This window comes from Gavia stellata, chromosome 1, assembly GCF_030936135.1.
Source record: "Gavia stellata isolate bGavSte3 chromosome 1, bGavSte3.hap2, whole genome shotgun sequence".
Lineage (NCBI taxonomy): Eukaryota > Metazoa > Chordata > Aves > Gaviiformes > Gaviidae > Gavia > Gavia stellata.
Genome location: NC_082594.1, coordinates 75304002 through 75592359, shown reverse-complemented (window position 1 = coordinate 75592359; position 288358 = coordinate 75304002). Strand labels below are relative to the sequence as shown.

The 288358-nt window shown below is 42.9% G+C and overlaps 1 protein-coding gene across 3 annotated transcripts; it reads right to left on the bottom strand.

Moving 5' to 3' along the window:
* Positions 1–83958: 83958 nt before the first annotated feature.
* On the bottom strand, positions 83959–94001 carry SHOX (SHOX homeobox). Of its 3 annotated transcripts, none has more exons than XM_059824209.1 (5): positions 93728–94001; positions 90199–90407; positions 85858–85915; positions 85664–85762; positions 83959–84230 (listed from the first exon to the last, which is right to left on the bottom strand). In XM_059824209.1, exons 1-5 carry the CDS (start codon positions 93999–94001, stop codon positions 83959–83961), a joined length of 912 nt encoding a protein of 303 aa, XP_059680192.1. The 3 variants fall into 3 exon arrangements, with proteins under 3 accessions (XP_059680192.1, XP_059680193.1, XP_059680194.1); XM_059824210.1 differs by having other exon boundaries at positions 83959–84204; positions 85674–85762; XM_059824211.1 differs by lacking the exon at positions 83959–84230 and adding an exon at positions 84753–84803 and having other exon boundaries at positions 85674–85762.
* Positions 94002–288358: the final 194357 nt, after the last annotated feature.

Here is a 288358-nt window from a genome sequence, read left to right as displayed (position 1 = left end):
TAGAATCACAAGGCGTCCTTGGGAAGTGAAGTCTGACTATTAGTGTTTTTACCACCAAAGATGGAGGGCAGATGGTTATTGGCCGACAGGCAGGAGATTTGCATCATAGCAACAGCAGTAGGGAGGCCAAAATCACCCATTCTTTCTGTCACTGACAATGAAGCAATATTTTGTCCATGCACACATCAGAGGGACTTGGCCTAACCTTCAAGGAGTATTCTGCATGTCAGTGCAACTGACTTAGACACACTATGTCTATCCCTAGAGTAAGGCACGCTCTGTGAGTACGACCAGAAGTGAGGCACTTTGCATTTATTATTTAGACGTGTATAGCACTGACAGGAACTGCACTCTACAGAGGTGTAAGAACAGCAGGGTCCTGCCCTGAAGAGCTAACTGTCTAAACAGACAAAAAAGCAGCAAAAGACCAAAACAAAACTGAAAAGCAAAGTGAACATATGGCTATTTGTTATACAACTTGTTACAGTTGTGAGAAGTGGTCCAGCAGGACAAAGTCAGGACAGTTATCTGTCAAATCCACATCGTGATGAAGGTGTTTCAATGAAACACTGTCAAGATGGATCAAAACATTACCCCACTGCAGCTCAGTTCACTCTGGCCAGTTATACACGAAAGCGCAAGAATAGCAATACACCAGACACACACATCTTAAATGTGCTGGGAAAGGCTTGACAAAAGCCCAGAGATGGGCTCAGCCCACTTCTAAATGGCCTTGTGAGGGAGGAAGGAGATGCACAGCCTAAGTGGGGTAAGCTGATGGTAGACCCTGTGGCACACTCACTACCAACTCGCAAAACAGACACACACTCTACTCTAATCACTCTCTTCCTGACAAACCTAAGATGTTTATTCTGTTTACTAGCTAGATGCACACACCTCTAGTATGTACCCTAGCAGAAAATGCAGCAGCAGCAGCACAGGAGCATGTCTGCAACACAGAGAGCTCTTCACAAGACTGATTTTCAAAATTAGAAGTTGTGCACAGAAGGGATCCGCCACAAACCAAACTAAGGGGGCTGGAAATATTACCCTATGATTAAGGTGAAAAGGAAGCATTGTATTTGCACAGTTTGTATCAACGAGGGTAAAAAATGCTCCAGATTTAACTTCAGATAGATAAAAGGTTAGTACTCACTACACAAGAAAGGACGTGTTGTGATGAAAATAGCATCAGGCATGCATTTTTCCATTAGAAATCAATCAATTAATCTGTGCCCCAGAGTTCAAGTCATGTGACTTCATGCATAACACTTAATGCATTCAAGACTGCAACATAAGTATCCCATGGAGACACAAAAATATGGAAACAGAACAGGGCTGGAACTGTGATTATGTCATGTGTTCTTACCCTTCACATTATTAGTTTTCTCAGAGACCAAAGGTGTGCATGATACATTACAAATGTTCTCTCTCTGCAAATATCCAAAATAATAACTTCCATGTTATATATTAGAGATGTTCTTGGATATTTGAAGCACTTAGGAAAGAGTCCATTCCCACTTTCTCTGAAATGTCCTTCCTAGTTGATTCCTCTCCTCACATAGACCCCTGAACATTACAGAGAGCCTAATAGAAAAGATCACAGTAGCCGAATATATAAAAAATACTATGTTGTTAAAGGTCAAAATTACCCATCACCTTCACCTGAATACGATTTCTTTGCTTTGGTAGGTTGTTCCCATTAATTCTAGGTAGAAATGTTACTGTTTGTGTCCACTATTACTTGACCACTTTGCTAAAAGATTGGTTACGTGATGAGCACCGAGCTGTGCGGGTTTTTCTATCATCATTGCTCACAGTGGTATCACTAGATATCTGGAGATTTGGTCCCACTGTACCTTGTCAAAAAACAAATAAATGTACTGGGGCACATTCCCTGGCCATGGGGAAGTGTCAGAGAGGTCCCGAAGAGCCTGTTCATGGGGTCTGCTCTCAGGTGGCCATGCCCTAGCATATGCCTATCCTTACAGCAAGAACAGGGACACAGGGTCTGCATCTCTTTTGTCCAAAAAAAATTGCTGCAGGGCAGTGAGAAAGGGTAAGGGAAAGGCAAGACGTAGCCAATCACTACTACCAGGGACTGGCTAACACAGCTGTTCAGCCATGTCAGAGGGAACATGGCAAGCCCCTGAAACAACACAGCTAATTGCCCTGATAGCAACTCACCGCCACAGGGATCTCCAAGAGTCATCAGCACCCTCTGCGACAAGAGATGCTTGAAGAGGAAACCCAAAGAAACAAAGGACAAATAAGTAAAACATATAACCCCTTTCTCAAGCAAAGAATGGCCAAAGACCCCATGATGGATGAGAAGAACTTCACTAGTTCTAGCTGATTTAACACAAAGGTACTCCACTGCTGTGCGGACATCCTAGAACAGGCAGAAAAATGCCAAAATACCCGACACATACCATGACATTCTTGTGGCATTTCAGCTGCTATGTAAGACTGACTTCTATGTTGGATGGTGCCCTAAAGCTCATTCCAGATACCGGGGACTTACAGAGCTGAGTAAGTTGCATAGAGTAGGTGAGTAGGTCATTAAACTCAGAAAGACTGAAACAGTAGGTAAGCAGAATAAGCATAAGCCACAAGGGAAACTTAATTTTTGCCTTGACACACAACTCTAGTATTAATTGTGCTATCTAGATAAAGCCCTAATAAGTCATGGGTGGTCTCTGAGGATATTTTTCATTATTAAAAAACCATTTTTTTATTTTAAAAACTAGGATCCTTGCTTATTGCATCCAAGCAGTAGAAGAGGCTCTGCAGACAGGTCCTGCAGATACTAATTTTTCTTAAGATTATTCTTTGCCAAAAAAAGAGTTGTTCTTCCTCTTTTTTTTGTTTACATTGTGGCTTTTCCTTGTGTTTACTCATTTGGCATGATATGAATCATACTAAGAATGTACATCATGGGAATATGTCTCTCACTGGAGAAAAATTGTGAATTTTCTTTCTTTTTTTCATTCTTTTAACTGAGGGTCTGTGACTGTTTATTTTGTTTTCCCTAAATTCTATGAACACTCACCATGATTTGATGATGTATAGCAATCTTTCCATTTGTTACACTTTTAAAAATATAAATAACATGTAAAACAATGAGCAAGATTCACCAGGAGGCTCTGGCTGCCTGGTGCTGCTGTACTGAGTTGCTTCATCCCTAAGCCCCCCACATGTTGGTTCAAAACAAGGTGATGAGCTCTCTGACCCTCGTCCAGCAAAGCTCTTAATTCCAATGGATTTGTTCCCATATTAAAAAAACTGTCCTTAAGCGGCCTCTTGGATTACAGATTCAAGTCCCTGTGTCCCTGCACCACAAGCCTGTTACTCACAAGCATCCAATCACAGAATTAGATGGACAGTCCTCTCAGTTTTAGGTCAGAAGATGATCAAGTTTCTGTAAATTGCACAAGGAAACAGAGCCAAACATGTATTATCCCTTCTCACTCCCAAGAAGCAAAATAATGCAGAATATAAGAAATGGAAACAAAACTTTCCATTAGTATCCTGTCTCCTGACAATAAAACTCACCTGTGTGACATAACTAAACTACCTTGCCTTTTGAAAGCTCTCAGCTATAGTTTTCCCTACCAAGATCGCACAAACTGAGATCCCGTCCTGGGACATCTCAAAGCAGGATTTCTGGTGGTCTTTCTGAGGAAGGTAGAGCAGAGGCTCCTCGCCGGGAGCTGAGACAGCGTGTGCGAGTGGGCAGTGCAGGCAAGCACCACGGCGGGCAGGCGGGCTCCTCTTTTCCACAGGAGAGAGCGGAAGATAAGAAGAAAAAATTACACTGCAATACTCTTGCTTCAACCCATTTAGCTGTCGGCAAGTGGGCAAGCCCATTTTTTGTTTCTGTGGAGAAACTTCTCTCAGCTACTGATGGTGATAGCAGAGTTGTGGAAATAAAACAACCTGGTACCAGCACTGGTTCTTTGTTCTCAGTAGCGTAATAAATACAAGTACCTTTGCTGGTAAATAAACAGACTGTGGAAGCAATTCTTTTGATCCCTGTGAGAGTCCCATGTTTAGAAAGCATTTGCTCTTGATTGCTCCATTATGGGTTCAAGCTCCTTCCAGGACACTTCATTGATTTCCTCTCTGAGTTTTCATCAGTGCTGTACTTAAATGTGAGGAACAGTCTGAAGGAAAGTATTGCCAGTTCATACTAACCTCCTGAGTTCAAAGGAGGGATATGCTTCCTCTCAGTTGTTTGAATGTTCACTCTTCATTTCAGGTTGTCTTTGAAATTCACTTTGCTTCTTAGGGCTTGTTTTGTTTTGGGCATTTTCCCCCTGTAGAACACAGCCCATAAAGAATTCAGAAGAAACCAAATTGCAGTGAAGAAAAAAACTAGAGCAAAAACATAGTATTTTATCCACACTGAATTCTTTGCTCTCTACTGTGTTCTCTCTCTGTCACCTGAAATATTGTTCCTCCCTGGGAAAAAAGTATTCAACACAATTTTTGAGCAGCTTGGTTTTATTGGGAAAGGTGATGATGAGTTAGTGGTAATACGAGTCAGACTGAATGCTTTCATGTGTCATGTCTCATCCAGAACTCTGGTTTCTTTTTTCCTCTGAGAATGTATTTACAAGGAATGCACTTTTCTCATCTTCATTTGTGCACACTACAAAAAAACACCTCATTATTTTATAAGTTGGCAACTATCTGTGCCCAGGACTGGAAAACAGACTTCTCGGGGGAAAGAGGTGTTTCTGGCCAAATTGCACAATACCTGCTAAATGAATGAGTAAAGATAAGTGCTAGCAGCCTCCCTGCATTCAGCTTACCCACATCTCCTTAGAGCAGTTCTGTTTAATAATTACTGCTAGAATGCATCATGATCCCATCAGGCTCTGCAGGACATCAAGGCTTCGTCTCACTATCAAGACAATCAACTTGCATACATCCCATCCAACTTCAGTCATCTAACCCTGGGAGGGTTCCCAGTCTCCTACCCTGGGAGCTCCTCACTCTAGACATGCCTCTAGTGAAAGGGAGACTGTCATCTTCACGGGTAAATCAACTTAGGAGGGCTGAATCATTTTTCAGAGGTATGTGTTTCTCTCCATTTTCTATGGAGGGGATCTCAGGGCACTAAGCTAGCTTAAGCACTTTAGTTATGTGCCTAAAGTTACAGATGAGGAACCTGAGGTATAGAATCTACCCAAATTACAGCCTAATAAACTGAGGGAAGATGCCAAGTACCACCTATGCTGGCAAGTGGATGAGGAGCACCAAAGAGTGGATATTGGAGAACATTAAGAAGACAAAGGTCACTTTGGTACTTTATGTGCAGGATAAGGATGTAAGCCATCTCTCTTTGATTTATTACCCCACCACAGTCTGGTTCTGAAACCTTTAGTTGTCTCTTTCTTGGTTCCTCACCTGCAAAATGAGGAGTAAAGCCTCTCGTCCCTGAGAGTAAGTACATAACAGATCACAATATGGAATACAGATAAATCCTATGGCAAGAGGTTTGAATGGGAAGAGGTATCTACATTTCCTTAAAATAGATGGATAAAATAGAACTGTAGATCTGCAAAACTGGCTTATTGCATCATTTCAGGAGTACATGAATCTTCTAAAAGCAATAAAGGACAAATTACACGTCCAACAGCACCCACTTCTCAAAGAGGGTACCTGCAACACCGTACCATAATCAGAGCTAAATGCAAAGACATGAGCTGTCCCACAGTGTATATAAGCCAGTGTAAATTACATGTCATGGACTTTGTATAGTAAAAAAACAGAAGTGGGGGATGGGAAAAGGAGAGGGATGTTCTATCTTCATATTTATTTTACTTCATAAATATTCATTCCCCCATGACCCTCTCATGTCCTGTCACAGAACTGTGCTGTTTTTCATTTTACCATTAAAGAATGTCACATCATAAACAACCGGTTCCAACAGACATGCATAAAATCTCACACTCAGATGAGCCCATAACTTCCTGTGAATAATCAAATGCGCTATGCAATAATTTTTAAAATTATAATTATGCACTATTTGATCAGCTTGTATGTTCATAGTAGACACCTGCTTAGCAAACACTACAGTGTTTATTCATTTTTCTTCCATGGGCACTCTCTCTCTCTTCTACGTAGGTGGTTCCCTACTATGACAGTGTCTAAGTAATTTCTATATATTTAAAAACAGAAATAACATTGTCTTTTTTTCTTTCTTTCTTTCTTTCTTTTCTTTTCTTTTCTTTTCTTTTCTTTTCTTTTCTTTTCTTTTCTTTTCTCAGCTTGATTAATGTATAGGTTGGTCAATTACTCATATTATACTCATTTTGCCTTGAGAATAAACAGGGTTTTTTACAGTAAGCGCCTGTGGAATTTGAAAGCTAAGGCTAAAACACTGACTTCTGCATTTGTTCCTGAAAAGGCAGGAACCACCGCTGCCCTCTTCATGGGGACAGAAGGTTCTGCAGTATTTCTGCTCCATGTCTTGAGGACAGTCTCTGCCTGGAAGCTTTTCCTACTAAGTAAACTTTTGCTGGCCCCATGGACCTTATCTGCCATGAGAGGACTTAAGGAGACTCTCCTGCTTAAGGAGACACAGTCATCTCTTGGGAAAAGAAATGCCCTCCAGTCATCCTAGACATCTTCACACCGAAGATACTATAGCTTACTCTACATTTAATACCAGCAGATAATAATTTTATAAGCAAAATGGGCATGGGCATTGAGGTTTCTTCAGCTCCAGCATCTTGCTTTCCCAATAGCATTCTGCACCCCTAAAGGACCCAAAGACTTCACATCAGCTTACCTATCTGAAGGTAAATGCATTTAATACAGGGAGGACATCATTGTGCAGGAGATGCAGTCCCCAAGCACCTCTTCCCAGTATTGCTTTGGCATAACATTAATCAGCTGCTCTTGGTTGAAGGCACAGAAACAAAGTGGTTGATCACTCAGCATTATTCTCTGACTCACCAAAGTGCTATTGCTGAACTCATCTTCTGGCTTTCACTATGCACAAGCACAAGGGAGAAAGAAAGAGCAGGGCTGCCCTGCTCCCGTGACAGTGTCAGTCTAAAACCAAGCCATAACATCCACTTAGCGCCTCTTTAGAAGAGCTAAATGGATTTTGTAAATTCCATTGGTAAATTAGTGCTAGTGTTAGTCACATAAATCTTGCCATTAAAATGATTTACCTCAACTGTAGCATTATTAATGTTCAGTAAATTAGGTCCATAAAATGACATTTGCCATGCCATTAACTGAAGATAATCCACAAAGCTCATTTCTAACCCTCTTTATATTTTTTATAATGTCCTTCATAAACACTACTGTAGCTCTCAGATGCATGCAGTCATCAGTATATTGATAGCTCTGACACAGCATACACTTCAGATCAATTACTGAATCAGGAGACTAATTTAGACAATCTTTACTTGTGGTCAGAAAAAGATTCATTATTTATGAGTGCAAACAAAACTGTATCATTGTTCTTCAATTCAAAACACATGTTCCCTGGAACATCAGCCATCTTCAGACTTTCTTTAGTCAAAGTAGATTATAGCCCTGGAAAATGCTGGTAATTTCAGAAACTGGCTGAACAAACATGTTTCAGGAATTAAAATAGAGCCCTTGAAGCAACCAAGAAAACAAAATTATTTAAAAAGACTTTACAGGTTGGCTAAAAGATAGATCTCACAAAGTGTTATAAGCTTATTAATATCTTTTTTCATGTTTACATATACTAAGCATTTCCATTAAAGCCCTGTGGTGGCTGAAGTCCATTCACAACACTTACAGTTTTATTTGAGGAGAAAAGGTCTTAGAACATATAATTAATTGGTCTGATCTCTCAATTGCTTGATTTTGCAAATACAAAAAATTTCAAGCCTAACGCTAGCATTACCATTCCATGAGATACTAAGCATCCTCTGCTCCCACTAATGACATGGGATGATGTCATTGAACCGCGTCTCTCTTGATGGATTTGAGAGAGCAGTTCACTTGTAGATGACCTCACTGCACTGGGACAGAAGAGCCTGCACCCGCCTAAGAAGAGAACGAAGTACGTGGAGAAATATCCAATCAAGAACAGCACATCATTCCATAAAATAATAGTTGCAATTATAAAAATAAAAATCTCCATTTTCCTTAGGTCAGTAATGTGGCTTTATAGCAAAATGACAAATTAATTTTACAGTGTCCATTCTGTGACACCAAAAGGGATGCAAGTAGTATTCCCAGTGAGTTTTGCTTGGGATTGCCATTACTTGAAGCTACCTCAAGACAGAATCAAAATCAAGAGGATCATGATCTGTCAGTTTAGGAAGTTACAGCCCTTCAGCTGCTGGTGACTGGCACCCATGTAAAATGCAGTATTTAGCTGTGCTTGCATTCCCCTTCTGCTTCAGCACAAAATACAAGTATTCAGCCTGAAGGACCCACATAAGTGTTTTAGCTGTTCAAGTGTGACTCAAAGAAGACATTTGATTGCATCCCATTAACCTATTGATCTCTGATGGAGCTCCTATCAGAAGACCACCTTCTAACCCTTCCCTCCAACTGTGCATTGCCAAGTTTATGTACCTATTCATGCTAACAGAGGAAATAGCAACATCTCACATTTACCTTTTCTTAATCACTTTCAAAAAGGAGGATCCAATCATTGGAAAGCATTGTACTGACAGCTTTGTTACCTACCTAGCTATCACTACCCCAAAAGAATATGATCAGCTTGATCATACGTAAATTCATTACATCTCAAGACAGAGTTAATTAGTTCCCAAAACCAGGTCAATCTTTTTGCTGCAGTCAGACTATTCAAACAGCGCAAGCCTGAAATGGCTGAAGAGTATTTCTGTAGTGAACTCCAGGAGCTGGCAAGAAATCTTAAAAGGGGTAGATTGCCACAACAGCCAAAGTGCAGGTATCAGGATGGGCATGGAATGTCACCCCTCCTATAACAGAGGCACCAGCAATCTTGAGAAAAACAAAACAAAAAAGAGGCTGCAAAATATCCAGAGATTTTTGGATGTTCTGGGACATGAAAGATGTTCCAGCTTCATCCTACTGAGTTCAGGAACCAACTGCTGCCCTCCACGGACACTCACTTTCAAGTAGAAGGGCTTTATGTTGCTAGCATGCCCTTGCTGAACTTCTCCTCTCCTTTAGTGAGGAGAATTTAAGCTTGCAGCCCCTCATGAAATGTGCCTAATGTCCACCCGCTCACATACAGAAATCATAAACCATTAAGTCAGGCATAGTATTTTTAGAACATGAAAGTAATAGAACATGAAAGTCATGATTGCCACAACAGAAGTCCAGCTTCAGCTCTAATTAATAATGTATGCTGCCCCAGACACTTCTTGCTTTCTATATGTGACGGCGTGCTTCATGCGATGTGCAAGCTAGCTTGATCCAATTCTTAATGAGTACAAGATGCTGTTGTGGCTTTTGTTACCTGTTCTTCATTAGCTATTAGTAACAAAACACTAAAATTTATTGAGCAAGACTAGCTAATTGAAGGAACAAATATGAAAAAAACCAGCATAGTCCTTTATGTACAAACTATACCAAAGGGTTATTTGCATTTTTATTTTCAAAAAGGAATGAAATTTTTAAAACTCTTCTATGGTAGAAGAGCTTAGAAGACAAAAGGAATTATTAGAGGTTTCCATATATCCAAATCCTCCTGAAATAGAGTATAAAGTTTCCTTGAAAAACCTGCAATACTTCAGCTTTGCCAAAATAAATTACAAATGGCCCAATAACCTAAGCTTTACACCTTTAAAGTAAAACTTTGTTTTACTTATGGATTTTTACTGTTAAAAAAAAAAGAAAAAACATATTTTATTGGTATAAATCTCAGCCAGCTCTTGTAAAATTTTTAGACTCACTCAGTCAGCCTTAAGAGTAGGGCAATACCTGGCTCCTTGCAAAAGCATTAGTGAAGCCTGCCTTTACTCCTTGGAAATAACTGGGCTCATTGTGGACCTCAGTAGGGAGACGTAGTTATAAAACTGAAGTTTTATTAGCCCAGTGATGAAATGCCAGCCATGCAGAAGATGTTACAGAATACATAACAACTATCAGAGGTTTGATTTTTTTGTCTTGCATATACAATGTTATTGTATTGTCATTTCTCTAAGCTACTGTAAAATCTTTATTATATATACCCCAGTCAAAGAATCTAACAGTATGACTATTACGATCATCACTCAGGATGATTATATGCAAAATGGGCAGTCATTTGCACCTCCTGTTGTGCTTTACCCGTGCTATACTACTTGCACACCTTGTGGTACTTGACTGTGTTGAATAAGATACAGGTAGCTTTACTCTGCTGGCAGTTACATCAGTGCGAGCTCAGTGAAGCCAGCTGTGTTGCAACAATGACTGCAGAGCTTCCTTCAGTTTCTCCTCTAAACAAAAGGAGTACAAGCTATTTTTAAAGCCTACATTTTCACTTGTTCTTGTATTGATAATCTCAAGGCAGATTTAGTACCTCACTTGTAGAGTTCAACTCAGATATCTAAAGATAACCCTGAAGCAAGCTTCCATATCACTAATATTCTTCACATATTATTTTGCTGATCCCGAGAGGGAATCTATAATAATACAAAGGGAATCCGGAAGAGTGAAACTGCAAAAGAAATATACTGTACTTGTGGTCTTGAGAATGAAAAACAGCATTAGAAGTGTTTAGCCTTTGGCCAATACAAAACCTATGGCCCTGAGCTGCCTTTTACAGAAAAATTAGATGCATAAAGGAGAATCAGAGGAGTGATTAGAGCTGTTTGTATTTGGAGTTGCATGAGCTCAACTCCATCCATTTTTTATCATTCTTTTCATTAACCATGTGTAAAGGTGTGTGCGAACAATTTTATAGCCACTGAAAATCTAAGTTTAGTGAATGGCAGCTAGGAAGAGATTTAAGCTAAACTGAAACAAACAGAACTTAGCCCAAAGCACCATCACCACAGTGCAGCATGTGTGTTGGGGACATGATGACAAAACAGGCTTCTCACCCGTTCCTTGTGAAGGTCAACCTGGACATACGAAACACACATGAGAAGAGAAGGTCCATTCAGAGCCAAAGCTCATCATCCAGGCACTCTGCCAATGGAGAGAGTCACGTGGGGTGATAGTGGTGAGGTGAACAACCTTCTGGAGATCCCTTTTTCCCCATTAAGTTCAGAAGGAGCCCATCTAACTAGTTTGGCATAGATACTTTAACTTTAGACAGTTAAAGCTGAATGAGATTAATACAAACCAAAATTAAGTTACCTCTTAATGGATAGAAATCATCATTTTAAAAGTTACAATGCCAGAGGCAACCCAAGGAGGCTGACAATGGGCTGCTGGCTACAAAGATCAGCGTGTTTCCACGAAGCACTAAATAAACAATAGGAGATGGAAGAAGAGGCCTGCATTCCTTAAAAGGACAAGACGTACGAAAAGTAAACTCATGGTTTTAAAAAAAAAAAAACAACTATGAACAGAAAACAAAGCAGGCTGTTTCTAAAAGTAAACTTGTATCCCCAAATGTGTTTAATGTAAAGAACCCAGCATGCGGCTGCATCAGAAATATACATTAAGGAAAAAAATCTTGTGTCTGGAACAAATTTCCAAACCCTTTTGTTTCCTTTAATAAGAGAATATAGAAGATGGGGGCGGGGGGGGGGGGGGGGCGGTGTTGGACACAACTCTGACACCACAGTTCTGTCTTTTCTCAAATGTGAAAAAAAGATTTAAGGGCTGAAAACATGTTAGAGAGTAGTCCTAGGGGGGTAAAGGACCTGGATTTACCCACGTAACTTCAGGAATTTAACTGAAACACCTACTTGCATGGACTCCTGTACTCAGGCTCCTTCTGACAAAGTACTCATCTCCAGGAGACAAGTTCTTAGCTGGACCGTATGTCTCTTTGAAGGCCTGTAACTCTCTCCACTCATCACAGAGGGTGCTTGTGGTGAGGACACTCCTAGTAGTCGCCAGAGATAGGTGGTTTATAAGTAGGGATGAATACCAAACCTAGAACCAAACCATCAAACTGGTCTTGAGAAAGCACAGAAAACCACTGCTGGTTTCACATAAGCGCTGATGAACGGCATTTGCGCACCCCTGTACCTTCGGCAATGGCACTGGCACACCATTCCCTCCAAGTCAGGAAAAATATCAGAGTAAATGCTGCAGTCTTTTTAGGTCCTTGACAAAGAAAGTTAGTTGCTGCTTCCTGCAGGCCATACAGCAGCCCAAAATCAGCATTTTCCAAACCACTCAAAGGACAATCATCAACAGAAAGAAAGAAGTATCTTATCTGGAGGACAGCTACAAAATATAGGTTACGTCTTCTGCTCATCTATCTTACCTGTAATTTGCTATGCATTTTATGGAGCACTGCTATGTCCCTGGTAACCTGTAACTTGCCATTCTTTGTGCTGGTTTCCTATGCACTGAGGATTATTTTTCCGTGTGATAACTTAGACTTTCTTTCTAGATTAATTTCTGCTTGAAATACCATAGAGATTTGTGCATAACTGCTTGATTTTCTTGTTATTGAATACCATATTTTGTGTAAGGTAAAAAAGGCCTGCTTTCAGGCCAATGCTTTTCAAAAACATTGGCATAAGAGTTCCCAAACAACATAAAAATGAGTTGGATAGTAAAATGCTATTAACATCAGTATATTACAGGGGCTGACTGGAAATGCACTTTTGTTCTACTCGTATCAAATCAAAATACTACTGCAAATTTTGCAGGCTACATTTTTCCTCAAAATTCCTGCAAAACCAATAAAAATGAAACCGTAGTACTCGTCTCCCTATATGGAAATCACAAGTCTTACTTCTACGTATTGGTAATTTACCTGATAATTTAACTGTTAAATGTCAGATTGGGCATGTGGAATTATAATAACATTGGAAAATTTGTTTCCATATAATTTCTCTAAAAATATACACTCTTCGTATACTGTAGAATAACAACACATATGGTGTGCATCCAAGGCAATGACTTAGTTGGCTTGGTAGTATGTAAGCAGACTTCCTGAAAGCTTGAGTTTCTAGCTTTTACTGAAAAAGACGGCGCTGTGACCAAGCTGTAAAAAGAGACTATATGGAAAGGCATGGCTTTTAATCCTAAAAGTCTGACCTTAAATTCACTGCTCCTTTTGAAAATAAAATGACACCCAGACAGTACAGTACATGCAGCAGCGTACTCTGTGTATATCACCATCTTTGGTGTGAAACAAACGCAGAAGGTGAGAGCGTTCATCAAGCATGTATCTTCCTGGGCTTTTCAGAAAGCAACTGCAGCGAGCCAGCCTGCGATCAGTGGGCTGTAGACTGGAAACTACGTGGTGCTGCAGCCATGTGGCATTATAATCAATACTAGTTTGCAAGACTTTGTTCTTTCCCCTGAAATATTTCATCTACATGACTGATAGACAGGGGTAATTGATAAAAATAGATTTCCTGGGGTACCTTGCACTCTTTCTTTCCTTCCAAAAAGACTGCTTTGAAGTGAGCAGCGTAGAGCTGTATTGAGTGTTTTGGTCTTTGGTAGTCAGGTGCAGAAACTGTCCCGCTCATTGCCCTTATGGTTATGCTTTAAGCGTCTCCACACCCCGATCCAGTGAGACAGTTTATAAATTATTTGTAAAGCAGGAGAGACACAAGTTTGCACTAGCAAAGGATGTGGTACCAGCAGTGCATGAAACTCTGTCACGTAGTTTTAGCATGAGGTTCTATATGTCATTTGTACTTTTTACTCAACGGGTTCAGGTCCAACGTTTCTTCAAATGGTTTTAAGGGTGAAGTAATCTGTCCTGTGATCTGTTCTGCATCTCATATGTCTTATATTCTATTTGCACTCATAGTTGTACAGTTCAAAAATGTTGGCATATAATTCCTACTGTTAATGCTAACATTCTGACTTGCCATTTCTGTTTTCAGTAGACTTGGGAGTGTCGTTACCAGTCCTGAGCATACTGAGCCTCTTTCAAAAACTCTCCCAAATGTTTTCTTTAAGTTTTCTGTATCTGCAACCAAAATACTCGAATCGGGGCAGTCCAAGAGAATCTATGGGTTGAGCTACTTGCCCACATCCTTTCCAGCAGAGTGCTTTCTGTTTGTCTTTTGAAATTCATATGTTGATACACAGCATAAAAAGCAATCTTAAATGTATATCAAATATTGCAGGTGGGTAATGAGGCAGAATTAATTTCCTGACCTTTTGGTAAAAAAACTTTAACATTTTACAAATGTAAGATCCTATATTAATTTCACAACTGCTGTGAAGGATTCTATTACATTATTACCTGGGAATATTCCAGTAGATTTTTACAGCATACCAACTGCACTTGAGAAGTAAACAAAAATACCTCTATCAACAAAAATTGGGAACTGGAGGAAGCATAACTCATATTATTCAGATAAACATATTTTAGATAAGAGATGGTCAGCCAAGAATTATATGAACAATTCTTCAGAGTATATTATAAGTTATTTTATGCATGAGAAATGTTGAGAAAGCATTAGAGTTTAGCCTATGTAACTTTTTTCACCAGTTTTACAGGTATAAATGAAAATGTCAAGTGCTTCTAATAGGTTAGTTTATGGGGCTGTGGTAAGTATTTATAGAGATTGGTCTGGATGCTTTTCCATTAGGTACAGTACTGTACAGTTTTTGGCTCATACTTGAAGGAAGTTATAAACCAAAGTGGGTTCCTCATTCCTCAGCATTTGACATATTCTGATTGCAAAACATTTGGGGTTTTACACAATTTATTGTAAATAATCTCTCCTATAATGTTCACAGCACAATAATTCACAACCCTGAGGCAAGAGAGTTCTGCAGAAATGACATTACACAGAAGATAACTTTTCGGAATTTACCATTTGCATGTCATGTTTAGAATCTATAACACATGTAAAGTGGTCAAATACTCATCTTTCAAATATTTTTTTCTGTCATTTTGTGGCATTTTATTAAAAATAGTTACAGCCAGCCTAATAGCTTGACTGATAACACAATATGTTACCACATCCCACAGTAGTACAAACTGGAAGTGGGGAAACAAGACGGGTTCTTGAGTATAAGATGCCTAGCACTGGGTGCTACGTACTGAGAACAGGCTTGTCATGTCTTAACAGCAAATGAGACAAAAGGAAAGGCTAACACAAAGAAAAAGTATATACCACTAAAACTATGTTGTTAAAATGACACATTTTCTTATACAAGAAAAATTGGTTTGCTTTTACTAACCTTTAAGTCAAATCTGGAGTCAGCCATTTTCCCTTGTATTAACCTGTTTTCACCTGTCTTTTCTCACTGTTCCCTTTGAAGGTGAAATTATGATAAATTATTTTTATTAATATTTATAATGGTAAAAAGAACATTCTGTACAGTTGAATAATTGGAGTTAGAATCTGAACAGTTGGGTCCTGTTCCCAGGTTTATGACCAACTCAGGGTATAAAGGGGAATGTACGTACTTAATTAAAAGACTTCTTGTTCTTTTCCCAACCCTTTCCACCCAAACTCCTACGTCTGGAATTTAAAAAAGCTGTTAAAGAAACTTAGATTCCTGAGCACAAATCCGTTATAACTAGTCAGTAACAACTGTAATAAGATGCCCATTCCCTTTAAGGGGAGGTGAGGGTTGTCTATGAGAGGCAACCCCCTCTTAAACGGTTATGAAGGTAACCCTTTAAGGCTCTTGAAGCCCTGGAGGAGATGAGCACCTAGGAGAGAAACAAGGCAGATGCTGGGACAGATGCTGTGGTAGTCAGGAATGGCTACTGCTTGGGCAAAAAACCCAAACCAGCCTCTTTGAGACCCTATGATTTCTGTAGTCTTATGACAGAGGCTTTGGTAAGACTCATCTTTCTCCCACTTGCTCTGTGTTTTATAACTTTCTGTCATCCTACGGGAGATGTTGCAAAGGTAGGATCTCTGGCTTCACCCCATTCTGCAGGGAAGGTCCAAGCTTCCCAGGAAGCAGCTGGGTACCCTCATTTAAGGCTAGAGATATCCTGACTCAATGCTGCCCGAACAAGGAGGGCAAGGACACTCCTGAGCCAGGGGAAGCCTACCTGAACCAGCACACTCCCATTAAGAAAGGCTGAACACCTCTATGCCACAGAGGGTGTCCTGCCTGGATCGGTGCAGCTCCCGTGAGGAAACATGGGACTGCAGAGGAGAACAAATCTGCACTTGGGGAAGTAACAAACTCAGAGTGGTCTGACTGCAGCAATTTATACTCAAAAGTCCTAGGACTGGAGCTCAAAAAATCTTTACAGACAAGGATCAGTGTTATCAAATGTAGCTGTTCCTGAAAATCAACATCTTGAGCACAACCTACCAACATTGTTTAGTGTGGCTTTAAACGAGAAATCATCAGCTTTCTTCCAAAGGAAAAGTCTTTACAGAGCCTTTTTTATATGCTAGTTAATGAGACCAATTTCACCTCCTAGGATGACACTTTGCCTGTTCAAGCCTTTCCTCAAATGCAGCTTCGCTTTATGTCACCTGTGAAAGATGATGATATCCTCCCTGAGGTTTTACCTTTACACATAGTTTAATTCATACCCTGGCTTTGCACTGAGTGCTGGTATGTCTCTTTGTTCTCTAAGACAAGCATTTCTTTTACCTATCATGGAGTGCAGTGCTAACAGGTCAGGTTTCTCAGTGGACTAGGGTTCCCCGAGTCATTTAGGTAATGTTTAGGAAGTTCAGGGATAGCAGTGATATTAAATCTCAGTGATGCCTTCTTTAAAATTGGGAAAGAGCTATCACCCAAAACACAAGAACCTGCATATTTTAGTATTTCATAAAAGGAGGAGTTCTTGCCTAGCCCCAGCAAGAACAAAAAAGATATGTGAGACTTGGAGCTTTAAGTGTTGCATCTAAATCCATATTTCACATAAATAAATAGCCTAGTTTACAGAAGCATTGAAATACCAGACGTACAGTGCTTTCACTTACTACAATCGGGAACCTAATTCCCAAGGGGAAAAAAAAGAAAAATGAAAAACCTTTCAAAGCAGATCCTGCTTGTATCCTATTCATGGGATTTGACTAGCTTGGTGTTTTCATGATAGATGTTCTGCAGAACCTGAACTGTCGTTCTCTTTAAATGAGCCACAAAATTACAAAAAAAAACTTCAAAAACTGAGCAAATTGTAAGCCCTATAGTGCTGAACATGCAGACAACTAAAGACAATGCTCTGCAAGCTGTGAGCTCCCAGGGCTCTGTTCCTCCCAGGGGATTAAGCCTAACCCCTAATGATGGCACTCAAAAGTGTCAACCCTGATTATTCAAATTCTGATCATCTCAGCTTATGAGACAGGGAAGGTTTGGGGAGCTGCAGGAGAAAGGGAAACGCTGAGGAAAAGTGTTAGGAGGTGGACCAAAATAGGCAGAAGGGAACGAAACAGAGGAGAGAGGATGGGGGCAGGAGAGAAACACAGAGAATAAATAGTGCTCCATAAATCTAATTGTGAGCACACACTAAATCCCAAAACAGGGTGCCTAAATAATGGTGATGTCTATTTATTTGGTTCCTGTAAAAAGCCGTTTGCTATCCTTCATCTTTGTGTGTGATCTTCCGGTGACGCCAGTGGGAAATCCTCTGTAGATTGAAGTGGGCCAAAGGCCAGAATATAGATCCCTGCCCACAAGCCATAACTAGAAATAGAAATTGGCCTTCTCCTGGTGATGGCCTGACTTCCCTGAGCTGCACTGAGTGACCGGGTGTAGTTATACAGTGTACTGAAGAGGTAACTAGAGGCAGCGAGCTAGGTACAGACACTGAAGGTTAAAGCAAGGATCCAAAACCTGAAAAAATAGCACCATGAAAAACAATGAAGGCTTTGGGTGACATTTTTCAAAGCATGCAGCAGGAGATGAACAGATGGAGCCTGTGTGTATTTCCAGTGTTGTGTTTTGAACTTTTAGCTCAAAAGGCCTAGGGGTAAAATTAACACTTAATAAATATGAAGTTTTCAAATATTTATTGCTTTGAAAGAAATTGCTCCTAAATAAAAGGAAGAGTTGACACCAGTCAAAATAATCCCAGAGAAACATCTTTGTCCGATCCTCAGGAAACCTTGCCGTTTTTCTTATCCCTCTCTCCCGCCTTTCCTTGTCATTGCTTATTTGTTCGCATACTGATGCTCATTTATTGTCAGCACTTAATAATTCATCTCAAATTACCAACGCTCCAAATTACCAACTACAAAACATGGACCATCCCTCCACAGATCAGCTGTGTGGGCTCAGACAAACACCACAATAACAAACACCACATGTAGGACAGGATTTTTGTCTAAATTGCCTTGGCACTCCAGGTGAAATGCATCCTGCATGGCTGTAACGTAAGGACAGAATGAAAACCTAATGGTCAGATGCTTGAGTCTTGGTTCTGAACACCACTAAATGCCTACGTGCAAAGGAGATTGGCTTTGGTCTTCATGAGCCACTGCAGGGACAGTTCTGAATCTTCCAAGCAGTGATCAGCAATGATCCTTGAAGCCAGCAGAAGATTAATGAGAGCTTGACCTTCCTGAATATCAGGCACAAAGAATTCATTGTCGCAGGACTCTCTTGTCAACATAAACCAACAATACGCTTCCGTTATTATTTAGAGCAGAGTATTAGTGATCAGCCAGTTAAATCTGAGTATCTTCAGCATTATTACCAGCTGTGCAACATTAATCAGCCTAACTATAGTAGTTAGTGAAATCTGGGGTATGACTTGAGGCATGCTGCTCCACAGAAGAGCCACGTATAAGCTGAATCTATCCGTGCCCTGGAATAGCCAATTTGGAGGGTAACACAAAGGCACGACTGCAGCACAGGTCAGCCTGACGAGGCTGCCCTTAACCCCGCCTGCACAGGCAGTTGTAAGGCATGGGAGGGACTGAGGTGTACAGGAGATTTCTGCTGGCTCTCTGTCCTTACCGCAGGCAAGGTAAGGGAGAACCCACCGCTCCCTGCGTGGTCAGGAGCTGAGAGCTCAAACGTTACCCAGGACCGACGGCAGAGCAATATAGGTATATCCCACGCCAGCCTGAGCTTCAGCTCAAATGCTAAAAGGACAGTGCAAGACATTCATCAAAACACAAACATTGGCTGTAAAAAATTATGGATTTGAATCCAAAATGTTGTAGGCATGTTGACTCTGCATTAACATTGTGACTCTGATGTCATTAAAAAAAAATTACATTCAGCACCCCTCCCTAAAGTTTAATTATCACAAGCGTTGAAGCAAGGCACAGAAGACCACATCCCATAGTACTTAATGGGAAAATAACATTTTGTCACTGCACTTACTGCAGTCTACTTCAATTTCATAACATTTTTAAATCAGCAAGGAGGAGGAACATAAAAAGAACTGAATGATGCTGTCAGACTTAAATGGATGCTTGCTGTTAGTTTTGTAAGAGTGGTATACCTGAATGCAGGACAGGTTGCTGCTTTATAAATATGGGTAGTATTAATGCCAGAGAATGTGTTGTGGAAAGGATACTTAGACTGGTCAGCTTTTTATTCTTTGATTAAAAAAATAATAATGAGCTTTTCATGACAATTTTCATAGTGGTAAAACCACATTCATGCTATGTCTTTGTGGATCTAAGTAAAACAGGCTTGACCCCTGAAGTCACTTTTTAATAATTAACTCTCGCTAAGTTCATTAAACACTAATTGAAGCTACAGAAGAAAAAATTGTGAAGTATATGCAGACAGACAGAAACACCAAATGTGATTAAAGATACTGACTGTGGTATATATGTGCAATACAGTACATGCATTATATAGATTTCAAACTCAATTCCATAGAGATTTTTAACTCCTTTATCCTATGATAAATTCTACCATGTTCAGTGCTACTACAAGTTTCATTAACAAAGAGTTGCAAGCTAAATGCCATGGACATCCTAACCAATAATCTTTGGAAAGATCTGGAGAAGTAGATGCCAAACTGTACAAGATGCAGCCCCTGAAGCATCTTTCAGTGTTTTGAAATGAGATAAACAATGCATAAAGAGATTCAACAATCTTGAGAGTCCAAGTTTTCAAACTGAATATATTTTGTAGATTCATATAAAAGCAATAATTTAAATATATATTTGACAGTTTTTAGTCTTCAAAGTCAAGTTACTGAAGTTTCATTTTATTCACTCAAGAGCCAAAAATTAGAGGTTTGTAGTAATCAATAAAAAAGTGTATCTATCTCATTACAACTAGATCAAATAATATGAACTGAGATAGTATTACAGCTCACTGCTTTCCAACTTTTTACCCCTCAGAACCCAGAACATTTCAAGTGCGGGTTCAGGCTCCAACAAAGGTACCACACTTGCTCTTCCTACTTAATGTGCCCATGGGCTTCTCCCACCCACCCCCAAAACGTGGAAACTGCTGTTGGAACTGGTTCCCTGAGTAGCACGATGCTCAGACAGAGTATTTCCTCAGACAGACAGAAAAGGACTGAGAGTCTGAGTCCAGATCTCAGGAGACCCAGTCCTGCCACAGCCTGCTGCATGACTTAGGGCAAATCACTCAGCTCCCCTGCCATAGCATTAATGTTAGCAGTAATGAGTATTTCTGCTATGCTAGAATGTAAAGGCTCCAGATCTAAGCTTCCGGGGGCCAGATGTTTCCTATCCACTAAGATGTTTGCAGCATAGATGGATTCAGAGCCTTGCTGCTCAGCCTTGGCATGACTCCAGTGAATCCAATGAAGTTGAAGATCTAGCCAGTGCTGCGTAGGCAATGGCTAACAGAGTGAGGCTCCAGTTTCATTAGGCTCCTCTAAAGATTACAGTAACACAAACAACATAGAGCGAGAGCATGAAAAAAGCCTGTGCTATTCTGTCCTTTTGAAAAATTCACATTGATTTCAATGGACTTCAGCTCTGTTCTTTGATCCTGCTTCCGCAAACTCATCCTTGGTACCTTTCAGTCTTTCTAATTCTAGGGATATTACAGGGAAGAAAAAGGCAAGGAGAAATTAATGGAGCTGAGAAAAACGTAGGGAAAAGTAATGAGTCCAGTCCACTGTGACAGTCCCAGAGGTTTTATAGTCTATGTCCAAAGAGGTCTATCTGGGAGTGCTTCAGAGATCCCTGGTCTAGGAACCTATGCCTCTTGCATCCAAACTCAATACAGGGGCAAGACTTAGATCTGTATCAGCTCTTCCTCTCACACTGGTTTCTGGTTGAAGAGGTAGTGGGTATACAGCCTGGATATAAGCACAGCACACACTGGAGGATCAGTTTAGCAGTCTCAAGAAGCTGTCATTGTGTGCACAGCAACTCAGTGTACTTAAAAATATGCTAGTCTATTTAAGAAAGGATAGATGGTGAAATGGTTATGATGCCAGTCTTCAGGGACCAGGAGACACTGAGTACACACTTTGCCAAAAACTTGAGCAAGCCACTTAGGTTATACTTATGCAGATTGCTAGGTCACCCCACACCCATTCCCACTAAAACAAACTATACGGTCAACCTTTACATTTTCCCCAGCCACCAAACAGCCCAAATGTGGCAGTTCTGCTAAAGTAGGAGGGGAGTTCTCATGCAAATACGAGGTGGGGCACTGTGTTCATGCCCACACTCACCCCACAACTCCTGGGAATGCACTTGGAAATCCTGGATGGACTGAAAGTCTTGTACACGGCAGAGTGACAAGTGCTCTCCTCCTGACCCACTACTGCTAGAGACAAGCTCAGGTGGTCCTATGTGGACAACGAAGGACAGGCAATGTAGACTCAAGGTTCACCCCAAGTGTCACTACATTATGCACTATTCTACAGTAAAGGGAATGCAGAACGACTATCGGAAACGTAGCTGTATGAGGAGAGTAACTTCTCATTTTCATGAGTAAATTGGATCAGCCATCTTCCCATTAAAGCTAATATTTTTCTTCAGAAATGTTAAAAACACCACATCTGAGATCCAAGAGAATAAAAGTATGTCCAAATCACAATATTTTTAGTTTTGTCTAGTTTTACATTCTTTCAGCTGGTAAACAACCAAACTTTTCTTAGTTTAAAAAAATATCTAATTTATTTCTGGATTTAGATTTGGTCTGCCACATTTGATCAGTAAAACCACTGCTAATAACAGCTGGGCTCTCACTACTTAAATAAAAGAGTTTCACCATAGTTCATAATAATAGCACAATAAAAGAAAAAAAAATTAAAAAGTGAGATGCAGTGATTCCTTGGAGGTTATACATGCAAATTGCCCTGAATCCGAGCAACAGTTCAACAAGAAAAGCAATATTTTGGGACAACAGTTCTGCTTTTGTAATGAGCCTGTAAGATTCATTCCACTGAAATAGCTACAGGTATATTATACCCCATGAACTATTACAAAATTAAACTTCATAAGCAATATGCCAGAGCTTTGTGTGATGCATTTGCTAAAAGAATCATTCAATTTATCATGTTTTCCTGAAGCGTTATGAGACAAGGTCTTTGAATAAAACTCATTTCATTAGGCTACCTTGTTACATGGGAAGATAAGATCTACACTTGACTAAAGGCATCATTCCATCATGCCCATAATCACCCTACCTGGAGAAGTAAACATTCGGGACCTTAGAAAAATGGCATTGCACTGCCTCACTAATGGTACTGAAGGAATACATTAAAAAAAAAAGGTCCAGATGGATGTGGTGAAAAATCATCTGAAAGCAAATTCAAGTACACAAAAAACTCCTCTGTACATACTGGGGGCAAGTCGTTTAGGCCAGACATTCACCCCAGCTTGGGCAAATAGCGTGCAGCAGTGTGAGAGGGTTAAAAATCAGATGAAGGGGCACTTACTGCACAATGCCTATCTTGTTTTCCAATGCCAGTTTAAAAGGTATACCTCTTGAACATTTATATCCACCCAGTCCTCACATGGATGCTGCTACACCACTTAGAAAGACACATATATTTGTATCGCTTATTTTGTTAAATATCCCTGAAGGAGATGCAAGTTCTAGTTCAAGCTGTGGCACAAATTTGCTGTGTGGTTTTGGGTTTAATTTTTCAGTGCTTCAGTTTCTCAGCCTATATGGAGGAAAGAGAACTGATAATATATACCCAGAAGGTAGGTGTTGTAAAGCTATTTTAGAAGGCCATGTGATGCATTTTGATATCTTTAAGCAAATATTCAGAAGTTCTAGAGTTTGAAGACTGGTGCAATTTTTTCTGGTTTCCCTTTGTTAAAATGTTATGAAGCTCAACGTGAAATATCTCCTCGCCTGCTGCGATGTGAGTGAGAAGTATCTCCAGTGAAGTCAACACATTCAAAGTCAAGGCAGAAGCAGAGCTCTGGCTTAATAAACTGTATTGCATGTTTCATATTAAAAGGTCCTGTATCAGCCCCACGTCAGGTTACATAGTGTAAAATACAGAAACACCCATTTCCAAAATTTCCCCAGGGCAACTCAGTGTTCCAAAGACCTTGACTGAAACATGGGACAAGGCCTACACACAAAGCCACGATGTTCCCAGACAGAATATCTGGCTGCTCTCTTGTGCCAAGACTCACACTGATGGCCATAAAGTAGTTTGGTGAGAAAACTGAAAACTTCTTTTTATTTTCCTGCTTTAATTTACAGCCACATAAATTCCTCAATCCAGCTTGCTATGCAATGGCTTGACTGCTCTGGCCAGCCCCAAATGGAGGAGACAAGAACACATTATTGTTAAAGAAACTGGGGATGGGTTTATATGGTATTATAACAACTTGTTCTCTTGCAACCTTAAATAGGATTCTAGGTTGATAGTTAAATATGTTCAGATAGGTTTTTTCCATTGCTATTTAACATCTAAGTTGTACGTCTCCACCTTGTTCAAAAACATTTTTAATTCTGTGGTGTTGCTGAACCCCTTGTTGATAAACACCACAAATGGGTCTAGTAAGGAAGATAGCTTTCTATCAAAAATATTTCTGGATAGAAAATTAAAATTATTTTAATTTCCTTCAAAATTCTTTTGTCTTGCAGTGAAAACAGGAACACTTATTTTTGGATATTATTATTTTTGCCTTTCTACAATTTTTTTTTTCACATTCTTCCCCTCTTCCTCCTTTATGTCCTTTTTTACTGTTTTGTCAGCAGGGGAGAGAGAATGGAAAAGACAAAGTATCCTTCTTTTTGTGGGAAAAAAGGTTGTGTGGGATATTAATTCTAATGGATATGTTTCCATTTTCCTGCTGAAAAATGGGCATTTTTTAGCTATTCTTACATCTTGGTAAACAAGCAATTAAAAAAATCATGCTATTTGATCAGCTATTCCTAACACCTTAGTTGTGGAATACTTTCATACCCTTCGGAGGGCCACTACCCTGCTAATAAATGCATTTCACTTAGAGAAGCTGTAGAGAAAACCTCAGATGTATTTTCTTTTCTTTACCTTCTACACAGTCCTCACACAAATTCTTGCTCCAGACTGAAGAGTTCCTAGCAGCAAAGTTTTTCCCTTACAATCAGTGTAAGAATAAGCTACAATTCTGTTAATGATATGTGTATTTAATCCTCATTGCTATCCATCCTGGTGTTCGTTATACGGACTTTGGATTCAATAGTGTATATGTCAACCCATGTGAGAATCTGTCCTGGAAATTCTAAATCGACTCCAATTTCAAAATAGCCAGCGAGAACTGAGCTTTTTTTTGAAGTCCTTGTTTGATGAGGTGTTTGAAGGAAATGCATTCCCTCTGTCCCAGCTAAGCTATCAGCATCCAGGGAGAAGCAAAGGCCGAAAAAGCAAGTGAGCAAGCTCCTTCAGAGAGCTGCATGCTTCGCTGATGGTAGGATTTGGACACAGCACAAAGACAGGGCACGGGGACAGAGAGTTTCCATTTACACAGGTCAGTGGTGTGTCAGGGAGCTGTTAAAGGCACTTTGTCTAGACTGTATGTTCTTTGATGAGGAAATTCTCTTTTTACTATAAATATCGGTTCAACACTTTGCTGTGGGTTTCTGACAGGGATTTCACCAAGATCATCACTCTCATATAAGGCACATATTCAGCTGAAAGACTCAGAGCTATAATCTTTTATGGCAGGAACCAAAGAAAGTCAAAGCTCTAAGAAGCATAAGCACAACACAACTAACTCACAAAGCACTTGATTTGTCAGATGGGAATATCACGTCTGGAAAAATGGCTCTGACCTAAAACCCTTCTTCAGATGCCACCACTGATGGCCACTTCTAAAGCTCTGAGGATGAGGATAATATCTTAACATTCACCAATGCCTTGATGTAGGTTAGACAGATACATTTTGAAGACTCAAGATGCTGTCTTGTGAAAGGAAAATAAAACGTAAACACACCATCCAGAAGAGACTGAAAATTAAATGGGAACAGAACATGAGGAAAAACAACGAGAAAGATGGAGAGAAATATAACCTCATCGAAAGCATTTTCCAGCCTTTTACAAATTATGATCCCCAAAACATTTTTTAGTGGTGCCGCACATCCCTGCATAATGAATTCAGGATTATTAAGAATAGGTTTGATTTTCTTAGTTACCTTTTGTGATTCCCTTAGAACTAGTCCACTGACCCTCAGGGTCCACTGGTAACCGCTGTGACAGTATAATTATGATTTACTAAGTACGAAGGGACAAATTTTCGAAGAGCAGGGCTGGAATTTCACTTTGTAAATGGAAGTAATAATATTCAAAGTAACACAATTATATCCAAACATGGCATGCTTGGAAAATGTAGGGGCACATAATTTCTTAATCATTTGCTATAAATGTCTTTATACAGGAACAAGATCTTCCTACAAAGAATTCTCCTTCACTCTCATACCAAATCCTGTGTCTGCCTGTCTTGTACTTGGCAGCATTATACACTTTTAAGTTAAAAAACAGCCATATGATATGAGGCCATATCCTCAGCTGGAGTAAATCAGCTCTACTGAAGCAACAGAGCTATGTTGATGTACACCAGCTGAAGTTCTGGCCAATTTTTCAAAATAAAAGTACTTTGAAGTGACCCAAACTACAGCTTCCTAACAACCCTGTACAGCAGATGAATATAAATCTCATGAGTTGTTGCAAGATCCTGATCTCCCATTTTGATTGAAAATAGAGCCATCACAAAAGTGATGTATTATGTCTCGTTTTTATTGTCCGTGAGGAGAGTGCAGCTGAACGGAAGCAAAGGTCAGTAAGGGTCTGGGGCTAGAGTCTGTTTCTGAAACACCAAGACAACAAGGCTGTAGGTGTCAGCTTACCTCCAGTTCATGCTGTCTCGCACAGTCCACCCAACCCAGGTGAAGGTCACATCTCTATCACTTGGCACTTCAGAGTCATTTACATTTATATGTAATTGGGTTTTGAGCGTGCATGTGTTCAGAGGAGCTGGATGGCTTGGGAATTGGTAATAGGATATCAGTGCCTGTCACCAAAGGGCCACTAGTTCAAAACCAGAGCAGTTGTTCGAGCAGCCAAAAGGCGCTAACTTTCTGATAGCTGCTCAGCGGCTCAGATGAAATGAGTTGATGATTTCAGCCTGGACATGTGTCCCTATCACAAAACAGCTCTGTTGCTGCAGCTGTCAGAAAGGACACCTTGTGGATATTGTCAAGAGAAAGGTCAAGGACTGATGGTGCGAGTGTGCAGATGACCTCTTCCTCTCACCCTAAGCAGTCAGTTTTCCAGGAGGAGTCACAGACACGCTGCTGAAACAGTGTGGAAAATGTCACCCAGCTGCTGCCCTTGCTGGTGCCTTTCGTGAGGTTAAAGCATGACATCAGACCTGCGGATGTTAAACCTCATGCCTTTCAGAATCATTTAAAAAGCCTGAATGAAGTGCTGTGAAGACAGTAATAAATAAACATGCAGAGAGACCTGTAACAGGCTTCGGAAAAAAGCATTTGCAAAACCTATGGCTCAGTACACCTCTCTTGCTAAATTTCACTGACAATGCCAGCAGGTGCCTGGTGGCAGAATTACTGATTTGTATTTATTTTTTTTCCCTAGCAACTGTTTTATCCAGTGCTTTTTTTTTTTCCCCTAGCTCTGTAGGATTTATGCTCTTCACTAAGCACCTGCTTCCCACCTAAGAAATAGTTAGTGCTTCAGGTTTGTCTGCCCTGCAGAGGGATGGGGGAAGGGATGGAGGTCCAATGCACCTATTCAGCTACCAAGAACCCCAGTATCACTGAAAGCCATAATTAGGCTGCTTGCCCTCGGCAGCTCGAAGTAAGGGGTAAAACCTCCCTCTGCGCTTCAGCAAGAGCCAAGCCAAAGTCATCTTGCACTGAGCAGCACCAGCAGAAGCCCAGCAGGGCATGAGGAATGCCATTTGTCAGGGGTTTCACTATGCGCCTCTCCTCCCGACACAGTGCAGACTCTTCTGGGAGCAGGCTCACCTCCACCTGTGTATGGAAGACAGTGCACACATTATTTGCTGAGGGCATAGGCATAGCTTTAAATCAGGTAGCTGAGGTAGCAAGACAGCCATCTAGCCATGACAGCACAGAGTTCAAAGCCTGGTAGCTCCTGAAGTATATGCCCCATTACTTGTTGTGATATTTGTTACAGCCAGCTCTGAGTTACCTGTTGCTCTGGCTCTGCAGTTAGTGGTTCATGAGCTGAGTAGGTAAAAGCTGATGTGGATCTGCCTGTAGGAGCTGCAGTCAGCTCTCTGGACTGAAGTCCACCTGTACTGGCAGAGATGGGGCTTTATGCTATTGAGGTACTGAAAGGGGATCCAAGCCCTGCACTCCTCAGACCTCAAGAGAACTTAGGCATGAGTCAGAGCTTCGTATCTGATCTTGTTTCAAGTAAATAGTCATCTCACAGAGTTTCCTGCAACCTCAAAAATATCCTTCCTGTGCCCACAACTGACCACCTAAGCTCTACTGCGCTTTGGGTCTTAGAGCAAGTAAAAAGACAAAATTCTCTTTCTTGACATTGCCTTGGGAAATTTCTATTTCTTCTTTCTTCCACGACTGTTTGTACACCTGCACAGATGATCAAACACTTCAGACATAGTGAAAACACCAAAAGCTGAAACACATGTACTGTGGCAAAGCAGGTGGGTACTGTTATTAACCAAATCTGGTGTCTGGAAGGAGTTGGTAAGCACCTCCCCTTCTGAAAATAGAAATTAAAATGGTTCCCTGTTTCAGGTGACTAGCTGAGCCCAGATTTATGCAGAATTAACCAAAAGATACTTAATAGAGCAAAATCAGTCACAGCAGCAATGACTGGCATGGGCAGCTGGATCTCATTCTTGTTAAAAGTCCCAGCATCAAAAGTACCTACTTGTTTGCCAAGTCACTTCCAGACAGCTCAGGGGCAGATAGCTAAAGACTGGTTTACTTTCAAGGGGATGTCCTAATCACAGTTTTCTTCAGTTTTTGAAACTGCCGTAATTTTCTTCTGCATCTGATACACAGTACTGTTTGGTCATCTCTCCATGGTCACCACATCTTCACTGCATAATTATTTGGGGGCTATTGCATATTGCATCTTACATCATCTTGTTTCCTATTTCCTTGCTGCACTGCCCTCCAATAGGTGTCTGGGGGAGGTTTATTAGTGTACTTTGTATTACAGTGTTACGTACAGAGTGTTATTAAGCACTATTCAAACATGGAGCAAGAGAAAGTCCCAGCTCTTATGCTTCACATGCAAGATGGTTAGAGGAACACTGGGAGACTGGACAGTGGCAGAGGCAAGGAAAGGCCCAAGGGTTCCTGATACCTATTCAGTGTCCTCACTCCTGAAGTTCATCCATGCCACTGAGTCTTCCTCTTGCCAGAACCTCTTGTTCTGCTTGTATTTTATTCGTCTGTGGTTAGTGTAATTCCTACAAAAGCTGCAAGTGGGATGTGAATAGAAAGTTTTGGCAAGGGGAAAGTCCCTTTCTCTTTTCTCTGCAGGTGTTCAAATACTTGCAGTAACACAGAGAGCTGAATTGCCCACCCCACCACCTTGTCTGTCTCCAACCCTGATGGAGCTGCAGCCTCAAACAGCAAAACAACACTCCATATTCCTCCAGCTCACAGCCTCTGCTTGCAAATGCTGCATGTGAGAAACTACTTTATCTCCCCTGTCTTTGCATATTTCTCAAGCTAAAACAAACTTTGAAAATCCACCAGTGGGAGGTCCTGTGCGATGTTTTGTACCCGAGAGTGAAAAGTGTTGACTTATCTAGTTTCTGTAGTCACCTGCAGTTAAATGCAGGTGCCTGCCATAGGCATGAGTCTACTTTTGTAGTTATCTGCCTTGTGAGACATGAAAACCTTGGTGCCAGCATGCACACTTGAGCTCATGAGCACATACTTGCTTTATTAGGAAGCAAGAAACATCACTGGAAACAATGACATGCCTGTTAGTTGGTAATTGGCAAGTTAGAAAACTGCAGCAAAACACTTTCCTCCCTAATTCAAACTGACAGTTGTGCATTTTTTTTCCTCCATTGTCTTCTACTTAATCTGTCACACAGGTGGTGAGACAACTGTTTGAAGTAGCTGAATGGTGGGTTTATCGCATCTGACTGTTGACTCTACAGTGAAGATGGCTGGTGTATGGTTTAAAACAGTTGACATGAGTTAACACAGCTCACCATTCATCCCTAGAGATGGGTGGGGAAAGTTTGCTCAAATTTTATGAGTAAAATGGGGATCTCTTTGCAGCAGATGCTTGCCAATATAACCCAAACACACAGCTATCTAGTGATCCTGTTTTGAGGAAGACAGGGAGGAATGAAAAGAGCGAATGTAGAGCAGGTTAAGGCTGAAGTATGAAAAGGGATCTAATATTTCACCTGACTGAAAACTTCCCGGTACCAAAGACTCTCCCAGCAGCTCCTCATTTTCTGGAGCCCTGAGCCAGGACCCCAAATTAGTTCAGGATTTCCTGCCACAGCCAGATTTCCCGGATGGTTCCAGCCCCAGATAGGTAGCAACTGGGCAGATTGTCAAAGGCCTTATCACACTGTATATATCAAAATCTTGGGATGAGCTTGGCGTCTCTTATCCTGAAATAATATAACACTGTTATGCACAGGTGGGTTTTCCTCATGTATAAATGTGACCAGGACAGAGCTTCCCAGAAGCCAATGCTGAAAGCAAATTGACAATTTAGGAATTGAAAACCATCTTTTTCCTCACTCTGGGACAGAGGAAAGCTATTTGGTTTAGGCTCTTTTCAAGTAATAAAGATATGTTGCACTTAAGTTGAGCTCATGGCAACAGTACTGTACCAGAGATTCTGCCTAGCTGTGCTCACACACAGTTAAGGAAATTGCTAAGGTTTTGGTGACATATTATAGGTACAGCATGATAGAGTGCAATGGCCATGGACCAGCTAAGCTACACAAATACACCCAGCTAGAAACTGGCAGAAGATTTAATTCAGTAATGTATTGGTAATATTATCAGCAATTATCAGCTTTGAATTAAGATCAGTGGAACAATATCACTCTATTGTGAAGGAAGAAAGCAATGTACTGGACTGTATATAAAAAAACCCACTGCTCTCAAGATGTATGAATTTTTCCAGTTCCCTTCACATCAGTAAGCAGGTTGCCACAGGAGTCCTGTATTCAGGTTAGGCACTGCAAGAAGGTGTCATTTAGAGGAGAACAAAGATGAGTAAAGGTCCAGAGGACACAACCTGAAATGAAGGAAAGACTAAAGTAACCAGAAGTATTTAAGAAATAAATTTGAGAAGAAACTCAATAATAGTCTTCAAGTATGTAAAAGTTGCCTGCAAAAAGAGAATTATCTCTTCCTCATGCCTGTGTTTGGTAACTCATGAAATTGTGGGTTAAAATAATAGACAGGATGATTCTGGCTAGATCTAGAAGCTTTCTACCAGTAGGGACCACAGAGCACCAACACAGACTGCCTGGCAAGGCCACAGTGTTTGCATCACTGCGGCTTAGACAAACATGCACCAGAATGAGACAGATACCAGGGACCCACCTTAGCGTAGCAGGCTGGACCAGACGATTTCCCAAGATCCCCTCCAGCTCTATGATCTCCTGGCATCTCACAGCAGGTAATGCATGCCCCCAGTATTACTACCTAATTCAGCAAACCTGTGGGTTGGTGCATCCCATGCTACTGCCCAAATACATTTCTGGAGCAGGATCGCCATAACCTCCAGTTACTGACCATGCTGGTCAGCCAGACTTCCGCTGAGGGTCTGTGAATGCAGAGACAACCAAAATTCACATCCCAAAGTCTCTCTGTTGTATTGCAATTTTACATTTAGGGAAAATATTCTTCAAAGGACCCAATCAAGATGGACAGTGAGCACAAAAGTGTTATATCCATGGTACACAGCGGAAGCATTCATATAAGTATGGTGAAGGTTTCAAAAGGTTTGAAAGACAGGCACTGAAACTTTAAGACCTGGCTACTTTTAATACAGAAACAAGAGTCTGAATTAATTAATTAATTAGTGATTAATAAAAATTCATTTATGGGGTCTAAATCGACCAAAGTGTAAATTATATTGAATTGTTTAGTGCTCGTTACTAGAAAGTAAGCATTTTGGGGGTTGGGAGTAAAAGACTTTCTGTCATGCTTGTTCTGCCCACTGTTACTACTACAGTTATTTTTGGCTGATACTGAGAAGATAATTTAACAACAGAATCTCTCAAGAGCTAATTCCCTACTTTCTCTCTGTCTGCTTTTACACTGTGGGATGTCCATAAAAGCAAAACCATTCTCCAGTATGAATGAGGAGAATACGCCGTAGAGCGTGGTAGTGCTGTTAGGAAAAAAAATCAGTTAAATATTAAAATGGACTTCTACACACGGTCTTACTTCTGGACAAGAAGCAGCCAGCTGATATGAATGTTTGCAGTTTACTCACAAACGCAATAGGAAGTTCCTTGAGGTACTCCTGCAGAGAAGTGACTAACAGGCATAACAGAGCCTCCTGAGATAAAAAGAAACCAACCGAAACTTTCATATGCAAAACTAATCCAAAATAAACTGTTCTCTAAGGCTTATAAATATTTAACTTTTTCTCTTTAAAATATTGCCTAGCCTTGGTGATGGGAGGGACCTGAGATTCCTTCCAGTCTTACATCTTACCTTTCTTATATTCCATGTTTCTCTTTCTCTATGACTTTTCTACATGCAACATTAACCAGATGGAGAAATAAAATGTCCACAAGAAAGGGGTTAATTTTTTCAGGACTTGCAACTTGATCAAAAGCATCAGGAAAGTTACTCCCCAGTTAATTTATAGGCTAAAAATCTGTAAATATTTGAATCAATAATCAAATGTTTGAATTACTATACAACTGCCTGAGAGTCCAGGGGATTCGGCTAGGTGAACCGGTGAGCTTGTTTAATACTATAGTTCAAACAAAGCAAACAGAACCTACAAACAGATGAGATTTGCTCGTCAGGAGCCCAAACGTATTTCTTCATAGGACAACACATGCTATTTTTCATCAGTCAATTCCATGAAACGAAGTACATTTTATGACCAATGACACCAACAAAAACTAACTCAGCTTGAAAGATGAATTTCAGTTTTCAAATAATCTCACTGAAATGAGTGTGAAAGATCTACAGATCAAGAATTATTCATAGAAATTATTCAGACAATAGTTTCAAATAACCAACAAATGTGACAAAACTGCAAGCTATTAACAGGCAATTCACATGCCAGAAGAGAGGCAGTGTATGAAATAAATTATTCAAGACAAAGAGTTTTAGTGCCCATTTTTTTTCCAAACAGGGCTTTACCAGCAACACCTTTTCCACAGGCCAGGTCACTGATGTGACGTTTTCAGTAACACAGGACATACAGAGGCCATTCATTCACACTGGCCTTAAACATGAGGCACCAAAATTCAGCACCTAAATTAGGGTGTGACTTTTCCTACAACCTCTTTGTAGACAGCAGAGAGGGAGAGAAAGGCTGGTCCCGAGGGCCTCGTTTGGGCTCATATTCTGTTTTGCCATCTTTAAGAGGCTACAGAGGGAAACATGAGTCTAAGCTCCTAATTTAGACACTTACATTAGGGGCGTAAAGCAAGATGTTGTGAATATTCGTTCTAGTGCCATGCAGCAAACAGGGGATATTGACCAAGAGGAACAACCTCCACATACATGTGGGAGCAGAAACAACCAGTCTGCAAGGACCAGCAATATGCCACCTGACTTTCAGGGAAGCAATCTCAACAGAAACCTCTTAGCCCTTCTCTGGGGAGGACCGCTTTCCAGAACCAGTGATTCTAGAAAATTACTGTCAAGGTAGCAAGTGGCTACCAAGTAGTAGGTGCCAAATAGCAGAGGCACAGAGATGCACAAAACCAGCAGCAAAATCCTTTGTCTAGTCATAGGTAGAGATGTAGTGACAAGTAACAGCACCGCTCTCCAAACTGCTGGATGTTTATACGATCAAAATGGAGGCGTTTCCTTCCTACATCTTCTGGCCTTCCATTTGCCATCTGAGACTTCCTCTACACTCCCAACATAGGCCTGCTGTGATGTGACGTGTGTGGAAAGGAACACCTAGTGAACTACTTGCCTGCTGTGCTGTGTTCCTCATCTCTCAGACTTGCTTTGCTGCTCTGGTCATGACTGGAAACATGGTGTTGGTAACGATGCAGAGTTGGCTGGTGATATTCCTTCAGTTTATGCACCTCATGTTGTTGGCAAAACTATTTTTTGCCTTTAACAACTTATGGTCAATTTAAGATCATGTGGTTCTTTGCTCAAGAAGAACTGTACTAGTGACAGCATCTTGGCCAAATTTCATGAACGTTGTCTCACTAAGCACTCCCTGCGGAATCGCTTGAAGGGGTTGTGCTTCCTCACTTCATGCCTTAAAATGGCACGGGAGGTTGCTCTGAACTGCTAAATAGATCTCCACATCCACCCATTCACTGTTAAGCAGTGAGATACCTTTCCTTCTGTTTCAATGTCAGGACAAATCCAGCATGACAAGGCTCCGAGAACTCCAGCTCTCTGGCCTACACAACCTAAGATGGTGGAAATCCCTTAAGGCTCGACGGCTTCTTGAATTTATGTCTGCTAGCAAAGAAATCTCACGGAACAGATTGCCCTGTTTCAGCGTTACCAAATTTGATTCTGCACCTCAGCTTCAAACCTTGACTTTAAAACAGACCTTAAACTTGACATGGAAATTGATTCCAATTTCTCCATCATGTGCAGGCTGTTTTTTATTTTCCTCAAACCAGTTTCCTCTTCTTTGCTAGTGGGATCTGCAAATGCTTAGAGGCACCTAAAATTTGCTCAGCAGGCTCAGCTTAGCTAGAAACAGATTAGGCACGAAGAAGAAAAATCAACCCTTTATTTTCCAGCAAGATTTTCTTGCTAAAGATGTCCAGAAGAGGTGGGACGCCAACTCCCACCCCTGCCACACACAGCTGGGATTATGGCAGAGGAGATGTTCAGTCTCCAGCACAGAAACACTTTAAGGCGTTTAAGGCACCCTATGAACACCAGCTGGAGTTTGCAAAGAAGGCAGCTGTTCCAGTATGTGGGAAAGGGGATTGCAGATTAAAACAGACAAGGCAGCTTAAGGGAGCATTTGGAGTGAGTTGCCGGCGTAGACACCCCTTCTTCATTGACAGCTGCACCTAGGGAGGGAGAGTGGAGCAGGCACTTGCTCCAAAGTCCACGACGCACAAAAGGAAAGCAGAACAGTGTCTCAAAATTGCCAGCAAGTGCTGCTGCTGTCTTCAAACCCTCGCCAGACTGTCATTAGGGAGTGCCACATGTGTATGGCAGACATCACACCAGACACAGCTGTTGTCAGCTCTTGCAAGTGGAAGGCCAGTGTCGCTCCTCCAGTGCTTATCTGGGAAGGGATAAAAAAGGAGGAAACTCCATTTAAATGCCAAATACACACACGCACACATCTTTCAGAGGGCAGGAAGGGCAGGAGCTTACAAGAAGCCTCATGTCTCCTCTCCCTCTGTCCCCTGGAATAATACCTTGCTGTTGTGATTTACATGTTTTGTAAAGACCAGAGGATGAACACAGCTTGGGAACTCTCTGTGCACAGCAACAGCCCTTCCTAAACGCAGGGGTGAACACATGCTGACTCTGGTTTGTGTTCCCACACCTTCCTTTTGCACCTATGCAGAGGCAAAGGCTGGGACTAGGAATGGTGGCTTCCCAGAGATGTGGACAGCTGAGCTGGGGAGCACAAAGAAACCTGAACATAGGTTAAAGTCCCAGACCCCAAAGGGCTTTTCCAACCATCGTCAGGGCTGGAGCCAGGCTATAGTTCAGATTCAACCTCAAAGACTGGGCTCGAGGGAAGAGCTGAGCTCAGCCTGTGCAGATGCATGCTCGGTGCATCCCTGCCCACCCTCCCAGGGCTTTCAGCAGAAATGTAGAATACTTGGACAGGACAACCATGAGGTGGGTTTCCTTCTCAGCATGCCCTGGGCTGACAGCAGAATACCTTTCTGCACACTTTTAAACATTTAAAGCACAACTCCACTCGTGGCTGAGCTCAACCATGCGGACGTACACAGCACGAGCATCCTTCGCCTCTGAGAACTTCCCAAGGACCAGAGTAAGAAATCTGCCCCTCTGCACCTTTCCCCTGGTGGGAACACCTCAGATCTACAGAGCTTTTTACCTACCTTCTCCCCACTGTCATTTTCTGTCACAAGAAAGCATAGCCCTGCTTTATGAGAACTCATTTGCAAGTGCACAATGCCAAGATCAGCACCATGTTCCTCTCACAAAGGCGGAGACTGTCATGTTTGCTGCAATGTAGGAGACACGGCTTCCCACAGTTAAAACAATTTGGCAGAACTTGGCCTAGTAACACTGTCATCAACACAAAGAAATCTGTTTGATTTGATACCAAACTTTTCATCTACTGTATTAACATCACTTTTATGCTCCTTCGTCTTATAATTTGGCATGCCAGTAGCACTGAGAAGCCACGAAGTTCCTGTTGTGCTAGATGCTATGCAAACACATGGTAAACTCGCATTGCCTGACTTCAGGCCTGAAGTCAGCAATCAAAAATACAGTCTCAAAATTCTTCCCAAAATACTGCAGTGTGTTATTGAGCTGTCCAAAAACACCCCAAAAGCATGTAAGAAAATTGTTAGGTATTATGGTTCCCCACCCTTCCTGTAAAAACCCAGTGGTAATTTATGGGGAGGGAATCACATTTGGACATATTGCATGGCTACAGTGCTCAGTCCCCCTGCTCCAAAGGCAACCGGTGCTGGTGATGGTACTCTCTCCATCGCTGGGTGAGTTATTGCTCCATTACCAGCCTGAACTTGGAACGCCGCTCAGACTGCAGCAATAACAAGACAGATAGGTCTTTATGAAATCTACACTATTAACACTATTTGTTTTGCCATGAGTTGACAACTTTAGTAAATTGCTCATAATTGGCTATCAAGGAAAAAACACAGCTCTGCTCACCATTATTATGGCATTGATTTTCAATAATTGCTTTTTTGGGGGGTGGGAGAGTGCACGCATTGCTTTTGTTTTATAAGAGAGCCTAGAAAGAAACTGGCTGTGTGGGTCTGCTCTGCGTCTGGAACTTCACTGTGGCAAAAAACCACATAAAATGTAGACCAGAAGTAGCTGAAGCAAAGATTTTTTTTTTCCTATGGCATTATATTTTAGCATTAAAAGAAAAGAATTGAATTAACCACGTAGCTAAACACGATGGTAGCCCTGTAGGATATTCGTGTTAGTCAAAGGCTGAAATACATTAACATTAAAAAACTCCATAGGGTTATTTTAAATATTCATTAGGAAATTTACAAGCTTTGGTGTAATGGCTGAGGACTCCAGTGTTTTTATAATTGGAAGCCGGGCCAGTGGAAACTTTATCAGCCATGGGAAAACAATGTGGCCCAGTTTCTGTTCCTATGTTAGAGATTCTTGATTATGCTCTCTAAATATCAATCCCCTGAACACATCCACACACACACATACCTGATATTACGGTATTGTCATGTGGCATCATTCATTACCAGCTCTTCTGCTTGATGTTCCTTTTTTTCCGCCTTTTTTTTTTAATATGCAATCATGCCTATGGCCCAAACTACAGCACTCCCCTCTTCTTGTTTCAGATGAAAGGGACAATGTTGCTGGGAAGAATGTAAAGAGTGTCTAGTGTCTCTCAACAGGTAAATGATTCAAAAAATTTGCTGACAAGCACAAGCACTTAATATAAACCCAGGGAAACTGTCAGCAATCTTATTTAGAGATGACTCACTCAAAATTCAATTAGCACAACATTACAAACTGAGCCAGGAAAAGAAAGGGTATCTCTGGCACATTTTTTTATTTTTCTTTCTCTCATCTTTTTTAATTTCTAATTTTTAAGCTATAAGCTAGCCAAAACATCAGCATTCCTCCAGTTTTCTGGCCTCCCATTTCTATGGGCACAGGAGAACTGCCTGAATTCTCGCTTCCTCACTTTCTTGTTCCATAGATGTCAAACGATCACCATGAAAGAGTGGGAAAGGAGAGTTCTGAAGATTTACCCCTCCCAGGAGATCTTTGCCCAGATTTGCTATAAAACTCAGTGTAATCTTTGATCTTCCAGTGACTTGTACTCTTCTCTGTTACTTGAAACCCAGCATTATTATTAAGCTTAAGTAGATTGCTTTAAACTTCTAAAATATTTACTCTCCTGCCTCCCAATGGGATGTTAACAATAAAAAATAGCGAGGGCTTCTACATTTGTTTTTACTTTACATAAACGAATTAAGCACTCTCTACTAGACTCGTTTAGACCCGCAATAATGTAAACTGAAGCAACATAAAAGAGCCTCCACATCCATGTTTACAGAATAGAAATCCTATAGTTTTTGGAGGGAGAAGTTTAGAGAAGGTGCCTAACTCATCTTTACTCTCAGCTGTGAGCAAACCTGGATAGGTCTCTCTGTTCATAAGGGAAATGTGTGACACTAACAGCTTGGTTGTTTGCTTTTGTATTTTTTCAAGTGAGTTCAAAGGGACTCACTTGATTGTATCCCTTCCCCCTCCCCCACCCTTCATCCTTCATAACCATTGTTTAATGAATTTTTATTAGAAAAGCATGGCTGCACTTACGAAAAAAAAATCTGTCTTTGAAACCAGGAGGAGAGTGTGTTTTCCCTGGCATTAGCCTGTTAGTTTTTAATATCAGGTTTGCACTGGAGTTGACTCCCGGTGCATTTTGGAACCATAAGCCAACAAAGTAAAGCTAATGGGAAAGGAAATAATACAGGAGGAGAGAGCCCCTTTTGAAGTGTGGGCAGGAAATCTGCACAACTCTCTCTCCTCCTCCTCCTTCTTCCTCCTTCTTTCCCTACCCCCATTCCATGCAGTGTCCTCCTCTCCTCATAAAGAGCAACTTTTCCTCATTTTTTCTTTAGAGGATGGGATCAAGCAAAAACACCAGCTTAATTTCAGCTTCTCAATTAGCAAAACTTCAGGGAAAAACATTCCCTGGTGTAAAAATCAGTAAACATAAGGAATGAATAAACTGAGGATTCGACTCTGCAGTTTTGAACAAGGTAAAAGATGTTGCCTTTCATCAAGCTTTCCATTGCAATATGCCTCCCATAGAGCCTATGAGAACCAGCAGCACACACAGTGCTTCTCGGTTCAGTGAAGATACTGGAGCATGTCATAGGTGCCTCAGAGACCCACTCGCACTCCATCGTGTTAAAAACACAGAGGAGAAACTACCAGGCAGAATCTCCTCCAGCTCTTAAACGGCATGCTGGTGATGCAAAGCCTTGCCAGATTACAGTCATGGATTTGGTCCCAGCTATTTACTGTAGTTCATTCTCTGCTGGCATCCCTCATGAGGCTCAATTTGTTTTGTACAACTGCGAGAAGTCCGGGATAATGTTGGTTGTCCCTTCTCCTTTTCTCTTAGTTATAGCTTCAGTGTTTCCTGGAGAAACAGATTGTCAGTAGGAAGGCCCCTAATTTAGGATTTGGAGGTTTGCCTGCTTTGCCTACTCAGTCGCCTACTTTGTCACAGACCTTTTTCCTAGAATCACAGAATCACTAAGGTTGGAAAACACCTGTAAGATCAAGTCCAACCATCAACTAACACCACCATGCACACTAAACCATGTCCCACAATGCCTCGTCCACACGTTCCTTGAACACCTCCAGCGAGGGTGACTCCAACACTTCCCAACTTCCCTGGGCAGCTTATTCCAGTGTTTCACCACTCTCTCAGTAAAGAAATTTTTCCTAATATCTAGCCTGAACCTCCTCTGGCACAACTTGAGGCCATTTCCTCTTGTCCTATCGCTAGTCATTTGGAAGAAGAGACCAACACCCACCTCTCTGCAAACCCCTTTCAGGTAATTGGAGAGAGCGATGAGGTCTCCCCTCAGCCTCCTCTTCTCCAGACTGAACCAGTTCCCTCAGCCGCTCCTCATAAGACTTGTGCTCCAGACCCCTCACCAGCTTCGTCGCCCTTCTCTGGACATGCTCCAGCACCTCAATGTCCTTCTTGTAGTGAGGGGCCCAAAACTGAACACAGGATTCGAGGTGCGGCCTCACCAGCGCCGAGTACAGGGGCACGATCACTTCCCTACTCCTGCTGGCCACACTATTTCTGATACAGGCCAGGATGCCGTTGGCCTTCTTGGCCACCTGGGCACACTGCTGGCTCATATTCAGCCGGCTGTCGACCAACACTCCCAGGTCCTTTTCTGCAGGGCAGCTTTCCAGCCACTCTTCCCCAAGCCTGTAGCGTTGCATGGGGTTGTTGTGATCCAAGTGCAGGACCCGGCACTTGGCCTTGTTGAACTGCATACAGTTGGCCTGGGCCCATCGATCCAGCCTGTCCAGATCCCTCTGCAGAGCCTTCCTACCCTCGAGCAGATCAACACTCCCACCCAACTTGGTGTCATCTGCAAACTTGCTGAGGGTGCACTCAATCCCCTCATCTAGATCATCGATAAAGATATTCAACAAGACCAGCCCCAAAACTGAGCCCTGGGGGAATCCGCTTGTGACCGGCCGCCAACTGGATTTCACTCCATTCACCACAACTCTCTGGGCTCGGCCATCCAGCCAGTTTTTTACCCAGCGAAGAGTGCACCTGTCTAAGCCACGATTCACCAGCTTCTCCAGGAGAATACTGTGGGGAACAGTGTCAAAGGCTTTAGTAAAGTCCAGACAGACAACATCCACAGCCTTTCCCTCACCCACTGGGCGGGTCACCTGGTCATAGGAGGAGATCAGGTTGGTCAAGCAGGACCTGCCTTACATGAACCCGTGCTGGCTTGGCCTGATCCCTTGGCTGTCCTGCACGTGCCCTGTGAGCATCCTCAAGATGAACCTCTCCTTAATCTTCCCTGACACCGAGGTCAGGCTGACAGGCCTGTAGTTCCCCGGATCCTCCTTCTGGCCCTTCTTGTAGATGGGTGTCACGTTTGCAATCCTCCAGTCGTCCGGGACCTCCCCCGTTGACCAGGACTGTTGATAAATGATGGAGAGTGGCTTGGCAAGCTCCTCCGCCAGCTCCCTCAGCACCCTTGGGTGGATGCCATCAGGCCCCATAGACTTGTGAGTGTCCAGGAGGCATAGTAGGTCATTAACTGCTTCCTCCTGGATCACGGGGAGCCTATTTTGCTCTCCATCCTTGTCTTCCAGCTCAGGGAGCTGAATACCCTGAGGATACCTGCTCTGGCTATTAAAGACTGAGGCAAAGAAGGCATTAAGTACCTCAGCCTTTTCCTCATCCTTGGTGACAATGTTCCCCCTCACATCCAGTAAAAGATGGAGATTCTCCTTGGCTCTCTTTTTGTTGTTAATGTATTTGTAAAAACATTTTTTGTTATCCCTTACGACCGTGGCCAGACTGAGCTCTAGCTGGGCTTTTGCCTTTCTAATTCCCTCTCTGCATGACCTAACGAGATCTTCGTACTCTTCTTCAGTTGCCTGCCCCTTCTTCCAAAGATGATAAACTCTCCTTTTTTTCCTGAGTCCCAGCAAAAGCTCCTTTTTCAGCCAGGCCGGTTATCTTCCCCAACAGCTTGTCTTATGGCACATGGGGACTGCCTGCTCCTGTGCCTTTAAGATTTCCTTCTTGAAGAAGGTCCAGCCTTCCTGGACACCTTTGCCCTTCAGGACTGTCTCCCAAGGGACCCTCTCAACCACTGTCCTGAACAGGCCGAAGTCTGCCCTCCAGATGTCCATCGCAGTGGTTTTGCTGACACCCCTCCTTACTTTTGTGATACTTGGTTAAGTTACTTTATCTTAGATTCTCAACTGTTTAGTGGAAATTGGGCTCTAAAATGTCTTTGTGATTTTGTTTGTAATGCTGCAGCTTAGAAAGCCATAATCACATTTTCCTATCACACAGCAGTATCTGGGGGGTAAACATTTAAAAAAAAAAAAAGCAGATATTGCAGTACTGGGGATCATCAAAGTATCAAGAGACTTGAAAAAGCGATGCAATGGGAAGTGAAACAGATTGCAGATTTTAAAAATAGAATACAGGAATCACTGAATTTCTCTTGTCCACCATCCTTCGACTCAAAGGCTATGATAATGGAAAATGATATTACAAGAACCATGGCAATAGCTAAGAAGGGAACAGAAAATGTTGGAAATATAACATATGCCAATAATCAGAGTTAATTTTCTGCCACACTGGTCCAAAATGGCATACTAGAACCTGTTTTCATCAAAGTTAAAAATCCAGCATCTTGTTCTAACACTAGCCAGTATTACCTTGAGCTTATCTAGGACTGTCACTTGTGACTTTTCTTGGGTGTCCCAGCAAAAGCATGGCTGGGACATCACCTAGTCAGCTACTCCATGTGTGATGATCACACGCAGAAAACACACTATGAGCACAATGTATTTGTGGGTCACAGGATGCTGGCAGCAACTCTTTGCTGCAGTTCCTAGAGGTACCTGGACTCCTAGCTGTAATAAGCACATAAGAAACTAATGTGATCAGAAGACAGAGGGTAACTTCCTCCATATGTCACGGTCTTTCTCAAAACCAGTTTCTTCATAGCACTAACATTACGGACTTGTTTATTAAGCTAGGTAAATGCCTTTCCAGCAAGAGAGTGCGCATGAGCTAGGGAGATAACCCCCTGCTATTTCTTATTTGCTGTTTTTGCTGATGACAAGAGAAGGTCAATGCAACAGGGCATGGTAGACTTGCTGAAATATTCCTCTATCCCTTGTGAGAGGCTTGACAAGTTATTACCATGATCCAGTCATACACTTCTCATCAAGGATGGAACATGCCTAAACACTACAGGGATAACAGAAAAGTAGATAACAACCCATCTAGAAAGTGTGCTATGTATACAAAATGCTACACACTTTAATTTGCCACGTGCTTTTACAATCCTTCACAGAAAACATCATTCCGTAGTAGTTGTGTGGTGTTTTTCACATTGAGGGTGTTGAAATAATAGCATTGATCATCTTCTGAAGTAAGGCATCTTTGTCAGAGTTAGCTACCCTGAATTCCTGTTAAAGCTGATGAAAAGAAAATGGGCACTTATAAGACCCAACTAATTTCCTCCAAAAGCAGAAGCCATATGAATCACATCCTAAAAGCACTTATTTGTTTCCATCACCTACGGAGAGAGCATTGAGTAATCACCTCAGATATTACTGTCCATAGGAGAGAAGGCTGAGGCAGTGAATCCCATCCCTGGGGAAGAGATCTAAGGAGAGTTTTGAGAGTAAGTGCAGGAAGGACACAAAGTGCTGGGAGACACGTGGCCTGAAAGAGGCTGGAGTGTTGGAGGAGCTGTGACAGCGCAGTTTGATCCAGGCTGTAGGGGCTCCATGTGCACTAGCAAATTTATAAAAATTACACAGGCAAGCTCCTACTGGCTTCCACATGTGTCAAGCTCAGCTTTAACATACTAAGTGGTCTGACCCCATCTGCCTCTACGGTGGCACTGTCTCAGTTCGTGACCTCGGTGGCAGCCCCGCATGGCACTGATTAGTCCTCTGCCTGCAGGAATTGCACCCAGTGGGGTGTGTGCAGGTCTGGAGGGAAAGGGCATTATTTGGAGATCACTGTGCCACTGCTGACTTGCTGAAGTCACTCCTTCAGCCAGGAGATCTGAAATCCAGGAGGCAGAAAAATCTAACTGTGTGTCTGGCAGTTTTGTCTGCCATGGTGGGCAGTCACTCCTGCCAGACCCCAAGAGATAGCAGCCATCATGCTAAAAGGATTGCTGTCTTCTTGCACATGAGGCATGGAGACATCAAACCCATCATTAGGGACTAACTGGACTTCCTTGTGGAGGTGTTTCCCCCTCTCACTGACTATACTCAGAGCCTCCTCCTTCAACCAGATGACCAATGTTATGTAGGAAATATGCGGTCTTGACATCCTGATTTAAGCACAGCCCACTGGAGCAAAAAACTCACTCCCTAATGATTTTGGTAGGGTTTGGACTTAATCAAAGAAAAGAATAATGACCTTGATACAATCTCCTGTCTAATACTGCCACCCATGTATCAACTAGATCGGAGCTGAGTCTGACTTCATATCAGAGGCAGTTACCGGCTAGCTGCTGAGCGCTACCACAGGAGGTGGAGACCTTTGGCAGGGAGGAATTGCAGTCCCAGGCACCGGCTGAGAGCTGGCCCTGCGGTTCTGGCCCACATTTGGGAAGGTAAGCTGTGTTTTCATGCCTTCTGTAGGAGCCTGTGTGAAGACTGCAGAGTTATTGCTGGATCCAAGACTGCAACCGTATGTTCTTGTTAAGACCAGTATTGCAACCCTGCAGAATTTAAAGCATGTATGCATATGTTATGAAGCATGAAAGACCACATGCCACCATTCAAGGCAGCATGGGGGTTTGGGCATGGGCACTAAAAGACCTGCTAGGAAGGCAACGGGAATGTGTACCCGTGAGCATCCACAGGGGAACAGTGCTCAGTGGCAGGAGGCATTTACCCTCTGGAGGGATGCTGAGAGGACAGTTGTGCTCAGTACATAGATGTGGCTTCCACAAGCTCAGGGAGGCAAGGTGGACCAGCTTCAATTCCTGACCACGTCACAACCTCCCTATTTTATGGAGCAATCTGAATTTACCTTATATGATTTCTCTATGCCTTAGTTTCTCTTTAGTAGAAAGGAAATAATCACTCTTCCCACCTCCCCATGATGCATGGTCACTCATGTTTCTGGGGCAGGTGGAGTCCTGAAAGTTCCTCAGCTGATAATCTTCAAGTGGTTGTTGCAAAGTTAAATATAGGACTGAGATGGGGTCAACCTGCCTCAGAAGGCTGCTTCTCCACCTTCCAAAGAGGGCCGATGAAGCAAGTCAATCAAGAAAATTATATCAAATCAGAGTGGGCCTGAAGGTTACCTTGGCTGAAACAGGGCCATCCTCTCAGAATACCAGTCCAAAAAACAGGTTATTAAAAAATGGTGAGGTAAACCCCATGTGCAGGAGGAAGGGGAATTGTTCCACATTTTTGGCTCCAGAAGGCTAAAGGAACCCTCACCTGATGTCATTTTAAAATGCTCTGCAAATACACTAAGTAAGAGGGGGGGTTCTGCACAAAATGAAAACTTATACAATCCCTTAAAAAAGCCAAACCTTAAACATGTGAAAGCTTATGAAAAATTAGATGATGTGAAAAACACTTTAAATCAAAGCAGCAGGTAAAGCTGGAAATAAAGTTATCTTCAGTTAAAATCTCTATGTACCGCATTGTCGGTAATGCTTCATTTCCTGTAGACTGTAAGTAAATCACAACTTACTTTGAGTTTCCATATCTGTCTAAGATCTCATCTCCAAGAATGTATTATTTTGGCATTTCCCACATTGGAATTACCTCTGGTCCAAATTTGGGTAATAGAGTATGATAACATATTAACAAGTAATAAGCATGAAAATTTTATCCATTTTAAAATGTATTACTGAGAAAGAAAACAAACACATAAAAAAGCCAGCATTTCAAAAGTAATCAGCAATAGAACAGAGAAAACAGAAGACTTGGGTCACAAGAGAAAAAGGAAAGGAAAGTATAGCTAATTGGTGGCACTTTTGCAGAGAAAGAATGTAAGAAAAACTGCATACCTATTCAGAAAAAGTAAAACAGATGTGTGAAGTGTCTGACTGAGCTATTGTTTTAACGTTGTAATCTAAAATAGCTGACTTGATTTCATTTTAACAAGGGATTAGTTTAGCAGACAGTTTGGATTAGCAGCAACATATATAAATAAACATGCTACTCTTAAAACTTAAATACTCGGCTTACAAGATGCAGGACAACAAGAATCAGAAAAATGCTAGTCTTGAACTTTTAGATTATAGAGCCAAAATACATGCCCATTCCACAGAGACAAGGAATTAGCCAGAGCTCTCACACTGAACAATGTGATACAAGAAATATTTGTGATTATGATTTCACTGAGAAGCAACACAAGCCCTGCTCTATGCCCTAATGGTAGTGGATTACAGAATATGTTGCATCTATGCTATTTTAAGAAAAAGAATAATAAGCTCATACTTTGCTATTCCTGTGAGAAGGAACCTGACACAACTCAGAAATCATGGGTTGGGTACTCTGTAAAAAAAGATGCATGTTGCTTCAGCCATAGGGGGGGGGGGCGGGGGGGAAACCTGTCTGTAACTAAAGAAAGCCCTTTTCTAATATGCTTTTCACACAGCAGCAGAGATCAGGATTAACAGATCTGAGGAAGGGAGGTGTCTGGGCTGGTAACCAGAAAGAGGATGAGACCAGGAGAGAACCCCTCTTCCTCCCCTGTAGGCAGACAGCTGTCTTTCAGTGAGCAGTCTCCGAGCCTGCACTAAATTTTAAGTCATAAATGTTCACAGATATTTGGGGTTTTATATAGGATTTTGTGTAGTCCCTTTCAGCACTGCCAAGCCGGATGTGATTCTAGTGTCATGGTGTTTTCTGTAGCAGTCATTTTGCTACCATCTGTTAGAGGTCAACACTAATACGGGTCCTCTATTTTTTTAGGCCCCTTAAGTCAGTAAAGGCTTAAGCCTGCTACTGATTTCAGTGCACTTTGGCTCTTGCCATCAGGGTGAAGAGCTGCACTTTAGATATATAGAATCACGGAGACCATTCACCTACAGGGGATGGGCAGGGTGCTCCGGTGAGTAGCAACTACCTCAGTTGTTACAGGAGTTTTCCGTTCAGTCCCTGAATTCCTGCATGCTCTGTCTATAAGGATAGCCATGATGGAACCGTCTTCCTTGGAAAAGAGTGCAGCAGGGAGGAAGTGCTGTTCTCCACATCCATGATGAATAGGCTGCACCCAGCAGGCTTTAATTACAGTAAGAGAAGTTTAAACTAGACATTGAAATCTGTTCTAATGCCACAGATGTAGACGTGTTGTGAAGACTTCATAAGTGGAGGTCTGTAAAATGAGTTAGACATACATTTGTGCGGAATGGCTTAGGAAGGCAGAACCTGGGCTATATGTGAGGTTCCTTCTGTTTTTCATGGAGTAACATTCATCTGATCAAGTACTGACAAACACATTGGCTGCTCACCATCAGGTGTATAGCAGGCAGAGCCTAATGTGTATTAAATCCAGAGAATTTACAAGAAGAGTTCCAATTCAAACCAAGAACCTTTAGCAAGGATTTGCATCTGTCTGGAAACATGGCTACAAAAGAGAGTTCCTGAGAGAAAGCTCTTGCAGGTGCAGGAAAGCAGGCTACTGAAGGAATCAGAGAATGTTAGGCCAGAGACACATATCTCCTAGCAAGATAATTTTCAGGTAAGTGCACAAGGTAGCAAAGAAGAAAGCAAGCATCGTAATACAACAGGAGCAGTAACAACAAAGGTCATTTGGGGGGCCACCTCCTATGAAGAAGGAAAAAACTGGTGACACCAAAAAGAAATGAGCAGGAAAAAAAAACACCAGAAAGACTCTAGTGATAGGTAGGAAGGTACAAATGTCATTTTTGAAAGGTCAACTGGGAGTAACGTATCTGATACACTTTTTTTCTAGATCTGTCACAAGTCATGAAAATTGTGTCCTTGCCCAACACAGAGCATAGTTTCATGGAGCCCAAAAATCTTCTCAGGGGGCTGCTGCAGAGAGTATATAAAGCAGGGTAACAAGGTCTGGCCTCAGCATTTTGGGAAAAGAAAATAGGGGAAATATGTTGATGGCATCCAGAAGGAGGCCTTTGGCCTTAGTAGTACCTGCCCATCTCATCTTATGCCGAATAAAAGGCAGTATCTGAATCCTTTTGCCTCAACGAGAACTGACCTGGCAGAAAGAACACAGTACAGAGAAATGTATCAAAAGCAGAATTATTTCATGGCAAACATAATCTCAGACCACGGTTGTGCCCTCTAGAAGATGTTCACAGGAGGTTGAGAAGTTAATTTGGGACCATCCTGCTTAGTATGGGAACTCATAAACAAAGGGATGCTCCATGGCAGGATGGTGTACATCCCCGAAGAGAGGAGAGCAGCTGGTTCTCCATATGGAAGACCCTCTCACCTCTTTGGGAGCAAGGGGAACACAGAAAGGTTCATCAGAGAAGGAGCTGCTTCTGACAAGAGAGGGCAAGGAAATTCACTGTCTACACACCAGTTCAGCCTTCCAAGGAAGGGGCCTGCTGTCTACAGAGTGATTACAGGGAAGAGCTGGAAGTGGATTGAATTTTAAGCCATGCAGTGTGTTGCCTGATAGCCCAGTGAATCATTAGTAACAGGACACAGGCTTCCCACTAACTCTGTAAGGTCTCAAGACTCTTCAGGCTTCCTCTGGGCTTGTCTACATGTGACTGAAGCTTTCTTTTAGCTTGCTTAGCTGTATCAGCAATTATCTGATGACCAGGTGGCTATTGCCCAATTTCTTCTTCTGTTTGCTAAACCTCTGTTTAGATTTTCATAGTTTAAGGTAACCATATTGTTCACACAGATATAGTAACAAGTCGTTATTCTTGGTAGAATGAAATATCTAGGAACCTAGGATAATGATGCAGTGTAGAAGAATGCAGGCATGAGACAATAACAGAAGGGATACGGGATGATACTGGAGACCCTTGAGCTATTAATTTATCAGTGGTCAATTACTGATGATTAACCATGGTTCTTAAACAGTGGTACCTCAGGCAATCACATGGCCAAGACCCTTCTTTCCTCACAGCCATGATGGTGAGGTGCTGACCAGGACAACTGGCCCTTCTGCAGCTACTCAGCTCTCTTCCTCTGCCACAATCACCAGCAGAGTGAGAAAAGCACATCTGTGATATTTTGTAAGAGCCAGCATCACCCAAACTCAGATATCTCAAGTAAGTGCCTTAAGTCAATGTGGCTCGAAAGTATCATAAGAGCATTTTTTTACAGCTCCCAGGCCACTCACTTGTCATGACTGAGGCTATCCTAGCAAAAAAGGTAGTGTTTTGGCCTCAGTATTTTCCAAAATGACTGTTTCATTGGGAACTTGCCAGATGCCAGCTGGTCTTTCCATAAGGAAGGTTGAGCTTTTGACTCTTTTCTTCCTATAGTGATAAATCACTGTTTTCACTTTTTGAGCAAATCCTCTCCCCCAAAAAGGGAGGGAAGGTCTGCCTGTTTGCTAGACCAAGGAGAAGCAGAAGACCCACCAGTAACTTGCAGTCATCTATTTGCCTGTCAGATTCTTCCAGACATGACATTCACCCAGCCCAAGAGGACCCAGGAGCAGCACATAGCTGGAGAAGGCAGGGGCTGAAAGTCACCCTGGCAGAGGAGAGCTTAGGAAATCAAAACCTGAAGCAGATCCTGTGTGCTTAAGACCTTTGCTTCAGTTAAGAGCAAGAGGACTTTATCAGCCCATCCATGTCAAGCTTCCCTTGTATCCTTGGTCCACCTCAAAATCTCACCAACCAGGCACTTATCCAAGCACAGCTGCACTTCCACTCACATACCACGTGTGGTGGAAGGGCATCCTTCAGGGGACAGAAGGATACTCCTGTCCTCAGGCTGAGAATCTTCACAATAGCATTCACATGGATTTCACAGTATGATGAGAGTGGTGCTGAAGATCTGGCCTGTGACTCAGCCCTGACCTTTTCTTCTGTGGCACAGCCTTAAGTGGTGCAACCTAAAAGTGGCAAATAAAAACACAGAGCAGCAAGTGAGGCAGTATTTGCATGTGCCACCTGCCTACCTCCAGCCTTGCCAGCACCTGGCAAAGCAGAAAGCAAAGGAAAAGCAAGTTTTGACTACTCCAGTACATTTTGCCTGAGTAAAGACTGAGAGATGTGTCCTAACGCTATTTAAATTAAAATGCAGTATCAATTTGATTTGAACCATCACCTTTGATACCAAACTCAGCAACTTTATGTATTAGGCTTGAGTGGAGATAAAAAATTAATGTGTTAAATAATTTAGGCATCAGAGAGAGTCCCATGACCATAATACAAACATATTGATGTTGGCAAGAAAACATTTATTATTAATTTTACATAAGAGCTACAAAGTTCCAGGTGCATTTCCTAATTCATGCCAAACTTTGTAGACATGCAGAGTTTCATGGTACTTAGAACTTATTTATTTGTATCAATTTACATTTATGTTAAGAAAAACAATAATTATACAGAAGAAGGAGGATTGTTCTAAGTTTTTGATGTACATTTGGTCTGAACAAGCAGTTCGGGTGCTGCTGCAGTAAATGAGTAGGTGTTCACAAGAATACAAAAGGTATTAACCAACCATTTTTGGAATTGTCATGGCAATGCCCCAGATTTCCTATAAAATCCTAAATAAACACTGACTAAAATGTTATGTTCCTCTGTGTTTGTCTTCCTTACCTAGAATGATGACCCCCATCTATAGAATATACATATATGTATATAGATATATATATGTACTGTAAGTACACATGTGTGAGTGTGATATAGATATACATACATTCAGGAGGATATATACACATGTAGGATAAAAAAAAGTGTGGCAAACACCAAATCTGCAAGAAAGAATTCATATATTTTTGTTGCTGTTAATAATCATTTGGCAAAGGGTAGTTCTGGCAGCTTCTTCACGGTATGCATCTGTGAGCGAACTCTCATTTTCTGAATACTGCAACTTTAAATGAAGAAATCCCTTTGCCTACTCTCATTTAAATTCAAACACAGACATTACAGTAAGTCACTGTGTTTGCTTTCTTCATGATCTGGACCCAAATTTCCAAAGATTTTCATGCCAAAATTTTAGACCCCTAAATTTGGAGAGAAAAACAGCATCGTTGTATTTGTTTGTCTTATTCAGCATTTTCCTGTTCTGAAATAAGAGTAATGGAAGCAGAACAACCTAGCCAGTGCTGAGCCCTGGCTCTGGCAGCTGCACGGTGTTGAGCAAAGCAGCTCAGAGGAGGGAGTAAGGCACTTCTTAGGTGGCATCAAGCCGCTGGAACTGGCTCCAGCAAGAGGAGCGGGCTGAGACTGCAAGGAGCCACAGCTGGACCTCCTTGAAATCAGGTACTGCCTGAACAGTGCTAACTTGCCACCATCACTGAGGCTGCTGTAAACTCCAGCAGGTACCTGGGACGGAAGAGCAAGAGGTTTGACTGGAGCTGCTCTCCTCAGCCCTGAGCATGGCACAGCTCAGACAGCCCAGGAGAGCTGGCCGTCCATATTATGAGGCTTGTGTACGACAAAACATATCTCAAGCATTTTTAGATCATCAGCTGCAGTATTAAAACAGGCACCTTGCTGAGAAAATAAATACAAAACCATGACTAGAGGAGACGGCAAAATCACAGAGCAACTGAGAACAAAATCAGAACTATTCCTTCTTTTTCTTCTCTTTTTTAACTAATGTAATTAAAGACTTCCTCAGCATGGACACAAAGGGAGTATTTAATGTGAACTCTAAAAAAATAAAAAGATTTAAAGGTTTAATATACCTCCAGGAAAAAAAAAAGCAGTTAAAAGATTTCCTTAAAAAAAAAAATAAAGATCCACAAATGGCTGGTGAAACTCCATAAAGCAGCTGGAACTTGTTAATAGTCACACTCTCCTGTGACCTGAGATGCAGGAATCTAACCATGAATTTTTTACATATATCCTTTAAAACACGTGCTGGCTGATATCACTGTGGCCTGCTGGACTAAAACTTTCTGAAGACACTGTGACACCCAGAGGAAATCAACTCTCCTGACATTTAGGCTTCAGGAAAAAACACTTCTTTTTTCATTTCTTTTTCTTAAAAAGAAAAAAAAAAAAAGAAACACTTAATCAGTAGCAGTGACTCAGGATTAAAAACCAACAGTATTCTTTTCCCTCTGCTCTGCACATATGGTTCCTCTGAGAGACCAGAGTTAATGAAGAATAACAGTAATTTCTTCACTGACTATTGCTAACTTTGATATCATGTGAAAAGATTAAATGTGAAAGAGCAGTTTTCTACAGAGATGGGCCCAACAAACCTTCTGGATCTAAACAGCCAGAATTTTGCAGGAAGTTGATAAACAGAGTCTAAATGTCTTGATAAACAGAGTCTAAATGTCTCTGTCTTTATCACAGCCCCAAACAAACCCCCAGCAGAAAACATGCTCAGAGTCATGCTCCCAGGCACTGAAATCAAAATCCAGATTCAGATTTTGGTCACATCTTACTGGGAAAAACTGAATGTGTTATTAAACCGGGGTTCCTCTAAACACTGTTAACACTCATAATTCAGAGTTGTGCAGAAATAAGAGTCATGCTTTCCTGCAGGATTTTCCCCCCCGTGCATCAAGGATGAAGGCCCTACTGTGGACCATCCAGTGACCTGTCTAATCTTCCCTTTCAGCTCCCCCCTTCCTTCCTTGCACAGGAAGAAATAGAGCATGCCATTCCAAACAAGCCAACCAGCATGCCAACCCAACACAAGCTGGCTTCAGCAGGGGTCCTAGCAGTTCTCTTATTGTGGCACTCCACATTTAGCAGGGCTTACTATATAAGCTGGAGGACACCACCAGACCCATGAGACCACCTGGCTTCTGAATTAGAGCACATCCACCTTGAGGTGCAAGGCAGAGTGAGTGCAAAACTGTTTACAGTGGCCAGAACAACAGCCCCTACAGTGATGCCAGCACGAGGTTTGAAGACATTGTACCTAAACTGGAGAATCCTTGTTAAGAAAAGTCATGGGGTGGGCTTTAGTAAGTGTTCGCTAAAGCAAATTCAGGAGTGGGCCCTTGTTTTCAAAAACCCCCAAAACATATCAAAATTTGGGGGTGCAGCAAAGTAAAAATTTGATGCCTGGGCCATTACCTACTTGCTGGAGGTAAGCTCAGACTCTCATCACCCACCTTCAAAACACAGCAGGGTCAATGCATTGTGCTTGCCAGGACACTGGATTAGTCGAGTCCTTTCATCCGCTTAACTGTAGTAGGGAAAGCTATTTTATTTCGCTGTGCCTCTGCTCCTTTATTGAAGAGATCTGGTAGGAGGGGTTGTGGCTTTAAGCATTTCTCCTCCCACATTTTTTTCTGTCTTGCTCTGGGTTTGTACGAGGACCAGCAAGTATTAGAGCCTAAGCATGGCTGTAATAATAGAGCCCTTGGGAAAGGTGGCACTTCCATGGCTGCAGGTGTTGAAATACTCACCCCGAGATCTCCGTCTCGTTAGCTCTGCTCGCCAGCCTCCTTATTATTGGAAAGGTTATTACAACACTGTGCCTATGTGAAAGAAGTCAGGCTCTGATTTGGACATATATCAGCCTCCCAGAAGCACCACCACATTTGGCACAGCCCAGCTGTCAGTCTTAGCAAAAAGGCCAAGACCGGAAAGATACGAAGACCGACTCTACTGAGCCCTGCAAAAGGTCATTCAAGGTCAAATCAGGGTGGTAATATGGGGAAGCTTGCTCGGCTGGAGCTCATCCCATGCCCATTCTGCAAGGAAAACTACAGTCTTTAGGGCCGTCACTTTCCTTCACAACCACTAAATTCAGACAAACATTTTTAAAAAAAACAATCTCAGAAAAAGTTAAACTAACAAACTCTAAATAGGGAAAGGTGTTAAATTATGTGTGGCCTCATTCTTGTGCTCTCCCTGACAAACAAAATGTGGCCAAAAGAGAATTACAAGCTATGAAGCTGTTAAACTTTCCTTGGACTCTTTATTTCAGATTTCTTATGAAGGAGTTGATAGACTCAATACATCGGCATGCTGTATGATACAGGCCATGAGGAGAAGGGAGAAGAGTGATTCTCTTCTCTCTACATGCACGCATACACACAAACACATGTGTACACACATTGCTATTGAAATGAATGAGCCCATTGATAGGAAACACAAGTTCTCTTGGTTTATTAGGCTTGGAACCAAGTCACACCATGTCAACCTGCCAGAGTTAAGTTGTACATACCAGAAAAATGTCTCACCTGCAGTACCTGTCAGCCCATTTCATATTAACGTAAGCCTTATGATTCCTGCTGTCCGTGAACCAAATCCTGAAGGCCTTACGCAGCCCTGAAAATGGGCAGAAGGAGCTTTTCTGCCTCATATCAGTCGCTGGGACTCACCACCTCCTTAGGAGGCAGGCCGTGTTTTCCGCAGGAATGACTGCCGGCAGAAGGAGGGACATTCCTTGAGTTCCCCTTTCAGAGACTTCTCAGAATCCCTCTCTCTGGGTGGGTTGGCATCTCCTCTGCCAGCAGGAGCAAATGGCCTATCTCCCACAGGGTCTTAGTCTATCAATCATAGGTGGAGGGCAAGTTGCCTCTAGGCTGTCTTCTGGCCCTCAGTAGCTCTTCCCTCTGTGGTCTTCAGTGCTACTTGGCAGTGGAGGTGCTGGGAATAATCCTCTGTCTGCATCCAGCTGTCTGTGCACTGCAACAAGAGCCTCACAGTGCCCTGCCAAGCTGCTTGGCCTTTGAAGGCATAGCCCCAAATACCACACGTTCCATTCCAAGGCAGAATGTAACGACAGCTATAATTAAAACCGGTATTAAAGCAAACACATGAAGTCACAATAATAACTAAACTGTCCAGCAGTGTCTGAGGTGGTGTCTCGCCTCTTCTGGAAGATCAGACCTGCTCCTGTCAGAAGACAGGGCAGCTGCTTCTCCTGGCTAGTTCATCACCCAGAGACCTATTGTCTAAACACACTGGGTTTGTTCCTGTCTCACACACCGCTTTTCACCCCTCTACTGGACAGAAGCTCATTGGGACTAGCATGTAGCTGATTAAGTCAATATTGCACTGCAAACTGCTTACATTCACGCACACCTAATTCTGGCCCGTTGCTGTCAAGTAAGGCGTATTAGGCAAGAAAAGATCTTTGATGTCTATCATCGGTTCTTTAGCTGTAACTTCCAAAAAAATTACCTCAGAGGAGTAAGAATAATAGTAAGTACATAGTACATAGAGTTCTGGTTTGGACTTTTTTCCCCTAATCAATGTAAATAATCTATGTTTACCTTGCTCCAGCTAGTTTTTTCTCTGTACCATCAATACAACATTTTCCTACACCTTGATCTTTATTTCTGGCATACGCAGCAAAACTTAAGAGCCTCTTCAATACTACTGTTCATTTAAGGTCAAAATAACTCTCCTCTTTCCTTTAGAATTTTTTTCCTCAAAGAACCTCTATCAACTTCCATGACTACTTTTCTCATACTTTTTAATAACAACTTAGGAATCATGATCCTTGCAACAGGATTTCATGCAGTGGTAGTAGTTCCCCTTACATTGATAATAGTGATGAGGAATATGCTGTTCTTGCCATTATCATTTTAATCTTAATTACTTTGTGTAGAGTCTCATCGAAGGTAGTCAATCTGAAACTCACAGCCCTTAGCTCACCTCAGAACACAAAGTTTATTTTTATAAGCGTAACATATTAATGTTGGACTTCTCCACTTCTGTCAGATGGTTTAAAGAGCGCGTCTGCATCTCCAAAGCTCTTCCAGGTTCAGATTCAATTTACAAATCATCCATTTGTAGTTGAAAAAAAGTAAGCTGTGAATTCTCTGGAGTGTTTGCAAGGCCATTTTCAGTAACAGCAATAAGTGGTTTGCAGTCGATTTCAGCTAATAAAATAGTAATAGCTAAGGCCTCCCACAACTAAGACATGAAATCTTTTACAACCATGCCAAAGCCTGCTTCTCTATCTGAGCTTATTAACTCTCATTTCCTGTTAGCATCTACTATGCATAAACCACTGGCCTCTAGCTGTGACCGCCCTCCTGCAAGAAGATTGCACCAAAATCCTTCTTAGAGGCACCCATAGACAATATAGTTTTGTGCATACGATCCTCTCAAATTAATTCCTTTTACTTCTTAGACTTTTTATTAAGGTCAGGCAATGTCATTTTATAGAAACATTCTCTATTTATTCAGGCAGCAGTATAAGGTACAATTGTCCTAATGTAATCCATCATTCCAAGAAATCTACTATTTCTTTGTCAACTGCAGTGGTCTCACTGTTACCTATATGTCTTGCTGAATAACCTTCTCTCTCAGGTGTGTTATTTATGTTATAGAAAATTTACATTTTGCTGGCGTCACACTAACCCAGCAGCTCTGGTTCTGTTCCAGGATGCTCAGAGATTCCAGTCTTTCTCCTCTGACATTTCAGTTTCTTTTACCATTTTTCCCAGATTAAAATATCATCTATGGTGCCCCAGTTCCTTCTGTACTATCAAAACTTCTTTACATTTCCTGATGATACAAATGGAGTGTTGAGCACAACCTAAATGGAAGTCTGAAGAAACAGGGTTTTCTCAATCAGACATGGAAAACACACAAAACATGTGCTGTGTTTTTCCAAAGACATTCCCTAGAACCCTGCTGATACATCCAGCATATAAAAATATCTGGTATTAGACAACTTCCCTGAAAATGAACCCCTAACAACTACTGTGACTTATTTCTTTTTTTGTATTTATTCAATTTTTCCAGTCAATCCAAACGCAAAACATTCTGTCCCTCTTTTCTTCTCCAGAGACGAACAAAGAATGTATACCCACAGTTCATTCTCCTACGCATTTTGTGATTCTTGGGGTAATAAACTCACCCTGCTCCTCTTTTAGCCTGTTCCTTAAGAGGAGTGGAATTTGAATAGGAAGAGGGACTGGAGGAAGGCTGACTCTCTCCTCTGATGTGTGTTCTGCTCAGAGACAGCTTGTTCCCTAGCTAGTGTCCTCTAATGCTTCCTCAGGTATATTGTCCTCCTGTTCTCTCCCATGAGCACATCATCCTGATGAGAACAAAGGCTCGACACATTATTTATTCCCATAATGGATGCTCGTCTCCATAAAGTTAATACAGACTGTATCTGTCCACTTTATTTACCCTCACGTTAACTTTAGTTGCTATTAGCTTACCTCCGTAAGCCTCCCCTGACTCTCCATTATCTGCTTCTTGTCAGGAGGATAACATTATTTCAATCAACACACCATCATGTGCACCAGTATCCAATTTAAAATGAATAAATGTCTTACTTGCTTTCAGGGTGATAGTCCATTCATCTTCTGATGAATTGCTCTTATGAAGAATCCCCCAGAGCAAATGGTGCTGTCATTGATCTCCTGTGTGCTGCTTCTTACAAACTATTTCACAGTGATGTAATCTAGTGCATACCTTTTTCCAGTTTATGGCTTGTGCTATTTTCCACTCCATCTGCAAGCCCAGATGCTGCTCTTGTAGGACTCCAATTATAACTTCCTCAAGCATCTTTCTTTGCACTATTTTCGATTCTCCATTATGTCCTTCCCCTTCATTCTGAACTGGGGAACTGGTTAGTTTGACAAACTCTGACTCCTTTGTCAACAGTTAATTCTTGATGTTCCAATGATTTGTTTTACATCCCAGTCACAACCTCCTCTGCAATCAGGGTCTTGCTCCATTAAATTGCAAAATTTTCTTTTCAGACACAGAGACATTAACTGTTACAGATTTCACCTTCTTTTTTAATATTTCCTCCTTTTTAAAAAAATCTTTATATTTCATTATTTCAGAGTAAAATATTCCTGAACACTTTCACAGTTAATTCTGACTGCCTAAGTAACTGGAAATCAAAGAAACCTGTCAGGACTTCAGTACCACCTATTGTCAGACAGAGCTATTATCTTCTAACTCTCTTCCCTTTTGTAAGCAGATAAAGAGTATGGAGTCATTCACATCTTCTACTGTTATCTTCCACACAACAGGAGTTTTCTCGGCAGTGATTTTTTTTCATTGCTTCATTCTTCCACTTGGGGTACTTTCCTCCTTCCTTTTTATTCCCAGCACCATCAGTTACCTCCTGGTGATTAATTTGTGTACAAGGCATTGACTTGGCATCCTGCCCATTTCCCATCGCTGTGGATAGCTACACCAGTTCCATGGTCCTCAGCCAGACTGACCATCTGGGGTCCTTAGCCTTTACAGGCTGGAGATCCAATCCCATGCCCTGTGGCTTGCCAGCACAGTGAGTCACAAGTGCCACACTAACAAGGCTGACACCTTGAAGGAGTTTCCAAAGCACAGAGGTTGCTTTGCTGCCTCAAGGGATTATAGAGCCTGAAGTCATATTAACTGTTGAACAGATTTCTCTCTCACATACTAAGGTTTCTCACAGTCACTGAATTTGTCTTCCGTCCAAAGCTCACAGAATAAGTTTCCCGAAAGGGGAAGCACTCCTTCTTCTTGAAGATCAGTTTTCCTACAGTGGAAGATGTTTCTCCTCTTCTTTCTAATGCCTCAGAAGAACTAGGACTAGGGCAATTCCTTTCATCATTTCCTAGGTGTGCAAGCCATGTAGCACAAGTTCTGTAAATCTAACAGTTCTTGGAAGGACTGGACCTGTCACACATGCAGGGTACAGATGGTCTGCAGTAAATCTGCTGCTATCAAGATGCACAGGACTTAGCACATCTGGTTCAAGATCAGTGGTACAGTAATAAATAAAAAAGGCAAATAAACTTACACCTTTGGTATAAAAGAGAAGCAGGCAAATACCACAACAGATACATTGAAGTGGGAAAATAAAATTTCCCTCCGCTTGTCCTTGGCTACATCTTTATCGTACGCTCCATGGAAATCCCACGCTTGCTGCTTCTAAGACTATCACACCCGTTCTCAGTATGACAGATGTCTGAACATGATGAGCAAAGATTAAACTACACTCTAGGCCCAAGCAGGTTGTCAAACGACTGAAAATCCATTATAAATAAAGGCAGTCTTCGAATTCCATGTGGTTAGAATTGCCAAAAGACAGAAGGGCATCATCTAGAAAACCTAACAAAACGTAGCTTTAAGCAAAGCCAGGAGAAAGAAAGAAATAAAAGGAAAATTATTCAAAGTTACCTCTTATCTTGTGGGGTTTTTTGCTGAAAAGCAGAACTTGAATGTGTTGTACACCTCAGTGATATGCCAGGTGATAATGAAAGATCATAGAATCATAGAATCATTTAGGTTGGAAAAGACCTGTAAGATCACCAAGTCGAACCGTAAACCTCACGCTGCCAAGTCCACCACTAAACCATGTCCCTAAGCACCTCATCCACAGATCTTTTAAATACCTCCAGGAATGGGGACTCAACCACCGCCCTGGGCAGCCTGTTACAGTGTCTGAAAACCCTTTCAGTGAAGAAGTTTTTCCTAATGTCCAATCTACACCTCCCCTGGTGCAACTTGAGGCCATTTCCTCTTGTCCTATCACTTGTCACTTGGGAGAAGAGACCAGCACCCACCTCACCACAACCTCCTTTCAGGTAATTGGAGAGAGCGAGAAGGGCTCCCCTCAGCCTCCTCTTCTCCAGGCTAAACAACCCCAGCTCTCTCAACCGCTCGTCATAAGGCTTGTGCTCCAGACACCTCACCAGCTTTGTTGCCCTTCTCTGGACATGCTCCAGCACCTCAATGTCCTTCTTGTAGTGAGGGGCCCAAAACTGAACACAGGATTCGAGGTGCGGCCTCACCAGTGCCGAGTACAGGGGCACGATCACCTCCCTGCTCCTGCTGGCCACACTATTTCTGATACAGGCCAGGATGCCGTTGGCCTTCTTGGCCACCTGGGCACACTGCTGGCTTGTATTCAGCCGGCTGTCAATCAACACCCCCAGGTCCTTTTCTGCAGGGCAGCTTTCCAGCCACTCGTCCCCAAGCTTGTATTGTTGCATGGGGTTGTTGTGACCCAAGTGCAGGACCCGGCAATTGGCCTTGTTGAACCTCATCCAATTGGCCCCGGCCCATCGATCCATCGATCCCTCTGCAAAGCCTTCCTACCCTCAAGCAGATCAACACACCCGCCCAACTTGGTGTCATCTGCAAACTTGCTGAGGGAGCACTCAACCCCCTCATCCAGATCATTGATAAAGATATTAAACATAACTGGCCCCATTACTGAGCCCTGGGGGACTCCGCTTGTGACTGGCCAGCAACTGGATTTGACTCCATTCACCACAACTCTCTGGGCCCGGCCATACAGCCAGTTTTTTACCCAGCAAAGAGTGCACCTGTCTGAGCCAAGAGCAGCCAGTTTCTCCAGGAGAATACTGTGGGAAATGGTGTCAAAGGCTTTACTAAAGTCTAGGTACACTATATCCACAGCCTTTCCCTTGTCCACTAAGTGGGTCGCCTGGTCATAGAAGGAGATCAGGTTAGTCAGACAGGACCTGCCTTTCATAAACCCATGCTGATTGAGCCTGATCGCCTGGTTGTTCTGTACATGCTGCACGATGGCACTCAAGATGAAGGTCTCCGTAATCTTCCCTGGCACCGAAGTCAAACTGACAGGCCTGTGGTTTACCGGATCCTCCTTCCAGCCCTTCTTGAAGACAAGCGTCACATTTGCTAACCTCCAGTCCGCTGGGACCTCCCCTGTTAGCCAGGACTGCTGGTAGATTATGGAAAGTGGCTTGGAGCACTTCCACCAGCTCCCTCAGTACCCTTGGGTGGATCCCATCCAGTCCCATAGACTTGTAGGTGTCTAAGTGGTGTAGCAGGTTGCTAACCATTTCCCCTTGGGTTGGAGGGGGCTTCATTCTGCTCCCTGTCCCTATCTTCCAGCTCAGGGGGCTGGGTACCCAGAGAACCACTGGTCTTACCATTAATGACTGAGGCAAAAAAGGCATTAAATACCTCAGCCTTTTCCTTATCCTTTGCCACTATGTTTCCCCCTGCATCCAGTAAGGACTGAAGATTCTCCTTAGCCCTCCTTTTGTCACTAATATGTTTATAGAAACATTTTTTATTGTCTTTTACAGCCATCACCAGGTTAAGTTCTAGATGGGCTTTGGCCCTTCTGATTTCCTTCCTGCAAAACCTCACAACATCCCTGTAGTCCTCCTGAGTTGCCTGCCCCTTCTTCCAGAGGTCATAAACTCTCTTCTCGTTCCTGAGTTCCACCCAAAGCTCTCTCTTCAGCCAGGCTGGTCTTCCCCGCCAGCTCATCTTCCAGCACATGGGGACAGCCTGCTCCTGTACCTTTAAGACTTCCTTCTCAAAATGTGTCCAGCCTTCCTGGATGCTTTTGCCCTTCAGGACTGCCTCCCAAGGGACTCTGTCCATCAGGCTCCTAAACAGGCTGAAGTCAGCCCTTCAGAAGTCCAAGGTAGCAGTTCTGCTGACCCCTCCTTACTTCTCCAAAAATCAAAAACTCTATCATTTCATGACCACTGTGCCCAAGACAGCCTCCCACCATTGCATCCCCCACAAGTCCTTCTCTGTTCACAAACAACAGGTCCATCAGAGTGCCTTCCCTTGTTGGCTCACTCACCGGCTGTGTCAGGAAGTTATCTTCCACACACTCCAGGAACCTCCTGGACTGTTTCCTCTCTGACGTGTTGCATTTCCAGCAGACATCTGGTAAGTTGAAGTCCCCCACAAGAACAAGTACTAGCAATTGTGAGATTTCTCCCAGCTGCTTATAGAATATTTCATCTGTCTCCTCATCCTGATTGGGTGGTCTTTAACAGACTCCCACCATGATATCTGCCTTGTTGGCCTTCCCACTGATTCTTACCCACAGACACTCAACCCTATCATCACCGTTGTTAACCCCTAGACAGTCAAAACACTCCCTGACATACAGGGCTACCCCACCGCCTCTCCTTCCTCGCCTGTCCCTTCTGAAGAGTTTGTAGCCATCCAGTGGAGCACTCCAGTTGTGCGAGTCATCCCACCATGTTTCCTTGATGGCCACTATATCATAGTTTCCCTGCTGGACAATGGCTTCCAGCTCCTCCTGTTTGTTGCCCATGCTGTGTGCATTGGTATAGATGCACTTTAGTTGGGCTATTGATCCTGCCACCTTTTTGGGAGGAGAAGCCCTAATTCCTATGTGACTGATCTCAGGCTCTTCCTTGGTTTCTAGCACATCAACAACTCCTAAGTCTTTGCTGCCGCATGAGTCCCCATCCCCTACCTCTGCTGAGACAGCAGTCCAAAGTTCCTTGCCAGCACACCTCCCCTCAAACACTGGCATGCCACCCCCAGACTTATCATCAGTGAGCCTCATTTTATCCATTATTTTATTCTTCCATATGAACATCATACATGGGCATATATGCAAATTCGTAAAAGGTCCGAGGCTGCTGCAAGAGCTGACCCAGTGAGTAATGTTGCAAATTGTTGTCTCTTTGTCTCCCAACCACATAAACAAAGCTGTCTCTATATAATAACTGAGAAAGATGCATCATCTACCCATGAGCTCCTGCCAAGAGGTAGGATGTACTCTCAGATTTTGTTAAGGCACTTAACAAGCCAAAGCTGAATCTGAAGTTAGACCATGATAATAACACCTTCATGGAAATACCCAATGAATTAATAACATCATAATAATTTTTTCCAGGTTCTTAAGACACCTGATTTTGACTAAAATCCTTACAATCCAGCAGCAACATGCTATAGGACAGTGCAAGAATTTATAGAAAAGTTTTCATCTTCTGTGTTCACACTTCATATGCTTGTTAAATAACTGCTACTACAGTTTTGGTCTTCCCACTGTGTAAATTCAGTGGGATTTACGCATAAGGGCTGGTCTATCATCTGTTTATGGAATATTCCGCTCTTGCAGGGGAATAAACTATCTGACATAGCCAAACTTTCCTTCTCCAAATTCCATGTTCTCATAATCCCTGCAGAGCTACAGATTCCAAGAGAAGTGCTGCTATTAAGACCAATGCGAGGCCAACCTTCACTCAGATTCAGAGCTCTGGAAGCACTTTTCTTAATCCAAAACAAGAAGTCAGATTAAATTTTTCCTCCCAACCCTGAGTAAATCCATCACTTTAAACCCTCAGCCATAAAAACCCATAAAAATATTAATGTTTTTTCCCTTTTGAATTTGGCAAGATTCTCTTGAGTCAGTGCGAAAGTTGATTGTTTCAAGTTGGACCTGCATAGGTCATTGTCCTTAACAAAACTAAAAGAGAGTGGTTTTACTGACATCATTCAAGGTGCATTGTCGTTACACTGGCTGAAGATATAGCCATATATTTAGCACCACTTCAAGTCATAAAAACTTGCTCACACTTTTTTTTTTTTTTTTAACTTGAAAAATTTAGTGGCTGGTCACACGTGTACAATTGCAAAATGACTGAAGAAATCTTCCAAATGTCAGTTTTCTTTTCAAAACATATTTGTCATTAAACTGAGATGACACATGATCATTTTTACTGCCAAAGGATCATTTTAAAGAAAATGTGACTGAGTGAAAACAGGATTACTACAGAGATTTTCTAATCTACTATAAGCAGTTCAAATACAAGGAAAATTTGTGTTCCTTTCTTGATTATCAGGAAAGCTTCTGAAAAGTTTGGAGCTAAAGCCTGGAGACACGAAAAAAGAAGATGAGAGTTTTGTCAATTGCTTTCACACTGAAAGATTTCTGACTTTGGCTTTAAAAGAATTTTTGAAAGAGTAGACGTCAAGCTACACAGTATGCAAAGCCCTGTATATACTCCGGTGGGGGAAAGGGGGTCCTACCAATCATACTATTACCATTCTTATTAGTAGTTTTAGCGGAGAATGACAGTTTAGCAATTTTAGAAATAATGACACTGTATCATCTGATCCATAATGTAATAGCCTCAACAACACAGTTTTGGGGTCCATTCTTCTAAAAATACCTGAAAGTTGCAAATTATTGCTGGTAATTGTAATATATAGACAATACTGACTAGCCAAAGTCCTGTGATGAAGCTCACGTACAGAGATAACTGCCTGCGCAGCACAGGCCTTAGCTCATTGAACAAACCTCCCTCAGGTGAGCCTGAATTCATGGGGCTGGTTATGATCAACACCAAGCGCTTTCCCTATCCTTGCTGGTGTTCTTACAGATAACAGGATACTGTGTCTCCCTATAGCTTTCACTCAAGAAAGGATTTAAAGGATTGAGGGTTCCTAAGAAATTTCTAATTAAATACAATAGATTAGGAGGTCTATGGCATTACAGCTTCATTTGGCCATCCGTCAACATTTCATAACCCTAAGCACATTACCTTGACCAGCAATGTGAAATGTGAATAAACCAGAACACTGACAAGGTTGAGCCCCAAGAGAGAGGGTAAAGGAAATAGAGAAAGAGAAGGGATGGTGGGAAAAAAGCTTACTGAAAAAAGATCTGAAAGAAGAAATAGAATGCTTTCTAATGTTGACAAATAAGATAAATGGACATCAGCATTGCAAGTTTTATTATCTTTAAGGTTTGGAAAGCAGAATTTCTATCGGGAGGGAAAAGCTGTCTTTCTTGCTCTCAGATCAGGATATGTTAAAATCCAAAATACATGACATAATAAGGGACGATAACCGGCCTTCCAGTACTGAAACAATGCCTGAAAAATTAGTCTTAGGTCTCTGTTCTGCCTTCAAGGTATTTTTTGTGAACATCATGATCAGAAGTGTTAGCTCCAGGAAGGGAAGTAAAGTTAGTCCTAACGAGGCTACGGCCATAGGCCATGTCATGTGCCAGAATGAGAGAGAAACATACGGCAGACCTGAGGACCACAGGTGGATTTTTGCTTCCATTGACTGAATTGTCTCTTCTTCAGTCATGTCACATTCATACCCCAGTCAGTAGAAAGCCAAAGTCCAGCCCTAAAGCAGGATGCAAGGTAACAGGTTTTGTTAGTAAACATGTAGATGGCCTGCAGCTGGCAATCTGACCTGGAAAAAGAGACTTCAGTGGCTGACAATCTAAGACTCTACTCCAGTCCACAAGTACTTCAGAAAGCTCCAGCTGAGCCCCGGGTTTATGAAAGGGATACCCAGCTCAATAGCCTTGCTAGACAATTCATTCAGCCTTGCTTGCTCCCAATCCTTTATAAGTGAACAGGGAATGGTCCTCACACAACAAGATGCTTATAAGCCATAGGCATTTTTCTGATCATGGTAGCCCGCCCTCACTCACTTTCTTTCCTGGACCCCTCTGAAGCATGTAGGGTTTTCCCTGAGGCGTATATGGGGTTTAGCACAGCCTTAGCCTACTCAACAATTCTGGGAAGCATCAGCCTATTACCTTGTGTAGTAAAGCCAATATTACCAAGCAGTGCCAGCTCCAGTGCTCCTGTACAGTGGATCCCATTATGATGAGAGACAGGATGCAGCCTGCGGTCTCATCTGCCACTAGGAGAAGCTACTTGGCTCATCTGACCAGGAGAGCAAAGCAATATTGGTTTATGACATATGGAAAAAACTAAAGGCAGGAAAAGTATGATTTAATGAAAAGTGATTTCTGGAGTGCCCACTACAGATGCATTCAGCCACACTGCATAAATTGTAATGAAAGACTCTGGATTTTTGTGCTTTATTTTGCTTTAGCGTTTTTTTCTGAGCCTGCTGGCTTTTCTCAGTGCAGGTTTCTGCTGCTTCAGAGATTCCAATTTATGCTTTAATGTTTTTTTCTTTCTTATATGAAGTGAATTCCTATAAATGCAAAAAATATTTTTGTAATGGACTTTTCTTTCGAATACAAATATTTTGTTGTGTCTATCAGGAGTATACCAGATGCTTCATTACTGACTTCATCAGCTTGAGGAGGTGGGATTTCCACCATCAGAGGGTTACATCTACTAGTGTGAAAGACTTAAGGCATCTCTGCTACAAAAACAAGTGCAGTCTGGCATTTATACCATTTTCAGGAATCAAATCATATTTCAACCACACATGTGCTGATCTGTTGATCTTGAGGTATTATTCCAAAAATCAATGTTTTGTGCATGACCTTCAGACATCTGCTTTTCATTGTAGGAGGCTGGTGTGAAGAGTGTGACAATCAGCCAGTGTTTTATCAGCACCCTACCATCACACCTGACCACCAGTACAACATGGGAGGTTTTTGTAGCTGCGTCACCAACCACACCCACCGTGGACATACTGTAAGAGTTACCTCTGATAATCACAGATTTTGAGAACCCTACAAATTGTTTTATAGCTCTTACACATTTCCGTATTGCCTGGCAGCAAGCTTAGTGGCCTGAAGCGGATCGAGGATTTCATTTGATCTCTCGAGATGCTATTGTCTCTCTCTCAGTTTCCCCACCTGTAAAATGTGCTATATTTCCTACTGAAGGATATTGTTGTGATTAGTCTTAAATGTTTTTGAAGCATTTTGAAGTTGAAAGGTTTGGAGTACTAGTTTCTGTCTCAAGTTTACCTTAAGCAAAAGCGAGAGTGTGGAGAAGGTATGTTGTAGCTCCAAGCAGCAACTAAGAATCACTACAATAGTTGTGAGGGGAGGCAGGTGATACAGTGAGAAAACAGGTCCCTGAACATAGATTCAAATAACAGCTGGAAATATGTTTTCCTGATATTTGGAATCACTTTAGTGCATTGAATGCAAATATTCGTACTTTTAAAAAGATAATTTTTCCAAAAACACGGACTAATATAAACTTCCAAACAAGAACAAATTTGTTATCCATATTCACAAGATAAGCTTTTTGTAGTATTCATTAAAGTCTCTATGCCTTTGATAAACATCAATTACAAAATCAGAAGGAATACCACTGGATTTGTTTGACTAATCCCATATCATATGTCATAGTCAACATGACCAAATTCCAGGAATTAGTCACGGCACAGTGACTCTGGAGTGGGGATTTTGTTTAAGATTCAGATACCTAAACTTAGGTGTTAACAATGTAGATGGCTACAAAAGAATGAGGTGTCAATCTGCTCAATGGGGAGATCCGTGGCTCAATCAGCTGCCATTTCAGAGGCTCTAGTGTATCCTGTGAGGTGCCAGCTGCCTCTCCAGAAGGTCCCTCATATGTATAACATCAAAACTGACAGTCTCATTTGGAGGTCTCAGGTACCCTAGGACATCTCCACTTTGTACATGAATCAGTCCCTAACTATCTGCTCTAGACTCCATTAACCAAATTAACTAGACCTCCGTCCCCTTTAGTGGGAGTTTTGGGCACTGAGCTAACATAGAAACGTACGTTGTCAACACCTATGTGGAGGCCAGGCTGTATCCCACTCCAAGCTGTAACCAATCCCTGAGGCTGAAGTATGTTATTGTTTACATAAACCAGCCTTCCCAAACTGTGGTCATTTGACCTTTGGTAAAGAACTAATGGGATATTCATACTAGCACAGTTCCTGGGAGCTACAAACCATCCCATTTATTTTAAAGGTGTTTTAACCAATTGGTCTGAAGAACCCTTTTGATGTCCTTAGAGGAACTGTGTGAGGTAAGGAGAGTGCAGGGGGCCCAGTAGGCAGTGCTGGGAACTGCTCTCCAGTGTCTTCCTCTAGAAAAAATGGCTCTCCTCCAGAGGAAAAGGAGGTTCTGCTATTCCTGCCAATTTCAGTGAGAAAGGGTTCTTTCTGTACCACAGCAAAGGGAAAAAAGGGCTTCCCACCATTCTTCCTGCTGTATAGCAAGAAAAGGAACCTCTTTCCTCTGCAACTTCCAACAGGGGAACAGATCATAGCATAGGCGGAGCTAAAAAACAGAATGAAAGTTTATTGTGATATGACACTGTCTCCTAACTGCTGCCACAGATATTGGTCAGTACAATGCAGAGAGAGTTAATTTTGTGCCCTTTTGGAGAGTCTTTAATAATTTCTCTTGTAATAAAGATCTGTTTCAGGTAAGGGGTGGTCAGCTTTAGAGTTTGAGCATCATGCACCTGACAAGTGTTTCAAGAGGTGTTGCCATGCTAGCACTGTGTCACTGGCACAGAGACAGCTGCAAAAGGTGGTGGAAAGCAAACGCAGAAAGACTGCTGCTTGAGCCCCAGCTATTCACGTAGTCCAGTCCCATCCAGCAGTGGATCATAGCACCCATCTGTTGCTATACGGCATCAAGAGACCTTACTTTGGACTAAGAATTTGCTTGTTAGATGGCTAATATTACCTGAACCAAATTGTAGCTGAGATGAGCAGAACCTCACCACCAGCACAAATGGGAAAGGAAGGGTGGGATCAGAAGTGGTGGGGGAAATCGATGGGAATTACTGATGATTTCTATCCAAACTTGTGCTCACTAGAGGTAAGTGGTCATATTATTCAGGCCAGCAGGAAAACCTAGAGGAAAACAGGTGGAAAGAAAGACCGCAGAGGCTTGTTGTGCAAGAAGGAGAAGAGGTGGTGATTTTTGCTCCTCGGATAACTTTTTCTAGATTTACAAACACCAAGGAGAAAAAGTCACTGAAGTACTATTCCACCCTAAGTGAAACTATTAATTCTTAGGACCAGCATAACCCACTCTTTCCTCTAAGAGTCACAAATGCCATATTTTGCAGATGGCTCTCAGAGAATGTCAAAGGATGTGAAAAATCACATGCAGCCAGACAACTCCTGACTGAGTAGAGTAGGCCCTAGAATGAGAGCTACTCAAGGAAGTGATATAAGATAAAAAGCATTTGTTAAATTTGCCTGAGATGTCATAATATGAATAATTACAATAACAAAGAAAGATCACCCTTTTGTTTCAACCTCACCTATTTGGGGGGAGGGGTTGTTAGCACAAACACTAGACCTAGGATACCTCTCAGCCTATCACACATTTTAGTAGGTATCAGAAATCTCCAAGAGCAACAGCATTGCATGGGAGCTGCTGATAACTCCTCAAATGCATAGATTATTCTATTTTTGATGATATGCATATGTCAATCTCAGAGCAAAATTGAGCCCTTAGGGCAAAATTCTTCTCTCAGATCCACACATCAATGGGATTTTCCCTCATGCAAGAAGAACAGACTATTGGAGTTGAGAGCTGCTGTGTAGGTCAGGATGGAAAATTTTGTCTGTAGTGTTTATTTTTGAAATAGTAAATTTAAAATATAAATGTAATTTTCTGTCATAACAAAACATTTGAACAAAATCTAAATCTGCCCTACCAGCATCACAGAAAAACATTCACATTCACAAACATAAACAAATATTTATCTCAGGGGTTTTGAAGTGAAAGAGGAGGTAAAATTATGTCTTCAGAAAAACTGAATATATAAAATTCTTCCTCTACAATGGTGAATATCTTCAGAATGAAAACGCTCTTTATTATAACAGACTCACTGGGGACAAGGTGCTTGAAGAATCAGTTTTGTGTAATCCTTCATAAGGTGAAAAATCACATTCCTAGTGCCTTCAGGCCTTTACAGACTGTCTGGGCACATATGTAAAGAAGAAAAGCCTCATTCCACCATGCTCACCATGAAGCATGTCCAGCATATAAATTGGAATTCCATTTTCCAGAGGGGACAACGAAGAGGAAGGATCACTAACCTAGAGTAGCTGCTGCTCTAGTGCAACCTTCCCAGATCTGCAGAGGCCAATTTTGTATGTAAATTTTGGGTTAAATGTCATAAAATGTACATGTATAAAGAAAGTAGCCAGTCAAGGGTTTAGCTTTGGAATTGCTGCCAAAGTGTGTATCTGAGCCAGATCTGTGCTCATTTTACACATGCTTTTCTTTGCATGCTTCTTTAATGATAAAATTAACTCCTTCACAGTGAAATGGCACAGAACTTATACCTCCTTTTAATTCCTAATTCTCCCTAAATGCTAATTTGAAAATTAGCAGCTATTAAAATAATGTTTAAAAGAGTAAATTGGTGCATATATCCTATACTGATCCTCTGGATGGGTGTGAATTTCACCTGAAAATTCCATGCTGCTGCTGTCAGATTTTAATGCTGGTGGTCTGATTTACTGTTCAAAGACTTTCTTTCTCTCTTGCTTCTGCTATTTAGTCTCTTTCAACATCTTCTTGCTTGAAAAGTTCTATACTCATTAGTCACTACTGAGATCATTAACACACAGCCTGGGCTCTCTATAACTGCTACAAACAAAGACATAAAGTGTGTTCTCATGTTTCTTACTGCAGTTTCAGAAGCAGTTGAGACTGCAAGAGGGTAAAAAGACTTACAGCTTCAGATAGATATGGTGCAAGCAGAGCAGCAGCCAGGGACAACACCTAAGGCTTTGGAAAGATGGCACTATTTTGAATTATTAACAAGAAACAACCTAAATTAGAAACTCCACAAATGTGCCTGTGGGAACCGCATACCCCTAACACAAATGTCTATGAATTAGGTAAGCATTTAAGTATTGGTTAAATAAATATTCAGCTATAACCCATTCTGCCTGTGGACATGTAGTTAGAAATCTTTGTTATCCTGCTAGAGACACCATGGATATAAAACAATAACAAGGACAGCTATAAAAAGTTTGCATCCTATTTCCACTTGAGAAATGTCAAATTTTGTTTTTGTTAGTGGTTCTCTGGGAAATATTTCTCAGGCAGTTTTTTAACCATAACCTGAGAAGACTATTTAGTTGCAGGAATAATCACTGTTGAGTATCAAAATTAACTTAATACTTATTAGTTCGACTATAGCAGTACTTCTTAACTTGACTTGTAAAATTTGTGCAATGAATTATTGAAAAGCCATTATTGAAATAACCTCTTCTTTTCTAACATGGCTGCTTATGTTTCCCAGATGAAATACAACATGCATCTGTTGCCATAGCTACAGTTAGTTTCTTAAATAAACATCACTTCTTTCTCATTCCTATGTCCACATACAAAAAGCTAAACTATGCTACCTTTTCCGATCATATGTATTGTAGGTACAACAGTCCATTTAAATAATAATCGTATTAAAGATAAAAACCTATCTTACCTCAAAATGCAGACATTTAAGTGACATGAAAGACAGTAATTCTCAAAGTTTATAAACACAACATGGCATGTACATATACAACCTTTAAAGAAGTGACCTTTCTGGGACTCCTGTCAATGTATAAAACATGAGGAGGAGGAGGAGTTTAACTAACACGATGTGGGAGATGGGGAAAGGTTTAAATAAAAAGCAAGTTCCCCAAAGTGTGCTTGTTGTACCTCTTGGGTTCTAGCCCTGTGGTCTCTGGAAGTTTGGAAAAGAACCTTCTATTCCACCGCTGGGTGGAATTTGGGGTAATTTTATTTGATGAATTGGGCAGTCTGATTCATACTGCTGGCAGTAGGGAAGAAACTAAATTTCCAGAGGTTGCTTCTCTGTCAACTATTACGCGTGCAAAGCAGGTGAGTAAAGGCCAAAATAAAATGACATCCCAGAAAAGAAACCACAAATGCACATACAAGTGAGCAGACAAAGCATCATACAAGTTTCATCCAGGTCCACTTCCAGCTATGGCCAGGGAGACAGGCAAAGATATCAACAGATGCTTATAACTCAGACGCGAAACAAGGGCCAGGAGTGTAGAGGTTATAAATCAACAGTTGTCCTACACCTTCAGCAGAACCACACTGAAGTATGCAAGGAGCACTCAGCCCTCATGGTGTTGGAAAAGATGTGTGGATATTCTAAACGTTTGCTTTTTTTTTTTAAGAACCCTTCCTCAAAGCATAATGAACACAGAGCAAAAGCAGGCCATATCAATCCTCAAGAGCCTAAGTAGACAAATGTGCCTTGCAGCATACCTTAAGGGACAAAGGATGGAACTATTTTGGACCACTTCAGGACGTAGATCCCAAAGGGAATACCTTAACAGCAGCCTCCTTTATACACTGGAAGGTCTTCAGAGTAATCATTGTTTACTGACCAATAGAAACATCAAGACAGACGTGGTTTTTTATGTAGATAAGTCCTGAGCCACTCAAGGCTTTAAATACCAAAACTAACCCATTCAATATCACCAGAAAACAAACAAGCGGTCACCACAGAATGGTGGCTACCAGCGAGATACTCCAATATCTGAGTCAACATAAGATGTAGCTGTATTTGCAATATATTATGATATTCTACAATAGTTTACAGATCCTAGCTAGCATTACTCTTCCCTTACATAAGCATAAAGACACTTGGATCAAGAAGATATAACTTGCTAGGCCCTATAAACTTCACACATTACAACTCAAGTGAAAGGCTGATACTAGACTAGCTTGTCGCCTGGCTGTGCTGTGGTGCATGATGACAGTATGGCTGTTACTCTTTCAAAATTCAGCATCAATCTGGTAGTGAGGGTCTTCTATCACCATTTTTCAGAAAACTCTGTGAAAACTTATGCAATCTGGTTTTAGCCTATTTATAGAAATACCACTATAGATTACAGTTACCAAGCAAGACTGGATGGAGCAAGGGTCCAAATAAAAGGAATAAAGGAACACTGAGTAACTAAGTGAGCAGATAAAGCAATTAAAACAATCTGATAGAAACTATCACTTGCCAAGAAAAGCTATGCCTTTCTGCAACAGCAAAAGTTGCAGGGTATAAGGAAAAGTGAATGAGGCCCAGGACGAGACATTTACAGTAATGGGTCTGAGAACCTGATTTTCTCGGTTCTTGAGTTGTATGAAGTTTTGATAAAGAACCAGATTTTGAACATTTAAAGGAGGTAAGTGATTTGAACTCACCAGCTCCTTCTTCTGCCTTCTTCTCCCCTATTCTTCTTCACCAAAATTACTCCAGACCTCACAGTATCATCTAGTGTATCATTTATTCAGGAAGAGTATCGATGGTAAAAAAAATCTCTTTCTCCTGCTTCTCCATGAATAAAATGCCGAACCCTCCTCAAAGAAAAGGTATTAGACACTATTCAAGGCCTAGACATGCTACATTTCCAAATGGGGCATTTCCAAATGCTCCATACCCAATTCTTTAGCAACAAGGATGAAGGGACAAACAATTCCAAAGCCCTGATATATTAATTGTGTGCCCGTCTGATAAGCAGAAAGGTTCCCATGAGCTCAACACCCTAGTTCAAGCCCTGGCTCCCACTTCATGGCAACCCCAAGCTGGACTTTCCAAAGCCACGGGAATCTCTTTATACCAGTAAACATATCTCTGCCTATCACTGGCCAACAAAAGCTACATGTGCCTGTAACAATGCAAGTCTCAAAAAAGTACATGAGGCCCAGAAATAAACATTTCCAGAAAATCAGACTCTGTTCTAATTCTACCACACTGAGAGGTGACTCAATATTTTATCAACACTACAGCTTTCCCTTTATAGCAAAGTTAGTAACTACAGGAGGAGCAGTAGCAATCCCTCTATATTAATAATGGCTGGCACCTCCTGCAATCTTTTTGTCGTGCTCAATAGTCCTAGGACACAGATACTCAGAACTGACAGAAAAGTCAGTTCCTCTGCAAATATCCATATACATGTTCATAGTCCTTGGCAAACATGGTATAAACTAAATTAAATTAGCCCTTGAAGAAAGACCTCATTTGTCAACCAGTGATAAAACATTCATTCATCTCAACCCCTAATGCCAGGTTAGAGCTTGTGCATATCCTAATGAAATTGCTTCAAATTTGGCCAGCTTCTGCATTTCCCAGCTGTTCCCCTTGCTTCAAGTTAGCTTAACTACTGCTTGCAGCCTAGAGTTTTCTATGTTCTGAACAATTATATATCCAGCAGCACTAGCACCAGACCACAAGTGATGATGGAGCACACTTCACAATGTATGGGGCACACTGGAATACACCTGGATGGGATGAAAACAAAAGGGGACTGGGGCGGTTTTTCCCAAGTGAAATACCATTTGGCCTAAGGTGAATATACAATCTGTTGGCCACAGCTAATATCTGTGAGCCTTTCATATCCTTTACTATTAAGCAGAGACTCACACTGCACTGAAAGCTTATGTAAGCTGAGAACCTAGCTCTTGCTGATCTCTAATCAGAAGAGGTCCTAACCCTTTTTCCCTCAATCACCCCTCATATCAGAGGGCTCCAATGCCCATAAAATGGAGCCTCCTGTATGTTTTGTGTCAGCAAGTTCTACACCCATTCAGATGGCTTATTTGCTCAAGTCTTATGTAAGTTTAAGACACCATAATCATCATTCTCCTCCTATCAGCACAGGCTCTCTTGTGGATCAAGTGATCTCTGGACTTCAGCAGAGAGTCCAGTGTCCCAGTCCTAATGGTTCTACAGTGTATGCAATCTGACTTTTTATTTTTAATTCGAAGAAGGATAACTATAGACAATTGCATATGTAAGTGCTGAAGGAAGAGATTCTTAAAGCTGAAAAAAATAAGCGCTCATTAATTCATTAAACACCCAAAAGTCAGGAAGTGCCATTACTGGCATTTACCATGCAATAGAATTCTACTCCCATGTGTATACACATTATGATACATTCTTTAATTATACGATAAGTCTTTTTTTTTTCCCCAGGACCCCAGCTTTATTCAGTGCACAGTGTTCAGTGAATACAGCAGCTGCTCAATATTTCTCTTTATCCTCATGCTTTATTTACTGCACATCCTCTGAACATTGCATTGAATACAGAGTTACTTGTTGCCTCATGGGTTTTGTGCTGATGCTCGCAAATCTAGTATATCAGTGTACTATAAAGATTAATGAATTTATGGTCACAGTCCCCCTATGTACACACTAGAAGAGTGTCATTCCTATGTACACATTAGGAGACTGTCATTAAACCCATTTTATAGACTGAAGCAGAAAGACACAATGACCTGCCTAATGTAAGACAATTAGTCAATGGTATATTGCATGAATCTACACCGCTATGTAATGCTGTCCGCTTCCTCAAAGTCCCAAACCTACATAGCTTGTGTTAATTAAATTTGTAACAGTCAACACTGAGCATCTCTACATCAGACTCCTGGTCTTGTGACTTTAACCCCCAGAAAACAGAAAGCGCACATTCAGTGATATCCTGGAAATGTCTTATTATCTTCAACGTGTCAGCTTGAAAGTCTGTAGCAGGCTAGATCTACTTCTCATACATTATCATTAACTGTGCTAATGACAAAGTCAAACTCACACTTCTTGCGGTGTTTTCCTTCATTGCGTACACACAGACACCTACGAGTGTCTCACACAAGTGAGGAATACTCCTAGAAAGCGACTTCATTCTCTTCACAGTCCTGATTCATTCCTTGACCACAGTTTACCTCGTGCAGCAACTGAGACAGAGGTCCTGTGGTAAGAATGCCCATGATAACATAAGATGGAACCGTATGAGATTGCTTCGTTAAAGACTCTAAGGCTATGTATGCGACAATTTAAATTCTGTCAAGTTTTGGTGGATTTGTTTATTAATGTTTACGTGTATATGTACATCTGTATCCCTCCTCTCAAGAGGTCTTTTTGCAACCAGGAAGAGAGGAAAATTGGAAAAGTCATGAAATCTAGGAACTTCACTGTGCAAAGCTGATATATTTAGGAAATATTCAAATATTATTGTATTGGGACCCACTTAGGGAAAACGGTAAGATTATTCTTTTTCCCAAGTACCTGTAGAAAAACAATTTGCACTTCAGTTGACTATAGTATCAGAAAACACAGTAGGGAAACCAGTTAGAATGGAAATCATAGCAGAAAGGTCATTTGCCTGGTACACCATCAAAGTGGCATCAGCTACAGTCAACTGATTCCCAAGAGATCCGCGTCTAGCATGGTCTGTAAAGTATTTCTTCAGGACCAAGAGCTCTACCTTTTCAGCTACCCCATCAATTCAGACAAAGGAAGTCAGGAAAACCCAGATTGTAGAGTCCTGTGTGAATCTACTAGCTACTGAGCCATTGTGTAAAAGGAAATCTCCTCCTCTGAAGAAAGCAAAGTGGTGGAACTGCTGCCGTTCATGCAATGGAGGACACACAAAGGAAGCATGTGGAAGATACTTGCCATGGAATTGGACATGTCTGTCCAAAGAGAGATGTCTACAGAGAAGGTGGCTACATCTAGTCTGCTTCTAAGGCACACCTTAATATACTCACCGGAGGTCTATTTGCTAAAAGTGTCTGCTTGCTTCCACGGACAAGTTCTGATGTAGATATCTGAATTGTAAACATCTGAAGTTAAGCAAGGTGAAACAGATGCCCGGTTTCTGTAACTCAATCAGGCTAAAAAGGGAGCCAGCCACAGAGACCTGTCAGGTGCCAGGCACACACAAAAGTAAAACATGAGGCTCATGGAGAAATTTAATGTGTGGACCTGCAGCCCTCGGGCTTCAGTAGAGTTTGAGAAGCAGCCAAGAGTCCTGTGTTAAGGTTTTGGAACTAAGTGCTTAAATTCCTCTGAATTCTAACTTTAGAGTGAGGCATTAAGACCCTTTTTTGGATCCGGCTTTCTGACCCTGTATTTTTATAGCCTCTTGGTAGCAATTATAAACAAGCAATTAAATGTAAGAGTAGGATCATTACCCTTAATCATATTGGTAATGAAGTCTGAGTATTTGATACAGGGAAATGAGATTACATACATTTCCTTTTGTTCTGTTGTCCAGTCTCTAGTCATTTACATGTGGTCCTTGAATGTAGATCTGTCTTTCTGTGGTTGCTCCTGCAGACTTGAGTATACAGACTTCTCTCTAACTTTAACTAGAGTTTTGGATATGCAAGCAATATAGGACTGAACCACACATATTGGTAAAATTTCCACAGTTCACGGGTATTCATGCCAGCAGATACTCAGTCCTGTTTCCTGTGTAGCTCCTCATAATATTCTTTTCAGATGTTTGCAGCTCGAAAAATAATAGTCTAAGAGAGAAGCCACTCAAGAAAGAAAGGAAAATTTTACTGACAATTCATAAGGAATTTATTTTGGTACTGTGTTTATTCTTATCCAATTCAATTCAGATCCTGCAGATAGAACTAGAGACAGTAGCCAAAATGCGGATGGCAATAGCGTCAAAGCATAGTTTTTTTTAATTAAAAATAAATTTTCATGCAAAGGAGAAGAAAAATACACCCAAAGACAAGAGAGAGGAAACCTCCCTCAAAACTGTCAATGATTTCAGAAAGCAATAGAACCAGCAGCCATTGGAAAAACATGTTTATAATGAAAATGAAGAGGGAAAAACAATCTCTTCCTAACAGCCAAATTGCCAAAAGAACTTATCTCTCTTTTCAACATCTGAACTGAATTTGAATAGACAAAAAATAAGAGTGTTAAAACATATTTGTTTATAGATTGCTATTAGATGGTCTTCTGGTGAAGCTGATCTTTCACTTTATATTTTTTCTGATTGTTCTTGCAGTACATGGTACTGACAACCATTCACTGCCCACGTATCTTTAACAGACAGAAAGGAAGGATTAATTTTCTTATAATAGCATGTCTCTTACATAGTTAATGACAGGAAAAACAGGATGTCAGTTTGTGGTGTTGGCTTAGAGGGAAACAGTAACCATGATGTAGGACTACTGCACCAACTGCTTTCCAGCTATGTTCCAGGTCAGAGCTTCAACAGATGCAAATACTTGCAGCAAATGCAAGGTTAGAAAAGCTACGTACAGGTTCTGACTTCAGCTTATACAGCCAGCTGCAGACAAGAAAGAATAAAGACATGCCAGGAGGATTTGGGGAAAGGGCTGGGATATGGAACTACCCCTCTTGTAAGGCTGATGAAGTTTAAGTGCAACATATGTATCAGAGAAACTGGCTTTCAAACAAGGCAAGTCTAACCCAACTCTCCTGACTAGTTCGGCAGTTTAGAATCTGATCCACAGCCTGTAACCTAACAGAAAGATTTCCACTAAGCGAGTTTGCTTTGGCACTGTTGATGAAACAACACGGTGCACAGGAAAAGAGGATTCTTTGGATATCCTTTTCAACATCAGAATGCCAGATTACAACTAGAAAGAATAAAACTGTAGGAGAAAATTACATCTAACATACTGACAAGCAGGGATGTGGAAAAAAACTCCTTAATTGTCTGAAAAACAAGGGCCTGATCTAATGCCTCTTCTATGGATTTGAACAGACAACAGATCGGACCTATCAAATACAGTTCCTAGAATGGTGCACTGTGAAGACTCTTTTATTTCTTCTTATGCTAAGGAAAAATTATCAATCCTTTAAAAAAAAAATAGGATACCAAACAAAAGAATTCATACTGGTAGATGGGATGCAAAAGTAGCTTCTCATTAGTCATCACTAAGCTATAACTTGTGTTGTAAAACTTACACAGAAGCCAGTGAGAGATCTGTAAGTGGAAAGGCAACGGATTAAGATGCACTGCATTCATTCCTTGCAAGGAGGAAGTGCTTAAAAAGAAAAAGTATTAAATACAGAAGAAAAAGCTCTGTTTTAACAGGGGGAAATGCCTTGTTATTAATAGCCCCTTTGGTAGTAGTTATTTTGGGTATCCATTAACACATGATTACAAATATTTATAAGTTTATTCATATCTCACTTTTACAAGATGTACATTCATATCATGTGATTCAACATAATACACTCTGAAACTGGAACTCAACATGTCTGGTGAATTCATGTAGGAGCATGCTGGCATAACCGAAACCTAAAAAAATGTTTGTTTGCTTGTTTGTTTTTCTCTTCCACAATAACAAACGGGTACAAACTTTTAAGACGAGATGGTTCTGGAGTTTTGTTTTTTTTTCATTTTAGCAATCCCTGAAATGTCTGTAAACTCAGACACACTATGTGTACATAACCAAAATAATGCAATGGTACTGCAAATCATACTGGCTGCTCATAGTTTTGCAAAAGCAACAGATTTTAAAAATACAAAAATAAATGCAAAGCATTGTCAAATTTACACTCAACATAATTAAAATAATACACATTTAGAAATTTTCAAACAAAAAAATAAATAAAAAATCCACATACATTAATACAAAGAAACAGAGATATTTGCCTGTCTTTGATGTAATTAATACATACCATAAGCCTAGATTCATGAAAGTATTGCCTTTCAATAAATATCTTCAGCTTCAAAATCTGATATTTTCTACATTCTTCAACTGATTTTAGTTAAATATCAATTTTCAATATAAGGTGTATGAACTGCATCAAGTTTCAATTATTTATTGAAAATCAGCAAGTTTCTAAGCTGATTTACTAAAATTAGGCACCAACTTTCAGCATCAAATCTGTCTAACAGACAAACAAAATTTGAGGGATATCTGGTATCATACCCCTTTTGAAGAATGCCTCAAACACCAAAGCCTATGACTTTCCACTGACCTGGCTAGAAAGGCCAACTAACAAAAATAACAAATATAATATTATCCACTGGGTTACATTGATGGGACCCATGTTACACCTTCTAAGGATGTGACTTAGAGATGCAATTTTGCAAAAAGCATGAGTCCTAAAGCAGAAGGCTGTATTCTTCTCCTAAGGAGAGGCGATCACACTCTGTATTTCTTTTTTGTTTGTTTCCAAGTAATACCAGGCCTTCTCTGGCCCTACCACATCTTACTGCAACCACTAGAGGTTTTCAAGCGACCAGATGAGAAGCTCTCGCCATGTTAGCCACAGCCATTTGGAAACTTATTAATCATGGGAATTCTGTCACATCAGGGAAAGAAAACAACATAATGGGGTCAGTAGGCTGTTTACAGGTGAGGAGTGGGGCACGTGGGCCATCCTTTTTAATCAGGAACACAACAAATTTCCAACCGTATTGGTTGTGCGCACTTTACAGAGTTGAGTACAATTAGCAATTACAAGGACACCACCTGGATCATTAGATATTAGATATTATAAAAATAAACACATTTCTAAGAAAGATGTGTAATCTATTTTTCCTATACTTTGAAAACTTTCCTCAAACTGAAGGGGGAAAAAGCCTGCCACCTCCAAAGTAATAATGTCTCCAAATACTAAAATTATATGTTTAAAAAAGGAAACAATTTATTTTGCCTAGCACATTTAAAAGAGCAGAAAACATGCGTATTTTTCGTCACCAAAAAAAAAAATTCATAATGTGGGTTTGCCTTCGGGATCTGGATTTCTGTAGGACTACACGTCCTTTGTATTTGAGTCAACAGTCCCAATGTGTCAATGTTATGCCAGTTCAAAATCATGTCTTATTACTATTTTATAGGCAAACATAGGACTAAAAGATATAGCAGATAAAGCATGCAAAGAATTGACATCAGCACACTTGGTCTGTGTGAAAAATTTATAGTAGGGGAAGTTGCAAATCAGGGTTTTCTAGCAGTTTATGCATGCTTCTGGGAACTCAGATTTTTTGGTTCTAGTCTTAGCACTGCCGCAACTCAGCCCCACCGAGTCATAAACCAAATTCCCACTGACGTACAGGGTCAGAGGATTGGGCAGTAACTTCGTGTTCTGTGGAAATAACTCACAGACACATTCTGCCACTCTGAATCATGTTCAATGTTCCCTTTAAGACTTTTGCTGAAGTCAGGTACGGAGTTTAAATTTCTTGGAGTAGGGCCTCTGCTACTTACAGTTTTGAAACGTGTCTAGCAACACAAAGTTCACGTCAGATTATGATCTGGGGGATGCTGCTACATTACAAAAACAGAAGTAATGATACTCAGTGCTGACAATGGGTGATGGAACCTGGCCTTTGATTTATATGCCTTAATTTCTACAAAACTGGGGATAATAATTCTTACCTACTTCATAATGGGTGAGGATTAAATAATAAACATTTATACAGTCCTTTGCAAATAAACATTATATAAGTGCTAAGTATTATGATATTAACCAAAATGTCACTACATCTATATGACCCTACTAAGCAAAAAAAGTTCCAGTATAATTTTTTTCACACATTTCCAAGTCAATAAAAATGAACCACAGAGTCAGCTTGCTATTTTGATACAAATGGATGAAGTACTTAAGCTTATTTGACAGTTCCAAAAAAATCAGAGACTATTTTTTCCATAATAAAGGGGCCCATGTAATGCATAAAGCCTTTTTTTTGTAGAATTGTTTATAAACAGCATTATTCATTTGGCATTCATTCAAGTTATTTTTCAAATACCAGACCGAACTTCTGAGGAAGATTCTTTAGCAATCCGCATACACTAAATGAAGGCCTCCTCCAAGGGAATTCTGCTCAGCAGCCGCTGTTCTGATGATCTTGGAAATCTCACACTCCTCAAGTGAAAGATTACACAAAGATCAAGCTGAATGATGGTGGACAATAAATGAGGCTTGGCATGCCTGAGAATCTAAACCAATTACAATACTTTCAGACTTTAATAAGCACCTCGGGACCTTGACTATCTTATGTTCAACCTCCAACATCCTCAAGAAAAATAATTAAAGAAACGCAAAAAAAAAAAAGAAGACCACACATTAACAGAGATGCAGTAGACGCTTTGGTCCAGGTTCTCAACTTGTATGGATCACTGGAGCTCCACATGGTGAATGGAGCCACAGTGACTCACACTTAGGGAAAAGTACAGTCCAGTACATGGTAGCCCAGGTAGGACTCCTCATTTCTTCCCAACGATGTAAGGATGACAAGAAGAGGAGGCTACCTACATGCATCATCCAAAAGAAGGCAAAGCTTTTATACCACCACTGATGGAATTGGCCCAATTGAGAAATAAGCAAAGCAGAACCGGTTTCAGCTACAGCCCTTGCGCAGTGCACCTTTTCATTTCCTTTCGTGCTAAATGAAATGCAAGACCAGCATGAAGCACCTTGGTAGATTCACAGCAGCACCCTGCCCCTTTCCCCAGGCTGATCTATGGTACCGCCTTCAAAACAGGCTAAGCTGATAAATCTTACCACCTTCTTCCCTTCTGCAGTAGAGGGCAAGACTGTCCTTGAGACATCCATTGAAAGCAATCAGAAGAAACTGTAAGAATATTTCATTCTGGAGAGATGTATGCTACACTAACAGCCTTGTTTCATGCTAGCAGGGAACTGTATTCATGTTACCATTATTTTTTGAATACAAGAAAGAAGCTGTGTGTAGCAAAATTTCTGAGAGAAATCTACAAGCACTTTTGCTGTGTTGGTACCTAGTAAAACAGCAAAGGTGGAAAAGTTATTCCTTCCAATATGAGGTGGATGCATACTGTACATGCATCCTGTAACACTGTAAATTTGGTAGCACTTCACAGCCTCACTTAGATGTCTGAGAAAATTCAGATCCCAAACCTACAGCTTCAGCTGAGCTCGTTTTGTGGAATTGTTTGAGGGTGAAAATCACTCCTTTGCGAAAGTCCAGCACAGCACTCAAAAAATCACATAAGCCTCTCTTAAACTCTCAAAAGAGGACTTGAAAGGGTAATAATTAGATCACAGGTACAGATAACAAGCAGTCCCCACTCAATCGAAAGCTCTGTGCCTTTGGTCTTCAACACTGTGTATCAAATTCTCCTTCGATGGCTGTGAGTATCCAGTACAACAGGCTACTTGTTATAGCCTAAAGCATCTCTGTAGTAATGTTTATTATTTTTCAGATCAGCATGTTAGAAGTGCTGGAATCACTCCAGATATTTCTTATTTTAGCCAGAAATTCATACATCATCATGAATAATATTCTACTTCCTAGGTAATGTTTTGTTTCAATTTTTGTCCATATTTCTCCGCAACAAGTAACACTACCTTAACATTTTGGCCTTGCTTTAAAAAGGTACTGGGCTTTCATAGAGAGGTAGAAAAGGCAGGTAATATTTATCAGCTCCAGCGAATCCAAAATACAACTACTTCTCACATAATAAATAGAAGTGAAATGGCACAACTTTGACATTCCTGAAATTTTGCTTGCTAGAAAATATCAAGACTTGAAGGAGAAACAAAAAAGAAGACAAGTGTCTAAAATTTATCTACAGCATGAATTTTTGTCCTACAGTAATATTTGGATTTGATAAATATCAGCAAAAGCCAAAACTAGTAATGGATTGCTAAACGAGACATAAAAAGCAGGCTTAATAACAGTACTATTGAGAGGATAACCTTCCATCAACCCAGGCCTTGGTAACAAAGGCAACAAATAGCTATCTTGTTAGACGTAGACAAGACCAATATTTGCACCTTCCTCTCTCCTCCCCACCAAAAAAAAAAATTTAGAAAGATATAATAAACTAGTCAGAAGTAAATAGCATGAAAAGTAAAAATTAGGGGGGGTCAGTAAACCCGGACACTTTGGTAATATCATTTAAAGGATTTCCCTACTCCCCACCCTTTCCGGATTTATAATAGTTATTTTGCTCAAGCATTAGCTCAAGACTCAGTGTCTAAATCACAGGCAAAAATTAAAATGGCCAAATATTGAACTTGCCCACCTCTACAAAACACTTCTGTGGGTTGTTTTTTTGTTTTTTAATTTACTTAAAATGATTGCAAAAGTGTCATACAGAATTTTCAGCTTATTTCCCGGAAATATGGCACATATTAACTCGACTAGAAATCATGGCATCTACCTTTTCCCATATGTGATGCATATAACTTTACCCATTCATAGGAGACTCGGACTGTCATTTCGGCAAGAAGCTGCAATGCACCAGTCTGAGCATAAAGGACTTAAGTCATGGTTCTTGCAGAATCGGTTATTAACAGAATAAGTACGGCTATTTTTTTAATCTATAATATTTACAGTATTGCACTTTACTGCACTTAATTGCATTTCACTAAAATTAACGCTGCATCAGTATTATGCCTTAAAACCATATGTCCATCTTTGTTGTATAAGTCATTCTTTCTACATCCTGTAAAACAGCGAGATTTTGATTCAAAGATCCAGACATTTGGGGAAAAAAAATTAGAAAAATTGACCTGTTTCTATGGCACAATGCATCTCATTGAGTTCAGGTGATCCTGGCAAAACAGGTGCATTTCTTATTGTTCCCATCTTTCAAGTTATCACTAACGATTAGTAAACTCTAGTCTCTCTCTTTTTCTCCTTTCAAAGGACATAGCCATTTGAGACGCACATTTTTTGTTATTGCTGCTTTTTTTTTTTTTTTTTTGGAAAGAAAAGGAAAAAAAAACTGCCTTGCCTCAGATCTGAAATTCCACATTTAAATTCAAACCAGTTCTGCAGCAGCAGCTCCTCAGTGATGGAAGAGATTCATGGCAGTGAAATAATACTGTTGGCAACAAAGAATGTCATCTTTAATGGAGACCAGCCCCAAGGATTTATTATTTATTATTATTACTATTTGTTTTGTTTAGTTTCGTTCTAATATATTTCTGATCTTCAAAACGTGTTTAGTTAGACACATGCACAAGGTAGCAAAACTGACAGCAGCAGATGACGTTATGCTGGAGCGATCACTTTTGCCAGGGTCAAAAATCCAAAGTGTCCCCAATGTTCACAGATTAACATAATTTAGAGATCGTTTCCTTCCTTTTTTTTCTCTTTTTGTGTGTGTGGGGGGGGTAACTCTCCTTCCTCTCTCCTCCCGCCTACTTTATCCTCCGCGGAGTCTCTGACTCGTGGGTGCGTGTTTGCCGCGCGCGCGCGCGTGTGTGTGCCCGAGGCGGGAGCCGGGCGCCCTCGCCCCGCGGCGGGCGGAGAGCCCCCACCGTGCCACACAGCGCCAACGGCCTCCAACGGCTGCTAACGGCCTCCAACGGCCGCCGGGGCCTCCCTCTTCGCCCGGCTCCCCCGGCCGCCAAGTCTCTGGGGGCGAGAGGGCGAGGAAAGCGGCGGGAGGAGGCTGCCGCCGAGCCCTCGCAGACCTTGGGAAAGGGGAGAGAAATAATAAAAAAAAAAAAAAAACACCCCCAAAACAAAAACAAAGGGAAAAAAAAACAAAAACGAGAGAAGGCGGCAGGGCGGCCCGCAGCGCCCGCTGCTCGCCCTGCGGCCGGGGAGGAGGAGCGGGGAGGCAGAGCGGCGGTCCATGCGGGTCACACACGCGCCCGCCGCGGGCACCCGGGGCGGGGTGGCGGGGCTCGGCTGAAGCGTGTCAGAGCCCCAGGGCCTCGGCGTGCTTCCGGGCCTTCAGCCGCAGGTCGGCGATGCTGGAGTTCTTGCTGTTGCTCTTGGCGGCGGCGGCCACCACGGCGGCGGCGGAGGCGGACTCCGCCAGGGAGGCGATGGGCAGCCCGAAGGGCGGCGGCGGGAACATCAGGTAGGGCGCGTGGGCCGCCAGGTGCGGGTGCAGGTGCGGGTGCGCGTGGGCCACGCCCTCCAGCTGCAGCTGCGCCTGGACCTGGGCGGCGGCGGCAGAGACACGGCGTCAGCCCCACGGCCGCCCCCGCCGCGCGTACCCACGGCCGCGGAACCGCCTCCCACCCGCCTCGACCCTTCCCGGGAGCCCGGCGGCTGAAAGAGCAACTTGTTAGCGGAGCCCCCCGCACGCAGGGGCGGGGCAGGCGCGCGGCGCAGCACACCTCCGCTCCGCACTTAACCAGAGGCACAGAGACATACTTAACCCTCCTCATATTTTAAAAAAAATAAATTAAAAAAAAAAATGCGGCCCAACGCACGGGCGCCAACAAGTGCCAAATAGCTATTTTTTTTTACTTTTTTTTTTTCGGGGATGTTTATTTATACCTTGCTAAAAACTCTTTGGCCACGGGTCCCTTATATACCGGGTTGGTGTTTGCTTTGGAGCTTTCTCGACCTACACAAACACGTTGGGTTGACTGAGAGATTTCAGCTCCGGGTAGGTTCGGGGAGGGGTGGGGGAGAGTTTATTTATGTATTTAATTATTTTGGTCCCAAATATGTCTTTTAAAAATCAATACAATTAATCTGTCAACTCCACGTGTCTCTGAGACGGAGAAGGTGGTGGAGGGTCCCTTTGGGCTGGGAAAAATCGATTCCCCGATTAATTGACCAAAAAAAAGGGGAGGGGGGGAGAGGTTTACAAGCGGCGGCGAGGGGATGGCTGGAAGCGGGAGGGAATTTCACCCCCCTCGTCCCGGTTTCCCCCAGCGGCCTTCCCCCGAGGGGCCGCGCCTCGCTGGGGCAAGGACCTGGGCCCCGCAGCGGCGCCGGTGCCTGCGCTCCGGCTACTGCTCCGGTCCCGGCTGGCCGGCACGGCTGCGGCGCATCGGGGAGAAGCCTCCCCACCTCCTGGGCGGCCGCCCCCATCGGCAAAGGCCAGGCAGGCCTCGACAGCCCGCCTGAGAAGGAGGGGGAGAACGACCGCGCAAGGGTCCGCATACTTTCTCCCCCTCAAGGTTTCGCCCACCGGGTGGGAGACCCTCCTCCCGCAGCGCCCTCCGGCGCCGGGCAGAGACCGAAGCCCCCTGGGCGGCTCAGGACCGGCCCGGCCCGGCCCCTCGGCGTGCGGGCGGGCTTGCCCGGGCGCCCCCCAGCCCTCCCCGCCCCGGGAAGGCGATGCACCCCCGGGAGGCCAGCCCGCCTTTGCCACGTCCGCGGGCGGCCCCGGGGCCGCGTGCCAGCCCATCGCACGGCGGCGGGGGGGCCCTTAGCACCGGCGGCGCCTCCCGGGGCCGCGGGACCCCCCGCTCGGCCCCCTCCCCGGGCCGAGGGGGCGCTGAGCTCCCGGCAGCCGGGCGGGGGCTCCTTCACGAAGTTTTACAGCCTGTTTTTAATACGTGCCAACTTCTATATAAATGGCACTTGTAAACGTGTCCGGCTTCCTCCCGTGCAAACGAAAGGGGGTCGGAGCTTGCCGGGGGAAAGGAAAATAAAACCGGAGCTAACTACCTGTTGGAAAGGCATCCTCAGGGCTCCCATATTCACATAGGGGGCCACTCTGCAGGCGTCTAAATGGCTGGCGGTTCCCAGGATCACACCTGCGGGGAGAGACAGGGTCGGGTGAGAGGCGAAGGGAGTGCGCCCCGGAGCCCTGCGGCCGCCACCCCGCGATGGGCCCGCGCCCCGTACCCACCTTTGTGCATCTGGTTTTCCTGCTTTCGGCACTTTGCTCTCCTGTTCTGGAACCAGACCTGTGAAAAGAAAACGCAAACAAACAAAAAAAAACCAACAAAAAAATGGAGGTAGACTAGGCAGCTGCTAAGAGAGCTTTATCTCAGGGACTAGGGATGGAGGGGAGAGGCAGGGGACTCAGCACAACTTTGCTGAGGTATCTCCTCGGGAGAGCTCAGCCCAGGCGGAGTGAGCCCTTCTTTGTGCTGCGGAGGGGCAGTTGGGTTTGGGGGTTTTTTTGGGGGGGGGGTGTCTTGCACTTTGGCGTGGTTTCTCAGCCGGAGCTGAACCTAGGGGGTCAAAAACGCCCTCACAGCCGGGGAGACCGGGAGCGGGCGGCCTCGCACCGAGTCTCCTGGGCCCCGTGTCCCCCCGGCTGGCAGCGGAGGTCTTCGTGCCACCCGTCTGGAGCGAGGGGCCGCTCCCACAAGCACTTAAAATAAGCCCACACGCAGACCGGGTGGGACTCTCGCTCCCTTTCCAGCCACACCTCAAACATGCCGGGGACAGGCAGCATGGGCCAAGTCAGAGTCCAGGGTCTGGTCCCTAAGCGACCGGACCGGCTGCCCTCTCCCGAGCCGGCCTTGGACACGATGAAGATCTCCGAGAAGATGCGGGATACTGAACTCGTACAAAAGGGGCTGAATCATTCCCCGTTCCCCAAACGTTAAAATAAAACAAACCCCGCTTCTGGAGACTTCTGGACGGACAAAAGCAACATCTTTGCAGGCTGGGATGTAACGAAATGCTTATCCCCCTACCCGAGAAATGCCTGTCATCCAATAATCCTGCCCCAATTCCAGCCGTTCCGACTCAAACAAGCGCTGAACTTGCAGTTGCCACTGCGCCTCCCCTGCCTCTTTTCCAGGGTCTTTTCAGACCTGCATTACTTTTCCCCTTCCGAGGTGCTTGGTTTAGCAGCTCCCCACAAAGGATCGTCAGAGGGACGGACCAAAATGTTTTGCGGACCCTTATCCTTACACCAAAACCTACGGAATATGGACAAACATTGACTTTCACCACTGATAGAATCTTGTGGTTAAGTAAACACCTACAATCTTTGATGTTCCTGCACTTGCCAAGAGATCATACGGTTAATTAATACTAACTGCACTTCCTACATCAAATTTTCCCTTCAAGCTTTCTTCAATTGCCTTAATGATGGTCATTTACAAGGGAGTAATTAGTGCAAAGAAAGGCTTCCAAAGGCATTAATTACCTCGGGTACCTCAGTGATTTTCTTAAGCAGGAATTGGCCTTCTCTGATTTGGAGCACCGTTTTTCCTGCCTAGGGTGGCCGGGGGGGAGCGCGCAGCAGGCGGGCGGGTGGGGACCGACCGACCGCTCCCGGTCCCGGTCCCGGTCCCGGTCCCCGCAGGCTAGTCGCTAGCGCAGCCCTCCCCGCGCTAACCGGGCACCGCTGCCGCCTCGCTGCTCTGAAACGCACAGCACGGCACAAGCCTGTTTTTCCGTACGAGCAATACGCGAATATTAACAACATGCAACGCTGCTCCTTTTAACCGGACCGTTAGGGATTTATATTTTTTTAAAAAAATATGAGCATGCAAAATATCATCGTGCTGTAGCGACAATAATACGGTTTTTTTACGGTTGTAAATCCTTGCAGGAAATCTCCTTGTGTGTGTTCCCCATGCCGCCCCCCCCTACCCCCCGAGTATAAATTGTCAGGAGGAATTTAAGCAGCGTTTAAACAACTTCTCTTGCAAATCAGAACATCTTTCAAACAGAAATTATATTTAAATCTGGAAAACGAAGTGCTCTTTCCCTTTAGCTATGAAAAAATAAGGTTATGAGGAATAAAAGTGATGAATTAGCCACTGCGTTAAGCGATAATAAATCAGGCTTGGTGTGATTCACGATCAATTCCAATTAGTCATGAATATGCTAAGTAAAGCACAGTACACTGTTTTAGACAGTTATTTCTTCATTAAGGATCACTCAGTGATTTCTTTCACAAATGCTCTAATCTGATTTCCTTTTGATTTCCATTAGAGACAGTGAATAATGACATTTAATTTAGCCCTGCACCATAAACCCAAAGATATTTGTTGTAATTGAATTACTGCCTGCTCCTCACTATGGTCTCATAACTTTCAATTATAACCCTGACAGCTGGGTGATATGAGTTTCCAGTACAACACTAAAAATAAAAGGTTAATAAGGACTAGCTACCATAGGAGCTTCAATTTATTTACAGCAAATTTCCACACTAAATTGAAACTATATCCTTTAACAGCAAGGGACAAGCGGTTCAGATAGGAATTAGAGAACAATTCTGAAAGTATTAAAAAAAAAATCTTTCCCTTTTCCCCCTTTCTCCTTCTTTTTTTCTGCTTCCATTTCTTGATGGATATCAAGCTCTCTGCTTATTTCCTAATTAAATATCCATTTCTCCTTTTTTCCTTCTTGATATTTATTTTATTTCTAGCTTTATTTTTATTCAAACCTCTGTTGTAATATTATTATTTTTTAATCTCTCTCGTAATTTCCGCCTGAATCAGTATCTCTTTTTTTTTTTTTTTTTTTTTTGGTGTGCTGTTTTAAGATCTGTAAGCACTTGAAGCACCAATTTTCCTGTAACTATGAACATGCTGTTAAGGTGCTGCTCAGTAATAAAGTACTTGAAAGAAAGAGTGCAGAATTCAATTACAAGTAATTTATTTTTATAGAAACAGTACATCAAGGCCTTGGAAAGATATTACAGAGCCCAAGTAAGAAGATCTGGGAAGATGACATAAGAGTTGATGTCCCCTTCAGCAAAAGTTTAATCTTTTCATTAATTTATATGGTGCGGTTAGATCAATCTTCCAGGAGAAAGTAGGCCAGCAGCACTCTGAACCCCTGCAATATCCCCTGCAATATCCCCTGCAAGCCGCCCTTCCTAAGGCATGTGCCCGGCGCCATCCCTCGCCCAGCTCGGTTTATACTGAGAGAGGCAGGAGCTGAGGGGAGAAAAGAGCCTTTAAAAAAACAAAACAAGAAAGAAAGCAACCTAGCTACACTATTTATTTCGGGAAATGCCTCCAGGAGGCGGTTGTTTAAGGCGAGATAGTCTCTTACGCAGGCAAAGGCTTGCTGAGCGGGTCCGGCAGGAGCGGGATCCACGGTGGGTCAAGTTTAAGGAGGGGGGCAAGGCGACCCCTCTCCCCACTCCAGCTCGGGGCTGCATGTCTTGTCTTCCCGCTGTGCCCTGGGGCGGGGGTAGGCACAGAGACGTCCACCTATGCCCACGTAGCCACACCCGCACCTATGTGTACCCACGCGCACACACGCATAGACGGACGTACATATGCATGCGCACCTCTCCTCTCCAGGCTGCGAAGGCGTTTTGTTGGGTCGGGGGGTTGGCTTGGTGACCTTTTCTTCTTGGGTTTTTGTTTGGTTTGGGTCTGTTAGGCCAAGCACAGAGTTCTAACCTAAGAAGGTATTTCCTTCAGGTTCCTCCTGCTCTAGGCCTGCTCAGGGAGCCACAGGTTGATCTTATTAATTATTTCTAGGGTTTTATTTTGATGCGACATTTGTTTTGGGGATGCATTCCCTAGTTGGCTTAAGGAGGGTGGGGGGAATTTTTCCCCGGCATCAAACCGAAAATCGAATTTTAAAATAATCAATGTGGAGCCACCCAAACAGCCAGATCTGATTGCCCCAGAACTACCATAACCCGGACCTATTTTCAAGGTTTCGAAGGCTAATTGGTATGTAGCTGTATCTGAAGCGGGATGGGAGGGACGGGGGAGACTCCGCCAGATGGGGTGCCATGCATTCATACGCTTGCTGCGCAAATCAGAGGGGGCACCTTTCCCCCGGCTCTGGCTAATCCCGTCCCTCAGTACCCAAACCGTCTAGCCTTATTCACAGCGATTGTTTCCTGGGCTTTTTTTTTCCATAACGGCGCCATAAAAGAAGGAGGAGGAAGAAAGTGAGGATTAAGGGAGAGTTAATGGCACGTTTGCAAGGAAAAATACAATAATTTTTAAAAGAATAGCGAGTTGCTTAGTTATTAGAGACTCATTACCACCACCGCCACCACCACCACCCAAAAAAAAAAAAAAAAAAAAAATTAAACGCCTTCCTAGGAAATGCAAGGCACGGGCAGAAATTCCCAGAGCAGAACTACTCTTTGGCAGGACAGGTACAGCGGAGTTGCAAACAGCTTCCCCATCACACGTGTCGTCTCTGCCTTCACCTCCCCGCTTTGGATGAAACGGGGCACTGTGCTAGGATCCGCCGGCAGTTAGGAAGTGAGGTGAGGACGTTTCCAGGAACAGAGCCTTTCTCTTACCTGAACCCTAGCTTCAGACAGTCCCAGCCTCTGGCTTAGTTCCTCCCTCATGAAGGCATCCGGATAGTGAGTCTCATCAAAAAGTCTTTCCAGCTCATTCAGCTGCTCTAGTGTGAAATTGGTTCTGCTTCTCCTTTGTTTGAGCTTGGTCTGTCCATCTTCATCTTCTGACTTCACATCTTCCCTCTTCTCTTTGCACTCGTAGATCCCTGCCGGGAGGGGGAAGGGGAAAACGACACTGAGCCTTCCCTCGCACTTCTCCGAAGTTTCTCTCCGCAGCACACGGGGGTCACCCCCCTCCCCTCTCTTCGTCCGCTAACTCAGCGCAACCTGCGGGGGCAACCGACGGGCGGGAGGGGTGTCCCCGGGCCGGCCCCGGCAGGCCGGAGGGGCGAGAGGGGCTGGAGGCCGGGCCGGGCCGGGGGGCACCGGGTCGGGCTGAGCCCCGCTGCCACCTCCGGGCCGAGGGAGGGAGGGAGGGAGGGAGTCGCGCTGCCTTGCCTGGCTGATGCCCCATCAGAAAAACTGTGTACACAAATATGATTTTATTTTCTTTCCAGGGTGAGGAGGACGCCGTGCCGCCGGTTGGCACGGCAGTTTGGGGAAGGGGCTGGTAGGAGAACCGCCGCCCCCCCGATATTTCCAGGCGGTGGGAAGAGGCGGGGGAAGGGGGTTTCTCCATCGCCCTTTTCTCCCGAAGTAGAGAGGGTTATGCAAGAAGCTCCCCACCGCTGCCACGGTGAAGCCACGGTGGAGATACTTGCCTCGCGAAAGTAACTTTCCATGGGCCTGAGACCGAGACCGTCTGTCCCTCTCCCCCTTATCACCTCTCCTTCCTACAAAATACCTGCCGGCGTGTCGAAACCCCCGGGCCGGCAGACCTGCACGGCCCGGCGCGGGGGAGCGGACTCAGGGACGGTGGGTGACTCCCAGCCCCTCCAAAACAGCAGACACCTCTTCCTCCAGCCCTCATGGAGCTCAACAGGGCTCGGGGAGAGCTTGCGACCGGAGGCAGCCGCTGTGCACGCTTGTCCCGGGCAGAGGGGAGGAGGGCTGGCGAGGCAGCGGGGAAAAACAGTTGCTCTTTTTTGGTTTGTTTTGGTTTGTTGTTTTTTTTTTTTTTTTTGGGGGGGGGGGGGAAGATGTAATATTTTGGCTTTATAGCTTTCTTTCCTCTCCCCCCCACCCCTTAATGTCAGGCGGCCTAAAGCACCGGTGCTCTTTTAAATCCGGCTAACGAAAAGAGGAGAAGCACTGGAGCAGAGGGCACTTCTGGAAACTGATCGGGTTCCCCGGGATCCCCTGCCTGCCCGGGGCGCCCCGCCGGGGTGCGCATCCAGCGCGGGCAGCGGCGGAGTCCCGGGACAAGCCTGCCCCTGCTGCCTCCTTTGTCCCTCTTCACCTTCTGAGCGGTGTGGGGCTGGGGGGAAGCCACATCTGCAGATGATCCCGAATTAAATCCGTTTTCCCTCATCAAATACACACGTATTTTATATATCTCTCTATATATATGTATGTATGTATGCACACACACGAATGTGCGCGTGCACATATGTACTATCCCACACACTTAGGGGCATCCCAAAATGCAAATTACTAACTGCAAACCGTAAGTTCATTGAACGTAATAAAACGTCCTGAACTGCATCAGTGCTTAAGCAAGGCGGGGACCCAAGCCGAAGTGCTCGTTTGCACTTCCGAAATGAAAACTGTCCCTGGCCGTAGTCGCTCCTCCGGGCTCCCCGACTCCGACTCCGGGCTGCATATCGGCTCCATAAAACTTTGGGAAGGGTCTGGCCTCTGAAGGGGGGTGTTGGCTGCTTGGGTTTAGTGGCATTTTGTTCTCATTTCTCCTGTAAGGGGAACCCCTATGAAAAGACGAGGGTGCTAACCCGGCAAACGCCTAGGGAAAATTAGGCGCCCTCAAAAGCTCTGTCTCCTTTCGGAGATCCGAGGCTACAGCAAGTCCCTGATAGGTATAAAATATTAACTAGCATATCGGTGGGACTGAAATCACACGCCGGAATCAGTTGAAATTAGACCGAGACCTGGCATGAATTTAAACTGTCACAAGCATCTCAGCTCTTTCCAACTCCTCCCTTCCATCCCCACCCCCAGCCCCTCTCCATAGATTAGATTAGCTAAACATACAAGCCACAATTTCGATACACAGGGAAAAGGGGGAGTAGTAGAGATAAATTTTTTTTTCGTTCATATTATTTTTTTTTTAGATTTTTTTTCCTGGAGAATGCCCTGCTTTCATTTTTTTAAAACCATCTCCTGCGCGAGTGATTCCTGTAAACGGAACCCTCTCGTTTTGCAATCTCTCGACCAGAGAAGGGAAATCAGCAGTGCTGAGTGGTACTGGCTTGTGCAGAAATACGGGTCCCCGAATATGCGATTATACCCCGTCCTTCTGTTTGGGGAGGGGGTGGAAGAGAGGAGGATATTAAATAAGCGTTTGGGCTGTAAATTAAATTGCCTTTCGCCCAATGCTATATTAAACAAGATCAAACAGTAGGAAACAGCTGAAAGACTGGTTGTTGTTCCCCAACCTATTAACCGTTTTTTATTACCCCAAGCTAGCCAGTAGCTCCCCAGGCAGGTCCACCTGTCTAACTTGCCTAGAGACACTTTCTCAACTTTCTAATCCCCCCGCCCTTTTCATTCTCTCCTTCCCCTGCGAGCCTGTGCGTGACTTTTAGCTGGCTTGGTGTAAAAATTACTTTTAATTCGAATTTCTTTCCGCTAAGAGAGGGAATGGCGTTTTACCCCTCGGCCGGCGGTCCCCGCACCCCGCGGGGCTGCGGTGCTGCCCTGGCCCAGGTGAGAAGGGCAGGCGGGGGACCGAGGGACGCGGCGGCAGGGCCGGCCGGTGCCTCTCTCCGCAGGCATGCTCCGTCTCACCCGGGCCCGGGCAGCTCCCGCACAGCCAGGCTCCTCTCCCCCTCCTCCTCCTCCTCCTCCTCGCCGGCCGCAGCCTCTGGCTAGGACAGGCTGACCGACACAAGACAAAATGTCCAGGGAGAGCCCTCTCCACATCCAGCTTTCTCCCAGAAGAAGCAGCAGCATCCTGGCGGCCCGGAAGCAGGAAGAACAGGTCTCCTCAGGCATTAAAACTCCCCGGACAAGGTCTCCTCGTACAAAAATACACAGATAGACAAAAATGTCTGACGTCCTGCGCTGCCCCCTTCCCCGGGCGAGTGAACGCCTAACGCACCGGATCGATTTCGGATGTGAACGGGGGCTGGCGGGGGAGGGAGGGAGGACCGAAGTTGCGACTGATTTTTCACGGCGTGTTCACCTTATGCATGCAGGCATGTGTGTTTCTGAGCGTATGTTCCCGCCGCTGCGGGAGGGAGGCGGACGGAGGAGGGAGGCAGGATGCGGGAGGCGAGCCCGCTCGCCCCGCCGGGGCCGGGGCCGGGGCCGGGGCCGGGGCCGCTGCGGAGCGCCGGGGGCGGCCGGGGAGGGGGCCGGGGCTGCCGGCGAGGGGCGCGGGGCGGAGGGCGCCCAGCCCCGCTCTTACCTTCCGCCGTCCTGCCCGTGCTGAACTCCTTCAGTTTGTCCTTGTCGCTCTCTACGTGGTCTTTGAAAAGATGCACCGGGCAATGGTTGCTGCTCTCGGTCATGTCCTGCAGGTTAGAGTCAGAGTTTCCAAGCTCCCTAGAGCGAGCCAACCCACTCTCCAAAACTTCCCTGTACGTGATCGTCTCCTTCTTGTTGCCGCTGCCACTGCCGCTGCTGCTCTCTTTGCTTTTCTGGTCAAAAGATTTGGATACAAAAGCCGTAAGTTCTTCCATGGCTGCCCGGTGATCTTATCCACAGAGATCCACTTGGTTTCAGTCGGAGATGTGGCCGTCCTCCGCACGCTGTTTTTGCACGTAGAAGATGGGCTGTATAGGGTTAGATCACTCCTGCTGTTATTTATGCCTTTCAATTTGAGATCACACTATTTATACATGGCTACCTCAGCCCAACCCCCAGCTCTCCCTGTCTCCAGCAATTACTGACTGCTCCATAGTCGCAGGCGGACTCCTAGCAGCTATCTCCCCCACCTCAGTCCAGCAATTGGCTTTCTTTTCATTTCATCACTCTTTGGCATCTTTGCACCTTGATTTAGGGAGGCAAAGAGGCAAAAGCGAGAAAGAGGGGGAGAGAGAGAGGAATTAAAGCGGGGGGGGGGGGGGGAGAGGAAAACATGAAAATAGGTATCTGCATTCTGTAAATGCGTTGCAGAAAGGAAAGTCGAGGAAGACTTAATTGATTGTAAGGACATCCTGTGCGTGGCAACACTGTGAGTAAAACCGGACCCACAGCTAATCAAATAACTGTGCTCCTGCGATTAAATGTATCGCTGTCAAGAGGAAAAGAAAATGAGTGTTCAATAAAAAAGGTAATGAAGAAAAAGCCGGAGATGTGCATTTGTTGTAATTATTGGAAATTCTACCTGATTTGCTATTTGGCTAATTTCGCTTAATTAAACGGTCAAAATAATCAGGGAACCAAAAAATGCTGTTTCGAAAGTGTTGCCGATTCTGGCGGGTGGGTGGGTGCGCGAAGGGGGACGTGTGTTGCAGTTAAAGAAGTTGCGAGGTGTCTCGGAGATCCGCGTCGGTGTGTTCGGAGGGTTTGGAGGGGGTTGCTTGGCTGGGTTTTTTTCATCCATAGGTAGGGGGGCTCTCCAAATGCGTGTAAACATTGCAGGGTCTGTTTTCTTGTTTACTGTTATTATGTCATCTGAAGATACTGTTGGGGAAAATTAAAATCTCAAATGTTTCTTCGGATGTAGAGCTACCCTGCTGTGTGCAGCAGAGGGGTAATTTGTTAACACGAGAGTTTGTACACGACAAATAGAGCATTAAATCGTCTGTCTTTTTTGGTTTGCTGTTGGTTTGTTTTGCTTTTTTTTAACGAAACATATCCTGCCGGATTTAAGATAGGACTGGCAATAATTTCCCCACCTTGTTCTTTGTAGGCTGCTGTTATTTTTGTTGTACTCCCGGAATAATTATTACTTTGTGCGCTTGAATAGCTTGCCTGAAATTCATCTGCAGATAACAGCGCCGGCATTTCTAGCGCCTCTCCGCACCGTTTGATCCGCAAGCGGAGCCGACTTTCCAGCTATTTATTTCTATCTCCTCTCCTCGGGCTTTAACGCGAAGGGTTATTTGGTGTTTGGAGGAATTTTGTCTTCTGGTCGTTTGGCTTTTTACGCCCTTCTCATTCCCTCGCCTCGAGTTTGAGATAATCAGAGCCCATCACCACGCCACCCTCTGCTCTCAGTCGCAACCAAAGGAGGCTCCTTGCCGGAGCACGGGGCCATTGTTTCTGTTCCGGGAGAGCGTGGGACTGCTCTGAAAATTAGCAGAACATTAAAAGACTAAAAATACGTTTAATTAATCCAAAGGTGCCCCCAGCACCAGAGTTAACGCCTCCACAGGAGGAGGGGAAAAAATAATAATCGAGGAAGCAATTAATAAAGGGCTTTAAAAAAAAATCAATCTCCCCCTGTGCGAATTTAGAATGATTATCTAGGGGACAAGGATTGATCATTTGATCTCGGCACTGCGGATATCCCTGACATTTATTATATTGTTGTGTCTCGGTGGCATCCTTCCTCCAGAGTTCATTTAACAAGTGAGGGAGCTGCAGCAGCCTTACAACTTAACAAACAGGTCTTGTCATCGCAAACGCCAATCAAATCCGAGGCTCTAATGTATATCACACGGCACCACATAAATAATAAAGGCAAAGGATAGACGTGGAAGTAACGCATGGCTGAGAAAAGATCCCGGCACGACACGCTGCTTCTGCCTCTCTCATGCAGTCTGCGTGTGTAAGGGCTCGTGGCGGATTGTTGCATACGCTGGTGGCGCGGTGCGAGGGTGTCACGGACACACGCACACGCGGGGACACGGGAGTCCGCTCCCGAGGGGGAGAGGCTCCGCGGGGCTGCGCCGGGGCTGAGCCGCCGCCGGGAAAACTTTTCCCAGCCATCGGCTGGCCCGGCATCGATCCCCCCTCCCCGTGCCCAGCCTCCCTCTGCCTCCCTCGCAGCAAACAGCAAATAAGGAGAAATATTTACTAACTCCGCTTCCCTCTCCGCTTCCCCAGCCCCGCTGTGGCGCGGTGCGCTTCGGCTTCCCCGAGCTGCCGGAGTTTGCACCCCGTCCTCCGGATCCCCCCCTTTCCTCCCCCTCGCCCCCGTCCCGCTCTCCTCCCCGCGGCTCCCCCCTGCGCCCAGCCCCACGCCTGCAGCCCACGCGGGCGCGGGGCCGCGCTTCTCCCTGAGACCCCCCCGGGCCCCTCCTGCCACCGCCGGGACTCCTGCCCCCGAGGACAGGGGCAAACCCAAGCCCCCTAAAACAGAGGAAAAAGGCCCTGTTGCTTCCCCACCGCCCCATCCCGCCCTCCCTCCCCGCTTCCCGGCAGCGCGGGGGCGCCCGGTGGGAAAGCCAATTGCCCCCCGGCTCCCGCAGCCCGCGGGGCGCAGGTCGGCCCGGGGCAGCCACCGGGCGCGCAATCCGCGGCCCACCGCCACTCGCTGCCCCCGACGGCAGCGGGGAGGCCGCCGGGGGGGACCCCTGCGGACGGGGGGAACTTGCCTCAGAGTCGCTCCGAAAGCGAAAAGCGAAACAAAGCACCGGAAAGGGAAAGGGGGAAAAAAGGGGGAAATAATAAAAAAAAAAAAAAAAAAAAGGGAAGCTGTGCAAGTCGCAACCCTCCCCGGGGATCCGGCCGCCTCCCCACGCCGCGGACCCCCGCGGGGGCAGGCGGCGGAGCGCGCGGGTCGCGGGCAGCCCCGCGGGCGCGCACGGCGTCACTGCGTGCTCCGCGCAGCGCGGACCTTTGCGAGGGATGACGGGCCCGTCCAGTCCCGATGGGGCGGCGGGGAGTGGGGGGAGGCGGGGAGCGTCCCCGGGCCGCCCCGCGCAGTCCGTGACCGTGCGGGCACCTCGGGCAAAGTGGTGCGGGTGTGGGCAAGGCGGGGGGCGGGGGGGGGGGGGGGGGGGGGCACTTCTGACCCCGCTACAAACTTTGGCGGCGGGTTCAGAGGGGAATTACGGTTCTTGCTGCTCCTGACAACGGGCTGGGGAGGAGGGATGGATGGATGGACGGAGGGAGGGAGGGAGGGAGGGAGGGAGGGAGGGAGGGAGCGAGGGAGAGAGGGAGGGAAAGAGGGAGGGAGGGAAGGAGCTGCCGTCCAAAACCCATTCCCTTGCAGGCATGGAGCTCCCGGGACCCTGTCGCAAAACTAAGAAGTCCCAGGGCGCCCCTCAGAGCTGCCTCCTGCCCCCGGCTCAGCTCGGCACCCCGGGTACCCCTTTGCCGCGGCACAAGCCACCCCGGTCTCCCTGACCCCCCCCAGTCCCCCCAGTCTCTTGCAGGACCGGGCATCAGCAGCATGGGCTCCCCTGGCAGCACGTCCTCCCGGGTCACCTGCGGAGCACTGTGCCACCAAATCCTCCTTCTCCCTCCCCACAGCCCCGAGGCATCCTCCTCCCTGCTGGGTGTCCTAGCTGGTCAAAAGGGGGCTTCCGCTCATTCCACCCCCCTTCTTTCCCCTCTCCTCCCTTGCCCCACCGCCGGCCCTACGGGGCTGAGTGCCCTCCGCAGACCCGCGCCTGCCCCCGGGCCGCCGCCTCCTCCCCGGCTGCCGCTCCCCGCAGACCCGAGGCCCCGGGGCCCCGGAGGGGCGCGCAGGGGCTGCCGGCGGCGGCGGCGTGTGTGTGTGTGCGTGCGTGTGTGTGCGTGTGTGTGTGCGCGCGTGTGCGTGTGTGTGTGCGCGTGTGTGCGTGTGCGTGTGCGCGTGTGCCTGTGCGTGTGCGTGTGTGCCTGTGCGTGTGCGTGTGTGCAGGCAGCGCCGCGCACCTCGGCTGCAGCCGGGCGGCGGTGTCCGGCCCCGGGTGCTCAGAACCGTCCGGGAGCGAGCGGGGCAGGAGTGCGAGGGGACATCTGCGAGCAGGGAATATCGCCCTGCCAGGCAACAGCCCCGGACCAGGTACCGCAGAAGAGCATTTATTTAGCGTGGTATCAATACATGTGTTATTTTTTATTCCGCTTTCAAAGGGACCTCTTGACCATTGGGATTTTTCTCCGAGTTAAATGAGAGGAATAGTTATGAACGCGTTTAAGCGTTGCATTAGCTTAAACATTATGCATTTCCAAGGCAAAGTATTGGATTTCATATTTATAAGAGGAATTTACATTTGTACATTGACTCATGGTATGACGTAGGGCGAAACCGATTTCCTCGCCCCCACCGCCCCCGCTTCAGCTTATTTTGGTCGCAGTGGGGCAAATAAGCAAACAGAAAAATCATCGTTTTAATCCACGCTTTAATACGCGCTGACCCGAAGAGCAAGATTTTGTTGAGTAGATAACTGCGTCCTCTCTCTCCATCTCCATCCCTCCCTCCATCCCTCCCCTCCCTCCCTCTCTCTCGTGATTAATTCAGAGACTGTAATCATGGACATTGTACATCAAACCTTTCTGCTCACGCTACGGACTCCTGCAGATTTTTATTGGTTTACATGAAAGCGAGTAAACATATTTCAGAGGATGCCCTTTCAATCTGGCTCCATTTCCACAGCACATAATTCCAAGGACAATTTGTTTTAATAATAAGAATGGATGCAGTGTTAATGGTTTTCAATTTGCGTTTAAAAAAAAAAAAAAACAACATTAAATATTTATAAGTATCGATCGAGGGTTTCAGGATTTTACAGGCGTCTTAACACATTTCATAGATGGGATTTTTTTTTAATTTAGAAACCTGCGTCGTATTCTCTTTTATGCTGTTTATTGATTTAAGCAACATCCGTGTCTCAAATGAGAGACTAATAGATTTTCATTAAAATAGGCTTTCTTAATCCTGATTGTGAATAGATATGATTGATCCATCCAGCACACTACACATCTATAATATTAATAAAGGACATTATCATGGCAGGACTTGCTTTTCCGTCATCAGGGCGCTTTTTTTTTTCCCTTCTTGCAACCCTAAAGATTTATTTGGGGGCCGTAAAATGGCCCACAGGAGGGAAACGCATTGGGAAGAATCCATTTTTATATTAGATTTTTTTTTTTTGGTAGCTTCAGTGGAAAGATTTTTTTTTTTTTTTTTTTTAGATCGACAAGCCGCTGGGGCAACATATGGTGAAAATTAAACTGTTTCCCCGCAAATCTAATCTTAAAACATTTATGTTGAGTTTTATTTTTAGAAAAACATTTTTAAAGGAGAGGAAAACAATCTTGGATGAAAAGTAAAATAAAGAACATTTGAAAGGCTATAGTTTAAACTAACAATAGCCTACTTCCCCGGCTGAGGCTGCTGGACGGGTATCGTACCTGATGAATATGTTACGAAGCGGTCGGGACAGGAGCGGCTACAGTAATTAATGGAGTGTGACAGAAATGCTAAGGGCTTAATTGTCTTTATTCCGACTTCTAGCAACGTAACCAAAGGGATAGATTAATTCAATACAAAAACACACAAATGCCCTCCTCTGTCCTCCACGGCGGCACATGCGAACACCCCCCCCACACACACACACACACCCCGTCTCTTCTCTGTCACAATTATTTTTTAAAAAAGCTGGATCTTGCCAGCAACATTAATTACCCATATATTCATTGCAGGCAGCCTAGACGCGTTCAAATCCTCATCTACTTTTACTTCTGTAAAATTAAACATTCACGTGGTGAATTACAATAAGCAATTGCTTTTGTGTGTCATTAATTACAATTTAGTGGGCGAGCATAATGGGTGAGTAGCCCCCTTGATTTTAGTCGCCCCGGATAACTCGAGCAGAATTGGAAGAGTCCGTCGGAAAAACCGCAGAAAAAGAGGGGAAAAAAGTTCCGAGCTGTAAAGTTTGTACTGATTTTAGCAACAGAAAATACACACAGAGAGAATTGTTTGCCTCCTTCAGTAATGTGCAAGGGACGCTGCAATTTTGAACTCTGTAATAATGATTAATAAGTCAAAAGGGCATATTTTTATTTTATGGTATGCAGCGCTCAAGGGAATATTCCGTGTATGTCTTTAAAACGAAGTAGGAATATTTACACACATGCACAGAGTTAGCAACAGCACCAAAGAAAGAAAAAACCCCACGAATATTTCAGTGAACGATTACATTTTTTCAATTATTTCCCAATGAGTATTTCAATGAACTGTTACATTTTCCCAATTCACAGGGAAGATTTATGGGATTATTAAGATTTCTAGTGGAAATATTATACAGTGGAAGTTTATCGTCTCTCAGGGATTGTACACCATTTGATATCAATTTCCAGATGTTATGATCTTTTTCAGAAAATAATTGAGTATATTAACTTCTTTCCTACAGAAGACTATTTAGGGCTTTATTTATTTATTTATTTGTTCTGTCAAGGGCACAACTATCTCTCCTCCCCCCCCCCCCCCCCCCCCGCCCTTTTCCCTTACCAGAATGAAATTGTTGAAACATTAGAGTAAACGTAAATCAGATAATGATTTAATACTCAAGGGAAGGAATAATTAATTTGCGAGTATATTACAAGCAGAACCCGTGGATTTGGCTATATTTTTCTATGAGAATAAGGTATAGCTTGCCTATTTCGTTGCCCACGGCCGTGGGCAGAGGGGGAGGCGCGGTGGCTCTCGGTGGGTGCCGGAGCCCCGCAGGGTCGCGGAGCTGTGCCGTGGGGAGCCGGCGGGCACCCCAGCTGACCCGCGCTCCGCAGGAGCGGCGTGAGCTCCGCCGTGACCGCACGGTGAAAGCAAGTTGGAAACGACACGAGTGTTTTTAGAAGGTCTTTCCGAGGTGGTGCTCGCCTCGTCCGGCGGTAGGTCCCTAAGTCCCCGCAGACCTGGGGAGTACGCACACGCGTGGACACTCACTCACACACGCGCACACACACACAGAGGGATCCGCGCACACAGGCATGCGGACACGGACACGGACACACTCGCGTACACACGCAAGCCCTGCGAGCCCCGAGTCCGCGATCTGGATGTCCCCCCCCGGCCCCCCACTGCCCCCGTGTCGGGCGGGGCGGGATGCCCTGTCCGGGGCTGCGTCCGCGGCCGGCCTGGCCCGGCCCGTCTGGGCCCGGCCCGTCGGGGGAGATTTGCCGCTGTACCCGGAGAGGCGCAGGGCGGACGCCCCCCTCGTCGCCGGTCCCCACTCGTGCAGGCTGCGGGTGGGCGAGCTATGCCCGCCGGTCCTTGCTGCTGAGCTCTGCCCCCAGGGGGGAAATCAGGCTCCCCCCACCCGCAGGGCCGGGAGGTGAGTGCCGCAGCGGCGTCTCCCCCGAGGAAGGGTCAGACCGCGTCCCCCTCGGCCCCCGACGAGCTGGCCCCGGCTGCCGCCCCCCGCGGCAGCGGCCCTCGACAGGCAGGGACACCCCTCCCCGCCCCCCCCCCCCCCCCCGCCGCCCCCGGAAGGGATGGGGGCAGCCGGAGTGAGATTTCACCCCAAAAAGGGATTAAAGGCTGCGGCGGGCTTCCATGCCCCTGCACGGCGAGGTGGGGAGCAAGGGGGCTAACATGTCACAGGTTCCCTCGCCTCGCGTTTATCGGGGTAGTTAAAGGGAAAAAAAGAGGTGGGGGAGAAGGAGAGAGAAAGAAAATCAACTTTAAGAGACTCCGGGTTTAAATAACAGCCTTTGATATTTTGACGGTAAAATGGAAAACACTTAACAGGAGTCAAGTTTTGATGTCTGAGGCTGGCAGCGCCCCCTAAAATTATACTGTCTTGCCTGCTGCTTCAAATTGGACCCAGGACCTTATAATGTCTCTCCAGGTCTTTATCTGCAGCCTTTCTGATTGCAAAACCATAATTGTATCGTTTTACACCGGTCAACTAAGCAAGTGCCAGTGGAATAAAATCCACAAAGTGCACACACATACCAGCTCTCCGGCTAAAGCAGTCTGTTCTTTGCAAGTTGTAAAGGCCTGCAAATTAAATACCAATTACTGGAAGCAATAAAATGTTTTTTATTGCACGAAATCTACTTAAACCAGAAAAGAATAGTCGTTTTTATTTTCGGGAGGGGGAGGGGGGGCAGCTCACGAAGACATATATTGGCAGAGAAAGATTATATACAGCGCCTGCACGGGGCCACAATGGAGACATTCTACCGCCGGCAGCAGGCAGGGCTTCCCCCCGTGTTGTACAGAGGGGGGTTATGCAGAGGTGCTTATGATAGGGATTATTGTAGGTGAGACTCGGAGAGGTGGGAAGCCCGGGAACAGTAGCTCTAGGTAGAAGTGAGTGAGTGGTGCGACCAAGTTATACGACAGCAGTCCGACGTGCTTTTAAGCCTCTTGCCAAATGAGGCTCTAAGGGGCCGGTGGTGAGAATAACATGGAGCGGGGGGGGTGTCTGCAAGGTAGTACAAGAACCAGCTTGCCCTCTCCTCCTTCCCCTGCCCTCTCTTCTTTCCCCTCTTTGGGGAAGAACGGGTTACGGGATTTCTACCTTGTGAGCATCAGCTGAAAAGACTCCTAATTCCCTACTGTACTCTCGGTGTACACTACACCCTCGGTGGAGTACCCCCTGGGAGGCAGCCTGGGGGGGTGCAACCAGCAGTGTTCCCTGGGGTACCAGCCTCACAGCAAGGCTGCCTTCCCCCCACAAACATTCTCAACTTTCTACAGAGCGAAACAACATCAGCAAACTCGCTGGCGGGAAGGATGTTTACCCAGATGAGACACCCTCAGCTTTGGCTGAGCTGGGCTGCCCTTCGCCACAACGCAGCCCTGTGTCTAGCACAAAAAAAGAAGAGTGGAAGTAGTCAGAAAGCCGTGCTCTGGCAGAGGAAAACCAGTGGGATAAGTGATACGACGAACTTCATTTAATATGCTCAGCCCTTGAATTGCACATCGAAACCCCTCTCAGATACATGCATCCCATTCCTAATTTCCCTAGTGTTATTACTCCTGGAACATCCCGTCCTTGTGGTTTTCCCTTATATTGTGCCTGTGCTTCACCCTTGGCTTCACTTAACGCCAGGAGCTGCCTGTGGATGGGATGGGACACAGCCCTGGGGAGCACCTACCATGCACGGCGGGTCACGACACTTACGGGGGTTTGCGTTGCGCCTCTGTAAATAGGATTTGAAAGAGCGAGGTTTATTTTTTCCAGTGACAGAGGCAATTTGAGGATTGCAAACTTGTTTCTTAACATGACCCCATTCTAAGCGAACTAAATTCTCCAACTCACCAGAGCGTATTATACAGAGCCAGGCTGAGGCAACAAAGACATCTTCCAAGCTAATTACCCGCAAGCGCACAGGCTTTCTGTAGATGAATTGGATTTAGAAATGCTTGAAGCCTAGACTTGACTAGACTTAGAAACACAGGGAAAACTGAAACTCTGCCATGTGTTTTACTGCTATTTCAAATGTTCCGCGCTTGCCATGTGAAATCTCCAACTTTTGAAATGACCGATTTAAGTCACCCTGCTGCTGCTTGTGCTGCGAGGAGAGCAACAGTGCAGGCAGGGGCTTGGGGCTGCAGGTTACGTGCAGCCTTTGCCTGTCCTAGGGGGGCCCTCACCTCCAGAGCCTGTGTGATGCAGAGGACCCTGGGATGGTGCTGGCCTGGAAGGAGTCCCCAGAGGCGATGGTCCTGGGACACCTGGGAAGTCATGGGGACACCCTCCAGCACTACTGGGGTTGCTGCACCAGCAGGAAGGGTGATGCTGGTGGGGCTGCTGGCACAAGAAGCAGCAAAGTGAAATATTTTCCCTCCTTTCCCCAAACTGGAGGGGCTTTGGGGCTTATTTTCCCAGCTGATACTCTTTTTTTCTCAGCTGCATTTTCCCCTCACGCCGGTGGCAAGAAGTACCCCGCCAGTGGTTTGCCCAGGGTTCACTCATGCAGACTCAGCTACTCAGCAGCAAAGACATGGCCTTCAGAAATAGTTGAGTCTCCTGATATCAGCCCCAAAGAAATGGAGGCCCAGGGCTGACATCTGCAGGTCCCTCTGCTGCACTGTGTCCTCATTTAATGCCGAGTGAGAAAAAGCTGTGGGAAGGAAAAGGTTTAATGGCATAGTAATGCTTCTCCTTTTGGGGGAAGGGGCGGAAGTCACTGTCAGAGAGAAGAGTGTTTATTCATTTATTTTTCCTTAAAGAGGGGAATTCTGTCCTCGATGTTGCTAAATAAGCAGGACTTAGGCTGCTGCACACCCAAATCACACCACGCGCTCCCGTTCACACCCCTCGCGCGCAAATATCCACCCATTGATGAGGCTGTGGAGGAGTCTGGTTTTGTTTAAAAATTGGCCGCCTGCAGCCTCCCCTTAGTTCCTCTGGGTATGCGTGAGCAGCTGTGGAGACCTGCAAGGCTAGCCAACAGACCTTGTAGCCCCCACAGATGTCAATTAGTTTCTCTCGGGCTTCCTTTGGATACACTGGGGTCCTGAGACCTCCATGTGCTGACTTATTTGTAAAGCATGAGTTATTCACTAACTCCATGTTATTAATTAGAAGATTATCAGCTCTCGGTGGTTCTCCTGTCTGCTGCAGGGGGGTTCCAAGGAAACCCTCATATGGACCACGCTTAAGGAGAGCGTCAATTGATTACTATGGTGGGACACTCCTGCTTTCTGCATTAAGGAGCAACTGGAGGGATATGAAAGGCTTCAGACACGCTGAGTGCCTTTCCAGGCTCGGGCAGCCCAGAAAGCAGCTTGCCGCAGCTGCGCCGCCACGGGTTGGTGAGGGCTGGCCGGCCGCTTGTGGAGGCAAGCCCAGGGACAGGGGCCAGAGGTCTCGGGAAAATGTGCATAGAGCCCGTGCTGGGCTGTAAGGGGAAAAAAACCCTGCGTCAACCCTCTGGCAACTAGAAAAAGACAAGGAGCTGGGTGCTAAAAGTGCAAGGAGAAAGGGAACAGTTAAGTACATCGCCTCTAGACACTGCAGCTTTTTAGACTAGTTAAACAGACTGCACTCCTCTGGGAATCTGATTTAGAGGAGGCAAAACTGAGTGCATCTTTAATTTGCCTAATTTTCTTCATCCTATATATTTTTGGATCCTCCCTGCGCTAATGAATCCTTGCTGCGTTCACAGGGAGTGAAACTTGTTAGTATTAGCAGAGGTCATCGTGGCCTTTCTCCGAGCCATCACTGTCCTTCCCGTGACTCGATCAAGTATTCGGGAGGGTTGCGCTGGGGAAGGAGAAGGGTCAGCTGAACCCGCCTGAAGTTTAACCGCTTGCCTTTGAAAGGAGGCACACTTTGATCTAAGGTGTGGCATCAAGCGCAATATATATTTTTATACATATAAGCTTTTGCACAGAAAAAAAGAAAACAGGAGGCCAGCTCTGCAGTAACATGAAAGTCTTGGTGCAGGTAAAAAACACCAATGAAAGCCAGAAGGAGAAGAGTTTGGGTACAAAAGAGGGTTTGGTGATTATGCTGCTGAAGTCCAGGGAATATCTGGGGTTTGTGACCTGACGAGAGATCTCTGGCTTTGCCACAGATTTCCCATGTGCCGCTGAGTCACTTTTTAATCTTTCTCTGCCTCAGTTTCCCATCTGCAAAATGGGAATTACAACAAAACATTTTGTCTTCTCTTCATTTGTCTGCCTTATCTAGGAATTCGATAAAGTTTAGGGCATTGCTTCTATTTTTGTTGTGTCTACTGCTTGGCAGTTCCATGATCCTTGGGAGCCTTAGGCATTTTCCATAACACGGATAATAAGTTTAACAGGTTCTCTCTTTTTTTTCTGCCTTTGGCCACAGAGCTCATCACATCTTGTTCTCATAAGCCAACTGCAGAAAAGTATCTTACCAGCATTTCTCTGGGGTCTCTGCCCCTCACTGAACAAGGTCTTACCAGATTACAAGGAAATAATAATTAATAATCACTGCTGTCCACCAGACTGACTCATCTCATCGGTTCTGCTTGCCAGATTAGTCTGGACCACCAGTGATCCAAAAACAACTGCTCGTCTTAAGACTGAAACACTGAACAGCAGAGTGGTTCCTGCGATTTTTAAAGGGATGATTCATGGAAAAAGAGGACCCACGCAGGATGTAGACCTCACACTTGTGCGATGAAGATGCACAAGTCCTTTACCGGAGTGGCTGGGAAGAGCAGAGCTGAGGCTTTAAAAGTGGCCAGTCATTTGTGTGTCTCCGTTCCCTCTCTAATTTGAGACAGCGTGCCCAGATTTAAAACTGCGGTGTGTGTTGTCAATTCCTGTTGTCTTCAACCCTTGTAAGTTGTTAAGTGCTGCACTCTTCAGAAAGTCATGTCCCGCGTATCTCCCAAATCACCAAAAGGTGAGGCACCTCAAATTAGAGAGTGCATTCAAAAGGGTAGGTTTAAGTAATTACAAGTCGTTGGGTTTTTTTCCATTACAGCAAAAGAGGGGTATGATCAGATTAAATCTGGCAGACCTAGCTGGAACAGTTTAAGAAGTTACTATCACCAGCTGTTTATTGCTGTTCCTCTGCCAGAGATTACCTCCTTCTCCCACCCGCAGAAAGAGCAGAGTGAACATAGACCTCAGCCACTGAAATGCATGGGCCAGCAGCTTAGCTCAGACTTTCTTTCACTTTGTGTGCCTACGTAGCACGGCACGCAGGGAGTAAGTATCGAGGACTACTATATTCATAGTTTGGATGGTTAAATGCATACGTAAATGCTTGGGAAGGACTAATTCCTACTTTTTATGAATACACGAGTAAAATGCTTTGGAGCATTCTGAATAATTTTTCCTATTTAAATTTTGATGTAATAGCTCATGTGATTGTTTTTCCAGAAGCACACAGATGCAATTAATTTTAAAAATAACTTACTAGTAACAACTGCTAAACATGGTTGTGTTTTTGTCCCTTACTTTCTAAGATTTTTCAAACTAGTTTTTTTCTCTTTGTTGTTTTGCTTTCCCATGGCAAATATTCAAGCTCTGTGGACACAGACTTCATGCTGCTTGAGGGAGGAGATACAAAAATGATACTGTCCTTCAGAGAATCATAATGTGAATGAAAGAAAAGAAAACTCCCTTTGTGGTCTATTTGTGCATTACCAGGCAACCTTCCTATGCTTCAAGATCCTTCATATTCAGATACATCATCCTTATATAATAAATAGATTGGATGAAATGTCAAATGTAAATTGTGCACGCTTCAAATTTCTATTACTTCTAAAGTGATTTTAAAATAAAACAGGCCCATTGGGAGAAAAATTGTATGAATATATTTGCTAATCCTAAATTGTAGTTTAAGAAAGTTTTTTGGCAGGGGTGGTTGAACAGACATTTCTTAACATTGCTTTGTTTTTGGTTTTTTATTAGACAATCGATCAGTAACAAGGCTCAACAGTAACCAGTTTTTTCTGTCTCTGGTTTAGATGTGTGATGCAAACCAGGTGACTTCATGTGGTTCTCCTGCTTGCCAAGTAGAACAGAAGATCTCAGAGTTAGGTCTGCTACTGGAAGCCATTTTCAACATAAAGAATGACAAAGTAATGACTTTCCAAAATTATTATAAAAAATTCCCAAATTTGATTGCCAAGCAAAACTATTTATAGAATATTAGCAATGCTTTCTCAGTTTGTTAAAAATAACACCTTTACAAAGAATAAGTAATATAAACTCCTTAATCTACACCTATCCTTAGTATTTAACAAAGTGTAGTGTACAGGGTGAAAAAGCCCAACATTCACTAGGAAAATACATATATAGTCTCCATAACCACATGCTTCAAAAGAAACAAGAAGAAAGGCTTACGTGACATATACAGCTGTAAATGCATACGGGTCAGTTGCAGAGCTGACCTCATTTATAGCTGGACTAGGTGACATACTGAGGTCCTTTTCTGCCTGAATTATCCTATGATCCTAAAAATCATAGTTCATGATTAACCATGCTTCTGATGCACACGCAGGCCATAAATGCCCAGTGTAAAATTTGAAAGCCACCAGTATCACCACCACCCCCAAACCAGAGCAGCAGAGTACACTCCATCCCTGAGTGAGATGCTCGTGGTGGAACTTGTCCCAACACTTGTCAGTAGGAAATTAATTTAGATGCATCACCACACTCGAAACACTTCGTAATTGCCTGCCTGCTTCACTAGGTGTTTTCAAAGGCCTGACCTTGGGAATTAATTTTGAGGTGGGTTCACATTCCAGTCTCCCCATTTATGTTTAGGAGTCCAAGCTCAGAGCCTGGATGGACATCCACGCTGCTGAGTGTGCCACCACTTACATTTTTCATTTGTGAGGCTGGTCTCACTGCCTCATCCAGGTGTAGGGGTAAGTTTCTCAAGGGGTCTATTCAAAGCATCTAATTTAGGGTCTTTTTCTGAACCTCCCCCTAACAGAGAATACCTTCATGCAGAAAGCCAATAGCTATCAGCCTTCTACTATCAGTACTTAAATTAGTTATCTACTATAGCCCTATAAACAGCTGCTCTCCACCCCTTCCAGTCATAATCCCTCTCCCCTTCTCCTCCCTACTCCCAAAGAAGAGGATGCTGCAGCCAGCCCATACTGGGCACAACCATGTGTCCACACCAGCCTTTCGGCTCAGACCAGGAGTGTGCTCGTCACGTAAATCTGATGACCACTGGCCACCACTGGAAGCTGTGCACCAGGAGATGATTTGGTGCACACCAATCAGTAATGGGAGTTCAGTCCCCAGGAGCTGACTAGATACAGATCAAGGTAACCCCCCTGAAATGCAGATGGCATGGGTGTTGGGTCCCCAGCACCATGTTGCTCTAGAGATCAGCTCCTGCTGGGATGGGCTACTTGCTAATGTGGACATAGCCAGGATACACCCCCTTGTTTTGCTAGTACAGCTACCTCTGTCATGTCCCTGGCAGCAGATAGAGATGTGATGGCTTCCCTGAGTTTCTGCATAAAGTACTGAATACTGGATCTGCTACGCCTCAGAAAAACTGTAGGAACATCTTTGTTTATTCAGACATTGCGCTCTGTACAACTGTACCTGCCATGCCTTTCAGTGAATCCAATGAACAATGATGCCTCATGCTAAAGGCAACTGAAGACACCCAGTAGTGGTACATTGTGTAAGAACTAACTAGTTCTCCACTATATAAGGTACACAGATGATGCTGCTCAGGAGCAAAGTTTCCTCACCCCAAAGCAAGGTGCAGTGTAACTTTGCACTCCTTAAAAGTGAGCATCTAAAGACTGTGGAGTGATACCAGACATGGGAACAGCTGACTAATAAGCATTTTAATAACAATAGATTAATTTTACATACCCTTTGCCAAAGTAACATCCACACTAAAGTGGCAGTTGCACTACTAATTGCTATTTCTTTGTTAGGATGGAGGTCGTGGGACTGTGGAGAAGGGTGAATAAAAGCTATTGCAAGCCAAAACACCTTCTATGCCAAACACACAGGTCTTCCACTGATGCCAAATACTTGTTATATTGAGGTCTCCTTTTGTGCAGGGAGAAGAAGAGACCATCAAGGACATGCAGCCTGAGTTGAAACAAGTGAAAATAAGCCAGTAGATTTGCCAGCCTTGTTATTGATAGAGCTGCAAACCCACATCCAAAAGCCTTCAGCAGTCGGAGCGGGTGCGAGGGAACAAGCAGATGGACTGTAGCAGATTCACCAAGTGTCAGATAACTGCTCCCAGCACAATCAAGCAGAGATTTCCGTGAGAGTGATGCAAAGCTCAGAGCTCAACTAAAAGGATCAAAGAAAGAATAGATCTTCAGAGAACTGTATAAATCCCTCATGGGGATGACCGAGGTTTCCTGCAGTTATCTATCATCCTGAATGTGTAGACACCTGTAACAGAAATATTAAAATCAGTCTAAGTGGAGAATGAATGGAGATGATTGAGTGTGGGAGCACCAGATGAAAAGGTAGAAGTGGTATGGTTTTTGGCACCTAGACTAGCAGGTCATCAAAGTCACACCAGATCTATGTGTAGCTTTTCAGTTCTGGAAAGAAAGGGAGAGCAGAATGAGACTGGAGCCTCAAAGCACCCAGAAAAAGAGGCAAAGGAGAGAGAATAAATCCTAATGATGCCAGAGATGGGATAGGAAGGAAAAAGAGAGGAAAGAAGGTAATCACTGACAACTCCTAAAAGGGGGTACATCCAAAACCAGAACATCACCACCAGTCTAAACCCCCAAGAGATGTAAAGAGGAGTCACCAGGCTGCGCCTCTTGTTCTGTCTGTCAGGGAATCAGGAATCAGGGAACACTGGCCAGGCTGCGTGGACCCAAGACTTGGGGGCTTGGGAGCTTGTGGATGTGAGAGCATTACAGTTCTGCTGTAAAATAAAATCACCTTCCCTTCCTATAAGGTCTCTCGGTGCTCAGGGACCTGCAGATGCTGGCGTCCAGATTTGGAAGCTTTTCCTGCACAATTGGCCTCTGTCAGGAACAAAGAAGGCTATGGACCAGAGGTGTTTCTGGCTCCCACTGCCCTGCTCAGCTCCAGAGAGCCTTCTTTTTAATGCAGTTTTCCTTACTTATTCATTTTCTTCACATTTAACCTTAACAGAGATTTGTTTTGACTATTGGGAGAAGGGAAGTAAGCTCGAGCAGGTGCACGGGGCTTAACTACAGCTTCGATATGCTTGGTTATATATGGCTATGTTAACAAAAAGGAAAAAAGAAAGAAATTGCAAAAAATGCAGGATAGCAAATGTTTTAGTGTTAGGCCATATGCCCTTAACAATTATCTTTTGCACGAGTTACTGGAAGCAGTCTGCAGATAAGAGTATTGGACTACTGAGTCTGACAGTGAAACAAGTGAGACCCAACAATGGAATAAGTATGTATATTTTTAATGATTGTCTATAATCCTTCCGCACTTGTATGTCATCAGCAAGTAATTTTTATTTTACAAAAAAAAGTATTTAAAATTTCAATAAAGCTTGCCTGTAATGTGGTTTTGAGCTGCTTCATTGGTGTGAGGTATTCTCAGATAGCTGATGTAAACAAACTGGTTGAAAAGTTTCTGGTAGTCATTCAAAAGCATTAACTGACAAGGCAAGAAGGATATTTTTTATTTATTGTCTATTTACTTAAGGCTCTTCTGCCCTTCTTGACAAAACTCATCATCGGTAGGGTCCTCTTTTTCCACAGGTTTCCCCTTATTTGGTCCAATGTCATCCACTGCCCTTTATTCACTCCACAGCATTTACCCATGCTGCATGTGCTTTTACAAAGCTTTCAGGGTTCCATGCCTTTCCAACTGCTCATCTGGGGGAAATAAAAACCCTAGCTATTTGAACCATAGCAAAGGCCATGGAGTTAAATTTATGTAAGGAAGGTGTGACAAATAAGCAAGCAAAACTCCTCTTTTGAGTATCCAGGAAAAGATCTAATGAAATTCCACAGGGATAAATGGAATTACTCCATACACAGACTCCTTCAGGAGGCCATAACCTGATCCCAAAATGGTTAGCGTAACCCCGGTTATTCTAGGCACATTCCGCCCCGGTATAAACAGTCATAATAATGGTGAGTTCAGGAAATCTGTAGCCATTTTTATAGCGTGGACTTTTCCTCCCAACACATGGCTGATTGATAACACCCAGTGGCAGTAGCAGGGACTGAGTGCGTGGACCGCACACAGGTTTCCCTGCAGTATTAATCCAGGACGTTGTCCTCAGTCCCCAGATGTTCCCCAAACATGGCCGAGCTGCCTTTGAGCACACAGTGCACTCCTTCTTGCGCACTGCTGTCTGCCACCCCTTACCTGAATTCAGTGTGCCCATCCAGGCAGGTTAACCCAAGCACACTTACTCACATAAGATGTACACTTATCAGCCATGTACAACATGTAAAATACGAACTGTAAAACTCTCCCATTAAAAAAAAGTCCAAGGACCACTGTGCCACTGAATGGAACCAGAAAGAGGAAATTATTACCTAAATTATCAGACTTGCTTGTTTATTTTTGCCTGAATTGAGTGGTATAAAGAGTAAACTGAGAATGTAGCTGATGAAAAATGAAGTTGATTTTAAATTAAATGCATAAATGATTCACATTTTAAAATGTAACATTGAAGGTATTGGGTAATGAGAAGTAGAACTGCATTCACGTCACTTAAATTTACTTATCTAAAAGTTAGGTGTCCAGTTAAAGCTGGTGATGTGGGCTTCCTCTCCTATACTGCATAAAGAAGTTATCACCCCTATGGGGGAATTTGTCCTGTTTCATTTATCTCACCCATCTCAGCCCATGCTGCATGCCCCAGATGGATGACTCACTTTCACTTTCTGAAGGTCCTTCTTTGTTGACACCAGAAGAATTCCAAGCAGCTCTCTCAGAGTCATGCTTAACTCTAAAGCATGATACGATGAGTCTTACCCTCCTATGCAATACCATGGACTCAAAAGTTATTGCCTGCCATCTTCATATGTGCTGCTATAACACAGTTTTATTCTGGTAACCATGTGCATGGCTGTGGCGCATGCTCTACCAATGATAACATCCCACAGTTTGAAAACAAACCCTTTCAGTTGTTATATTAAATGTAAATGTAACTATTGCCTTTTACTGAACCAAGTAAGACCCACTCAGGTACGCATCAGTCTCTATACCCCTAACTGCTTCTGCATTATTCATACACAGACTACTATGTGTACATAAGCATATAAAAAAAATGATTGCATGTGTATACCTTTACATTTAAGTGTCTCTGAATGTGAATAATATAAAGACAGCTTGCACAGTATGGGCTAGTAGCTTATAATTTGAGGATATCAAAAAGGTAGGTAACTTATCTTGTGTTTTTAAATAACAGCTGTTTCCCTATCTACGTGGCTTTATCTACCAACTAGCTTGTACTGCCGGGTATCACTGATCGAGTATCAGCTTTACTTATGCCTTCTTTTTCTACAGCGATAGTTTACAATAAGGAAAATATTAAAGGTGCATGGCTCATTTAATCAGCAATTTTGCAAGTGTTTTACTTATGTCAATGAAGAACAAATTGTTTTTAGCATCTGGTATCTAGAATGCAGTATGCAGCATAAATTATTCAAATCAAAGCAACATAAATCTTTGTACAGCAAAGGTGAAGCTGCAGAATTCATCACTGTGTTACAGCTTTGGATAGGACAATGACCTCTAATCAAAACTCCTCAATACAGTCCTTACACTTAAGATGCCAACTTGCCACTAAGGACCTGATTATCTATAAATTTATGGGAACCTGCAATAACTGGTGTTTGCCTCCTGATAATGTTTTCTGACACATATCAGGAGATTCAGCTGATCTGTGTTAGAGATTATTGTACAGAATCTGCAGTTTATACAGGCAATGAGTAGACAGAAGGTCCATTTGAGACCTTTAGCCACAGAGAAGCACATAAGGAAAACTGTTTCCATAGAAACATGCCCCACAGCTGTAGTTAGTATAGGAAAAATAGTTTTATGATTATTTCAATGAAGTTCTACCTTTTGTTTTCAATGCAAGATGTATACAATAGGTTGTTTCATAGTGTGATCTCAGCGTACCAAAGGTCTTACATGTGAAATTCACCCCGAAGTGAAGGACCTCACCTTTCTCTTATGTGTTCCTAAGAATTTTATTAGGTCGTGTGCACAGTGGACACAGCAGAATGATTTTTACATAAAACAGTATTGCTTTTCAGTATTTATTCTCTGTACAATAAATATTTACTTTTACATTAACTCACAAAATTGTACAAAAATTTCTCAGAAATTCTAGACAAAAAAGCAAAGGACCAGACAAGCTTCCAACAAATCCAGGGGGGGATGTCCAGTGATTCTAGGGGGAGATGAGTCAGGCGAAGGACAGCTATAGTAAAACAGGGTGGGCATGAAGAATTTGCTAACAGTTTGGCAACATCTTCTTTCCATTCAGGTAATTTCCAATTTAAATGGAAAGTTTCTAACCAGTTCCCTGGATATAACAACGTCGGTGCATCTCAAACTAGTTAATCCAAGCCATTTTTAGGAGAGCTTTTGGTCCTGCTCCCTCTCATTTCAAAAGTGTTAACAAGGCTGCAAATTTCCCCTTCCTGCCTGGCACAAGCATGGACTTTATTATCTGCTTCCATGTACATATGCAATGCACAGAGTAACACGATGCTTGGATTTTTTCCTAATGAGTTTGAAACCAGTATAGTTGAATTGCACCAAGTCACACTATGGGCTGGGAAATCCATGACTAGGAGCTGGATTTTGTGCATGAGTAAGTAAACAAGCCCAATAAATAAGGATTCAACACTGAATGTGTTGAAATCTGTTGCCATGTCAGCTGTGGCACAGGTGTTGTGTGTTTATGATAATAAGAGTGGTTATTTTCTTTCCTCTGTCATTTCCAAACAGGATTGAAATGACACCCTCCTGGACAAATTTTGCTTGTGGACTTCATACCCATGCAAAACCAATGCAAGTTGGACAGATATCTGTCTCAGTGACGCTGAAAGGCACATTTTCCAGAAACCGCATTCTGTACAGTGAAGGAATACAGAGCCAGATAAGATATTTAGACAGTAACACGTAATAGATTACAGGGAGGGAGTAAAGGTTCTTAAATTAGATATGATCCCACATACTGCTTAACAGAGCTGTGCTTCAGGGGCTCCATCTGCCTGCCAGTGGTCTCTGTATGGTGCTCAGTTTTAAAGTTACATGCTTAAGTTGGTGCTGAAAAGTAGATGTTGTCAGTACCCCTGAATGACTCATCTCTGCTTCAGAAGTGATGTCCTACAATCCACCAACTCAACAAAAATCAGGTTCATAAAACCCAGGCAACTGATGCAGAAGCTGATTTTGGTAGAACCTGCAGCGTTGCTGCCATTTTAGGCAAGTAACTTCAAAAATCTATCTCCTTGAATTGTAAGAAGAGGCAAGCGGTGGCTTCACATTTGCTAATTCTACAAAATCCCACAATAGCACTATAGAAAAAGAAAGAAAAAAAAAAAGGGTAGCATTTTGTGCACTATTTTAACAATAACATACTAAGACCATACCAGTATGAATTGGTTTGGCTACAGAGGATTTGAAAAAGTACTTCAATAAAAAATAACTTAATAATCCACAGTTCAGTAAGATGTAACCAAATAATTCACATATACCAGACAAATAAGCACTCCCACACGCCTCCAAAGCACCTCCAAGGAAACGTTTCTTTCCAAAACAGAGATCACTAGCTTAGTCATTTTCTTTTCAAGTTTGCAATATGACCCATCTTGGCTTTCCAACAACTACAGCAAGGCTTCAAGAAGATTTTCCTCATAGCATTTTATTTGTTAATGGGATTTGCATGCAACCTTCCAAAGAAGTATCAAGAAAGTTGGCTTCATTGTTTGTGATGGCCAGACAAGGGGAAGAATAATTGTGTCATACAAAATCTATCTATGGTCTCCCCACAGAGGCATAATTACACGTTCAAAACTTAGAGAGGTGGAAGAGCCAGCTCAGATTCCACCTAAGTCTGAAGGATTAATCTCTATGTCAATTCTAATGGTACAAAAGCTCTGAGTGTAATTTCCTCTTCTGCCTTGTGGTATACCAGATTGCAGAAGATTGCACGTATTATTTTAAGGTTCTCCAGAGAAAATTTCCCCAGGCTTCCCTACAAGGACTTTCAACCACAGTACAGCATTTAAGGGGAAGGGCACTGGAAGAAACAGAAACAGACTACTTAAGGAGTATAGGAAGCAAGTTTCAGAGCAGGCGGAGATGATAAAAGGGGGAGAAAATTCACGACGGTATCTGAGGATGACAGAGGAAATCTTGGCCGGATGAAAGGAAAAGGCAAAATTCCCATTGACTCAGTGGAGCCCAGAGTTTACTCCACGAAGGAAAATTGTGCTGCGAGGGAGAACTGTCAATAAAAAGCGGGAGTCTGAGATACATCAGCAAGCTGAATTGCCACGTTTTCATACGATCTTGAGTGCCACGAGCCAATACTGGTAGATGCACAGAAGAAGGGAGCTGCAGTGGAAAGGGTCAATGTAAACAACTCTTGCTGTTGGCAGAATCACCAAACATAAAAATTTCGATAAAAAGTGAAAACAGAAACAGCTTTGATTTGGGGGACTCTGGGTGCAGGCAAGGCATAAGCTTGTCCTCACTGTAAGCTGACAGGACTGAAGGAGCTGCAAGGTAACACTGCGAAGGGACCCAGCCTGCTCGGGAGCCTCAGCCATTGATCTGGGCATGGCTGAAACTTGTGTGCAACACGGAGGAGCCAGATCTGCAGCCACAGCTGCTCCAGCCTAAATAGCTGCTCCGTCACAACACAATCTTTGGCTGCTCATTTTGTGGGGGGTTTCATGGAGGGAGGCTTTGCCTCCTTTGTTTTCAGGAAAAGCATGAAGTGACTTTTTTCCACGCCATATTTTACAAAAGGAAAAGAAAAAAAGAAGGAACTCTGTAAATTGAATCAAAAAGCAACGAGTATTTCTAAAGCTTCTGAAATCAGTTCAAGCGCTTAGGCAAAGCTAACACAGCTAGAGGCTTCTTAGAAAGCCACAGCAAAAGGGGACTTTACCCCCATCAGGCACATGTGACAGTCCCCTACCACGGGGAGAGATGGGAAACGGCCAGCGAGTTTCGTGGTTCTTTCACCAAGCCTTCTCCTTGCCTTCTATTTTAACTGGATTGTAGGGGTCCATTTTAACGTGCCGGTTTCATTGTTTGGTTTTGTTTTTTATTTGCAGTGCTATCCAGTGCCTGACTGGAGAAGAGAGAGAGACTCAAGAAAGGCGAATCCGTTTTGCATCAATAACAAAACATAACATTTCTAAAGGAAGGAAAACAACTGCTTTTTAAAAACAAGGCTGCGCTTGTTTGTCTGTTAGTTTGTACAGAACGGTTATCAAGCCAAAGGAGTCCTGGTGATCGTGTTTTGCCAGCACAGACAGAACAAAGGATTATTAAAAATAATATAAACCAATGACATATGTTACCAGTATTAAAACTGATGCACATTCCTGCATAGCGTAGAGGAAGCCAGGAGCTGGATTTTATCTTTAACAAAGTCAGAAAATAAAAGCAAACTGTTTCAGTCTTACTACCTCTAACAGGGAGGTATTTCTTTCTGTCTGCTTGGGGAGGAGAGGTTGGGGGGGCCAAGGTTTGGTTTGGACAAAACTCAGTCAATCCCCCCCCCCCCCCAAAATAGATCCGGCTTGACATAGGTACTTCTGCAAAAATTTTCCCCACAAAAAGGTTATGAATCAAAGCTGGGAGCAATCAGATGGCTGTCAAAAAGTAGCAGGATCGGACCTACCATCTTCAGACCCAGAAATGCATTTCATAAGACATTTTAATATCGGGTATTAAAACTTTTCCACGGTGGTGGCACGTAGACATTGCAGCCAGAAATTAGGGTCCTTTTGTCCCAGCTGTGAGACAAATAATTGCACAAAAAGCCACCTCTGCTTCAGAAAGATCTCCTGCCTAGCCTATGACTTCTGTGTCACCATAAGCAGTTCGAAGCAGTTCACTGAGGTCTTTCCTTGCGTCACCCCTTAACCCACACTCACCTGGTCTTTTGCACGGTCTGGGAATCTTCAAATGAGCCCAGGTTTGCAGTTTCGCTCTATGCCTGACCTTACGGTTCCCGCAAAGCGAAGAAACTTGTTTGTAATGCTCGCACATTATGCGGGGATGGCGTGCTGTCAACACATGCAGCATTATGGACTGGAAAATCCAAATACAGTTTGCAAAGCCATTGGAGGTTTTCCGCAGAGCACTTGCAAGGGCCCCTCCTAATTGAATTTGCCAAAATTCACATGAACTCAGATTTAATCCAATCAGTTCTACATCACATGTCTTTCAACATTGACAAAATATTTTTTTCTAATTGTGACTCTCTTATGGAACCAAATGAATCAGAAAGGGACTTAAATGAAAACCAGTCCAGATTGTTCTACACTTTAACCTTACATCTGTGCTTAATTAGGATGCTCAATTTCCCTAAACTCCAGTCATAAAATGGAAGTAATCTGTGGCCTGTTTGTCAGTCATTATAGGGCACCAGACCTGCAAATCAAGGCAGGCTCAAATGCACAGGATCCTGTTCAACACAGCCATTGAAGGAAACATGGGAGATGTTATTGTGCAGCAGGCTGGAAGGGAGTTGGGAGAAAAGTTTGCTGAGAAAGACGCGTGTGAATGACCTGCATGCTGAGAATGTGGTTGAACCTTGAAAGAAGGGAGTAAATGAATGCAGAAAACATGTGTGATTATTTAAGGCTCCCCCATTCTGACCACATGGGGTTCTTAGGAAAGGCCTAATAATAACTGGTGCTGGACAGTATCTTCAGCTACAGAAAAAGCAGCAGCCTCCTCCTCAAATCAAAACTGCTCTCTTAGGAGTGCCAGCACCTTTGGTTGGTGTAACATTTTAGGGTGTAATTTTGAGACATTACAAGGTCCTCAATGGCCACGGCGCTCCTCCAGACCTGCTCTCTGGTCCTGATCCCGCACACCACGTGGATTACCCATCCTTCCTTCCTGGTGCAGTTGTGTGAGGGGCTGCACTGTAGACCTGAGCAAGAAAAACTCCCCACAACCCCAGGTGCCCCTTTCCAAGGGCTTTTATAAGGACCTGGTTCATTTCCTTGGCTCAGTTTTGCAGCCCTCCCCCACACACTGCGGCACCAGCTGAAACCGCGGCAAGGGAGGGCTGCCATGTCCTGGAAAGGCTTTGGCACCGGCAGCGCTGCCGCGTGGAGCAACACCCTCAAACACCTTGTCTTCTTGCAGCCAGCAAAAGTAGCTGCAATTAACCCACATCCTTGAAAGTGTGAGAAAGACTTGTCATCTAGAGTTGTTAAAGATGCACTATCTGGGGCTATGGCAAATCACTGGAGGAACAATAAAACCCTACCCCACACACCAAGGTCTGTCATCATTCATTTCAAACATGCACTTCAGAGTCTTGCTGTTATGTTGTTTTCTGACATCTTGAGATCTGCATGAGAAATCCCTGTGGACGTGCTGTAAATCCATATCTACAGCAGTAAGTTTTCATTGCATCAGTGTTATTAAATATATATACACTTATATATATTATTTGGCGATGCTGAATGAACAATTGGCCTTTAACTCCTCCTAGACTATTAGGTCGTACTATAGGTCAGTGAAAAAGTAATTTTCCCTAGATTTGTAATAAGGTCTGGGATTTGACCTATGACCCCAATGTCACAAGGTATTCATTATCTCCACACAGATGATATACAGGCAAAGAAACATATATTTTTTATAGAACTGGAAGAATTATATTTGATGGATACATTTTATTAGATGGATTTTATTATCTGGATAAACTCAATTAGCAGACCTCATTAATTTTGAAAATGTAACTTACGTACATTGAGCTATTCTTCCTGTGGCCATTAGCATTCAAAACATATAAACTTGTGCTCAGGGCACATTTGAATTTTTTTTGGTTCACTGGCCAAACCAAAAAAAAAAGTAAAGAGAGAGGAAAAAATCTTCCAACCAGAACAGAAAGCTTATTTTGTATCAATGCAAAATGCTTAATTTAACCTGTAATTAAAACTTTTTTTCCTGGTTCTTAAGCTGGTTTTTTTTCTTTCATTCTTAAAAAATATTAGCCAACATTCAAAACGTCATTTCCTAATGAGAAGCTGAAATGCTTTGCTTCCAAAGCAATGGAAACTAGCACTTTATTTTTTATGTTTGCTTTGTCTTAATTTAGTAAATAGATTCAATCTCCTGCCTCTGGACTTAGGAAACAATTTCACTAGTCCATGAAAACATTACACTTGCATTGAGTACCCATATTTGCAGGAAAATATTAGTGACATGTAGGAAGCAGAATGTAAAGGGCTAAAAATATAACTGAAAGGTGTCTGCATAAAATATACCCATATCAAAACATACATGTTGCAAGAGTTTCTGAGAGGTAAAGGATGAGTCTGGGAACCACGTGTCCATACAATATTGTCCCTCAGCTGATTCCCAGGTGCATTTCTGCCATGGCGACAAAAATCTACCCCCTTTATGGCAGATGCCTCTGTCCCTAGCAAAAAAGGGGAGTGAGAGGCCATCAGCAGAGGACAGGGTTCGTTTCCTAATATTAGGCTTCTTAAAGTTGGATGTCCACACCAAGCTACATTTTTCATAGAATCACAGAATCATAGAATGGTTTAAGTTGGAAGGGACCTTAAAGATCATCTAGTTCCAACCCCCCTGCCATGGGCAGGGACACCTTCCACTAGACCAGGTTCCTCAAAGCCCTGTGCAACCTGGCCTTGAACACTTCCAGGGTTGGGGCATCCACAACTTCTCTGGGCAACCTGTTCCAGTGCCTCACCACCCTTATATCTAACCTAAATCTGCCCTCTTTCAGCTTAAAGCCATTACCCCTTGTCCTATCACTACATGCCCTTGTAAAAAGTCCCTCTCCAGCTTTCTTGTAGGCCCTCTTCAGGTACTGGAAGGCTGCTATAAGGTCTCCCTGGAGCCTTCTCTTCTTGAGGCTGAACAAACCCAACACTCCCAACCTGTCTTCATAGCAGAGGTGCTCCAGCCCTCTGATCATTCTTGTGGCCCTCCTCTGGACTCGCTCCAACAGGTCCATGCCCTTCTTATGTTGGAGGCCCCAGAGCTGGATGCAGTACTCCAGGTGGGGTCTCTCGAGAGTGGAGTAGCGGTGGAGAATCACCTCCCTCGACCTGCTGGTCACACTTCTTTTGATGCAGCCCAGGATACAGCTGGCTTTCTGGGCTGCAAGCATGCACCGCTGGCTCACGTTGAGCTTCTCATCAACCAACACCCCCAAGTCCTTGTCCTCAGGGCTGCTCTCAATCCACTCTCCACCTAGAGTGTATTTTTGCTTGGGATTCCCCCGACCCACGTGCAGGACCTTCCACTTGGCCTTATCAAACTTCGTGAGGTTTGCATGGGCCCACCTCTCAAGCCTGCCAGGGTCCTTCTGGATGGCATCCCTTCCTTCCAGCATGTTGACTGCACCACGCAGCTCGGTGTCATCGGCAAACTTGCTGAGGGTGCACTCAATCCCACCATCCATGTCGCCAACTCTTTGAGTGCAACCGTCCAGCCAATTCCTTGTCCACTGAGTGGTCCAGCCGTCAAATCCATGTCTCTCCAATTTAGAGACAAGGATGTCTTGTGGGACAGTGTCAAATGCTTTGCACAAGTCCGGGTAGGTGATGTCAGTTGCTCTTCCCATATCCACCAATGCTGTAACCCCGTCGTAGAAGGTCACCAAATTTGTCAGGCATGATTTGCTCTTAATGAAGCCATGTTGGCTGTCACCAATCACCTCCTTGTTTTCCATGTGACCTAGCATAGTTTCCAGGAGGATCTGCTCCATGATCTTGCCAGGCACAGAGGTGAGACTGACTGGCCTGTAGTTCCCTGGGTCTTCCTTTTTTACCTTTTTAAAAATGGGGGTTATGTTTCCCCTTTGCCAGTGAGTGGGAACTTCACTGGACTGCCATGACTTCTCAGATATGATGGATAGTGGCTTAGCAACGTCATCCACCAGTTCCCTCAGGATCTTTTGTAGCCAAGGGAGAAATATAAAGCTCCACATGAGACTGAGCCACCCCACACCACAGGGCAGGAGTTGGAGGCAGGTGGGGAGGGCGACTTACCTGCTGGGGTCCCTGCTGCTGCTCCCGGTGCAGCGGGACCCCAGGCAATGTGTCCATTCGAGTCAGGTGAGGTGAATCCCACCTACCTGCATCCTGGGAAACATTAGCAATGACCGCATTAGCCCAGAGATAAATATTTAGGATGAAGCTCCCTCAGGCTTGCTTCACCCAGTTCCTGCAGCCCAGAGGTGCCATGAGCAGCGAGGTGGGGAGCCCCTCAGCACGTGGAAGGCTCCCAGGCATGTACAAGGTCTGATTATGGCTATATTGGGAAGAAAGCTGCATGGACGATGGTATTCCTGCTATCTCCCAATGCAAAGCACCTCCTCTGAGGTCTTCTCCAGATAGCTGTAATTTAGAACAGCCATAAGGTTTTACCAGCCACTGGCTTGACTCAGAACTGACGGTAGGGTGGCAACGCAGCATAAATAACCACCCCACTGATGCTGAGGATCCAGCCGCTAGAGCGAGGTCCACTGTTATTGTTAGCATCATGAAGCAACTTCTATTTTGAGACTGAACTACTTGTGTGTCCGCCCAATGAATTCCTGTTAAAAGACTAAATCTGCTAGGGGATAAAAATCCAGTACAAGTGAGAAGCATTTTACAGTAGAGAATTGACCTATAAAACCAATGCATTTCCATCGCACTAATCCAAAACATATTTCAGAAAATAGGTCTGCACTCTGAAATAGGTCTTGTTAAAACAACCAACCTGTTAAAATTACGGGCTTACTGCGGCAAGCCTGTACATTTTAACAGGATTTTCATGTGTTGGGCCATAGTCCTAGGAAATTTTCTGAGAAAGTGACCTCACTTCTCAAAAAGGCGGTGAGAGATTTAAAAGGAAGGCACATCCCTGGGAATTCAGAGCGAGCAGCTTGCAAGGCTCCCTGCCTCTCAGACTTCTTCCCCTCTCACTCATTTCTGCCCCTTACACCTGGAACATTTTGGCCTCTTCCTATCTGCCAGATTTTTTCTCTTCTCCATTTCAAATTCCTCCTTAACTCACTTAACTTAACTTAACTCACTTCCTCCCGACTTCTTGGACCTGGGGCCCCTGTTGTCCCATGGAGAAGCCTCCTCACCCAGGGGAGAAAGCCAGACAGCCGGCATGCGTGCTCTGCAGTTGCCCTGCAAAACCCAGGAGATGTGCACAGATGCATGGTGACTTGGCAGATGACTCCCTGCAGTCAGGACAGGACCGTCTCACATTATCCTGGAGCATGCCTCTCTTTTTTTCACTCGCCCACAGTACTTGAACTGGGAGCCTCCAGTGCTTGCGTAGGAGAAGTCAGAGGCTTGGAGAGGGGAAGAGCAGCATCCCACTTTTCAGGAAAGCCAACTTCAATTCCTGAGGGCTCCAGGTCCTGCTCTGGAGCCCACTGAACTCTGTGGAAGGAATTCAGTGGGCTTTTGGTTGCCTATGGCTGGAGGGCTGGATCTCAGCAGAGAAAAAATGAGATGCTGTTGTATGAAAGAGTTCTGCCCCCAGTGAAATGTTTCAGTGGAATATAGATCTCCACGAGCAGGAGAGATTCACAGCAATCACTGGAAAGCCCCTGTGTGCTTGTGCTTTTTATCCTACTGGTATAGAAATGCAACTTGAACTTAAGTCCACTCCCATTATTAACTCTGCTGAGAGAATTAGAACTGTCGTAAAAATAAAACTAACAAATCTTTATTTTTTCTCTCTTCCTATCCTCATGCTTCCAGATGTTGCAGTCACGACTACATAAGACTTTTTAAAAATGGTAAATATAAACAATTTAACAATAAAACAATTAATGAATGTGACAGATTACTTCATAGCAACCTATTTTATTAGCATACAGATAGTAGCACAAGGGTCAGATTCAGCAAAGAGACAAAGGCGGCACCTACCTCAGCCTTGTCTGTGTCCACCGTCACTAAACCACCCTTCCCATTCAGCAGTGGGCCCACGTTTTCCTTGTTCAACTTTCTACTACCAATGTAGCCATAGAAACCCTTCCTATTACCCCCATGTCACTTGGAAGCATTACCCCTAGGCAGACACTATCCCTACACGACTGGGCAATATTTCTAAATTCCTCTTTTGTAGCACATCCCTGCTTCCACCTCCTGTACGATGCCTTTTTGCATTTGAGTTCCACCATGAGCTCTCTGCTTACCCAAAGCAGTCTCTTGATACGTCTGCTTGTCTTCATGAGTGCCAGACTGTTCTCGTGCTTGGAGCGTGCTGTCCTTGAAGGCCTGTCAGCTTACCTGAGCTCCTTTGCCCTTCAGAGCTGCCTCCCCTGGGATCCCACCTGCCAGTTTCCTAAATGTGCTGAAATCTGCTCTCCCGAAGTCCGGGGTCTGCCTTCTGCTACTCTCTTTCCTCTCTCCTCCCAGGATCTCACACCCCACCCTTTTGTGGTGACTACAGCCAAGGCTGTTGCTGATTCCCACATCCCCAACCTGTTCTTCCTTGACTGTGAACAGCAGATGCAGCTATGGGTCACCCCTGCTTGGCCCACCCAGTATCTGTTTCAAGAAGTGATCCCTGACACGCTCCAGAAACCTGGACTGCTGGTGTCTCGCCATGCTGCCCTTCCAGCAGACGTCAGGGAGATTAAGCTCCCCCATGAGAACCAGGGTCTGTGCTTCAGAGGCTTCCTCCAGTGCTTCAAAGAAGGCTTCATCCACTTGCTCACCCTGATGGGATGTCTGTAATGTGCTCCCGTCATGAAATCCCCCTTACAGGCCTCTCCCCTGACCCACAGGCTCTCCACCAGCCCATCATCCGTCCCAGCGAAGAGCTCCTTGTGCCCGGGTTGCACCTTCACGGAGGTAGCAAGCCCCTTTGCCTCCTCATCTTCCCTGCCGGTCTCTCCTGGCGAGCTGGTACCTGTCCATCGCAGCCACCCCAGGCGTGTGAGCTGGCCCACCACTTCTCAGTTATTCCAGCGACATTGTAGTTAAGTAGAAAAGCCTCCTAGTTTTCGGTCTTGTTACAGCATCTCAGAGTCTGTTCATTTTTCGGTCTGTCCCTGCAGGAAGGGGCTCAGGAAGCAGAAAACCCTGTGTCCTTTGGGTACCACAGGAGGACCCAGCACCAGCCGCAGCTTTTGCCGCAAACAGCTGCCCTCCGCCTTGCAGAAAGCATAAGACGCCACCGAGCAAAGGCAGCAGCAGGGTTAGTTCCTGGGACAGGGGGATTCTGTTGGGGTCTGCCCGTGGCCGTGCCAAGGTGCACCCATTCCCCTCGCAGCTCCCCCGCGGCTCCCTCGTGGCCTTGCTCCTGTCAAGGGGGATAAGGATGGCAGCAGGGTGTGCAAAGCCAGAGAGGTCCAGGAACCTCCAGAGGCAGCTGCAGAGGCCGTTCGCTGCTCGATGCGGGTCTGGGGCTGAATAATTCAAAGCTGAGCAGGCTGCTGGAGTCAGCAGAGACCTCGTGGGGAAGCACAGGCCCCGCTATCAAACCACTGTCTCCTCCAGGCTCCAAAGCGCGCAGTACGCCTTTCTATCAAAAAGCTCTGAACTCATCCTTTCAAATGGCTAACAAATGTGTTTGATTATGTGGCAAAGCAGATTTTCACATGTTGACAAAGCCTTGTTAATCGGGAGAGCAGGGTTCTATCTACAGAGATACAGAATATACAAGGAGAAATTTCAACACCTCGTTAGAAAAATAAATTAATGTCTTTTCTGAGATTGTGACATGGGCAAAACATGTCCTCATATGGTATAAACACTTGGTGAGATGAGCTTCATAGCTTTACCATGATTTCACCGCTCGAGAGTGAAGTGGCCATCCCAAACTGACACAAATCAAAACTTTATGCTACATGTTCTGCCTCCCCCTTCTTCTTCTTGCAATGATCTCCATCAACCATCAGATCATATAATTTAATATAACACAAAATCTAGACCTCTTGACACAGATCCCCTCCTGCACCCAAGGAGGGACAGCTCTAATTTATACCAGATGGCTTCAGACTATAAGAAAGCCCATGCCAGCTGAGGGCTAGCCAAGCACAGGTGTGCCCCACCCTGTCCCAAAATGCCTTTTCCTAGTCTTCTTTCCACCGAAGAAGGAGCAGATGTGGGAGGGAGCCAGCAGCACTGCTCTGCACCAGCTGAGTATTATGCCAAGCCCCAGTTAAAGCACCCAGAGGTCACATCTGAGACGCTCTGTACAGAGGTGAAAGGAAAAAGAATCTGCTCTTTTACTTTAAGTAAGAGTCACAAATCAAGGGGAAAAAGAAAACAGCAAACTTTAGAATTAAATGCATGAAAAAGTTTAATATATTGCCAAAATGTCGATGAAAATGAAGAAGTGGATTCCAAGGAATCTAAAGAAAATGATCCCTTTGAGTCAAACATTAATAAAAGACTGCAGTGATATAGAGATGATCTCATGCTCATGGTTATTTCCCGTTTGCAACTTTTTTTCTTGGTATAGGGTTTTTTTTTTACTCCCAGATGTTGTGAAGTTAATTACACAATCACTTGTGTATTACAAAAAAATTAATAAAGAATACCGGATACACATGAGTCACTGCAGTGCAGCACAGAATAAAGGAAAATGATCTTCAGAAAAAGGCAATTTCTACATAGTACCACAGCTGAAATTCTTCGGTATTCTTCACCCAGATGCTGCTTTTTTCAAGGGAGGAATTTTCAGCTCAGGCTGAAAATTGCTGGGAGCTTCCTCTGCGCACAAGCTGCAAGAGCAGCACAAACCCAGCCGGAAAGTAATGCTTGCCAGTGAAGGGTGGTATAAATACAAACACATATAGAGGAAAGTCTTTTGCAGACCAGTATGTCATAAACCCTCTGTTCATGGTACTTCATTGTCCCACATGCAAGGCAAGATGTAAGGAGCCATGCTCTTTAAGGCCCACTTGTTTTGGGAAACAGATACGCTTAAGTACCATTGGCATTCACGTAACTCTAGTGCATAGCTGTGCCGTCAGCCTGGTGCTGGTGACATACTGAGTGACTCAGCCTGACTGCAAATCTGCAGGATTTGCACACGTAAATGTGGGTGTGCAGGTTCATAGTAATGTTTGGAAAGTGTAGGTGTTCCTCCCCTTCTAAAAAATGTGATTCATTAACAGTTATTTCAAAGTGCTTAGAGCTGGCTTCAAAACATGAATAGAGCTCCGTAGCCAGCTCTTCCAATAACATCCGAAAATATCCTGGTCCACTTCCTCACTGGAAAGAGTATACCTGTGGGCAGAGACCAAAGAGATCAGACACCAACTTACTTACATTAAAGAAAACACTCTGCCTGTTGAAAGGCAATCAGTGGTCCTGGTTTGGGCTACGCTGTACACAGATTTTTTGACTGTCGCACATGACCAAGCCTTTTCCACGAAGATCTCAACCGTGTAGGTCACTAACTACCCGTCAGAGCAGAGAGGGAACAATTCCCATGCTGGAATGTGGTGTCACCTGCCATTGATGGTAAAGGTGCTTGGATGCAAACAACAAAAGAGATGACAGACATAATTTAAGGCAAATTCTGGAGACAGATAACATGGATCTGCCGGTAGCATCTGGCCTTTGGTGAGAGCATTAAAATGAAGAGATACTTTGTCTAGTAAACACTGGGTGAAAGCCAAGAAAAAATAATAAATTATAGTTTCAGAGAATTGGAGGCACAGAGTTTCTCTTGTCATTTCATTTCTCAACAACCATTTTCCCAGCTTTTTCCTGACTTTCTTCTGAAGGCTATCGGGTCATCTTTTGGCACAGAGGATGACAGTTCACTACCTCTGACTATTTAAAGTTAACTCTTTGACTATGCGACAAGGGCTTGGGGGATTACTTTGTAAAACAGATTTTTTAAAATACTTCCTACTAGATTTGTCAGGTGACGAGACATTTTATTAACTTTGTTGCTATGAATTTTTATCAGGCCAATGAGGAATATTCATTCCTAAGGGGTTTGAACTAATAAAATTGTAAAATGAAAAGCTGTAACAAGTGCTTCATCTCTTGATAGCTATGTTTTTAAAACTGAATCTCATCCTGTGACTAATCTTGACTTTTTCTGCTTTTGAAAATACTTAACATTTGCCTTTGTTGCTCTGTGTTTTTTAAAGCCCTGACACCTGGAATCCTGTGAATATGTAGGAAACCAAATTTCATCACAAAACCAAAATGAAATCCTCCAAGTGTTATACAAAGAAACACATAAACCCATGATTAATGTAGATTCCTAAACCGACCACTTTTAGAACCAAGAGGGATTGTTGTGATTGTCTCACTATTTTCCATACAATCGAGCCCCTCAAACTTCCCTATACTAATCCGTGCTTCAAGATTAAAAGCTGTGCTTGCAGCAGAGCGGCTCTTTTTAAAAAGTGTTTCATTTTGATTTAAAAATCTCCATTAATGGAGAATCCAGCACAATCCTGCATAAATCATTCCAAATGATTAATTATCCTTGCTGTTAAGAATATGCACCTTCTTTTTTGGTCTGAATTTGCCTCGCTTCGGTTTCCAGTCATTGGTCTTATTAGTCACTGTACCTTTGTCTGCCAGACTGAAAAGCCCTGTATTACCTAAATCTTTTCCTTGTGGAGGTACTTACGGGCTATGATCAAGTCACTGTTAACCTTCTCTCTTGGAAGTTACTTAAATCTTTTCCTATTAGTTATGCTTTAATTATTCTCAGAGCTCCTCTCTGAACTCACACCAATTTTTTTACATCCTTCTTGAATTTTGGGCACCAGATCTGGACATAGGACCCCAGCAAGCACAACACCAGTACCAAGAATAGTGGAAATAGTCCCACTCTCTATTCTTTTTTTTTATACCGGCAGGAACTGATTTAGCCCTGTAGCCCCATGCTGGGAGCTTGTGCTCAGGTGATTTTCATCCTGACCACAAATACCGTTTTCAAAATTTTCTACTTCCCCAAGCAGAGCTCCCCTGGAAGTGCAACCTGCATGTGTTGTTCCCAGACTGGTCGTTTTACATTCAGCCACCCCACAACACTTCTCATTTGACCAGGTCCAGCATTTTATCTCTGTATCAGTGACTATCCCCAAATTGTTGTCTCAGCTGTGAAGAGCTCTATCTTTGACCCTTAAGTTATTGCTAAAAATGGGAAACTGCAAGAAAATCAAAAAACAAGGAATGCACCTTTTTGATGGAGGCTCCCTGCGTACAATCAGATTTGGATGCACCACTGAACTCAGTTTCAGTCTATTTAATGTGTGACATTCTTTTTATAACATTCTGCTGTGTTATTCAAGATGTGTGGTCCCATATGCAATAATGTTGGAATTTTATTACATTACAAATACTATTACTTCTATCAACCAAAGTTGTAATCGCATTAAAATTTATACTGAGGTAGTCTGATGAGATTCTTCTATAAATAATTATTAATGACATTTTCTTCCTTTAAATTATTATTAATCCAGTCCCATATCTGCTATTTCGCTACTTGTCAGTGAATGCTCTCAGTTGATTTTGGTTACTTGGGGTATCTCTTCTGCTTTTTCTAAATATGGGTGCATCTTCCTGTTTCCCAGAATTTACTGAAACTTGGCATTAGTGATCCACCACGCTTCTCAGCTCACAGCCTGAAACTCTTGGACATGATGATTTGAAAAGGTCCTATTTCAGTATCTGTAATTTAACACCATCTTTAGTCACTGTGGAAGGAGGATATATTTTATCATTATTGCATGACTTAAATACACTATTTGTTTTCTCCTTCTCTCTTCCTCCAGTCGGGGTATAGAAAGGTTTATTGAATATTTCAGCCTCTTATTGACAGTTCTGCCATGTCTAAACAGTTAGTGAAACAACACTTTTATTGAGATTTCTTTTGCTACTCAAAACCTCCTTCCACTGCCTTACATTCTGCTGGCTATAGCGTTCCCTTCATATCCTTTTTCTTCCCTCATCAGTTTTCTTAATTTCATGATTTATCCTTACTGCTATCCACTTTTCTTTTTTCCATATACTGGTTTTTAATTGCTATACATGCATTCTTTTCCTATATGCACCTGGCTGTTTTTAAGCCTTCTTTCTTGATGCTAGGTTTTAGCTCTTCGATAATTTATAAAACATTATAAAAGAGCTCAATCTTTCTTATTTTACCATTTCAGTTCTTCCAAGCTGACTTATGTCTTAATTATTCCAGTTTTGTAAATCTGGACTCTTAGAAACTCTAAGTAAATATGTTACTGATGTGAACTTTATGTGGTTTGCATAAACAGACATAGTCAGTCTGAGCCTAAACAACAGCTGACTTGTAGTTCTCAGCTCAGCTTCTATCCATCTGTCAAGACAAGGTCCCGTCCAGAGTTGTCCTGTGTTGGTTGCCACACTTTCTGAGCTAGAAAATTGTCATCTATAATTTTGCAAAATTCCAAGGGTATTTTAATACTTGGCAGCATGAAACTTCCAACACATGTCATTTGGACTGAAATCCTCCATGATAGCACAGCTTTTCTTTTTCTACACCTGACAGATAGGTGTTTAAGCAGCTCTTGCAGCATCCTGCTCTCTAGTGTGATACAGCAGGCAGCAACAGGCATCAGCAGCTCCCCCATCTTCTGCTTTATGGTGGAACAGCAGCCCATAAGCATTTAAGAGCACTTGGCAATGGTTCAGAGACAGCTGATGCTATTTTCAATATAGACTGCCATTGTCTGTTCTTTTATGCTAATTCGATCGGTTCTTGAAAAAAGTTTCGTACCACTGAATTTAACATTCTAGTCATGCCAATTTTCCTTCCAGTGGCTTGTAACACCGAGTGGAGTGTGTGTGCACTAATCAGTGAGCAAATCCCTTTCCTTTTGCTTATTACTGGGCTCCTTGCAATCCTTGGAGGCAATTAGAGACTTTTCTTCAGGTCTCTGGCACCTTGATTAATTTTGCTCTGGGTATCTTGATTTTTCTGCTTTCTCTCTCCTTCGCCACCATGCCCTTTTGTTGTTGTTTAGTTTAATGTCTTTCAGACCAGTCTAAGCAGCCTGTATCTCAGAAAACTAGTTTCCACCTGCTATGATTACTTCTTCTGAGACTAGTTAACCTGCCTTTCCTTCCCTTTCCACAAGAGAGAGAAAAATTCCCTTGAACCAAAACACTCTGCCTGGTGCCATTTGCCTCACCAGCAGCTCATTTCTGTACACCACTTGGGTGCATCTTCAGTCTGTCCATGGTCTCTGGAGCTGTTGCCAACCAGTGGGACACCACGTAGTCCTGGGTCGTGAGTGCTAAGCATGGCACAGGCAGCAGGGCTGAGGGGGTGAGAGACTTCCTGGCAGCACATTCTCCTCCACTGACATCCAACCCATCCAGCCCTGCTCCAATCTGGCTCTTTTAAAAAGAAAGTGAGGTTTTGCAACCTCTGATTTCATAAAAGTGTAAGGGTAAGACTTAATGCCCTGGCCATCAACAATTACTGCCATTTTGGGTTACCAACATCACCTATTGTGCTGGACCAGGGAGATGAGGATGTGGGGGGAACCAAGGCTCAGCTGATACAGCCGGGCCCTGGACTTCTTAGAGCCCTCGGAGAGCAGATAAGGGGCCACAACTCATTCCTTCCCAAGTCCGCTGCCTATCTAGTTGCTCACCAGGGGGATCCCCGGCTCCTCAGTGGGGGTCTGTGGGAACACCATGCTGGGATGCTCGGTTGCCCTCTAGGATTTAGGCAGCCCAAGTCCTCCCTGAAATGTATGGTGCAAGTTCAGACAAACATAGCTGGAAAATAGGCTCGATTCCCTCACGTTCCTCACAGGGTTGTAGCAGAGATTGATTCAGCAGAAAGACAGAAAGGTTCATGTGTGGCCAGGCAGCTTTATGGCCAGGCTTGTGTGGGATGAAAGGTTGAAACCCTGCTGCTTTTGCAGCCTGACAGATCACACTGGAGCAAGGGGCATTCCTTGGTAGGCATATATGGAACGCAATAGGTCCAAGTGAGACCTTCCTTAGCGTGCAGGAAATTTTCTTCCCTGTTTATTCACCCACACAACAGTCTGCCTGTGCCCTAAATTCATTATTCCACTTTTACTTGTTTCCGTTCTGCTATTTATTTGTTTAGCATCATCCCATACCACCTCCTATGTGCCGCTCTGAGAATCGCTGGACTTTGCTGGTCATCACTGACTTTCCTGTCAAGCAGAGTTGAGTCCCAGATTCTTTTTGCCCTCTCTGCTTTGTTACTTTTTTTTTTTAATACATCGATTATATCAGTAGAGTGAAGGGAAGTATTACAGGGAGAGACAGTGTGGTAAGAGAGGCATTGGAAGGGAAGTCAGCATATACTTGTGCTGTCAGTTTTAATGCATCATTTGTTGAATCTGTATATTTTATGTGGTTCAGAAATAGTTTCTGCATATCTTGTCCATCCTCTGTTTTATCCTGCAATTGGGATGTTAGTGTTTCATGTTCTTTATTGAGTTCAGACTCCTTTCTTTGATTCTTGGGATGGATACTAGTTTCCCAGGTCTGACAATTGCAGGGGGTCTGGGGAGTGGCTAATTCTTTCGCCCAACAGAACTTTTTCTATAGTACTTGATGAGATGATCATAATAATGTTGTTTCATCTTTCCAATTGTGTTTAGTAATTTCTTTCCAGAAACTGCACAGCATAGCCAGCTCCAGAGCAGAGAAGGGGTGATTTTGCAGCCTGAAGACTGACAAACCCTACTTGTCACACACACAGACAGATCCCTTTAGTCATTAAAAACGGCTGTTCTGCCTCTTTTTAAATAGGGAATGAGGACTGGGACAGAAGGAGGCTTCAGGATGTGAAACCATGAAAGTGGCTCTTCCCCAAATAACGTTAAATCTTCAGCAGAAAGATATTGGGGGGGGGAAAAAGACCTTTTCCTCCTCCAACTTTTTGAAGAGTAACTATAGCTATTACAGGGAAAAAATAATCACAGTGTACCCTGTTAACACAACTTGTTGGCCACTGCTAGCAACGGCAAGTATTCTCTGCATGACCCTTACTCAGTGCCAGCAGACAGAGCTGACTGGCTGAGCTGCCAGCACCACATACTTTAAAGCCAGCTTGCACCAGCCATGGCCAGTGGGGCTTAGACCCCCTCACACAGAGATTAACAGCAATGCTGTAAGACCTGTGCCTTACGTACACTTTCACCTGTCTTTTTCAAGGCAGTCTATTCAAGGTTTTAACATAATCATTTTACAGAGGGAGAAACTGAGGCAAGGGGAAGCTATGGGATTTTCTATACTTTATACAACGGAGCCAAAAAGAAAACTTTAATTTCTGAAGTTCCCTATAAGATGGTCAAATTGCACTCCTTAATATTTGTACTATTCAAATACCAAAACACGCTGTCAGCTCTGCACTTGGGCAATGGGATAGAGCTGCACAGGCTATCTTAAGAGCAGCAGCCCAGATCCGCCTGTTAAATGTCTGTTTCTGTGTTTGTCAATAGTCATGACCCTTCCACGTGAGCACCAAACCCAGTCCAGGTAACAGAAACGCACTCCAGCCCCTGGAAAACAAGGCAGGCATTAGGAAAACAAATGGTGGGGAGCAATTAGGTTGACCAGATACCTACGAGGATTTTTTTGAATTCTTTTTAATTGACTGAAAAATTATATGTTTATTCCTAAAGGGCTGAGTGTTTCAAACCCAGCAAAACCACCACAACAAGAAACTATTGGGTGATGTAGCTCACAAAATCACCATATGAGACTGAAATTCAGTCAAGTTGCTTCTACTGTACTTACAGTGCCCCAGAGGAGAGCTATTGAGTAGGGGAAGAAACCTTAACAGACATCATGTAAAGGGCTGGTTTGTAAGCCATCATAGGCAGAGAAAATATATTTGTCCCTTTCAGAAAAGGGCTAGAAGAAAAGGAGCAATGGTTTTCATTTGCATTTCAGACAAAATAGTCACATCAGTCAGGTGTTGTTATGCAGCTTCTGTTGGCTGAATCCTGCACAAGCACGTGTGGGGGAAGCTGCCTGCAGGATAGATATCATGGTGGCAGAGAAGAATTTCAGAAATTAATTTTGTTTTGTCTTGCTTTCTAGTTGGTAGACCTTGAGAAGATACCTTGAAATGCTCATAGGCTGAAGTGGAAAGGAGGAGCAAAGTGGGTAGCGTTTATGCCTGCAAAGGAAAAGCAAGAGAAAAATAGATGTCAGCTGTGGAAATTGCAGACTACCTTTTGTCATCCTTTGAAATACATGAGTAGCTGCTACACATATGGACATCCAGGTAGCCTAGAGAAGGAAACTGTGCAGGAACTGAATGAACGCAGTTGGAGCCAAGGCTACTGGTCCTTAGTTCCTCCTCTCCTTTTGATGCACTGTCTGACCCTGTAGATGTTAATGCCAGAACCCCACAGACACCTATGTGCTCACTTCCACTGATTCAGTAATCTGGAATCTGGTAAAGCCTCACAGAACCAGTGATCTTGAATCTGGTAAAGCCTCACAGATCCGTGGTTTTCTTCTGCTGTATTTAACAAGAGCACAAAGAAGATCAGCACGAGTGTTGTAGATTTTGCTCAGAATTTAGAAAGAACTTCCAGATATGGTAGATTTCCTCAGCAGAAAAAAATATAGTCCCAAATTGCCAATATGCCACTTTAAAATGAAGTAATTTGGAGGTTTTCTTGATTCTCACAATCCTTTGAAACAACTAAACAAGATGTGCGTTATCAACAAAATGTGAAACAATGTGGGAGGAAAGAAAACATATTATCTATATTAACACAATAAAAAAAAAGAATACAACACTGAAATGACCATCCATTATAGTTCACTGTTTTCAAACACACTTATGGAATAAATTCTCATTAAAAAAAAAAAAAAAAGGAGGAAGAAGTGGAATAATTGCCATTATGTGTCTGAGATAGTGTTTTTCCATTAGTTGCAATTAATACAGTAATGGTAAATGAAAAAAAAAATCCCATTTTGCACTTATTGTGAGGAAACATTAAAGAGAAAAAAAAAGAGGCATGAAATGAAAGCAAACCAAAGCATAAAACCAAATATATTGATGACTTGGTATCTTCTCTGACCTGATCGATCATCATGAGGTTTTGGTTTTATTTAATTAGCGTATGGTAATTTCATACAGAATCCCAGTGTGCCGATGAAAACTGGCAAGTGAAAACATTGACCTTCTGCTCACATATGCAACGTCTTTTTACAGCGCTAACAGCCTATATGCATCAATGCTAAAAGGCTGTGGTCTCACAGGAGAGCCCCTGTATCAGGGGGATATCATTACTGCCTACAGCAAGATCAGAGTTTGGCTTCTCTTGGTGCATAGGAGTCTGGGGAGCGAAAGGGATATCGTTTTTTCACCAGAATAATAATTGGGTGCTATGAGATTATGGAGTGCTGCCATAAACTGAAAATGAGGAGACAAGTTTCTTTTTGTTTGTTTTATTAAATGCTATTATTGTTATTTATTATGTTCTCGGTTGTCAATTTTCTCAGACTTGCTAACAAAGCGCTACATAAATCCAGCCTGTCCCTTTCTGACCCTTATAACATCATGCAATTTTCCCCATTCACCCTTAATTCGAGGTATAAGCTAATGTGAAAACATGCGTTTTATTAAACAGCAAGTTTTCTACTAAATACATTTCTTTTGCAGTAGGAAGCAACTGCATTAGAAATAAGTATCTCGGCCAGATCTCCTGCATACTTCTCCCAATACATAAGCAAAAAAATATGTTGTGGTCAAACCTACATTGTTCCTTTTGCCAATTGCAAAATAATAATAATAATAATGTTCGACGGGTAAAAACTCAGCTGTCAGGAGAGAAGACCGACTATTCTGCTTATTGAATGCTATTGACTTCATGGGGCCAATAAAACAACTTGCAAATAAAAGAAAGAGGAACCGATTCATGTCCTGAGATTCTGTGACGTAGCCTTTTTCTGTTTGTATAATGTTGTGATTAAATATGGTGGGGCCCTAGGGAGAGAATTTTTTATTTGAAGGTTAAGCCAATATTAGCAAAAAATAAAATAAAATTAATCAAATGGCCCAGAGCATCACAGCCACAGTTGATTCCAAGAATGTTTGGTTACAAAATGAGCAACTGACTAATTGTGTAAATGCTGTTAATTAGCTGTGCAGAGCCCCTAACTGGGCTTTTCCCTGTAACTAATAAGAAATCAATTAGCTAATGAAGTGGCCATTAAACGCTATGCTAATCTTAGCTGGGATATTTTTAATGTTTCTTCTTCGTCTTCTTTTTTTTTCTTCTTTATGATCCTTCCTAATTGCCATTGCCATACGGAGCTCACAGCTTTCAGCATGTCTAATGAAACATCATTATATCATAACTGGCATTCTTGGAAGAGTTAGTGGCAAACCTGCTTCCCAATTATTTTTAATTGCCAGACATACTCATAACTGGGCCTTTTACCAAGTAGTTCAGATCCCTGCACTGTCATGTAATATACCCAAAGATAGTGTTTTCTTTTCTTTGCATATGAAGCGTGGCGGTAGTGTGGGCCATGACAAGGGACGCGCGTAACACCCTAAACAAGGAACCCAAGCGGTTGCCTTTGCTCTTCCTTTGATTAGAGCCTGTGGAGACCCAGCATTGCCTTCCCACTGAGCAGTTAAAACTAGACAAATCTCGAGGAGGTTTTACCTTTATTTGAAAACTTCTGGTGCCCGGTAAACATTATTCGCCACCAACCATTCCAAGCTACAAAGGTGACTGTAGCTTCTGGGCACTTATGCCAAAACACTGCGATTTAGCAATTATTGCGATTAACAATTGAGGAGTGTGTCTTCAGTAATTCCCGCAGATTTTGTTGCTTTCTAAAAAAGTTCATTTATGTCTATAAATTCCAACTTAGAGAAGGTATAAAACGTATCTTTTCTTTGGGTGGCATGGCTGCAAAATCAGCACCTCCTCTTCAGCAGAGCCCGTTGTAAGAGGGTGGAGGCAAGACGGAGTCCCAGTTTTTAAAACGCTCCTGTAGCTAATAGTTTTTATTTACCAATCTGGCATCTATCTGGTAGTGGCATCATATTTAAACCCTGAATCTCAATGAACTTCTCTAAATCTACTCTCACTGAAGTAGGTTATGCATCAGGATTAGACTGGCTCCTCCCCGCCCCCCGCAATACAATAGTCCTCAGGACATCTGTGCACAAAATACGTGCTTTTTAAATGAATGTTTTCAAAAGGGAGTCTTGTCTCGCTCTCTCTTTTTTTTTTTCCCCTCCTCCCTCCTTTTTTGGATAACATGCAAATTGAATTGGTTAATTCTGCACCCCGGTTTCAGGAAATCTGCCACCAGCAGCTGCCACTGTTTCAGATGTCAGGAGGATGCAGATACACTGTGACATTTTGTTCATTAAATAAACAAACCAGGTTCAGGCTAACAACATTAGGTAGAAAGCCCCATCAATTCTTGTACATTTAGTTCACATAATAGGAAGTGACAATTGTTCCTTAGCTTCATAAGCACTATATTGAAGAACAAAAGGAAAAAGCATACATAATGTGGCAACAGCAACAACAGTTGCCATAAAATCCTGCAAGGTTGATTTAGATTAATGAGGCACATAACTTTTTGCCCAAGGCTACTTAAAATAAATATGGCTACAAACATGGCTACTAGGGGAGAGAAAAAAAAAGTCAGGATTTTTTTTTTCTCTTACGTACGGTTTTGGTCTTACTTATTTGGTTTGACTATCAAACAAGAAAACTACTCCAACAATTCTGTCGGCAAATGAGAAAGATTTGCACAGTGTGGTAGCATAAAAACCAAAAAGAAAAGACAAAAAAAATCCCATTTTTGTACATTCCAGCAGCAAAGTATTTTACTAAAAAACCCCGTTAACTAGTATGTTGATCTTAGGTTAAAATGATAGAGATATTAAAAACTCAAATTAAAAGCCATATGTATTTCCATTGTGACAAATCCATCTATCTGAAATACCAGCATTTCTGGCTTTTGCATCAATAGAATGTATTCTGGCTTTTGCATCTAGGAAATATAAACACTAAATAGCCAAGACAACAAGTACGATTTGTCAGCTCTACATTGTACAATGTAAAAGTAACTAAAATTGGAAATTCAGTGATGCAAAAAAACAAAAAAAAGGGTGATGCCACAGAGGAAGAAGAGTGGTCTATCTGAAAATCAGACCGTCCTAAGGCTTGGATATCACAGATAAGGCTGTCAGTCAGACTTAGACTGAAAGGTACAGACAATAGAAAAAAATCCTCGCACATTAATATGTATAGCACCATGATGTGGCTTTTAATATTCCAAAGGGACTTCAGCAACTCCATGGGAAAAAAAAGCCAAACCTGAGACTGGCTCATGCAAATCCTTGCTGACGGCAGCAGCCCCACTGGAGGACGCGCTATGTGGGTACGCAAAGGTTAGCCCCTTGCACCGCTGGTGGTTTTTTGGGTCCCTTCCCCTTGCACGTCCACCTGTCCCAGAGGTGGCTGCAGCGGGGTGCTCAGCCAAGGCATGGGGTGGCTGCCCACGAGGAGACTGTCCCTGTCATGGGCAGCTGCTGCGGACACAACAGCAACACCGACGACACCCCCACCACTACCTCCGGGATTTATCTGGGGGATCCTGTCCCCCTTCTCCATGTCCTGAGCAAGCCCAGCCTCACTCTGCCATGGTCTCTGTCCTCCACATTGACAAAACCCCAGAGCCGCTTTGGGACCTCTCCAAAGGCCTGTCTATACCCAGGGACCCAGTGGGGAAATGGGGGTGTCATTCTTAGTGTCCCCCTCATGCAGTACAGGTGGGATGACTTGCTCCCCACAACCCGATCTGGTGCTGGCACCACGTTCAGCTGGTGGGTGTGAAAATACACATTCATCCAGACCATCCCTAGTGCCTCCATCTGTGCAGAGGCTGAAAACAGCAAGTTGTTCCAGGATAGGCTGGCATCAATTTAAAAGCAGGGATTTTTTTGCCCTTTGATTTCTTGCAAGCATATTCCTGTGTAGTATCAGGGAACCCAGGCTCCTCCACCTGCCATTAGGGCATCTCCCCCCCACATTAGACGTGTCAAGTAGAAGGTCCACCCTTTCTGGAGGAGGGTGATACACGGTGCAAGATGAGCAGAGGAGAAGTTTAGAAGCAGACGTGCAGACCTCATGGTGCCCAATGGGCTTGGAGGGCTCTTGGGTGCCAGCAGAGCCGCAGCCAAACGCTGCTGAGAGCAGAAAGTCCATTTTCAGTGTCAGCTTCCTAATGATCTCAGGGTGTCCATCAGCAGCCAAGCTGTGGTCCCTCCTAAGCCTGCAGGTGGAGGACAAGCAGATGCAGCAGCTCAGAAAAGGTGAACATGGCACCTGCAATCTTGCTCCTACTTTCTTCCTCACCCCCTTGCGTGAAAGCTCCTCTATAAAAATTCCCACTGGCAGGTGTGGTGTGGTGCGAGTCACAGACGAGGGAGAATTTTGCCAGGAAATTGCAAGAATGAGATGGTGGGATTGGTAGCATAATAAACCCCCAGCCTGGACTAGCTGCTGCTGGGGGACCATGGAAGTTATTTCTGAGGGATCTCCATAGCCACAGACTGTAAACCAGCCTGAGTCCTAAGGGGATCTGCATTTTGGCTGGAGAATGCATCCAAAATTTAAAAAGAAAAAAGCTAACATTTATTCATTGGGTCATTCTATATTACCTTAATTTTAGCAGTGATGGAAAGCTCAGACTGCAACAGAAGCAAGCCATTTCTTCGTTTCTGTAGACTAGTTTATTTTTCTTAAGGATAAGATGTGCAATTTCTTAACTTTATGTATTCCCACTTCTTGGAATAATTTTAAAAATATTTTCCTCCCAGACCTTAGGATGGTGGGGACTCTGCAGTGGATGGGGAGTTTTTTTCCTTTTAAATGAGCCAAATAATTTCCCTTGTGCTGCAGTTGTACCCGACAATACACAATTTGTGTGAATAGCATTCCCACTACAGTGACATGCCTATTTCCAGTAAAAATATGGAGATAATTTTCATTTCCTTGACATGAACAGCTTTTTAAGTGAAGAAGTGTGATAGATGATGTTTTGCAAACTGAAATAAGCGCTTCAAAACCTGAGAAGAAGGTTAGATACAATGAAGCAAGAAATGGATCAAATTTAGAAGACCTCCCAACAGAAAAGTAACTGCCATTCTGAGTGGCATTTCCAACAAACAATAAAATAACAATAAGTTTTGCAGATATTCTCTTGGGTAGGTTCTTTAATTCACTGGTATTTCAGTAACTGGCAGATGGACCTTCTTCCCTCCCTCCCTTCCCCTCTCTCTTCCTCTTTTCCCCTTCCGCTTCCCCTTCTTCCCTCCTTCCTTCCAGCATCAGGGCTTTGCCAGATTGAAGTCATACACCCAACCCTCTTGAATTTTCCCTTACACCAAACATAAGAATTTGAAAACTTTCATGAGCTTTTAGATCTAGACATACTTTTTTAACGTAGTGTTTAAAAATTCTCAGTGGGGATCAGTATTGTAGGGACAAGGACTAGTTTTAAACCCTGCCTGTTTGGAAAGCCAAGTACCACAGGTGGTGTGAGTAACAAAGAGGGGAAATATAAAGGGGAGCAATTTCATCTGGGGAATCTGTGGAGTTTACAAAGTACGACCGAAAGTCCCAGTTGCTGCGGGTGAAGAGCTGCCCGAGGACTTAAGGCCTGAGAGTGAGATTTGTATAGATTTATCTAAAACTGGTAAACTACCAAATCAAGGTAAACTCATTTAAGCAAGGTTTAAACCAGTTTACATATGCCTACGTGAGGGATTTGCACCAGTACCACCAGCTGGATTTAAATCATTTTAGTTGACAGCACTGCAGCTTTTCTAATGTAGATGGGTGTGCTTCTTAAAAAGCAATGTGAACATGAGCAAGTTAAATGCAGGTTAATCATTAATTGCAGAAAGAGTCTTCACACCGTAGGCTACATATCACTAAGAAAAAAGAGATAAAACATGAATACATGTAACCAAATATTTTTAATTTTTAATTTTTTTTTTACTATTGAAGCCCACTTTTTAAAAAGTACTGAAATCACCTCCATAACAAAAGAAGGAAGAAAATTCACGCTGAACCTGTCGTCACCCCCCACCCTTCCCTGCAGCCCCCAGCCACCACGTTTCTCGCAAGCCTCGAGAAGCTCAGCAGAGCTGACTTGGGGCCTTTGAAACACAGCTGATGTCTTCACCGGCAGGAGGGTACCTCTTCCCCACAGTGACTGCAAGTTTCACAGCCTGGTGTCTCCTTGATTCCTGAAAATTTGTCCCTTCCTAATTTCTTGAGAAGCAATTAAATAAATCCCTACACTTTGTGCCTGTAAGATCTTTAGCTATAAAAGCTGCCTTGTGGTACGTTGCCTCAGCCAGCCTCTAATATTGCTCTTTCAGCTCCCCGGGCCGGCAGATCTGCGCTGGTGCTGTATGCTTAGCTAACAGCTTCCCCCGAGCAGCTACGGAGATTGCCACGAACTCCTGGGGCTCATGTGTACATGGGAAACACAGTCAGGAAATTAAATTTTCCCTCCCCATAACTAATAAGAGCTAAACATTTGTGGGTTTGTTGTCGTTTTTTCAAGTACTGAAGCCAAGTCGAAAAAATACGAGGAATTCCAAATAAAAAGTAAATATTTCTTACTAAAGGAGTTAAAAAAAACACCAATGCTGTGCAATCATGCAATCAAAATCGGGGTTTTTTTGGAAGTTTGGTTAAGGAACTCTTTAACAGTTGCGGTGGGCATATTTTATTGCCCAGGCTGATTCACTACAGTATGTAAGCATGCATTAAATGTTAAGCACATGAGTTATCTCACCGACTTCAATGTGCCTGTTTTCATTCTGAAAGCGAGCACAAGCTTCGGGGCTCTGTGGAGCGAGAGGCTAAGTTAGGACTCCTCCTGCCAGGCATATTGCTAGGGATCGTACATTTTGCAGAGGTCATTACACAGAGTACCGTACTTGCGAATAAAGCCTGCTTTTTACGAGAACTATTCTTTGGAAATTCTGGGACCATACAAATGCTTGGCAAAGCAGGAGAAACAATATGCGACTGATCTGCTTGACAGCATATTGCCAGCACATTTTTAGGTGAAATGCATTGAGCCCTGAAAACAGATAATAGGCATTCTTTCTCTGAAATATCCAGAGCATCTCTCAGAGCATGGCCTGGGATATGCTGTGGAAGCAAATTCCGAGGACCTTTTCAGTTCACAACTCATTTTGCTTCTCTGCAAAATCCTGCATAATATGCAGACTCTTTCAGGGAGAAAAAAAATCCAAGTATTTTTTCACAAAGGGGTACAAATCACTTGATTAAGATTGGAGTAAACCTCATTCTAGTCACTCTTTGCATCATTTTTAAACAATTGTGCACTGGAAATTCCAAGTTTCTTTTTTAGATTTGATTTTCTAAATCAAAATCTTCATATTTTAGTTCCTATTAAGCCTCCATTTTGAAATCATACTATTTGTTCTCTGTTTTAAGCAAAATGAATACTGGATCCTGCATGAAGAATTTGTAAAATCAGGTCTAATACGTGCTTTTATCATTAGCTGCCGTATCATTGTAATTAAAATACGTAACCTACAGAAAGATGGACTATCAATTTCAACGATTCTGTCTGAACTCACTTAAAGGAGACAAATATCAGAATTAATATCTAAGATGTGTCAAGGGATGCATTTTTAAAAATTATTTAAAGCCATATTACACCATTGAGAGCTGTAGAGAACCCATCTAAAATTTTGGATAAACACTTCTTAGCCCATTATGTGTTGCAAAGATCATTTCTGTAACACACCGAGCAGAAAAAGTACGTTTTGTACTTATCCCATTAATCCAATAAGTTCATGCAAAATTATTTTAATCACTTTTATTGAAGCAACGTGTACACACCTATGTCAGTGTGTATATTATAAATAATAAATAATTATTATTCGACTTGGTTGAATTATTCATTGAGGATAAATTATCTGACAAATACAGGCTTTTTCTCTGCTTGTGACTTGTTTATGAGCAATCTTGTCTTCTCTGAATATAATCCTTCTTGCGTGTTTTTTTGAATAATGAAGGATATTCAGCCAAGGACTGTGAATTGCTCCCGGTTTGATTACCTGTGATTATTTGTGAGACGTGAACATGTCAGTCACATGGGCCTGGTTCTGGTTGAGTGGCTGGGGGGCTGGAAGAGGGTCCCATGGATTTAGGGAGGGGGCCGGGCGATGCAAAGGCGTAGAGGCACCACTTGCGGACCTGCACCTCCATCACTTCTCACCCAGCCCGTCATCTGCGTTCACAGTGTGTCATGTACAGTCTCCCTAGAAAGCTAATAATGCGACAGGGATCATGAGCTTAACAGAATCAATGTATAATTAATAGCTTATAAAATCTTCAATGAGTGAATGAGGAGCCCCACCTGGGGATGAGAGGGATGAAATGAACAATAAAGATGGGATGGGGGCCCTTCCCAGCAAGTGGATTCGGAGTGAAAGGAAAAGAGCCTGGCAGCACCCTGGGTGCCGAGCCCCTCGTAGAGTTGCTATGGGTCCTTAGACAGTTGAAACCTGCTGGCTATTTAGCCAGAACCCATAAAAACGTGAGGCTCCAGAAAAAGTGACCCCCAAAACCAAAGTCCTAACCCCACAAATAAGGATGAGGATGGGGAGGAGGATGTGAGGGTCCAGACCTCAAAGAACCGCAGGATGCACGGGGACCTGGTGTGCCTCAGTCCCCAGCCGCCCCTGCCGGGACGTGACACCCGCTGCCACTGGTGGGGCTCAGGCGAACAGCGTGCACCCCGGTGTGCTCCCAATCCCTGGGCAGCCCATGCAGACTGGCAGCCAACCCTTGCCTGGGGTCCCGCTTGCCAAACTCTCAGGTGGTCTGGCTGGGGTGGGTGAAGGGAGTCAGGATGCAGCTGCCAACCGCAGCAACCAGCCTAAAGCTGTGCACGTGGGCTTGCCGGGGACCCGGCAGGGACCCCAAAATGGGGCAGCCTGGGCGTCTGCAGCCAAGGCAGCGGCTGAGTGGCTGGGAAGGAGGTCCCTCTGGTGGGCATGGCCCAGCCTGGGGCGGGCTGCAGGAGGACATCCCACAGCTCTGGGCAGTCCCAGAGTGTCACAAAGACAAATGCTGGAAGGCGAACACTCAGCCAAGCAAAAGACAACAATGAATACTTCAGTTTGCTCGCAGATGCCTTTGTCTTGGCTGCTAACGCGGAAGTTCGCAGCAAGAAAGGCTATTGTACTGGCAAAAATGTGTGTGAGCAAATGTTTAGACAAAGCAGCTAGAGGAGGGCAGGCAAACAGCAAAGGGAAGGGTCCCCTGGAACTGGGAGGGTTTTCAGGAACACCACCATTCCTTGCAAGTTTGCTTGCTTCTCATTTTACCGCACTGAACCAGTTCTCGTCGTGGCGATGTGGCTCCCCGCTGCCCAGCCACTCTCCGGAGATGCAGGGCGCAGGTGGTGAGAGGGTGGCCCCAGCCCCGCAGAGCCCCGGGGCACGGTGTCAGCTGTGCAGTCTATGGGATGGAGGGGATACGTTCCCATCCTGTGTCCTACTGCCAACGCCCCTTAAATTAAAAGCAGTGGGCCAAACCCTGCCTCCGATGTGCCTCTAAATCTGCCTCTGCTTTCAAGCAAAGCGGGATGTACATGGATTTGTGCCAAATTTGGCCCTGCCGCCTGCTTGCTCCTTACTCAGCAGGAGAGATTTGCTGCCCTTTACGGCAGCTCCAGAGCGCCATGGGTCTGAGGGACGGGGAATGGAGCACAAGTAAAAATCTGCCAGTTCCCAGCATGTCAGGTACCCAAAACCATGAAAGCCACATTTTGCTGATGTTCTCTTTCATTGAAGAATAAGCCTCCATTTGTTTTCCGGCATTTGATGTTTCATTCCTAATGATCTCCAAACTCGGTACCAAAGTTGTCTTCCTGACAGCAAACGCCAAGTGCGATTACTTGCCTGGCTAGAGATCCTCACCTCCATCCGATGGCTGTGCTCAGGGAATGCCATCACTGCAGGGACGTCCAGGCCAGGCTGCTGGCAGCTGGAGCTTCCCGCCAGCCCCCCGCGCTCTCCTCGCTCCTTCCCTCCCTCGCTGCTTCTCCTTCTTTTTTTTTTTTTTTTTTGGCTTAATATAACTGCACAAAGGCAACACTAAATAAGGAAAATATGCTTCTCAGTAACCGAAACTGACAAAAACAAAGATGACATGTTTATATAATTAGTTACACATCTAAGTTTTTTCAGCTTTTCTTCCTTTCAAATATCCCACAACGACTCCACAGCCCAGGCTGTGAGTGAAGCTGAAATAGATGTGCAGCAAAGAAATCGGTCTTCCCCCCCGCCCTAAACCCATTATAGACCTTAGGTAACTCCTGAATCTTGGAGTTCCTCTGTGACTGCTTTCTGCTGTGAGAGCAATTCATTAAAAGTTAATTAAAGGGTGAAGTTCAATATGCAGTTTCCTTTAGCTAATCCTCCTAAGGCAGCTTCATATGGCACTAATGTATCCATTTTGTTGATGTTAGAAAACAAAAAGGCAAGATTGTCTAATTAAGAGGTTGGTGTTTACAAGAGAGAGGTTTTCTAATTGGTGACTCTGAGTCCGAATTAATCTTAATGCTGCTCATTTAAGCGTTTTCAATCTAACTTGGACCTTTCCCCAACAAGAGGTTGCAAAATGTGAATCATTTCCAGGACCTTTCAGTATAATGGTATTCAGTCTGCTTATTCCTTCTGTGTTCACACCCCTTCGGGGCCCAATTCTGACCCCTTCACCGCCTGAGCTGCTTCCCTCTGGCTCTGTTGAGGTAATCTTCTTAAGGGCTTTCCTGGGCAGGCTGGCTCCTAAAGGTGGAGTTTCATCTCTGTCTTTCCACATGTTTTCACTCAACTATCTAAATATGTGTTGTATTCCCATGCACATCAGTTATTTTTCTGGTAATACATTTTAAATGCTTTACAGAAATGAACATGCTCCATCTGATTATGTTGGTGCCAAACATATTTTTTTGTCTAATAAAAGACAAAAGCATAATAACTGTATTCCTACTAATTCTGGTTTCTTTTGACGGTAGCTGCTGACTTCCCATCCTTACAGCAGGAATACAGAAAAAGAAAAGAACACTGCTCCCCCCTTAAAAATATGAATTTACACTGCCCAGACACACTTATGATAAAGGGCAAAAAAATCCTAAGCTGCTATCCCTCAGACAGTTTTGGCCACCCAGACTTTAATTTTGGCGACCATGCTGGTAACAGTATGTGGAAGAAATCTACAAACTATCACAAAAATAAAACAACTACCTCAAGAGAAAACCAATTCTAAAATACAGGCTGTCCAGGACAATTCTTTCTTTTTCAAAAAAATGAGGTTACTAACAATGACAAAACTTGATATGTTCATCAAGGGCTGCCACAAAACCAAATTAAAATTGCAACTTGCCCAGAAAATGAAAGTGCCACCTAAGGGCTAAACAAGGTGACTTTTTATTTACAATGTTTTACATTGATTTTTGTTTCTGCAGTCATCACCAGCGACTCTTTCCTCCAGTGCACCAGTGTTTTTCTCTGTGTATATGACAATCTGCTTCTCCTTTAAAAGAAGTCACGTAGACAGAACATTTTCCACTTTCAACTCAACGTACCTCATGTGGTAATCTTATCTTCGTCAATAACATCTGAAGGTTAAAAAAATACCTCTCACCAATATGACGCTTTTCCTCGACATCTCTACCTCCTCTTGTTTCTTCTTTCTCCTTTGTTCATTTAAAGTGCTGGCCAACGATAGCCAAAAAGAAAGAGAAAGGGGAAAAAAAGCAAGAAAAAGGTCTCATTTCTTTGCAAAACCATGGAAGTCCCCGTACGTCCGTCTGCGCTGCTCAGAAGCTGCAGACATGTTGTGCCAAATTGAGAGTTGTGTGGTTGGAAACTATTTGCTGCCCACTAAAAAAACTCTTCTGGATACGCCCTTGCATTCAAGGTATGGAAGCTGAAAGTGGGATCAGCCTTCCACGATTCTAGTTTGCAAAGCACACACAAAAAAAAAAAAAAAAAAAAAAAGAGAAAGAAAAAAACCTTGGTTCCCATATGGGAATGCCCAAGCCTTCCAGTTTGTCCTCAGTGTGCAAACACTAGATGTACTACAGTATTTCTGGGAGCTGGAATAGCATTCTGGGTATACTGAAATTAAGAGTTTTGGGCATGTGTGTGAGCCTGCTGAGTTCCTTGCTATGTTTTCCAAGAGAGAAGTGTGAAAGAGTTTCCCAGTTATAGCCCCCATACCTTTTCTGAGAAAGGATGCCACAAATCACGTGAATAATTAGTGACACTCTTAAGCATCTAGCACTGTGCCCATTTATTTTCTTGGCACAAAATGTATTAGTTCTACACTATTCATTTAGTCTGCATTTAGCAAGAGATAAATTTTAGTCGGAAGCTGTACTGAAAGACAATATATACTGTATGTTGGAGAAAAATCTATTTGCTCTAAGACCATAGTTTTCTCTAAAAAAAATCAGGAGAAATAGCATGGAGTTAATTTATATGAAAACCTAATTTTTGCACAGCTTTTGATTGTTCAGATCTCCTAACTAAATGGCCTGCAGTGACCTTTTCAGGAATGCCTACTCAGAGTTAAATTCTCACCAAAAAAATGCACATTTCTGTGATCCCCTCATTTAGACAATAGCTCTGTGCCTTTTGCTATAAATGTAAAGTCAAGGGAGGGAAGAAAAGAGAAAGTTTTTCTTTCTCCACAAACACTAATGAGACTTTTCAACTACAGTGTAGAGTGGAGGAACTTAAGCCTCTCTAGGTGTTTCTGTTTTTCAAGGCTTTGAGCTCTTGCTGCGCCTTGCTCTCTCCATCCTGCCTCTGAAAGGCCCTCAACAACCCATGGCTTTGTCCCTTGGTATTTTTCAGTTTAAGCTACACTCTACCAGGACCACTTTTAGCTTCCATATTTCAGCAGAAAAACAAACAGAAGTGGAAACTGTTTGATGTATTTTAAGTAGAGAAGGCCAGTAAAATATTTTTTAATGGGGATACGAAGCCTTTCAGCCAACAGGATGCTGGTTCAGTTCCAGCGCAGATGAGGAACAACTAAAAGTTGATACCATCTAAAAGCTATTAAAGCCTTTGTAAAGTGAGTAGCTGCCTAAGTACCGTTCCCAGTGGCCACATCACAAAAGCACACTAACAAGTAAGTCTGTCTTCAGCTTCTTTCTTGCTGGTTTCTCAGCAAGAAGACAAGGAGTGAATGGCCGTGGGGAGCAGTCATCCTTTCAAGCAGGTTATCAACACTCCTGGAGGTTCGTGCACCAAGCCGAAATCTGCCCAGAGACTCTATCATGGTCTGGTATGATGTGCTGGTAGGTTAAATTGCATGAATATATTGATATAAGTAGTTGCTCCCTCTCGCACGCCCTGTCTGACGGGTTAACAGGTGTAAATCCATTAAAATACAGCTTTAGAAAGCCAGGCTCTAAGCTCGTCCCCAGTCCCATAAGAGAATGAATAGCTAGACTCATAGCAGGAATGTGGTCTGGTCTACCCACGCAAGTACCAGATATAAATGTGAGCAGTGCCACATCCCGGCAAGGTGGGCACAGCAGCGCACCAGCAGACTGACAGCACCTCTGCAGAAAACAGTGTGGCTCCAGGAAGAAAAGTGGTGTGCCCAGGGGTGGTACACGATGCAGGCCAGTCGGTCCTCCACCCCACATCCACCCTCCCGCACTAAAGGTACCCCACGCCTGTACAGAAACCCTCCTCCCCAACAGCAGCGCATGCTTCCCTCCTGCAGCTAAAGCTTTATGTGCTGACAGAAATATATGTAGGATTTTTCCTTTAAGGAGTACATGTTCAGCTGAGTAAACTCTGTTCTACCCGCACATTTCTCTGTAGTGCAAAGTGAGTGAGAAGGGAAAAGGCATGGAGCAGAAGTCTGATTCAGGAATACAGGAATACAAACTATGTTTTCATGCATACTCACAGCCTTGTTTGCTGAAAGTTTCACATACATCAAATTAAAACAGATAAAGCAACAAACTCAGACATCATTTACCCATAGGGAATATACTCAGCCTTTATTCAGCCACTGAAAATTTACTCCTGCTTGTCTGTATTGCTAACCTGCTTGGGTAGACTGATGTTTTGATGCCAGAATACCCGTAGGGTTTCCACAGAACATATCATAAGATTCACCGCTACAGACACATCCTTGTAACAAAGCAAATTGGACTTAGATGAGAGCCTTGTGCAGAGCTGCTCAGCCTCCAGAGGACTGAGGGCATTGGCAGAAGAAAGCTTTAGCACCTCAAGAAGTTTGTGCTAAAAACATGGATACCTGAGGTCATGGGGTGCTTCTAGAGCTCAGAAGAGAGAGTTCAGGATTACGTTGTGTGGTTTTGGGGCAGAATTCAGGTGCTACAAGTCATACCTGAGGCTTTTAATCCTTTTATGAGTATGGCCCTATGTCTTTCTGTGCTTTTGACATGGCAGTGAACGCACTTTCCTGCCTCCCAGTGGTGTTTTAAAAACAAAAACCTGGAAGACTGTGAAGCACATGCTAGTCACAGGGTCAAGCTTTGGAACCATTTCTGCATAGCTTGCTTGGTGCAGGGTAGTGGTTGTAAGATCCAAGCTGTAAAGGTCCCACGTTGTCTCTGGTCTCATATGATTATAAGGGTCTGAAAACATGCAAGTAAATAAACTCCAGCTACGTAAGTGGTCCTGGAGAGCTTAGAGGGTAACGTTCCTCCTACTGTGTCTGCACAATAAGACACTCAATAAAGTTGCCTCAGTGCTGAATGACCTGAGCAAGCCCGACCTATAGAGGGACACACATGGCAAAGATGCTTTTAAATTCTCCTTTTATTTGAGACTTAGGATTGCTTTAAAGTTCTCCATTTTCCTTTTCATAATGTAAAGAGAAACTTGAAAGTAGCCCCAACTTGCAATGAAAGCTGCAACAAATTTTAGCAAATAAAAAGCCACTTAAAGAAAAAAACACTACTGTCCTGGCTGGGAATTTTAATAGTGCTGCACTCACAGCCAGACTGCTTGTAACTTTTCTATTAAAATGTTAAATCGAGAGCATTAAACAGCTTCCAATTAAGGGGTATATTATCACCTCGATGCACAGGGAGTTTCACACGTAAATCCCTATGTATTAAGAAGAGAATATACCCTGTGGCTTTTTAAATAACAAATAAAAGTTAAAAGAGATTTTGCAGGAGGTAGAAGAGCCATGGAAAGACTCATATTTTAACACACTCCAACTGGAAGAAAACTAACGTTTAAAACTGTATAGAAAGAGAATTTATTTTCATTTTTTCCCTACTATTTCCAAATATTTCCACTGGGACCTACTTACTAAGATGAAAGTCTAAGTATTCTATAGGACTGGAAGTAATGATTTTTGAAGGACTTTCATATGCACAGACTGGAGATGCTATTGGTCATGTCTTTTTAACACTGAAGGCATCTTCCCATTTCCACAGTGCCTACCCTGTGAGTCAAAATTCATTTTTCTAAGGCAAAGGCAAATCTGTTAATTAATTTGAGTTGATATTACTAAAAAAGTCAGAAACAGTTAAGAACCACATCCCACCCCCCACCCCCCCACCCCCCCCCCCCGCCCCCCAGCATCTCTCATGTTCCTGAGGGCCTTTTGAAATAAGATGTGAAGAGCTGCAAGCCTCCCAGTCCATACGCATGCTTAGAATTTTTCAGTGTAAACTCAGGGAGTAATGCACACTTGGAAAAATCAGACGGCACTAACAAAGTTCGTTAGCGATTGTTGTTTATGATTGCTGCCATTAAAGCCAGAGGCAGTTCTACCATGACTGTTCACTATGGTCATAGTGACACCAAAGGCAAATCCATTGGCCACCTTGCCTCTTGATCCGTGGGTGTGGCTCAACTGACCCGGTTGTGCTGAGGCAGGGAGGGCACAACACACCAGTGAGAGGAGTTTTCAGACAACTTGCTCATAGATGTTGAAGTAGGAGAGGCATCATGGACAGACGCCAGGCTCAGTGGGTCTGAACGGTCACCCGTTCCTGCTGGCCACATCCTCTTGGTGAAGTCACCTCAAATGGTTGCACCCCAATATTGCCTGCAGGGAAAAATCCTAGCAGGAGTTGATATTTGTGGCCTTCTGCTACGGAGCTATGGCAGCCGCTGTAATGTATGTGGTTCTCAGCTGTTTGAGGTAGACTTCAAATTCATGTAAGGTAATTTAAAATGTAGTCGGACCTCTTGTTGTCAGACTAGGTAGATGTAGCTCTGCTGAACCAACAGGAGGACGTTTGGCCAATGTTTTGAGCTCCTTGCTGTTCAGTTAGGCATTGCAGATAGCCCTGGTCAGGGTCCATGCCATCTTGTCAGGGACCACCTCAGAAGTTCTAGGTGCCATGCCCATTTCTATCCTGCACTGCTTCCTTTGTACCACAATGCAGCACCTGAGGGACTCAGGCACCTACACGAGCATTGCTGAATTGAATGGTCTCTCCCACCTGATGCTAGAGCTTAAGCATTTTACACAGAAAAACTAGGAGGTGCTCTTGGTGCAGAGACCTTCTGGGACATTATGGAATAGATGCCCATGTGTGGTGGGTTGACCCTGGCTGGATGCCAGGTGCCCACCAAAACCGCTCTATCGCTCCCCTTCCTCAGCTGGACAGGGGAGAGAAAATATAGCAAAAGTCTCATGGCTTGAGGTAAGGACAGGGAGATCACTCACCAATTACTGTCACGGGCAAAACAGACTTGGCTTGGGGAAATTAGTTTAGTTTATTACCAATCAAAATCAGAGTAGGATAATGAGAAATAAAACCAAATCTTAAAAAAACACCTTCTCCCCACCCCTCCCTTCTTCCCGGGCTCAACTTCACTCCCGATTTTCTCTACCTCCTCCCTTTGAACGACACAGGGGACAGGGAATGGGGGTTGTGGTCAGTTCATCATGCGTTGTTTCTGCCCCTCCTTCCTCCTCACACTCTTCCCCTGCTCCAGTGTGGGGTCCCTCCCATGGGAGACAGTTCACGAACTTCTCCAACGTGGGTCCTTCCTGTGGCCTACGGTTCTTCACTAACTGCTGCAGCATGGGTCCCTTCCACGGGGTGCAGTCCTTCAGGAACAGACTGCTCCAGCGTGGGTCCCCCGCAGATTCACAAGTCCTGACAGCAAACCTGCTCCAGCGTGGGCTCCTCTCTCCACGGGTCCACAGGTCCTGCCAGGAGCCTGCTCCAGCACAGGCTTCCCACGGCAGGTTCACAGCCTCCTTCAGGCCTCCACCTGCTCCGGTGTGGGGTCCTCCATGGGCTGCACCATCTGCTCCACCATGGACCTCCATGGGCTTCATGGGGACTGCCTGCCTCACCGTGGTCTTCACCAGGGGCTGCAGGGGAATCTCTGCTCCGGTGCCTGGAGCACCTCCTACCTCTCCTTCTCCACTGACCTTGGTGTCTGCAGAGTTGTTTCACATACTCTCACTCCTTTCTTCTTCGGAAGCCATTGCGCAGTTGTTTTTCCCCTTTCTTAAATCTGTTATCACAGAGGCACTACCACTGTCACTGATGGGCTCACCCTTGGCCAGTGGTGGGTCCATCTTGGAGCCGGCTGGCATTGGCTCTATCGGACACAGGGAAGCTTCTAGCAGCTTCTCACAGAAGCCACCCCTGTAGCCCCCACAGCTACCAAACCCTTGCCACGCAAACCCAATACAGCATGGTATCCCACAATATCGTAGAAGTAGTTGTGGGTTCTCACAAGAAAAGCTTTCGTGTTGACACCAATCTGGGACTGGTCATGAGTGAAGTGTTGCTGGCCTCTAACCACTGACAGAAACCACTGCTCCAACACTGGACCAATGTGTGTAAGTATAGGAGTCCAGAGGACGTTTTGCTCCTTGCATGGACTCTTTTTAGTTGGAAATCTCCCACAACTCTTTGGAAGAGGCTTCCTCACTTTTCTGGAGTTTAGTCTACTTCTAAATGGTTTGCTAAAACAGTTTTAGGAAGGAGCAGCTGATGGAAAAACAGATTGAAAAAAGTTCACTCTTCCTTGGGGCAGCCATATGACAACATTTGTCTCAGTAAGGCCAGGTGGTAACCCTAAGTTTTCTTTCAGCTCTTGCCAGAAGGAAGGGCTTGGATACATGAGGGATGCAGCACTGAGAAGTCTGATAGAGCTTGCTGAGATGTGCTGAGATGACACAGCTTGCTGGGAGGAGGGAGGTGCTAGCAGATGGTTGGCTTCCCCTCGTATCCAGCTCCAGCTCTGCTGCTGCACCATGGGAGAGGAGGAAGCATGGCTCCCTACTGCTGTAGTTGCTCTCCTTACTGCCCCACACTGCTCCCCCAACCCTGCTCTGGTCTGGCTAGATGGTTCTTGCAGAATTCAGTAGGAAGGAGCTCCCACGAGCGCTCCCTGCACCTCTGCAACACCTCTGGCACACAGCCAGCCTGGAGGAGCAAAGGCAGGATGGCCGCCTTCTGTGCATGAACACCCTCTCTGAAAGCCATTGCCTTCAAAGGAGAAAGAACCAGGAGGAGCAGCCTCTCCCCCTCTGACCCTTTCCTCCCTAACAAGCATCCTCAGAGCAGCTTCTGCATAGGAGCCTGTATTACAGAGCTGGCACATCTTCCTCTGCTGTGCCAAAGGCAGCATCTGTCTGGTCCTGCTTCTCCCCTTCATTTCAATTGTATTTGGAGAGTGTTTCCATGTTCCATGAAACAAATATAGCTTATCATTTCCATGTTAATGTGGCATTTCAGCAAATGGTTTGATGAAAGAAAAAAATAGCATTCAGATACAGGTCTTCGATGGAAGGAGACTACCCAATATCATATTTATGCACCATATGCTTGAGACTAAAAGGACCTGAAAGCTCCACCACTCTCTTCCACCAGAGACTCCCAAGGAATATGGCAGCTCTAAAACCTTTGACATAAATCCTTGGGTTTGCCAATATTATTCGTCAAGAGTCACCATTTATTCAACAGTTTTGAAAAACAAGATAGACCAACACAGACCAAAGTAGATAACTTTAGATACCCAGTTTTCTAAATCATGGTTTCAGTTTGTTCCCTTGAGTTTTTTACTAAACTAGGCTTTTCCTTTTTCCTTTTTCCTTTTTCCTTTTTCCTTTTTCCTTTTTCCTTTTTCCTTTTTCCTTTTTCCTTTTTCCTTTTTCCTTCTTCCTTCTTCCTTCTTCCTTCTTCCTTTTTCCTTCTTCCTTTCCTTCTCCTCTCCTCTCCTCTCCTCTCCTCTCCTCTCCTCTCCTCTCCTCTCCTCTCCTCTCCTCTCCTCTCCTCTCCTCTCCTCTCCTCTCCTCTCCTCTCCTCTCCTCTCCTCTCCTCTCCTCTCCTCTCCTCTCCTCTCCTCTCCTCTCCTCTCCTCTCCTCTCCTCTCCTCTCCTCTCCTCTCCCCTCCTCTCCTCTCCCCTCCTCTCCTCTCCTCTCCTCTCCCCTCCCCTCCCCTCCCCTCCCCTCCCCCCCTTCCCTTCCCTTCCCTTCCCTTCCCTTCCCTTCCCTTCCCTTCCCTTCCCTTCCCTTCCCTTCCCTTCCCTTCCCTTCCCTTCCCTTCCCTTCCCTTCCCTTCCCTTCCCTTCCCTTCCCTTCCCTTCCTCTTATGCTGTTTCTTTAATAAGTAAATGCTGGGTATATCCTGTGAGTTTAGGGTGGACTGTTGGTAAACCTGTTATCCATCACAGTAATTCATAGAATCTGGCATGTACCAGATGGACAATATTCCATTGTTTAAAGTGAGCTCTGTCAATCTTTGCCATTGATATTAAACAAAAGTCCGGATTATTAAAGCATATGGGTACATGGCCTCATACACTGGTTAAGCCTTTGCTTTGAGAATGTGACTGCTGTTGTTGAGCATTCTGAATATATGTATAGTGTGCTACAGTACACAGGGAATCTCAGATGTCAAGGGGAAATGATATGTGAAAGCAGTGTACGTTTAAAAATGCAGCACTACTGTACCTTCTTAAAAGAAAAAGAAACTTTCCTCCTTCTTCCTCCTTCCCCCTGTTGCCAGTTAAAATGAACTGTCAGAGCCTGGATAAAGATACAAACAGGATTGCATACCTTACCAAGCCTACAGTGACTCTTAGACTTTGATCTAATTCTATTTGCTGCTTTATGATGCATGAAGCTGTCAGATAAAGAGGTGTTCAAAAAAATCCACTCAAGCTGTCAGGGCTGACAAGCCTTGTGATGGATTACAGAGAAAACAAAAGGGTTATCACCTTAACCACAAACATTTATATCTTTTTTTCATAAGGGTGCTTCAATCAACATGTAGTTACCAGGGTGCAGGTTGTTGTGAGCCTGTAGGAACACAGATCCAATGACACATGTTGAAACAGCATTTAAAAAGAACAACACACATGCGTTGGCACTAATATGCTGCTGACATGGTACAGTTGTGCTTACTTAGATCAAAGATAAGAACCCTATAGTTTTCTATATAAAAATCATTCTTTTCTGAAGAACAGATTTCCCCCTCCCCACCCGTCTTTCAAAGATTAAACACAGTCATAACAGTCTGAATGGGGTTTAACTCAAAAAAGCCCAGTACTTAAATATGCCCATATGATTACTTACACAATAGAAACTTCAGCACAGAATGAAGAGCAGTTAGCATTTGGCTCGTGTAGAGGAAACAAAAAAAAATTGCAGTCACTCCTTTTTCAACATCAGAAAGCAATCTCATCTACTATCTCTTCCCCCTCCCTTGCTAAAATCTATCAATTCTTAAAAGGCCACTGCAACAAACAATATTGGACCTGAAATTTGTCAAACAAAGCTAATATCCTACCTTGAACGCTGCATCTTTGACACTTTAGTGAAAAGAAGGCTAGAAAATACATCAAGATTCTTACTTGAACTGATAATACAGGCATTTTATGTGTGCTTTGCATTCTGGATCAAGACTGGACACATTTGCTTTTGGTCAGTACATCCATTCACTGAGAGTGACCAGAGGCTATGCTATAGGATACTATGATCATGTTTAACTCTTCAATGGCTGTTTTTCCCCCTACTTAGCGATTGCAATAACAAAGTTGGGCTAACACCAGCCCTAACTGAATGAATTAAAAAGGGACGATAGTTCCAGTGGTAGCTGCAGAAGATCATCCTTGTCTGGGAAGCCCAGGAAATCTCCAGGTAACAGATTGCTGGAACCTGGGAATAATGTCAGGAAAAAGATTGTTCTGTGATTGTCCTACTTCCCCATCTTTTCCCCAAAACCTCTTACTGGCTACTGCCTAAGAGAAGACCTAGGTGGACCTTTGGTCCAACTCTTTATACCCCCCTAGTTCTAAACATGGGAACTTGTATCTCCATCAGGAAAGATTTTTGCCAGGATATATATGTATATCATGCACACACACATATGTATGTATATAACCTAGATGAAGCCTGCCAAATTAGTAACATGTTATGGAAGTTAATGCAAGCCCTGTATATAGAAAAAAAGTCATCACACATCTTCATATGCAGAGGTGAATTCCTGATGTGCTGGATGGGAGAGAGGGCTTTGTTTTACCTGGTAATGCACCTCTAATGGGAGAAAATCACTTGGGTTTGGTTACCGGAACAACAAAACCATCTTGAAGCTCCCGAAAAGGTGGGTTGTAAGATTATAATCAGCACGCCCAGGCTTTTAGAAGGTAGAAGGAAAAAAAACAGAGAATCCCAATAATAACAACATAGGGCCAGATTCTGTATTGCTCTGCAGTGCAGAAATCTGGGCCATGTCCCTGTGAAACAGAGCAGACTCTAACACTGGAACGGGTGTATCAAAGCAAGACAGAGGCAGAGGAAGATCTCAAGGAGAAGTGTTTGGGGCAGGATGAAGAGCTGAGAGTCAATACTGGCAGGACTGAAAAGAATTCTATCACACAAATACAGACCACCTGACAATCCCAATAATCATATTGGTATTGAAGTTGTCCTTTCTAGTGGATTTCCCTTTAACAACTACTGCCTAAAGAGAAAAAAAAGAAAGAAAAAGAAAAAGGTCCAAACAAGTTGCTTACAAAACAAAATTTAGAAGTCCTCTTAAGTGCCTCTTTAACTACACCAGGATTGGACATGATCTTGGTTAGCAGCTGTGGGGGGAGGGAGGACACTGTTTCTTCAGTAATTCTAACAGGCTTTTAAGGCTGTTTCTTTTCTCAGCTCTACCTCTCTGGTGTGACTTGCCAAGCACTAATAGACACAAGCATTACCATCATTCATTAAACTATATTCCTATGCCATAGCCATCCAACAAACCAATAAAACTCCTTTTCAAAAAGTTGAAAGGCAAGCTGGTTCAGATAGGCCATTATTAGTATGCACAGAGTGTACGTTCACAGGCAATAATACAGTGGGAATTCAGCTAGCCTGAGCATACGCTGATGTGAAGCATATGATATTACTTATGTAGGCATGAAAGCAATCTGCTTTAATATCAGACACTTTAGTGCAAAGAATGTCAGGGTTACCAAAGGTTAAAGACAGGCCTTTGGATTTTTTTATTGCTTTTTTTTTTTTTAGTATGAGCTGAAAAGATGTGGGACAACCCTTTCCATTTTCAGTTTTTGGGGGCTGCTGAGTACAATGGTAATAAATGATGCAAGTTAAAAGCAACAGCAAGGTAAAACCCAAAAGGCAGAATGTGCCACAAAGCGTAGTATACAGAGAAAAAAGAAGAGTGTGAGAAATGGCCAACTGCCATTCAGCTGATGTTGGTAAGTATTGCCTCCAGCCCTGATGTCACTTGCAGGGTTTGAGCATTGTCCCATTGTGCCAGTGCCTTCAATGAGTGCTGGATGGAGGCACAGAGCCTCAGAGGCCAGATTCCCACCCAACCGTGCTGCCTGCCATCCCTTGGTTTCTCGTGCTGATACTGGAAGCCGCAGATTTTCGTGTCACTCTGCTATCGCACACCCCATGAGCATCTGGCCGGGCAGGACGGGGGCAGTTTGCTCCTTACCCGGAGCTTGACGCTCCACAATGCTGCTCGGCCATGGTTTCAGCCAGTGTACCCCACGTGCTTGGCAGGCTGCAGGATCAGGCCCCTTGGTACCCTGCTGGCCCCTGGTCCCTGCGAGCCCTCCCTTGCGTTCCACCGCGAACAGCTGCTGCAGCACTTTGAACTTTCACTTTTCCTTTACTAAAATTAAAAACCAGGCACATAACCAAGCCGAGAGCTCCCAAAAGCTCAGGTGGGAAGCATTACTGAGAACAGAAGCCAGGCAGACTGTTTTTCAGAGGCTGATTGCTTTTTCAGAGTGTATTAGCATCTATTTTTTTCCCCAGCACTGGAATCCTTGGGTATTGGGGAGCATAAGAAAAGAGGGATCTCTTATGCTGGAAGATAAGGAGCTGAGATAAAGAACAAAAAAGGAACAGAAAAAGAAGACGTTTCTTGCATTTTTCTCAAAATCACTGTTCTGTTTCTATTTGAGTCCATGTGTTATGGAAGGTAAAAATTGTAAATATTGAGGAGAAATAATGGAAGCCTTTATGAAACCATTTGCTTTCATGACCTACTATGAAGTCGCTAAATCTCCTTTATATACCGATAGCCTTCACTCAGGCTGCTCCTACCTGTCTGTTAGTCCTCATGCAGGACTGTGCCTATAGTTGACAGTTTATGACACATGCAAAGAAAGAAAGAAAGAGAGAGAGAGAAAGAAAGAAAGAAAAAGAAAGAAAGAGAAAGAAGGAGGGAGCATGCAGTGAAAGGAAGACAGATGGGCCTATCAGTTATGTATATTGTGACCCACCTGCCAGTCACAGCCCCATGGGAATGTGGCATAATAAATACTGAAAAATGGAAAGTAGGAATTAAACTTAAAAAACCCCCAACCAACAACCCAACATATTGAACAAAGTAAATTGTCTGGAAGGGAGAAGTGTAATAAAGATTTTTTAGGAGCATATAAATCAAAATTTCAAAAGAAATTTGCCAAATGGGGTCTCAGCTCATGTGCAGTTAGTGGCAGGAGGGCGTAAATTGTGGATCTAGAGAGGATGATTGCCAGCACGCCTAGGTATGAGGGGGTTGATTTAATAAATATTCATGATGACAGCACGTATGCTCTAAGCACACACCCTACCCTAGCAAACCCAGTTTGGCTGAACTTCACCCCCCACCCCCCAGGAGCCTCTGCATGTTCTTGCATTGCCCTCAGCTGAGTCTCACGGCTTTTTGTGGTTGTGTGTGTGTATGTACATGTGTGTGTGTGTGCAGATGAATGAGCCCAGCCCCTACAGACCAGACCTGACTTACTCCTCCTAGCCCTATCTCATTATCTGCCCTCCCACAGTTTGAAAAGAAGCTCAGTTGTGAGACCTCCATCTCATCATGACCATTTAAAACAATCTCACTGAGTGAAAAACCCTTCTTGCTAAGATCAGGAGTAGTCAAAACCCATTCTTCCTATGCTGTATAAGTGTTTCATGAAAAACCTTGCTTCCCTTCTCAAATGACGTGAAGTCCAGGAGATCATCTCTTGCTTCTGTTATGCATTTCCTTCACTCCAGCCCTGAAGGTGTTTCTACAGCTTCATGGAAATCCCATCCACTCTCATGACAACCACATGCTTCTCTAGAGTCCAGAGTCTCCCTGATAATTCTGCATTATGTGGATATTTGCTACACAGAGATTTCCCAGCCTGCACACAGACCTGTGGAAAAACAGGTTTTCCCCTCGGTCGAGGACCATTGTACATTCAGAGACACCAGCATCTGCCTACCTCTTTGTTGTAAAATCTCACATCGGTCCATGGAGGTGACTCTTCCCTGCAAAATCCTCTCACCTATTTAACAAGGACGGGTGTACAGCGGCAGAAACACTCTGTTTTCCTTTTCCCTTTCTGCTCCCCTTTCCCATTTCTGAATTCATACTCATCCTCTGCTTTCTGTCCCCTTCTTGTCACTGAAGTCCTTCTCCTTCTCCTCCTTTCGTCTCTCGCCCCTGCCCCAGGAGATATGCAAATGAACTCTAATTCTAATTTAAGGGCCTCTTTCATGTAGGCTTTGTCTAACCAGAAAAAAAACCCTAACAGTATCTGACTTAGTTTCTGCTCTGACCTTTTCACTGCTTTTAACCTTAAGAATTCTGTGTCTTCACATCACAGGCAGGGAGACAGGGCTGTGGTTATTTAACTGTTTTTAACAATATGTGAACTGAGGTAATTACCTAAGAGAAAATATTAGCGGAAAGGTTTTCTTATTTTTCTGAGTAAGGAAAAAAACAAAACCTTCCAAAGAAAGAGAAATGTGTGGTTGGAAAATGGTTTTGCCATTACTGGGTATTCACACCACTTCTGGAGGGACCGGCTGGGGGCTCACAGCATGTAATGGAGCACAGGAACCAGCAAAATGGAGGTGGTCTCTTAACGTGGTGCTCCATCTGGACAAGTATCATCTGGCTGAGCAGTGGCAGGCAAACCCACCTCTGGTGACATCCTGTCAAGGGTTTGTTCATGAGATCGAAATCCCCACATAGAAATAAATACCTACATTTGTTCTCATGCTCATTCAACATCACTTTCCTCACAATCTTTGCTATTTGTTATTTTGTCTAGTTAGTTTTGGCCCCAAATGTTATTAACATATGAATCTAGTTTTAAGGGTTTTCACTAATTCTACACAAATCCTTGATCCAAAATCAATAGAACAAAACCATCTGAATAAAATATATCTCTGAACTACTCCTTCTAGGATATACACACATATGAAGATGGTCCCCACTTCCAGCAAAACTCTGGGGTCCTGACTTTGCCATGTGGCTTGAATAGTTGGGTCAGAAATTGGCCTACTTGGCTTTTGGGGATGGTCCTTCCACAGACCTCCACCATTAAATACAAGGACCTAAATATCACCTGTTCCGTATTAGTGATGATGTTTAATACATAGGAAATCTGAGGCTCAAATACATGCTACAGCAAATGCATGAAACGACCACAGAAAGCATTTTCCCCCGCAAAAGGAATAGCTCAAACCTCATGGAAATCAATGGTCTTAAAGAAGATTGACAAAGCCAGATATGGAAATGGGAAAATTTTACTGGAAAGTGGTTGCAGGAGCATGAATATAAAGGGTATACAAACCTCTGCAGGCTGTAAATACTGAGAATGAAATTATATATGGGCTACTTGAGTGAGGTGTGTTTTCTAATAAGATGGAAACAGACACTTAAAATGAGCATCAGTTGAAAGCACCGAGACTGTGGAATAGCTTTTCAAAGGAATTAAAAAAAACCTACATATGAAGTAAAGGCATGGTAACAAGTGCTCTTTTGTGAAGGATGAATTAAACAGGTGGATCTTTTTCCTGTACACAGTGCTCAAGCTTTGGGGGTCAAAGCTGTATGGGTTGCATGGTATCTTTTGAAAATATGAAGCTCAATTAATTAATTCTGTAATGTGCTTTGCAAGTAAAGAGTTGCAAATATTGCTGTGCTTGTCACCAACTTGTTGCTCTCCCCTGTTTCATGTGGTCTGTGAATTATCATTCCTCTTTGCTTGATCTTTTATACATAATTAGACATTGCAACAGGAAGTGAGACCTCCTCATCCCACGTCAGCTGACAGAGAGGGTGCGCGCTCCTGTCTTCACCCTGCCTCATAGCTGGTCTTTCTTGATCAGCCACTTCAGTGTATGTCAGTTATGCCAGCGTGTCTGTGATGAGACAGGCAGATTATTGCATCTAGGGAAAAGGCGACCCATAAAAAATACTCACCAGTGCTCCGCAAGCCAATGGTTTCCCTATTGAAGCAGAGTGATTTACAGGTGATGTGTGCAGCCTGGAAGATTAATCTGAGTATCAGCCTGACAGTTTTCACACTGGATAAGAATAAAATTGATGGATGAAAAAATATAAAAATATGTGCTGCATGTTTAATATATTTTCAATCTTTCCAAAAATATACCTAGGAAATCTATATGCTCCTTCCTTGGAAGAAAAAGATTATTTGATCCTTCTCTAAACTACCAGTACTGCAAGTGAACAGCAAGATGGACACCATAGATGCATAACTCAATTAATTAATACTGTCACTGGGACCTAAGGGACTAATGCAGGAGGTGAGGTCACATCTAATCCCACATGTCTATGATTCTTCAATCAAATCCTGATGGTCGTGAGAGAGTACCAGGTGCGATCCTCCAAAGATACTTAAAATACAAAGTCTATGACTTAGGAAGAAACCCCAGGGAAAAAAAAAAAAGATGGCTTGTCAGTTATCAAACCTTTACATTAAGAAATGGTTTCACTGAAGGAGGGTGTGAAAGTAATAGAGGAACAGGAAAGAACATTTACAGCACTAATACAGCAGTAGGCTAATACAGCAAATCCAGTGACACCAAGGGCTGAAGATGAAAAAGTACAAGGCAATAGATTTTGGGACAGATAAGTCACTCTGTCACATCTACACTTCATTCTCAGGAAACAAGAGGAGAAGACTAGACTTCAGATTTTATTGACTCTGCAGTCCATGCACTGCCTCTGCTTTACAGAGCAACACTTCCTTTTGCAGGTCCTCAACCAGCCCTGCCATGCATTGAAGAGCATGGATTAACACACAGGCTATCCCATCTGAGATGTGTGTCCATCTCAGTCTGGGTTTGTCTACACCGTAAGCCAGGTGGCTGTCCGTAAATCCCACTGTGAAGGGTGTACAGCCAGCCAGTTAAGATACAAAAGCTCAGGCATGTCTGAAGCGCTCTTTTTGGAGCACAGAGGGTTCTGCAGATAGATGTCTAGCAATATAGCTTCATGCTGCTCAGGCCTTAGATTATCCACAATCATGCCTCTACAGCTGTAAAGCCATTACTTGGGTGGGAAGCAAGGCAAGCGGGAGCCAGAGCATCCCATGTTCACCATCACTTCCCAGCCTACTTTTTCCCAGGAGTATAGATATAGTCTTCATGAACCCCAAGTGGGAGAGTCACTGAGCAAAAATAACCTTGGGATCTTTTTGTGGGTTGTTGGTTGTGTTTTGATTTGTTGTTTTGGGGTTTTTTTCTGCAAAGCTAATTGTTCATTTTTAACTTCCAGAAAGCAGATTGTACAAGCCACAGTTCACTGGAGGAACTGAGGGCAAGGCAGATTGCATTCTCCATTGCAAAGATGTTATTAGGTTGCAATAGCAGTGACTCAAAAAGCAGAAATATTCAGACAGCCTTCCACATGTTATTTAATTGTTTGTACTATTTTTGCAAAGGCAATGAGGAGAGAAGAAAATGCACTTCCTGGGAAAGGTAGTCAATATTGTATGAAAGCTAACAATTTTTCCATGCAAAAAACTGGAAAACTATGAAAAGTATTTTGAAAAATATTCTTAGGGGAAACATATTACTCATATTTTTACAATTGGACAGTACTCAAAATTAAGGTTGAACAGGTCATTTGTAATTTTATTCCTCCTCTCTCCCCGTTTTCCTCTTTCTCTTTTCTTCTCTTTTTTTCCCCTCCATTCTGTTGATTATAGAATAGTAGAGAAAAGAAGAGTTAAAAAGGGCGAGTAAGTATTGATCAGCTGAAGGAAACACTGAAAACTTTGTTTCATTAAAAAAGGCAATCTTAAAACCTCATTTTCATCATTATAATTTCTGCCCTCTTTTCAGGCCTGATTCTGCAACTTTCTTCACGTGCTCCAAGTTTAAACTGCTTGTCCTTGACTCAAAAGCCCTGTGAGATGCCAACCCAGCCTTCATCCCAGTTCCTCAGAGGAGGAGCCAGGCACTGTTCTGTAGAGAAAGCTCAACAAAAAATGAGAGATCTCACCAAAAGCATTTTAACTGCATCAGGGCAGAACTTACGTGGGCTCGGTTACTCCACTTAATGAACTGCCTTACCTTCCCTTCTCTGCCAGTGATGCTAATTTTATTCCCTGTTTGCTTTATTCTTTCATTCCCTCTTCAATGTTTTTTCAGTGCAATCCCTTATGCGTGAAACAGCCACCCTCACTTTGATAAATTACTGTACCTTCCTCCTTTGCTTCTTCCCAATGTTCATAAGTGAACTAATCAAAACTTCAGGGACCCAAGTTTTTTCCATTCTTGAATAACTAAGTTACTTATTCCTTCTGTATCTTCTGTCTGTGTCTCCATGGCCCTTCTAAGTTGGCTCTCCCATGCAGCTTGCTGAGTTGCCTTTTGCTATTGATCCGTGCAGCCTTTTGGTGGCTGGACCATGAAAATTTGTAACGCCTTGGAGATTTGCTTCAATATTGCACAGAGCCAAGTACATCCTGCGTAATTAAAAGAACCCCATCAAGTTCATATGTAGGACTTATTATTAATATGACTGTCCTAAAATATTGCAGTGAAAGATCAAAAGGAAACATGATTTTTCCCCATTTTGCTTACTCTGTGCATTTAACAATGTTTTGTCTCAGCTTTATGATGCTGTTGGCAGCAGGCTCCCCTTCCCTAGGTTCAGCAAAAGGAGTTTCAAATGAAACAGCAGTAGCAGAGCTAAAACATAAAGAAAACAGGCCATGGGCAGCATGCAGCGTGTGTAAAGAAACCCACGGGAAAAGGAGACCTGCACCAGTATGGTCAAAGTTTCTGCAAAACCAGAAGTTCTGTTGTTCTGCAAATAAGTAAGTCTGGAAGAAAAAGGCGCTTGACTTAGACAACTGGTTGGCTCGAAATTCACCACAATCTAGTTGGCACATTTCTTTTAATAAATACTACAATAACTGTCAGCACCAGCAGCATTACGCATGCAGGTAACTTCAGTGGAGCTCCTGGGGTAAGTAAAGGGGCTGCGATAGGCTTCATATTCCCCGAGTCCCCAGCACCTGGAAAGGGTAAGCTGTTAATCAGCAGGCACACAGCCATACCAGTCCTGGTTTGCTTGGTTTTGTGAACCCAGATCAGAGCGGTGGGAGCTTCAGTTGTCTTTGCTCCTTCTCCACCCAGCAAAGTTCCCTCAGTTCACAGCTTACAGAGTATGACAGAAGTATGCCTTAAGGCTCTAGATGAAGGATTAAAGCTTTGCAAAACTCTTAAAATCAGCCAGACGGCTCTAGTGCTCATTAAAGCTTTTACCTCATTTTGAGCCTGGGTGCTCCCCAAAACTGGACTAGCAAAAACATGCATAAAAGAAATCTCTTCATCTCACTGTAATAGAGGGGAGGCCTGTTCTGACTGAAGAAATTACTGGCACTACCTTGAAAAGTACAGGAGAAATGTAATGGGATGTTTGCAGCAACTTGCACGAGGAAGGTACTGAGGTGATTGCTATGTCCTGTACTGCACACTGGGGAAATAACAGAAAAGACTCTGAGCTTGTAAATCTGAGCTGGTTTCCTAGTAAGAAAACAAATATAGCACTTCAACTGCAGCTAGCACCGTACCCAGGTACCTACAGACTGATCGCACCACACCTTCCCCAAACACTTCCTCCCTGCAGACCTCTCCCAGCTTGATGCAAATTGCTGAATATTTTCTTCTACCAACTTTTATTGGCTTGATTTGTGTGCCACCACCTACTGACTTACCACAGCCAGAGCTGGTTAGTGCATAGTTTAATCTAAGGTGTGTCCATGATGCTTGGTGTGGTGGCCCTGGCAGACCCGTGAGACCTGGCACATGTGGAGCTGCCACAGATCCCCTTTCTTTCCCTGGAAACCAAAGCGTTCCCAGATGCAATAGCAGATGTGGGCACAGCACTTCCAATATGCTGGTCCCTTAGCCCTTTCCCCAGCTCTACTGAGCTGGAGCTGACAGTGGGGAATTTGTTTCTGCCCTTTTGCCAAGTTCATCCTTGGAGGGTGGGGAGATTGCCCTGGGACTTGGTGTTGCTCCTGCCTTTAGTGCTGGCCATGGGCACACATTCACGCCCCCTGCCCCCCGCCAGCACCCTGACATTTCTGGGGCATGGCCTGCTCTTCACCACCCTTCCTTTGTGTTTGGTTTTGCTTCTACAGCTGTCTTGTTGTTACCTGATGTCACCCACATCCCACAGAAGGTGGGACTGCTGCTTTCGGTCCTCTCCTTGGGCTCTTAACCAGCAGCTGCTGCCAGGGCTGCTCCTCGGAGCTGCCTCTTGCTGCCCAAGAAAGCTGCTGGTGTAGCCTGTTGTTTTCTTATCTGCCTCCAACCCTGTTCATCTTCCCCGTGCTGGTGTACAGCAAATCCTCCTTGGACCAGGCAAGGGCTTTGCCCTGTAGAAGCACACTGTGCTGGGCCAACCTTGGGGTGGCCCAGACTCTTCACCTTCCTAAAACTAATATTCTACCATGATGTTTTCACCCTTAAAAGAGATGGGAAAAGAGACAAGAACAATTTTTATCTTCTCTCAGAGCTGAAGAAGCATCCCAGAGGGCCTTGTACCACTCCAGGTATACTGTCGACCTGACATTTCCTCCCTGACTCACAAACACAGACCTTGCTTACTTGAAGTATGCCCCTGTCTTCAAGAGGGGAAGAAATCAGTCTAGCTCTTAAGGTCAGGTGTTTGGGGGCACCTTTTACTGCTCAGTCCACTGTAAAAATATTACATCTTGTACACACTACTTACCTCTTGCCTGGTAGCAAGATTGATTTAAAAACATGCAGGAAAAACCCCACTTTTGTTTTAATTGCATTTAAAAGACTCAACATTTTCTTCTTCCCAATCAACCTGTTTACAATTAAATTTGAAAATTATCACAAGTTATATTTAGTCCTAAATAGAATATATGGAAACAATCAAATTTAATTAAAATAATCCTTAAACAACTTAACCTTAAACAAGCAAGTACACACTTGCTGCTGTTTTAAAGTCATATGGGTGAAATTAAGGAAGTCACTGTCTCAGCACCAAAACCTAGCTGTTGTTGAAGCAGTAAACCAGTTCTTGGCAGGGCTAGCCTTTTCTGCAGGTGCCAAGAGGAGAGTTTCTTCATTGCGGCTTACTTCAATGTCAATTCCAAATAACTGGCTCATGCAAACTTGGGAAATGGTGGTGAGCTAAACCCCAGGAAATGTTGTTTTCCTTTTCCAGTTGAAGAATACAAACAATATGTAAAAGAGTACGAATTGCTATTTCTAAAATCTTAAAGGCCCAGGATAATCATAAACGATCAGTTCAAAAGTTTGAAACGCAAGACCTACTGGCTAAGTTAACTTTTTTCCTCCTAACTGTGAAATGTTCCACTGGCCATAGCACAACATGACAGCCAGACACCTTGACCACCACAGCCTGCCTGGAGTCACACTCATCCCTGATGCTGTTTTCATACTCTCCCTTGGCGCTTCCATCACCTTTGCTGTTTAGAGGCACGTGTCCAGGGTAAGGTGTGCTTCTCACCACAGTTTCTCTGATAAGCACATCCTACACGACCCTCTCATTTCTGGTCAGGGAGATTTTGGCTTACACCTCCAGAGTTACAGCCAGACCTCAGAATCCACTTCATGGTCCCTTGATGGTCCAGGCCAGGACTCCTGGCTCTCTCCTGGCTCGTGCACCTGGGTGTCCTCTGCACGGTCACCATGGCCGGGATCAGCTGCCCTCGCCCGCAGCCGGGCGGCACATGGGGTACCTGCACGGTCTCTGAAGCTCGGAGGTCTCCAGGACTTGCTAGAGATAGCATCAAAAGGAACAAATTACAGTGTGATGTGTAGAGCAATTTCAATCAGATAGCACAAGTGGAGAAACTCCCCTGGAGTCAACACATAACCGGAATAACAATGTAGCCTGTAGCTTTATGTTATTTGAAGTGAGGCCACAACCTGATGTCGGAAATCTGACTTGGACTAGGTTTTGATACACCGTATTTGAGGAGACAGAGAAAGTTTTTTTAAGTCTGAGCTCGTCCTAAAGGAGAGTCTGTGGTTTTATTTTTCACAATTTTATGGAAAAAGATATTATTTTTGCTGATTATTTTCTATTTTAGCTGAAAAAAAAAGAAGATTCATTTACTGAAGATGCTGGATGGTTTACCGTCAGTAAGAACTAAAGAATTTTCAGGAGTTTGTTTTGAGGAAAACCTGAAGCTTTTTTTAACAGAAATGTCCATAAAAATTACATGTTCAAAAGAGCATTTAATAACATCAGCAATTACAGAAAACAACTTTTTCTGGCACCTCACCCTTAAATCCTCTTAAAACTTGCAAGACTCACTTCTGTAGCGGACCCACCATGCTAGGAGACCAAGTTATGAAGGTCTAAGTCAAGAAAATATAGTTTGAAGGTTGTTGCAAGTAATTATCAACACAGTCAAAACAGCAAATTAATTCATACTGTGAATTAATTACCCTCAGCATCACTGGCAGCTCTCTTTGACTTTATATTTATGTCATTAACATTATTATTACTCTCTCCCATCTGAACTCTTCTTGACTGAATTTGACTTCTAAGGAGCATCTTTCCGTGCTCCTAAAATTCCATCACTAACTGAATCCCCAAGCAATGAATGGAACTTGCTCATATAAAACTCAGTGTTATCAGCACTTGAGAGCTTATTCCAAGTCTTCTGGCCGTTAGCACTTTTCTTTAAGCTTCAGTTCCAGGAATCAATTACTTACTTAGATGGAAATTTCAACTTTAATTTAAAGAAAGGAAGCTTCTAGCCCTCAGGATTGTGTGGAAAAGCTTGAAATCAAAACCCAAAAAAGGTTTAGATATCATAAGGCAAATAAAAATGTCCATGAATGGTTACTTTTAAAAGTCATATTATGTTTAAGTCAGTGTCTTGACTTTAGGGGTCTTGTTAGGTGACATCTGGAAAGCTGATTTTGCTGGAAGCTGTCGGTCACCATCTTCTAGGATACTATGTGTCTGCTATTAAAGGGGTTGCTATGAATAATGCACTCACCTATTTTTGCATTTGTAAAATTTTTATCAATGCCCTACAGTATTTAGTAACCAAAACCAGAAATTAAACCCACCACATTTTGTTCCACAACAGTCTTGCTTTTATTATTCCTGGAGTCAGCAATGTAAACTGAAGCTTCTCTCTTTTTTTAAATATTCCCTGTCCCCTAATACCAATTGATTCTTCTGTTCTTCATCTTCTTTGAATTATCTATGAACCAACGTGTTGTATTTGAGCACAAAAATTCAACAGACAGCAGAAATGTCCCAGGACATTGACTTGCAAGACTGCAAGGATTCTGTTTTCTCCCTGCTTAAGTGTCTCTTCATTGTCCCAATTCATTCCCATTGCATGTGCTGCAGCAGCAAAGTATCTTCGGCATTATTTACAGCCTTTGTCCATCTTGGAAGTGCCTGAGATATCTGTGAATTGCAAGCTTTTCTTTTAGGAAAAAAATAGTTGCTCTCTACTCATTATAGGCAGTAATTGTTTATTTCTTGGTTATTGTTCACCGAATGGTAATACTGAACAGGAATCAGGTCTTTATTTAGCAGAAATCAGAAGTCAAACCAGAGACATATTTAGCTTTCAGATTTCAGTTTATCATTTAGTGAAACAAACCCACTCTTTTCAAATATCGTCCTTCTGCATTATGCACTTTCAGTGCTTTGAAGTATTAGATTGCTGCCCACCACTGCAAATATGGATGTGCCTTGAATGCCAACGCATTCAGAAATCTACATCAGCAGTAAAATTTGAATTCATGCTCCTTAAAACTACGCTGCGTAATTTGAATTTGTATACAACTTCCATCCTCTATCTTGCGCACGATTTACCATGCATATCTGAAAGTAAAACATAAATCCGAAACAGCTATCAGGCTGCTTAGATGTTTTAAGACTTGCCAGCACTATTTTAGATAACAACAAATGGGTTTCTTCCACTTTTTACCATATGGGGCACATTCTGGACAGAGCTGAGTTCACTAGATAAGAAAAATCCTTGTGACTTCCTACCTATATTTCTTGTCTCTTTTCAGCTTCTTGAAATTAGGTATCAGCCAAACCAAAACTAATGTGGTGACTTCAAAAACCTCTACCATTGTGTGTTTAATTTCCAGCTAAAAGTTCTGTGATTTCATTTTCATTCCAACAGGAAATCTCCAGCATTTGTGTACATTACTTTGTCCTTATTACTGAATTGCTCAAGTTTGCCCTTAAAAATACCATTTTCACCACTGCTTTTCCAGTTAAGGGACCAACATCAAAGTAGTAGTATTGTTACTAAGACCTTAAAAAGATCAGTTACCATTTTTGGTCCAGTGCCCCCTTGACAGATCTACTAAAGCATCAGATGGCAACACATCACTTTTCTGAAGCCTTTTCTGAAGTTAATATTTAATGCTATTGGCACTGATGTTTTTCCTCAACAAAAATCAGAGTGAAGCTCTCAGCTCATGTAAACTAACAAACAGCACTATTGCCAGATCTGACTACAGATCCATCTGAAGATCTGTCCCTCTTTTTTATTTGAAGTTCCTCGTAAGAAATCTGCTCTGAATATCATTACCTACATTACTTTATACAGCACTGTTTATAGCACCAAAGAAAGATACCAAAGCAATACCAAAAATCATCCTGCTACCAGATGTGATGAGTCACCATCTGTAAACTTTTAATGTGGCCAGTGTATCTTCATATCTGAACAATCTAAATTAGCTGCTTTCTAATTATTAGTAAATCAAAGACTCACAGTAAACTTTCCAGCCTTTGTGGTTCATTCTTTCCTAGCAGAAGAAAATGATCTGGAGATCAGCGTGCCACAGCAACAAACGCAGCAAGGCATCCAGCAAGCAGACCTGCTAGGTTGGGTAGCCAGCTCCCACCCGGGCTGGTGAGCACTGACCCACCTTCTGCCCTGGTCTGCTCAGTCACTGCTCTCCCATGCTCCAAGTCTCCCTGCCCCAAAGCGTTTGCTGTGTGAATACTGTAGGGTGCGTTGTGTTAACGTGAATGCACGGACATGGCTGTGGTCACCTAGTCACAAGCCTGCAGCGTTCATACCCCTCCCTGCTGACAGCAAGGGTATGGACGGTTGCTCCTCCACTCCCCAGCCACATGGACACCTGGCTCTTGCATAGCCAATTTTCTCCTCCCCCTCCTCCCTTTCTGGGGTCAAGTGGAGAGAGGACAAGGTTTAGACTTTGAATACCCATTCAAGATTTCTTACTGAAGCTCACAGATCTAGTGGCACTGTGTAGAGCATGGCTTGTCGTCCTCATGTTATGCTGGATTTGGTTATCTCTTTGCCAGGATACCTCACTTGGCATAGATCAGTTTTAGACTGGCTACGTGATTCTTTTGCCTCCTAAATCACAATGACTAGTATTAGAACTGTTTTGGTTCTCACCATCATAGTTACTCTTTGGGAGAGTATATCGATAAAGCAATTGAGAGCTGCCTTAGGGAAGTAGCCACACAACTCCTATTTTCAATTTAAAATCTCTAGCTTCATCCGCAGATCACTCTGAAATATCATCCAGCAAGCGTGAAAAACAGTTCAATCAGCTGTTCCGTTTGGATAAGAATTGGTGTTTGCAACAACAGTTTACAACCGCAACAGCACCATCATTCCTTAGCATGTCTTCATTTCCATCAGGCATATCACAATTTGTGGAAGCTGTGAGCTCAGAGGCATTTGTCTTTGGAAGAAAACTAATAAAATTGATTTTAAGTTGCCTTTTAGCATAAAACATAAGAACAACAATTATGGTAGTTTCAAATAAATTTATTTTGCACACAGAATCGGAGATGGACCTTTTCTCCATCTACCAAGGGCGTTTCTTCATCAAGCTTAGAATTAACTTACATTCATGATCTCATGACACAATGTAATCAAAAAAGGCAATACCTGACCATTAGCATACAATATAAAAATTTCTCAAAAAACACCCTTTGGACAAATATTAAACATGGATCCTGAAGGGCTAGAGAATAAAGGATTTAGGCTACCACATAAAAGAAAAACATCTGGAGCGATACTAGCCCAGGCTCTCAAGGGGTAGTACACAATCTGTTCTTGGTCCAAAAACTGTGAGAAATGCACTTGTCATTTTGTCATACATACTTTGACAGAAAGGTCAAAGAAAGAATTTATGGGAATAGTACAGTCATTAATGTGTGCTACAGAGAAAAAGTGATCAATCAAACCACAACCCACTGCAAACTCCTGAACGCTATAATGCAGCACTTTCCCATCTTCATCATTTGAAGCAAAGTGACAAAGATAACAATTTTTTTCAAATCCAAAGATTCTGACTAACATTTTGATGACATTCTCAGTCTGAAAGAATACATTTTCCTGTTTTTCCCTGAACCATGACATATTGCCACTTTTAAAAGGTCATTTCAACTGACATTCATGAGTACAAGGGAGAGACTTGTTCTCTTGTAAAACATTGCAGAGACTTGATTATTGTTTCACCTCTCAGCGTTTTTGTTGAAGACTGAACCACCAAGCCAGCTATGTTTTCCTCTCGGCTCTTCTTGTCCCAGCCATTTTTCACCAGTGGCCTGATTGTCAGAAGCTGCAAAGGGTCTGATGCATGGATGAGCTGGAAGTCATTTTGTGTTGGTAATCCTGATGACCTTTTGCAAGCCAAGGAAACTCTTGATTCTGGGACTCTATGAAGAGCAAAGAGAATGAGCTTTTATCCAAGATGTAGAGTGATGGCAGAATTGCACCCTCTTTCCTAAGTTCATTTACTTGGGAAGTAGCCATTTCCCAGGGAGAAGCCTTTAACAAAAGAAGAGGGGGTTTCTGACTGCTAGGAATGTAAACTCATCAGTTGAAAAACCTCTGAACAAATAGACCTGTCATGAGAGTGGTAAAGATGATTTTCAGTAAAAAGAAGTAAAAAGAATCTTCAGCAAAAAAAAAAAAATATTTTAAAAGTTTCCAAGTAACTAAGGAACATATTACTATTTGCTGTTAAACATTTTTCCCTTTAACAGTTAGGCTATTAATAAAAAAATAAAAGTTTAAACCTGGTTCACAGCCACCTGCTGGACTCTCCACATGAGAAGCCCAGTGGCTTTTATCCAGATCAGCCCTCCGTTCAGAAAATTGACTTGTTATACCAGACACACTAACGATGACAAGCGCTTGTCTGGCAGTCTTTTGGGAGAGATATAGTCCCCACCGAAGAGCGGCACAAAGCTTCTGTAGACGCCGGCTTCCTTCCCATTTGTACAGGAGGTTGCGGATGCCAGTAGCTCCTGTGACAGAGAGGAAAGACAGCATGTCTCGCCTGCCCTGCATTTCCAGGCAGATACCATAATAAGAGTGTGAGCCTGGGAAGGGAGGTGAGTAGGAACAGAAACCTTTTTTCTTTCCCATCTTTGATCCCATGCTTCAAGTAGTGAAGAAAGGGGAAGATGGAGCTGCTGTGTCTAACAGATTACTTTGTCTCTGCCACAGGCTCCGCTGCACTGGGGAGCTCGTAGTCTCTCTCCTTTCTCAAGGGAGCATAACTCTGTCTGGCCAGTCAGTCTGTGAGATCACCGTGGCATTCGGTCAGTGACATGCATATGGAGGATGAATAACTCAAGCCAGATTTATAAATTAAGCACTTTAAAAAAAAAAAAATACCTGTGCTGTTGGAAGTAAATTCAGTGGATAGGTCAGATGGAGGTGATGACTATATCAAGCATAACCCTCAAATGAATAAAAGCCTTGTCATAAGGAATTCCAGATAGGCAGGTAAGGAAGAAACTGTGGCAGAGACACCAAAGCTTCAGAAGAGGGCTTGTGTTTTGAATGATTGTGGCCTACAGCAGCACAAAAATACATAGCTCACCCTCAAGAGAAAGAAGAAACAAGGATTAATGTGGGCAATTGGCCTGGGGTTTGAAAAAGGCTATTTACCTGCAAGACATGATGAAAAAGGAGAGTTCAGCATAAGCTGGGAATGAAAATCGTGGGAGCACAGGACTAAACACACATCAGCAAATGGGCCAGGAATGGCCACTGAGGAGCAGCTCTGCTGGAAAGAACTGGAGGTCCCTGGCTGCCACCAAACTCAGCTGGTGTCCCCAGTGCACCTTAGCAGATGTGAAAGCTGACCACACTCTGGGCTGTATGAACGGGGGTATGTCCCACAGATCAAGGGAAGGGATTATTCGCCTCTACAGAGCACTCATTAGGCCATGTCTACGTACTGTGTCCAGTTTTGAGGCCCCAGCCAGAACAGACATGGACAAACTGGAGGGGACTCAGAGGAAGGGGTGCTGGGGGCTGGAGCACGTGTCGCATGAGGAGCTGGTCTGGGTCAGCCTGGAGAAAGGGTGGCTTTGGGGGTACCTAAAAGTACCACTGCCTATGAGTGCCTACCAGGGACCACCAAAAAGATGTAGCTGAGGACTTCATAGTGATGCATGGGGGAGGACAAGAGACAATGGGCAAAATTGCAAGAAGAGAGATTTAGCCAGGGTATAAGGAGAAGTTTTTTCCCCATGAGGACAGCCAGGCAGCAAAGCAAGTTGCCCTGAAAGGCTGTGCTGTCCCCATCCCTGGAGATTTCAAGACACAAGCAGACACAGCCCTGAGCAGCCTGATCTGGCCCCAGAGCTGGGTCTGCTTTGGGCAGAGGTATGGAGTAGAGACCTCCAAGGTCCAACCTGAATTACTCTTCGAAAGTTAAAGGATCAGTGAATCATCCCAATGTTTCATTTTGAGCAATATGAAAATGTTTTAGTAATGGTTATACTAAAGGAAAAAGCTCTTGAGTGCAAAAAAGGAACTAGCCTCTCATTCTAGGTCTATATATGCAAATTTCAATTTGAACTGAATATACTAAGGAGCAACAAGTGAACAGAAATAAACAATACCTGCTGCCTCTTTCCCTTCAGTATAAACCTTCCCAGATGCCTAGGTTCGAGGTTACAAACAGGTACCTTCACCATGGGGAAAATACATTCTGCTTTTATACCCTTTGAAAACACCTCCATCAAAGCTGCTTCAAGCCCCAAAATGCAAAAAAAGAGAGGCTTGACAGGAAAATGTGAAGATGTCATTGCTTTCCTAGAGAAAGAAAATACCTGGCTTCTCTGGTCTCTATAGCAACAATCTGTAAATACGATTAGCATTAACAAGAAAGCATATCATCTTGTGTGAATCTTTTATCCTGACTTACTCTTATAACTCATTTTAAAGGCCATTCCTGATATTATTATATATAAGCTCTTTATTGCTCTGTTGGAAAACTCTATGATTCACACCCATTCCTGGTATAAATCTACTGACTCACACTAACAAGAATAAGTATGTCTCTAAGTCTATGACCAAAGAGACAAAAAGATTTTCTTTAAAGTTGCACAGCAAGGGCTGCATATTTATGAGAATGTGCCACTTTGAGGATTATTTATCACAAGCAACAGACTTTCCAGACTACTGAGCAACTTTATTACAAGCGGGTACACACCAGCCTATTTCAGTTATACACATTTCTCCCACGTCTAACGAGACTAAAATGATGTGATAAACCTGGGCTTGGCACGCTGAGCCATCAGGAAAATCCACAGCACTGTGGTGCAACATCTTTGTTAGACACACTCCTGTGATCATATTGTTCCTCCTTTCTAAACTGACTTTTCACAGAAGTGGCTGGGTCAGGCTCTAGGGGTGAATTTCAGGGCTAGGCAACAGGGTATCTAAAGAAGCTCTTAATACCCCAGGATACAAATCTAGTCACCATCTTCCCTATGCAAACACAGCGGCACTTTCCATGGGAAAAAAGATCTTCATCCTGCATTCAGGCAAATGATCTTTTGCAAAGACCGGTACTGGATTGTCGATGATCTCCAGTGGGAAGGAAAGCATCATACACTTTCCCACTTTAGAGAGACAGTAATACAGCTGGATGCCCTCCCCGCTCTGTTACAATAAGCGTGGTTTAATTACACATGCATGAGTATGGAAGAGCAAATAGAGCCTTTTGTTTATATTCTAGGAATTTATACTATTACAGGTGTTTCCAGTGGAAAGTCATTTAAGTCTTTGGTGCTTGCAAGTTTGAGTCATTAAATCCTTATTTATATCAATAGATCTGCTAAAACATAATGGGAGCTGCCTATGTGAAAGGGACTGGCAAGATCCCTGCCTCTACGCATCTTGCGAAGTGCAGCTTACATTGCAGCGGCTCAGACTGAAGCACTGGTCTTTTCAATTTATATTAGGCTGTGCAATGTTACACACCACCAAAAGGAAAGGCAGCGGAGGGAGCAGATGTCACCACATCTGATTTACATTGCACTTTGTGTTCTTACCACTCCTGATAGAGAAAGTTTGCAAATTACTGGTTAACTGGCAGCGTATTAAAGTCATATGCAAATAGCTATATCCACTTCAAGGCTGTGAAGAATCAGACCCTCACGTCTCCTACTAATCAGGCTATGTATCAGGTATCCTCTTGGCAGCAAATGGATCATGTAACAAAGACAGAACATGCCTAGTATCTGAGATGGAAAAAAGGTAATAAAGCTCCATTTATATCATGTATTGGCCCTTTTGGACAGTCTTTGGAGCATTACTGATGTCAGTCCCATGTGCTAGTTGCCTTTTGAAGACCTTCATCTATTTGAAGCTTTTCAAACACTTTTGAAAGAATGTCTACAAAGTCCTGCAAACGCCAAGAGCAGTTGATTTAACACGACTCTAACTAAGGCAAAATGAACTGAAGCAATTTCTCCTGTCCCTGCAGGTACTGTGTTGAAATATTTTATCTGAAGTCTTCAGAACTATCCCATTGAAAATATCTTTTAAGAAGCTTCAGTCTCTTCACACATCAAAAAAGTGTGCAGTGTATTTGGAGGGAGGGGAAAATCCCTAAAATCAATGTTGTTATTGCAGTCCTAATAGGCTCTGCCATATTCTAGGCACTCTAGTTTTGATAGCGGCAAATTTCATTAAGATCTATCTTGAGACACCACACAGTTTCAGAACTCTTTAGAAGTCAGAATTTTCCTTCAAAAACATTTCAAGCAAAGGCTATAAAAATTCTACTAGGGGTCTTTTCCTTGATCGCAGTGGTACCTCTGGGAAAGAAGTTATTACTACCTTTGTAGTTTGGTAATAAGGGGCTACTGTCCATCCTTTAAAGTGATTTGAGTCAGACCCTAATTTGTTGCATTATGATGTGGTGTGTGTGATGTCTGTTTGTTGTCTCTATCTCCTCCCACATATACCTCTGTCAAGATTTTTCTGCTGATACTGTATTTTGTTAATTTTCAAAGAATCCTGTCAGGTAAGGTTGTGAAAAATAGAAAAAGAAATAGTCACAAACATGTAATCTTCATGAGAACTAAGCAATTTACGATTCACATGATTGAATATACATAACATAGACTAAAGAACAGTATGTGCATTTCTATGAAGTGTGTGGTGCGTAGGGAATGGGAATTGCTGAGAAAACTTTGGAAAGTCACATTAAAAATGACAGCTTCTAGGCAGAATAGGAGCAGTCTGCAAAAAGTGTGGTCTCATCCTGGGGGGCGAGAGGGGTTGTTATTAATTTACATCACCTTAGCAAGATGAAGGCTCCCATAGAGGCAACAGAGAGCAAAAATAATTATTTTCCAAAAGGGCTGTTATTCAAAGGACACTCCGGGATATTCCAGAATAGTTTTGAAACCTTTTTTTAAAGCAGGTAGCTTTCAGTCAGACTGTTGACCAATTCTTGTTGTTTTGTGCTTTCTTAACGCTGAAGTAACTATGCGTTGTGGGGAGATTAGATCCCATGAAAAAAATTGGTACCAGCCCATGCTGCAGGATGGCCTCAATACTGCAGACTCCAAAAGAATAGAAAACCATTTACAACAGGAATAAAAGTGGCCTATTCAAGAGCCGTGGGTCATGGGGGATTATGCTGAACCTCCACCCCCCAACACCTGCTGCCCCACCACCACCACCAGTGGGAGGAGAAGAGAGGACATGGGCAGAGAATTAGCCCATTTTTGTCTCAAGTGTAGGGGTTTTTTGTGTGAAACTTGTGCTCATTTTAGCTCTTGACTCCCTGCTTGGTCCCTCCTGGGGGCATTCCCCAACCTGTCCCACTGACAGAGGCCAGAGAGACAAAAGCAAGTCTCCTGGGGGAGAGCTGGCTGATGTAAGTAACGGCTACGTAATCAGGCTCACGGTGAGCCTGGAAAATGTGTGAGGAGCCACTTTCCATAGCCATTTTCTGCCGTAATGTTTGGCCAGAAGCTCATGGCCAGAGCAGCTCTTGTCCTGGAAATACTGGCTCCAAGGTGGACTTGGCACAAGAGACACCTCAGGGCATGCAGGCTGGCTCTGCTGGCACTGCCCATCAATTCTTGCCAACACAAAGTGGTTTATAAACAAGGAAGGTCTACCTGTGCACAGCACACCTGGCTCCTGGAAGTCCCTCTACCTCCTCCCTAGGTATTTCCTTCTAACTCCGCAACTCCCTTTCCCTCTAGAAAAGCTAGGTGACTCTGAATGTCATTTGTACTCTTTTCCTCATTAGCCTTTCCCAGTAATTTATTCCATGTGTTTATTACTCCCTGCAAGTAATAGTGCTGGATTTCCCTCATGTCTGCATTACGTCCTCAGTTTCCTATTAAAAATATTTCCCTACCAACTCATTACTCCTTTCCATAATGATGAAAACCTCTCTCAATTACCTTCTGCATATACTATTTTCCAAAGAGGATAAAGCCATCTTCCCACCTGTGATCAGACCTTAATTTTGTTGCTGTTGGTCTGGTGTGTCTTATACTACACTACTTCCAGGGAATCACAGCCTGCCTGTAGCAAAATTAGAGTGATTATTCACTGTACTTCAGACAGGATTCAAGTGGTGTCACGCAAATGGTCAAAGAGCCATTGCTTTTTCCACTTTTTTGTTCTAACAGAGCCTGTCTGGCTCCTGCTAGGCTCTGCCGTGCCTCAGGAGAGCAGTGTCAGTGACGGTTCCCTGACCGCCCTGGCTCCCAGCTTCATGGGTGACATGACTCCACCACTGAACACATGCTCTCACCTTTCTCCAAATGGACTCTCCTGTGTACATCTTCACCCAACGTTTGCCATTTGTGATGGCAGCTTTAGGGTGTTAACTGCTACAGGTGAAGGTAAGGTTAAAAAAAAAAAAGAATCAGCGCAGTAAAACACCTTGCTGACATTTCTGGTGGAGGAATGAAATACCATGTTAAGGTCACACTCTGCATAGGGTGCAGGTCATCTTTGGCCACAAATGCTAGCCAAGAGCCCCCATAACATTGCCAATTGCCATGAAGAATTAAAAATGAAAAGGCAGGGCATTAGCTGAGGAAGAGTTATGGTCATAGTGAAGCAGTGAGTCAGGAAACGTGCACCAGGCTGCTGTTTTGTGCCACTCTCGTCCCCGGGCAGCACCATCACAGAGATCCAAAAAAGAGTGCACATCCCATGTGGGGCTCAGCTCAGTAAAGGTGAGGTTGAAATCGATGCTGTACAAATAGATAGCTGAGAAACAGGGAAGCGCACAGCACCGATGACTCCCTCATAACAGATACTTCCCCTCTGACCTCAAATGAGATGATAACATGATCCAGACTGAAAAACAGAAATCTCGTCAAAGGGACAGCCAAAGTCTTTATGGGATGCAACAGACAGCATCACTGGCCTATCTTTTTCTGTTAACCCTGGGGAACAAAGCAATATAATGCCCAGTTTTTCTCGCAGCAGACTTAGAGCATGTTAATATTAACATCGAGCTGGAATGACTTTAGAGAGCTCGTTGTTTTATGCAGGTTGAATTGTCAGAAAAACTCTATTAAAATCCTGGAAAGCAGTTGCTGGGCTTGTTTCTGTTGTTGTTTTGGAGGCCAGGGGGAGGATGTAGGAATAGATGCTGAGAAATGGCTGTCAGTGAACTGACTGGAACAGAAAACATTGCATTAATGAGCTGTAATTTTTTAAGACATGCCTTGAGTTGCTTTGTCATGCTATTTTGCTAAAATTCTTTGCTATCTACCTAAATGAAAATGATCGCAGTGGGAACTTTATTTTTTTCAGTCATCTTTTAAAATGAAATCCTATCATTTTTAACATGCTTTTTTCTATATCTGTTACATAGTCAATTACAAGTTGGAAGCTGTATTTTTTCCTTTTTTTAACCAGTTATAAATGTGAAGTGATGAACTACATAAACAAATGAAAAACCACAATGTACATGTAAATGAAAAATTATTTCAAAGTCAAGTTGTGGTAAATGGAAAGTCTATAGATTGACAGCAAGAAAAGCCCTTTCCATCTTCAGACTGTCTTTAATTTTACTTACGAAAATTGCCTCTTAGCAGTTCTTTAGTGGCTTATCCAATTAGATGTATTGATTTTTTTAATATTTTTTGGGTGGCGGGTAAGAAAAATCGTGCTTTTATGAAGTAATAATGAGCTCAGCAGAAAGGCGTAGCTATGATTATGTCAACAGTTTAGAAGTAATCTATATCCAAACTCAATGGAGGATTTCATTTACCTAGAAAATATCCAAGTGGAAAACAGCTTGGTGAGGGCATTAGTGCACACCCAAATCTAGGGTGGATTTGCATACAGTTGAGACAATTAGAAAAGAGGGTCCTTATCACTTTTATGAAATCAAACTGAATCACCGGAGTACCCCAATACACAGGCTGGCACCGGGCACGCTCTGTTCTCATACTTCACAGGGTTTGAAGTAGGTTTCCATTTAATTTTGCTTATATAGCATCAGACAGCTTTGGAAAACCAGAGAGAAATAAACCACAATGCCACAGTAGTGAAGAATATTTTGCTGCGGTTTTTTTTCAAAAGACAGTCTCCTGAGCCAGGACATTTGAATCATAAGGACTTCTGGGATGGGATTTTCACTCAGAGATCTCCATTCTTACGTGGATTAAGAGGATTAAAAACCATTAAATGACCATCCTCCAAGTCCCTAAAGCAGATTTGCCTTTTTCTATCCTCCTTCAACTGGGGCAGACTTGGGGGTAACAAAGTACTGCACAAAAGACTCCCTTAGCATGACAAAAGGTGAAACAATCCACTGAACTGCCAATGTACCAGACAATGAAGTCGGTGCAGTCTACTCAGCTCATTTTCATCAGAACAAATGGTATCAAACTTGGCAATGGCATTGTTCTTAAACTTGAACATGGGGGTCTTTTTTTCCCCCTCTTCTTTTTTTTTATTTTTTATTTTCCCATCCGAAGCTCAAGGTGTCATATTAATTATTTAAATCTTCAGAAGATTTCAACTGTATCCTCCAAGGCTCTGCTCAGTGCCAGAAGGTCTCCAATCTGCATTAGCTTTTGTTAATTAGAGCTGAAACAAGGACTTTGATCTCAATGAATATAATAACAAAAAAGAAGCAAAACTTCCTGTGTGATTTATCTTTTACCTATTTTCTGCCTTTACTGTTTTTCCACTCTATTAGACTTTGATTTACCTTGTCTGAGTAACATTAAACAACTTGGGTACAAAAGAACTTAAACAGCTTCAAAAGCCTGACTGAAATGATAGTTAAATGGTACATGAAGTGATCCTGAGTCTTTAAACTTTGAAAGAAAATGACACAATTTTACTTTATTTTATTTTATTTTTTGTAAGCAGGGGCTGGGGGGGGGGGGAGTGGGTTGGTTTGTACAGCATGGATGCTTGTCTACTGATGTCAGATATCACAGGTTTTCCTGTTGGGATTGATCTTTCCTCATTAAGAGCCTTGTTTCTAGAGCTATAGTGCTGATAGAACAGAAGGCCAGCGATATTCTGCAAGATGTTCCTCATGCATCAGGCTTGCCCTGAGTTTATAGTGCTGCTTAGATCCGAGGGGGTCACTGCCAGGGCTTGCCTTGTTAAAATTTTTCTCATTAACATTTATCTTATTGAATAGCTCTGAAAGGCAAATTTTTTAAGCCCAAGAAGAAGAACTAGCAAATTTTAGCGTAAGATGAGGTCTAGTTGTATATTCACTTGAGCGAGGACTTATCGTTATGGTCCCCTAATATGAGAAAAATAATCAAAGAACATCTGAAAATGCTGCGAGTGAAATCTACATCTGAGATTTACAAGATACATGAGGGTAAATTTTCATTGTGATGGACAAAGAGTTGCGCACACAGCCTTCATTAATAACAACGCACAGTGCTGAAAACGTGCCCTGTATCTTTTACATAAGGCTCCCTACAGAACGGCGCAGCCCCAGGAGACTGGTCACTCGTGGTTTTTCTCATTTTAGGCAGAATAAATTAAAGGATATCTTGTGAATTCTGGACAGAAAGTAGGAGAGCTGAAGTGAACAGTCTTAAAAATAATCGCTCAGAAATATGATAACCTGCTGGAGGCACTGACTGAGACAAAGCAGTTTGGCTAGAAAGGAACGGGATTTTGTTGGGGAAGTTTCAAACGGATTCAGTGCTTGAGACAAATGCTGCACTGCCAAGGTCTGGCTTCGTCCACGGGACCAGGACAGCCTGGGCAATGGTAGCACAGACCCCCTCTGCTCACAGCATCAATGTGCTTCAGCTCCAGGTCTGCAAACAGGTTGGGAATTCAATAATAGTCTGATCCATCCCCTACCAAAACCCATGGAAGACCTTAAACCAGCTTCAAGAGGCTCCCCGCCAGGCCCTGCTTCACTAGAGATGTTCCCACTGAGTCCTGGTGGACTTGTGACATGAACACCCATCCCCTGGTTGACTAAGACCACTTTTTTCCAATTTCCATGCCTTTTTTCTCTCTTGCCAGCTCGTTTTGCATAGGCTGGTGGTCATAGATAAAGGACATGTTTCTGGTCACACATTTCATCAGGAAGTTCTAATGCTGCGCTGAGCAACAGTTTTAGTTAACGACGCAAACCACAAGCCCCCGTTGTTTTTAATTCCGGCTCCTTTTGGAGGAGAATCTGTTTTTTTTGCAAAGCCGAAGAATGTTACCAGTCAATTGGAGGCAGAATTTTATATAAAGGCAAAAGCTTCATGTCAGGACCATATCTTTATTTCCCACATGAAGGTGTGCCTGGGAGAGGGAGGGCCCTTCTGCAGCAGTTAAAAGGGATATGAGAGTAATGATGTTGCTTTGCTATTCCTCTTCCTTCTAAATTATTAGAAGCTGGCCAGAGAAAAGGGAGGGATAACAGATTGCCTACAAACACAGATATTCTCTTAAACCAGAACTTTTGATCCCACCATGCTGACCTGCCATCTCGCCACCAGTCAGCACATACGCCTTGAAAATCCAGACAAAATCTGGTCATGTCCAGTGTCTCCTCCCCTGCCTTCCCCACCCTTAGTACCATCAAAGGTTCATGAGTTCTGGAGCTTCCCTAAACGTTTGGGATACTTCAAACCAGGAAAGATGGGGGGGGAGCAGCGGCCCTCAGTGAGGGTGTGTAAACTGCCACCTTCCTTGAGCCACTGTACCCGAACACAGCCCACATGGCTTTGCTCACAGGTGTTGTCTTTTACGGGAGTGAATCCTTCTTCTGACACAGTCTTAAGGGATGGGAGCAATGACTGCACATTTTAAACAAAAAATACGGAAAGCATGTAGCAACCGTGCTGAAGCTACCCCAGTGCAGGGCAATGGCTGAGTCTGGGGTCCTGCTCCATACACCTGGGCACCTCGTCTCCCTCACTGCCTCTCCTTGCTCCAAGAATATTGATTCTGGCTTTGCTTCACTTTCATCTGTCAGCACAGGTTAGTTCAGTTCATGTCAACGCTATCACAGACATATGCTGATTTTTTTGCTCACCCAGGCTTCCTCGTTTGTCCCTCTCTCTGGGCTCGGTACGAGTGCCAATTGCTGCCCCATGCTGTGCTCCCAAGTAAAGGGACAACAGTCTCCCCCACACAGAAAGCAGGACCCCTTCTTGACAGTCTGGGAGGGCACAAGGGTGCAGGAGGGTCAGGCTGCCAGGCAAGCATGTGCTGGGGCTGGGCTGATGGCTGCAGGTATTAGCAAGGTGTGCGTGAGCCATTGCCCCCTTGCAGCTTGTGAACTACCACAGTACCCTGCCTGGAAAAGTCCTACAATAAATACTTCTCAGAGCTGCCTGCTGCCAGAAAGGACAGGAATTTCAAAAGATTTAATAAACTTCCCCAGTGCTGTTCAAAACTCAAGGGATGCTATTCACTGGCCTTTAGAAACCTTCCCTAGAAACCAGCAGTTGAAGTTTGCTTTGAGGTTTAAGTTTTGGACCAAGTATCTTTGCTGTTTACCCCGAGCTGCCTTCTGTTTGGCAGAAGTCAAAGCTGTGATGATAGGATGAGCAGTAGAAGGTGTAGAAAGTGCGGACAAGTAGCTTAAGTTCAAGGCAAAACAACAGAGAGAGTCTGGGGAGGGAAGGAAGTCAAAGCTGTGGACTAGGAAAATGATCACCTCTGCTGCAGTTTTCTGAATGGATACAAGGGCAGGGAGATTGCATTCTTCGATGCCAGAGAAAAGGGTGTTGAAGCAATGGAGACACAACATTATTTTCATGAAAATCAAAGGAAAAATACTCACTGACTTTAATAAAAATAGCATCAACCCCCAAATCATTAAAGATTTCTCACAGGGTATAAGACTTCTGTTGTTTTACACAGTCTACTTTTTAGCATTGAAAAATATAGGCACTTGTCTATTATTTTAACCCACTAATCTTACATTTCCCCTAAATAGTTCTTTTGGGGGCAGGACTGGAGAATCATCTTTAATTACTTTACTTCTTTGAGAGATTATCACTTTAAAGCCTTATTCTTTTCCTGTACTTATTCCACTTGAAACTCAGATGATATATCAACTTATTATGACTTTTTACAGCTATTCTTTTAGACAGGCTCAACAGCATTCTCAATTTAATTCAGTACACCTCCACATAAAACAACAGTGTGTTGTATGTGCATTGCTTTATTTGAAAATGATGTACACCATAATATGTTTCTATCTGCAGATTGTGTCTGATTTAGCTGACAAAAGATTGCAGCAGTCATTGTGGCCAGAAGCTATTGGAAAGCAGCCAGCATTAATAACAAAATAAAAACAAAGCAGAGGCAAGTGATGCCATAAAACACAAGGACAGTGGGTTACACTTTTCTGCATGAAGTGGCATAGCGTCATGCACACAGTCTATTTACCAACACGGCAAAAAGCAACCTCTGGGTTTGAACTTCTCGCACTGGTAAAATCACCATGTTCTAAGGGGACCCTCTGGGCTCAGCATAGCCCTTCCTTGGAAAACAAATGCTTCACATGGTGACAGAAGTCACTATGGTGGTAAGACAAGTTAGGAAGAAAAGAATGACGTAACTAAATGTTACCATCATTGTAACCTGTAACATCCATGTAAATAGGATGGCTACAGAAGGAGAAGCACCTTATCCGAGAGATATTTAATACGAAGACCTGCTGTTTTGACTCTTTTGCTGTTGGCACTCATTGCAATGACTTTTTTTAAACTGGGAAAAGCCTGATGCCTTTGACTTTGACAGAGCCAAGAGCAGTGGTAAAGCTCAGCTCTAAACCTAAGAAGTGGGAAAATACAGATTTCCTTTTAGATCCCAAGAGCAGTGGAAACATGGCAGATCAGTGGCCAGACTCCCTCTACCAGTCCCACTGGGCTTTTTTCCTGGGCATGCTATAAAATTTTCTAGGGATGCTGTTATGGGGGAGAGAAAAATGGGAGCCCTACCAGGACAAGCCCTAGTGCTGTTGCGTGACCTACTACTGCAGCAGTGCCTTCTACTTACATCAGTGGTTTGTAAACCCCAAAGGGGGACAGAAAAACTCTTGTGGTATTGAGGGTCTAGTCCTCTACATACTTACAGTATGAAGCTTTGCTGTAATCTAGTCTCAGAAGATGTGCATGGTTGCAGTCAGGTCTTTTTCTTCAAGGACAGGAGTTTATGTATTTTGCTTAAGGTGATAGACAAACACATTTCTTTCATTAATGTGGCACTACCAAACAAAGTCAAGCAACTACATAGCTTTGCACTCCACCACACCTGCTAGGAGGATCCTACTGACTAACAGCAGGGTTCCCCCAGGAACTGGCTTTGAAATGCTCCTTGGTGCTGGAGGGCATAACCATTTTCTCTGGGCTGCATTTGAACCAGCTTCTCTTCAACCACATCTTTTTGTTTCCATGATAACTGGAGCCAGTGTCTGCTTCACATGAGAGAAACATGCATCATCAGCATACTGTCCTTATTTGTGCCTGCAGCATTTCATAATGTCTTCTAGAGTTTTAATGTTGATATGGAGCAGATGTTGATTTTGTTGGGGTTGCTCAATTGTAACTGGTAGCACAGTTTGGACCCACTCCTTTACCTTGAGCAGCAATGCTCTACTGGATTATCTATTAGTAGCTTTTCATTAGTTTTGAATTGCAATAGCTCCTAGAATTAGGGACAGTCATTGCCCCACAAAGTTTGCAGCTGTTGGATGTAGCAATTAAAGATGGAAGAGGGAAAAATGAGGAGGCCAAGGAGACAAGAGGATACAAAAGGAGGAGACAAAGTAGTACCTCTCGTAGGATAAAGATCAGCATCAGGACCACTGTCAGGACAGCCTGATCACTGCCCAGTGCTTTGAAGGACTGTGGCATAAGGGAGGCTTGAGGAGGGGTTTGAAGAGGAACAGTAGTTTGTTAGGTGCTTTTATTGTAGGCACATACATACTACGGCAGCATGCAAACAATCCAGAATAGGCTAAAATAAAAAGATAAACCCAATAAATTATTAAAATGGACACTGCTGAAAGAGGAAAAGGAAGGATGGGCAGCATAGCAGTATATTTGGTTTGGTTTGGACAGCAAACTAGTCAATGAATAGCCTTCAGGTGTTGTTTTTCCGCTCATTATCAAGATATGTCATCAAATCAAGACAAATTCCCCTTCATTTGAGCTACATAATGAATTTTATTCATCCTAAGGAAACCTTTCTTTCAAAGTATCCTGCCTACTTGTTAAGCCAATCTGAAATTAAGAGCTATTCCCCATTGTTTTCCCTTACCTGCAGATTAAGCAGCAGCAGCTCTACTGCTCTGCTTCATATGCCTTTTTCTTCTCAGATCTCTCTAAAAGTAGACCAGGTTCTCAGCTCCACCATTTTTTGCCTCAGAAAGGCATCCTCTCCTTGCTGTCTTGATCATTGTGTCCCTCAGCTAACCCGACGTATTCATTATGGCATATGTCAGTGATCAGTCAAATCAGCTGCCATGGGAACATCTCTGTAGTGTCAGATCTCTCTGAGTGAACCACAATTGCAAGTGCCATTGCTGAAAGACCTACAATGCTTCTGTGCTGGTTCACGTTGAGGATGCTGAGCTGTGCCATTTCCACTGATGACTTATTTCCTGAGCCTTCAGCCATGCTGGGCCAGACAAATGTTTTGGTACCAAAAATAGTAAAAAAAATAATTCTTCAGACTCTTCTCACCTGTGGATACACTGTCGTTCTCTCAAATGAAATGCAAGGCTCTGTGATGACATCAGACTTGAAGTCAGTAAACTTTATCATCTCCTTCCTAATGAGTTATTATTCACAAGGTGGGGTGGGTACTGGGAGTGTCAGAGGAGAAATAACTCCTCTCAACTCCTCTGTAAATGAGAGCTATGGGAAATAGATACCCTTCAGAGAGTAATTCTTTTGGGTTTTAGAACATATTTTACAATGGGAACAATCACCCCCTGGAAAATCTTGTTCTGTATATTCTATGTGTTGTACATCTTAAGAAGTTCTCAAATTGCTCATTCTTCTAATGACTGAAGAGGTCAATAGGCATGTCAAGCAGTGAAGGGGCTAAGGTCTGGTCAGTCACTTTGTCTACACAGCCATACATATAGCTAGTACAGAAAAGACTAGAAATGTCAATCAGACAAAGTGTCCCTCCCCCAACCAGCCTTTCAACAGGCAAATAATCTCTCACAAATAAGGCTTTCAGGAAAAAATATTATTCTGTCTCTGAAAGTTCTCTGCAAAGAGCAGGAACTTTCTAGAGTGAGGATTACATCCTTGGAATACATCACTCAATATTTTTATTCTGGTACTACCTTGAAATCCCAGTCAACGACACAACCCTATTGTGTCAGCTTTAGGTAGACACAAAAGGAAACACTGGCCCCTTCCCCAAAGGGCCTCTGACATGATGTGACAAACCAAGGTGGAGATCACAAGGAAGTGTTTTATAACTCTGTTGTATCTTCTCCGTTTCTTTTAATGTACTCATCGCCAGGTAACCTAAGTACTTTTCTGCAGAGACCTCAGCAGCAGGACTGTCATCTGCTGCTGATAGACACATCTACATTGCACATGGCTTATTCTTTCTTTCAGATGTGCCTGAGTTTTGGAGAGGAACATGAAGTTTATGATAGCTCTAAGTTCCTCGTGGACATTGCAGAGAAGTCCTCAGGAAATCTGGTTTTAGTCCATTGACAGACTTCACCCTTACATTGAACAGCTCCATTTTTACTTAAATAACAACACTACCACCCTAGAGCGTAAGTGCATACTTTTAAGTACAGCGAGCCCAAGTCTTCATGCACTATGGACATCAGGACAAAGCAGTGGGGAAGCCAGAGGACAATAAATGTGCTGTCTTAAGAAGGTGACTGCCTAAGTTTAATGAACTCGGATCACAGCATAACAGCTACTAAACCACTTTTTTCAAGGTCTAATTTTTTACTGTAGACACTATTCTGTCTGGCCCATCCATCCATCCATCCATCCACCCATCCATCCATCGCCAAGAAACTACAAAAAATGGGGCCTGCAGCAGACATGATGTTTGGTTAAAGCCAAAGTAAATTCTCATGTTTGACTTTTGCATGTTTTCAGTGCTCTGTCCCTAATGATCTGTTTGCCTGGGTAGTCCCTCCCCTTCCCTTACTGAGAGGTCAGCAGGTGTCCAGCCAGCAAGCTGCTCCCCTCCTCATCCCATCCTCCTGGGTGAAGATCTAGGCCAAGAAAGGAGTGGAGTCGCCCTCTCTTCCTATAGCTCTTTGTGCTCCTAAGCAGGAGTAGATCCTCTCTCCTCTGACATGAAAGGGGCATGTCAATCTCCACCGCTTTACAAGACAGAATTACAGAGAGTAAAGAGGCAAGGGTGTCAGAAAATCAGATGATGAGAAACTGTGCTGAAGGCAAACGGGAGCTCCTTAAGAGAAGCAAGTACAGTCCGTTCACTTCCCACAGTCCTATGGCCCTTTCTTGTTACTTTGCCAAACAAAGTATGCGTTACTTTTCGCATTGGCTGCTTAACAACACTGACACAGTTGCTTCCCCAACTCACCCATATGACACCCCACTGTCACCCATCCTGCCACCTCTGAATCGGGCTGCATATTAAACTCTTGCCTTTGCAGTGTTTTTTGTTTGGTTGGTTTTTTGGTTTTTTTGGAAGGGGTGATGAGCTGGGGTGGAAAGATCAATTATTCCTTTAGTCGAGGTTCTTATCCAAGAGTTCATTCAACCTGGTTTGAATGTGTTGCTGACTCAGAGGAATTAAGCTGGAAGATAGCCAAGGACCAAAGAGAAAGTTAAGACACAATGAAGTTAATAGGCTCCCATTGGCTGCTATTGTTAGAACTAGTCTTAAAAACAAAAACAAACGCACATGCAAGTCTGGTTTCCTGTGTGGTAAGCTGAGTGCTTTACAGGGACTTCCATTATGTCATGATTCATTATTTCCTCCTCTCAGCCTAAGTGGAGCCTGGAAGTAGAATTAATAGCGATAGGATCTTCATTAAAATGGCTCTTTTGAAAAGGAGCAGATGAGGATAGTGTCTTAAATGGGAGGGTTCACATTTTAGCACTCTTTCTTTATTTATGGAGTACTGTACCTGCACACCGCACTTTAAACGTCTCCCTTTTGAAAAAGTCTGATAAAGACAAAGATAATATGGTTCAGTTGTAATTAAGTAGGCTCCTGTAGGAACAACAGATGCGATGATAGAATAAAATACGGGAAGTTTACGTTTCTCCAGACTTGTAAAGCAGTTCTGTAAAACTCCACTGAGAAGTGGATCCCTGCTATAAACGATACACGGAGCTCAAAATTATTTAGAGTTTTACATTCTGTATTAAATTCTTCTTCCCATAAGGAATGAGACATGATCTCTTCATCCTGGAGGGTCACAGTCTACATGTAATAACATTTAGGCTTTGCTTTTTAAGTCAAAGATACGGCACTCCCTACAAGTACTCCAGACCATATGGAGCACTGTCTGGTAACGATTCATACCCAGTTCTGCTTCCACTTAGGGTTCAGACCCTAGGGTGGGAGCTTTGTCTGATGAACAGGATTTTCAGTTGCTTCCAGTTTGGAAATTTATCAGTCAGAGGTGGAAGGCAGAGGGAGGTTGAACTCAACAAAACGTGCCACTGTCGCAGCTGAGGTGCCCCTTGTTTCTCTCTGCAGCCAGTTGACAATAACCCTGTTTTTTCAGAGGGTCTGTATGCTGCACAAGCCCAAGGACTGTGCCCCCAATTAGCCTCTTGCCTATTATAAAGACGAAAGGGCTACTAAATGCATTTTTTTCAGAAGCCTATCTCAGAAGAGTGCCTTTCTGTATGTCACTTCTCAGAATCCAGATTTTCCATTTCTGCATTGCAGTTCCTCTAAAACATTTGCAACCTTTTTCCACTTCTCTTTAAAAAGAGTGGGTCGCTATTTAATCACAATGCATTTTCCTTCATTGTTGGCCGCCTCAGTAAAGCCCATGTTACGAAGCACTGCTGGCTTAGTACGGTAAATAAAGCGAAGTTTGGTTGCTTTTGTCCCACCAGTCATCAACCCACCTTTCAGTCCCACTCAAGCGGTTGTGAGTGAACTAAAGGATACAGAAGATTATCTTGCAAGACATTTGGCCAGCATTGCTTTCTTTTGGAAAATTAGTTTTGCTTGTTGGATGTGCCAGTCCCCTGCTCTAGGACCCATCTCTACAAGGAAATCTTTTAATTACCTCTTCGCTCCAAATGACAGCTTTCACCACTGGAGTTGAGTTCTTGGACATTAGCAATTGAATAGGAAGCCTTCATACTGTATATCATTTTAATCTTTCATGTTTAAGTAAGCCAGATGGCTTATTATTGCAAGCTCTGTTTCAAAAAGGCACAAACTTTCTATCAGAGGATTTGTAAGATGATAGTAAAAAAGGGAGATTTTGCATCACACAAAATAGCCTGAATTTTAATTGCACATCATAGTTTGGCAGCAATTTTCCCGTAATTACCATTCCTGCTAAATGAATAGGTGGATTAAATGGATAACTAAAATGGCATTGAAACTTCCTAGAATGGAGATTTATCCTCTAATGTATGGAATAGCTAAGTAAAGTTGTCAGTTGCTTGGGTGTAATTCACGCAGTTTTAACGTTTCTCCTCAGTAGAGGACCTGCTTTACTAGCAGTAAAACCTTGGCTGTTATTGGTTGGGCTTTTTTGCTATTGGTGTTTTATCCCGGCATTTCAGATATGTCAGACGTCATTTAGCGTGTTACACACAGAAGCTTTTGATCGATGAAGTTGAAAAATAAAAGATGCTTTCATTTGGGCCTTGGCTGCGTTCCTTCCAAACACTTAAGAATATCATTCCTGTTCTTCCTGCTGGGGGTATAATCGCACAGTCATTTATCCTTGTAACATAGCTCTTGTACACAGTCATGTATGTAGTCACAAAAAAGCCAAAAAGGACAGCTCAGATGATTCGTGCTCCTCCTGCGCATGAGTAATGGCAACCTCGAAACCCGTGCGCTTTAAACACATGCAGAAAGACACTAATGTTGTCACATCAAGTGAGGAACAATTAAATCATTATTGAGACCACTGGGATGACAGAATACGTTCTTGCTCAAATGTATATGGATTTTCTAAAAGCCCTGTGCATTGAAAAGATAAAATACAACCTAAAATGTGAATTCATGGAACCATACTATAGCTATCAGTCCTAATCAAATATCATGTGATGAATAATAAGTGCTGCTATTATTCAGCTGGTCTAACCCCTGTGTAACAATATTTGTGATCCATCCTGCATCCTTTGAATTCAAGGACAAAATTCTTCTGGCTTGATTCTCTCTTATACAAGACCAGTGTTATGCCATTCAGGCAATGCTTAGATGCCCTAAGGTCTATTTAAATATTATTTACATCGTCTGTGTGGCTTCTTGCCATCGTCAAAGTGGGGTAAAGGGCATTACATGTCAAAAAGAATCAGGCCATTTGACGGAATGACTCATTAACTGTCACTGAATTTGTGATACACGGTGTGTAGAGCCAGGTATGACAGCACTACTGAGCTGTTGGTCTGAGACATTAAGTTCTTTCACTGAGAAGATGTGACAGTGCTGATACATTGGCACAAATGAAGTTTGTATCTTAATCACAACATCCTATAGTTAGTTGGGTGGCATTCATCCCACTTAATTTTATCTGTTTAAACGCTAGGCTGCTAAACAGAGGGATTCGTACCTCAAGTCTCGATGGTAGACATCATTTTTAGGATATGATGAATCGTCCTGGGGTGGACGGTGAGTATAGAGGCTGTCTAGATGATTGCCTCAGACTAGCTTCCTATGCCTCAGGTAGCCAATACAGGCAAGAAAGGGAGATATCCTTCATGTCAGGTGTGCTATTTTAGATCTTCAAAGGGGTTGGAGTTTTGTACTCCTTCTACGACTAACTACAACCAGTTCATGAAGAAATACATATCCTTCTCTCAGCTGAAAGTCAGTGATCAGTAAAAAGGGTAATAATCCTTCACTTTCTGTAAAATTAGAGGCATCTTACTTGTGCTATCTGAACATCTGCCATTCAGCATCTCTATTTTACTTAAGGGAAAGGGGGAGTTAGCAGAAAACACTAGGCACAGTTAAAATGCTGTGCATTTTTTTTTCAATTAAAAGAGCAGAGATTTTAGCAGGGTTTCTGAAGGACTCAGTGTTGCTTGTCTACAACCTCCTAATAATTTTGGAGTGCCTGGACTAATTTAAAGCCTATTTGAGAGACCAGGAGATAGCAGCCTTTAGATATTGTGTCACTCTCAGTGCCACAGAAGCTGGTGGCCAGGCAGAGGACAGAAAACTAAATCAGCAGCCTCCTGGAGAGCAAGGCTGGAGGGGGAGTTCCGCAGTAGCTCAGCGTGCATGGCCGGTGGGCCACTCGGAGCAGGGGCAACCCTGGACCATGCAGCACAGAGCAGGGTCCTGCCTTACCCAGGCGGGACCTAGTGAGCTAGCAAGGAGCTGAGGAAGCCCCATGCCAGCCTGGGAGTCAGTCTGTGCCTCAGAGCAAACCCTCACCCTCTCCCACCATCAGCGTGACTCATCAGTACCTGTAGAAACAGTTGCTCTGGATAATCCCACGCTGAGCTCCAAAGAAACAAGCCCAGGATGGACAGAGCAGTACCTAAGGCATTGCAGAAATAAAGAAAAACAAACTAGCTGTGCTCCTTTATTTTATGCAAAGCAGTGCATAAACTCATAAAAAAACCTGGACTGGCAATACTATTTTTTTTCCAATTACAAACAGTTATTAATGTAACACATCATATCTGATGCTAACAAATTGCCTGAGCTGCTGATCTGAGGAGATGGTTGTAGTCTAGCAGTTTGGGTTGTAGCTTTCTAAGGACTCATTCTGCTCGAAAAAATAATTGATCACAGAAGTGGCTTAAACAGTCAAAAGCTTAATGTAAATGTTGGCAAGCCATCCAAAACGTGAAAGAAAAACCTTTTATGAATGTGTTTGAAATGATGTAGTTAATACTCTCAGCTGCCCAAACCTTATTGTCTTAAGAGGTTTAAGTGGTCCTGAAGTCTATTATCGGTATTAACAAAGAGTTTATATCACTCCCAGAGACAGTGCTTTCCAAGTGAGATACGGCACTGTAAAGTGCAGCCTGTTACTGTACCTCTGGGAACAATGACACTATCACAGATTTCAGTTCCAGCTTTCTGCTCTTTCTAGACAGGAGCACTGACTTTAAGACAATCATGTCACTGAAGAGGCAAAGATCTCTTAAGTTAACGAATCTGAGAGCAGCCACTTTCTGCCGCTATCTAGCATTGTCACGACACAAGAAGTGGTGGTGTAGATTGGTTGCTCTCCATCACGGCTGTGCTTTCCTGGTGTGCCGTCTTCTGCCTGTGCAACAGGGATGCTGCATGTGCTTGGAGTCTCTGCTTTTGTAAATATTCTGGGTAAATTGGGGCTTTTTGCTTTCCTTTTAGAAAACATTAAAAATACAATCTAAAATACTTGCTAGACCTGACTCAGCATACGAGTCTCTCTGGGACTTATCCTGCAAGCCTCAATGGGGAAAACAAAAACAATAAAAACCCCCAAACATGCCTCCTTTTTGAAACCCTGTACAAAGGGTATGAAATCTTTTATAAACAGGCTGATCTTCTGGATCCACTGACATGCTGCTTGCTGGACCGGGGCTTAAGTCTGTATACAGATTAGGTGCCATTTGGAAACTGATAGAGTTAATGAGTGTAATTCCTCTACTGTGGGTGCAGTTATGCCAGAAGTAACCCTGTTATGTGGTTATGCTGGTAGAAAGTCCTGTAATAGCAAGATGTGAAAATTCAGGACGCTCTTCAAAGGAGCAGAACGACTAGAATTTGAGCCTTTTAGGGGCTATAAATACATATGGTTTGCAAATCTGAGAGTCCATGATTTCTTGAAAATACCTATTAAAATAGTTTTTTTTAAAACCAACTAAATATCCCTCTGCTGTATTTGCAGTCCAAGAATCCATCTGTCCAAGTGTTTTAAACTGTCAGTCATCACAAGGCTTGCTGAGTACCATCCACACAAAACCTATAGTAATTGCAACCCTCTGTCAGTGCATGGGAATCAAAGAGTGAAATCAACTCGTGGTGACCAGAAACAAAATAAAGTTCACCAATCTGTAATATTTTTATTGTCCAATTAGAAGGAAATGAAATTGCAAATGTACAGCACACAGTGAGAAAGAACTAAATCGGATTTTTAAAAATTATTACACTTCTAATACTCTAATACTCTGACAGTGGTTTAGATGAAAGAACTTGAGGGGGTTTATTTCTTTCAAGTATGTACGTTTTCTTTAATAAAATTATTTCTTTTCCATTTTGTCCTTTTAAAAAAACTATATCCAACCCTTCCTACATGTGTGAACAGAGTGCAAATCGGCACATGAGCCAGGACTCTCTCTTAAATGGAATAATTATCATTGAATGTGTCTGTAAAAGAAGATAATGGGCAAAACAAGTTGTTTTAACAAATTACGTGTAGGTACCTGTGTGGAGCATTTGTCTAACCTGTTACAAAGATAGAGTTAGGTGCCAAATGATCTGCTTTTATCCACACTTTTCTCTCAACCTCAGAGAAAAAAAATCCCTGCGCACAGTGAACTGTGAATTAAGATGACAAGAAAGGCTCTGATAGAGTACGTCATTTTGGCAACGTTCTTCCCAGGAACTCGACAGTTAGCAACTGAGCAAAACCTGAGCCTGGACGCCCAATGCTGGCTCCTCACGTCTGCCTGTTCCCCGGCAGAGCTGTTCAAGGGTTGCTTCTATCTCTAACTAGTGGACGCGGATAAGCGAACGACATACAGCCAAAGAAAACGGGGGGGAGTGCTCCGGCACTCTAGATGCGTTGTTGTCCGCACGGTCTTTGTAAAAGCAGCACAAAAAGGAGAACAAAACCCTCCGTCTCCTGGCTACAAAAGGCAACCGGAGCAACAGACTCTCGCCAGCCACCGGCGCAGAGACGAGCAATGCTTTAGGGTCGGCAGCACGCATTTCATGTGCCGACTGGCGGGTGGATGAGGCTCCCGGCAAAGCAGCCCCGAGTTTGACAGAAAAATGAATTCTTTCTGTGGAAATCGGTGCGGCCTGGCCTATTAAGGGACAAGTTAAATAAATCTTTCAAAGCCACACTGTTGAAGTCACTTTTTCAGCAACCAACCTTCATGGAAATCCCACTCCAAGCCCCATCTATCTTGATAATGCAGAGTATCTACAGCTGAAAGCAGTTTAACAACTGCAAAACAACTGGTTGCTGAAGGGAAAAAAAACTGTAATAAAAATAAAGGAGGCTTTAGGGAACAGCAATCATTTTCAAACATTGTAATAGTTAAACCATTTTAACCTTACATCCATTACTTGCAAACAAATGTGACATTATGAATCAATTGCAGTTATGTTGTTAATAGACTTTATTAATACTAAGGAAAAATAATATACAGAGTATCCTCAATGGATGTATAACTACCCCCTCAAATGGAGTTTCCTGATATTTTAAATGAATGGTGGGGTTTATTTTGGCAGCAGCATCACATAACTAATGTTTCATATTACACACAAAAATGATTTTGGTGCCATTCTTGAAATGAAATGTTTCATTTCAATAAAAGCTTGTAATTGTAACACTTAAATGCTATCATTAATAGCAAAAAGAAAGTTCTCCTAGCGACATTAAAGAGTGAACTTCCCTGCTTTTTCCTCTATTACAGCCAATGTCTTTTTATTGTCTGTTTTCATCTCCATTTTACTTTATCTGCCAAACTACTTTGCATTTCAAGACATTTCCACTCACCTTGAGTTCTTGGTTCAAAAAGAAACAATAAAGTTTAATCTTTTCACTTGACAATGATGTATGGGTCTGCTGAAAAACACTTTTCAGGTATTATCATTAAAAAGTCTCTCTTTTTTTAGTTTCTCTTCAACTCTTGATACACAGAGAAATACAAGATGTCACGCATGTGAGGGCTTTTATCAAAGCTTCCAATAATACCACTTAATTAGAAACCAAAGCCTGCTAATATTCCTTCTGAGAGCTCCTCAGAGTAGTCTTTCCCCAGCTTTAGTCATTCCTCTTCAACTAAACATTGTCTAATGACTTTATTAGTGATTTCAAAGGCTAGCAAAGGCTACCACTCTGCTCTTTTCTTTCCAGATTACATCTTGCTGGTCAGGGAATTTGCTGAGCTCTACCATCATGCAACTGGTTTGAATTAGGATTTTTTTTACCCTCTTGCAGTTAGCTACTTATTAGCATTTGTCAAAACAAAGGGAAAACGCAGCCTCTGAATGTTTAATATTGTTCAGCATTCTCTGAGAAACACAGTCAGACAGTGAAAATACACCAATTGTTCCCTTCGCTGGAACGTACGGTACTGCTGAAACCCCACTGGGGTTACTTAGACTAAATGCCTTAACTTAATCAGACTGATCACATAACTGTGTTAAAGTTATTTAACTTTTTGTATTTTTATAAAAGCTTTGGAAAGAATTTTTAAAATGTATGATTTGTTATGCAGGAGCCATTCATGAACCCACCAGCCAATGCAAACAGACTGCCTCACCAAATAAATGAAAACTGCCTGACTGATAATAAAAAGTTTTGGGTGGTAGGTTTTTTTTTTCCCCTGAGAAAACTGGTGCTTAAATATATAATGTTACCAACTCTATTTCCAGGTATTTACCAAATCTGGGGGCATCTATTAACAAGAAGGAAAACGCTGTTTTGGCTGAAGGCTCTCAAACTTACGTCCAGCTATGCAAAAGTAAAATACTCAAAGGATGAGAGCTTGGTTTCCAAAGCGGATTGATTTCCTTAAGCACTTAAAGACGATTGCACTCATTCAGTTGCTTACGCTAAAAGTCACTGTTTTATCCTGAACAGAAAGGTGGAGTCGGATGCTGGAGGAGAAAGAGGTACTGTGGAAGAAGATACGTTAGTTATATTAAAAAGCAGATTTTGCTTTTACAGCCCCTCGATTGTGAGCCGTGGATTTATCATTTCGGCTGAATGGTACATTCCATTCTGCACAGCGCTGGAGCTGAAATCCCTCTCTCTCACTCATTGACTATTCAGAAACACTTAAGAAATTATTACCACATGTCCAGGAGTCACTCATGATGATGACCACTAATGCCGTTCCTCTTGTTACAGTATTAACTCAAAATATACCACTGTTGTCTTTGATTAGCATGAGCAAAGCTAAGAACAAAGACATACCACTGACATAATGACAGTTTTATGGCTCCCGTCTCAAAAAAACTGTGCTCATTAGCATTCAAAATATAAAACACTCTCTTCAATACTTCAGCGCAAAACGATGTAATCTTCTTTTAGCTGAGAAACCTCAAACCCACTGACAAGTTACTTATTTCCTGCAACACACATCTGGGGTACTTGCTAAATATGGAAATTAAGATATCAGGTAAGCTAGGCTAAGCAAATATTCCTCCTGGAGGCTCAGAAGAAACCTTTCCTTCTGGACCGACTGTCTCCCCAAAGTAACCGTTTCACAAAGGTATTCAAGCAGCCTCGCCACAAAGCATCTACAGGTATCTGCAGGAACCAGCCCTTTGTAAACTCAAACCCACTGGGTCCACCTGGAAACAGCAAAGCCTTTTGGCTCCTTCTTAACATGCATTACAAACCAAGACACGTTAAGTTAACTTCTGTAGTCTTCCCCTCCTTTCCCCACCTCTGGAAGAAGTCTTACAGATTTCCCAACGGGTCCCTCTGAAGTCCACATCAATAACCTATTTATAAAATGTTTCCTTCAGCGTGACAGAAGCTGCTATTTATTTGCTCTTCACTGTTTAAGATAATGAGGTATGAGCACATCTGCAATAACTAAAAATAACACGCACCTCATTGATATTAATTAGCTGACTGGACTACCATCCAGAGATACTTAGCTCCCTTCTTTATCCCTTTGCTCTCTGAAGAGATGGACCAGGAGGGTGGGAAGATCAAATTACAGAGTCAAAGGCCCATAGCCAAGAATACTGGATTTCTGGTCCCCAGATGTTGCTATCCAGGGAGCCCTATCTCCTTGCTGCCACACGCAGACATCTCCCACACTTGTCCTAGGGAGCTGTGTGCATGCAACAGCGAAGTTCGGTGGGGCCTGGAGTCTGCTAGTGAAAACGTCAGCATGAATGTAGCACCATCGATCTTCGGTGCCACAGTGGTTCATCACATAGCCCACATAGGGCTGTAAGGATCAAACCAAACATATTGAGTCGCATGTAGAAATAAACAGAAAGAGAGGGCAGCCACCAGAAAAGAGATTTTACATGTTCCCTACAGTTAATGCCAACAAGAAGTAAGCCACATTTTGCACTTGTCTGGGCTCGCAAATTGCAGTTGTACCACATGCAAAACCTCTGCAAGTGAAACTGCCTGATGCCTGAATAAAGCAATGTTGCACCTGACCTCTTCTGCCGGTCCTATTGCAGAGGCAATCAGCCTCTGCCAGATAAAATCACTCCAGTCGGTGAAGTAAGCCAAAATCTCTTCAATCACTTGTGTGCTCTGCCTTCAAGTGAAGGAAGTCAGCAGACAGTGCGCTAACCGCTATCCTCAATAAACTGTACAAGAACAAAACTCCTCTATGGGTGAGTTTGTAGGGGTGGGAGACTGGGAGGAGACTGGTGAGGTGGTGTTGCAGTGGTGGTAGCAGTTGGGGGAGCGCGTGGTGTAGGAGTCCCAGACCTCGAGGATCCTGCTCTGTGGGTCCTGCTGTGTGAGCTCTTGGGAAAAAAAAGGGATTATAGAACTCCTGACTCCTGTGGGTCTCTTTCTGCAAAGAGCTAATGGGAATGCTGTGTAAATGCAGAGTCCAGAGCACTTTTCACGGTGACTGTAATAAAGAACCCATTTTGCCTCGTCAGGTAGAGAGCAAGCAGGACAGTTGCATGAGATTGATGGGAGAATGGGAGAGGAAACTCTTCTGGGGATACAAGGATCTAGAGGGGTTTCTCTTTCCAGTGAAACCACAAACAGAAACAAAGGCAGACTGTGAAGCAAAGCAAGGTACACCAACTTGCTCCAGCAGATCTGCTTTAGGTCTTACCATGAGACCAAAAAGAGTAAGAGTCCCCCCCCAAACACCTTCAGAAGAGTATCAGCTGCCCTTTGGAGCCAGCCCGAGGTGCACACCCGAGGTGCAAACAGGAGGCATCCCGCGGGAAAGCAAAAAAGTGCTGGGGTTCTCCGGCGCATCTGGGCAAGTAAGCAGTGCCCTGACAGCTCAGTTAGTTTAAAAGCTCAGTAGAAAAATTATCTCTGCCCCTACCCAGCCTGAATAAGCCCACGTGTTGTTCTGACAAACAGGCTGCCCAGAGCCTGCTGCTCTGCTCCTTTCCACGGCAGGAGTGAGCTCTGTTTGGGGGGATATCTACAAGAATTTTTAAAATAAGATTCTGCTTATGAATAAAGCCAGTGAGGAGTCCACAGTCAGAGGAATCAATAACCTAATTAGTAATTAGTGCTAATTAGAGATTTATTAGTTCAAGCTACTCATAAATGTTCAAGTAATGCAAAGCCACTCATGAGAATACCAATACAGCATTTAGTTAAAACAAAATACCATGTGTACTGCTCCCCAGGATTTGAGCTTTCATTACCACAGGCTCCAATCTTTCTTCCAAACAGAAGAGACACTAATGAATGGTATACAGATTGTGTGTGAGAAGAACATCAGTTTTTATTCAGCAAGATGAGAGAGACTTAAACCAGAATTAAAGATAAATTACATGTGAGGGATCAAGTTTTGCTCTCATTTACACTGATGTAAATCTGGAGTTGCTCTGTTAACTTCAGTTGCGTTGATTTCGATGAGTGCATATTTATATTAATGATACCGAGCAAATACTAAAAGCAGTGGGGGAAAAAAAAGACTAGCATTTTTTCCTTAGCAGACTCTTAAGTGTCATCTGCTGCCTGGAGTTTAACAGAGATCAATTACTGAAATTTTGTAGTTGAAATGTTTGCATATGTCAGTTGTAATGAGTCCAACAACTTGGTTTTGAATGTACAGAGCCATTTACAATGTTCCAATGTACAGAGTTCAGTGTACAGACATATTATCTTATATGTCCAATTTTGCTAGAAAATGGTAGACTTTGAGACACCCAGAATCTTTTGCACCTGATATTATTGGAGTATCTATGGAGGCATCAATGACAGTTCTTTGAAAGCTAGTTCCTTAGAAAACACCACCATAAAAAAACCAACAAAACCCACCAAAGAAAAAAAGACAAATAAAGGAAATGTGGTTAGAAATGAGACATCTCAAAATAAATCGGTAGCCAAAAAAAAAACCCCAGCAGAAACAACAGTAAAACCAGGAAGATAAAACCAGAGAAGTCAAAACAATGAAGACTTCAATCAAATCAAGATGTTTAAAATTGACACTGGCATGCAGAGGGACACTATTGACACTGGATGGGATCCTGGGCTTGCGGACTTGGTAGGATGAACAGCAAGCCCTTCGCTGCGATTTCCCAACTCCAGCACTGGTGGAGCTGCAGGGCAAGAAGCAGCTGCCAGCAGGTAGGGTCTCTGCGCTACACATGCCGTGCTGCATTGGTCTGCCTACGTGGACATCTCAGGTACCCTCGTGCAGATCCTAAGTCCCCAGGTGCTACACATGGGCAGCTCAAACCCCTCAGGGAGATCATCTGGCACTTCCCTGAGGGAGATGCCCCTCTAGGAGATCAATGTGGGTCTGTAGCATCCTTGAGAAGCTGGGATGCTGCTGGTCCCACAGTGATGTGAGGTTGGGCCTGTTTAAGCAAGACCCTACATGGACACAGGTCTGTCCCTGTCTCTGACACATGATTTCACTGGCTACAGTTGTTTGCACGCATGCTTTCCACATGGTTCAAGCTCTCCCAGGGAGACATTATCTCGAGGAGAGACCGTGGGGGTCAAATCAGCATTTGGGCTACCTGCTGTGTTCTTAGCCATCCAGCAAATTCACACAACTCCGTATGCAAACACTAGGAAACAATAGCTCCAATGTCTTGTGAACCCATTTCTCTTCAATTTTCAGTAATGCAGATCATCCCAGTTGGCGTCCCTCTGCCAAAGACAGCAGTTGCTTACCAGCGATGTTAGGATCGTATTTTGAGAGGAGGCTAATGGTCCTCACTCAGCACCACGATGCACCTGAAATATAGAGGAAAAGCAGACCCACAGTCATCAGGTTGCTCAGATACAGATTTGGGGACTCCACAATTTCCCCACGCGCTGTTCCAGCAACCAGAAGCACCAACCCTCAACTTGCTCAGCCCAGCAAGGAGGCTCAGGCAGGTTTCCCCCATTGCCCCAATCATGGCTTTAGTGGAGCAGAAACTGTTGCCCTGCAGGTATATGCCCTTCCCAGTGCCTATGGTCTCTCTGCCTCTACCAGCACTTTAGAGGCAACAGCAGCCAGCACCTACATCTCCAGCCTGTGCTGTCAACAGGCACTGCAGAGCATCCCCCTGTGTGCCCTCCATCTTCTCCACAGAGAAATCCCCCACAAGCTAGGTTCGACCCACAGGCCACCAGGATGCCCCAGGTTTTTGCAGAGTATTCAGATACCTAACCATAAAGACAGAAGACTTGTGGGATTGCTGGCATGAGATTTCCATGGGAGTTAAGTGGCTAGATATTTTTGAAACCCCCACTAGATCAGCCTCCTTAGGCTAGGAAATACCTTTAAAGCCCTGTCCCATGTGACTAGCAGCTGTATATGAAACACCGGCAAATGTTGTGGGGCCCATCCGTGGTGGATAGAGCTCACTTTGGAAATCACTGAAGTTGGTGTCCTTATGAACATTCAGAGGGAGTAAATCTGTTGCCACTAATATTCCAGCTTGCCGCTCTGCTTGTTTCATTAATCTCTATGCAGAACTGTGCATAAGATTTGAGATGTATAGCTTTTAGCAATGTTTTTTTATGCTCTGATCTACTCTTGTGCTTAGATACCACAGCAATAGGCTGCTTAAATAGAATAGCCTGAATTCTTTGTTCTTTTGAATCCCTTCTCCATATATAATGCAATTAAGTGTGTTGTTAAGGCAGTCCAGATGGGCACTGTATTATTCTCTGATATACCCAAATATCAAAATGTTAATGATAGTATAATGTTTCATTTGGTTGGTTTTCCCCCCAATTTCCTACTAACAGCAGCTTTTGAAGTTAAAAAGACTAAAAGAGAAAAAAAAAGAAATCTTACTTACAGAAATCACGGTTATATGAAGGATGTGATCAAAATACAGTTAAATAAATAAAAGCTCAGTTTCTGTCTGCCTCCTTTTCTGGCCGGTCCACAGGAGACATGAGCTTTACTGTTCCCAGGTCCATGGGCAAGAATATTGCCTGAAGCTGTGGAGGTTTTTGACTTCCAACAGAGGAGAATGCTAACTCATTAGGCAAATGTTGGCTGCAGTCATGGCCACCTTTGTATGCATGTACCTGAGGAAGGAATCTGACATCTTATATCTAACTGGATGACAATTGCGCTTTTCCTAAAAGTTCATTTTTATTGACATGTGAACTGTTGAGTTTGTGATATCCTTAAAGAAATTTAGTTGTTTTTTTATTATGGTAGTGCAGTCTCCTTTGCGGTAGGAGACAGTTCCTGCCTTAAAACCCATACAATCTAAATACGTGAGACAAGAGGAATCACTAAATGATGGCTGAACTACAGTCAGGGCTTCACCCAGTGTTGAAGTTCCTTTTCCTGCTTCTCCCCTTGTTGGAACAAGTCACTTTGGATATGATTCAGCTCAAATACCTAAATCCAGCAATTCAGCTCATATTAAAGTAGACACCCATCTTAGAGCAGCTGAAGAGCACTAAAGGCTCTGCTGACAGCACCGATGGGAGCTGCGTTATACAGTTTCCCAGCCAGAGAAATACATGCACCATCCAGAAGTGGCACACCGCAGCACCCCACCTCTGCAGAAGGCACCAGGGACCCCAGCCCGCCCCGGGCATGGGAGCCACAGCCACTCTCTGGTGCGCCTACCAAAGCTGTGGAGTTATACCAGAAGATAATTCAGAGCAGGAACGTGGTTTAAGTGGGCTGAATCACCTGCTGGAGGACCCTAGCTCTCTGTTCTGCATTTGCAGAGAGGCAGATCCCTCAAATTAGGTGGTGTCAGTACCTTCCAATGGACAGTTTTCCCCTTTTTTTTCTTGTAAGTACCGCCAGCACTGTCATTGACCTACAGGTACTGCAGGAAAACTCCTGTCTTCCCTGTCTTTACCCATGTTGCACCACAAACGCAAATGATCCAGGGGCAATCCAGCTCCCTCTGACAGCTAAAGCAGTCGCAGATCTAAGCCCCCGGTATTACTGCTGGCTGATCTTTTACCTCAGGAAGGCGCACACCGCCCCGCTTGAAGCAGCATCAAAACCAGCACCGCAAAAACCTTCTTTTGCGCACCGGACCGCGGGCAACCGCACAAAGAACTGGAAGGTCGTTGGGTAGACCTGGATACAAGGCGGGCCCCAGCCCGCGTCCCCGGCTGGCAGCTCCGCTTCAGTCGCAGCTGTTAGCGGAAGACGGAGCAAGCTGTTTCCAAGCCCGACACCAGTTCCTCCCCTGCACCGGCCCTTCATCCGGCCCTCCGCACCCCCAGCCGTTTGCTGGCCCAGGGGACCAGCCAGGAGGCGGCTCCAGCGGCCCCCGCCTGCCCCGCGTCCGCGGGCTGCCACCGCCGGGCCGGCTCAGCCCGCAAATCCTCTCCTGCGGGTAGCCGAGCGGCTCTCCCCGTCGCCGGCCAGGGCAATGCCCAGCGGGCGCAATTAAGCCGAGCCGAGGCGAGCCGAGGCGAGCCGCGCCGGCCCGCCCGCAGCCTTCCCCCGCCGCCGCCCGCGGGGGTGCGGGTCCCCGGGGAGGCAGCCCGGCGGCCGCGCCGCCCCTCGCCCTCCCGTCCCCGCCGCCGAGCCAGACGGGCACCGGGGGAGAAAACTGGGCGCGCGGAAGGCTTGTCCGTCCGTCCGTCCGTCCGTCCGGCTGCGCCTGCTGCCAGCCGGCTGCGCCCGCTCGCCCGGCTGCTGCCGCCCGCCTGCCCCGCCCCGCCCCTCGCCCCCTTCTTTCGGGGGGGACGAGGGCCGCAGCGCGAATTTGGTGTTGGCGGCGCCGGGGGCGTTTCAGAGAGTTCAGCGCGCAAACGAGCTCGCTCGCACCTCAGTACGAGCGCGGAGGTAATGTACAGGTGTACCAACAAAAAGCCGTACAAGCAGGAGGCTGGTGTGCGTAATGGAACTCGGTCAGAAAGTGGCTAACGTGCAAGTTCACTTGCCACTTTCTCTGTTAAGTTACTGAGTTGTTTGACCTCTTTCTTCTTTCTCCCACCCAACCTCCGCTTTCCAAATACCAAAAGCAATTAGAGCACTTTACAGGCTAAATCACTTGTTAAATTTCAGTTTTTAAGTCAAAGCCAATTCTGAATTATTGCAAGCAAAAAAGTACCTTCATTGCAGTAAAGCTCAGGGCACTTAACTGGTCCTAGCTGCCAGATTTCAGGAGGGTTATTGCTATTATAAACCAGAGCAGCAATACGGCCAGGCATGACACCGATAACTTCCCAGGTGGGATGTGAAAAGAAATGGATTTTTCCAACAGTTGAAATAGAGAATATGATGCTATACTACATTTATAATGATTGGTAAATCAAACTGTGCATTTAACTCTCTGAGTAGATTTCAGGTGGGCACAGAAATTCACTTCAGGTTATTCTCCTCTTCCCTCCAAATGAATTAACAGCCTGAGGGGAAATCCTCTACCCGTCTGACACTGACGCAGACTTTCCTAGCTAATACTTTTCACCTCTGACAGTCACAGGTCAATCCCAGCGCTTGGCACCTGGGATAGAGACGGGAGTAAACCAACATTTTCGCCGCGGGAGGATAAGTCAGTCTGGTGCTGTGATCGCCCCCCGTGTTCTGCACGGCAGAAGGGCTTTTCGCTCTTAGATACTGGCTCAGGGGCCATTAAGTAAACAATAAAAAAAAGCGCTGTCTTCTTCCTGCCCCGCTAAGCGAGGGTGGTGACTCCGGCGCTGTAGCTGGAGCCAAGTCTCAGGTGAATTTTAATCCTTCATTATTCAGGACATACTGTTTTTTCCCTTTCCCTCTAAAATGACAGTCATGCTGTTAAGCATAATAATTGTTCATGAGTGAGCACTGCTTTTTGTCCCTCTTGATTTTGCCTCTAAGGCAGGCTTCTTACTCAGCAGAGGTCAAGGGTTACCTGCTAAATCATGCATACCCACAATCCCTTGTGGATTATGCAGTTGACAAACTGCCGCTAATGATTAGTACAACCTGCATTAAAACCCTGGCACTAAATTGATATTACTTGAGTGATGGATTACACCTCTAATGAGCGGATTATTGCCACAAGTGACCTTGTCGGCTGAAAGAGTGTTTCAATATAACTAACGTCTCTCACATTCTCGTGTCACAGCGGTTCTGAAAAAAATATTCTCTCTCCTTTTTGATGTGGTTTTTTCTTCCAACGTTGCTTTCTAGTCCCTCAAACAAGCGGGTAATCTGTAAACAGCACTTCTAATGGGATTAGTCATTAGGCTGCACCCCAATTAGTACAGCAGCCTCGTGCCTCTGAAATACCCAGTGCGCAGAAAGATAATTTTTTTCTGATGAAAACTGCCATTTTTATTTTGCTCCCTGTTCCTCAGAGCATTGAAGTTCACCTGCAAGCGCCTTGCCTTGCTGCTGAGAGCATCACATGGCCCCAAGAGATGAGTGGATTTGTTGCCATTTTATGAAGAAAAAGATGAAATGATGGCTGAGAACTTCAGTGCTCTTTCAGAGAAACCCATCGCTGCTTAATCCTATCAATGGGACAGAACATGGTCAGAGCATCTTCTTTATCAAAACACTCAGCCGGAGTTGATCACCTGCCCTGCCCCATTGTGCAGGGTGAAACCCCGAGCTCTTCGGAGCAGGGAGCTTGTGTTTTGCACGTGCTTGCGAGCACTGGAGGACCGTGTCCAGCTACCCCGGTGTTTGGTAGGACACGGTTCAGACAGCAGTGCCGCGGCTCGCCAGCATCTGAGTGGCGGTTAATTCACCAGGAGGGAGGAAACACTTTTTACTAAGTGTTTCACCAAATAAGAAAACCCTCCTGCAAAGGGGCTGTGCCTCAGCTGAAGCCGCAGTCTGTCTGTGGAGTTAATAGACCCCTCGTGGAGCCTCCTCACGCCTTTGTCTGGACACAGTTAGTGGTATATTCACAACTGCCTGTCACGCTACACAAGTGCAGATGAGGCTGGAGGGGAACCCTATATTGATGGAATTAATTGAGCGTAAGCCATGCTGACTGGCGGGGAAAATCACATGAGAGAAACAAAACACACGTGCCTCACCAGTTCTGTGCTCTAACAAAGAATGAGCAGCTACAAACAAATAAAAATCATGGTGGAGGATGTCATCACGAGCTCTTTATTATCAGTGGCATTTCATTCCCCAAGGGACCCGCACACCCCTTGAACGCAAGACTCATTCCCCCAAAGTCAGCTGCGTTATACCAGAGAAAATCCAGTTTAAATAAATGCAATAGTAAGTCCTGTGACAGCCTCTGACAGGGTCAGATTCAGTCTCCTGGTCCATACTGCTTGCCTCTGACCGCAGCCTCTGCCTTCTCCGCTCCTCCCCGCCTCCACCCTGCATGCTGTCTAATACGTTTGATGTTCTGCAAAATGAGGAAAAACCCTAGCGCTATTGCTATAATGAGAATGTGTTCTCGGGATGCCCATTAATTAATCCTGGGAGACCTCTGCTCCCCTGTGCCATACCGTTAAAGCTACAGGCAGCTCAGATGCTCTTCCTGGCAGTTCCCAGGGATGCAGCAGAGGTGGAGAGGAGGGTTTGCAGGGTGCTCTGAGGTGATGGCTCTGCGCACCCTGCTCCCCACTGCCCACCCAAGCCCTCGCCTGGGCACATCCAGCCCGTGCTTGCTTAGTTGGTCATTGGACTTGATGATCTTAAAGATCTTTTCCAACCTTAACGATTCTGTGATTCTCTGTGACCCAGCGGCATAACAGCAGTAATGGCTACTTCTCTTTCCCATCTCCAGGTGCGAGAGGGGGAAAGGTACGATGGATTGGCGTTGAGATATTACACTGAATGTCAAGGCCAGGAGGATCACCCCGTGCACATGACAGCTGGCCCCAAAATAGCAAAGGCAGTGGGAGTCAGAGGAACCTAATGAGCCTCCTCTTCCCTCGCTTTGGCAGGCGTTCATGTTACAGGCAAGACCAGCAATCTTACGCTACAGAGGCCTCTGCTTTTTCTTTTTAATATTCCCAGCTCCCAGGTATGCTTTGGGACAGCTCCACAAAAAGAGAAAAAAAAAAAGTCACAGTTTGAAGCCGACAGATATGCTCATCCTAATATTGCCATTGAGAACCTGGCAGGGGAAGGGGGTGGGAAGGGGGAAAGAGAATATTAAAAAAAAAGAAATTGCCACGTGCTGCACAACACCCGGCTTTATTTCCTGATGTTCATAGGAGAAGTTAACAAAACAACACAGGAATATCCTGTCACCCCCTCTGCAGTGACTACGGCATTTACGGTAGCTGTGGGAAGTATCCATGGACAGCAACAGGATCTGCGAGGATGCCAAGAATAAGACAACTCCGCCACCTTAGGCTGGCGCCAGTGACATCACATGTAAAGTGGCTGTCATGTGCTTCAGGAACCTCACGCGTGATCAGTCTTCTGGCGGGCGCAGGGGCGGTGGTGCTGCAAGCTCCGCAGCAATTTAAGGAAACACAGCGGCAGGTGAAGAGGCATCAGGAAAGCCCACCTTGCCGCTGGCCAAGGCCTGCGGTGCCGCCTTCGCAAAATAAAGTGGGTCAAATTGACTCTTGCCCTACTAAACTACCTCTCATCTCTCCACTTGCAAAATAATCCTTCACTGTTCATAAATTTAGACCTAAAAATATCCCACTCTCAGGGTCAAGAGACCACTGTGGACAATACTGACGAGAAAATTCATGGTCTTTCCACAAGTGAGATGCAGATGAGAAGGGCGTCCTCTGCTTCTCTCTGCTGCCTGGTGTGAAGCCTGAATGCATTCCAAAATTATAAAGAAAACATATACAGACATTTTTTTCTTCTTCTCTCCAGCTCTTTTCCATTCAGAGTCAGCAGGGAATGGACTTTGTTTGTACTTATTTATAATTGCGGTATATTGAGGAATGTTCAGTCAGAGAGATGTGTTTCACATCTCGCCTCAGAAGTCCATGCCTATTTTGATCTTTTCCAACCGCAGTATCAGAAATGTCTCTGGTTGCTTAGAAAGATTTGTATCCCGCACTCATGAGCTCCATAATGGAGGATGGCAGATTTGTTTTCCTGTGGAATTCACGTGCTGTGGGTCGGAAGAAGAACATTTTGGTTATACTGCTCCTTCCAGTAAATTAGTCATTGCTGGGTTTTTGTTTGTTTGAAGATGTGGCCCAACACCTGCTATGTCCTATTTTGTTAAATAGCTTGCTAGAGTAGTTTGCTTTTGGCAGCAACTTGCAGAGATGGGTGCTGTGTGCTGAAACAATTGTGCCGCCCACTTAGCACATATTGCCCTAATATTTTTATAGCTATGTACACAGAGGAGGGCTACTCAAATATTTTCCGTAGAAAAACAGTTTACTGACGGTTTCCATAAAACGCTGCTTCTTTCCAAGGAAAATTCTACTACTGGCTGAGAAACTAACCAACTGAAAACTAGTGGGCTTTTAGTCTTGGGGCAATAACCAAAAAAATGTTAATTAAAAAAATGTTAAAATTGTGATTCAGAAAGCAGAACAGCTTTTCCTGCAGGAATGCTTTATAAAGCAGTCAGTGCTTTACAAGTTGGGTAGTTTTTATGCTCCTCTTTTATGTACAGGGCTTTTCATCTGACCTACTTCATAAGTAATGTGGGGCAGGCAAAAATCTACCAAAACCTAAAACCTACCAAAAACCTACCAAAAACGAATCGAGAGAAGATGCCATGGCACAACAAATACATAAATATTTGAAAGATCAGTCACCAGTGTGAGAGAGAAATTACAGTGTCACCTTTACTAACTCTTCCATTGTCAGTCTCAGATATGGGGAGTCTTTCTGGAGGTGCCTTTCCTGGATTAATTTCAAGAAATGGACAGTCCCTGCTTCTACCTTAAAAATGATAAAAGCTTGCACTCTCTTAGCTGTGGAGGAAAGATGAGCACTAAAGGCTTTAAAAAACATCGGGCAAACAAAGAAATTTCAGAACATACTCTTTTTATGTGTTCCCTCATTTTGAAGACAATTTCTAACAAGAAATTAGGAGAAGTCTAACACAATTTTTCTCACTGACTTGAGCTGGCAATTCTGGAACTGTTCAGTGTGATAAAAAGTAATAGAAGAAGACGTAGTTTGCTGAAGCTAAGAAACGTCTTAGCTTTTCTTGCAATCAAATTCATTTGCTTAATTTCCCATGGTTGTAGAAGCACTAGTGTTTGAGGCACTTTGAATTAAGTACGGAGATTCAAGCCAAGAAATCATAAAAACCATGAATCATTGTGGTTATGTTCAAATCCAACAGGTTGGGACATAGTTTTCTAAGTAACCCTATTACACTAAGAACATGCTAAAAATGCACACTGAAATCCTGCACTGGCAGAGAAATTAGATGACTAGGTCTTTTCCATCTACACTTTCTCTGGTTCCAGATTTCTGTGGTTTGATTATTACAAATTATTTTAGGAATCCTTTTTCCTATAACAATGAACATACTTGTTCTCTGTTTTAATCACTGTGAGACACAACAAGGCTAATATTGTCGTATATGAAGTAATTGAAACACTTGGCCTTCAACCGTGGTGATATCCGAGCAGATTAGACCTCCTGCTGGATTGTATCACTTAGACTACATAGCTCCTATACACTTTTCCTCTTTTGGAGGAACAGAGTAAAATACTGGCCAAAGGAAGAAAAAGAGGAGTCAAACTGTAGGTCTTCTTTTTCCTGAGCTTTTAAATTTTTCAGTTGTCTTTCTTCTTATGGCTGTCAACCATTCCAGCTATTCAGAGATCACACCAGTATGAACTCCATGAATATATGCCTTGAAGGCCAGCCAGGGCTAATAGGGTCCTCACATTTGGACAAAACTGCAGTACTCTTCATCTTGATGAATAATCTGATTTTTATCTGTATCCACCAGTTAAGTTGCCTAACGTCAAGAGCAACAGGGAGCTGGAAGGAGCTATGCTTTTGAGGACTCCATCAAAGCCAAAAGGTGATATGAGGAGTAAAGCACTGCCAAATGCCAGGAAAAGCATCACTGCATGACCTTTTGTGAACAAAGGAGTCTGGAAAACCCACGTACTCTACAGTTCAGAGTGGAAGCCAGGTAGAGGTTGAAGAAAGTGGCTTTGCTTTGCTGCTTGGAGATATAAAGCCCAGTGCTTTAGATTTCTCCACCTCAAGCAGATTTGGCTTAAGTTCGTGATTCTGCTGTGGTCACAGAGAGTATTTCCATCAGTATGAGTTTGTGGAGCTGAACCTCGATATAATGCCCATGTTAATCTGAGTTGTCACAGGTAAAAGGAAAGAGGGAGTGAACTGACTATGCACAATTAAACCTGAGAATCATTGTAGTTGGCCGAGGTGAAGAGTAAAAGAGTATTGAAATGGAATCAGTATGGTCTGCAGAAACATCTATGAGCTAAGAAATACACTGCAAGTGAAATGTGCATGACAGTCTGAGTGCTAAAACATGGTGCTCTGCTTTAATGATTCCCACAGAAGCAAAACCTACTTTTTCAATGTTTGCAGTAATCCAGGGAACATAAACTATGGCAAGACCTTGACGATGCTCTCTCCTTCCAGTAACAACAGATAAAGGCAGTGCCATTCCTGTTTTCAAAAAAACACTTTCCATTTTTTTTCCGTTTCTTTATGCCGTGCAGCACAGAACATAATTACTTTACACTGTAGGCTCAAAAAGTCACTAAGCAGCTGATAAAAGGCAAAGAAATCAGTACGATTTTCTAGCTGAAAAAAGGGCTTTTCTTATTGGAGCTGATAACTCTCACCAAGGGCTCCAGGCTTTTGTTACATCAATTTGAGGAACTCATAATCTCTGCATTATGAATGTTCAACCAGGATATTTCCTGCTGTAGTGCATCAGGCACCTTCAATATCACAGCTCCTGTTGTCATTGTTGGGTAAACAGCTTTTGACACATTTTCAATATGATTACATTAGAACAAGTGGGTCATGATTGATAACCTAATATTCAGGCCATGCAAATCATCAATCACAGGAAGTATATTAATTATTCAATGTAACCGTCTAATGCAAGAATCGATGTTGGAAATGAAGAAAAGAAACTCACAGCTCCCAGCAGAGGCTACACCAGATAATAAAAAAGGAATACTAAATAATCTCAGCCCATAATTCTCTTTAATAAAATCCATTTATTTAACTGTCAAAAACATGATACAATTATTTAAAAAAACAAGATAATGAAAAATATTTTTAATTTTTTTTGTTGTGGAAAAGAGACTTTTGCACTTTTATGCCGTGATTAAATGTGAGGTCTAAAAATACGCTGTGAATAATGAGAATAGCTGTGACATATGTGAAGAAAAAATATCACTCAGAGAAAACAGGTGTTCTCAGTTATGCTTAGTGAGGTTAAATCAATTATGACAGTATGACACATGGCCTGCAACAATCCAAGAACCATACAGATCCCCTACACATCACAGCACACACATACACACACACAGAGTAACAATTCTGCATAGGAGGGGACACATTCCCTCCTTAAACAGTCTGGAGCCAAAATGAATTAAGTAGCCAAAGCAGCCGTAGAGAGAAGGACCCTTGCAGTGTCTGCTGTACTTCTAAAGTGTCAGAAATTGTGGCCAAAAATGTTTGTAATATAGAAACAGAGAGGCATAGCAGGCAACGTTGGAAGGTGCAAACTTAATGACCCACCTGGCTGATGTGTTTTTGCATGGTAGAGAGGGGACTTGATGGCACTCACCGGAGCAGGTAGATCTCTGCAGGCACTTGTTGACCCATATTGTCTGCTAGATTTGACCTCAGTGATCTCCCAAATAATTCAGCCTGCTTCAAACAGCCCAGAGCATCTTAAACATAAAAATCTTTGGTAATTAATGCTGGCATTATCAGCATCCACTTAGGCAGGAGTCTATGCATGGACTTCCACATTTTCTTTGTAATATGATCCTACATAACTTCCACTCCATCCACTTTCTTGCTGGTTATTTCCTCCTCTCATCACAGTGCTTCATCCCCAGTTAACAAGGCCCTTTGCAATTTTGACATAATGCTGTTTAGACTGCCACTGAAATGATCATCACATAGCCACCTTTCTTTTAATTTTAGTGAGGAATCCCTTTTTCCACGTGCTTTCCTTCTGCATTTTAGCATCAGATTTTCAAAGTATACCTTTTATTCATAGGATCTGTTTTTCTTTCAAAGAAAACATCAAACGTATTGGTGCCCCCGCCTGCCCCCAAACACAACAGCGTGAGATTTTTCACAAAAGTTCCACCACACCAGAGTGAGGAAGAAAAGTAAAGACCGGAGCATTTGACTTTGCCTGTAAATACAGAGCAACCCTCTTGGAGCTTGTCCTATTTCACTTTGTCTAAGATTACAAAGGTCTACATGTACCCCCTGAGTGGCAGATTGTGGCAACATGCAATAACAAGTCCGCCAGAATGAAATGGTGACTATCACCATCACCACTAACATTACCCACACCATGCCAGTCCATCTGCAGAAAGGCAATAATCATCTTAATTTTGTGGCTAAGATCAGACATTTTATCACTGCCAAGAAATAGATACTCTCTATCAAGAAACATGGCTTTTGAGGTTAGATGCAAGAAGGACAGTGACAGTCATAGCAGGTTTTTGCAAACAGCTCCAGGAAGCCCTGACTCTGCTGAGGCCACAGCCCACCCCCCCACCCCACCCCCCAGTATCTGACCAGTGAGAGACACTCAAAAATTTCACTCAGGCAAACTTACAGACCTTGTAGTTTATCTTCCTGCTGGCAAACAGCATAATAGTTTCAGCATCCACCCGCTTAAATGGCAGAAGTATTTGGCAATGCCAGGCTTAGGCTTGTGGAGAAATGCTACAGCACAGCTTGTGACCTTCTTTAGTCTACGGGTGGTGAGCCACGGGGGCATGGTGGGGGCACATGGCAGTGAGCCCCCACAGAACCATTCATCCCCTTTGCCTTAGCGGACTCATTAACACACAAAGTCTTGATTTTAAAACGGGATATTCTAAACAAGCTGAATAAGTGAAAGTTTCTTTCATATCATAGCCATATTTTTGGTTGGGCAGCCACCCAGCTGTTGTTTAAGCCCTTAGTATTGGGCGCTGTGTACTAACAAGTTCCCAGGGGTCTGCATGCCTCCAGTGCTTGCTCTTAATATCTTGAACACTGGTTCCTACCTGTGACCCCTCTATTAATACCCACCATAAAGGCGCAGATGCTTTAGGTCCAAACCGATGCCAGCCCCAGAGGCATTTCAGAATCTGAAATACAACCTTTCTCCTATTTCCAAACCTCTTCCCTCTTCAGGGACACATGTTAACTGAATCCAACAAACAAAAAGCTGTTGTAGGGTTCCAAAGACAATCAGGTTTTAGGAACATGAGACTGGAAGGGACTTCTAGGTTGAGGGTGCAGTCCCTTGCTCTTACAAGGACTGTTCATACAAACCCTTTCATGAACCTTCTTCAGAAAATTATCAGGTTCTAACTTTAAAAAAAATAAAATGCATATATATATACACACACATATGTGTATGTATATTTTCGGCTTACCACTGCTATGGGAAGATTGTTCCATAACCTCATTGCTGTAATAGATAGAAACCCTATTCTAATTTCCAGCCACAAAGGATTCATGACCACTTTCTGCTCATTTCACAGAATCACAGAATCACAGAATCACTAAGGTTGGAAAAGACCTGTAAGATCATCAAGTCCAACCATAAAAAAAAAACAAAAAAACGAAAAAAAAACCCAAACACCCACCCACACCCACAAAAAACCAAAACCACCCACAAACCACAAAACACACCACAACCCACACCAAAAAACCCACCCACACCACACAGCACCATGCCCATCAAGCCACATCCCACAATGCCACATCCACACGCTCCTTGAATACCTCCAGAGAGGGTGACTCTACCACCTCCCTGGGCAGTCTATTCCAATGTTTCACTACTCTCTCAGTAAAGAACTTTTTCCTAATATCTAGCCTGAACCTCCCCTGGCGCAACTTGAGGCCATTTCCTCTAGTCCTGTCACTAGTCACTTGGGAGAAGAGACCAACACCCACCTCTCTGCAACCCCCTTTCAGGTAGTTGTAGAGAGCGATGAGGTCTCCCCTCAGCCTCCTCTTCTCCAGGCTGAACAACCCCAGCTCCCTCAGCCGCTCCTCATAAGACTTGTGCTCCAGACCCCTCACCAGCTTCGTCGCCCTTCTCTGGACACGCTCCAGCACCTCAATGTCCTTCTTGTAGTGAGGGGCCCAAAACTGAACACAGGATTCGAGGTGCGGCCTCACCAGCGCCGAGTACAGGGGCACGATCACCTCCCTACTCCTGCTGGCCACACTGTTTCTGATACAGGCCAGGATGCCCTTGGCCTTCTTGGCCACCTGGGCACACTGCTGGCTCATATTCAGCTGGCTGTCAATCAACACCCCCAGGTCCTTTTCTGCAGGGCAGCTTTCCAGCCACTCTTCCCCAAGCCTGTAGCGTTGTCTGGGGTTGTTGTGGCCAAAGTGTAGAACCCGGCACTTGGCCTTCTTGAACCGCATACAGTTGGCCTGGGCCCATCGATCCAGCCTGTCCAGATCCCTCTGCAGAGCCTTCCGACCCTCGAGCAGATCAACACTCCCGCCCAGCTTGGTGTCATCTGCAAACTTGCTGAGGGTGCACTCTATCCCCTCATCCAGACCATTGATAAAGATATTAAACAAGACCGGTCCCAAAACTGAGCCCTGGGGGACTCCGCTTGTGACCGGCCGCCAGCTGGATTTCACCCCATTCACCACAACTCTCTGGGCTCGGCCATCCAGCCAGTTTTTAACCCAGCGAAGAGTGCACCTGTCTAAGCCACGATTCGCCAGCTTCTCCAGGAGAATACTGTGGGGAACAGTGTCAAAGGCTTTGCTGAAGTCCAGACAGACAACATCCACAGCCTTTCACTCATCCACTGGGCGGGTCACCTGGTCATAGAAGGAGATCAGGTTGGTCAAGCAGGACCTGCCCTTCATGAACCCGTGCTGGCTGGGCCTGATCCCTTGGCTGTCCTGCACGTGTCCCGTGAGCACCCTCAAGATGAGCCTCTCCATAATTTTCCCCGGCACCGAGGTCAGGCTGACAGGCCTGTAGTTCCCCGGATCCTCCTTCCGGCCCTTCTTGTAGATGGGCGTCACATTGGCAATCTTCCAGTCGTCCACAACCTCCCCCATTAACCAGGACTGTTGATAAATGATGGAGAGCGGCTTGGCAAGCTCCTCCACCAGCTCCCTCAGCACCCTTGGGTGGATGCCATCAGGCCCCATAGACTTATGAGTGTCCAGGTGGCATAGCAGGTCGTTAACTGCTTCCTCCGGGATCATGGGGAGCCTATTTTGCTCTCCATCCCTGTCATCCAGCTCAGGGAGATGGATACCCTGAGGATACCTGGTCTGACTATTAAAGACTGAGGCAAAGAAGACATTAAGTACCTCAGCCTTTTCCTCATCCTTCGTGACAATGTTCCCCGCGGCATCCAGTAAAGGATGGAGATTCTCCTTGACTCTTTTTTTGTTGTTAATATATTTATAGAAGCATTTTTTGTTGTCCCTCACGATCGTGGCCAGGTTGAGCTCTAGCTGGGCTTTTGCCTTCCTAATTCCCTCTCTGCATGACCTAACGAGGTCCTTGTATTCTTCTTCACTTGCCTGCCCCTTCTTCCAGAGGTGGTAAATTCTCTTTTTTTCCCCGAGCCTCAGCAAAAGCTCCTTGTTCAGCCAGGCCGGTCGTCTTCCCCGCCGGCTCTTCTTACGGCACATGGGGACTGCCTGCTCCTGCGCCTTCAAGATTTCCTTCTTGAAGAAGGTCCAGCCTTCCTGGGCCCCTTATTCCGGTCTTAACATTGTTCTGTAGCTCTTCTCTTTCCCTGTAGCCCTTCTCTTTCCCTGCAAAATACTGCAGAAAATGCAGACAAGCCCCATATTCAAAATGGAGTATACAGTTTAATGTACCTAAAGATAGGAAGTCCCAATATCAGGAAGAATTCTTAGATTGTACAGTCTTCTTCAAACTGTCACATTAATAAGAATCCTCACGTCTGTTTTCTAAAAAGATAGCAAAAATAGCAAAATATTGTTGAATAGCAAAAAATTGTTAAGTGAAAGCTTTAAGTGCTAAACCAGTTCATAATGAAGGTTCACTGAATTTCGTAAGAGAGCACAAACAGTTGTTTTACAGGAAAGTGGAAGTTGAGTGTGTTTGACTCTTTCCATTCAGCCTGTAACAGGGAAAAAGGACAGATAAACAGACAAAGCAAATGTGTTTAAATAACAGTTTTCGTAGCCAGTGCATCAAGTAGTTATTTTGGAGGACATGGAAAGAAAAAATATGAAGAAGAAATAAAATCAATTAATCTTTCCAGAGAGTTTTCAAAAAAATTTTCTGGCACTAATGTGTGTAAATACAAATCACAAACAGGTGAAACTGTGCTCAAGCAGCAGTATGACTGTGCTTACTCACTGCTTGTCCTATCACCCCAGCACAGCTTCTCCCAGCCCACGGCCCTGTTGTGCTGCCAGTCCAGGTTGTCGGAGGAGAGCATTGTGGTTCATCAGAGAAGAGTCAGTGAAAGAAGTTGCAAGCAACTTTCCACTATAACATAGCGAGGCACTTTGAGACTCTGTGGAAACAAATGTTCTGATCACTTATTCAAGCACTTGCAGTTCTTCTTTCAATGCAAGTGAAATGATGGCACTGAGCAAAGGAAGTTCAACCATAGTTAGAGTATTTTGATCACTACAGAAGATAGTGCCACAGAGGCCTTCCTGATTGTTGCCAACTCTTGTGAGTATATTCAGGCTTCTTCTTTAAAATATTTTTTAATATATCTTTAATGTTTAGTTCTAAAACACATTGTATTTACCCGAGAGATCAGACCAAGTTTCCACCTCCAAAACATTTAGACAGATTTTTTTTAAAAATTGCACGGGAGACCAAAACTCATCTTTCTGGTCTCCCAGGCAATTACATATTCAGGCATTCAAAAAAAAAAAAAAAAAAAAAAAAAAGAGTTTTTCTTCCATACCCCAATGGACAGTTGATAAAACACACATTATTTTAGCTGTGGATTATCTTTTCATTTTTTAAATCAGAACACGTCTATTGATAGCTACCTGGCCTCTTGCATGCAGCAGTGGGGAAAAGTACAAGAAGTCATACAAAAGACAACTGAAGCCACACACATAGAAAACTGGTCAAAGCACGTGGAGCCAGAAAGTCCATCAGAGAATAGAATTTGGCCACAGTCTGTGTCTTGAAGTTATCTGTGGCAATTTATCCACAACAGTTTAGCTTTACCTCATTTTGAAGTCTAATCAATACACTGATCTTAATCAAAGCATAAATTTGACCCTACATCTCCAGAAGCAGAAGATAAACTTTGCCAGTCTTGCTTGGTGTTACAAAGCCCTCGGACCAGACTTTCATTGTTGCTGCCCCATGGCCAGACGTTCTCAGCATAGCATTGAAAGTTTTCTCAAGCCACCATCCATTTTCACAGTGCTGCCACTTTAGCTCTTCAAGTATTATGATATTGCTCATAGGAAGAGGACCAGAACAACTCTGGCACATTACCATGCTGATGCAGCTCTGTGGGTTTTAGGACCTATGCTGGTATCTCCAAATGGAGATGCTTCTCCTCTCTGCGCCTCAGGCTCCTCACTCAGTAGTACCAAGACACTCAGAGCCCTGAATGCTCTCCCTGAGGTAGCTGTCTAAACCTTTTGATGCAAAATCTGAGAGGAGGTCACTGCTTTCTTTCATAACTCCATTAGAGTTTTGACAATATGAGCCACTAACAGCTGGGAGGACTGGGCTCATTACCTTCTACCTGATGGGATTCGTGTGCCTTATTTCACAGGTGGTTTTCACCTTCTCCCTCTAGACTGTTCTGCCGAGAGAAGAACACAGTTTCAGCCCATCTTGGAAGCTGTTCAATTCTGCATCAAAGACGTGGCTCTGAATGGCTTTAGGTATCGAGCGGATCTGATGCTAGGTTTCTCACACAGGCAAGACATGTTTAGCCACGTGGTTGAGGGGAGGAGCATGAGGAGACGGAGAGGTACACAGCAACTGTATTTTGTGCAGAACCCAGTCGAGTTGGTATGTTAGTAGAATATCTACTGGATTGAGCCCCTCAGGCAAGAAAACAGAAGGAACACCTCATTTATGGATCCAAACAAAGTTGAAGCACGAAACAGGCTCTGAGCTGCTCAGACTGTGAAGCCTGAGGTGCCTCTGAGAATGCCCAGAAGCAGAATTTAGGTTCCTGAAAAATCCAAATGTCAAAATCTTAGGCAGCTGCAGAGTTAAAGCTGTAGCTGAGCAGAAATTTTAAGAATTTAGGTTTTGGACTAAGATACCAAAGCCCCACCTGGAAACTTTGGTCTCTTCATGGATGTACCTCTCATTTTTTCAGTGCCTTCATTCCCCTTCTGCAAAACGAGGATAGGAGCACTCTCTTCTCTACCAGGAATGCTGAGAAAATGCACACAGCAAAATCTGTGAAGTGAGGAGTCCTACAGGAAAAGTGCAAGCCTTTGAGAGAAATTACAATTCATAAGTGAATTTTGCAAAGTAGGTCTTCAGCCAACAGCAAGCTCCCAGAAAAATCGTTTTCACTCTGGAGCAGTGAGACCTTGCACCTAGCCCAGGACTGTGCTTGCTGGACACAAGTGAGTCTGCGCTAGCTGAAAACCAGTGTCTCATCTATAATACCTTGTGTGGTTTTGACTGTTGTTATCACACCATGGTGTACAGGACTGGATGTATTATTCCTTGTATGGGACACAAAATACATGCAGAACATGCTAGTCCCTCACTCCACGCTGCTCCTGCTTTGAGTTGTCCATGCAGTGGCTGGAAGAAACACTGCTTCTCTCCCAGATGAGCCTTCTTCCACTTCCTCCATCACAGAAATTGTCCAGAGTTCCAGAGAAACGTTTGCAGGCATTTGTTACATGCAAATAGCTGGCAAATAAATCATTGTATATTGCAGCACAATCCCTGAGGGGGTTTGTACCTATGGAACTTGCTACTGTCACTCCGCTTCCCCATATACCTTAATCATGTTATTCATTCAGCAAGAAGGATGAATGTTACAGCGTGAGACTTTAATCCCTCACCGCTGAGGATCTGATTCTCAGAGGGAGAGAGAGAGAGCAAGAAATCCAGAGAAAAAAACTTCAGGTAGGAGTCAAATACCATTATTTCTCAGCACTGGGTTTGGGCAAGGATTGCGTTATAAGAACATCTTCCTAAAATACTTCAGGAGAAATTTACTGCATGAGCACACATTCATTGTGCATGCATGTATGTATGTACGCACACGTCAGTAAATACATGGCCTAAACAGCACCTTTAAGGCAGTGAATTTGCATCCTTTTAAAGCATCTGAAAAATTCTTATCTTCTCTCTACCTCTGTGGGGTAGCTCTATGGATCACAAAGCATCTTTACATGAATGTTTCCTCTGTCCTCTAACCCTTTGAATTTTTTTTCCATAAAGACAATAAAAATGAAATAGCAGCAGACATCAGAAGGAGAGAAGCACAACATTTAGTAGTAATCTAAGAACCTGTCTTTTTAATAGCCCCAGTACATTTCAAAGGTACCAGTTTACTTGATATCTCTGCATTCAGTGCCCTCTGTATGAGGGGCAATGCCTATTTCTTCATGCTAGCCTTGACAGTAACTCCAAATGGATCCCTTCCGCTAAGATTTAAGCTCTCAGGCCTCTGTTAAGACTGCCAGCAAATATGCTAACTACCAGGTCCTAGACAAATCTAGAGGAAACTAGACGAACACTATGTCACTCTCCATAGTCCCCACAGAACAGCTATGGTATAACACTAACAGCGATTGATACTTTTGCTTTCCTATGTCCAAGGGTGGTTATAAATCAGCAGCTGAGAGACGTAAGGCTATGTAGTTCATTATGAACTAGTCTCTCCGGCAAGCCAGCTTCCAGCTGGCCGCTACTATTCCAAACTCAACTAGGAAAGCACAAGAATCGGACAAAAAAGTGCAGCTTTGCCTATTTTCAAAGTGGTGTGCTTATTAAATGATTTAACATAAAAAAGGGGCCAAACAAGTCAATAAAAGGAGCTAATACAACATAGCACAGTTTAGAGTTTATGAGAAGCACATCTAACAAAGTTTTTTGTAAATCTTTCCTCTGAGCATGATTGAGTGACAACTTAACAAGCCATCTCTGTAATGCCAGATCTACTTACACAACCTGAAGATGCGGTCTCACTTTCTTTTCCAGTAGATCTTTCTGATCTCAGCCCTGCTTGAGGGATTGACCAGTGGTAATTTTCTAGCTCCATTTTGATGTAAGGTGACTGCAAGCCTGCTGACTGTCTCCCTTCTTGGCCTCATTCCAGGCCCTCTTTCCCCACGGGAAAGAGTACTGCCTTCCTTGAAAGCCCCTATGTATGAGAAGCAGCAGCATGACAAAAGGCATGAGTTATTGAAGCTGGATATGACAGAGGTCTCAGCCCATTGATGGAGTCACAAGTTTTAGTAATTAATTATAATAATAATATTATAGCAGATAGTCATAAACTGCATTGTTCATGGTCCAGGAAGGGAGTGGGAAAACCCACTTATTTATTCAAACTAGTGAAAAAGATAGAAATTTATTCCAAAACCTCACCTATCAATTAGATTTCCCAACTGGTTGATGAGTAAATCTAAAGTTTGGGGGACTTAATACCATATTACCACTATTCGATGATGTTGTGGTACATTGACACTATTTTCATTCTTCCAGTATTTACCCATCTCCACCAGACAGACTTGACACCTCTATCTGTTCTGTAAGCCCCACATGACTACTGGTTTCCCAAGTAGGAGAAACCTGGAGTGTAAGAATAGAAGGACTGAATCTCATTTCTGCTATTGCCACCCAGCTCTGAGTGGCAACGGTGTGCAGCATAGTGACAACCATGACATTCCTGAGTCACCATGGATTTGCTGCAGAAGTTTAATAGGCAAAATACAAAGGATTGTAATGAGGAATGTTGATACAAAGCCCTCCACACTTCCTTCTTACCATCCCTGCCAAGCTAAGGAAGAATAATGGTTTATGGACAATCCCAGTTTACTCTCTTGTCCTTTACTATTAATCATTCTATGTCAATGAATGAAAGTACAATGGTTAATGTTACAGATTAATTGTTGCAGCTTGATATATAATTTAGGGCTTACATGTGTGATAAGATTTTCAGGCATGGGAATGAAGAAGAATATGATTAGATACAGTATCTGCCATGAAAGTCTTGCTGACTGCACAAAATTAGAGCTCAACCCTGAGCTCCTACCCAAAAGTGGGTGAGTTCTGTGCCATATCATCTCAATTTGCATTGAATACATAGGAATGAAGGTAAGGGACTATATAATTTGAAACACTTGCAAGGCATAACAGGGACCAAAGCCCAGCTTAGGCATGTGCTGTGTGAATTAGGTTATTTTATTAACCTCCTTATTTTTTTACTGAATCAAATGAATTGGAAAATGTCAGCATTTTATATTTTTAGATAATCTACAAGGCAGGTAATTAAAAAGGATGATTTTACACCAAGTATTTTCTGCATAGTAATCCGCAACATAACCATAGTCTAGATAATCAATGCTTCATGAACTCCCCGTGGATGGACGCTGTCATGCTAAACCTCAGAGCTCCACTGAGTTGCTCTACAGCCACTATTCTATGTCATGGCCAAGAATAGCAACTATATCTTTGGGCCACCAGATCTGATTAATAGTCCTTGATCCCAAAGCCTTCGGCTTCTATCCCAGTGCTTCCCCAAAGCATAATGTCACTACACAATCCTGTGGCTGCTCAGCTAATGCCCTTTCCCAACATCAGAAAGCCTTGCAGCAAGACTGAGCAAGCTATAGTTGTACAAGGGAGAAAGGCAGTGGCTGTACATTCTGATTGACTGCACGAAACCACAGTTGTATGGGTAATTGAAAATCAGTTATTAATTTTAAACACAACAAGTGCTTAATGAAAAGGTGGCTATATACCCAACCCTTCCAAAACTGGAAGTCTGTGCAACATGAATGCAGTGAAGACATTCACTGCTGAATGGTTTGGTCAGGTTGCAGGCACTGGTTTCAAGAAATGCGTGTGAGAAAGTTTTCTCATTATATATCTTTAGACAGATTATTTTTCTGGAAAATACTAATTTAAGAGTGTCAGTATGTGCCATTGCAAATTAATGACAGTTACTATCTCAAAGGCAAAGATGTTTTACTGGAAAGGGATTTCTGATATTATTCACCACTTTTATGAGGTTACATTGTTTGGATTCAGCCCTAAGTTTAGGACTGAAATCCAGACACAAACACATATGCACTCTTAACCCCTAGTGTCACCCTGGATGTAAAGGCTATTAGCATTTTTCTCTTAATTGTGTTTCTGCTGGTACAGCCTGTATTTTCAAAGATATTCAGCACTTTGTTTTATGTAGTGTGCAGATTTTCATGAGGGCACATACAGACTGTTAAATTACAGAGATATTTAGGATATGCACAAAATAGTTGTGCACTCATTTCTTCTTTTTTTTTTTCTCCTCCTTTCTATATTTTCATAGTTCGCTGGCCAACATCAGCATAACAGCTATGCTGTCAAAAAAAAAAAAAATTCCAAGCAATAATAGGCAGAGTCTTTGTTCAGAAATTCACCCTATTCTGACAGGCCATTTCCTTATTATTTTTTTATCAGGAGAGACATGTGTTTTACAGGACAAATAGGAAGACACAAGCATTACCCCAGTGACCTTGCAATCCAGCTTTTGCAAATCTGCGAAGGCGAGATGCCATGCCATAGACCAGGCTTTTATTCTTGGCTCTGCCAGTAGCCTGCTAGCAATGCTGGGCACTCACCTTGGCTCCCTGCACCTCAGTTATCTCATCTGTAAAACAGGGATAAGGGTACAAAGTACACTTAGATCTATGGTTGACAAGAGTAGTGCAGTATAATGGCTAATTTTCTGAGGGAATAAGTGTTATTCCTTCTCAGAGCTTGAATAAATTGGGGGGGCAAGTGGGAACACCACAGAACAAACTGGAGAGGATTTCTCCTACAAAGCCATCGAGCTGTTGTACAGATCTGTCCTAGGGGTCTGTGGTTACATGCTGCCCTCTCATCCTTCCTGTGTGAAGGGAAGTCTTACAGGCTTTCTGTTTCTGGGACCTGGGCTTCCCCCTCACTTCAAAGCCCTCCTGCATAGCAGCTGGCTTTGCAGAATGCCCCTCCACAGGGCTGTATGTACAGCCAGCCACAGGGTGCATGTATAGCCAGCCACCTTTGTTACAGACCTGCTGCCGCAAGAGATGGAAAAGGTCAAGATTAGGCATGAAATATAGCAGAGTCAGCCATGCCACAAAGCACACATATGCGTGCGCACACACCCCCCACATACCCACACTCAATGAGGATCAGGTCTTTACCTTTATTACTATAGCATACAAGTAAACCAAGTTTTTTTTAAAAAAAATCTGTTTCTGTGCTCTTACTGCAAAAGATCATCAGGTGCATTTCTTAGCCCCTGATTTTACGACATAGCCCTAGCTGTAGACCTGCCTGAAGGGATGTCCCAAAAGTCACCAGCTTAGAGGAATGCTTGGACAGTCTAAAGCCATGCCAAGAAACTTTATGCCACTAACCAGTGTCTATATCCCTTTGCATGGGGCTTGTCTAGGACTTACGGGCAAAGGTCAGTTCCAGCGTCCTAGAGTTGATAGTGTCAGATTGTTAACTAAAAGTTTTCAAATTCTTTTAAGGGATGATTGTCAAATAATATGATCAAGAAAACAAGATTCTCTCCTGTGTCATGTAACGGACCTTTCTACCCATAAAAAGGTCTTCCTAGCCATACACATCTAGTTTTTTCAGTGGCAATGTTATTGCCTCAATAACATCAAGTGTCAAGGAGTTGCATGGATAAGTCAAGTCATGCAGTATCTACAGATAGTGTTTTAGGTTCACATAGATCACCCCTTCAAAAAGCTGAAATCACTAGAGAGCTGTGGGCAAGGGAGCCTCAGCCCAGGCTGAGATAATCCCTCCTGAAGGTCGGCTGGCTATTCTTGCCCAAACACACCTCAGCTCAGGCACTATGCCATCACCCAACCACAAGCCTTAAGTAGATTCAACAGATATGGAAGAAGGAAGTAGCATGGTAAAGAGATATTTGCCCATCAGATGTTAAAATTGGCCAATAAGAAGCCTGGTTAATGCACTTCTACCAAAGCCTCATTGCAGAGCAATATTTAATTATTATTCACAAAGATATTCTATTTACCAAGCTAAGGGTTAGCTGTCTTCTTTTTTTTTAGTTTTCCTTGCTGCAAAAGAGGAGGAGAGAAGCAAAGAAATTACTCAATAAAGGCTCTCAGAGATTGTACCTTGTTAGCATATAAATTTTGGGGTGAGTTCTTTGTTAGTTTAAAGAGAGACTGACAGATATTTGAATTCTTGTAGCCCTATTCTGGGCTTTCATTCTATAGCCCTATTTTTCATGTTAGGAAAAAGGATAAATAAGAACCCATGGTATAGCTATTTTAGTCCTTTATAATTTTATATACTTTCATCACACTCCATCCTGATTGTCCTCTCCCACTGCAGTCTTTTAATTCTCCCCAGACACAGAGTTCATGCAATGCCATTAATAACTTTCATTATTTCTATCCATTGCCCTTCTTATTTATGCTCTATATTTTCAGTTATAATTATATGATGACAATCCAGTATTTTCAGAGTTATCTAGTCCCTGCTTTTAACATTTCTCTTGCTTTTCAGCCACTGCTGCTCACTGATTTGTCCACTGACAGCCAAGCCCTTTTCTGCAGTGGCTGCAGTTCATTTACAACCCAGCAATGTGAACAAAGTAGATCAAATTATTCCTTGCAATATGTATTACCATGTATTTGTCAGCACTGAATTTCATCTGACATCATGTTCCCCAGCCACTTAGTTTTGTTAAGTCCCACCAGAGTTCCTCACAGTCTTACTTTGTCTGGACTAACCTAAATAATTTTGTAGATTTTGAGACCTCAACATTTTCCTCCCCCAACCTCTCAGAGATTACAAATGGATCTGTTAAATGTTTGGGATCATGCACGGTAACATCATCGTATCGTGCTGAAAATGGACCATTTATTCAAACTCTTTCTTGGCCTCAAAGCCAGCCATGATTGGTGACAGAACTTCACCCCTCTCCCCTCCCCTAGAATGACTGGATTTTTTTGACTTGATTTTCTTAGTGGCTTTTTGAAAAGTGAAAACTGTACCTGCTACTTCTCAGAAGCTGAAGGCAACTAACGTGTAGTCCTGACTAGCCTCTCAGGTGCTGAATGTATTAATTTGAACGGATACCTCATCTTTTGACACCTAAGCTTCCTTAGTCAGGAAAAGTATCCCTGAATACTTGCCCTGTTTTATACTCTTCCCTAGGCATCTGCTATTGGCCACTTTTGAGACAGAAGTTGGGATAAATGGGCCTTTGGTCTAGCTTGGTACTGCCGTTCTTATGCAGTAATCTCATCTTCATTATCTGAAATATTAGGTTTCAGGTTGGGTTTTCCCCAGACTCCCTGTGATGACGAATGATTTAAAGAAAACATTGAGACAAAAATGCTCCAAAGTGGCTGATTTTGGATGGCATAGGATGACAGCTTTGTATCATGTCTGAATGTAAATGACTTCCTTCTTACTCTCACCTTCGAATCTTTAATGGAGACAGTAAAATAAGACAAATCTTATATTAGTACACCCTGGAGCCCATCAATCATTTCCCTTCCTCAACAGAATGCGATTACCTTTGTTTATGATTTTTTCCTACAGTTTTTAATCCACATGACAGTGTCCATACTCAACCACCTTACAATGAATTAAGAGAAAAACATTTCTGAGACGTATGTAATGTTTCCCATGCTGTTATTAACTATATGCTCTAAATTTTTTACTTTTTTTTTAAGGAAGAAAAATAGCAGGCAAGCACATATATAACACAAATAGTTTATAACCCCATGCCTCTGGTCAGAGCTTGACAGAAGCTCTATTTCTTTCTTTTCTTGTCATATTTGTTGGTTTATGGTGTTAGAAAGACAAGTTAGACAAGAGATTTAGTTGTCCTTCTATTTTAGGAGATTATTATAACACTTGCCAGTATTTAACACTAGATTTGAGTGGCTCAGTCCTAGACTCTCCCACTGACATCAGCTAAAAGTCTTCTAGCATTAACACTGGGCTTTACCTTGACTGATATTTTAAATTAGAAGCTGAAGGGTCTGGATGAAGGGCAAGCTAATAGCATTTGCATTGAGTCGCTCTTTGTACCAGGCAGATGTGTATGCTTTTGACAGTAGGAAGATTAATCAGCAGTGGATATTTGGGTAATATTCCTCCTCTGGGCCTGTTGCTTGCTGCCAATTTTTCAGAAATATGTGAGGTTTAGAGCACTGGAGACCAGGCTTTGTACTTTTGGCATGAGGTCTGACATCTGGACCACCCAGGTGAAAGTCCACTGCAGTTCAGGAATCAGTTGACTCTAAATGCCTGGGAATGTCCCCTTCCAAAATGATGTTTAGGGGCTGATCCGTGAATTCTACATATGCTGCAAACATCTGCTTATGCTCCAAACTCAGAAGAAGTCTTCTGGAATAACAGAACTGGAAAAAACACCACAAATAATCTGTTGTTTTCAAGAGCCCAAACCCTAGACCCCCAAATCTAAGCATTACAGGAAAAAAAAATTAAAAGGCATGTTAAGGCAACTGCTCTGGGACTCTTTATTATTTTCGACTGCCATTTAGCCTGGAGATGCCATGTTCCACCCACAAATCACATGTTCAGTAACCAATCCACCCAGCCACAGCCAGCCAGTAATTGTTTGCTGCACAAACTCTGTAACACTTCATTAGTTCTGCCACACATCTACTTCCACTGAAGGTAACTTTCCAAAACGAAAAAGCACAGGGCAACGTTACAACTTCCATCTATTTTTAGTGCAACTTTAAAAAAAATACAGGAAATGCAATCGAGGAAAAGGGCTGCTCACACTATAGTTTACAATTTAAAGCAAAAATACGGCCTGCGGTTTTTTTTTCTGTCAATCTTACATTTCTCCAATGAGACTGTGAGAAATGTGCAAAGTTATGTGATCATTTCTGACAGTTCTTGGCAGCTGGGCAGGCAAGCATTGGAAAGGATATCTCTCTCCCGATCCAAGATTAAATTTGGACTGAAACACAGGGCTCATTTAGGCAGCAATTAAAGGACCTTATAGACTGAGGGAGAATGAAATGATAAATGCAAAGAGGCTTATTTAATGGGGATATTAAGTAAACTGCTGGTAAAAATGCCCATTTATCATCCACTGATTCCTAATTGGTTTCCTGTTCCTGCCTGCATGTGGCATTTTCAGAAGGAATTACCTTCCTTTAGTGCGACTGTTGCAAATGCAATAAATCAAGCCCGTAGATTTCTAGCTAATTTAGATGGAGACTAAATTGGAGCCAAAGCATGCAAGAGTGCTTGCAATTAATGTTCATTACAACTTTTAGCTTCAAAAACAGGAAGGATCATTTTAATGCACCATTCCCGAGGAAGGACAGTATTTCAGGACTTGGCCACCCTTTGTATTCTCAACAAAAATCACTTGACTTTGTAAGCAACTCGCCTTCCTAAAAACTTCCTAGAAATCCAGGTTGAGGTCTAGCAACTCTTTAAACACCTGTACTTCAAGAAAATTCCCTGCCTTTTGTTTTCATTACATGCCTCATCTGTCTATAAAGGCCAATTTACACAAAAATAGCTTACATTCACCATATCATTATAGATCTCAGTCGCCTGATTCCAGCAACATAAACTATATTTCCACCAGGTAGCGTGAGAAGGTAACAATTTTCTAGCTGAAAAATCAATAAAGTAAACTGCAGTTTCCCAAGCAGCAACTTCAGTAAATGGTCTACGGTCTTACAGCATATTCCTTTTCTGAGGGTTCAGCTTTGCAGAAGAGAAGAAAAAACCTTGCTAGTGTGGGAATTTCTTTGTTTTGCCATTCTCACAAGGTGCTTTAGAGATGGAGTCTGTGTCTCATTTTATGGCATTTTATTGTTTGATACAGCAAGCTACTTTTCAAAACACACACAGTGACCCAGACTTTCTGCAGCTTTTGGCATTTGCTCTACTTGAGTGTAGCCCTGATATGCAGGACCATAAGCATAAACAAAACTTGGTTAGCTGTTGTGAGTTCCAAACAAAGCAAAAAGAACAAAAAAATCTTCCACTTCCTGAATCCACTGAAGTTCATGGCACTCATTTATATTCAGTGGAAAGAAAATTAGGTTTACTGGGCCTTAATCCCAGAAAAAGTTTTTTTATATATGATAAGATTCTCTCCGTTTCTGTTATCCACTGAAAGAAAGGATTGTTTGTTTGTTTGTTTTGCTTCCAAAAATACAATAGACACAATCTAAGTACCTTATGGCAATCAAGAGAAATAGATTTAGAAACACTCTGTATCCTTGGTGTCACAGAACAGGTGACTGTCTTTCATTTAGACTTGAACCCACCTACAGTTGGGGTTTTTGTTCTCTCTTCTGCTTGGTCATTTACCCTTTATTTCCTTGTTTTCCTTTTGGTTCACCACTCACTGAATTAACATTCAGAATTTACAGCCTTCAAAGATGACATGTTTGTTGCAAATGATCAGTTTTGAGTGGGATAGGTTGAAACCCAAGTGGGTGATAAAGAAATCCATTAACTTACTGACACACAAATCTTCTGTCTTCCTCTGTAATATAACCATGAATGGTTAAAGGCAGTACCCTGGGGAAGATGTAGGTTACACTTATTATCCTCCCCCAACCATACGTAGATAAATATTCACTGGGAAAAAAAACTGACATGGAAATACAAATGTTGGTATTAATGCCCATACTGAGAGCCCATGCTGTGGAGGAAATGGGCTGGCAGCCTGAAGATCCAATTTCCTTTTTCCAGGCTCTGCTACCAACTTACTATTTCACCGTACGCAGAACACTTCATTTTTCCATGCCTCATCTTCTCCCTCACAAAAGCATGACTGCGTTCCACAGATGGGAATTACCATATACAAGCACTAACTACTTCCGCTTGTTTAATTTTAAGCAGCTTCAGAATATTTACCCTGAATGCCAGGAGCACAGAGAAACATAGAGGCAGGCCTGGGAATGCTCTGCCATCGCAGAAAGCAAGGAGTAAATGCTCCTGAAGTGAAAAAGCCTGTCTAGCTCTCACCCCAGCCACACTTCTGTTTTGATGCTTGCTGCACACACAACTGAAATGACATACAGAATGTTAAAAGAAAGTTCAGGATATACAGAGAAGGGAAAGCACTTAAATTTGTCATTCTCCCTAATGATTCCCATTGGTTTGATATTTAATGAAGCCAGCTGAGGTTCCAGGCAATGGAAGTTCACATTTAATTTACTCAACACCTCAAACAATAGAAAGTTACACTTTTAAAAGTACTTATTTCCTTCTTTTTCTCCTTTTACATTACTCTAATACCTTAATACATCAGGGACTGCCCCCGTCTCGACTGTCTCTTTTCCCTGCTCCCAGCCTATCCTCTGCACTCAGATGGTGACATCTGCCACTTGCGGGGATTTGGCCCAACCTTCACCAAAGCAAAAGCAGATTCTCTGTGAGCCCAGGACACCTCAAGGGATGACATGAAGTGGGGACGATGTCCCACTTCAGATGTCCCAAGCCTTGCCTTACCCAGGTGTCAATGACTGGGACACAACCAGCAAGATTTGCCTGCCTGCTCCAAGCTCTCCTACCTTTCAGTCAAACTACAAGGTGAAACTAACTCCTTTCCGATTTCTTTTTCAAATCATTAAAAGGCCAGAAACAGATTTTTTCCCAGCAGAGCATATAAAGCTATTGGGGCCTTGTGCACTGAGCTATTACACTTCAAAAGGCAGGGACTGCAGATCTTGGACTACAGTCCTCCCAATTCCAAATAACTGACCAGAGCTTGATTTCACATTAATGGGTTTTATATTGCGTTGATGCCACTGACTCTAGTGGGGCTACTGATGGTTTTTCACCAAGGCAATTAACAGCAGAATCAGGCCCCAGACCTTGTGGTTGGTAGGCTCCCTTACCTAACCAGCTCAACAATTTTTTTAAATCCTTCTCAATTTACCACTCGCAAGGCCTCACAGTCTTCAGAAAGGAAGATGTTTGGGTTTTCTTTAAAACAGATGCAGCTTGTCTGCCAAGCATTTAGTCCAATTAAATCCCAATTTTATATTATTTTTCAGCCACATGTTACAACAAACAACAGAGTAGAAACCCACATATGGTTTCTGATATTGGAATAATGAAACTCAAAGAAAGAAAGAATTGAATTTCCTGTGGTTCCTTTTAAAAATATAAAATGTGTAATATTTTAATGGACTAAAATCAGTACACATGGAGTATTACTTGGTCCCAACTGAATACAAGGTTGTACATTAATGGAAAAGTCCTGCTGATGTAAACGAAGAGGCAGAACACTGTACTAAATAACTGGGAATTTATTACTCAACCAAAACCATGTACGGAGTTGGTACAAGTCAAATCCACTGGCAGAAGGGGAAAGCATGTTCATGTTAAAAGCAGCTGCCTGAATTCAGTGGTGTTGGAGTGAGCTGATTCTGATCTCACATGCCTATAAATAAGGAGTAATTCCAGTGTTTCCACAGGGGCTGCAAGAGTGCAAAACAGTTGTGGAGAAATTTTAATCAGCCCATGGTGTAATTGTCTCCACCAGCCTCACAAACTCATCAGCAAAACACACGTAATACTGCCATCAAACAGATAGGGTCAACTACATTTCATTCCTTTTCAATGGCATCCCTGCCCCTTAAACAGTCCATCCGACCCCATATCAATTCGTTGTCTGCTTGTTTTGCTCTGCAATGCATGGATTTCATAAGGGATGATTAACACTGGTTAATGCTCTACAGGTCCTCGAAAACAAAGGCCTGGTAGTGTGTGTGCTACTCATCTTTCCCTGATGCAAACCCCATAGAATCAATGACCCCCCAGCGTGAGAGAGGTTTAGCTCAAGCCGTAGCCATTCATGCTTTTGACATCATTGTTTCAACGCCCTGTGTGTCACTAGCAATGCCAGTAATCATACATGCACCATGGAAAGACTCACTTCAGGGGGCAATGGCTAATACCCACAGGGCATAGCCTTCAAACCTGGATGTCTTACAGTAAGCCATGAAGCCTAAAAGATGTTCAGGTGCAAATTATTTATTCCCTGTGGGGCTGGAAGGGAAAGAACTGCAGAACCCAAAGCCTCTCTTCTCCCTCCATCCCTTGCTATGGGTTAGGAAAAGGAAAAAAAGTGAAATAACACAGTGACCTGTGCAACCCACTGCAAAACAATCCTGTATGAGGAATGTACCATTATAAACCTCCCCTTTGGCATATATTAATCCGCAGCATTCTTCACATCTGTAGGGTATCAGACACAGGAGGGAAACAACTGCAGTAAGTAGAAAACAGCACAAAGTAAAAATACAGTCTGAGTCTCCTGGACAATAGTAAAATGCAGTAATCCACAGGGGTAAAGTGACCATTTCAAAGTTAACCACAAGGATTTACAACTGAGAATTAATTTAATCTCTATTATTATGTCAGGTAAAATAGTCACAGTTACACACTAATTTATATGGAATCACAAAGGAAATCCTATTTCATTAAGTGGATGAAACATTAATGTATTACCCTTTCCATTTTTATCTTCATTTCATAAAGTGCCTAACAGGAGGTCAAATTAAGAGACCAAATTAACATTTAAAAAAGTCATAGTGAATGCTATACCACAGTGATTCTAACCACACTATTCTTTATCATGATGGTATCAAGGCTATTTTAGCCTTCATACTGGAAATTAATAACTGTTATTTCCACAGGGAACCATTTTTCCTGAATGTAAATCATTCAGTAAAGTCAGGCAGAAGAAACAAAAGCATTACTCATTTCATACAAAGGTGTAAGCAGAACAGGAAGAAAGCAAGCAGAAAGTGCTAATTCCCCTCTCTCCCTGTGTGAGCCAAACGAAGGAAGCCCTCACAAATCTCAACTCGTGTTTATGACAAACCAAGGGAGTCCACCCTAAGCCAGTAAATCGTATCAGCTATTTTGAAGGCCTTTCTTTAATTATCGATTATTCAAAACAAGATGATGTGACCACCGCCCACATAAACACACGCACGCGCAAAGCCTTATACACAGTTACCCACCAGAACAGTTGTCCAAATCAAATTCCAGCCACAATATTTTGTTTGCTCTGCTTGTTAGTGTTTCTTTACACCACAGGCATTGTCCTGCTAACACAGTTTCCAAGTCTGTTATTTGCTGTTGGTAATTCATATTATCCTCAACTAACATTAAGGGTTTATCACTCCAATGTTATTAGATCAGTTTTCAGAGGAATTTCTATTTTATTTGTGTAATGGTGTTTATATGTCAAATATGTGTCAAGTCTGAGGGCACTGAGAGTTTAATAGCTCAGAGTAACTAGTGAAGTCACATCTGGAAAACAGCATTTGTTGGAATCTGAATAATAAACTCATCTTACCACAATGCCAAACAGGAAAGGTTTCTGTATAGAAATACATAACTTTGAAGAAATATTTTTTGTATTCCAATCTTCAGAAGCACCAGTGCCAGGTTGTAGCTGGACCATTCAATTTAATTAGCACATGTAATCACATCTGCTTTTTTCCCCTTTTACTCATAAAGAGCTTTAATTTGGAATGGTTTTATATACCAGTGAAAATACATTTTCCACACCACATGGGTAGGGAAAGGAGTAAGAAGAAAAGCAATAAATGCAAATTGAACATGTCCTTTGCCAAGGACTTAGATGTACCATCCTTCCCACCCCCTTTTCCCGCCAGCAAGCAACCCACATCCTCCAAGTCTTTTCCTAAGAGCTACTCTTTCTGTGCAAGCCACTTTACAAACTTCCTTTTCCAGCAGTGGCTGGCTTCTTCACCGTCCTCCCACCCCCACATCCAAGTGTAGCTTTTCTGTTGGCTGGTATTCTTCCTTCATATTCCTCCTTATTTTTTGAGGGTTGGACTTCCTTTTCATGCGATCCACCTCCCTCCTTGGAGACTTCCGATGCTATGAAAAGAACACAAATACAGCTCTGACCTCTCTCTGCCAAACTCTCCTTTTTACTCTTCCTCTATCTTTCAGCAAAGGGCATTCTGGGTCAGTTGCTGGCATAGAAAAAACTGGCTGATATCGGTGGCTGGTAGCTGTGTTGGGAGAAGAGAGGAAACATGACTGGGGATGCTAAGAGAAAGTCTTTCCTGGCCAGTCAGGATCTGTCCCCTGGATACTGTGACTGAAAATGTACCTATTGCTCAGGTTACAGAATTTCTGAAGTTCAGGCAACATTTGGCTAATCCTAAGAATCCCAAAAATAGCTTGCCAGATTCACAAAAATTTGTATCCTGTAAATTTTATATCTCCATAGCCAAAAAATTATTCCACTGCTAAGAATTATTGCTATCGTACTGCTCAGGAATTCCAGAAAAGGAAAGGGCCAAGTATGTCTGAAAAGTCCTTCTCATTCAGCATGTGATGACTTTCTAACCACCTTTCAATATTTGCTCTTCACAGCTATTTTTAATATATGTAGTCTTGTAGAGATATTTAAGTAAAAAGTGTTAGGCTGGTCCAGTTGGCAGAATGGAAAAATTCCCTAAGGAAAAATTCAGTAAGGGAGTTGTTTTTATGGTTCTGTCACAAGTACTCTTCAGAGTGAATCATTGTTATTCTACCTTTATCTAGCCAGTTTGGCCCACTATACATCAGGAACAAAATGCAATGTATGCCAGGCAAATATATCACTAAGATTGTGGGATTTGCCCTCTGAATGTGTTTCTCTCTCTCAGCTGACTATGGAAAGAGGCTTAATGACTAGTATAGACCACCTAGAATTTTAAATGCCTAAAGTGGTAGAAATCAAGTATGTTCATGCCAAAGACCATGAATAAATCAAATACCATTTTATATTGACACAAAACAGAAATATAATTTCATGCCAGCCCAGCCAGTTCAACCCAGAAAGACAGAAAAGAAGGGAGAAGACAATGCGATGCTACTAGTTGTACTTGGCACAGATAATCCATCCATCTTCTGGTCTTGCACAAAACAATTCACAGATGTGTAGAGGGGGAAAGGAAACAGGGATGTGTTGGTACTAGCTTACAGTGCATTTGAAAATACAAATCTTTGGGGAAGGCATATTCAATAAAAGTCACATTCTTCCAGGCCAGGGAAAATTTCTTCCCCTCCTTTCCATTTGACCAGGGAGTCACTGGGCTGGGATCACAGATGGGACAAGTTGAGGAAAGTCACTTCAGCAGTTCAGGAACCCAGAAGGAAGCTTGGAAAATGATGTTCAATATTTTAGAACTTGCGAAGAGTCCAGCGTGGGGCAGTCAGATCACAAATCCCGCAGGCTGGCAAACAGAAACCAGCAAAGGCGTTGGGGGTCCAGAGAAGCTGCTGAATGAGGTTGGTGTCTGATAATTTTTTCACAGCTCTATTGACTACATGGAAAGTAAGGCCAGAAAACAAGCCAGAATGGCCACACTGCCCAGCCATCCTAATGGCTGCCCTCCAACAGGTGGCGTGGATTATGGAAGGAAGAATGATCTGTTTTGTACAAGTTATTGCTGGATAGTTCCCAGATGTGTTAATAAAGCTGCAGGCTATTCAAACAGCATCTCTGGGTCTGTCCTGGCTCCTCCTCTACCTCTACGCTAATCTTGAAAAGATAAGTCTGTTAGGTAAGCCAGTGACTGGCTTACTTGAGAAGTCTCACTTTGTCCTGTGACATGGAGCAAATTTTGTTTGGAAAAACCATAAAATTTCCAGGAAAATCAGGAACTAATGGCATTAAGCTGATTGGCAAAAATGGAATGACAGACACTTGACACAGTTCCATAGACAAAATATCACTAGTTTCCAGAGCTGAGAAATCCAAAAGAAGGAATTGGCTTTTTTATGTAGGACCACAAATAGAAGTCCAAAAATAATTTTGTACAAAATTGTGCAAGCTTACATGGGTCTTACATAAAAATACATTTCTTTCAGGTACCAGCAAAATGGCAAGATAGCTTACTGAGCTATGCCTTTCTGTTTCACCCAGTGAGCTTCCATTCTTCCCATCTTTGGGAATCTGTGACTGAACTACAAGTGAAAAATGCCTTTCCAGTTATGGTCCCTGTCAGCTGTTCGCTTTCCCTCTGCCAACTGAAATAAGACTGCTAGTCCTGGCTTTTCAGCAAGCCCATGACCATCAGAAGTCAGGAAAACTGGCACATTCAGGCACGCAGAAAAATCTGCAGACATCACGAGATTAAGGTATTCCTAATGATTTTGCTGCATTTTCTAAAATATTGCTTTTGTTTGAAAAACAGTGACGTTTATAGCTCTCTTTAATGCCTTCACTATGTCAGCCAACTGACTCTGTGGCCAAACAGACTGAAATAATAGCTTTATTCATTTAATAGGGTGTTAGCTTTGAAGTTTAATTATCAGGGATAGGAACTCTCCACATTCAGGGAAATGCAGACTGAAGTATGAAATCCAGTTGGCTGCAGATCATTTCTACTCCATGTCAGTGCAAGGAGGAATTTCGATTGCGTGCCTGCAGAAGTGAAATCAGATCTGTAGACTCTCCTTGTTGCCTCTTACAGTCCCAACATCCGATCAATCTGTACAACCTCTCGCTCATTTCCTTCCAAGTCCTGACAAATTCTACTCTTCTTTCCCCAAAGTGGCCCCTGGGAAAGATGAACTTGATTGGATTTTTCATTTCTACTGCTGTCTGTACTACCTTTTGGAGCATCTAGCGTTGCAGGTTTGGCACAAACATCAACAACCACATAAAAAATCCTGATACTTTGGGAACCATCCCAACTGCCTGAGAGCTCTCCCAGAAGACAGAGGGACCTTTCTCTGCTGTTTAGCCCATTGGGCACTCATCTCACCTCCATGTGAGTAGGTGTAACACACTCTCCTCCTAATGCAACAACACTTGTCACTTGTATTGCAATGATGTAAATTGGGTTGATCAATCCAACTGGCAGATCTGGCCCACGCAGTCCATCCATCCGGCTGCGTTGTTTCCATGGCCTCAAAGGAGATCAGGAACTGTTGTTAGGACACCACAGAGAGCTCAGAAGCCATTTGGAAGCCTCTTACCCTTCCAGCACATGGTTGAGTATTTGGAGCTATGAGTGGCCACAGCCACACGGGACATGGAGACAGTCCCCAGGCTGGCATTCAGCCCCAGCCCAGCTGAGAAAGTCGAGACACGATGAATTTTAATGATCCTAGGGAGGTAAGAAAAGAACAACACAAGCCACCTGTCTGCAGCAAGGCAGATCTACTTGGGGAGAGACTTACTTCTCAGGATTTGGGGCTCTGTGAACATTAAGCCTCAAGGTTTATAAACGATTCCAAACCTTCTCTGACAATGTCACCGCACTTCATCCAAACGATCTGAATCTGGTGACAATCAAACCAATCTTTTCCAAATTCAGCAATGGCCCTTTCTCGTTCCCAATCTCAGCTTATAGGCCAGTTTTCCTAGAGCCTGGTTCTTAAGCAATACTTAAAATGTTATGTTTGTTACAGTACACAAAAATTTCCCTTTCACTCATCTTCAAAACCTCAAAAAAGACTAAGGATTTCATTTAAACATTCCAAAACTGAGATGTGCACTATAAAGAACATTCAATCCTGTGCCAATAAAATCAATTAGCACTTCTCGCACAAATTATTTGAAACCTCAAGGTCTTTTTTTTAAAGTCATTCTATATAGCTGAAAAACCACAATTATTTTGACTCAGCTATCAATTATATCATAGTAAATATCTTATTGCATTATTTTAGGACATAGATGAACATGTAATAGCGGTAGGAAAATACAAGGTCATTGAATTCAACAGCTTCACAGTGACTCTAACCAATAATTTTAAGACTTTAATCGCAGCACTGATTGAACAAGAATATGCAATGAACTATGCGTACAGCGTTCATGGTAAACAGCTCTGCAGCTTCTCCCCCAGTATTAAAAGCCCAGGTAGAAAAAACAACATTTCTTTAAAGAAAAAAAATCTCACTTCTGACAGATAAATCCCCTTAAGCTAAAAAAAGGCAAATAGGATGCAATAATTAGGATAAGTTATCCAATATGTAAATCAGTTCCCATGGTTTGCTCTGGAGCTGCTGAAGGTTATTCATCAGGTTTATCCAGAGACAGTGGATTCCTTTAAAAAAAAAAATCCTGGGAAAAAAGCACAATGGAATGAATAGGCCCGCCCTTTCACAGAACATCTAGCTGACATGCAGCTTGCTAAAAAACTGTAAATGATTTAAAGAAAGGCTAAGCAGAAATGTACATCAAGTGCCATTATTTTATCACCAACTTTAATCACAGGCTGCTGTTCAGAATGGCTTGGGATGTTGGTTGTTACAGAAGAGATTTCTGTACCATTATTAGTACCTCTGAACAAATGCGGTGAGCAGGGAAAAAAAAAAAAAGACAGCAGGGGGGAGAGAGAGTGAGAGCGGGAAGGAAAATGTAGCAGCGGTTAAAGCATAGTTTAATAACTCCAATCTCAGTCACTTTTTTCATATGTATTGTATGTGCAAGTCCATAGTACAGCATAATGTGTCATAATTTGGCCTCCAATTCTGACAGCACTGCTTGACTTGGGCATTAAATCATTGCCCCGAGGAATTCACATTCTGGCAATTCCTGATGGTAGGACTGTCATCTCCTCCCACACATGACCTATCATTTTTGACATGATTGAATCAAAATTAGTCAGTACATTTAGATGTAAATTAGAGACATCCAAGAATAATAATGAGCACAAAAATACAGCTCTGTGTAATTGACACAGCAACAGCTTAGTACAGTCTTCCACAGTGTCCTCGAAATTATTAATATCATGATAACAGAAGTACTGTATCAAAAAAGTGAGAAAACTTTTCCTTTTTTTTTTTTTTTTAGAGGGGCATATTTAACTAACCCTTAAATCCTAAGGAAATCTCTAAAAGTTTGCTCATCCAGCACTTGCATTATCCGGACGGTCCTAACCAGAGACAGATGTAACCAGCTGTCCGGGGACTGCGCGAGGGCTCCCGCGTCCTGCCCGACCTCACTTCCCATCCCTCTGCCTTCCACACCATTTCCCCTTCAGGCGCAGGTCACCCCGCCTGCCCTGGTGCTGCCAGGCCCTGCCGGGAGCACTGCCAGGCCCCTGATGGGGATGGCCGCTCGCTCCTGGAGGTGATGCCTTCCAAAACCAGGCTGGAAGCCCCTGACCCTCATGCACTTTCCAGCACTGCCCCGCAGCGACACTGCGCCCAGTATTTTCTCCCTTATAAGCCCATTTGCTGTGTATTTTGTACTGACCCATAAGGGTGGTGCTGTCGGAACGGTATCAGAAGCCACCAGCACACTGCCCCGTGGGCCCAGCTCTCCCCCTGCCTCCTGCCATCCCCGGGCAGCTCCAGCCCTGTGGTACCTGGCTTGCCCAGGGGCTCCCCTGCCCCTTCCCAGCCCCAGGGAGCAGAGGGGAAAATCTCCAGGGAGCACACGAGGGAGGAGGCCTGACACTCTTGAAGAGAGACTACTCCAGTCCTTCTCATGAGCTCTTTCCTCCACCGGGCAAAGGGCCCTCCGTGTTGTCACTGCTGGAAGGAGCGCCCTCACCCAGGGTGGGTGTGAGGGGTACAAGAAGCAGTCGCAGACTTTAGGGAGGAGAGACACCCCCAACTCTGTAAAAAGTGCAGTATGTAACACCACCACCCCTACAGACCCCTAAAGTATTCTTTTGTCAGGCGGGAAGAGGGGGGAAGCAGGAGAAGCTCTTGTTTTTCTTCTTGTTTCCCCATTTCCAAAAGGGTCGGTTGCCCTGAGGGTGGGCAGGCGCCTGAGAAAAGGACAGGCCTTAAAACCAGAGCTACTGTACACACCAGGCTGAGACAGAGAGAAACAGGCACAAAATTAAGAAACAGTTCCTATCAGTTTCATGCTTTTCCTTACGAAATGCCATTTAATGTTTCTGGTGATGGTGTTTTGCGCACGGGGTGTGCCAGCGCCGTTATCCTGGAGGAAGGGCTGCCTGCCATCGGCCGTCCCGGAGCCACAGGGCACATTGCAAGGGGAGAGCCTGATTTTTTTCCCTGTGTGCCCCACAGGAAAACAGGTAACTGTTTAGGACCAAAACAATTCAGTGAGTCCTTTTTTTTTTATATGGTGGGAGCATTTACATGTGTTAATGTGGCACTCAGTGATCTTGATAACCCAAGTCTGTATTACTACCTTGAAGCAAACCTAAAATCTCCTGGGGTCATGCCAACATCTCAATGGCTGCGTACTGAGTATCTCCCTAAAGTCTTTGATTACCATGTTGCCGGGGGAAAAAAGAAATTAGCTGGAACAATTTCTGTGTCAGTTGTCTGTGATGAAAGAGGAAGTGCCCAAGATTACTATGTCCTCAATGCACTTGCCATACCTTCACTCAACAGAGATGTTAATATTTTGAGTAACCAGGTGAAGCAAGTGTCAAAGCTGTTTTATTGGAATATGTTTTTCTGGAAGCCACAAATCATAAAACCATTTCTGAAACAATATTGCAAACACTACAAAAGTTTCCCTGTGCAGAGCATATGTGGCCAGAAACACTGCTTAGTGAAACAAGTGCTGGTAAGAAAGAAAATTGTCTACCTCTTGCAATGCAGTTTTTAGGGCTGGTTAGTAACTTGCACCCTGAACACTGCAGTTTTCAGGTGCTTAGCACCTCTGAGAACGTGGCTAATGAGCGCACATAATTTGTGAGGCTTAAATTTCAAAGCTTACTGGGTGAAGAAATCTCACAGTATACATGGCCTTACTAGCTCTGTTTTAAACAATAAAAATAAAATCCAGGAATATTTCTGTAAGAGAAGAAAAGCACAAGCAGTTCTTATGTACTTCAGGCAGATGCTCAGCACTATTCTCTTTGACAGGAGTTGAAGGTAAAATGCTTGTTTTCTACCTGTTTTTTACCCTAAAGTGTCACTGGATAGTTACTGCCTTTTGAGTTTTCCATAGCACGCACGAAGTGCTCAAGTATCACATCTCACATTCATAACAAATTCAGTACAGGTTGCTTCTTGGGGTCGAAAATGATCCACACACTCATGACAGAAAGCTAGAGCAAGTAAACCTGAACCAAGCTGCAACTTGTGCCAGATTTAGCTGAATGAAATTAGTTCTGTAGGACAAAGTTCAGCTGGACTCAGAAAAGGTGGCAGCTATTAAACTAATGAAAGGACTTGTGCACTCTACAAAGAGTCACAGTCATATTAACATATCTATGCTAATTTATCAAAAATGAAGGGCATTTCAAAATACTGTTTGGATTTGACGCAGAATGCAACTAAGAGGACTGGCATTTGGTAATGTAAAAAAATATTTTCTGGTAACAAAGGTCTTTGAAGTCATCACAGAATGCCTGGCTTTCCTTCAAGGATTGTGCCTGAAAATGGCTGTCATCTCCCACTTCTTCTTAACAAGGACTGATGTATTTAAAAGGACTGTCTCCTTTTTTCTACTCAAGAGATGTTGCTTCTAGTAGAGATGACCATTGTGGTTGGAAGTGACCAAAGAATAAAAATGAGGTTAATAAAAGGAAAGGGGAGTCCCTTATACTTTCCTATGGGGAATGAACTGAAGAAATAGAGGGCAAGGAAGTTTGAGGAGAAAATAAATAAAGTAGGAGAAAGAAATAGGACTGGAATGCCGTTTTGGAGCAGCATTACTGGGCTAGATTCAGAAGTTTCAGAAGAAGGGAAAATGAAGGAGTTGGCAAAGGACCGAGAGAAACACATTCCCCAATTTATGGAGGATGCAGCTGAGACTCAGTGAAGCTCCAGTGGATCGCCAATGGGAGTCAGCATGGAGAGGGCAGGCCTGCATTTTAGTGTTACCGGAGGTGGAATTCACTGTCTATAAATTCAGGATAAGAACTTCTCACTAGAATTGAAAATAACCAGGACGTAACCCCCCACACCTGAAAACGTTCTATTTTAATTCCTTGTATTTTGGGAATGTGAATTATGTTCTCTTAGCTTCTGGTAACACCGGTTCTGATAAGCCCCCCTGCAGTCTGCACTACATCTAGCAATCCAAAAACTCAGGATAGGGGCAGAATTCAACATCTCCAAGCAGCCACAGAAATGAAATGTTATATTTGGAGTTAATCTTAGTAGTCTGCTAAATGCTACAATAAGCCAAAACCATGCATTTGGAATTGTTTGGCTGACTCTCTTAGGCATACACACCTCATGTTTGAGCCTACCCCTTCAAATGCCTTCGAGTGTGTCATGGTTTAAGCCCAGCTGGCAACTAAGCACCACACAGCTGCTTGCTCACTCCCCCCAGGTGGGATGGGGGAGAGAATCAGAAGAGTAAAAGTGAGAAAACTCATGGGTTGAGATAAAGACAGTTTAATAGGTAAAGCAAAAGCCGCACAGGCAAGCAAAGCAAAACAAGGAATTCATTCACCACTTCCCATCGGCAGGCAGGTGTTCAGCCATCTCCAGGAAAGCAGGGCTCCATCACACATAACGGTTACTTGGGAAGACAAACGCCATTACTCCAAATGTCCCCCCCTTCCTTCTTCTTCGCCCAGCTTTATATGCTGAGCATGACGTCATATGGTATGGAATATCCCTTTGGTCAGTTGGGGTCAGCTGTCCCGGCTGTGTCCCCTCCCAACTTCTTGTGCACCCCCAGCCTACTCGCTGGTGGGGTGGTGTGAGAAGCAGAAAAGACCTTGACTCTGTGTAAGCACTGCTCAGCAGTAACTAAAACATTCCTGCTTTATCAACACTGTTTCCAGCACAAATCCAAAACACAGCCCCACACTAGCTACTATGAAGAAAATTAACTCTACCCCAGCCAAAACCAGCACAGAGTGTTAAAACAAGAGGAGAAATTGCCACAGTAAACCTCACTTGTGCTACATCATGCTTCCCTATGCAATGAAGAGGAAGATGTTTTCTTGCTCAGTTGAGAACACATGAGTGGAATTACCCACATGAAGGCCAAGAAGTGCTCTGGTGGGTGCCTGCAGAATCGGGGCCCTACTCGTCAGTCATCCAGCTGGTTGTGTGTAGTTTGGCAGATTAATTGCCAAAGCAACACTTATACTTTTGTATCCACCTTTTTTTCCCTGTCCTACCCTAATAGTACCAAGGAAACCAAATGCAAAAAACAAAGGTATTAAATATTACATTATAAGAGAGAGCATAAAGCGCCTTGATAAGGCTGACAAGCCAGCCTTGTGGGAAAATATTACAAAAATAATTCTCTTGCAAACTTTAGCTATGTTCTTTTGAAACAAGTCTTCAAAAATTGAGGCAAATCCCACCTCTGTTTGACATGCAACAATAATAAAAGACACTCATGATATACAAAATTTCTGTCTGATAAACAGATCAACCAAGCTACATTAAATTAGATAATTAACGCTTACTTAGTTTGTCAAACATGTTTAGGGGAGCAATTTAATTCTTGAAAGTGTCATTATGTGTACAGTCTCCTCTGGCATTTTACTTACTAAAGAAGAGCCTGATACAGTTAAAACTATAGGGTCTCTCAGATACATTTTGAAGGAGAGAGTAAGGCAAACTATACAGCTGTATTTAATGATTGCCTTGACATTGTATCAATGACTGGTCTAACTAGGACAAGGTGAAAACCCGCCTCCAGCTCTGTAGAGGCAGGAAAGCAGACTGTATGTTTATTATCACCCTGGTGAACAGAAATTCGCAAGTAAAATAATCATACGTTGTTATAAATAGGGCAACTCAAAATCCACCTGCAAAGAAGAATATCAATATCTTACAAAAGTGCTTTGGCAAAATAAACTATAAACTGCATGAAACAAATTCTTTGGTAATAGGTATTTTAATCTCCTTTGCATCCTTAGGTATTTTTCCTTGTATTTCCACTACAGCAAATGGGAAACATTTTGAATATTCTGAAATATTTCAATTTAATAGTCTTCATTGCATCAGGGAAAAATTCTGTTATTACAGAGCCCTGCAGAAGTGACAGAAAAACTGACTTAATCCCCAGATTTTTTTCTGTTTGCCTCAAGTAACCAGGCTTTTTGATTGGCAAGAAGTATTCAGCAAAAAGCATTTATCTTTAAAAAAATATAAAATCTTTCTCCCCCATCTTACCTTTGAATTTAACTGGCATTTTCTGGTTTACAGAAGATATTATAGAATGTGTCATTCTGTGACATTGCAGGATTTATGCAACCCCTGATACTGCCTGTGTCACAGAAGACTGCATTCTGGAATGTCTTTAACAAATTAACAAACACCAAGAGGATTTCACAGGAGAGAGAAAAACTAAGAGTTTCAGACTCAAATGGTTTCTCTTGTATATTCCTCAAAGGTGGTTCATAACGATATTCTCACAGAAGTCTAACATTAATTCAATTTTCCTGTTAGCATACTTTGTGTCTTCAAACTATGACAGAGAAAGAACAAATTGTTGTCATACTTTATGACAATTTTTCACAGTCTCACATATATCCTGCGTTTATAAAAGCACATTTTCACAAGGACTGGTGCATTGTCTAAAAGATTTTGGATAGATAAAAATTTTGTACAGGAACAGTAACTAGCTTTAGTTGCAGTGTTCCAGATCAAAATATTTTCTTTAGACCATGTTAGGTGTTACCCAGATTTCAAAACTTCCCCTTCATTCACACATGCTCAACACCAAAAATTTAAGGCTGAGCCTCAGGAAAAGATCATCCTTTAATTCCCTGGGCTACCTTGGAATATGTTATTTTAACTGCCAGATTCTCAAAAGTTTTCCCTGAAACCTTTACACACATTGTCCATCTGCATCTCAAATATCCTTGTTCCTGAATGCTGCACCTGCTCTTAGTCCAATGCCACAGATGTTTTTTACCAGATGTTGAAAAAAAATGTTCTCAATTGGCTGCAGTACAGTTGGTCTTGTCTCAGATTTTTTTTCTTCATTTTATTTATTTATTTAACTCAGTTCATTCCATGAGTCTTTCATCTACAAATTGAATGGGGGAAAAAATGAGTAGTTCACATGAGCATGCTATGCACATTTCCAGATAGAAGATGAACTAGACAACTTAAACTGAAGCCACTCTGAACAAACACGCATCTCTCTTTATTGTAAACATCATAGACCAGAAACTACCCAAAGTTACATTCCTGTAAGTGTAAAAAAAACCCAGAGGAACCAAAAAAGTGTGACTGTTTGTTTAAGAACAAGTTCCAATGTCCTCCATAGTAACAAGTATGTTTTTTATGAAATACAGAATTCATCATGGAGAGGAAGACAGTGGCTTTTGCCTGGCAAGAAACAGAGGATCATGTTTGAGGAAAAGGATCACATGGAAAACAACAATCACATCTTTTAGGTTTTGAATGCTCTAAAGACACTAACCTCTGTTGATCATTTTTCTTCTTGTTTCTTGCATATTTGATCATAAGTTAAATAATAGCATGAACTCTGAGACAGCCATCATTAGGCTTCAGAGTCAACAAGATATTGAAGTGAAAGGAGTGAATATAGGCCATTCTGAGCTGCTGTCTCCAGTTATTACAGAAGCTAGAGGCAACACGGCATCAATTTGCTGTCAGTCCAAGTGGGAAAGGCTATTTTTGCAATTATATGCTAGAGGCTATTTTTAATGAAGGATTAGAATTTGGAGCACAAGATGACAGCTTCCTAAAACAATAGGGCTTGTTCAGCTGCTGTGAGCCAACATCATTCATCCGCTGAGTCGTGGCCCTGATCCGTCAAAGCACTGGATCTTCAAGGAGGCTATTTGCATATTTTTCAGTTTTATTACTTGAGCACCTGGGAGCTTTTTGTCATGGGTGAGAATGCCGCTGCGAAAGGCACTGTATGAACACCAGCAAAACAGCCCTGTCCCTAGCAGCTTACAGTCTAAGCTTTCTTCAAGTTTAGGGTTCTGTTGCATCAAGGACTTCCTGTATCTCCCAATCCGGTTCTAGTAATGCAGATGTTATAAGTCAGTGGGCAAGCACAGTGTTTCTATCTTCTGAACTGCACCAGTTGAAAAAAAAAATGGCCAGGGAGAAATCTGAAAATGACAGTAGGAAATCCTTACTTGGGCTAGAATACGAGTAGGAAAATGCAGTTTACTAGCCCATAATGTTGAATCCAAGTATTTTCTGCACTTAAAAATAAGAATGTGCTCTGTAATATTCTATTTTAGAAAGTATGCTCTCTTCTAAGGAGTCTGCAGTTTGGCTTCCAAAGCCACCAAGTTCTTTTCTTTACTATGTAACTAATTTACCCCATTAAAACATACTGCAAATTCCCTGGCTGAAAGTAACAGTCTTATTGAAGGGGTGAGCTGGATTCTCAGCTGCCAACCCTCAAGCTTAGTGAAGTAACAAAATGAAAATGGGCTTAAATTGTCAGTTTTGGAAGAGCACTGTTTCCCTTAGTGTTTTGGCTCATCACAACACAGACTGTTGACATGCACAAAAATCTAATGCAACATGGTGAGTCAAATTATTTGGCTAGTGTCACTCCGCAGAAGTCTGTCACTGTGTTAATACCCTGACTTGATAGGTTTTCGAAAAATGTCATTGTATATCCAGTGTTCAAGCTCTTTCTGCTGGGAGCGTAGTGAAAACTATTGGACCTCTTATGTTATATAGAATACTCTAGCAGGCAATTACCCTGAAGTTTTATGGTCATAATTTACTGTGCAATTATGGAATATTACACAGAACTCTCTGTAGATAAATTAAAATAAACTAACTCCAGTGCGACTACAGCTCAACAGGAACTCAAAGCGTCTTACAGTGGCCAAAAAGCACAACCCTTGTGTGCTTAAACAGAGGAGGCAGGAACAAGAGGGAAGTGGTTTATGACATAGTGAGCAGATGCGGTATCCATACTCTAAGAATGAAACAGAAAAAATGGAAAAATGTGAAGAAAGCATCCCAAGAGCTAGAGAAAATGCTTTACAATGAGACACTGTAGGAGCTCAGTATATTTATTTTATTGAAGCAAGACTGAGAATTTACATGATTTCAGTATGTAAACACCTTCTCAGGTAGCAAATACAGTGCAAAATTCTAGAAAAGAGAAGTATAGCAAGAACCCAAAGGCTGAGAAGCTGAAGCCAGACAATTCAGATCAGAATAAATGTATCTGGGTTTTATGCTGCAGGACAGCAATTAAGCTTGGGAACTCTGTACCACTAGAAATGGTAGGGGTTTTTACATTTCTTGGCTTTTTCCATGTAAGACTGGTCGCCTTTCTGAACATATTATTTCACTGAAGTACAAGTTATTTGGGTTCTATATATGTAATTTGGGATATGTAATGGTCTGTGATAATACAAAAGCCTAGATGAGATGATCACTTCCTGGCCTTCAACTCTACATCTTCTTGGAAAAGAACAGATGATACAATTTCTTACAGCAAGGGTTTTCTCTCTGCACTAAAACATTCAAATTTAAAATAAACTTATTCTTAAGTGCCTAATTCTGCCCACTGAGTAAAACGGGAGCCTAGGTTGACTGTGTAATAACAGATTAGAAAATTCCGCCTACTAGGAGCCAAACAAGATCACCATCCCACTTTACTCAATATTATATAAAAAGGGAATAACAGATAGCCACTGCTCCCAAGAGCCCACATTTCAAACATGGCAAACAAGGGAAAAGTAGAGCATTATGACAGAAAATGTTCTCTTAATTCTACAATTATTCTTCATGAAACGGCAGTGTACTAGGGACACTACCCTCCTAAGGATACAGCTACCTGCTTTGTCTGCATCACCTTCAATCTCCAGGGTGTTAGCAGTGTGACTACACGTCAACAAGGGGGGAAAAAAGTTCCTGCAAATAGGTGGAAGTCATATCTTTCTCCCAGTACTACTCAGTGTCCCCTGGCCAAAGACATTTAATTCAGCCAATAAGTAATTATGGGTTACAAAGGAAAAAATAACAGTACAATAAAGCATAGTTACCAGTCCAAGTTCCACCCAGCTGGGGGATTCCAATAGTATTAATCCAGAAAAGCACTGCTGAATTCCCTGTATTGGTTTCATCGATTTCCTTGGATTTGCACTCCTGTAACTGGGAGCAGAACTTACGGCATTCTGTGCAATCATTTGTTTAACATAATATAATGAGTTATCTGTTTGCTTTTGTTATTTTCATTTAAAAAGAACAGAGCTTTATGAACAAACTGACACTCTGTAAAAGATGGGGTATCCCTAAAGATTTCAGGATGAAGATTACAAAATTAGATAGAAAATGTAATTTTTCTTTTACTTCCTTGTACTGCTGTACGACATTTACTGGCTGAAAGACAACTTTTTGTCCAACTGAGCTAAACCAATGTCTGGCAGTGAGGAAAATGCACACAGTAGGGAAATGTCTCCAAATACAGTTCTAAAATATTATTTAGAGCACAATTAAAAGAAAAGTAAATGCTATCCAATGTCATGAAAATAACCTTTAAGTTGTTCTGAAAGTTCAGAGGCCCAGGATGGTAGAAGGCAGCAGACTTCTGTCTTGCACTCAGGGTCCTGCTCCCCTTTCAGGGGGAGCACAGGACAGGCACAGGAATGATGCCCTTGACTCCATGTCATCACAGGAGTGCTACAGCTCCAGTGGCACTCATATGAATTACTCCATACAGATTTTCCCCAGCTAAAAAGCTGCATCATAAATGTAAAGCCCCATAATTGTCTCCTACTCCCAGGTTTTATTTGGATAATACACGATGTAACTGGTTATGGGAAATGAACCACTCCTAGAAACTATAGTTGTTGCCATCCTTCTGCACCGTATTTGGCCTAAATGCTTCCTGTGGCTTCCAAGTTGGCTAATAAATTTGCCTGGTGTAGAACCTTTTGACTGAATGTACATTTCTAATGTGTGTGTGTGTAGCATTAATAGAGAGATATATAGAAAATTAAAAAGCTGTAGAAGAGAAGAATTAAAATATATCAAGCTAAACATGAACAAACACACACACAAAGCAAAAAACAAGTGTGCAGATAAAGATATTAATTTTTATATGAAAATGACAAAGTAGGTTTTCCACAGAAGCTACGTCCCACATCAGGGTGCCAAAGGCTGCCACTGGCAGAGAGACAACCCCGCCAAGCACCTGGGACACCTGACCACTCCCTAGAAGATGCCGGGTTCATCCTGAGGGGATACCCAAGGACCCACATCCTGACTGCAGTGAGTGCACTGCCCCATGCAGTGCCACAGCGAGGGAAGGGTTTCAGAGAGAGGCTTCGGCTGAGCTGCATCTGCCCCATTACTCCGGCTGGAGGAGCAGACAGGGTGGTTTGCCCCTCCGTACATATAGTGGGAAAACTGCCTCTGGCAAATCTCTTCTGGTCCCCGTTGGTTTTGCCTGAGTTCCACCTAGATACTTACTTCCTCATCAGACACTCCTGAGCCTGATATGGCATGCCTCTTTTGGGGGTTTTAAATTACAAAAAAAATTACAATAGATATAAAACCAATGTTTTATGTCCTTTGAGTGCAAGATTTTAAAAAATGACTAGTGCTTTTGGAAGGCTTCCATATGACATACGCATGTCCAGCAGAGACCTCTTTAACATAACCCAACTTGCAGAGATCAGGTACTCTTTGTTTCTAAAGTCTAGTGCCTTTCAAAGGTCTCAAGATGAGCATTCAGATGCTGAGAAACCAAAAATCACTAAATTGCTTTGGAGAAACTTGAGCTAAAAAAGTACCTAACTGCAAGAGATTGATTTCAGCTGCTTGACATGAAAACCCAACAGTTGCCTTTTCTGAGGCCAAGAGCAAGGCTTACTTTATCTGATGAAGTGTTCTCCAAAAGGAGCTCATTGCATCTGACGGAAAATTAACACAGGGCAAAGAAGATCACAAAAGACTATGACCTTTCTCCTATATAAATATTTAATCAGGTACTTGACCTCACCGGATTACAAATTAACAGTAATTGGGACCCAAAAGGTTTCCTTCTCTTAACAATTTTTTTTCAATTGAACACGTTATTAAATTGGTTCAACTATTTTTTTTTTAGTAGAAGGGAATTTGTTACTTACGAAAAATATATTGAGGGACATTAGGAAGACTGCCATCCCTCTTACCAGTTTTCTGAATCCACGCATTCCTCTTCTCCCACACAAAGAAAGTCACCCATCCTACCTAAGCTTCACCTGAAGAGATTGTAGACGTGAGGCACAATGTTGTTTGTCCTGGACCCCAAATCCCAGACAGTAGGTGAGATGCTTAGCGACCCCTGTTAATATCCTTTTCTCCTTGTACACGTACACAACAGAAACAGAGAAACTTCCTCCAAAGCTTTTGAACATTTCCCGAAGCAGCAAAGGATGGATTTTGATCTAAGCTGGGACCTCAGATCCATTCAAGACAATGATTTTCCAGCCTGGGAATTTTGTTTGCAACCGTCCTATTAAATAACATGCGCATGTCATAAAGATTATATGAGCATGCCTGTCCACTCACAGAGCTCATGAGTCCATAATCCGCAGTCAAGCCAAATTACCACTGAAGTTTCCAAGAGGATTTTGATTTGTCCCAGGCTCTTTGACTCCAAAAAAATGTTTCTTTCTTTCTTCATTAGTGCAGCAGTCTCTGCTACTTATGTTGTATTTTTATCAGCAATGCAATTATTCACCCTGCATTTTCAAAAGTTCATAAAGCATATGGGAAAAATTGATATGAAGGGAAACAGCCAGCACGTTTTTGGGAGAGGGCTTTTACTGGACGTAAAATGATTTTGTTCAGCTGTGTGCAAGTTAAAAGAGAAAAAGTGCAAATATAGCAAATATAGTGGGATTGGTTGCTTTTTCTTTATATCTGTAATTCTAAAACAGCTTTGAAATGGCAACTCTGTGTTAGGAGAGAGATTCATTCTTGTCTGCAAAGTGCCATGGGTATGTTTAGTGCCTTGCCCCACCAGAAAAATCCCTGTGTCCCAATGATGTCTGCCCTCCCGAACAAGAAGAGTCTCATCCCCTGGGACTGCACAACTGCAGCTTCCGTTTCAGCGGAAGTTACTGTGCCCAGCACTCCTCAGCTGCAGCCTTTCAGATCTAACAAAACCCGCTTTGGATGACCAGAGACTGACCTGGATACAGAATGTGAAGAGGAAGCCTGGGGAAGGAAGATCTCAGAGGGATCCTATCAGTGGCAGCAGGAGGCGGTTTTACCTGTGAACTGGCCACAGCATAAGTGAAAGAACTCCTCAAAGAAATGACTGTGGGAAACAGGCCTTCAGGTTAATTAAACTATTCCCCTAATCTCAATGCAAGGGCTGATGGAAGAACAATGGTGACTTTGGGCTCAGCCTTGACAACTAAGTACTGGTGATCAAAGAGCCATGTTGTCCTTGAAGGCCCTCACTGCCTGTTCTTCATGTCCTGAAGACCAGAAGATCGAGGTCATGCTCACCTTCACCCTGGCAATAGCCAAATCCATGCTAAACAGCAGGCCCCTACACACCACATGTGCTGCACCACGCTTGTGCTGGGCTAGCTAATCAGGGGAATTCTCCAGCTCTTTCATAAGGTGACCTTGTAGCTCTAATTTAAAAAAGAACAGGGATATCAGCCAAATACCAAAGTCTAAATAAGTTTTCCTATAAGCACTATATCGAGATGAGAAGTTTGTCTGTGAAGTCCATTCACTGGCTCCAATCCCAGAATGTAAACCAGGTGATGTATCTTCACTCCTCTATTCTGACAGCAGTGATCTTGCCGAAGTCCGTATTTCTGGGCTATGGCAAACACCTGGTGACTGTTACAGTTCTGTGTCCATTTTGGCTTCTCTAGGCTGTTTGCCAAAAATCACAGTTATATGTCGTTCTTTGATTAAGGCTTGTCTTTACGTCTCAGATATCTATGCAGACTTCTATGGCTGATTTTCCCTTTTTTTTCTCGGGTTCTCTTGTGCCAAGTGTTTTCTGAGCGAATTCTTCCTTATGCAGAGAGCATGCTCTGGTTTGCCCCTGGATATCTGTGGTTAAAGACTCATTTGAGTTGCTCACATATGGGTGCCTACGGGATTTGAGATGCCCTAGGGTGTCCACCATGGCCTCCAGCCGCCACTCTAGTAATACATAGGTCTCCTTTAAGTCCCGCATCTTTTCTTATGGTTGTTTCAGGTATGTCTGTGCATGTTAAATGGAACAAGAAGCCTACATGTGGGCAAGTGAATCAGGCCTTTGATGTCTTATGTTAAAATGCATACACTGTAGAAGCATCTGGGAGTTCAGAATTAGTGAACTGGAATGCAGTAGCATCTATTCCCTTTCTTAACAGTTATGCATCAGCTGTAACACACTTGATCACAGCTAAACCTGTGGTCTTTTCAATTAGTTATATGCCTTGAGAGATGCTATGCTTATCCACATAAATCATGTTTCACTTCTGATTTTGGAACCTGGAACATATGAATAATATAGACATTACAGTCTGACTTACAGACATCTACCTGATGCAGTTAAACCAGTCTTTATGTATGTTCACCGTTTATGATATCGCTCTTCATCTGTGACTAAAGTACAGCTTCACTGGTATGTTTTTTGATTAGTCATTCCAAGGTGTCCTTGATGAACTTCTTCCCTACATTTTCTTTTGCCTTACTGTGGTTAACTGCCATTCTTGTACTGTTTGTGACTGATCTCTAGATGATCCAATGTGAGCATGAGAAGTGGTGTTTTTTATCGTTCTCTGCTTATAGTTCATATGACTGCTTGCATAACTCATCCCACATCCAGGGTAAATGCAGAGCTTCATACATTTGTAGTGGTCACACACTCTGTTACAGCTCATTCCAGGTCACCAGGTTGCATGTCATCAAGCAAAGCCTAACCTTCTTGACAGCATGTTTACAATTACTAGTTAATGTCTTAGCTGGACGTCCACATTCACATCTTCCTTTTAGCCTTTCAAAAAAAAATTGCAGTAAACTTGGCAATGTTTCACAGAGTCCTTTCCTTCATTTCATAAACAGTGATCTATGCTCAGTGTCTTGTCTTTTGATTCTAGACAAAATCACAAAACTTGCGGTGGCTGTTGCATATTCTACTTAGAATATGCATTCATACACCTGTCCTGTGTCACTGTCATAGCCCTTGAGGCCTCTGCTGTAGATGAGTTAGGTATCATTCATTTTGTGGTCTATTTCTCTCGTTAGCTTGAGATTGACAATTTGGTATTGTTCAATTTAAGGTTGTTTCTTCTTGCAATTTCCAGTATTCTCCGCAATCATTCCTGATGTTCAATAGTGGTGCTGCCCCTTTCTATTATGTCATTCACATGTATTTTCATTCCTGGGAGACCTCCTAGTGTTTCGGTCATTGTGCTGCAATATGCTTCTGGTGCTAAATGGATTCCAAAAGGCAATCTCAGGCAACAGCATCTGCAAAATGGTGATTTGAAAGCAAATTTTGAAGTGTTCAGTGTCCAGGGGAATCTGCCAAAACCATCCCTCTGTATCTAATCTTCTGAAGAACTTGGCTTCTGCCATCTCAGCAAACATTTCATTCCTTGAGAGCAAATGGAAATGTTTGCCTTTTTAAATGATCATGTTCAGCATCTTGTGGTCACTGCAAAATCTAAGACCAATCCTTTTTGTTATTTTTCTCCACAGCTACAAAGAACAAGCCTGTTTTATTGCCCTGGCTGATCCTGTGAATGAAGCCATCTGTTGTCATGTTTTGCTGCATTTTTATTAGTGCCACATGTAAGAGATTCTGCATCTTCCATTAACTGTACCCTGAATGTCACCAGGTGACCCCTTTTTTCTGCAAGCACACTTCACTTCACGCATTGGCACATTCACGTCTGGTTCAGGTTTGTCCCCAAGGCTAATAATCTACTGGGCTTTGGCACACATTCCAGTGACAAGACCAAGCTTATGCCCATGGACTACTTGCTCTCCTTAGTGCGTTACCACAGCGTCTTGTTTTACTCTTTGTGCCTTTGAACATCAGTGACACTTCACACTTGGCCAGGCCTGGAATTTGTCCCTTGCTTTCCGTTTTCAGTCTCACCTTTGACTTCTCTAACTTTATACTTTCTTTTGAACAAGTGTGTTTCGGTTTCTCTCACTTCTTTCATTTGTGCTCCTGGGCCTAATTTGTGCATCACATGGAGGCCATTTGTGCTTTGTTTTATTAGCCATTCTTTTGACTTTGCAGCATCTTTCTTTGTTGAGCAAATACACAGCTCTCCTCTGCACACTATTTATTCATTTCATTACCTGCTCTAGTCTCAGTGCTTTTGCAAATGCATGGCTTCTTTCCTTTCTTCATATTGGCACACATACTGGACTTTTTTATATTCATTCGCATCAGCTGCCAAAGCTATTTTTGGCCTTTTTTGAAAAAACGTACCTGCATTTCTCCTACAGACCAATTTGACTGGTATTTGCAGTCATGGGCTCAAACATTTAGCCTGAGTATTCAGAGAACTTTCAACCAAACCACCACAGAGTGTGTGGTTTTAACAAGGGCAATTTTCAACACCCTAAATTCACAAGGACTGGCCTGGTAGTTTTGAGACTGTGATAAATTACTTTATCATTCCTTCTATATTATCGATATACCTCTTCTACAGGCTTTTTTTTTTCCCCTGGGGGAACTTTGATGATCAAATGCCCATTTCTTCCACTTTGCTCTCATGAAACATGTGGTACTTCTATGCACCAAACTCAGACAAAAATTTTGTCCCTCTTGTTTTGTTTGCATTTACAGATTTCATATAGCCTCTACCTATCTGCCCGAGCTTTCTCCTCACCTTTTCAGCATTCACCATAATCTTAAAACATTGAAGACTTTTATCTACTGCAGGCACTTCTATTTTTCTGCTCAAGGAACAGCCCCAGTTGGCTCTGCTTTTGGTTTTGCTTTCCTAGACCCTGAAATAGATACTCTTGGTGGCCTGCTGGTGAAATAGGGGAGCTACTCTAATTGTGTCTCTATGTGATGAAAGTAGCATCTCCCATCCATAAATCAGAAACAGCCCCACAAGCCATCCTGTGAGCGATCACTGCATTTCCAGCCCTTATGACTCTACAGGCAATCACAGAGGATTTGCAGACCTGCCAGCTCTCCATCAGTTTGTGAAAGTTAGTCCTAATGAGAACAGGGAAATGTCATACCAGATTACACTTCCCTGGATTTTTTGCCAAATCCAAACCACTCTGTTTCACTTCACTCTTCCTCTTACCATCTGTCCCCTTCCTTGGACTCTTAATACCCTGGTTTGCAATGCATCGTGCAGGCAGACCTTCAGATTGCTGCGCCAGTAAGGCAGACTACTAAATGTGGCGCTGCAGCTGATATGGCAATCTTATACAACAGGCATCACCTGTAACTTCGTATTTTTAGTAATGTATTTTCAGGGAAACCTGTGGCATTATTTTATAAATCAAATTAAAAGAACCATGAAAAACAATGAAGCTGTGTAACAGAAGATTTGAAAGACAAGCTAGCACATTTGGATCCAAACGGATGGGCAAGCATTTAATATACTGCAGCTAACCTGAGCCAACCTAATACAGATTGTTTCTCCCTTTCTCTGTAACTGCCTTGCCAACCTTCCTACCAGGCTTTATGCAGGACCATTTTTAACCAGAACAAAATTGTTTTGTCTCCTCTCTTATGTAGGAAGAAAACTCACTGGTTGTCATCTCCATGAGTTATTTTTGTTTCTCTTCTTGGAGTTCTTTCTGTTTCTCTTACTTCTTTCTATATTGATACCCAGTTTTGCTTCATATTTGTTATTAGCACACTGATGGAAAGTTGTTTGCATACGTGGAGCAGAAATAGCTGAGATGTTTGGGTTGGAGTTGGGTTTTTTTCCCCGTTTTTTGCTTCCTTTTTTTCAAATGGAAAAATTGTTGTGAAAGTAGTAAACTGTATTCTTATCAAGCCTGGTGTAAGCACTCTGAAGTTCACTTAGAGCCTAATCCTTAGTACTAAATTAGTCCAGTTTATCCTGGAGAAGGACTTGCCATGTAGCTTTGGGATTTTAACTGTCATAATGTTCTTCAATAATGTAGCAGGCGGTTGAGCGCTGAAGTATTATATTCAGCCCTTTGAAGTATGCAGCAGGGTAGATTCTATTGCTGAAATGAAAGTGAGCATGTCAGAGGGGTTACGGGGTGGGTGGAGTGCTGTGGTGATAGGGAGATAATGTTAGGACCATTGTATTGTTCAGTTCAGTTAAAATCTTATTTCAGACTTGAGGTTTTTCCAGTGTGCAGGCTGCTCTGAGGAAACATACTTCCGATACCTTATTTTAAATATATATACATGTATTTTTAAAAAACTGTACTGTTCCAAAGTAAGCATGCAACAGTGATCCCAAATGATGATACTGATGTACTTTAATTCCCTTAGAGTGGTTTGCTCACTTGTTTGCTTTTGGAAATGAAAGAAATGAAATTCCGGCTTTGTACATCAGACAGTGTCTTTCATGTTTAATTCTTTATTCTCAGGGTTTGACCTTATTTTAAGAGTCAAAATATTTTCACCCAAGGAAAAGTATTCATCTGAAACCCAGCCCAATTGTATACATATGCTCTAACACCAAAGAATCTCTGGGTGCATCATTCAAAACCACCCAAGTGACTTAGGTGCCTGCCTGAATTTCCAAGATGGAATTGAAGGATTTGGGAATGAGGGAGGGGGCTGAAAGCCCCATCCAAAAGGAGGCATCAATTTTTAATTTTGTAACCAGAGTCAAACTCTAATTTAAATTTAAATATCATTCAATGTAAATATTTTCAAAGATTTTAACGATAAGGGGGAATTTTCCTGAAGCCTTTACCATACAGATACTGTAGCGTAACAACAGCAAGTGAGCCATGAGCCATATAAAAAAGCACAAATGTAAGATTAACTGGTCATACATGCTACCCAATAGGGATGAAAAAATAAAACTAGCACGAGTAGTGAAAAGTCACTTTTTCCCAACTCTTTACCTCCTTCATGATATTTGTAAAGCATTTTTTTTTACATCATTTTATCCCTGATAACATTCTCATAAGAATTGTACTTAATCTTAACAGTATCCACAGTCACACCCTTTATGCTAAAAATCCTGTTCCTTTGCATGAGCCTCTCTTGTGTTAAAGTAAAAATATGCCATTGCGTTGCAACCAGCTCATCCCGTTGTGCATTTCACTTGTGCATTGAGTGTTCTCTGTAAATAAGATGAAAAACCTACAAACTCTTAGCATCCAAACAATTGTTTCTTTTAACGTAGAAACCCAAGCTAAGGTCTAGAATAGGCAGATATTAAACACGATTAGTCTAAATATATGCCTAAGGACAGCTTTATGGTAATTCTATGTACCACCCCCTCCACAGTCCATTGGGTTAAAAGCAAAAGCACAAACATGAGGTAAGCATGGAAAATGCCATTACAGTATTTTGAGAAAAGCAGCAACCATGTCTATGAAAATTTAATAACCATTGACTTTTTTTTTTTATTTCTTACTGTGAATCCAGGACAAACTTTTATTTGACAACCATATGTCCTTTAAAAGAGATCCATAAGTCTTCAAATAACCCAGACTGTTCTTCCCTCTCTCTTCCCCTCTCTCTCTCTCTCAATCTCTTTCTGTCTCCCTTTTTAATGCCCACATCTCCACTATCAGGAACAAATATGATTTCTGATTGAACATCACTTTATTTGCCAGTTCTGTGGTCTTTTCTTATCTTGTTCCACACTTCTCAGGCTTTGTGGTTAAATTATGTATTAAGGTCAATGTCAAAACACGGAAGATCTGTAATCTACAGGGAGCTCCCTTTTATTCGTTATTACAGTGAAGGCTGAGCGCAACTGTCAGGGAGCTTGGGATGTGCTCAGCATGGAGGCTTGCTACACAGCAGGGCTCTACAAAGCCTCTCTCCTTGTTCTCCCAGGACGAACCCTTGATAGATTTACCCAGATAACCCATCTCACTTTAAAGCTCTCTTGTCTCTGCTTCAATCTGAAAGCTGTCAAGTGCACCTATATAGTAATGTCATAAATCAAACGTAAAATGTGTACACTGGAGACACTGCGAGTGTCATGTATTCACTTGTACTTTGAGATCTTCTAAAGTAAAATGGTGTCAGAATAAGGAAGGCTGGGAGGAATGTTTTTTTCCTTAAAAACGATGGAATATTTGAAAAGGTTGGCTGTAAACTTTTTAAAAACTTTTGTTGTTATAAAGCCAAATTCAGGTTTATCCTAAATTAATCAGGGACAGCTATTTAGTAAACAACAAAAAAAAGAAGCTGCAAGACATCTATCTGTAAACAATGTGATTTAATGCAAGACCATGTATTGATTTTGTTTCTTTGGTTTTCTTCTTGACAAGCATTTGTCAACACGGATTTGTATTAGTTCCCAGGTTTGTTTATTAAAGACGCATCATTCTTTCCCTGAACTAGAAACAATTCTCTTGCAGCAGGAGTACAGCATCAAAGAGGGATCCTAAAACAAGATGCCAAGCATGACAAAAAAGAAAAGGAGCCCTCTATGTGGAATGTACCACCACAGAACTTAATTTTTTTCTTATCCTCAGATAAAGAGAATTTTAATTTTTTATTGGCAGGAAAGGCTTGCTATTTCTTATTTTATTTTATTTTATTTTTCTTGTGGGAGGAAGAGGTTGCATTTGCAACATCCAAGTTGCCTTGTAATCAGATAACTCCTAGCAAAACACCCTACAAAACTGATCCTGCAATTCAGACTTTCTTGACTTTAAATGTTCTGGCTCAAAGCATATCTATTTTGAGGCCAGTTTGCATATGGCACTTGATTAGGGGTACCTGTGAATCGTACTGTATTGGGAGGTCATTAATCTATGTGTTCCATACTCTATCTCAAACAAGTTTGACAAGTTTACATCATTAATCTGCAAAGAGCACTAGCATAACTTTGAAAGAATATCGCCCATAGAAGCCCTAAAAGAGGATTGTGTCTCCTTTTAAATCATTTGGAAGTGAAAAGTATCCAGCTCAGCTGGGATCCAGAGTGTGTGCGCTTTCTGGTGGAGGGTGAGGGGAGGCCCAAGAGGTGTTCAGCTCTGGAGACAGATGTGTGAGTCTGAGCTATAAACCAGCTGGTGCCAAAGGTCACCCCAGAGGGTGCCAGATTTTTTAGGCTGGGGAACCAGCCCGAACAGGATGTGATGCTAGGTTTTTCGTTCCCTCTTCTACTGCTGGCTGCAAATCTCTGCAGCTTCTTCACCAAACACACTTATGGTCTGCCTAGGTTCATGAAGGTACTTGGATCTCTTGAAGCTATAAAATCATTCATCTTTATTTCTGTGTACATCATGCGATATTTCAAAAGGCTTCAGGTACGGGCAGTGACTTTCTCTGTAGTCCATACTACTAACAGAGACATTTCGCTACATGAGGTGTTACTTTTGTACTGTCCTAATCTATACCTTTCATCTTGTTTTCATTTAAAGCAAAGGTCTTTCTGCATGATGGCATCTGTTTCATCCTCTTTGAATTTGAAAATTATGCAGAAATGCTTTGCCATCAATATCTCAACATGATCTCTCAGGAGCCATAACACGAGAACATAAGAGTGACCATGCTGGGTCAGATCAGAGGTCCATTTGCCCAGTATCCTGTCTCCATCTTTCGCCAGCCAAAGAGCATAGAAACAAGTGATATTTCCACCAAATTGCTCACAGCCCCCACCAAGTTGTCATTTAACAACCTCCTGAGACAAAGATGGCATCTTTGTATTTAGTAGACATCAATGGACATCTCTTCCGTGAATGTGTCCACTCACTGTGTCACTATTTAAATTTAAGCATCCACAGCAGGATTTCCATAGCCTAAGTACACATTGTGTTGAAAAAAGCCTCGCTTCACACTTTTAAACAGTTTACCCAAGATCCTTAAAATGGAAAAAGAGCAGACGAACATTAAAAAGCACCTGCCTTAAAAGGAGTGAGGAAAGGGTTAGAGGATGCCTTGTCTTCTTGTCATCATCTGGAATCTTTTGATTATTCCAAGCAGGAGAGGACTTTGTGCTTTGTACTTTGAAGTGCATCTAGATACACAACTCTATTAGTGTTGTTGTGTAGAAAGACAAGGTTTTATGAGGAGAGCAGTCCCAGTCTGTGCATCTCCTTTACTAGGAGAATTTTTCCTGTTCCCTCTTAAATATTTTATTCATTATGGAAGATGAGAAAGTCTGAAAAAAGCTTTTTTCCCATCATCCTTCAGCCAGATTTTTTTTGGGTGATCCTCAAGTAATGGCAATGCTCTGTGCTACCGAAAAGTAAATGACTCTCATCTCACCAATTGTATCTCTCATTGCAGGTTTAAATTCTACTAAAGGAAGCATTGGCTATGAAAAAGAAAATATCTTGGCTGGATGCTTCAGGGTATGAAACTTTGTACACCTTCTCTTTCCCAGGTTAGTAACATTCTACTAGGCTAGTTATTACTAGAATTAAGGATTTACATGTTGAGAATCATGATTGTCCAGATGTTGAAGTATGGAAAAGATAAATAGAGCTGTGCTTTTATATAAAGGTATAGTTTAAGATTTGCATAAAAAATACACTTGTCTTTAAAGCTAGTCATTAGAATTGAAATAATTTCACTTTCTTTAACTGCCCAAGAAAAAAACCACAACCTATGTTCAGATTTTACTCAGCCCTTTCTCACAGAAAAGTTCTTCTAGCCTCTCAAAAGTATCTCTGGGTTCCAAGAGCACCTTGAACTTGTCTGCTTAATGTAGTAACAACTAGTCTAACAAGATTTTTTTCCCCTTTTTGTTTTTAATAAGAGACAAGTAGGTTTGTTGTTGAATGTTCTTCTTTTTGTAGAGGTCAGAGGGTATACCCTAAAAGATCATGGTTACATTATTATCAGCAGTAGCTGATCAGGAGAGGAATGAACAGTACGAAATACAAATCACATTATCATCCATCATCCGTATTTTGCACCTTCAAATTCTTTTCAGTATCATCATTCCTAAGTGGCAGCAACAGTAAAGAAAAGTTCCTGAAACCCCTGCAGATTTTTTAACAGGTCACTCTAGAGAGCAAGTTTAGGGCTTTCTTTAAATTCGTGTTTTTATATTCTCAAGCTGTTGAGCGTCATGCTCACCACTGCTCCACTTTACATATATGCTTTCCACTTCAGAAGGAAAAGCCATGGTGCATCTGAAGCAAACCTTATCTGAAGAGCCATGAAAATAACTTCTGACTACCAGGTCTAATTAATGCCTCCATGCTGACCTCTACATCCAGCCCATATCAAAAATGTTACAGCAGAGCTGATTCAACATGAACTCAAGATCAGGCAAGACCTGGTACTAATGAATACTAATGAACAGTAATTACTGGAACTCTGCCACAGAAACCCACTGCAGAGACATATGCTAATGGGCTTTACACAGCCAGACACAGGACTTCATATCCACTAAGAAACTTCTGCTAGACTAAGAGCAAAAGGTACCATATGTCACATGCAACCCTGTTTGCACCCATTTCCTCCCTTGCCTCCTTACACCTGACATCCAGCTTCTGCCCCTCATATAGGCCAGCTCAGGACCAGCTCAGTTCTGGTTTCCTTGGCAGGCACACTGGGTCATTTGTGTCAACCTGGTGGCTGGGTTTGCTTTTCTGCTCTTGTTTCTACCTCAAGATGGGCAAAACATTACCTGCAGAGGGGAAAGTGATTTTAGTAGGACAGGACTTGGTCCATAACAATTGTGCAGTTAATATTACCTGCCAGTGGGAAGATATCATGGGAAGACAGATCAGAGTATGATATCTGGACCTTCCCTGATATATTTAATGGAAAAATTACCCTCCAGAAGGAATACACAAGATATTTTTAAACACGGTGGTGGTCAGTTTGACAAGTGTCCTCCCTTCTGTAACATCCAATGATGGACCTACCCCTCTGAGAGGATACCCTGACCTCAGTGAAAATTGCTCTTGAGATGACCTTGACTTTCTCCCAATTTCTGAGGCCTAATCCTGGCAATAAAGTCACAAGAGTAAAAGTAACATAATCAAGACTCCGCGTGAGCTGTTTATGCAATAAACTTACTATTCTGGGCTAGTGCAAGAGGTCAACATGAGAAAAGCAACCAGGCTTAGGGCTGGATCAAGCATCTAAAACTGTGAGTGTGGGGCAGCATGGAGCAAGAACGCCCCAAACTGAAGACTGAATAGGGATTATCAATTCCTTCGTGGACTCACAGATACTTGATTTGCACAAGCTCCATAGTATCTGTGTTTTTATTGAAGCCTCAGCTACTGGAATCATATAACTAGGATCTCAGCTTTCATTTTACTTAGTAAGCAATTTTCTAATGCTGGTGGGTGTGGACAAAAGCTTGTAAATATGACCCATGTCAACACTAATGGCTCCAAACCAGAGTGCTAATAAAAAAGGCTAATGCTCATTGACTTTTTTTAACTATGTAAGACAACCTCCTCTCTGGAGTAGATGTTGAATTGCAACACTTAAAACTTAGGACTGTGTGTAGGCTGCATGGGGATTATGCTGAGAGTGCTGCCTGCCAAATGATTTGCACTCATCATTGAGAGCAGTGCACAGAGACAGGCCCTGCTCTCTCCCCCCAAAACCCCTCAGTTACCAGGTTGTTGCTGGTCATACCTCACTCAGGCTGTTTAACACACCCTGAATTTGCCATGTGTTAGTGGTAGCTTCTGTGCTGGTCCTGGTGTCCATAGACATAGGAAGGAGGTTCTGATTAACCATCCCTGCCAGCTTCCATGGGAACAGAAAGAAAAGAGGAAGCACAAGGGCACACAGCAGGTTTACCTCTTCACTTGACTGCATGCTCCTATCCATACTTTTAACATTTGGGAGGGTTTGAATTTTACCTAGCAAGAGATGATACTTTAGCTTCCTGACATAAGGAAGAGAAATGACTGACATGACAAGCAGCCACATGCTGGGCTCTGTAGGGTCATGAACAGTAAGGAACACAGGGAGCTGCTGGTCATCATCTACCCTGCCACCGGCTTAGCTGTCATTTAGCACTCTGTCCATTCAGATTTGCTGTTCTTTGTGACTTTTTGGTGTTCAGTTCTTCTCCAAGGGTATTTTCTGTCTCTGGTCCTCAGTCCCCTCCTCTTTCCCCCTCCATTTGCCCCTGCTGTATGCAGAGGTGTCCTAGTAACTGGTGCTTCCTCTGGCTTTAAAGTTCAGTTTGGTGAGCTGGGGATGGAGAGAATTTTGTGTTTTGAGGGGTTGTTTTAGTTGGTGTGTTCACTCAGGAAGAGTGCTGGCTATATCTGCTTACCTTTAAAAGTTTCTAGCCTTCTGGCTAGAACAGAAATATTTCAGGTTTTTCCCCTTTAAATAGAAGCCTAAACTCTACAGAATCTGAACCTACCACATCACCCATAGAAATGCATCAAACAATAGAGAGCCATCCCGTGGGCGAGCTGTTTGACATCTGGTTCTTACTGCTGTATTTTTCCATCTCCTCTCCAACCTCCTCCCTTCTCTTATCCCTGCTGCGTTCACATCTTGCTAACTGAAATTGAACTAAACAGGACATCACGATGTACCCATAACGGTCAGCAGGAAAAGAGGTGTATTTGTCAGTTGTAACTATTTAGGAAAAACATGCACCTGCCATCTGAAAGACCTCAATACACTTGACCTTCAGTCTGAAACAGCAAGCAACAGAGTTGTTTTGCTACCACCCAGGCAATACATGAAAATCCATATTCCTTGTCCTCTAGGATGTTAGTGGAGTTACCACATTTCTAGAAGTTAAGGGGTCCTATACTTTCCTTGTCTCTTGACCAGCACTTTTCTGTCTAGCACTCTGGAACAGCTCTTGCTCATTTAAGTACCTCCTAATATTCTGTGGGTTGCAGAGTTTACGGGAGGGGATGTTCTTCCCCCCCCCCCCCCCCCCCCCCCCAGCAGAAATTTAATTGCTTTTTTTCTTCATTGTCTATTGTCCAAAAGTAAGAAGTCAATTTAACTACAGGTGCCTGGATCTGACTGGATTATTTCTGGAAAAGATCTACAGTATCTTTAATTAGCTAGTACAAGCTGAAGGAAACAAATGCCGTGTGTGTCTGCTTTGGCTGTACAGCTGCTCATCCTCATCTGTTCACCAGAACAAAAGCTTTTCTATCAGTCAGCAATCAAGCTGTTAAGCTAGAATTAGATTTTCTTGATCAAGCAAGAATTTAATACATTAACATTGTTGGTCATCTTCATCAACTCATGCCTTTCTTCCAGGTTTTTCTCATATGATTTTCCTGTAGCTGATATATCCAATGTAATTCTCAGGGCTAACGGGCCAGCCTTCAGTAATACAAAGGAGGTACATACTCTGTGAAGCGTCTCAATTTAACCATGAAACATTGTAAGCATTCATTACCATTTTTCAAACTATTAAAGAGAAATTAGTGAGGTACAACACCTATTAAAGTCGACATTTAAACACCTGATTATTTCAGTGGAACCAGCAAGCACATCTGATGGAAAGTGCTCCTGCCACCAAGGTCATTCACTTGTCACACACAAGTCCCACAGCTTGATAATTTATCCTTAGAGCTGTTTGGTTCCTAGGTAGTCTTTAAGGAGGTGGAGTTGAATCTTTTAAGGTATGAAACCCTAGACAACACTGGCCCTAAATCTTGTCAGCTGACCATTTATTCTAGCGTGGTGGAGGGTGCATTTGCAAAGACTGTAGCAGCAAAAGTCAACTTTGAGGACAATTTAATTCAACCTACTAGTCACAAGACACAGGTGCAGCAGATTCACTAGAGGACAGGCAAGGACAGTAGCGCTCAAACAGCCAAGGCCACTGGAGCATAGACATACTCCCAGTCACATGATGCTACAACAACTACATAGCTTTGCCACGCACTTTGCAGCTGTAAATGGCTCTGAGAAATTGTCGTTATATCAGCTTGTCCAGTCAAAGATATTAGTCCCACTTACAAACTTTAGCTGACTTGTAACCTTATATCCACACAAGTACCATCATCTACTCCACACATCAACTATTTCTTATCATAACTGCTTTAACATCAGCAATATTCCTGAATTGTTTATTCACTGTATTTCAGGGGTTTTTTTCCAAGAGGTGTTTGGAATTGTATATAGTGCTTTAGAGTTCATGAAGTCATAAAAGAACAGGGTGTTATGGCAACTTTAGTACTACTTATACCCTTAAGTTCCTTTAAAAATATACTGTGCAGGACTGGAGATGGAAAGATGTGAGTTCAATCCCTTGAATAATTTGATATCAACAGTGCAAAAGCCACATATGAGCAGAAATAGATCTGTTTGTGCATCAGCAATAAGCTTTGCCAGAAAGATTCCCATCCCACCTGGTAGCTCTTTATTATACTAGAAGACGAAAAAATACCACTTTTCTAACTTGTCCTATGGAGACACTCTTGAAAGCTGGTCTCTTTCAAAAGCTCATCTGCCATTTCTGAGGTCTTCCTTTTTGCATGTGGTAAAACTTTACGTGTATTTGTGGAGGATTCCAGGTTTCAAGGAAGCTTAAAATAGCTGCTGCTTCATTCCTAACAAAAAGTTCCTCTGAATTATTAATAATCAATTGCTTTCTACCCATCTTGTTCATCAGTATGTGAGCAGTCTGGTAAGTACCTGAAATGCTTGAATGTTTCAAAATACAGCATCTTTTAAGCCTAAGTGGAACTTAGCTTCAGCCTTCATAGTCGAAACAAAACCAACAACACTGGCAATATGTAGTGTTACTCCCTCCTGAGCCTGCTTCCCATGTCATGTTCTTCAAAGAATTGCACGAGTATTAACGAAGCTTCACACTTCTCTCTAAGACTAGATATCATTACGGACTTTTTAAATATGGTGGAATTCATGAGGGGTGAAAGAGTTAAGCAATTTTAACCACACAATACATCAATACCAGATTGGGACTCAAGCATTAAAACTTTACAGAACGAGGTTGAAAGTTAGCTCAACACATCACTGACAACCTTTAAAATATGTGGTAAGCATGAAAACTTTCCATGTCCCAGCAATGGAAACAAATCAGATGCTCAGTGAGCAGGATTTTACACAGTATTAGTCATGAAGCGCTTGAGCAATTCATATTTTAATGAAGGATGACAACAGGTCTTGTGCTTGAAACTCGAATCCTTGAAGCTCCAGTCCAAGGTTATCAAGACAAAGGTCAAGTCAAGGTGAAAAAGCATAGATCTTGCAAGGCAAGTCATAAAGCACTGCACAACTACAATCCAAAGCAGAGTAGAATAGAATATAAAGTATGCCAGATGTAGCTATTTTAAAAAGCTAAGGAAAACTAGGATCCTACAAATCTTTGGCTGACATCACTTCAAAACTAGTAGAATCCAACATACCCTTCCCATTACTAGCTGGTTATGGGAGTGTTAAGCTGTTAACAGTCATTACATCATCAAAGAAGATGTTGCTTTAATATGCTGTCAGAACAACCTGCACCCCTTAAATATTCCATAAAGAAATGAGAACACCACTGTGAGGAGGAGTAAATGGTGTTTAAGATATGTCTTGATGGTATCCTTGCATTGCATCATTCAGGACTCAGTGAGCAGGTGGTTAAATAACATATTGAAATCACTGAAGTTTCTGGGCTGGAGGTGGACCAAAAGAAGTGTGTCATGAAAATGAATCACTCATCTTTTACGCTGTGCTGTAGAGAGCAAGGAGAAAGATCTGGACTTGATAATCAATGCTAAAAATATTCCACAAATTCTGCAGATTTAATGAATGGTAGAAATGGCTGCTTATCTTGGTGACTGCCTAAGGAGCACTGTTACATGCAGATGGTTGCCTAAGTGAGTTTTTCCACTGACTTCACTGTGCCATGGACCATGTCCTACAGTGCTGAAGTCTAATTTAATTACAGACAGATGAGTGAGTTTTTTAGTGAATCTTTAAAGATATGCTCACTGAGGCTGAGTGTTTCCATGATTCTTTATTCAATCATAGCTTGGTAATATTGTGTTTTACTGCTTTTGAAAGGAAATGTTATGACAACATTTTAAAAAGTCTTTTCAAAGGGTGGCCTTTGGACACTGTCTCCAAACTCATGCAATGTTTGAATGCCCGACTTATAGAAAAATAATCTCTTTTCCCATTAATATCTTCATCTTCTTTTATCCTTCAATTCATTTCATTGTAAATCTGCTGCAGATAAACGTCACCTTGAGGCACCTGGTCATAATATATGTTGTAACTTGCCCGAGAGAGAATTCTTTATACTGGTAGTAATATCATTAAAGCTGTTATCCTGCAGTGTTGGAGAAGTTTCTCAGTATTTAAGTCACAGGTAACTGTGCAATGGATATCTGTCAGTAATCTGGGAGGAAGCTTTGTCAGGAACCCCCAAAATTCCAGTTTTGTGCAAGGAAAAGCTAATCAGAGGTGTTACTGTTAGACCAGGAAACTGCTGGATCTCTCTGTACCCCTGCCCAGAATCTTGCTTACACATTTAGGCTCTCTTCCCTTTGACAGATAGCACATTTCACAGCAGGCAACACAGGGACAGCCTCCAAGTTTCTGCACTGAAGGCATGCACATACATTGTTGAAGGCTTTTACTTGCTACTCGTTCATCTTCACCCTAGTGAGGACGGGCACTTGTTAACATTAGCAGAGGAACTGTATTTCACTCATATACCCATATGCCCTTAGACGTAAGACAAACCTGTTGAGGCAAACAGATAAAACCAAAAATCATGTGTGTATGTGTATGTGAATGACTATACTGCAAATTTACGTACCACACCAGAATCTACTTGAGGTTCTTCAGTCTCTCCAACTTTTATAGTCAGCTCCACCAGTTATAATCTACTCTTCTGGACAAGCTGTATCATCTAGCAAAGCAAAAGGTTCCCAAAAAAAAAATATTTTTGATTTCATCTCTCCCAACCCTGTTGGAGGATTGGTGAGATGAACGATTATATTACAGAAAGTGACTGCTGATGTGAAGGAAAAAAAAGATAACCTGTTCAGTACCCTATTTCAAATACAAAAGCAGAGAATAACTTCACAGTGCTTTTTCCCCTTCCTTAGAATACACAGCTCCTGAAAAAAGTCATTGCCTGGTGCTCTTTCTGGCATTTCCCACCAAGATGCCCTCGTATTGAGAGCTGTATGAACACACAACTGTCTTCTAAGAGTGGCAAGAGGCAAAACCAAGGAAGTGAGAGGGAAAATGGCTTCTGAGACCTTCAGAGAGAGCTTGTGGCAAGACCAGGATGAGAATTGAGCTGGACATCTGAGATATCAGACCAGTGTTTTATCTGTTGATAGCAGTGCTCAAGTCACAGGAAGTACCTGATCAATGGCACCTCCCTGTCTACAAAAGAAAATTGAAGAAAAGGGAAAAGTCTTGGCAGAAATATGTGTTTGCCAGTAACCCAAAGCCACTGAGGAATAATACATTCCCTCTTTGGTCATGCAGCTGTTCAGTTTGTGCTCCCTTTTTTTCATTCTTCATAATGCTCCTGCCCTGATCCAGAAGTGTTGTCAGTCTGCTCATAAAACAGAAATCTCCAGAGCTTTGGCACCAAACTTCCATGTAACGCCTCCCTTTGTTTTGCCACTAGCCTTTCTGCATGCCTGAAAGTACTGTGGATTCAGGGTACAGACAGTAAAATCCTGCCATCCAAAACATAACGGAGAAAGAGCAGAATTTACCCTTTAGTCAATCCCTGACCATACTGCGTTGTCCCTGCAGATACCATTCTGCTCTTTTCCCATTGTAACCATGCTGTCAAAAGTGATAAGCCAAAAGCTTTCTTTTATACAGCTGAAAAGATATATTTCCCAAGACTCCTTTCAGATTTGATCGTACCATTTTTTATCACAGATGAGATTAATGTGTATATGCAAGCATTCTTCATGCTAGATTCTTTATTTTTTATTAAAACAACCATTTCCCAATTTTTTGATAACTTCTTTTTACTCTTAACAAAGATCTTCCTGTTTCTTTCTCTGTTTCTTTTCTGAAGTCAAGTATTCAATCCAATTAAATTATCATCTTTATCCAGTATTTAGCATGAAGAGTCTTACTGTTTAATACATGCAGTCATCTCTTTCTTCCATCCAATACTTAGTTTTTTCTTCAACTGTTTGTACCTTGAGGAAGATACATATTTCATCAAAAGATCCAATAACACATTAAACATATACCCCCTCCTACCATCAAAAGATCATACTTAACCCCCTCTTAATTTGGTGAGGTATGCAGCCTTCATCCAGTTTCTACTGAAGACAATGAAAATATAAATTCTGTCTTTAAAGCAGATAATTCAAGCCCTTGACAACAACTACAGCAAATCCAGGGCATATCCAGAATGAGGCATCATTTTCATAAATGGAGGAAGACATTGGTCCTGAAGCTATCGGTCTGATGCTCTCACGCACTTAAAATCCATTAAAACTTCTCCTTTAAAGAAATAGAGATAAAAAGCTCAGAATATCATGTGACAAAATATATCCTATCACAGTAATAAATCAAAGGTTCTGACCATGATTACAGATATTATCTCTTATTACCTGCAAAAGAAAATACAAGTCAGATATCCTATTTTGTATCCAGAATGTCTCTAGTGGCTTAGCAGCTTTCTAATGAATATCAGCTTAAAATAAGCTCATCTCCTTAGAGATCTGCTTCTGTGAAGGCAATATTCCCAAAGAAAATCCGTGACTGCTACGTAACCTTTGTTATACTCATATGGCAATGATCTATCACCCTAGAAAGCATGTACACTTTGTATGATTCCCAGTAAAAGGTAACTTTTTTCCCTGGGAGGTTTTGAGAAAATAACCCTTTAAAATGTTGATGTAAAACTAATTTTCTTTCCTGACTGATTAACAAAAAATATTGCTACTGTGGAGGACAAATGTCAATGAATGTGACAGCAACCTGGACTTGATTTGAAAAACAGTAGAAGAAAGGTGGAAGACTGTAAGAGAAATATATAAAGGTAATACTTGTAAAAGAATCTACTTAGATGGCATGAAAGCTTTTAAAATCTTGCATGTGAAAAATGAGTTTTTATCACTTATGTGTACTTTGCACCAATTTACATTGAAGAATCCTAGTGGGCTGATGATGCAATTTTTATTCATCCCATGAAAGCTGTTAGAAAGTTACCACATAGTACCTTTTGCTAAATAAATTAAATGAGAAGAAAACTCATTATTTTACTACACTTTTCTAACAGCTACAGTACAGTAATGGGAAACTTTTTCAGCAACTAATCTGTATCCAGCATAATTACAATGTTTAATAGTTTAGTTTTGACATATTTGTTACTTACCTCATTATCCTCCTACAAACCTAGATCATCGCATTTAATGATATTTCAAAAATCCTCCATCCATGTTGAAAAGTTTTAAGCAACAGCCTTTCCCTTGCTCTTTCAGTACCTCTGGATTCTGTTGTTTGATTAGTGGATGCCCTGTCCTCATTTAAATATGCTAAAACACTCACCTCTTCTGATTAGCAGAGTCTGCCATGCAAAGCCTTTGTGTTGCACTTTCTACTGATTTGGACTGTATTACACCGAGATCCAAGTATGTGTCTGCTCTTTTCTATTGAACTCATTTATCTTTGACGGTCAGCCTCACATGTGCATTTGGTGTCAAGTGTTGGAGAGAGAAGCAGGAACAGAAATGCCTCTTCTTACACTTAATTTTTGTACTGAAGGGAATGTGGATTCAATGCCTACCAATTGCCTTTCAAGTCGACAGCAGAACCATAGATAATTATCAGAGTTTGGATTTGAAAACACTGTGCCAGACAAAAGGCTTCTCGACAAGTCTGCCTCTAGGGGATGGGAAAATGTAGCAGTATGAAAATCACAGTGGCCTAGTACAATGAGAAAAAGTTGTATACAACCAGTTCTGGGGTCAAGCTCCCACAGCAGTTTCAAGATATTGTTGATACCTTTCCCCATTCAGAGTAGGGGAGGGTTGAATAAGTGCTTTGTGTCTTGCTGTGTCAGCATTTCTAGGGTTTCTGATAAAACAAAAGGACTTCTGGCTATTTTTCTGCTGATTATCTTTCATTTTGGCTGATTTCAATGCAAATAAAGAGCCAAAGCAGTAGTGAGTATACATGTCCCCTGGTCCAAAAACATAGGGTAAAACCTGGCTTACTGAGGCAGTCAATATCTCAGGTGGCAAAACTGAAGCCTCCAGCATCCCTTTATCACTGGCACACCTTCTGTGCTAACTGGGCAAATGTGGCAGCTCTGTGCTGAGCAAGGTGTCTCAGCAGGGAAGAGGGAGTGAAAGACTATGCTCAGAACTACGCTAAGAACAAAAACTGGACCTATATCTTCAGGTCTTTTGTACATGCTGAAAATCTTTTGAAGAGTGGTCAGGTGCGTCTCTCTGCTGAGAGACAGTAGAGCTGAAATCACCCAGGTGTCAGCCTGAAACTTTAGTATCAGTGTCCTTAACACCACCTCTGTTAACATTACCAGCTTCATGGGTCAAATTTCAAGTAGGTACACCTACTTTTTTATCTAGCAGTCTTTGCTTGCCTCAGATGAGCACTCGTGGAACAATGCATGTTAGCCCTGAAAGGTACACAAGGCACATGGCAAGTCTTACTGATTAGGAGAAGTCACACCGGCATCTCTGAGGTCAGAACTGAGCCTATGGGCTGTAAAGCTCTGTCAACATTCGCCGACGTGCTGTTCAAACCACTTAGTTGCATTGGAAGCATATGTGTAGGCAGCATACTGCGGTCAGCATAATCCATAGAAAAAGCATACTATCTGCAGAGCACCCAGGTCCCAACCTCCAAATATAGCTCTGCAGCTCCATTAGAGCAAGGACAGAAATGGTCAATCTTCATCTGGGATGAATGGGGGATACAAGCTGTCTTTATTCTGCCCACATTGCCTGCAGCTTTCTTGGCCATGTGGCTGGTTTGGACCTCCCAGAACTTGTAACAAACACTTATCCCCACATGCACATCCAGGTGACATAGGGATGGTACAAAACCCTCTTCAGTCCTTCCATCCCTGAAAACAATAGCAAATTTGGTCTTAATGGACAGTCAACTAGAGGCAATTAGGAAGGGGGGGTGGGGGGGTGGGGAGTGGGAAGGGCATCCCTAGCTCACTGTTACACTGTGACAAATGGACCAGCTACTTGGGAACTACTCTCAGAGGAGAATGCTGAGTTCCCATGAGGCAGGAAGTGGCCTTTTGGGAGGGAAATGTTGGCAATCCTAGAATCTGAGTGTTTCCATCTCTTGATGAAGATACTATTTTTCCATGTGCAAAAACAATGAAAAAAGAGGAACCAAAAGAAAACACTTTTCCCCTATTAAGGAAGTCTGATAAAAACTGTTCTTTCATCTAGCATTTGATACTCAAATGCACTTTCCCATTCACAGTTGGATGGAGATATTTTTTTTCAAGTTCGACCCTAATTTATTTATCTTAAAGCAGGCGATGTACTGTAATTTTACAATAAAGGACTCCCAATCAAAGCTTACCTTATCCAGAGGTAATTAATACAAAGATTGTTGAATTAAAGATGTGAGTCTTGACACTTTGGTGGGGGGTAAGGGAGATGGTCTCAAAGGCCCAAATTATGCCTGAAACAGACCAATTAACACCATGTATCTTCTTTTATGTTAACTTCAATTAAGGTTTCTTAAAATTTTTAAAGTTATTTTCTTCTTTACAATCTCAGAATGTCAGAAATGTACATCAAAGAAAAACGCTTCAGTGTGAACACCATAGGTAACATTCATTTGCACACAAATCTGCATATTGCAAAGGAGTTCAGAGCCCATTTTGCATGAATTATTGCCGGATGTGAGTCAATGAATTAAACAGCTAAAAAATAACAACCGTCCAAGTGATGATAAGCTGCACCTACTTATGTTGACATAATGAATTTCAAAAACAAGCATGTCAGAATTTGAGTTAAGTTACAGTGGAAATAAAGAGGTGATTTAAACTACGATGCTAGCCAGGCCTGTGTATTTTAAAATAACTTTCCAAACTAATTTTGCTTATCATGATTCACAATCCCTTCATTGGAAAAGGATATTCTCTTTTTCTACCAGAAGAACTAGAAATGGATAAAATTTCACACTTCTGTCTCTCTTGGTTTTGACAATAAATCCATTGACTTTTTTTCAGCGTTACATACAGTATGTCATCTATGTAGCTTTTATTCTGCAGTCATCCATCTATAAGATCAGTTTGTCCTTGTACAATTCTTCTTGCAACATGCCATCTCTTCATTTGCCACTGATTTGCCAGAACCTCATTCTTTTCCTTGTGCTGGTGCAAGTAACATATTTCTGAAAAGTGCCACAGCAAAAAGGAACGTGGGCTAGCACGACTACTGCAGAAATAGCTGACTAAAGAAAGAGTTGATTCTTCAAAGAGTTAAATTTTAATCACAAATAAATCACCAAATAAAAAGCAGAAATTCAAAGGTTTTCAATGTAAATTCTTGTTTTTCAGAGTCAAATCTATCCCTTCTAGAACCTGTATGTGGCTCCCACTGACTCCAGTGTGCTCGCTCCTAATCAGAAAGGGCTGCAAACAATGGACTCCTCTGCTGGGGCCTTTTCTTTTCCCTTTCACAAATTCTCCTCACATGGAGCAAGATTTTTTTTTTCTGAGCTTGTATGCTTTTTGTAATTGTTTGACTGATTGCTTTTATGAATATATTTGGGTTTACGGATTTTCCAGCAATATTCATAACAAGTGTTCCACAGGGCTTTCACCATTTAGAATTCAAACCCCAGATTGTGTGAGTGGTTATATATGTCACTTGGCATGCTGCTTCTCTCCTCGTCAGATGACATCCCTTTTTTCAAAAAATTAAAATGGGCTTTAAGAAGAAAATGATAAGTAGGATCACAAAAGTTCTGATTGCACATAAGGGGAAAATACTCCACAGTGAGAGTGGTTATGAATGGGAACAGGCTGCACAGAGAGGCCATGCAGTCTGTCTGTCCTTGGAGACATTCAAAACGTGACTGGAAAGGCCCTGAGCAGCCTGATCTCACTTGGAAGTTAGGCTTGCTTGGAGCAGGGGGTTGGACCAAACATCCTCCAGAGGTCCCTTCTGACCTAAATCTGTCCATGACTCTAATCTGTGACTCTATGGCCTCAATATTAATGGAAAAAGAATTGCCAAAAATTGACTGGGCCAAAAGCCTGATGTAGCTAACAGCAATGTCTACATTTTCCCACATATTCTCTCTGCTCTCTTAACAGCTGCCACACTCACTACGACATTTAAGCCAGTGACAACCCAGAACGCATGCCCAGAGCAGAACTTGGATGTTTCTGTGAGTAGCAAGTCTACTGTGGGTTGCACTTTTCTATAGTTTATTACATTTATTATAGTAATTATAGCAGCTTGTGCTTTAAAGAGCTTTAGGAGAAGTGGAGCATGACCCCAGCTTCCACTACATTAAAAATGGCTTAATCATTCCCAACCACCACAGGAACAAGTAATGGTTAAGGTCAAATGCAGGTTTTGTATGCGCTTTGCTCTCTAAAGACCCTCAAGAGTTTGGAAGTTATAATAAATTTTACACCTGCATTACCTCCATCTTTTTATGTTTGTGATCACAAGGCAAAAAGAAAAAAAAAAAAAAGGAAGAAGAAAGAAAAAGCCAGCTCAGCTCAAACTGTAAGGGCTCAAATTCCATCTGTTTTAACTCATTTTTTCTCTGAGATGTCAGTATTTTTAAAAGACCAACTGTGATAAAACTTATCTTTGATCAACAATTCTGAAAACGCTGGCCCTTGGCCAGAACTCAGCTGTTTCTCAGTTTGGGCTCAATTCAAAAGTCTCTACTTTTTCATGAGCTCTGCCATGAAACTCCTAAAGAACTTCAAGCTTCAACGGGAGGGAACCATCCTGTCAGGGTGACAGGTAGATTGTGCTACACTTGCTACCTAAGTAACCCCTTTCCTAAAATCAGAACAGAGCCTCATCCTTCTGAGCATCCCATCCCAAATCTCACTCACTGGGACAAAGGAAGACCCTATTTGATTAAGGGTGAATTTTGGCCTTAGTAAAGGAGACATCCTAATCTCTTTTGGTTTTAAACTAGAAAAATTCTGCTTGTAATATGGACGTTTTGTTCCTCGCTGCAGACTTAGAAGAAAGACTGTGGTAGCTGACATTTAGCCAGCTGATGGGATTGTATCAGCAAGTTGGTGTTTTCAATAAAAAGCCTGTGTACAGACATTTAGCTGCAAGGAATGCAGGTGGTCTGTGTGCTATTTTAGGACTGATGGTGGACCATTGTCCAAAAACCTTGGAATCAGTGGTTAAAACAACCACCATTAGTACAATGAGAAGGGGGTGTCCATTTAGCACCTCTTCTGAAGAACACAACAACTGACCAGGAGGCCCAGCCATTTGTGGTTTACCACCAGAATACTGAGTACGAGCCTAAGTCCTGCTCATTCAACCTCAAAGAAAGCAACAGAGCTACAAAAAAGGAAGAAGGCTCTAACCTTCTTATGCACTCTTGCCCTACCAGGATGAAAATAGTAAATATAAACTATGCTACCATCAGTCATCTGCAAGAAAGACTGAGAGAAGGCCATGGGGCAAGTAGGGCAATCCCACACAGTATTGTACCAGGGCAGGGTAATAGAGGAAGGGCTTGCTAGCTGTGAATATTCATTTAGGGACAGGTTATTAAAGCTATTTAAGTACGTAACCTCCCATTAGAAATAAGCTGTGAGGCATCTGAATTGGTCCATTCAAACCTCAGGAAAACACTGAATGCTTTAATTTATGGCCACCCCTTATAAACAGAATTGCAGAATTCAGTCTGCAAATATCATCATGAACCAAACCCTACAGAATTCTCAAAATTATTACTATTAGGCCAAGTCATCATCTCCAAAGGTAAATGATGGAAGCACTGTTACTTGAGTTATTTAAAGCTAGATTGGACAATTCTCCAGGGAATATTTTTGGGGGAGAAAGTGGGGACTTTGTTAAGATTAAACTGAAGCTATAAATAGGAAGACATTAATGCAGTGCAGCATTACTGAAACAGCAATGCTGTTTTATGGGTTTTTTATAATCTGAAACTAGGGAAATTCTCACTTCCCACAGCAGTCTCCGCCATCCCCAATTGCTCCTATTACATTGACCAGTAATAACACCCTGTGGCTTTTCATTCATTTTGCAATGCTGTAACTTCCACCTTTCTTCTCCTCAGATGTCAGAAACAGGGAGATCTTGTGCCTTTCCCATGAGCCTGTGTGTGGCTTTTGATTCCGATGTTTACAGCCCACATGCATTTGGTTCATCCAGTAGGGCTTGGACCCTAAGAACAGAAGTCTTAGAGCAATATGGTAAAAATAAGCACAATTTGGCACCTCTGTGCTGTACCTCCAGAATGAGGAATGCTAAGAGAGTCTCCAGTCTCTGCAATGAGGAGCAGGTAAAGATGTGTTACCCGTCCATTTAAAAGTAGGCAGCATTTCAGTCCATACTTTAATAGGCTTTGGAAGTTGTCATGTTTCCTTCTGGGTGGCAGTGTATATTTAGATTCAACTAGTTGGGAGAATAAGTTCAAGGTTAACATGACAGACACCTTGAAATAGCGGGGTGTCTCCTGAGCTCCCTGTCTTTGTAAGGATTTACATGTACGCAAGTGAAGGCAAAGCAGAGGTAGAAAATGTTTCTGGATCAGAAAAATCTGTGGTATGTCCCCCCTACCTGAATGTAAAGACATGCAGCATGTACAAAGCACAGAAAGCCAAGCTTTTCAGGCAATGTATGCTATCCACAAAGGCAGGATTTCAAGGGAACCCCTATGAACAGGAGAGTTTGATGATTTGAGGAACCTGCTCATCTATTTTTTTCTGTCTCTCTTTTTTTTAATTTAGGGTGACTGCTTCCTTTGCCTGACTTTTGCTTGTTTGTTTCAAGAAGAATTACTTCTGCCTTGCCAGTTCAATCCAGAGGCAGTGAAAATTGTGGAAGGTGCTTCTTCATCTGTTGGGTTTCTAATTCTGACCCACGGCATCATTACAGGCACCAACATACAGTACAGTTTATCATTAAAACAAACCTTTTCTTCAAGTGCTTTCGTCAAATGGGGTTTATGTGCCTGTCAACATGAGCCAGAATGGTGCATATGTGCACCTCTGAGATCCATAAACTTGATTCTGAATTCACCAAGAAAATGGGATGTGACACCCAGCACTATGGGATTTTCAATCATTTCTGACCCACCTGCACGCTTGGCTTGTCAAGGCCATGTGATTGTATTCTCCACCAGCTTCTAACAGCCCCACAAACAGCACTTGGAGAGAGAGCTTGCTTTTTTCCCCTTAGACTTTAGTGTGTAGGTTTAAGATGAAGCTGAGGAAAATGTTCCATAGCCACATGCACTAGAGCTGGGCAGATAGCTTCAATAGGCTGGATGGTACGCACACATGCAAACAAACATACTTGAACGCACACAGGAAAACATTCAGCTGGCCTAATTCCTGTCCTGCTCTCGCCCATCTTGCCTGTAATGTTGCTATGCTCGTCGCATCTTCCTGTGGGAATAGCGGGTGAGTTGTGTGGACAAGTATGTGAAATACCTACAGGAGTGCTATCAAAAAATCACTGTTCATGAAAATAAATAATAGTAGCACTTCCACTCTCCCCATGAACGCACAAGGGAACACATTGTGAAACATGTCAAACCATTTACTAGTTCTTGTCTCTGTTCTTGCCGTCAGTCCCCGCTGATTCTTACTGAATACTAGTCCTTTTTAATAGTTAAAAAAATCCTTGGTACCGTGGCATTCCAGAAGGCACAAGCCATGCTCAGACCCCTCTTCTAGCGCAGTTAACATCTTTCTCCTTCTGCCTGAGCAACAGTATTTTACTGCAGCTCACACAGAAGAAAAGCTCAGCACCCCCAGCGCTGTGACAAGTAGACCTTCAGAGACCAAGGCCCACCCCTTCCTACCACTGCTGTGTGTGGCCTTCGGGCTTAAAATGCTTTCCTTTTGCTGTAGTCACTATTTGTTTTAAGCCAGAATTTTACAGTAGACATTTGCAAAGAAAAATGTTCTTCTGAGTATCATTTAAGCACTGAGGGTGAGGCAGATTCAATGCATGCGAAGCTACAGAAATTACCTCTGCCCTGTTTCAGCCACTTGCAGACACTGCACACAGAACTGCTGGTGGTATATCAGCAGCAGACAACAAGAAAGCCTAGGAATCACCCAAGGAGAAGAAATACAGACCTTTCGTTTTTTCCCATTCTGAAAGAAAACTTTCAAAATGCAAAAACTTGCATTGCACTTCCCCTCAGTCTCATACATGGTCAAAGGCCTTTCAGTAACATTAACTTGATTTTAAGCATAAGAATACGCAGAATAAGATATACGCTTAAGATATAAGAATACGCTTCCTCCCCCTGACCTGCACATGCAGACATGCCACAGGACATTTTCCACATCCCTCCTGCTGAACCTTGTTTAAAATCAACACACAGACAAACAGCAGAACAGAGGCTACGGTTGCTGTCTGCATTAACAGTTTCTTGTTGAAGACAGAATTAGCAGGAAGGCATTTCCTTGTTGAAAAGAGGTAAAAAAAATCACTGTTGCATCTTCCCTGACACGGACTCTGAAACACCACTGCATGCCGGTTCTGATTGCTTTTATTTCAAGTGATTTATTTGAAGGATCTCTCAGTTCAGACAAATACAGGTCACCAGAAGAAAGCAAACTCAGCCTATAATAACAGAGAGTCAGCGAGTCTACTCCTATCACAGCTTAGCTTTGCCCAATGTATTAATTTTTCCATTTCCATTCAGCTTTATGGCCACATATTGATTTGTCTCGATAGTTGTAATTACATACATTTGTAACATGGGTATTTTCAGAGCTGTGATTTCTGCCAGGACAATAGTACAAGGAAAAAGCGATTCATGTGACTGTCAGGCTGTTTAAGTCTCACAAGAGCTTTTTTAGCAGTGGATATTGGTGTCAGTGTTCAGTGTCATTGCTATGCTAGGACTTTGAACAGAAAATTGTCTTGCAGGAGGCTGCATTTGTCAATATCACATGATCTGGCAAATTTTAAATGTGACCTTTGGAAGGCAAAGGTAGACTTCCAAAAGACCATGTTAGGAAATTGAAGCTCTTCCTGGAGGCTGCCTAGCCTGGTTTATTCTACTGCTCTTATCACCCTCGGAGGATTTTCATTTGACACTTTTCAGCTATTCACCACTCTTCATCCCACAATTCCTGTACAAACCTGAAATTATGAAGTGAGAAAAAAAATCTTGGGTTTATTTTGTAGTATTTTGGGGTTTAGATTCTTCGTTGCTTTTTATGATACAGTGAAAATCTGTATGATGGGTGACTGCTGTGACAGAGAGCTTCATTTTTTCACAGTGCTGAGCAGCCTAGAAACAAATGTCAGCTACAAACAAAGGTGCAGTAATTAAGTCAGTCCTAAAAGCCATTGGCTTTTGAAATAATGTTTTCTACAAAGGCTGTGTTGCAGAAGGTAAAATAACCCACAGGTGACTGTCCCAAGCAGAGCTGTAACAGCAAGGCTGCTTCTGCCATTCCAGCACCCTTCTATTCACTGTATTAAGTCTCTTCTCAATATGTTTTGGATAAAACAATGCAATTTCAAAGCTGCAATTGAGAAAGGTAAACATAAAGACTAAAAGGGTGCAAAAAGTCTTCTGTAATTACCTGCTTTTTTATGTTACAGTTATTCAGTATTTTTGCAGAGCACAAGGCAGAGGAAGGAGTGAGGTGAATACAAAGAACATCATTGCTTCTGTTTATCCAAGAACCCCAAAGTTCACACTAAACACTGTTTCTTTAACTGTTTGAGAAATAAGACAAGAAATAAGGACAAGAGAGAACATACTTATGACTCAGGTTAGGTTAAAAATAGTAGGATACTTTCAGTTTCTTTTTACATCAGTTTGCTAGTGTTTCCTTGGCGTGATGCTTATGTGTAATGCTGTTAGTAAAAAGGGACCTGATTCGCCACTTCGTCTCCTGCAAACACTGATACCTGAGAATCACAGAATCACTAAGATTGGAAAAGACGTGTAAGATCATCAAGTCCAACCATCAACTAACACCACGATGCCCATTAAACCATGTCCCACAATGCCACATCCACACGTTCCTTGAACACCTCCAGGGATGGTGACTCCACCACCTCCCTGGACAGTTTATTCCAGTGTGTCACCACTCTCTCAGTAAAGAAATTTTTCCTAATATCCAGTCTAAACCTCCCCTGGCACAACTTGAGGCCATTTCCTCTAGTCCTGTCACTAGTCACTTGGGAGAAGAGACCAACACCCACCTCTCTGCAACCCCCTTTCAGGTAATTGTAGAGAGCGATGAGGTCTCCCCTCAGCCTCCTCTTCTCCAGACCAAACAACCCCAGTTCCCTCAGCTGCTCCTCATAGGACTTGTGCTCCAGACCCCTCACCAGCTTCATCGCCCTTCTCTGGACACGCTCCAGCACCTCAATGTCCTTCTTGTAGTGAGGGGCCCAAAACTGAACACAGGATTCGAGGTGTGGCCTCACCAGCGCTGAGTACAGGGGCACGATCACCTCCCTACTCCTGCTGGCCACACTATTTCTGATACAGGCCAGGATGCCGTTGGCCTTCTTGGCCACCTGGGCACACTGCTGGCTCATCTTCAGCCGGCTGTCGACCAGCACCCCCAGGTCCTTTTCTGTGGGGGAGCTTTCCAGCCACTCATCCCTAAGCCTGTAGCGTCGCATGGGGTTGTTGTGGCCAAAGTGCAGGACCCAGCGCTTGGCCCTGTTGAACTTAAAAACCCCATCAAGTCAGAAGGACAACATACAGTGCAAAAAACTACTAGAGATGCCAGGCAGCATTAATGGGAGCTCAGGGAGAGATTCAGAGATGAGTTACATCTAAGTAATTAGGGATCTTTATTTCTTGCAAGCTTTTTTCTCCAGCACTTGCCCAGGACTTGTGGACAATATTTTTGCCCTTCCAGGTAATAGGATTTAAGGGTGGAAAAAAGTAAAGCAGATAATTTTACTTTTTCCTGAATTCCAGTGGGCTCTGACCGGATCCAGCGAAATAAGTCTAACAAACTGCTAGTGCAAAGAAAAAGTTCAATATTATAATGTATTGAAATGCTGATTTAAGTACCGTATCAGTAGATTATACTGTCATCTAGTGGTAACTACTTAACTTGCACCCCAAAATACTGGAGACCAGTCTTCAGACTGATGATACCTACCAAGGAATTTTCTCTTGAACAGCTTTCTAAAACAGCCAGATGACCAAGGACACTTTCAAGGGCTATCACCATAACAATGGAGGACACAGACACACATTGTGGACTTGATTCTCCTGCATACTTTGAAAATAAAAGACCCCTAAAAAACTATCATCTCAGAAGATGTATAAACCACCTAAACTTATCCTACTTACTGAACAGCAGAAGGTAAAAACAATGAGCTGAAAGTCAGAGAAAGGCCAGAGCACTCTATCAAGGAAAATATGCAAGTCCCTAATACATCACTTAAGGGACTAGCTGGTGATATCTTACTCTTTTTTATAGGAATGCATTTTACTGGGATGTCACTGACATAAGAATGCATAAAGCCAAATATTAACTTGGAAATAGATTTAGCAATAAGGTCAAAGGGACTTCCAGATGTTCAGAGAACAGAAGTTAATGAAAGGAAAAGAACAAATTCTCAAATGAATATGAGAAGTGGTTTAAGTGTGATTAAGAACCCACAGACCTGTTTAAGAGCCACAACTCCAAGTGTTCACCCCATTCTAACATAAAACTGCTCATAAAATATTTGATTAAAGGATTGTTAGAGCCAATCCGCTATTGACAGAGCCAGTCAGAAAGAGTGCAACGGCATTGAACAGTTTATCAGGCTAAAGTACTGACCAATCTGCTCAGAGAAACACCACATTTAAACATCAAAACACAAAATTCTCCCCCTCCCCCCCAGAAAAAACATTCTGGATTGGATTTAAGATCATTGTAAGAAACTAATGAATTCATTTAAAGTAGGTGGAAGAAACAGTGGCTTTCTATTGTCTTATGTCACTAACCAAAGCATATAGGCTGGAGTATTCTGCTATCTTTTTTTTTTCTGAAGAATGGTACAGATATGAAAGAGAGCCAGAAAAGAAGTCCAAGGAGAAGGAGATGGAAAACAGAAAAGAAACAGCAGACTTAGCTTGTGCAAACATTGAAGGATGGGCCTGAGGGAAAAATGGACAAGACCTATGGGGCCAGATGCTGACTGAAAGCAAGGAGTGTGGACACAGATACTGTGTGTTGCTCTTTAGTTCATTTTGGGGAATGGGTAAGAGACAGGGATGAGCAAGACTTGGGGGAAGGGAGGATGCACAGCCCTGTGGCTATGACCTTGTCCTGTGACAGAGACCCCCTGCATCCTTCTCCCATGGATATAGCTCTACTTGCCCAGAGAAACAGGTCTTGTACACCAGATTTGCATCCAAGAAGCAGCTGTTCTTATGACTACAATACCACAGATTTAACTGACCCTTTTGGACCAAAAAAGGGTCATGACTTTTAGAGTCACATTCTGCCTGCAGCGCTGTGCCAGTGTAACCACAGCTCACATATAAATCATCTGTGTAAGAGAAAGCAGACATGAAAAAGTTATTTCTAGCCTGCACCAAGAAGGCAGTCTTTCAGAAATGCTGCTGTTGTTGATTGGTTGTTTTTTGTAAGGCAGATGGTTACACTGTTTTTCCAAACTATTTTATATTTTATTTCTTGCACATCCTGATATTTTGTTCGCTTTTGCGGTTTGCTGTGGGAGAGATACTAATTGCTGGACTAGACCTTTGGGTTAGACTTGTGCAGATGTCCTGGTTGTGAAATTGTGTGTACTCCATTATCCATTATCCATCTCCCAAGCCATCTAGCTCTCCAGTGAATTATCTTTTTATGGCTGTAACAAGTAAATTTTCTGGCTTTCACAACTCATGAGGAAAGACAGTGTTTTCTAATTTATTTATACTTATATTTTTGTAATTTGCACAAATGAAATGATCCACAGGAAGGGATTCTCAGTAGTATAAATACATGTTATCACAAAGAATACATTTGTAACAGCATTAAAGAAACTTCAAAACTAAAAAGCATTTTGATTGCAGCAGGCCATTTAATATGCATACCCCTCACTGAAATTAAGCTACATTAGCTAATCAGTGAAGAAGTAAGAGAAGCAATATCTTGGTGTGCATTAACAATGCTGGCTCTGAAAGACATTTAATTGAGATCTGAAACACAGGGAATTACAAACAAGAGACCAAAATATTCAGAATTAGCACATGTTCTGAAGTTTGACAGCACATCCACTTAACAAAAAAATTCTTATCTTTTAGGTAGAAAGACATGACCAAAAAATCAAACACCAAGGGATGACCATTCATCTAACTGTGGCTGTAGCTCAGGTTTACAGAGGAGAAAAGTGAGGGCAAAAGGAGAGGCAATTTTTTTTTACCCTGTTGTTTCTATACCTGTACTATCTTACAGTTACTGCTACCAGTACTCACTGCCACAAGAGCAGCAGTCTTGAACAAGAAAATCCTGTGCTAGGCGCTGCACAGGAAGAGACAGGCCTGCCTTAGATGCCGTTCAGGAGACACCAGATGGACGGAGACAGACTGCTGATTGCAAGGACATAAGGAGCAAGCAGGAGGGACCACACAGTCCCAGAGCATGGGCAGCCCAGCACCTCTCTGTGCTTTGAGAACAGCACTTAATCAAGGGTCCTAAAACCCTCCACAATGGGATAATTGGATAGATTGTCTCCACTTCATAGATGGTAAGACAATCTCAGCAAAAATACTCCCTGAATAAGCACAGGTTTTATATGTACAGAGGATGATTACGGACTGCTTTTGGGGACCCATGTCAGGGAAGCCGGTAGCGCCCCACAAAGGTGCCTCACTGCCCAGATATAATGTTCAGAAACCAAAAGTCCTTCGGCATAAGCAACCACTTGTGCACATGTGCATCTCTTCCACGTCCTGCGCTCTGCCCGGCTCGTGACAGGGCAGAGGGCTGGCTCGAGTCTGCCCATACTCAGACCCTTGCTTTAACTAGTGAAGATGGTAGCTCTGCAACACATACCACTGTGCTGTAAGCTTAGAGTTTAAGACACTTTACTAGATAACTTCAATTTTAATTGCTCTAACAGTACAAGCACTATATTTCTATGGACTGACCTAATGTTCATTTTGTACGGTCTTATAATCTTGTATTGATTACACGTTACACTTTTTCATTGTTTTTTATATATAATGAACTCTCAATTAGCCAGGGTCATGGGGGACCTTGGAGACAGAATAACCCAGATAAAGCAAGAAGACAGGTAATACAAAACAGATGTAAATTAGGTCATAAGAACAGAGTAGATATGTTTAACTTTGAAAAACAAAGTTGATATGAAGAATGAGGTAGTAAACATAATGAAAATGAGGTGGCAGGGGGAAGTGGTTAATCCACAACTCAAATAATCTTCACACAGCTAATCAAAAGTTGATTGTCCATGTTTACACCTGCAGTAAGCCCCACTGCTGCTGCTCTTCTGACCAAAAATTCCAGCCCCTGACTTGTGTAGGCCTGGGACTGTAGCAACTAGGGGGAAAAATTGAAATCTGATCTGTCTTGGTGAGGGAGATCCAGTCTCTCATGGGTATAGAGGTTCTCAAATTGTAATTAGTGAAGGTGGAAATCATGACTGGTACCTAATGCTTTGCAGGCCATAGATTTCTAGCAGACCACAGACCTCTGGAGGTGGAAACTAATGGAAAGCAGCTTCCCAGCTCCACATGCATGCTGCACTTTCTTCAAAGCATCCTCACCGATTGCTGGACTGAGACAAATTCCAGCCTGGCTAAGCAGCCATTTTTGGCGCACTTCTACAAAATCAAAATGTGTTTTAATCCCTCAGAACTTGTTAAGGGAAAAAAATAATCTTTAGTTCTCCTGCCACAGCAAACAAGAAACTTTGCCCCATCTCTTCACATTACAGGTATCAGTTCCTCTGTCCTACCAGTGCAGTCACAGATAGGTTTTTGTGCCCTGAGTTTTGTTCCAATAAAGAAGTAAAGGCAAGAAAATCAGAAAAGCCATGGAGATTTTACGACGTTTTGAAAGCTGCTCTGAAAATCTCACATGCTAAAGAGACATTATGTCCCATCCAAACCCTGGTCCCCAAGGTGATCCCCAGAAAACAAGGCCAATGAGGAAATGACTTAAGAACATAGTGCCTATTATGAATACTGACCGAGAAGGGCAAGGAAAAAGTGCCATGGGACCAGTGAGTCTGGAAGATTTTAGAGTGGGAGGCTGGCTTCTGCTGCAACACAAAAACTTAATTCAAGAGCTCCTTCTAGTTTCTGACAAAAAAAACTTGTTTATTTCAAGAGGGTTTGGGCATTCTTGAAGAATCAGGTTTATTTATTTGCACTGCTGCAAAGAACTTTAGAGGTAAACTGGAAATGTGCCTGGTGCTGGATAAAATCTCAAAGAATTTACAGCCGAAATGGATGGGGCAAATGCATTCCAGTTTTACAAATGTGAAACTGAAGCCTCAAATTACACTGAAAGCCCATGATAGAGCTCAGCATTCAATTTACATTCCTGAACCCAATTTAATGCCTTACTTACAAATATCTTTGTCTTTTAATTGCGCCAATTTACTTTATAATTAATTTGCCTCATTTACAAAGGTTATTAAAATCGACAACTGAAAATAAAACCTGACACAGTTTAAAGCATGACATAGGAGAACAAGCAATGCAATCTTGTGTCCAGCACAGATTCCTACAGCCTAACTTCTGCTGAAGATGACCACCACAGGAGTTCTTGACTAGGGACCAGTGATGGCCTACAGCCAGCCAAGGGAGACTAAACAGCACTCAGCCGGCTGAGGCTGGCACAAAACTAATGTGACCGCAACTGTGTGCTGGTATATCAAGACTTGTCTTCATTTAGACGATCTCTCTTACAAGAATGAATGATCTTGAACAGAAATATCTTCGTTATGAGAAAATTAGTAATGGCGGAGGTGAAGCAGAACCACAGGCAACATTAATACTAGCCATACACATTTAAAATTCACTTCCTTAGTTTATGTGAACACTTCAATTTTATTAGGCGTCTCAAAATGGGATGTGATCAAGACTTTTCAAGTTCCATTACTTTCAGGAAATGCAGAAACAAAGACCAGTTCACCTTGCAAATTACACACATCTAATTGTTGCCTGTAGCTTAGCTCCTTCTGCCCTTTTAACCTGAGTCTGCACTTGCATTGATTGCATTTAGATCATAAGGCTACAGCCATACAGATATGCCATCGCTCCAGTACCACATGTCACATAGCCACCCCAGGTCAAGAATCGTCTGAGCTTCATGTTGCTGGAGGCTGAGAGAGCAAATCCCCCAGTATGGATGCTCCTCTCACACCTCTGCCCAAAGACCCGCCTTGGGCTTATCTAAGCTCCCTTTTTTCAGTGGTGGCCATAAGCAGATCTTTAAAGGTGGGTAATAGTGGGCCAAGCACATATGATGCTTCCCCCCAAGCTCTTTCAACCATCAACTATTTTCAGTTCAGGCAACTTCAGCTTGCTGTGGTTTGTCAGTCTGGTAACCCCAATGGATTTCTTTTCTGAGTACTTACTGTCCCCTGAAACTCATGTAAAATTTTGTTTCCCACTAAGTCTGCTAACTGTTGCATGAAGAACAACCTCTTTCCACTTGTTTTGAACCCAGCTATGGAGCTAAGTGAATCCGCAATCTGACCCAGTACAGCTGCTCTTATATTCTTGCACAGACATTTGGTTTGTGAGATAAAATCTGCACCTCATGCCTGATTTTACCAGAAAATGCATGGAAAAGAGCTGGCTGCTTCAAATGGGATTCTCAGCAGCCATCTGGCCCACAGTGTTATCAAAACTAACTGATAGGAAAAGCTGGAAGAAAGGGTGTTTAATAAAAACACTGACTTTTCAGGCTAAGGCCGCTAAGGCCACAGGGAAACATCTATGTCGGATAAGGATTGATAGACCTCACACTTCTGCTCTCTCACCACCTCTGTCATTCCTTTCCAAGCTGCAATAGGCATCAGTCTTGCCTGCTACAGTATAAGAGGAGGAGCTGGGATGCTAGTCCAGGACGAAGGTTACATTCAAATTCTGCCTTAAACTTCCACTTCTCTTGTCTCCCAGGAGAGTGCTCCAGCCACCCAGCAGCAGATGATTTTGGTGGCAAAGCACTCTCCAGTTATTCATTTGCTGCCCGGGCACCATGGCAGGGGAAACTCCAAAAAATTGACACCTGATAATGCAGGGGGCTGCTCTGGGCATTCCCCACCCAAGGAATGGCGAGACAGCATTCCAGACCCTCTTCCAAATGCTGCTTCTGTATTTCACGCTGAGCACCCTGGGTGAGTGCTCCCATCAGTAAAAATCCCAGTCTTAGTCACAAGAGAGACACAGAGATGCAGATACATGCCAGGTTGGTTTCAGTCCTTGGCATTCACAGGAGCAGAAGTTCAGTTGTTCATTGTCCACCTGTAAATATGTAGTGCTACTTGAGACGTCACAGGGTGTCTGGCCCAGATTGCAGCTGTCTCTCCAGAGACTGCATGTCTGCCATAGGACCTGAGATATGACTGCCAGTCTTGCACAGATATTTCCATTATCCACTGAAATGTTTCAAATGATACTCAATGCCTGTGTGTAGGCAACTGAGTTGAGCCCTCCTATGCCTTACCCCAAGTCAGTGGAACTTCACAGTCGATATTGGACACCATAAGATCAGGCATAGGATTTGAGGTCTGCACGTTGCCCAAAGACATGAATTCTCCTTTAAATGCTCTTTAGGAACCTTTATTTTTCCACAGAGCAAGACCTTGTTGGCTGCCATATCTCACATTGAGGGTGTAGGGTAGGTGTCCTGCATTGCTGAAGGACATTGCTGACAGTCCTGCATTGCTGATGGACTTTCCATTTCTCTGCTATTTGGTGTCACTCTGCTAATGAAAGAAACATGGAAAGCACTTTCTACCTGATGTGACATATTACGTTTAGGAGTCACAGACTGGTATGGCCATGAATCTCATGACGCTGCTTCAATTTTTTCCCTACTCTAATTGCAAGAAGTTTCCTATTGTACTAATAAACTATGTATCTCTAAAGTGAGTGCTTGGAGTCAGTTTAGAGCCTAATGGTTAGTGCTCAGCAGAAGAGCACTATTTTTCTCTAGGGGACAGATCCAACAGAGACACATGAAGTGACGTCCTTGTGGAAGTTTTGTTCTAATAAATTTTCAGACTTTAGCTAAGTA

Excerpts from the sequence above, each read along its gene's own strand:
- SHOX (XM_059824209.1), bottom strand. The coding sequence starts at position 94,001 with ATGGAAGAACTTACGGCTTTTGTATCCAAATCTTTTGACCAGAAAAGC. Across the intron at positions 90,408-93,727 it reads CACGGGCAGGACGGCGGAAG|GGATCTACGAGTGCAAAGAG; the intron begins GTAAGAGCGGGG and ends CCCTCCCGGCAG. Across the intron at positions 85,763-85,857 it reads GGAAAACCAGATGCACAAAG|GTGTGATCCTGGGAACCGCC; the intron begins GTGGGTACGGGG and ends CTCTCCCCGCAG.